We start from the raw sequence: 214,924 nt of genomic DNA, 5'->3' as shown, positions 1-214,924 counted from the left end.
ATGTAATCTTGTGTTTCTAACCCCCAATCTTGCAGTCAGAGCCACATGGAGGCAAGGTTGGAAGAGCCCAATCCTGCAATCTTTAAATCTAGTTTCAGGACTTTGTTTTCAATGAAGGCGGCACCCAACCCAGTCATCACACGAAACTTTTTTTTTATAAGTCAATTTGAACAAAACTCAGAATATATGTGGGAAAACTTTTCTGTTAATTCAGAGGATATCACAATCAGTACAGTGTTCTTCAGCTATCAGAAGGATTTTATTCTCTTTTGTGATCATTCTCACATTTGAGATGCATTTACAAAAGGAGGCTGAGTGACGCATTGGATTGAAATACCATCCTTTTATCTCTGGATACCTGAGTTCAAATCCTAATTTAGGTCACGAGTGAAAGCGTTCAGTGGTTTCTTACTCACCATTAGTATTCATTTCAAAACCTCCATATACGAGAACATGATTTGCAATCTCTACTTGAGAGATCTTAGAATGGAATAGTAGTTGTTGCAGGTCAGAAAGGATTTAAGGTGCCTTTACGTAGAGTTCTTGCCTGGTTGCCTGCCCATGCTATATCTGTCCATTTAGTCCTGTTGTTTCTATAGCATGAATGTTGCTCACAATCTCTTATTTAAAAATTAGTTGCATATTTTCAGAGTGATTGTCAGGGTTCCTTCCCCACTCTGAACTCTAGGGTACATATGTGGGGACCCGCATGAAAGACCCCCTAAGCTTATTCTTACCAGCTTAGGTTAAAAACTTCCCCAAGGTACAAACTTTGTCCTTGTCTTTGTATGCTGCCACCACCAAGCGTTTTAAACAAAGAACAGGGAAAGAGACCACTTGGAGACGTCTTCCCCCAAAATATCCCCCCTCCCCTCCCCCCCCAAGTCCTACACACCCCCTTTCCTGGGGAGGCATGAGAATAACATCCTAGCCAATTTGTTACAAAATCATCAAAGACCCAAACCCCTGGATCTTGGAACAATGGAAAAATCAGTCAGGTTCTTAAAAGAAGGATTTTATTTATTTTTTTTTTTTTTAAAAAGGGGGGGTAAAAATCATCTCTGTAAAATCAGGATGGAAAATACTTTACAGGGTATTCAGATTCAAGACACAGAGGATCCCCCTCTGGGCAAAACCTTAAAGTTACAGAAAACAGGAATAAACCTCCCTCTTAACACAGGGAAAATTCGCATAAAACAAAAGATAAACTAATCCGCCTTGCCTGGCTTACCTATACTGGTTGCAATATTGGAGACTTGGATTAGGATGGGTTGGAGAAGATGGATTTCTGTCTGGCCTCTCTCGATACCAAGAGAGATCAACCATGTAAACAAAGAGCACAAACAAAACCTCCCCCCCTCATCCCCCCCGCCCCGATTTGAAGGTATCTTGTCCGCTTATTGGTCCTTTGGGTCAGGTGCCAGCCAGGTTAGCTGAGCTTCTTAACCCTTTACAGGTAACAGGATGTTGCCTCTGGCCAGGAGGGATTTTATAGCACTGTATACAGAAAGGTGGTTACCCTTCCCTTTATATTTATGACAGTGATGGTCAGGGGTTTTGAAATTTCAGGACAGATATTTCAGTCTTTTTGTTAGACATGGTTTTTAAATGATATCCTGTTAAACTACTATATTAGAAGCATATTTGTATTCCCTAGGCAATTTCATTAGTTTTTGTATTTTTCCCTCTTTTTATGGTAAGACAAGATGAACCAGTCAGGGCTAAACTATCTAAACCGGTAATGTCAGTACATACATAGAACAGGGAATTTTATATGCACATTTAAAAGCCATATTGAGACATACTTATTTCACTTGGAATTAAGGAAAGAAGATGTACTGATTTTACTTATGTTATCTGTCTTTTGGCAACAATGATGGTTTTTTGGAAGCAGGAGATCAGCCATAGTTCCTAATGAGCACACATTAAAAAGTCAAGATTTGAGTTAAGAGCGGTTAGTTGGCAAAATGTGGCAGTGGGGAAGCCAGCTGTTGCTTAGATCTGACTTAACAAAATGATGATGTCATCGCAACAACTAACAATACTTAACTCTAGGCACTATTACAAGATATATAATATAGCTAAGCCAAAAGTGAGTAAGTAAATACGTTAGGGGAAAAAAAAATCCTTAAGATGTGGTTTTATAGCTAGTTCAGTGTCTTTGTAGAAATTTATTAGTTTATATTCTTCCCTTCATGGATCTTTGAAACACTGTAGCCCTTTTTGTATAGAAGAGTGATCTCTTGTACTGACTTACTCCTTTTAAGCTGCCAAAGGACCCTTGTTCCATGAGCTTTGTAGCTACATGAGATTATCCTATACAAGTAGAAATAAAAATCAAATTAATCTCTGAAATATTTTATAATTATGTGTGTGTGCTTATTAACTACCTTCTCAGTGACTCTCCCCATAATCCTAGAGGAACAGCTATAGAAATGGAGATGAGAATCTGCCCCTGGATGCACGTTAGTTCTTCAGCATTACTTTCAAAATAGGCTTTATTGTTTTGTTTGTGTCTCAACTAAACTACAAAAGCCAGGATTTGCAGATTTTTATGCTGAAATTCCATCTCTAACATTGTTTTTCAGCCCCACAAGCTGTGTAACGTGACCTACTGTTTGGAAATCCTACAACAGCCAGGCACAATAGAAAGTTAAGGAGTTTGAGGCTATATCTCTAAATGGTCTTCAGTTGTTGAATATTAGGCAACTTTAACAATGTGTAGGTATCCAGTTAGTGAAGCACTTTGTGTTCCTTCAGAACGAAAAGCACTATATAAATGTAAAATATTACTTCACCACTGATTCAGTGGCCTAATTTTCTGTTATCCCTTCTAGTATTAAAATGCAGGAAGCAAAGTTGATCCAATTTATGTATTAAAAAGCTCCATTGTGGCCACGATTTAAAAAAAAAAAGAAAAAGAAAGAAAATGGCACCTTTTTACTGTACACATCTGCTCCCTGGATATTTTTCCCAGGAATATCTGCTTAGTTTGACAAATAACTTTACACGGAACCAGCATAGTTGGCAGCTCTGCTGCAGCTGAAGGTAGAATGGAATACAGCTTATGTTCTGCAGTTGAATGGACGTCAATTTAAAAATAGCACTTTATATCTGAATTGTTTTGCCTATTTTTTCTTATAAGCAACACCTAGGATGGCTGTAACTGGAAGAGGTGAATCTTTTCAGTTGGTTTACTTTGTGCATTTGGCAACATTTTGTGCATAGTCAGCGTCACAGTTTCTCTGTGTTTGAGTCTTTTCACAGACCAATGGTGGAGAGAACCAGCACCTAGTACAATGGGACTATTGTGTTTATAAATAGACTTTCAATCATTTGTTAAAAATTGACTAGATTTCATGTTGGCTGTATCTCTCTCAAACTCTGATTTAGAGAATACATTTTTGGTGGTTTGGTGATATACAAAGCAGAAATAGAAGCTTAATTAAGTCCGTTATTATCTGAATATATACATTTACTGCTGAAATGTTTAATCAGCCATTTTTCCCTCAGAGAAAATGAGGCGGTGTCAGTGGTTGAGTTTTTCTCCTGATAAATAAAAGTGCTGGTTGTTTTAAGACAATTAATTACATGTTAAAAGTCTGATGCATACACTCCAAACTGGGAGCCTGGGTGAGGGTAGTTTTTCTTTAAAAATATGTATCACTGTTTCTGTTGACATAGCTATTTTGAGCTGTGCTTTCGGGAAAATGTTGGAGTTGAGGCCGTCTGGTGCATCTAGTATTAACCTCATATGTCTCCTGGGGAACCCTCCTGGTCCATGTTTACTGGCGGCCTTTTCTCTGGCTATCCTCGTACAGAAAGATTTTGGGAGTCGTCAGATTCTGCCAAACTGCTGAACTTTTTTCCCTCTTTTTCTTCTCCTCTAACACCAAAATACCATAAAAATCTTACTGCGTGGTACTGCAAACTAGTTCTGAGTGCAGGGTCAAGCAATTGCTGGGGTGTGGGACATTCCCTTGAAGCACTTAACTTCAAAGGGCTGCTGTCTGATTCAAACTTGAAGGGATGTGTTGAAGTTTAGAGAAGTGCTTCAGCTCTTCAAAGTGTATTCCGCTAGCTATTCCTGGTGGGTCTGACTGAGGCTGGAGTCTATTAGTTTTGTACTGCAACATTGAAAAATCAGGACTGCATTTCAAGGGATCATCTGTATGACTTCTCATCCTTGTGCTTGGTGCTTTACAATATGGAAAAATAAAGAAGCTTGCCTGACAGTTTGCAGCTTGGGGATGGGGGTGAATACCAATAAAATATATTCTCAAGGAAATAAGATCAGTCATTGAAGTCCTTGCTTCCCCTTTAAAAGAGAGGAAAAATTACAAAAGACTGAGGTAGTGCCATCATAATAAACATTTCTTCCCATACATAACGGAATTTGGCAGGAAACAACAATGTAGGGACTATCCCTGAAGAAGTAAACTCTGATTTCAAATTCACCTTTTTCCACCTCTTGGCTTTGGTCAGCCTGCTGAAATCCTGAGCACTGAACACTTTTTACCTAGATGGCAAACATTAATCCTTAAATAATTCTGTACACTGTGAAGAATGATAAACAGAGCAAGAATAAGAAGATTTTGAAGAAAGCGTATTTTCACAAGGAAAGTGTTTATTACATATCTGGGATTTGGGGGGGGAGGGGGCGGGGGGGGGTAGATGAGTCATTTTCAAAAGCATCTGAGTCCCTCCTTTTCAAAAAATGAATGTCTGGGAGCTCCTAAATGCCTGCATTGCTCTTCAAAATGATTAGGAAACTTTTGAAAATTGTACCCAATGACATTTTGTTCTTGGATAATTCAAATAGGTTAGTGTTTAAACTTCAAACTTTCCATTGTCTTCGTCCTTGAGGAGGATGAGTGCTTTGCATGTGCTTGAGGAAATCTGACTTGAAATAACTGTATAGTTGAAAGTGAAGTAGTGGCAATGTATAGTTCTTACTTCATTGTTTCAATTCCTAGTAGTGCATGGAATGTGCTTAAAATATATATGAGAGCAATATATATTTGTGTAAGGAGTTGGATTTTTTTTTCCTTCATAGCTTCTGCCCAGTGGTTCAAAAAATTGGGCTGGGAATTCCAAAATGTGCAGCGCAGCTATATCCAAAATGAAGAGTTATCTGAATTTAAACAAAATGAATCACCCACTGTGCAAATACTGCGCTGCCACCAAATCTAAGACAGTCTCTAAATCAGAAGGGAAATAAGCATTACATCAATGTGGGGAAAATGAAGCAGAACCACAGACTGGTCTAATGCATATGTGGGGTATTTCCATCGACTTCAAAACACAGGAGCTGAATAGTGAGGATGTGATAGATTATTTATTTGTATTATAGTCCTACAGGCCCCAGCGAACGTCAGGGATCTGTTGGACTGGATCCAAGACAAATACAGAGTAAAAGTCAGGCCATATCCTGAATAGTTGAGTTAGGCAGGACAGAGCATGGGCAGCTGAGGCACAGAGAGATTAAATGACTTGCCCAAGGACTCACAGAAAGTGTGTTGTAGAGCTGGGTACTGAACCCACATTTCTACAGTCACACTCCAGTGCCATAACCACAAGACCATCTTTCCTCCTAGTTCTTCAATTAGCAATTATTTTCCCCCTTGAAAATCAGGCTCTTCTGGTTTATGATCTGGGTATCCCTCATGAGCAAGATCACTGAAACATCCTCTTCTACTGAAATTTATTTTACTGTACTACTCAGAAACCGGTGTCTGAATGAGTGAAGGTCAGGACAGCACTTCTCAGAGTATATTTACAAGTGAGTAGGAAAGGGGAAATAGAGGAAGTATTGGTGAGTGTTGGTCAGTGTGCTCATTTTTTGCTTGTGTTGAAATTGAGGTGTCAAATACCAGCTTGTGTAGTGGCCCTATTGAAGTCAATGGTGTGTAAGTCATGAGTGGTATTGGTTCAATGTGTGTGGTATGCACTGGTCAAGCAGTATATGCTGTGCTGTGGCTTACCTACTTGTCATTTGGATCACTCCCTGGAGCTAAGCCATGGGGTATTCTCTTTTCATGTCAGCTGAAATTGGCTCTCCTGAAAGTGAAGGTATAAGAATCTGATTCCCACCGAAGTCAACATGAATCTTTCCACTGATGTTAGTGGGCTTTGGATATGGCCCTAGGAGAGCGCTCTGGTAGTTGGACACAGGCATAGCGCAGGCCAGATGTCCCCCATAGCTCTTCCAGTGCACATGAATTCTGAGCTGAGTCAACCCTGCCATTTCAGGGCTCAACCTCTCCTACAAAGACTAATTGTGCTAAAATATGTCAGTCTTTTTGTCATGTGGACTAAGGCCTAGGATGAGACCAACCTGTGACATTTTGGGGATCTCACAGACCAGTAAGGGGTTCTGTAACCTTGGGTGCTTTTATGCTGTGCAGCTTTGGTTCAGACCCCTGACAGCAGTAGCCTGCCCACAGGTACAAGATCGCACCCTGTCTTCCACCACCCTACTTACTCTTTGCATGGTGACACCACCAGCCCTTCTGGTCCTGAGACTCCCCGAATCCATCCTCCCCAAGTTCAAGTACCAGAAACTTGGACCATTCTCCTCTTTCGCAGCCCAGATGGTGTGAAACCAACCCCCAACACCACTTTCTTTGGTTTCCACACAGTTTGCACAACAGAGACCTGCTTAGGGTAAAAATAAAAGGTTTATTTAATAGAAAAGCCACAGATTCAAAGATGCAAGAGCAAGGGAAAGCCAACACATACCAGTTACATAAAAATAAATATAAGATGCAACCTCAGGCTTTACACTTCCATATTAGACAAAATCGCTTTTCTAATACAAGTTACCTATTACCTTTGAACAGTTTCCCAGCACCCCTAGCCATAGAGAGGACCTAGCGGTTTATAGACAGTACCCACCAAGTGACTGTCCCTCAGTTTCGGGATGCCAAATCTGACAGAAGCCTGCTTTTAAAAAGCTTTTTCTCTTTTTTCCCCACCTCTTAATCCATGCTGACTTATGTTTGTTCAGAGTGTGGAAATCCTCTGATTCGAGAGCTGGCGTGTCCATGTCTTTCCATTAACTTTAATGGTCCACTATTATCCTTTCCTGGGCTGGACACTGGATGGGTACTTGAAGTTGGTTTCATGTAAACAGCTGTCTTGAGAGGTGCCTTTTCCTGTCTCAACACTTGCCATCCTGCTGTGAAGTGGAGCCAAAGTTTTATGAGCACAGTTCTCTATATTCACAAATACATAAAATTGTGATGATCGCCTGTATTCCTATATCATCATGATGATTAAATTTAGAACATTACAAGCTTTCATGAGACCTTACTTGACATTTTAATACCACAATAACAGTGTATACAATCAGTTGGTTAACTGCTCATTCTTTAAAAAGAAAAGGAGTACTTGTGGCACCTTAGAGACTAACACATTTATTTAAGCATAAGCTTTCGTGAGCCTATGCTCAAATAAATTTGTTGGTCTCTAAGGTGCCACAAGTACTCCTTTTCTTTTTGCAGATACAGACTAACATGGCTGCTACTCTGAAACCTGCTTATTCATTGGGGTTCAAACCCCCGGTTCTCCCCTTGGAGTATCTGGATCCTTGTTGTCACACAACCACACACAGCTTCACTTGTGACCTAATTTATCAAGTGGGCCTATGATTAAATTCTTGTGCACTAAACCCCAAGGCCCAGATCCTCCAAGGTATTTAAGTGCCTACCTCCCCTGGGACTTAGGTGCCGAAATACATGGGAGGATCTGGGCCCAGCTCAAGCCAAGGCATTTTGTAGTAATTTTTGTTTCTTAAAAAAATGTTAGTGCCCCAGTACAGAGTGCTTTGCATGTGCTTGAGGAAATCTGAATCTGACCTGAAATTAATGGTGATCAAGAGTGCTTATCACCTTACATAATCAATTAGGTTTATTTACATTTCCTTTTTTCCAAGGCGAGGGAAAAATCATTGGGTCCAATGAAAGGACTATTCTAAATTAACTTTCTGCAGCAAAGTTTCTTCACAATAATGCACAGAATTGTCAGTTTGCTAGACCTATTCCAGTCAGTACAGTCAGAGAGATTAGCGTTCTGATTTATGGGATGGTGTTGAGCCATGGAAAACATCTTTCTAATCTAAAGCATTTTCAGATGAACTCATTTCAGCAAAATGCACTAGAGTGGAGACATGTTTGAGACGTTGATGATGAATCATGTTCCATAAGAGCTTTAGAAATAATTCAGTTGCCTTGAGATCCTTTTGTACTTTTACTGACTCCAACTTTTAAATCATGTTGGCTTCTCTAGAGTTCAGCTTTACTATAAATATATTGTCTTTTCAATAGGGAAAATAACTTTTTAGAGAATTCCAGAGCTTTGTGCTAAAGAACTCTGAATGTACAATGGGGTCCATTTATATATCACTTATTAATACATATTTCATGCCAATTTGTGCAAGTCATGAATAAAAGAGAAGCATTTTTACCTAGTGGTTAGAGCTGGAGATTATAAGTCAGGACTCTGGAGTTCTATTTCCAGCTCTATCCCTCATTGTGGGATAATGGACAAATCACTTACAGCCAGATTCTGCTCCCTCTCCTTTTACTAATTGCTCACCAAAGGCCCTACTCAATATGGGTAAGGTGGGGAGCAGAATCTGTCCCTTTTTGGTGCCTCAGTTTATCCACATGTAAAATGAGAACACCGTATCTCATATTGTAGACATCAGCCTTAATTAATTTAAAGCTTGTAAAGTGAAGGATTTAGAAAACCTGAGTTCAATTCCCTGTTCTTCTCCTGAAATCAGTGGCAATTAGGAGCCTAAATACCTTTTGAGGATCTGAGCCTTAGCTTCTCTGTCCTTCACTTCCCATCAGTAAATGAGGGTAATAGCAGTGCCCTACCTCATGAGGTGTTGAGGATAAATACATTAAAGATTATGAAACATTGGGATGATATATGGTAATACAGGCCAGAGAAATATGTTGAGATGCTGGATAAAAGTTACTGTGTACATATAGGGAAGGAAAAAACACCCACAGTTTCAACTGGGGGAGGAAAAGACCAAACCACAGCCGATAGATGTCACATCTCACTCAAAGCGCTGCTGGAATGTACTAGGGTGCTATCATGATGAGGGTCATATAAGAACCTGAGTAGAACAAATGCAAGGAATTATTTCAAATATCTTTGTTTCCTATTATGTTCTAAACATATTTGTATTTCTTTGCTGAATTGCTTTATATCTCAGTTGTAACCACAGGGTACAAAAGCGTTTAATGGGTCTAGCATGAAAATTGTGTTTCCTTTGGCATTAATATTAGTTACTAAAATTCTATGTTGTCCAAGGCACACTTCTTGGTCCCTTAAGTAGGCTCTATCGAAAAAACACATTTTAATATTTTTCTTTTTGTAGAAGACTGTTAAAATAATAGCGCATTTGTGTTGAACTCATTTCCTTTTATCCAGCTGTAGGCTGGGTGCAGGTCTCATCTGCTGCCTTTGTGGGTTTGCAGTCATATCATCAGCTGGCAGTTTCCTCCTGTGCCTTTTTCAATAACAACAACAACAACAAAAAAATCCATTTTGCCAGGAAAATCAAATCTGAGAACTTGGCTGGATGTTTTGCAAGAACATCTGAAGATGCCATCAGGCTTCATAAAAGAAGAGGGTTTGAGGAGGGATTTGAAAGAGGAGAGGGAGAGAGTTGAATCCCATTAAATGAGAGGCAGAATGGATGCAGGTTCCAAGTCACGACTGGTAGAAAGAGACTTAAGGTAAAGTCTGAAGAAAAGATTGGGAAGGATATAACAAATGGGGGGAAAAAAGAGATGAGAGAAGGAACGTAGGCAGGGAAAAGTACTTCTAATTATTGCATAGCACCTACAGCCTGTATCTGAGATAAGGAACCATTTGTGCCAAACGCTGTACATAGTAAGACACAGACTCTGCCCTGGAGAGTTTGCAATAGACAGGAGGTACAAAGGGTGAGATAGAGGTGAAATGCCTGGCTCGAGGTGACACAGCAGGCCAATGGCAGAGCTGGGAATAGAAACCAGCTCTGGGGACAACCTACCCATTAGATTATGGGCCTTAGTGCTAACCAGTCATGTGGGACTGTGCTCAGCACCCAAAACTGGAGCTGGATTTTCAGCACCCAGCAGCTCCCGATGTGACACTTGCAGTCAGGCTTTCTTAAGAGCTCCACCCCAACACTGTTGCCATTCCATTGACTAGAGTGGAGTTACAATTGATTCACACTGCTGTAAGTGAAGGGAAAATCAGACTCCGTTAGTTTCTATGGCACTTTGGGATCATTCTTTAAAAGCGGCTCTCTAAGGCCTGGTCGATAGGCTACAAAGTTAGGTCAACATAAGCCGCCTTGTTTAAACCTAGTGCATGTCTCCTGCTGATGTAAGCGCCCCATTTGGGAGATGCAGTAACACCTCCCCGAATGGTTTGAGCTGTGGTCAACTTACTGAAGTCAACACAATGTGAGCGTAGACACTCACCTAATAGTCCTCCAGCAGCTTTTCCACAATGATCTACACTGACAGCTCTAGTCACAACTGTAAACTCCATTGCCTGGAGTCACGGAGGCTGGAAGCCCTCCACGCCCCTCCCCCCCTTAACTCTCGCATTCTTTTTTAAAAACCCATAAATTTTCGAAATGCTTTTTCCTGATTGCCCAGCTTGGCAATCGCACCTAGCAGCTCTCCATTGTTGTGTGCAACTGACAACGCCGGCTACACACTCCAGACGTGCCTGGACTAGAATGGGAGCTATTGGATCTCCTGGGCCTGTGGAGAGAAGAAGCTGGACACAACAGGCAGCTATAACCATTGGAATATTTTTCTCACAGAGATCCAGTCTTGCCAGTAAACTCCACCAGTGTTCCTTCAATCTACCAAAGGCACGTTCAATTGTCATTCTGCACCTGCGGTGCCTGTAGTTGAATCTTTCCTTGGTGCTGTTAAGGTGGCCGGTGTATGGCTTCATGAGCAAGGAGCAGGCTATTTCAACATCACCAATAGCAATCTACTGGTTGGAAAAGAATTTCAGCTTTCTGAACAGTCCTGTGTTCTTCATGATCTGAGTGTCATACACCTTCCCTGACCAGCAAACGTTGATGTCCGTGAAGTGTCCCCAGTGATCCACCAACACTTGCATAAACAGAAAAGTAGCCCTTTCTGTGGAAGTCGAGATGGTCACAAAATAGGGATGTGTGTGCCATCTATTGCCCCACTGCAGTTTGGGAACCCCACTGCTGCAAATCCATCCACTATGTCCTACACATTTGCTGAGAATCACAGTCCTACCTAGCAGGAGGAGATTAATGGCCCTGCACATTTGCATGACAATAGCTCCTGCTGTGGAGTTTCTAACTTCAAAATGCTTTCCCACTGACCGGTATCAATCTGGCATTGTAATCTTCCCCAATGTGATCGCCACTTGCTTCTCAACTGTCAGTGCAGGTCTCATTCTCATGTCTCTGTGCTGGAGGGCTGGGGTGAGCTTAGCTCACAGGTCCAGGAACATGGCTTTTCACATCCAAAAATTCTGCCGCTATAGCTAGTCCTACCAAACCGGTGTTCTTCAAGTGATTGCACATGGCCATTCCACTGCTACCCTTAGCAGTACCCATTGGGGTTGCCCGGTCATCCTGTGCTGTCTCACGCACACCACACAGGCACAAAAGACTGTGCTGACCCAGACCCTCCCTCAGTTCCTTCCTACCGCCCGTGACGGTTATTGGAGCTCCCTATCTTTGCTTGTGCAAGTCTTTTCTTCAAAACTGTATATTATACCCATGTATAGTTAATGTAATTCAATAGTTAGTCAGTAAAAATTTAAATTGTTTTTGTTTTGTGTGGTTCCAGCACCCAGTCTGGGTACCGGTACTGGAGATATTCTGTGCTTTCCAGGTATCAAGCTGGTAACAGACAATAACAGTTTCAGTACTCTTTACACTAACCGGACTGACTTCAATGGAACAGAAAACTTGTCCTGTGGCAAGGCCATGCCTCATTGTGACCCTCACCCCAGCTGCTTTTAGTGGAGGCTCATGTGAGTGACAAGCGTGGCTTTAAGCCCTGGGGTTTTTTTGTTTTTGTTTTTTTTTAAAAAAAAGACAAGGCAGCCAGTGTCTATGGCCTCCATCCGATACTGAGCTCATTGGCGTCAGTCAGCAGCACATCGCCAGTGCTACCAGTACCAAGAGGCAGATCAGTGCCACCAGTACTGAAGAAGAGGCATTGGAAATCAGACTTGGTACTGGGATCATCAAAAGACTCGGAGGATGAACTCTTCTAAAGACTTGGGAGGATGGTCAAAGAGGAAACACTCCCCAGAGCAGGCCTCTAAACAGGGGAGCTGGTTGACACCAGAGCCCAGTGCGGGCCTGTCAAAACTGACTCCCAAAGCACCTTCATCAGCATCTCCTCATGCCATGGTACCACAGAATGTCTTCCTCGTACTATCTATTCCTGAGGCATTTGAGGCTGTGAAAGAGGTGTTGAATCTCTCGGTGCTGCAATCACCAGCAGTTCGAGATTCATCCAGCGCTGGTGCCCAAGGTGCTGCTTCCAGCATCTTCACTTCTGCACCACGCGGCACCAACGGATGTGGACATCAGGGTATCAGTGAGGCTGGTGCTGTCTAGGGGAAACTCACAGATGATATCCTCCACTCCTCTTTCTTCAGTCTGAACCACCTTCCCAGTACCGACAAGTATGGCCCTGCTATGGTTGCAACAAGAAACTTCATCCTCATCAGTCTCTGAAGTGGGATCCTAGTAATAAATGAGGATATTGATATAACAGGCGTCAAAGAAACTTGGTGGCAAGGTGACAATCAATGGGACACTAATACTAAGGTACAAAATATATAGGAATGACAGAATAGGTCATGCTTGTGGGGGAGTGTCACTATATGTGAAAGATAGCATAGAATCAAATAAGTAAAAAATCTTAAATTTATCAAACTGTACCATAGACTCTCTATGGATAGAAATTCCATGCTTAAATAGTAGGAGTATAGCAGTAGGAATATGCTACCGACCACCCGACCAGGTAGTGACTGTGAAATGCTCAGGGAGGTTAGAGAGGCTATACAAATAGAAAACTCAATAATAATAATGGGGGATTTCAACTACTGTACCCCCATTTGACTGGATACATGTCACCTCAGGACTGGATGCCGAAATGAAGTTTCTAGGCACCATAAATGACTGCTTCTTGGAGCAGCTAGTCCTGGAACCCACAAGGGGAGAGGCAATTCTTTTTATAGTCCTAAATGGAGCATAGGATCTGGTCCAAGAGGTGAATATAGCTGAACTGCTCAGTAAAGCAATCATAGTACGGTATAATTAAATTGAACATCCTGGGTGGGGTAGGGTGGAAATACCAAAAGCTCACCACATTAGCATTTCATTTCAGAAAGGCGAACTACACAAAAATGAGGAAGCTAAGTAAGTGGAAACTAAAAGGAACAGTCACAAGAGTGAAATGCCTGCAAGCTGTTTGGAAAGTTTTAAAAAACTCCATAATAGAGTCTCAAATTAAATGTATACCCTAAATTGAAAAGACTAGTAAGAGGACCAAAACAGTGCTACCATGGCTAAACAACAAAGTAAAAGAAGTAGCTAGAGGAAAACAGGCATCCTTTAAAAAGTGGAAGTTAAATCCTAGTGAGGAAAATAGGAGCATAAACTCTGGCAAGTCAAGGCTAAAAGTATAATTAGGCAGGCCAAAAAAGAATTTGAAGAGCAACTAGCAAAAGACTCACAAACAACCAGTGAAAAAAAATTTAAGTACATCAGAAGTTGGAAGCCCGCCAAACAATCTGTGGGGCCACTGGACAATCGAGATGCTAAAGAAGCACTCAAGGAAGATAAGGCCATTGTGGAGACGCTAAATGAACTCTTTGCATTGGTCTTCACTGCAGAGGTTGTGAGGGAGATTCCCATACCTGAATCATTCTTTTTAGGTGACAAATCTGAGGAAATGTCCCAGGGTGAGATTTTTGGAATAAATTGATAAATTAAACAGTAATAAGTCACCAGGTCCAGATGGTATTCACCCAAGAGTTCTCCAGGCTCTCAAATATGAAATTGCAGAACTAACTATGGTATGTAATCTATCGCTTAAATCAGTTTCTGTAATGGATTACTAGTAAAGAGCTAATATCAGAGGTGAAAGTAAGCCGGTACGCCCCGGTAGTAAAGAACAGAATTGTCTGACATGTAGAATGAACATGGTTTGTTGGGAAAGTATCCACATGGCTTCTGTAAAGGGAAATCATGCCTCACCAATCTAGCAGAATTCTTTGAGGGGGTCAACAAGCATGTCAATAAGAGTGATCCAGTGGGATCACATATCTATTCAGGGGACACCATCATAGGGCTTAATCACATCAGCCACACTATCAGAGGCTCTTTCACCTGCACATCTACCAATGTGATATATGCCATCATGTGCCAGCAATACCCTTCTGGCATGTACATTGGCCAAACTGGACAGTCTACGTAAAAGAATAAATGGAGACAAATCAGACGTCAAGAATTATAACATTCAAAAACCAGTTGGAGAACACTTCCATCTCTTTGGCCACTCGATTACAGACCTAAAAGTGGCAATTCTTCAACAAAAAAACTTCAAAAACAGACTCCAACGAGAGACTGCTGAATTGGAATTAATTTGCAAACTGGATACAATTAACTTAGGCTTGAATAAAGGCTGGGAGTGGATGGGTCATTACACAAAGTAAAACTGTTTCCTCATGTTTATCTTCCCCTCCGCCCCCCCCCCCCCCCCGGCTGTTCCTCAGACGTTCTTGTCAACTGTTGGAAATGGCCCACCTTGATTATCACTACAAAAAGTTTTTTTTTCCCCTGCTCTTCCGCTGGTAATAGCTCACCTTACCTGATCACTCTCATTACAGTGTGTATGGTAACACCCATTGTTTCATGTCATGTCATTTCAAGGTCAGGCTTGACAAAGCCCTGGCTGGGATGATTTAACTGGGACTTGGTCCTGCTTTGAGCAGGGGGTTGGACTAGATGACCTTCTGGGGTCCCTTCCAACCCTGATATTCTATGATTCTATGTTTTCTGTGTATATAAATCTCCCCACTGTATTTTCCACTGAATGCATCCAATGAAGTGAGCTGTAGCTCACGAAAGTTTATGCTCAATTAAATTTGTTAGTCTCTAAAGTGCCACAAGTACTCCTTTTCTTTTTGCGGATACAGACTAACACGGCTGCTACTCTGAAACCAGTGGGTATAGTGTACTTGGACTTTCAGAAAGCCTTTGTCAAAGTTCCTCACCAAAAGCTCTTAAGCAAAGTAAGCAGTCATGAGATGAGGAATCGGTAACTGGTTAAAAGTCAGGAAACAAAGGGTAGGAATTAAGTGGTCAGTTTTCAGAATGGACAGAGGTAATGATGTACCTCTGGGATCTGTACTGGGACCGGTGCTGTTCAACATATTCATAAATGATCTGAAAGAAGGGGTAAACAGTGAGATGGCAAAGTTTACAGATGACAGAAAATTATTCAAGATAGTTAAGTCCATAGCTGACAGCAAAGAGTTACTAAGGTATCTCACAAAACTGGGTGACTGGACAACAAAATGGCAGTTGCAATTCAAAGTTGATAAATGCAAAGTAATGCACATTGGAAAACATAATCCCAACTATACTATAAATTAAACTATAAATTAGACCATGGGGTCTAAATTAGCTGTTACTACGGAAGAAAGAAATCTTGGGAGATCTTGGACTTTTCAGCTTAGAAAAGAAATGACTAAGAGGGGATGTGAGGGAGGTCTATAAAATCATGAATGGTGTGGAGAAAGTGAATAAGGAAGTGTTATTTACATAGCACAAGAATTAGGTGTCACCAAATGAAATTAATAGGCAGTAGATTTAAAACAAACAAAAGGAAATATTTTTTCACACACCGCACAGTCAACCTGTGGAACGAGATGTTCTGAAGGCCAAAACTATAACTGGATTCAATAAAGAATTAGATAAATTTGTAGAGAATAGATCCATCAATGGCTATTAGCCAAGATGGTCAGGGATTCAATCCCACGCTCTGAGTGTCCCTAAGCCTCTGACTGCCGGATGCTGGGACTGGACGACAGGGGATGGATCACTTGGTGGTTGCCCTGTTCTGTTTATTCACTTTGAATCGTCTGGCATTGGCCACTTTCAGAAGGCAGGATACTGGGCTAGATACTGTCCCACCCAGTACAGCTATTCTTATGATAAATTGGAGAATGTTCAGAAAAGGGCCAGGAGAATGATTAAAGGGTTAAATAACATGCTTTATAGTGATAGACTCAAGGAGCTCAATCTATTTAGTTGAAAAAAGAGAAGGTTAAGGGATGACTTGATTACAGTCTATAAGTACCTACATGGGGAACAAAGCTAGACAAATTCAGACTGGAAATAAGGTGTACATTTTTAACATTGAGAGGAATTAACCATTGGAAGAACTTACCAAGGGTTGTGGTAGATTCTCCATCACTGACCATTTTAAAATCAATATTGAATGTTTTTCTAAAAGCTGTGCTCTAGGGATTATTGTGAGGAAGTGCTATGGCCTGTGTTATGCAGGAGGTTGGACTAGATAATCACTATGGTCCTCCTGGCCTTGGAATCTATGAACAACTCGACGCAGCCTTGATGACTCAGTAACACAGGTTAACTGACTAGATCTTTTCTTAAACTACCTCTCTCCTATAGGAAATGGCCATCATTTTACCAAGGCTAGTGGCTAAATAACACTAAAAAAAATCCATTAATGATTGTTCAGATTTAAATACAAACTTACTTTGACTTTATTCATGGCCTTTGCATCAATATTCCAGCAAATGAGTTTTACTGGTGGGAATGAAGACTGATGAAGGCAATATAAGAACCTAGACATAAAACATTCACCAAGACAGCAAATTTGAGGGGATTATTGTGCAAGAATCATGGAAAATCCATTTGGAATTCACACCAGTAACCTAATTCAGTCTTCGATTAATCTAAACAGTGAACAGGAGCACTTGGAAGATCAGCATATAAATATGAAGGAAAATGTGGAGATATGAGTCATGTCCTAAACTAGTGTAAACAAGCATAAATTCTTTGAAGACAATGGCACTATACCACTTTACATTAGTGGAGGAATCTAGCCCACAATTTATTCCTCTTCCTTCAGCTTTAGTTTCCCTCTCTTCTCTCTTCTTAATCGCTATTTTTAATAGAAAAAAATAAAGCTTAATTTTTATTAATTTTTGTCCATTAATCCCGGCAAGATAGAAAATAATCAGTAATGATAATGCTATATGCAGGGAAATTAGCTATTGTCAAGACACTGTGAGGGTTTTTTGTTGTTAATTATAAAATATGAACTAACGAGATATTGATATCGGTGATTGGTCACCTACCTACCTAATATTAATTGACAATTTGCTATAGGCGTCCTGGTAGAAGTGGGTCTTGAGAAAGGATTTGAAAGGGGAGGGGGGAATTGCTTTATGGAGTCGTTCAGGGAAGGAAATCCATGTATATGGCGTGGAATTATTATTTCTTGTTAGACTGATTACTAAACATGTTTCATTCGAAACATATATGGATTGCTTGCACCGTACATTGTAGCAAAACCACATATGCTTCCTCAGCTACTGTCCTGGCAGCTTTGATTAAGTGCTGCTTCCAAAGACAGTAAAGAAACAAGGAGTTTACATTTCAAAGGCCTAAACATGCATGGGGACCTCTTGCTGATGTCTGCTTTACATAAACCAACATCAAGCTAATGTGCTAATAAAGTTTCATCAGGTTCCTTGACCAGGCCAGACCTCCCACCTTGTTTTCTGTTGTGTCAGTGGAGTAGAGACAGTTTCTCTGAGATTTATATGGTTATTTTACAGGGTTCAAAGGGAGCTATGAAAAGAGGAGCCCAACCCTAACCCCTGCACCTTCCAGGGACAGGAAGCAACAAAGGGGGAAACCAAATAGCAGGCCCAAGTTCAGGAGAAAGCACAGAGGGACAGCAGTATCAGTAGGTGCTTCTGAGGAAAGGCTACTCAGGATGGATTCATAAGGTGCAGCATGGAACAAAGTGCAGAGAGGACTGTGGGAGAAACAGACAAATGGGTCATCAAGGCTGGTGGTGTTGGAAGAGCAGTGGGTATGGGGAACAAGGAGGTAAGAGATGAGGCTGGCTAAGTAGGGAGGGGTAGAGCTGTGCAGTGCTTTGAAGGCAAGGACAAGAAGTTTTAATTGATGTGGTGGAAGAGGACAGCCTGTGGAGGGTGGGATGGTTTAGTGTCAGCCTATGGATTTAACTGTGTTTTGTGAGTATCAGTTATGATGGTAACCTGCACGGCGGATTAGGATGACTATTTTGTATCTTCTCATATTTGTGTCCTGTCTTGGGAGCCAGTTTGAACTGCTATATGCTTGTTTGTGACGGATGTTGAGGACGGTTGTTTCTCACCTTGGGGAGAGCTAATGCAGGAAGAACCAGCCAGGCAGCTCCCCACCCGCTTTACCTCCCCCTGTGAAATAAGGGAGCTGTGCATGCTAACCCAGCATGACTGGGGTATGAGTTTTCACACCGGAGGGCTCAAGTCCATGGCTGTTTTTTAGCCAGAGGGTTGTGTGTGCAAGGATCAGCCACCACCAACAGCAAGAGGGATTTGCTGCAGGAGAGCCAGAGGGTACAGACAGACCTGGGGTCCAAACAGAGGGGTGAGATCCAGGGGAGGGGTTGCACTTAAGTCTTGGTAGTTTTGCCTAGATCGGTAACTCTCCTGTGCTGCCTCAGAGCTAAGTGTAAGTGTTTGAGAAGCCAAGCCTGGCTCCTTGTTTTCCCTGTCACATGTTCTCTGCAGGGTGTAACTAGAGAACCCAGAACTCACCCAGCCAGGTGGACCCTGGAGGGAATGTATCTAAGCAACAGGGGTTGCAGGGCCTAGGCAGCCAGGCTGAAGGATCCCCACTGCGAAGAGGGGTGTCAGACACAGAGAATGCACCTGAGTGGTCCAGAACAGGAATGGTGATCAGTTCCTCCTCAGACCCAGGGAGCTTAGCAGCAGGTCAGCTTCAGTGTCTGGATCCCATCACAACAGACTGGTGTCTGGTCAGAGAGCGGGACTGGAGATGGGGGGAGAGGGGAGGGGAAGGAAGCAGTGTGGTGTCAAGGAGGAGGTGATTAAGGTAATCAAGAGGGTAAAGCACGAGGGCCTGGAGGAGAGAGTTGGTTTGAATAGCAAGGAAAGCACAGACATGAGAGAGCTCGTTGTGAAAGAGCAGCAGGATCAAGACAGTCTGTTTGAGGAACAAAGGGGAGGGAGAAGTCAAAGATGACACCAGGTTATGGGAATGACTTAACAGAGGATGCGGGGAGCTGTCAAGAGTGACAGCGAATGTGAGAAGGGAGGGGAGTAGGCCATTTCAGATGGAAAAATTCAAAGCTCAATTTTGGTCAAGTTAAGTTTAAGTTGACAGCTGGAGCTCCAGGAGGAGCTCTAAGAGAGACAGGGGCAGGTGCGGGGTCAGACAGCGGGAGACAGGTCAGGCGCAGAGAGGTAGATTTGTGAATCGCTGGCATGGTGGTGGCAGCCAAAGCCATGTGAGCAGATGAGATCCCTCTAGGGTGCAGATGGAAAAGAGGAGAGAGCCAATGATGGGGTCCTGATCTTGCAAGCCGCTGAGCGCTCTGGTCTCAATCCAGCAAAGCACTTAAACATCTGCATAACTTGAAGCACATGAATAGTCACATTGGCTTCAAGGATTGAGCCCCACGAGTGGACAGTGTCACGAAAGCTAGGGGACAGGCTGTCACACAGGTGGCGGGTGCTCCACAGTGTCAAAAATGACACTGAGTTGAATTCCAGCAAGAGAGAAAGGAAGAGGGAACAGTAGGCCTGAGGGTGAGGAAGGTTTTTTAAAGGTGCTAGAGTTGTGATTGCTGCAAAGTCCCTAATGGAACAAATTCAGGGGCCCAGCTCTCTGTGGGGCAGGAAGGGTGTCAGAGCCTGACATTTTCCTGTCTCCATCTGCTAGTAGGAGGACTTACGCCCACTGTCTGTTCTGAAACCAAATTAGCAGGTTAAAAAATTATCATTTTTTCTGTCAGCAGAAACAGCAGCCTCCTGATGTCTCCATGGAGACCATTTGGATAAGGAAACTTGCATCGTAGTCAGATCTACAAGCTGCAAAGTACAGATCCTGCTCTGGATTTGGCACTCCTTAAAGTTCAGGCATGTTTGGATTTGGGGTTTTGCCCATTAAAAAGGGTAGGGTTCATTTGGATCCAGCCAAGGTTCAGGTTTTCAATAGATGTAAAGTCCTGGGGTGTTTAGATAGTGAGTTTTATTTTTGTTCAGCACCAGCTGTAGGAAGATTGCTCTTGTATGAGCAGAGACAGCATGGGTGGGCAGGGAAATTGTTGCTGAAATTGATGGAGTTACAAGTGAATTTTTTTTATCAGTTAGGAATCCCCCTTTTTTTCATCCCATTTAAAAATGAACTCAATAGTTGGCCTGGTCCTTTAGTGTTAGATGAGATGCTGCTTCTTTCTCCCCATATTTGCCTCATGTGGAAAGGAACATGTGATGACTGTGATATTTTTGGATAGTTCCTTACATGTTTCACGCTTCTCTAACATAATCTTGAAGGCTGCAAGGAATTTACAGGCAAACTGTCTTTACCTCCACCGAAAGAAAAGGACACAGGATAATGTTCAGTCATTCACTATTAGCGACGGTAGTTCCCCAAAGCCATATGCGATATATTGCACCCTGTTACCAACTATGTGACATAATTCCCTACCATTCATATACAAAAGGAAGAGGATTTTCTCCACTCATGCCATACGTCTATTATACACAGAATGAGTCTACGTTACCAGGCACTCCCATCACCTTTCCCCTCCCTCTTTCCTTCCTTTTGCTTCTTACACCCATTTGTATTTTGTGTTAAGCGCCTTCCAGTGGATCTCTCTGAAAGGGTCTCTAGGCAGCCACAGATGTCCCCCTGTACAGAGCATTGAGGGATCAGGACTATAGCTTGTAAGCATTTGCGGGCTGGCACATTATCTTTACAATTTCATTTTAGTTGATAGGCACATTTTATGGATTTTCTTAGCTATAGCTCTAAGCGTCTTTGACTTAAATTACAATCAAATAATTGGCTGAGCCTGTGTGTCTGTACAACTTTTACCACAGCAGGGCCCCGCTCCTAATGGGAGCCTTTGGGGGCTAGCGCAGTACCAGTAATAACTAAAAATACCATAACAATGTTTCAGTGCAGGTCTCACTGATCTAGTTCTGTTAATAGCACATACTGTATAGAATGAAAGCCCCCGGGGACCTGGACCGGCGTGGCTGGTGCCATAGGGAGAGAGGATGCAGGGAGCCTTCCTGTGCTTGTGCTCCTGCAAAAGGGCTGGGACCAATTTTAGATCTTGAACCCACTTGAATGCAAGGATTACACGGGCCTAGTGCTGCTGCTGGCACTAGCTTCCCCAGACAGGGTACATAGGGCCAAGGCCTTGCCTAGAGCTCCTCATCAGCAAACAGAGTTAGCCCTGCGTTGGGAGAAATCAACACTACTTCTGTTCCTGAAGCCACGGTACCTCCACAATGGGTTTGATTCTCTTTTCACTCACACTGGCATAGGTGCCAACTTTTCCCAGCACTAGTGGGTGCTCACCCCCGGCCCTGCTCCCAGCCCGGCCCCGCCCCAATTCCACCCCTGACCCGCTCTGCCCCACCCCCATTCCAACCCCTTCCCCAAATTCCCCGCCCCAACTCTGCCCCCTACCTGCCCCTATTGGACTCCTTCCCCAAATCCCTGCCCTGGCCCTGCCTCTTCCCGGAGCACGCCGTGTTCCCCCTCCTCCCCCTCCCTCCCAGTGCTTGCCACCATGAAACAGTTGTTTCGCGGCATCAAGCACTGGGAGCCAGGGGGAGAAGCAGGAACGCTGCGCTCTCAGGGGAGGGGGCAGAGGCAGAGTGGAGGTGAGCTGGGGCAGGGAGCTGCCGGTGGGTGCAGAGCATCCACCAATTTTTCCCTGTGCGCGCTCCAGCCCCAGAGCACCCACGGAGTCGGCACCTATGCACACTGACTTCAGTGTACCCACTACTGATTTTCACTAGTATAAGGGTTTGATGGGAGTCTTTCCATTTACTTCAACTGGCTTTGTATCAGGCCCGAAGTGAGATCAGAATCGGTTCCAAAGCCTCCAAGAGCTCTGGATGGGGGCACCAGGTTTCTGTGTTGCTCCCTACTGCAATCTATGGATCACCGCCACAATCGAGCCCCAAGACAAGTTGTTTATGGACATGTTATGGACAAAGTTTTCACTGGAGAATTTAAGCAGGAGGGGGGAATAGAAGAAAAATGCTTCACACCCAGAGGCTTTCCCTATGCATTTCTCCACCCACAGGCAAATGGCTAAATTACTGTAATTCATTCTTTTTAAGGATTGCAGCTACAGCTGGATGTTAAATGAACGGGTTACTCTAAAAGTGCTTTTCTATTGCAGTGACTAACCAGTGCGGTCATTATCAACTGAGGCACTGATCAAAAACACCATCGCTTATAATGAGCACTCCTAAATCCCACTTGGTAGGATGAGAAAGGGACAACTGTCGAGAAGTTTTAGATGCAGAATGCAGGCCCGTTGGTAAAATGCCCATGCAGAAAAGGAGGAGAGTGCCACAAACCAAAGGCAATGGAAACTGTATATTTTTTTCTTCCTTTCTGTAACTGTAACCATTCCCCTGCAGGGTTGGGACCCTAAAGAAAATACCCAAAATAGAAACTAGATGGAAAGAGAACATTTCACTGCCCCAAGTGAGGGCCTGCTCCAGCCTGTGGGGGAAGTCATTGACGAGCCAGTTATTTCAGTGAGCTCTGGATCAGGCCCTGAGTGAGGGGCAAGGAGTTGACAAAGAGAGTAGCTGCTGAGAGGAAGGATGGTCTTGTGGTTAAGGCACTGGACTGGGCCTCAACAGATGGTTCTTTGCCTTAAGCTCCTTTTACCTTGGTCTTTCTCTCTAAGAATCATTTTCTTATTTGTAGCTGCTGCCTAGATGTTACACCCAGGCCAGCAAACAGGACAATGCCTGGTGCCAAAACATTGCAACTGGAGACGCTTCAGACCTGACTTGACATAACATCATAGTCTTGAGTTTCCAGGTTTCCCTTGGGACAGCTGATGATATTCTTAATGCCGAGCAGGTGGCATGACTCACCATGCGTTCAGTGTCAGTTAGGCCTTCAAAAATTACAATGGAAACCAAAATCCCCCAAGCCTCAAAGGGTACTTAGGCATTGCAATGGCTAGCTCCTCGATTGCACATAATGCAATTCACAGCCCAACTAGGTGCCTATGAACAGGAACCACAAATGCCAGCACTCCTGAGTAAGTGCCTTAACCACTGGGCTCCAACCACTGCCCCTGCCTCCTGCAGCCATTTTCTGTGGGTGTAGCTGTGCTCTGAGAACATCTACCAGATCCGCTCCGAAGTGAACATCTAGTCTGTGAATCCCTCAGGGTCTCAGGTGTGAGGTAAATGCCAAGCAGCTCAGTGGGGTCAGGACTGAAGTAGCTGTGCACATGCCCAGCCATTAAAATTTAGGCTCCTCAGGGCCTTTAACAGTGGAAACATAGGTGCTGAGGGAATTTAGGTGCCTCCAGTGTTAGGTGGCAGCTGAGCAGGGATTTTGTGAATGTCAGTGGTGCCAAAGTGTTGGACTTAAGCACCTAAAGAGACAGTTAAGGGCACATGATTCCCTTTGTGAATCTAGCCCTTAGGTGCCTAACTCCCATTAACTTCAATAGGAGTTATTACCCGAATATCTTTGAGGATCTGGGCTCAAGGGCCTGAAAGTAGGTATGGGCAGAAAACTGAGAGAGAAACTGATTTTCAACATGTTGGCTTTAAACTTTGTCGTTTCTAGCTGTTTATTTATGGAGTTTTAACAAGTTTTTATTTGTAATTTGTCCTCCCACATCCTTGTGTTAAGGATTCTGCCAGTACCTGAGTTGTTTTCAAAGCCGCTGCCCCCAAGAAGAGTAACCATGATTCCATCAACTAAAAGCTATTCCCTCCATGATTCACATAATAAGCATAGTCCCGGAACAGCTGGGAATGTGAAAACCTAATTGGAAATATAACATTGTCCCTCTTCTCAACTCCAGGATGAGTGGCTGGAGGCTTTAATCTGAACAGCCAAAACATTTTAGCTTCTTTGTAGCATTCCCTGTTAGAGTTCAAGTCTAAAGTCAAGACTTGGCCCTGTTCAGCTGTGATCTTTGATGTTTCTGTATTAGATCTTCCCCGCGTATGTTCTCAGAAGATAGTGGGAGAGGGGAAGAGAAGACAATCTTGCATGAGGGTCACGTTTGCCTTTTACAATGGCCCCCTTTATGGTTTAGCATCAGGTGATCTTGCATAGGGTGGACTATAAAAAACAGAAACAGCTAAAAGGGTAAAGCAAAGACCAGAGATTCTAGGCGAGAGAAATGAAAACAAGATGTGTTTTCTTGTCCCTGCTTTAATTTACATATTATACTCCCAACTCTTCTCTGGGCAGCACTGTTTTATCTTGTATGGAACAACTCCCCTGAAAAATGAAGAACAGCATCAATTTTTTATACTTTGTTTAAACATTATTTCTGCTTATTTTTCTTTTTAAAACAGTTGAACAAATCACTCCATAAAACAAGAGACCCAAGGGAACTCTGCGCCAGGCTCTTGCCCTTCTGAATTCCATACAGCTCCAGAGCTCTCTGCGCCTTTGGGTTTAATCTGTTGCCTTGTCATGGAAAGTTTTCCTCTTACTAAGGGTCTGTTTGAGAGCTGGTAGAAGAATGAAGCAGTAGTAAAGTTGAAAATTTTAGTGATTTCCAGGTTGTATTCATTTTAGAGAGTTAGAAAGAGACCCATTTTTTGTTTTGGCTTGTTTGGTTATTTTTGTTTTTAAAAAAACACTTTTTTATTATTTTAATTGAAATATTTGTGTAAAAACATTATTTAAAAAGTCATTACTGAAATCCCAAGTTTTCATAAATGAAAGTCATATTTTTAACTTTTAAAAGTCTAAATTTTTTGGTGGAAAAACAAGATATTTGTATACTGCCTACAAAATTTAATTTGAAAATGGCTTTTGGGGAAAAAAAATGATAAATCTTTTTTTTTCCCCGCCCCAAAAAATTGTGACCAGTTTAGTTATTGCTTATCCTCTCCAGTGTGTGTCCTCTGCTTCCTTCCGAGCACACCATCCAACTGCCACAGATAAATGAAGCAGACCCTCTGGATCCATGCTTTGCTTGATAGCCAAACCCACCTCCTTCACCATTCAACTTGTGCACTGAATGAAGATGAGGCCCTGCAAAGAAACAACAACGCTCTGTTACCATATATTAAAGAATTATAGTTCTCCTGAGTTCCAGTGCAGTGCTCTATTCCAGTGGTTCTCAGCCAGGGGTACATGCAGAGGTCTTCCTGGGGACACATCAACTCATCTAGATATTTGCCTAGTTTTCAACAGGCTACATAAAAAGCACAAGTAAATTCAGTACAAACTAAAATTTCATACAGACAATGACTTGTTTATACTGCTCTGTGTCCTATACACTGAAATGTAAGTACAATATTTATATTCCAATTGCTTTATTTTATAATTATATGGTAAAAATGAGGTATTTTCTGTAGATATTTCAAAGTCATCGGTGGAATGGCCTTCAGCAAAGGACTCCAATGTATAACACAGCAGCTACCCAGTGTCTGTTGCCAACTCAAGCCACTTACTGCAGCATCTTGCTTGACCAATGCACATGCAACTGTTCAGATCGCACAGTGCAGCTGCTAGCCTGGATAAGCACCATGTCATGTTGCGTATTGACCAGACATCCCTTTCCTTGGGTAGCATGGTTTCTACCACCACCATTAAGGCAAACAGCCTATTTTATCTTTGGTAGGCCATGAACTAGAGCTGCCTTGCATTAGCACATGCAAAATGGAAAATGTTAGCATGTATCTCTTACTATATAATACATGGTTTTAGCCATTCATTTCTTGGCAAGGATGATTAGGATCAATGGGTCTGATTCAAAGCCCACTGGGGTCAATGGAAGGTGTTCTGCTGACGTGGCCTAGGATGCATTTCTGAGATACCTCTGGTCTTGGAAGCCAACCTAGAAATGGTCTGTTTAATAGGAGCCGAATGTCCAAAATACTGTTGCTAAAGTAGTCTTCTATTCCTCCTCCTCAGATTCCATCATCTCCCTCAAATCCCTGCATTATCTTCCTGCCTTTTATCACATCCAGTTCATGCTCCTCATCCTCACCTGCGTAGTTGTGCCTACTATGTCCCTGCCCTGATTTCTCCCAAGTCGACTCTCACTCCTTATGTTCTTCCCTTTGTTCCTTTTCCCAGTCTTATTTCATGGTGGCCCCTGCAACGAGCGAAGTGCCCAGGCCCTCATCTGCTCCCTCTCTCTGACTTAAAATCCCTTCTTAAAAATCGGCCCCTTCTAACTACCGCCTCCTCCTTTCTCCACTTCAGTAACTCCACACCCTCCCTTTCCTGAGCTGCTGTGTCTTGGCTTGCATTTATCTGTCTTCTCATCACTTAGATTGCAAGCTCCCGTGTATGGACTAAATCCTGAGGTCCTTCTTCAGTCTTCACTTTCTTTCTTGGCTGCTGGCCCAAGTAAAGACAGCAGTTGTTCGGCCTTGTGTTTCTAAAGCAGCGTGTAAACTCAAAAAATATTTTATAGCACTCATTAGAGAAGTAGCCACAGAGGACATGGAAAAATCCTAGCCCATTCCTATAGCATGCGAGGCTGGACAGATGTGTGGGTGTTTCAGCACATGTCTTGCCTGGCTGTAGTCAGGAAATAAATTAGTCAGTAAATCAAGTGACACCTAGTAGTGCACACATTATAGTGCATATTTCAATGGCTTCTTTCTGATCGACTTTAACATCATTTCCCATATAATTTTATACCTCCTTTGGGGGAAAAACACTTTTTGGTGCCTATTGCCATTACATGGAATGCACTGTAATCCTGCTCCTCTTTATTTCATATCGTCTGCACAGTAAGCCATTCCCTTTTGTGTTGGACTAGCCTCTAATGCTGTTCCTGTCTCATCCCCTGTCAGACACAGTAATCTTCCTTCATCTCCTGCAACCCGGTTTGTAATTCTCATCTCGTTGGGTCGCACTTACCGTAATGCTCTGTCTCCTAGTGTTGAGATGCAAGCTCCCTCAGAACGTTTCTCACAGTCCAGGCAATTGAAGCCAAGTACTGATATGCATGGACATGTAAAGATGCATCACAAGCCGGTCACTTATCTAGTGACAATAGTGTTCAAACACAACCTTCTAGCTCACTCTAAACTGAGGTGGTAATTCTGGGGCTCTCCCATAGTGTGCAAAATCCTGTCACTATAGCGTAATAGACTATCAGATAGTTACATATTATTGCCCCAATTTAATATCTAAATATGGGATTACTCATCTGCTTAAAAGGAGGCATGTATTTAGGCCCAGATCCCCAAAGATATTTAGGCCCTATGGGAGTTAGGCACCTAAATACCTTTGAGGCTTTGTGTCCAAGGTACTTACACCTATGGATTGAAATATAAAGCAGCAATGGGAGCAACAAATATTGCTATGCATAAAAAGTAACATGCCTAAGAATGAACAGCAGGTTCCTAAAACATGAACATTTCCAAATGTTTTCAACACCTTTATGATTCTGTTTTAACCTGCAAGGAAATAATCATGTATTTAAAGAAAAAGGTAAAAGATGGCCCAGGACTGAGAGGCGGAGACCTCGATTCATTCTCCGCTCTGCCCCTGATTCATTGTACGATCTGGGATAAGTCACTTCGGACAAACTTTCTAAACTTGTGCACTTAAATGTAGGCAACTTAATTCCCATTTTGGCTAATAAGTGGGTTGCTTTTCAGAGGCGCTGAATGGCCCCCACAGTTTGGGGTGGCAATGGGGGGTATGGCTGGCTCAGCACACCTGAAAATCAGGCCATTCATCCAGGGGCCTTAATGCAGATTTCAGGGCCTAACTTCCGGCATCCCAGTTGGAAAATGTGGTCCAGACCCTCTGTGCTTCCATTACCCCATCTGTCAAATGGGGATATTCATATGAATCTGCCTCAGCAGGGTGTTGCGAGGCTAAATTAATGTTTGGAATAATGCTGTTGAGATCCTTGAATGGACCCTGCTGGGGAAGTGCTTTATATTATGACGAATTTGCAATTCCCTTCTTAATTCAGCATTGCCAGAAGGCAGTTGTATTGCCATGTTGCTATAGCAACATCTCCCTATTGAAAATAACAAGAACTGAGAAAAGGAACAGCTTGCTTGCAGAGAGATAACAGAATGATTTTTTTTTTCTTTGCTGCCTTAGCTCTTGTTGGTTTTGTGCTCCTAGGGTAGGTGATCCTAACACCCTTTGCACCTGGATGGTAGCTCAGCAAGCTGAAGGAGCCGCTTCTAGGTGGGCAAGAGTGGGGATGCAATAGACTGGGGCGATGGGAGGGAGGTCATAGCAGATTTGATTTAGCTTCCATTGCTTAAGCGATTGTTTTTCTTGGCAGGGCTCTTGTGGGAAGAAGCCTTCAGCACCAATGTAGAGTCTTTACGGCTGGAGGGAGTGATGGAAAGTGTCCGTATACACCGAACATAGAAACATAAGGACGGACGTACTGAGTCAGACCAGTGGTCCATCCAGCCCAGTATCCTGTCTTCCGACAGTGGCCAATGCCAGGTGCTTCAGAGGGAATGACCAGAACAGGCAGTCATTGGGTGATCTGTCCCATCTTGTCCACTCCCAGCTCCAGGAAAATCATATAGTGTCAAATGTGATGAAGACTTCCAGCATATTTTTTTGCTGTTATTCTCATGGGTCCAGTGGCACAACTTGAGTTTCATGCTCACCAGCTTGCTCTATTGGTGCACAATATACAGACTTGCCAAGATTTTTCCAAAGTGACTCGTGATTTTGGGTACCTTTTATTTCTGGGTGACCACTTTGAGATACCTTTTAAAGGGCCTGTTTTTCCTATAGGATGCCCCTTTATGAAACTCAGGCCCCTTCAAGTATCTCAAGTTGGGCACCCCAAATTTTGCAGCACTTAAAATCACTAGTCACTTCTGAAAAATCCTGGCCATTATTTTTCCATTGTGCTATAATAACACAAATACTTTGGACTTTTATAGCACTTTCCAACTATCCATCACAAAGGACTTTTAAAAAGAAACGTAAGTACCATAAGGCCCATTTTACAGATGGGGAAACGGAGGTACAACAGAGTGACATGACTTGTCCAAGATTATACAGCAGGTCAGTTGTTGAGTCAGAAGAGAAGCTAGGTCTCCTGACTCCCAGTTCAATCCACTAGTAATTACACTACCCTAATAATTATATTTCCCCATTTTACAGTACTTAGTGGGGCCTAGGCTGTATGAATAGGATGAATAGGTTTATTGGTCTTTGTCATTGCACTAGAAATAGGCATGTTACAGTGTTAATGTGTCTGTTGTAAGATTTAGACTAAGGTCAAGACAGGGACTGTCTCTCTGTATGTTTGTACAGCACCTAGGACAGTGGGGGCCCAAACTTACTGGGGCCCTTAGGTGCTACTAAATAATTAATAACTATTTTGTATTATTATTTATTATTTCCATGAGTCATTACAAAATGGAAGGGACAGTGCCCTATATTTGATTGCTCTGGAATAAGACAATTCTGCTCCCACTTGAGTCAGTTCTGATGGGGATGCCTATACAGAGAATAATCAGCTCTGCAAGCATCTTGGGGCTTGTTTCAGAACTAGCTCTCCATCTAAAGCAGTGATGTCTAGTAGTGTTGTCTAGTAATTAAAGCAATGGACTGGGCCAGTGGACTCCTGGGCTCCAATTCTCATTCTGTTTCTGATGGCCCATGGGACTTTAAGCCAATTACTCAATCATCTCTTTGTATCTCAGTTTACCTATCTTTAGTACGAGAATAATGATACCTACTTTGAGACACTTGGTTTATTAGTGTTTGTACTGTGCATTGAGAACTGCATATGAAAGAACTTATATAAGTAGAGATGAGCCTTCACTAAGAAGTTTGGATCCAAAACCACCTGCACATTTTGAGTGAATTCAGATCTTGTTTCCTGGTTTAGATCCATCTTCCAGAGAGCAGGCTGAGCTGCAAGGTTCAGATCTGGATGTGACTCTTTCCAAAAATTCTGGGGTCTAGATTCAGTCACCTGCTTTGTACCATCTTTGATTCTAAGTATGAAGTCAGATAACAAATCCATTATCACCTTGGATTTAATGTTTGTCATGATGCTGTGCACCATGTGAGTCTTCCCAGGAGGAGTGGGGAAAGATCTCAGAAGCACAATCACCTACCGCTTTAACAAAGGAGAATCTCCATTACTAGTTAGCAATACTGGGACTGTTCCATTCAGTTGAGCTTTTTAGATTCCAGTAACTAGAGGGCAGAATTATTCACATACACTACCAGCGTGTTACAGTATTATTATTAATGAACTGTTTGTTCTTCTGAGGGAGGGAGAAGCCAACTTTAAACTATTAAAGAAAATCATCTACTTTTTTTTTTTTTGGTAGCATTTCCTCCGTAACTGAGTTTGTTGCCAATTCCTATCCTTCCATTCAGCCCCAACATCCCCTCCCATTCCCCAGTGGATTTCCCAGCCGCTTGCTGCTGGACTGTGTACCGTTTGAAATTCCACTGAAAAGCACTTTCTCAGGATAGTTCCAAAAGGGGGCTGGGTGTGCACATCTGGAAATGCTGCAGGAAAGTGCTTTCTCATGGTCTTTTCACTAAGAACAGCAAATCCCAAAGGCTCATCCTGACCCCTGTTACTAGAGAGCAGATGAAAAGAGACACGCAGATGAAATCCCTGTTGTAACTGGAAGGAGAGGCTCATGACACCATACCACTGAAACTCGAGAATCCCAGAATCCCAGCAAAGTGGCATAGTTGTTCTTATCCTTCTATAGCCTTTGGCAGGCAAGGATTAAGACGCAGCACTGAATAGCAGGCACCCTGAACTCGGCTCTAGCTTTTGCTCTGCTCCCCAGGATAGAAGCAGAGAATAGCCATAGAAAACTAAGGTGGTTTAGGCCCAGGTTCCAGTTTATCAGCACCAATAGTGTTTGTTTGTGGGGATTTATTTGGATAAAATTTTTTATTCTGGCTCTGCACTTGCATCCAACTCCTTTACCAGCTTTCCAAGGCACGTGAATTCAGAAAGGCGCCTTGTATTAACCCTGCTTTCAGGACACTGGAACAGATACCCCGACTCCTGCAAAAGTCACTGGGATCTCTCTAATGATGCTAACTGCTCAGGAACCCAATTTTACATATCAGGCAAAAGTGAGCCCCTCCCGCACTGAGGCATCAGCTCTGTTCTGAATCACAGCACCACTCCCTGGAGCACCTGGGTGGGGGTTTCTTTGGCAAGCTCCCATCTGCGCACTAAGCAGGACTAAGCCTGCTTTGTGTGTGGGATCGAAGCCTTTTCCACCACGTGCTCTAGCCCTGGGTCACACAGCTTCAGCTACCACCTCTGTGCTGATTATCTGCTTCTCTGCACCTGACCTCTTCTGCTCCATCCAGGCTTGTGCCTCTGGCCGCTCCCACTGAGGAGAGAGGACATGGACCTTGACAGCTCCTCGCACATGTGATCTCCGGTGTCCTGCTGCCAACTAGAACTTAACTTTGCTAAAACTGAGCTCTTACCTTTCCTTCCAAACTGTTCCGCCTCCCTCCCTTCCTATCACTGTTGGCAACTCTTGGTCCTCTCTGCCCAGTGGGCCCACATCCTTGGTCTTTTCTTCTTCTTCTTCTTCTTCTTCTCCCCCAGATTGATACTATTACTAAATCTTGCCAGTCTTTCCTTCACAACCTCTCCCAAAATCTGCCCCTTCCTTTCCTGAGACCCTTGTCCTGTCCAGTCACCTGGATTGCTATGACTTCATCTTCACTGGCCTGCACAGCACCCGCCTCATCCCCAGTTAAACCATCCAGAAAGCTGCTACCAAAATCATCTTGCTTGAATGACACACTTCCGGCTCCTTTGCAAATCCCTTCACTGGCTTCCCCTCTGCCCCACCTTTGAATCCAGTTTCATGCTCCTTGTCCTCTCCTTCAAGGCCTAGTAGGACCTGGATCTGGGTCAACTCTCCACTCTTGTCATCTTCTCTCCTCCTTGCTCAATTCATGGCTCCCTTCCTGCCAGACTTAAAACTGCCCTTCATAAGTCCCACGGTCTGTCAGAACAAACACACACATGCAGAGGTGACAGAAGCTCGCTTTGAAGGGGGTGGGAGAGGTAAGGTGCATAATGGGGGAGTGGAAAGCCGTGGGGGGAAGCAGGGGGTAATGGTAGAGGAGCTGAGAGAGAAATAAGGGCAGTGGGGAGCTGGGGGAGGCCCAGAGGAGCAGGGAGTGACTGCCTACAGAGTCTGGCCCATCCCTGCCTCCCCACTACTTGTGCCCAACTCCTACTCCCCCTCAGCATGCTACATTGTCTGGGTGGCACCGCTACTCAGCTCTTAAAATCACCTGGCTCTGACCGGACTCCTGCCAGCTCTGGCCCCCATGCCCCTCTGCCTGGTCCCAGCTGCAGCTTCCCTGGATTCCTACATGCTGACCCACCTGGGCCTGGCACTGGTACTCGTTTGAGGATGCTCCGGAGAGGGAAAAGGACCGCCTGGGTGAGGACCAGTCCCCACAGTGTGCACTAGCACCAGGGGCCCACTCACTCCAACTCCTACCTGCTCCCTACTCAGCTTGATGCACAGAAGTATAGTTCATCCCCCACGGTATTTCCTTTCTGGGGGTTAGTCCTCACTCCCCTCTTCCCCCCGCATGCAAGGGGCTTTGAGGTGTTAGGGTCCATTCAGGACAAATGTTGTGGTACCTAGGTATTAATGGATATCCATCTGCTACTTCGTTACTGTGTCAAATTACTGTCTGTAGGGAGCGGGGAGGAACTTTTTGTGCCGTCCTCTATCTCCAGTGGTTTTTATTTCCATGGCTGCAAGCAGTTATAATTGGATACCAAGTAGAACTATGCTGAAACTTGCATTAGCTGTTTCCTGTACAGAGGCATGTTAAACCCATTACCATGGCAGCACCAACATGTTTTAGGGCCCAGTCCTGTTCCTTCTGTTTTGCCATTGACTTCAGGGGGACCAAGAGCAGGCTCGTACTCACTTGCCAGCCTATGGCTTGCAATCGTAAGGCAGTTTCTTTGTTTACAGCAGACTCCTCTTACCTTTGTTCCAAACACATGGTTCTCATTACAGCTATATGACGCACAGGTCAGTTGGGGCCTAAAGAAACATTGATTTGACCCAAGAACAATTTTGCTTTTACTAAAACTCATTTTTCAGAGATTTAAATTGAGGACCAGATTGATTAAAAAAAAGAGTTTGTATACACAGCTGTGACTAGATAGAGGGCAGAGTAATGGCAGCATACTATGGGGCCCACAGACATTATTGTCTCGTGTTGCTTTAATGCACCATGTCGTGGCTGAAATAACCAAAGCAGGATCTGTTCCTAAGATTGACCCATTCGTTCTGTGAGAAGAAGTTCTCTGTTGGTTGTTCCAAGTTATTAAATTCAGGATGAATTACATTACAGCAAACTGTACAGAACGACAAGGAGTTTAAAACTAGCTGGTGAGCTATTAAAATATCTGATGGGGTGGTGAGTGTGGTGTATTGAAAACTGTGTTCAAATAACAAGCTACCCCTTTACAGACTGGCTTCCTGGTCCTCCTTGCAGGCTCGGGAACTTTGAGGGCAGCATGTGATCTGTTTCCTCGGCAGTCACTCTAGGCTGGCTCTTTGCAGACTAAGGTTGGCGAGTTGTGCCTTAGGGCACAGCCTGCTTTGTGTCTCTCTCACTCTGTTTTTGACTCTTGTGTATTAGGGTATGTCTCCACTGCAATAAAAAATCCCATGGCACTGAGTCTCAGAGCCCGGGTCAACTGACTTGGGCTCATGGTGCTGGCTGCGTGATGAAAAAGAGCAGCATAGATGTGCAGGCTGGACCCCAGGCTCTGAAAGCCACCTCCTTGCAGGGTTTCAGAGCCCTGGCTCCAGCCCAAGCCTAAACTTTCTATACTACAGTTTTTAGCCCTGCAGCCCAAGCCCCATAAGCCCAAGTCAGGTGATCTGGGTCAGCTGTGGCCGTGCAGCGGATCTTTTATTGCAGTGTAGATGTACTCGTAGGGTTCTGAATTCTAAGAAATAAAGTAGTGTTATGTTGCAACCTTCTAGGGAAAGGCTTTTATGTTTTTCCCTAACTTCTCTGTGTGTATGCTGGGAACATAAGAGTGAAGTATTAAGGTTTTATCAGCATGTGTTTGGGATGACTGCCTTTTATTCACAAGTAGCAAAGCAAGTGACTTTGCAGGTCTTCCCAGAAAAATGACATGTATTCAGCTCTCCCTCTCTAAATTCGCTCACCTTCTGTTAATGGTCTTTTATAAATGAAATCTTTAATGTATTAACCATTCTTTGGGGCCCGTTGTCTGGTCTGTGTCCTAGGCCCTATACACTGGTGGTTTATAGGGGCTGTAAATAAACCACAAGAGACCAGAGGAAAATTTCCTTGGCACAGGAGTAAAGTTGGGCTGTTGTGAGTGACCCTGTGCTGTTCCCTAACCCTCATGCCAGTGTGTTACCCACATAGATTCTCTGTTACTTGTACACTCTAGGGGACCCACCTTTACCCAGTTCCTAGGGCTCAAAGCATAACTCTCTTAATTTAGACACCCACCCTTACCCAATTCCTAGAGCTCAGGGCGTACTCTTTGCATGTTTACAGGACCTTTTACCAGTGAAAGAGTAATATCCTTATCTATGTATTGACCATTACCAAGCAGAATACACATGCTACACATACAGTGCTATGTTCACCATAAGATCAGGCAGGCGGACTTTCCCTGTTGGCCAGGCAAAGTCAGTCTCGTCTGGATTCTGGTTGCTGCACGTCATGGTCATGCAGAGGATTCTTAGCAGCTTTGATCTTAGGCTGCGTCTTGGAGGTAAGTTTCACTATATAAACTCGGTTTCAGAGTAGCAGCTGTGTTAGTCTGTGTCCGCAAAAAGAACAGGAGTACTTGTGGGGTCCAAGAAGGAGACCAGCAGTGAAGGAACAGAAGAATAAGAAGAGGGAAAGACCTGGAGGAAGAAGAAGAAGAAGAAGAACTTGAGTCCTGCTTAGCTATACTGTAACCAACCATTTTACTAAAATTTTACTAACTAATCCTACCCCACCACCTTAATTAATTTACACCTAGCAAAATTAATTATGTAACAGACAGAAACAACCGAAGAACCAGACAGAGAGCATACAGACAAACAATAGAGAAGTGGGGACCATAATGACAAAACAATAAAGAAGTGAGAATTTCACAACCACATCCTTGCCAGACAGGGTGCTGTCAAACTAAGTTTTCATTAACCATCTTAAGATCTGTTTCTTTATCTGGTGATAGTGAGTGCTATTAGGACTTGGTCTCCTTCTTAACAGCCCGATATTACATTGTTTTAATGTAGTTTAGACGGAATGTGAGGATGTGACTTCCTACATCTTAGCTAATGGCTGCTGCTCTCCTAATATGGCTGCAGACAAAGGCCTTAGGCCTTACAATATAGCTACAGGAAAAAGCCTTATCCTTACAAGAGTAGGAAGCATCCTGAGACAGGGCTGGGAATGAGGCACGTTGGGGAGTAGCTATTCAGATTCTGGGCTATAGTGCAGTCCAGGAAAGATTGCCAGAAGTTAGAGCAGCCCTGGGGCTGCTTTAACTTACACCAGAGGCTCTTTTGGCCTCTAAGGCAGGCCAGAATCCAAACTGTACTGTAAAACCATCTTATCCCAGCCTCTTCCTTCTTCCTGAGCTGTGCTTTCAGTGCTGTGTCTCAAGCCCATTGTTGTTTGCACCCTGCTGTTAAAAGCACATTGTGTGTTATCGTATACACATATGGCTAATAGCTGTACATGATTTAATTCTATAGAGCGTTATGGGACACAATTTTTAGGCAGGCCATTGCACTAAAAAAGCCGCATCGTATTACATGGAATGGAACAAATTTCCTCTTGCTTTTAGTTAACTTTAAGCAGGAACATTTTATTTCTCTTTTGAATCCTGATAAGATGAATGGGGGGGGAAAGGGTATGAAGGCAACCTCCCACAAGCGCAATCTGTTTATCTGCTTGTGCCTCTTTAGTTTCTCAGCTAATTTGGTTCCTAACAGAGCCAGTTATTCGCCCAATAATGGATGCTCTGAATGTCGTCTGCAAGCTGCAGTTGCAGATAACCAGTACACAATGTAGTGAGAGGAAGCCCAGAATAATCTGTGCGTCACTGAAGCACCGTAAGGCCAAAAAGCTCAATTCTGCTGAGTGTCAGTCATCTTGGGTGGGTCTTCCAAGCCAATGGGACTGCACAGAGGGCACTCAGCACCTTGCATAATCAGACCCCCAAGGGTGGCCGGTGGAACAGTGTGGAGAAATTCCCAAGGGAAAGTCTAGAAAGGGCTAGATATTTTTTGCTAGGATTGAGAGAGAGAGACTTAAATTCGTGTGTCCAAAAATTCTCTTCTAGTTAGAACTTTTAGTATAAGGACATTTTTCACACGGGAAAATCTTGAGATTAATAACATTTCCATGAGGGAAGCTGATGCACTTAGAAAAATAATAGTAATAATAATAATAATAATAATAATACCTAGTTTATATATAGTGCTTTTCATCAGTAGAGCTCAAAGTGCTTCACAAAGGAGACCAATGTCATTTTCCCCATTCTACAGAAGGGGAAACTGAGGAATTTAGAGGTGAAGCAACTTGCCCAAGGTCAGTCACTCATCAGACTCATTCTACAGCCAGGAATAGAACCCAGGTCACCTGAGACCCAATCCAGTGCTTTATCCACTAGAATATGCTGCCTCCAAATTGAAGAGAACATATCCCACCTCTTAGATAGGATTTGAATGTGCAACTGCGTGCGTACAAAGCACCACACTCTCCACGACTTCACAAAGCTACTGGGAAATGACTCTGGGAATTGGTACAAAAATTGTTATATAAAAAGGTGTCTTGACATGTTTTTTAAAAAATGAAGTCAAATGAATATACAACAGCTGTTTGGAATCCCAGCCTATGAGCAGCTACATGGGCTGACTTAAGGGGCAAATCTAAGTTGCAAAATCACATAAGCACCAATTTGCAATTGTAGACCCCACATTTACATGTGGATTTTCCTATTTTGCTCATGCAAATGCAGAACTGCGTGTGCAAATGCAGATTTTGCCTAAACAAAATTAGTTCTTCAGGTTCCAGTGTTTCCCTAGAACGGTGGCCAGCCTTGCTAACCTCTGCATGGTAAATGAGAAAGGGAATGCAGCTCCCTGAAATGCTTTGGACATTTGTAATGTTCTCCACTGTAGCTGGACTTCACTGTAGCTATAACTGTAACTGTAGGGGAGTATTTATTTGCCTGTCAGGCAATAGCAGTGCTGAGGATTGCCTGTCAGGCAATTCCCCAGTGCTGAGGAATATCAGGTACCTATTCCGGGAAAGGAGAGTGACCATGCTGTCAGAAATGTTGGAGCACAGTAGTCAGGGGTCAGCAAAAGGCTATTAAGCCTCACCCTGGAGTTTGCAGGGAAGCTGTGGGTAGGTCCCTCTGAAAGAAGGTAAAATGGCCCGAGTACAAACAGTAATCCGGGTAATGTGATCAGGCTTCCAGCATGTCCTCAAATGAAAAGCCCAGCCAGTCTAAAATAGGACCTACTCTGGTGTAGAGGCATTATTGTATTGCCTATGTGAAATGTCTTTCTGCTCTCTTGCCAGATTAAAATTCAAGGCATTTTTACAATGTCCTCTGCCTAATAACAGGTAAGCGTTGGAGCTGTGTGGGCAGGTGCTCTCAAAGGCCATACATCTGGGTTCCCTTTCTGCTATTTTAGTCATTTATTTTATAATAGATGTAAAATTCCTTAGCGCTGCCTCTGCCCCCCACGTCTAGCTCCCACAAATGCTTTTCCTTTTTCAATCCAGAATGAAAGCATGCTTCTCAGACATCAGTGGAAGGATACTTTTTCTAGGAACAATAGCCTTATCTTCCTCTGTAATTCTCAACCAACCAATACCTCTCTCCGGAACCAGTTGATAGTTTTCACACTTCCTTGCCTTTTACCCTAGAGTGATTCCATTGACTTCAATGCAACTGTTGTTGATTTACACAGGTGTGAAACTGGAGTAACACAGTGGTGGATCGGGCAAAGTACCTCTAAACTTCTCCCTATATAGTGTTGGTAACCTGTATAGCCAATTGTTTGTCCGCACTTTGGTTCATTATAATATCTATTCCAGAGGCCAAATAATCATTGTCAGACAAGTTTATTGCTTTAAACTACTAATAATAAAGTACAGGCAAAAGGTTCAACATGCTACCAGTCTTCAGGAAGTCAGCTCACCAAGCCTTGTTATATTCCCCTTACCCAGAAAGTGCGCTCCCAGAGTTACACATTTCAGCGCGGAGTATGTATAAGATGATTTTTGCAAGTTACAAAATTCTTTACAGGTCACTTAAAATCCAACCCAGCAGTTTGTCCCAGTTTCTTAACTTGTTGTTTTGGATACTAGCTTTCCAGGTACTGGTCAATGAAAGATACTTCCTGGCTTGTACTAAGACACAGAACAAATGTACATTGGGTGTGACACATTTCCGATCTGCTTATGCCAAATGTTGGCTTGTACTATTGCAGGGTCTTGTAGGCTATAACTTAACGTGAGTGAACAGAACTCTGGGAGAAATATAGGCCAGTCCAGTTCTTATAACTGGCAGATATTTGTACTATGTGGTATGTACTAACCTACCATACACGTGTTGGATAACAAATCCATCTGAAAGGTCATTACTTCAGTTGATATTAGTATTATTGTTAATTGAGTTTATTATGGCAGTCCCTAGAGATCAACCAAGAACCGGGCCCCAATGTGGTAAGCACTAAGAACATAAGAATGGCCATACTGGGTCAGACCAAAGGTCCATCCAGCCCAGTATGCTGTCTACTAACAGTGGCCAATGCCAAGTGCCCCAGAGGGAGTGAACCTAACAGGTAATGATCTAGTGATCTCTCTCCTGCCATCCATCTCCACCCTCTGACAAACAGAGGCTAGGGACACCATTCCTTACCCATCCTGGCTAATCGCCATTAATGGACTTAACCTCCATGAATTTATCCAGTTCTCTTTTAAACCCTGTTATAGTCCTAGCCTTCACAACCTCCTCAGGCCAGGATTTCCACAGGTTGACTGTGCGCTCAGTGAAGAAGAACTTCCTTTTGTTTCTTTTAAACCTGCTGCCCATTAATTTTATTTGGTGGCCCCTCGTTCTTATATTATGGGAACAAGTAAAAAACTTTTCCTTATTCACTTTCTCCACACCACTCATGATTTTATATACCTCTATCATATCCCCCCTTAGTCTCCTCTTTTCCAAGCTGAAAAGTCCTAGCCTCTTTAATCTCGCCTCATATCAGACCCATTCCAAATCCCTAATCATTTTAGTTGCCCTTTTCTGAACCTTTTCTAATGCCAGTATATCTTTTTTGAGATGAGGAGACCACATCTGTACACAGTATTCAAGATGTGGGAGTACCATGGATTTATATAAGGGCAATAAGATATTCTCCATCTTATTCTCTATCCCTTTTTTAATGATTCCTAACATCCCGTTTGTTTTTTGACTGCCGCTGCACACTGCGTGGACGTCTTCAGAGAACTATCCATGATGACTCCAAGATCTTTCTCCTGATTAGTTGTAGCTAAATTAGCCCCCATCATATTGTATGTATAGTTGGGATTATTTTTTCCAATGTGCATTACTTTACATTTATCCACATTAAATTTCATTTGCCACTGTACAAACAAAAGACAGTCGTATAACACTCTAGCAGAGTGAACAATATGATGATGGCAAATGGCATATTAGTTCCCTGAGTTTTTGGGGGCGGGGGAGTGGGGTTGAGTTTAGAGAAGCTAAGCTAAGTGACAGAGAAAGGAGAGGGATGAGGAGACAGGGCTGCAATGGGATGAAGGAGGCAGGTAGGAGGGTCAGGTGTGGAGCGAGGCTGAGGCGAAGAGATAGAGAGGGCAGGGGGTTGGTGCAACCAGAAAAGGGGAGAGAATGTGCAACATCTATAATATAGCAGGGTAAGATATATTTGCATGATAAATACTGCCACATACCCTAAACCCGCTGTGCAATACAGTTGCCATAAGAGACATATGCATAGTGAGCCCCTTCCTATTTATACCCTCTCCCAGCCTTTCCTTAAACTAGGCAGTTGGGGGCAGCTCATGAGACACAAGGGAACACTTTAGGCCAAATCATGTTCCACAAGATGAACCTAAATTCCTTCCCTGACCCTGAGTGGAACATAAACAAACTAGCTTACTCCATAGCTGTCTTGGATGGTTTAGACCCAACAAATCCTGCATCTTGGCAGGGGATTAGACTAGATGACCTTTGTGGTCCCTTCCAACCCTATGGTTCTATGAGTCTAAATGCTAAAGCTCTCTGCAACTCAACACCCTCATCATTCCCTTTTTTCTACTGACCCAACCAAGCTCTGCTCTTCTTACCATACATTTTAAATGATTATCCAAGTGCCCCATCCCATCCTGGTCTGAGGGGCGCAGGATACACCATCCAGAGACAGCATTGTGTCCATGCTTCCCCTGGGTGCTGGGAGCCTGGGGAAGCGAGAGCATTTCCTGAGCGCCATAGCTCTGTTATGGGGAAGACTAGTCATGGCCCCACTTCCACTTGGCTCCCTTTGCAATGATTTGCACTCTTGAATGGCGTGAGAGGAGGAACCTGCTGGGAGAGACAGGTGATGGGAGTGGGGAGAAAGGCTCATTGTACCTGCCCAGCCATCCCCGCACAAGAGCCCGCACAAGTGGCCTTTAGCTTTCAAATCAATAGATGATACTGGGGAGCGAGAGACACAAACGAGCCAATATGGTGTGTTGGTTAATGAATTATTATTATTATTATTATTGTTGTTGTTTTCTAAAATAAATAGGTTTGTACCAGGAATCGAATTCTGTTTTGCTTTTACACTTTAGAGCAGAGATGCACACAATTCAGAATCCTGGATTTGAACAACCATGAACCAGATTCAGATTTTTGCAACTGAAGCTAACTTCAGTTGAGGGTCAAGCTAGCGTGTGGCTTTCCAAACTTTTGGACAGCCGCTCCTCACTACAGTTCCACTCTGCTTGGCTCAGGTTACACTTTCTATCAGGATTTCACAGCATATGGTTTGTTCCTTCTTGATGGCACGTCAGACAGGCTTCGCCACGTAAATGGCAGAACAGCTTGCGTTGACACCCAAATGCTCACCAGCCTAAATAGATACCTTACCACAAGGGACATGCGAGCCTCATAGCATTTTTTACCCACACACATTTTCGTTGCTATAACAACATAATGTAAGTTTTATATTTTTGGCATCTAATTTTTTCAGTCCAATTCCTTTCAACAGTCATTTACATCAGCTTTTCCTCCCCCTTCAGTCAGCTTTCAGTCAGTTTATTTTTCTGCATTTAGCAGCTCTGGTTATAATGTGAATTTTCACTTGTCACCCTGTGGCTGTGCATTCGCATTAGCTAATTATCTGTACTGTACTTGGCTCTCAAAGCCCCAACAGCTATCTGGGCCCCACTGTATATACCCATAATAAGAGAGTCCCCACCCTCTAGCATTTACCATATAGATAAAACAGACAAGAGCCCTGTTGGCCACAGGATACTAGAGAGACAAGATGGGTGAGGGAATATCTTTTATTGGACCAACTTCTGTTGGTGAGAGAGACAAGCCTTCGAGCTTACACAGAGCTTTTCTCTCTGTAAGTGAGAAAACTTCTCTCTCACTAACCGAAGCTGGTCCAATAAAAGGTATCACCTCACCCACCTTGTCTCTCTAAAAAGACATTATGTGACTCACCCAAGGGCACACAGGGGAATTGTGGTAGAGGTTGGAACTGACCCCAGGTCTCTCGAGTCCCAGGCTAGAGCCTCAGCTACAAGTCTATCATTAGTCAATCCAAGATGACACAAATAGCCGGACAGAAAAGTTGGGCTGGGTTTTACAGCTCTTGGCCAGATTCTGCACTCAGATGGCTGTGACCCTGTCAATTCCAGTGGTTTTATACATGTTCAAGTGGGGTTGGAGTTGTCCTAGGATTGCATTGCTCATTCATGTGCAGAGGTGTAATACCACACAAATAAGGATGTCTAGGGAGATTTACCTAAGAGCAATGAGCTTAAATTAAGAACAGGGCAAATGGGAGCTGACAACCATGCCAGTTAGAAATCTGTTAATCTGTGGTCACGCACAATGGTGGAAACTCTGTCAACAGAATCAATTTAAAAGTGGGTGAGCTAATATACTGTAGGGAGCAATCCTGCGCTGGCTGGGGGCTGGACTAGGTAACCTAATAGGCCTTTCTCATCTGACTCTGTGTCTGCAGGAACTCAGGCCTGCAGGTTTGAGGCCAGGGAGAGCATCTGGTTGAGACCCGTCCTGCTCACACCCTCTTAACCTGTGGAGACTCAAAGCCAGAGAGGGTCAAATGAGGGGATGAGGAGCTCTGAATGGGTAGAGCACGATCCTCACAGAGAGGGGGCCCCTCTGCTCAGCACCCAACAGGGTCAGGCTCTCAATTTTTCTGAACAATGCTGGTCTCTCTCAGTGTTTAGATCCAGAAAGACTTTGCCTGCATTGGCTGTTAACATTCAAGTTCTGTAGGAGTCGGGAGACTGATGGTGAAGCCGGCTGCTGCGTAGCACTTATTTTCTGCTGCAGGGTCCAGCTGTCACACAGGAAGTTCTGAATTCCTGGTGAGTCATCAGCTTTCCCCCTCAGTGTTCTGCAGAGACCTAACTGCATTTCCAGGTAATGCATAAGCCATGTGTGTGTATATGTAGAATTTTTCTGCCATAAATGGGGAGTCAAAAGGATTGTTGAGTAATCAGAGAAAGTTCTTTGGAGAACAGATCCTTCAGTTCTGTTTCCATTAAAGTGTTTAATTCAAAATAGCTATAAATGAGTCTGGAACATCTGACACCTAGTGCTTATAGGTAGGGATCATCCCCCCTACCAGTCATAGCTATGCTATTCCTTCTGTCAATTGCTCATTGGCAGAGGAAGTACTGAATGGCCGGTATTATTATTAGCAGCAGCAGCTTCTACGTTGACCTAGGGCAATTCTAAGAACGAGTCTGTATCCCAGCCCAGGTGGGTGGGACTGTTACAGTCTATCCCTCTAGAACGGTCATTCTCAACCAGGACTCCGGGGGGGAGGTGAGCAGGTTTCAGGAGGGGCTGCCAAGCCGGGCCAGTGTTAGACTCGCTGTGGCCCAGGGCAGAAAGCTGAAGCCCCACTGCATGGGGCTGAAGCCCAGGGCCCCAAGTCCTGCCACCTGGGGGCTGAAGCTGAAGTCTGAGCAACTTAGCTTCGCAGAGGCCCCTGTGGCATGAGACCCCAGGCAATTGCCCTGCTTGCTACCCCCTAATGCTGGGCCTGGCTTTTATATGCAGAAAACCAGTTGTTCTGGCACAGCTGGGCTGTGGCATTTTTATAGCATGTTAGGGGTGCCTCAGAAAGAAAAAGTTTGGGAACTGCTGGTCTAGAAGGTCAGTGCTCAGGTCACATCCCCTAGGATTCATTTCCTTCTTTCCTTCAACCAGGATTATAGCCCATCTGCCAGGGGCCTGAAAGGAAATTCTGCCGCTCTGCAAACAGAAAGCAAAGAACCAATCGACTGTGAATGAACCCAGGTCTAATTAGAGATGGGCCAAAGCTGCAGAGTCCAGAGCCAGCAATTCCGCCCCAGCTGGTGGGTGCTGGGATCCAGATTGCATTTTGGTTCAGGCCATGAGAGTGGTACAGGTCAGGGGAAAGGTTAAATCCATTAAAAGCTCCCCAAAGGTTGGAGACATTGATTTGGGCTCAGCTTTAATTGTAACTGTTTGTTCTCCATATCACTCATGCTTGGAGCTGCATTAAATGTAAGCGGGAGACACTCCACATACAGTGACATGATTCTGCTGCAACCCTGAGGCCTGGAGCCTCGTGCTCATACACTGAACAAGCACAGCATGGGTCAGGGCAATGCAGCCTTTGGTAGGAGTGAGAGTTCGGTCTCTTTGTCCTGTCAGTCTTTGGTCTCTTGGGAAGGGGAGTAGCTGTAGTTATGGGGCATTTGGGGATGCTGCGCAGCCCATAGGCAGCTCTGGGAAGACTGCTGAAGTTAGAGCAGCCCTGTGGCTGCTTTAACTTACACTAGGAGTTGAGTGAAGACCCTTAGTAGCCCAGAATCCAAAGGGCACATAGGTGGTGAAAAGCCACCTTGCCCACCCTCCTCCTGGGTTGTACCTCCTGGCAATGCAGCACAGAATCTAGATTGTGCTACTTCGTTATTCCTCATTGTACAGCAAGTGATGTATGCAAATGTGTTTCAGCCAATTGGTTGTTCACAAATCAATCTCTTTGCCTGTGCCTTCAGCTACTCCCAATTAGTGTGTGATTGGTCACATACATCACATGATAGGCTTTCTGTGCCCTGACTGCGTGACTGAAATGTTATCAATAGGGGATGCTCACTTCTTCAGTTGGGCATGAACACCATTTTATTTTATTTTTTGCATGTGAACACAGGCAATTGCATGAAGATCTGGTTTTCCCCTGTTCGTGTGTGAGCGAAAGTCTAGCTGCTCAAATATTCTCAGAAAAGCAAGGTGGCACAAACATAGCCAAATGGACAGAGACTGCAAAGTAGTGAAAGCGCTCGTAAATGAATTCCCCGCTGTCTGATCAGCTCTACACCCATATCTGCTGCGGGCACAAATGGGACTGAGTCTGATTTCACACCAGTTTTATAGCAAACAGTATTATTTATAGCAAATTCCATTGGACCAATTCCCCAGTACACTCTGACTACTTTGCACTGCTCTGGTAAGCCAAGGCAGCTGTAAACACAACATAACCGGGCAGCTAGAGAGCTGCTTTGTGTCACCAGAGTGGCCCCAAAATCAACCAGAAACCAGCCCATTAACTTTCAGTGGAGTTACTCCTGATTTACCTTGATGCAAATGAGACTTAGGCACTAGGAACTGGACTTAGACGGAAAGCTCATTTCACAATGATCAAATATATTTTTCTTGACCAGATTGTCGGGGGAGCCCAGGACCTGGCATATGTGCTTTTTCATTGCAGCTGTAGTACAAAGACATATAACGACATGGGACCTGCCACAAAAAGTTTCCAGTGTAAGATTTGAACAGCTGACCTTCAAGGTGGGAGGTTCTGTGCCCCACATCCTTAAAGCTATTTAGGTGCCCAACTCCCATTGAAATCAATGGAAGTTAGGCGCTAAATACCTTCCAGGATCTGGGCTTCTATCACCATTAGCATTCCCTGATCCATTTAGCTGACATGAAGACAGTGCTCAAGAAAGTTGCAAGATTAAAGTCCTCTTCCTAGTCACCTGTGTGCAGGGCTCCACACAAAGATTTACCGATGTGCCAAACTCCGGAAGGGACAGGCTGAGCTATATGGGAACTGAAGACATTTTTTTCTTTCCGTATTTGCTTTAATTTGAGAGTGAGGAGCTTGAGAAACTAGCTGGGAGGCTCCTGGTGACATTACAAGTTACACACAGGCAGCAATCTAGTGTGTAGCGTGTAATGATATTTCAAAGTTATGCCAGACCCATTACTGAAATAGACACCTATGCCATTCGCTGAGGCCTCTGCTCTGGGTAAGCTGCCCGGGTCACCCTGGGAAACGTGAAACAGGCTGGTAACCAAACCCTTTCAGAAATAGTTAGGGTGCTCAAGGGAATGTTTCACAGTCAGTCTGGTTAGAAAAGGTCCGTGTCAATTATTAGTTGAGCTCTGACACTGCACAACCAAAGCAAAACTGACAGGAGCAGACTCTGTTTGCCAGGCCCGCTTCTTTTGTAATGATAAATGTCCCTGGTCAGGGGCCTTCCCTTACAACATCAGCCGCTGCTTCTTCCTGAAAGCTAATTCTGCCAGGCAAGTGGCTGTACATTGACACCTTAGATTTGGGGGACTTAGAAATCGCCTCACCTCGCAGGGCAAAATCATCACTGCTAATTACATCAAATCTGTAACTGAAAATACAGCAGGAGAGGGCTGGGCAACGAGCTGGCCATTGCTTGTACAGTTTCGAAACTGGGTGCCCATAGCTAGGCACCCAAGCCCCTAGTGAGGCACCTAACGCAGTGCCCTGATTTTCATGGGGTACTGATCTTCCTTTAGGAATGGTTGGAAACTGTTGGCCATTGTGGGCTGATGTTCATTAACTGATAATGCTCTTGCATTGATACAACCCCAGTAGTTTTCAAAGCACCTTACAGAATGTACTCAGGAAAAGTCAAGATCCTGCAAGGTGCTGAGTGCCCCTTCTTGGCTGCTTCTCAACGCCCAGCACTTTCCAGGCCTGGGCCCTAATTCAATACACTTTGGGCCTGATTCTGATATTGTGTACACCAGTGTCGGTCCATTGACTTCAGTGGAGTTACTCCTGGTTTACATCAAAACAGGACTTAAAGTGGTGCACTGGACTGCTGCATGGGTGGGGGTGGGGGGAATTTCACCCTCTAGGCTGGGGAGCCAAGGGATCCTCTGGTGACTATGAGCGGTGATATTTATTCGTCTAAAGCTGAAGTAGCTGCTATGAAAGACAATGCCCTAGGGTCTTTCAGCCTTAGTGTAATCTAATTCCTGGCCCTTTTGTAGCCTGAGAGCGTGATGTAGTCTAAGCTAGTTTCACTTGCCTGCAAAGCCATGGTTTAAGGGATGGATTACCATTAATACAGAACAGAAATGATGCCAACTGCTCTTCTTGTACTGGGCTTACCAGTGGATGTAATGCTGCTGTTCATTAGTCCTCGTTTTCCCTGCTTGCTGTCTGATGGAAGTGCTTCCCAGCACAGGAAAGCTGCAGTGCAAGCCACGGTTGTAACAGCAGCCCTGCATCCTAAATAGCGTGTTTTTGCAATGAGAGCCAACTGTCTGGTAAAGTGGGAAGGATGGGTTTAAGGCGAGCTTCTAGAAGTTCTGTGGTCACCTAGTCCGTTCCCGCCGGTGCCAGCTTGCTACTTACACTGGCCACTGTCTCCGCCTGCATTTGTCACACTGAGTTTTAGATATCTTAAGCCATGGTGCTTACGCCATTTCCTGTGGATTCAAGGAGAGGAAATGACTCAGCGCAGTACAATGGAGGCAGATTCTGAAGCTGTTTATAAATGAAACAATTTCTGACATCTGGGTGAGATAGTGAGAAAACTTCACAAAATTAAGATCGAATGACAGTAGATGTGATTAAATCAAAATATTGAACGCAAATTGTTACACCAAGGGAGGACTAACTGGACTCTGAGCTACGGCTTTCTTTTGTAAAAGACGCCTTAATCGGTCATGTTGAGAAGGAACAAGGCAACAAAGAAGCAGTGGAACTGCCGAGCACAGTGAATGCATTACCGCCAACACCACTTTGTCCTTCTGTGCTTCTTTTCACCTGCAGCTCTCCCAGCCAGTATCATTACTCCCATTTACCACCTGGGGCACAGTAGGTCAGTGGCAAAGATGGGAACAGAACAGGGGATGCCTGACTCACAGCCCAATGGTGCTATTTTGGTACCTCAGTGATCCTCCTTATTTGGCTGGCAGTTTGGGAAGCTCCTGTGTTTGTAGGCATTCCAAAGTGGGATCAAATCCATTTTGGTCTATAGCTGGACACATTTTTTATTCAGCTTTTCCTACACTTTCCGTTCCATTTTTTCCTGGGCTGGTTCATTTCCTAACATGATCTCAAGCCACTCAGCGAAGTCCTAAATCTTGCTACAAAATCCAGGCTCCGGCTTTTTTTTCAAACAACAAACTAGATTCTTCTGTGGGCCTGAGCGCGTTACCTAATTTCTTTTTGCTGTTGTTGGCAAAGCCCACCTGCACTAAAAATAGATACAGCTGCTGCATCTTGGAGCGAGTGCTAAGATAGGTGACCCAGCGTGGCCCTGAAACCTGTGTTGAGTATGTGGGACATGAGACTGCTGCAATGTGTGAAGGATGCCATCTACGCTGGTATCTATGACATCCCTGTGTGTCTTCTGACACATGTTAATTCCAGGGTTGTTTTTTTAAAAACAGGTGCAGGAGAGCCAGGCAGGAATGTGGCAAGCAGCCGGGAAGATACACTTCATGGTTTTCATACCTTACATACACGGAGCTCCTCTGGAGTCGTTTCAGGAATTTTTTAATAGACGCATTCAAGAGCATGTGGAGAAGTTAAATTAATTCTCTCTGATCCCATTCTTCACGCTTGCTGGATCATGGCTAGGTCCTTTATTTGTTTTTACTCTTCGCTTTGGAGGCCTACCTGTAAGAGTTTGCCATGTGCAGGGAGTCTGTATTGTCCTTGTCTTTCAGATGAGACACAACCAACTTCCTCTCCACCAGTATTGCCATGATGTCAATAGTTTAGGGTTATGAAAAGGGGAAATGATCTGAAGCTAACTGGGGCCATCACTTTCCAGTTTTAGTAACTGGCCTGCAAAACCATAGAGAATGGTTTAAAAATTCGTGTTTTTTTCATACAGCTAATACATTTCACACTGGAAACTCAAGGAAGGAAACATTTTATACATTTATTATATACAATATTAAGGCACAAGTTTAAGCAGCAAAGAATAGGAAAATCTTTGGCTGACCAACAATATCAATATTTGCCGCGAGTGACACATAATGTTCTTCATTTCCCCACATATGTACAAACACCCCTCCAGCTGTACAACACTGTACACCAACCATTCTATACAACCAACAACAGTAGAAAATGACAATATTTTACAATCAGTTACCAACATCACCTGGAATGGCTACAGCACAATTTCACAAAGCACAATACAAATCAAGCAGTTGGGAAGAACAGTAGAAATGCAGTTATACTGGTTTGCTGAGGCTAGGTGAACTGATTTACTAACAGTAGTACTTTACACATATTGCCACTAATGCTCTAACTTTGGGTAGAGATCCACCGCCTTCCTTTGTGTGAAAAGAAAAATTTCACGAGCTCAACAAAACCAGGAAGAATTACCCTCTACGTTTATGTCAGCTGTGAATTCAAAAGCTATCTAAATAAATAGTTTTCTGTAGATGACTAGAATCCTGGGCAGCATCAATTGTAAACACACCTTTGGGTATTGCAACTGGAGGGACTGATGCTTAAAGAAATGCTGGAAATATATATAAAGAGAGAGGGAGAGCTGTATTCTAAGTGACCAAAAGAAGCAAAGTTATACCGCTAGCAGATATAATTGTGTGAAAACAACACCATCATGCACGTTAATAGAACACCGTTTTTGCTGGATGACTAGTTGTATATATGTACAGCATATATTAAATAGCTCTGCCTGAAAGGAAATCGTATAGCTAGCAATAAAATACTGAACAAACAAAAGGATTACAAAGCTTTTGTGTATCCTTATTCCTTAGAAAAGGTCCAAGGTCCATTTGGTGAAATATTTATCACTAGTAGTTTTATTTTTACTCCCTTGTCTCTCTGCTGATCCATGCCTGATTAAGGGTGTGATCTTGCCACACCTGTTCACTTGAGTAAGGACTACTGACGTGAATCAAGGTTGTAGGATCAAGACTGTATGAAGGACAGATAGAAGCCATATGTCGAATGCATATCCTCTTAAAACATTTAAATTAACAAAGTGAGGAAAAAGAATTACTGTTACAATGCATATTAAACTGCGTAACATCTTCCAAAGGGTTTATGCATTTGCTTTGCAAGGCAAAGCTGCTAATACTTAAAAACATACCCTATTTCTAGGTTTAACAAGTGCAAAAATTAAAGAGAGGGAGATGCTGACATATGAATATTTCTATGTATAGAGAAATATAAGTGCATAGATTTAACAACATTGTTTAGTACAAAAAAAAGCATGGCTTTGCTATGCACTACTCCATGTTGTAGCAGATACATGGCTGGCTTTTGCACCTGCAGGCCTTCAGAGCACAAGTTTTCAGTGGAAGCAGACTTGAAAGCGGTTGCAGTCTCCACAATCTAGTGGCTGGTAGGAAGAGCTCAGTGTAAGTGTTTGCAAGAGGGTTCCCCTCATAACCCCCTGGGGCCAGTCCTGAACACATGAATGCATCTAAACTTGTGATTTTTGTGATAAAGTCAGGCTGGACAGCTGGAAGAGAGTGGTGGAAGGCCGGCAGATGAGCCCTAGAATGATAAAGGCCCTTTTCCCTCTAAGCTGGAAAGGCGTTACCTCAGGTCCACTAGGGACCCCTGAGGCCAGTTAAGGGCTGCCTGAAAACTGTACAAACCCCTCCGCTGGTGAGAGAGGAGGGGGAGAGACTAGCTGCTGCAGGGCTAGTGGCAGCAAGGAGAAAGGACTCCTCCACGGTGGAAGGCTGCTCACCTCCCTACAGGGGAAGCTACCTAACTGCCTGCCTGTTTAGGGGATGAACTGGCACCCCAGGGCCAACAACGTCACCCAACCCCAGAAAGAGGGTAGGAAAAGGTATTCCCCTTTTCTGTGCTGTGAATTTGTGTCCTTTGGTTTGGTGGAGGAGAACTCCTTGGACCTCAGCTGAAGCCTACCTGGAAAATATTGACAAATAAACCCCCTAGGGGGAAGATAAACACTGTCTGGAGTGGGGCTGATTCACTCCAGGTCCGCCTCCACCGGCAGAGGAGCAAGTGCTGAGCCCTGCGAGGCGGAAGAGGTGCCTTGGCACACTTTGAATCTTTGACCACCAGGGCTGCAAAATCATCCTCACCCCCATCTCAAGGCCGCATTAACCCCTAACTTCAGTGGGAAAAGAGAATCCAAAGATTTGGAAAGACTTTTTTTTTTTTAAATTACGAGGAGCGACATCTACCCCCAGCATTTGGAATAAAAGAAGCAAAGTTGTGTGTGTTAGGTTTCATGATGAGGTGTGTCCCCTTAATTACTGCCACACCTTACACCAATGAAAGGTACATTTTAAAATGAGGAATGTTTCATCTTGGGAGAAAACAAGTGGCGAAGAGAGATGGCAGCTCAGCAGGAAACAACCAAATGATTAATAACAATGATGCAGTTAAACTCTAGGAGCCAAGTTCTATATTCCTGAAGTGTCTCAAATCCCATTAACTTGAGGGAGCAAGGAATGTAAGATCAGACCCGAGGGGGGGCGGGGCGGGTTTCTCTTGGGGAGATTTTTTGGGGTTAAAAACACTAAGCACTTATATAGCGCTTTGCATCATCGAAGCACTGTACAAACACCAGCCTTCTCCACAGCCCTGGTAGGAAGGAAAGCATTCTTATCCCCATTTTACAGCTGGGGTCGCTCAGACAGACAAGGCCTGATGCTACACTGCTACATCTCCCATTTTTAGGTCAGTGACGCTAGTGTAAAACTGGAGTAGCGCAGCGATGAATCAGGCCCAGAGAGATTGACTGACTTGCCCAAGGACACACAGCGAGACAGTGGCTGAGCCAAGATTAGCGCAGGGGGAATTTCTAGGCTCCCAGTTATTAGAATACGCTGCGTCCCGACCTTTGCCTTCTCACCTTGGGGAGACATTTTCAAAACTTGGGCTCTGCCCAGAAGCCATTTATTTTTTAGTTTGAACAAATCTCCAGCCGTATTTGAGTGGAAAAAAAAAAAGAGTTCTTTTCATAGAGTTCTTTTCTTGTGAGCAGCCCCACAACCAAAGTGATGAAAAGGTGAATTCCAGCCCCCATCGAGGAACTCTGCATACATAGTCCTGTTCCACGAAAACGTGTTTGGATTTCACCAAATTCTCGCTGAATCATGGAGGATGAAATTCACCCTTGTGCAGAGAGCCAGGACAAGGATCTTTTTACATAGAACAGGTTCCACTTTTGTCCCATTTAAGCCTTATTGGGAAGCTTTAAGTGGGGCATAGGTCTTGTGCAGGCTCCTCTGCATGGGGGGGTGAATGCAACTTCTAAGGAATGATAATTTAGACAGCAATGGTTGTGCATGTGTACATATACAAACTCACCACCAAAATATCCCTCGGGGACCCTAACCTGGTGACCTAAGAAATGTTAAATCTTCCATCTCTCAACACACATTCACGTGTGTCACAATTAAAATTTGAGCCCCGTCCTGTAACCTTGACTCGGGTGAGGCATGCCTACTTATATAAGGGCTGCAGGATTGGTCCCTTTAAGATCAGGAAAAAAGGATTAGGAGAATTTCCGTGCATGTTCAGAAACATCCTTTCTCATTTACACAACCAGGCTGTCTTTTAAAATGAATGTAAACATCCCAGACATGCAGCTACGAAGTGCTGTAGAAATCTTACCAACAAACTGAACCATGCTAAGCAGTTGTGCAAATTAACTCCTGCAGTGCCATGTGCAGTGGAAATCCATTTTTAAGTGAGGACGTTTATTATTTCTCATCCCAAGTGTATTGACTAATTTATTATTGTTATTTAATATACACCCAAGGGCCTGATTCTGATCTCAATTGCAAGCAGTAAACCTGGATAAATTAGGCTGAAATCAGTCAATGATCTCCACATTCCTCTAAAACCTCTACAGTAATTGGCCCCAAACACTGTAGTAACCCTGGCCTGAAACGCTGCCTGCCATTGCATGCTCAAATTCACCCTGGGTCACAACAGGAGGGTAGAATTTGCCCCACTGACAATGCTGAAGCAGTTTGGACAGAAACTGCAGAATACTGTACTATTATTTTAATAAGCCAGAGAATACATCTACAGTGGCACCATGTTGTTCCCTGCGAGGTGCTGAGCATCCTGAATGCCCATTGTCTCCAAGCCCTCATGAGTAAAAACTTTTAGCACTTGAATGTATGTACAATTTGCTGCTTACACAGCTTTGTGTGTGTGTTTTATGTATTAGAGCTGAGGGAATACGCTCAACATTTTCCCCTGAATAGTTACCAAAATTGTAAAAGAAATTGCTTTGACAGGGTTTATGCCCCTTTTACATGCATCTTCTATGCAAATTCTAGCAAAGAAATGCTCCTGGTGACAGTGAATTTTGAGCAAATTTTGAATTTGCAAAACATGAGAATTTGCTTTGGAAACCTGTTCCCAAGAGTAGCACTCATCCAATCAGGAAAGACCTATACGTCCAACCAAAACAAACCAACCCAGCTTGAAACAAATACTTACAACAAACTGCTTTGTGCTCAATCTACAGACCAAGAATTTTTCGCTAAAATAATCTGGTGAACAATTATGAATAATGACTAAATTTGAGAAAAGTGTAAACTTCTCTTGGACAATTCACAAACTCCCACTGACTTCAACAGAGCCAGGATTTCAGTCTCTGTCTTGGTTGTAGCTAGAGAGTAAAACAGAACAGCATTATAGAACACTGTTGTACATGGTAAAAAGATACGTTTTCTGTACAATAGTAAATGCAGTTCCTATTCCCTTTACCATCTCTTTGTGAATCCATGTTTCCTTATCACCTTCTGTTGTCAGAATATTCCAGCCATTCATGTCCACCTTCAGCATCCTTCATTTCATGTTTACATCTCTTTCTTTTCCCTCTGTCATTCAAAGTCTTATTCATCTCAGCCTCTAGGATCCTTCCAGACTCAATCTTTCTCAGACGTTCTTCAAACTCTTATATTTAGTTTTTAAGATTTGCACAACATTGGCCTCCGTGGACTTAAATGTGTCTGCACAAAATCCTGAGCAAGGTCACTCTTTCCTCAGATGAGGACTTCCATCATGTCGGCATCAGGAAATTCAGGCTTCTGGACCAAACTGCTTACTCGGCCTTTGTTATCAGACAGCTTCCCGTGGCTGGGGGAATTCTCTGTGACAGTGAGGAGAGAGAGAAATCCAGATTCATCAGAAATTCTCTAAAACTAATGCAAACTATTTTGGGGGGAAAATCTCTAACAATACTTTTTTATAATGTAAGGCCAAATTCATCCCTGGGGTAGTGACATCAGAGAGAGCTCCTCTGGTGTTTGCCAGGAGGCAACAACTCCTCAGTCACTTATGCCCTCTGAGATAGAATTCTTATTTTTATGTTTCAGTTTTGCAATTTGAAAATATAACTCCTTCCATTTGCAACATCTGATGTTCTCTGTGGCAAACTGGATTTGCACCAAGAAGGGCTTGGGTGTATTTCATAGTAGAACCTGACCCTGAATTCCTGGTGCACCAAAGGAATCCCACTGACGTTAGTGGGTTAATTAGCATGCAAAGAATGTAGGATTGGACACAATGTGAATTAAAGGGACATGGTAAAGATAAAAATGACATTTAACAATGTTTCTTCCCCTGTGTTGCTAATAAACACAATAAATGCCTACCTAGATACTGAAACTGCCGTATCACCGTAAGAATCCTCAGATTCTTAAAGCAGAAAGAATCTTTTAGATCGTTAAAGCACAGAGTAGTTTAAAAGTTTAATTCATTGTTAATTGAAAATGGGCTTGAACTAAACCCCAGAGCTGAATTTTGGAAAACATACTGGCCAAGATTTTCAAGAGACTTGTGATTTTGGACACCTTGAAGAGGCCTGATTTTTAGAAGGAGGGTGGCTCAGCTTCGCCCTCTTTAAGGAGTCTCAAGTTGGGCATCAAAATCCCAACTTTCACTGAAAAACTGAAATTTGGAAAATGTCAATATGCTGTAGGCTTTACCATTATTTGGGGAAGCTTCTCAGAGCAGCTACTCTGGATCTATAGTGATATAACTGAGTATAGAATCCCTAAATATTTTTTAAGTTGTTTTTATTCTTTTTCTTTATCTGTGAATATAGTTCTACTCGTATAGCATTTTGAAAAATTAGTCCAAGATACTATTGTAATCCATGTATTTTATCTATCTGTCTATTGCCCCCATCACAAGAGTATCTAACGGCTGAAAACACAACTCTACACCCATCTTATTTCCCTTCCTGAAGTCTAAATTTAGGGTTTAAATTACTTGACTGCACCTCTTTCACTTAACAGCAATGGATTTCTTTTCATGGGGAATAAAAGATTGTGTGGGAAACAGTCTTTTTCTAAAATAATGTTTTTAAAACAAATGTCTCCTCTAACTAGGAGTGTATGGAAACAGTCCCCATCCGTCAAAAATTATTTCTAAATCAAATTTCCCTAGTTTTCACACAAAAGTAAACCATTCTGTGTTTTCGGCTCACTTTTCCCACGAGTTTTCATAAAAATATGAAACAAATGATTTCTTCCCCCCCAAAATAGTTTAAACTGGGAAAATTCTCCAACAAAATGTTTGTCTGAATGTGGGAACAAATGCGAATGTATCCAAGGTGAGAAATGTTGTGACCAGTTCCAGGATGGAATGTCACTTTTGGCACCACAAATAACTGTACATGCTGAAATTTCCCCCTTCAGCAAATTAATGGAACTTGATGAAAACTGGTAAAAAAAAATCTAAGCTCTGCATAGGAAAGTTTGCAAGGCCAAAGCAGGTGGTTTTGCACACATCTCTCTCTTAAATTTGACTTAAAGAATGCTTTTGATTGTCTTGAGATAATAACCAGCAACAATTTATTCATCCATCTAAGAAGTATTGTCTCTCTATAATTATATTTGTCTCAGGCACCTATATAGCGCGAGTCACCATAATATCAATGCACTGATTGTACCATGAAGGTTGGAATCACTTACCTAGTTTATCTCTAGTGCCTTTGGCTCCTGTGTGTCTCAGGGCAGGGCTGTTTGATGGGGTGGTGCTTAGCCTTCCCCTGCCTGGGAAAGAAGCAGTGTTTGGCCAGAAAAGCTCAGAGCTTTTGTCAGTCTGAGTGCTGCTGTCTTTGCTGCCTGTTTTAGCATGCGAGGCGCTGACTGGCAACGAGGGGGCTGCACAGGACAAAGAGGGAGGTAGGGGAGGCAGTGCAGGGATTGATGAATGGTCGTGATGATCCTTCCCTAACAGCAACCCTAAAAACACAATAACGATCATGTTAGTAAAATCAGAGATGGAGAAGCCCTGCTAGGTCCCCCAGCCAAGCCTCCTCCCAGGGAAGGATTGTTCTCCAGGGCTTTGGTGCAGGGTAGTTTTAAATATATCCACTAATGAGGGGACCACTACTCACCTGGGGAGGCTCCCCCTGAGAGACAGCCTCCTAGATCTCACTATCAGGAAGATTTTCCTAATAGTCAGCTTAAAAGGTCCCTTTTCTTGAGTCCATGATAAAACCCCCTAGAGCGAAAAGAGAGCTCTGGAATGGTGTGAGATTCACCTCAGGGATGAGGAATTTGGACACTCAGCACATATTCTCAGTGGTGTGCTGGCCCCACTCTGGTACCACCCAACTTCTCCTTCCTCCCATGGTTCTCAAAGGAGCACAGCTGACTGGTTAAGAATAAAGTGCGCCTCATACAGCCGTTGCTATGCACCCCTTCCATCGTTCCCCAAAGCCATGGAGGCCCAACCTTGCGGAGCTGGGATAGAGGAGCTGCTGAAGGCTACCCGGGACGGGACGAGCATACACTGAAGATTCTATTGCCAGTCTTTCACATTCCCACTCGATCCCATGCATATTTGCTTCCCGCAGCCTGTATGAGCAGGTAAAAGCACAAGACCCTTCCTTTGATCCCATTACCACTCATTATATTCTGCACTGTTCTTCTTCTTCTTTGGTGTTCATGTGGTTGCCATGACACTCTCAGAAACTATTTCCTCAAGGTGTACAGATTCAGTGGTTTTTAGCTCATCTGATACATCAGTCCTTTCAGAACAATCGCTCTTCTCTGTACCCCCTCTCGTTTGCCTACACTGTTCTGACACCAAGCACACTGAACACAGCATTCTGAAATTGCTGTCTCCGCAGTGTCATGTAGAGAGGGGCTATTGCTGGATTGCAATGCCTTTTTGCACACAGCCCAAAATGGCATGCCTTCTTTTTTTTCCTCCCTTATTACATTGCAAATTCCTATCCAAAGTGAAAAGGAGTACTTGTGGCACCTTAGAGACTAACCAATTTATTTGAGCATAAGCTTTCGTGAGCTACAGCTCACTTCATCGGATGCAACGAAAGCTTATGCTCAAATAAATTGGTTAGTCTCTAAGGTGCCACAAGTACTCCTTTTCTTTTTGCGAATACAGACTAACACGGCTGTTACTCTGAAACTTATCCAAAGTGCTGTCTGCTCTCTAGTTTAATGCAACTTTTCCTAGCCCAGAGTAGGTTTGATTCCCATGAAATATGCATTCCTCTGGGTATGGTTGTCAGGCGAGTACAGCTGTGCCTGAACACAAAGGGTGGTGGCTCAAACTGTTTGTGGAAAGTGACCAATCACACTTTCAAAGCTGACCCTCAAAGTCTTATTCTGGCCACAGACAGATTTTACTTGTTAAGCCGTCCTCCCACTGAAACCCTTTGCACTGCCAATGCCTCGCTCAAATTGGTGCTCACCTATGCTTCCTTTCCAGGTCTTCTCCTCCTTCTTTTCCTCAGCTATCTGATTGCTGGTGAGAGAGGTCTGGCGGGAATGCGCACCCGTTGCTGCAGCGATGGACGGGACCGATCGAGCAGGCCGTAAACTTGTGCTGTCTGTTTTCCCAGCATCCTTCCGCAAACGCTGCTGAAGGACCTTGATCATGGCATCTTTCTCAATTATTTTTGCATGCAGATTCTTTATCCTGCCAAAATATGAATGTTCTGCTTGCAAAGATGGAAAATAACTTCTAGATCACAGCTATTCCACTGCTGCCTTTTCCCTGTAGTACATTCTCTGCTGCTTTACCCCTTCCAGTTTTAAGCAACTCAAACAATGAAATTTCCATCATTTCCTTTGAGGGCAATTGCACAGCTTAACTGGGCAATATTTCCTGCTATTACAATCTTTTTGTAAGATTAAATAGATTTAAATTAAGCTGATCCATTGATATTACTTCAATAAACTAGCAAGAATAATCTGAAAAATAGTCCTAAAGATGCTGTGGGCTGATGAGATCATTCAGATAGGTAAAGGAGCAATTTTCTTTGCCCCATAATACTTCTGGGCTAAATCCTGAGTTCTTTACTGTGGCAGACTGCCATTGGGGAGTTTTGTCTGAATCAAGGTAGACTGAATTAAAATTGCGTAAAAACCTCAGGAGCTGGCCCTATAATAGATTGAAATAAAGATTTTAATAATTAAATTGTCTTGCCCAAATCTCTGAGGGCCCATACCAACTGCCACTGAAATAAATGAAAGAAACTTCCATTGCCTTCAGTGAGCATTGGATTGGGCCCTTAGTTTCTGTTGAAAGCAGTGAAAACAACTAATGGTCTGTGTTTTCCAACTAACTGGAGGCCCCAACAGCTTTCTTCTATAGACCCTGAAAGTGTTTTAAGATGATAAAGAATCAATTATTTGAGAATAGGCTGTGGAAACATGGCGGTGGGGAATTTAAGACTGAATCAAACTGAAAAGGTTTGAACTAACTAATTAAAATGCCAGTCAAATGAAAATCATGTCTTATGAAATATAGCCAAATACAGCAGATGTTTTTTGGGAGGGTTTTAAAAAAGAAATGTCACATATGGTCTAAATAAACACATAAGGGAGGTGGAAACTTTAAGGCTGTCATTTTCAAAATGGAGTGCCTAATTTGCACTTGCAACATAAAATCCTGATCCATCTCTTAAAGAAGTCAATGGCAAAATTCCCACTGATTTCAAGTCCTCTGTGTGTGTGTATGCATGCACATGTCTATAAGATGAAAAACATAGAACCGGTTAAATTATATTTTTATTTTCTGAAAAAAAATTTGAAGAACATGAAATTTTTTGTCAGAATTTTATTTGGCTTTTTTTTGCTTTTCAACAAAACCTGGGAAATATCTGTGAAAACAGAAATTTTCTCAAAAAAGTTTTGATTACAAATTTTTTGAGCAGCTCTAGCAAACAAGTAATTGGACGTGCTACATACATATTTGCATTTGCATGCTCAAAATGGGAAAACTGCATGTGCAAATGGGCACTTGCGTGTGCATAGACAGGTTCTGTACCAACTCCTGCTTTCATTGATTCCATGCCAGGAAGGACCAACTATTTATAAACCGTGATCAAGTCAACCCGTAACCTTCTCTTTGTTAAGGTAAATAGATTGAGTTCCTTGCGTCTATCACTGTAAGGCATGTTTTCTAATCCTTTAATCATTCTTGTGGCTTTTCTCTGGACCCTTTCCAATTTATTAACATAGAATCATAGACTTTAAGGTGAGAAGGGACCATTATGATCGTCTAGTCTGACCTCCTGCACAACGCAGGCCATAGCATCTCACCCGCCCACTCCTGTAACAAACCTCTAACCTATGTCTGAGCTATTGAAGTCCTCAAATCACTGTTTAAAGACTTCGAGGTGCAGAGAATCCTCCAGCAAGTGACCCGTGCCCCACGCTGCAGAGGAAGGCGAAAAACCCCCCAGGGCCTCTGCCAATCTGCCCTGGAGGAAAATTCCTTCCTGAGCCCATATATGGCGATCACCTAAACCCTGAGCATGTGGGCAAGACTCACCAGCCAGACACCCAGGAAAGAATTCTCTGGAGTAACTCAGATCCCACCCCATCTAATATCCCATCACAGACCATTGGGCGTATCTACCGCTAATAGCTGAAGATCAATTAATTGACAAAATTAGGCTATCCCATCATATCATCCCTCCCATAAACTTATCAAGCTTAGTGCCCCCACTGCTTCCCTGGGAAGGCTGTTCCAGAACTTCACTCTTCTGACTGTCAGAAACCTTCGTCTAATTTCAAGTCTAAACTTCCTGATGGTCAGTTTATATCCATTCGTTCTTGTGTCCACATTGGTACTGAGTTTAAATAATTCTCCCTCTGTGGTATTTATCCCGCTGATATATTTATAGAGAGCAATCATATCTCCTCTCAGCCTTCTTTTGGTTAGGTTAAACAAGCCAAGCTCTTTGAGTCTCCTTTCATAAGACAAGTTTTCCATTCCTCGGATCATCCTAGTAGCCCTTCTCTGTACCTGTTCCAGTCGGAATTCATCTTTCTTAAACATGGGAGACCAGAACTGCACACAGTATTCCAGATGAGGTCTCACCAGTGCCTTGTATAATGGTACTAACACCTCCTTATCTCTACTGGAAATACCTCGCCTGATGCATCCCAAGACCACATTAGGTTTTTTACGGCCATATCACACTGGCGGCTCATAGTCATCCTGTGATCAACCAATACTCCAAGGTCCTTCTCCTCCTCTGTTACTTTCAAGTGATGCGTCCCCAGTTTATAACAAAAATTCTGTTATTAATCCCTAAATGCATGACCTTGCACTTTTCACTATTAAGTTTCATCCTATTACTATTACTCCAGTTTACAAGGTCATCCAGAACTTCCCGTATAATATCCCGGTCCTTCTCTGTATTGGCAATACCTCCCAGCTTTGTGTCATCCGGAAACTTTATTAGCACACACCCACTTTTTGTGCTAAGGTCAGTAATAAAAAGATTAAATAAGATTGGTCCCAAAACTGATCCCTGAGGAACTCCACTAGTAACCTCCTTCTAGCCTGACAGTTCACCTTTCAGTGTGACCCGTTGTAGTCTCCCCTTTAACCAGTTCCTTATCCACCTTTCAGTTTTCATATTTATCCCCATCTTTTCCAATTTAGCTAATAATTCCCCCTGTGGAACCGAATCAAATGCCTTACTGAAATCGAGGTAAATTAGATCCACTGCATTTCCTTTGTCTAAAAAATCTGTTACCTTCTCAAAGAAGGAGATCAGGCTGGTTTGACACGATCTATCTTTTGTAAAACCATGTTGTATTTTCTCCCAATTACCATTGACCTCAATGTCCTTAACTACTTTCTCCTTCAAATTTTTTTCCAAGACCTTGCATACTACAGATGTCAAACTAACAGGCCTGTACTTACCCGGATCACCTTTTTTTCTTTCTTAAAAATAGGAACTATGTTAGCAATTCTCCAGTCATACGGTACCACTCCTGAGTTTACAGATTCATTAAAAATTTTTCCTAATGGGCTTGCAATTTCATGTGCCAGTTCCTTTAATATTCTTGGATGAAGATTATCTGGGCCCCCCGATTTAGTCCCATTAAGCTGTTCAAGTTTGGCTTCTGCCTCGGATGTGGTAATATCTACCTCCATATCCTCATTCCCATTTGTCACCCTACCATTATCCCTAAGCTCCTCATTAGCCTCATTAAAGACTGAGGCAAAGTATTTGTTTAGATATTGGGCCATGCCTAAATTATTCTTAACCTCCCCTCCATCCTCAGTGTTTAGCAGTCCCACTTCTTCTTTCTTTGTTTTCTTCTTATTTATATGGCTATAGAACCTTTTACTATTGGTTTTAATTCCCTTTGCAAGGTCCAACTCTGTATGGCTTTTGGCCTTTCTCACTTTATCCCTACATGTTATGATCTCAATAAGGTAGCTTTCCTTGCTGATCCCTCCCATCTTCTACTCCTTGTAGGCTTTTTGCTTTTTCTTAATCACCTCTCTAAGATGCTTGCTCATCCAGCTTGGTCTACAACTCCTGCCTATGAACTTTTCCCCCTTTCTTGGGATGCAGGCTTCTGACAGTTTCTGCAACTTTGACTTGAAGTAATTCCAGGCCTCCTCCACCTTTAGATCCACAAGTTCTTCAGTCCAATCCACTTCCTTAACTAATTTCCTTAATTTTTTAAAGTTAGCTCTTTTGAAATCAAAAACCCTAGTCTCAGATCTATTTTTGTTTATCCTTCCATTTAGTTTGAACTGAATTAGCTCATGATCACTCGAACCAAGTCTGTCCCCTACAACCATTTCTCCTATGAGGTCCTCACTACTCATCAAAACCAAATCTAAAATGGCATCCCCTCTTGTTGGTTCAGCAACTACTTGGTGAAGGAATCCATCAGCTATCACATCCTGGAAAATCTGAGCCCTATTATTATTACTAGCACTTGTCCTCCAGTCTATATCTGGGAAGTTAAAGTCTCCCACGATCACACAATTCCAATTAGTATTTACTTCATCAAAAACATTAAAGAGGTCTCTATCCATATCCAGATTGGATCCCAGTAGTCTATAGAACACCCCAAGCACTATCCCAGGGGAGGCTCTAGTAGCTTTCTTCCCCAATGTGATTTTTGCCCAGACAGACTCTGTCTTATCCATTCCATCACTTCTTATTTCTTTACAGTCTACCTCATCACTGATATACAATGCTACTCCACCACCTTTGCCTTTATTTCTGTGTTTCCTAAACAGCACATGCCCGTCAATACCTGTAGTCCAGTCATGACTACTATTCCACCATGTTTCTGTTATCCCTATAATATCTGGTTTCTCTTCCTGCACCAGTAGCTCTCGTTCCTCCATTTTGTTACCTAGGCTCCTCGCATTAGTGTACAAACATCTTAATTTTTGCCATTTGGCCTTGCTTACATTCTTTACCCGATTAGGCACAGACATTCTACCGCCAGTATCACCTATTAGACTGGTATGTACACTACCCTTCCTCCTTATGTCCATTCTCCTACCCACGACTGTATCCTTTCTTACTTCGTTTTCTTCCCTCTCAATGTTAAAATCCGGTGTGGAGATTACCTGGACATCTCCCAACCATCTCCCCCAGATTCCTAGTTTAAAGCTCTCTTGACCAGTTGTAACATCCTCCATCCTAGAAGTCTATTTCCCTCCTTACTCAGGTGAAGTCCATCCCCATACTTGTGTATGCATTTTTGTGTGGGTTCAACTTCAGCTGTTCAGTTTTGAAGGTTTGTCCCTACTTGCCATGGTACCTTTCATATAACTCAGAGAGATATCAGATACATACACACACCTTTTTGGTTGGGCAGCAATGAAGTCATATTTAAAGCACTGGCTACTAGAGAGTCTTGGTTTAAAAAGTCAGAATTTTGAGTGAGGTCATGCAAGCTCATGCCAACCTCCTTTTTCTAGTGAGGAAGCCATCCGTTTTTAAGGTCTCTCTATTATGTGAAGAAGGTTTAAATCCAGGGAGGGGAGGAGGCAGAACCTAATCCCTGTCTTTTAATAGCTGAAGAGTGAAATGACTAGAAGACAAACTGAAGCAAAATCCCTCTTTTTAGAATGGGCCTATTGGCATGCAAAGGGCTAAATGACGCGTGGGCTAGCTTATCCAAGGATCCAAGCGGTTAGGACGCTATGGATCTCATGATAAGACCTTTAGCACAAATCCCGCGGTAAGTATTTAAAGCTGTCCTTTACGTGTATTCCATGTCCTGACACCTCCGATTGGCTTGAACAATCTCCTCCTCTTCCTGCCATATTCGAACCTCCAGGGAGTTCTCGTTGTAGCTGCCATTCCGCGAGTGGTTAATGACTGAGGTATCCCTAGCAACACAAGACACAGCCACACCTTTTAGTGTCACTTGGTTCAATAAAAGGCCTCTTTTGATACAAACAGGCATGCAACCGTTTTTTCACCATTCACGTTACAATGGAAATCTACAGCTATATTTGGAGGGTGTAATAGTCCAGTGAAATGAGGATTTCTGAAAATACAAGAAAAGGTGGGAGGGAACAAATTGGAGGTGAAATCTCATGTTCTAAAATGAATTAAAATTAAAGGACACTGTCAAGATAAAAATAATGGACCAGATCCTCTGCCAGTCTAAAACAGCTCAGCTCTCTTGGGTTCAATGAACCTATGTTGATTTACATCAGTTGAAGACCTGGTCCAGTATATTAAACAATAAATCCTTAGCTGGTGATATAAATAATAAATAAATGAACTGTGGATTGTTTTTAACTCCCCTCAGGTTTCTGAGCCTTTGAAATACACTTGAATCATGTTTCATGTTTTCCTGTACAATCACAAGGGCTAGAAAAAATTTAAAAAATTAATGAAAGCAGAGATTCTCATGTAATCACTTGGTTCTATGTGCTGGGGCTTTAAGAAAAACACCAAATAATGTGAAGGTTGAAAGAAAATCACAAGAGTCAGCACATTAAGTCTAATTTGCTGTTTGCTTCTGCACTTCGATGCTGGATGAGAAAATGAGATAGATCAAGTTAATTTCCTGTTTCAAGTTAAGTTTCACTTTCTGGTTCTCATACACTAGCACAAAGCTAGGATGTTTGGGTTTCCAAAGCCATAGGGGAAAATTTTCAAGAAAACATTTATATAAAGAAAGATATATAATTGATTAAAAAACGTATTTTATGTGAAATTTTGCAAACCTGGGTTTTGTTGTTTTTTATTTTACATTCTTTTATAAAGTCATACCTACGTTTAGGATCTAAAATATTTGATAGGGTCCTTTTAATTATGATATTTTAGATGCCAGTACACATCAGTGACGATGCCTTGTATTACCTGTGACAGAAATATTAAAAACCCTATTCTGAAGACACAAACGGCCTGATTTGAAAAGGTGCTGAACACCCACAAGTCTAGCTGAAGTCAACAGGAGTTGTGGGTACTTTGCATTGTGATGGGGTGACTACCCCATGCTCACCTTGCAGGGTTTAATGCAGGCCAGATGTGCCAATTAACCCCTTAGGCAGCTGATTAAGGAAGCTCAGCTGGGTCGGAATAGGCAGGGTCTATAAAGGCTAAGAGCTGAAGCAGAAGGGGCTGCTGGGAAAAAAGGCAGACACACCCAGGAGAAAGGGAGGAATGAGTGGAGACTGCAGACACTACCTGGGAAGAGGAAGGAGGTGTTGGGGAACTGGTAAGCCTATGAAGAAAAGGGGAACCAACAGTAGGAAGAAGCCCTGGGATAGAGCAGTGAGGCCAGAGAGAGAAGGCCCAGATTGCTAAACTGAGGGTCCCTGGGATGGAACCTAGAGAAGAGCGTGGGCCTGGGTTCCCCTACCAGCCACTGGGCAAGTGGCACTGAGGCAGTGAGCGAGAGAAGGAGCTAAACCTCCCCCGGGAGGGGGATGGTAACCTGTGACACAGCCACAGGGCCGAGCCATGAAGAGGATGCTGTGAGAGGAGCTCCAGGTGGACAGGGTGACGGTGTGCAAACCGTGGACGGGGGGTTGTCTGCCTCAAGCTAATCCCCAGAGTACCAGAAGGCAGTCAGGCAGTGAGTGGTGCGCCCCATGACATACCTCTCTGAAAATCAAGCCCCCAGTGAATACACTCATTTTTTGGGTAATTAAAATGCCTGGGTCTATGTGAAATACTTGATAGTATCTGGCAGTAAATGGAGGGAAATTCCTTTGTGAGCCCTTAATACTATGGAGAAAAATTCCCTCTCCTTCCCCACACATGCCAAGTACATTAAACCAGGTTTATTAAGGAAAACTTCTGCCTTCCTTTGATGAAACAGTTACAGGTAGGACCCTGTGTAAATCACGATTTCCTGGAGGGCATGGAAATTGTGAAAATGCCTTCAAACTGTAATTTTAAAATATTTTTTTAAAAGGTAAAAGTCTACAGCAAAGTCCATTTCAAGGATGGAATGAATTTTACAAGTAACAATAGTCAATGAATTTTCTGTCCTTGAAACTGATGAACATTATTTGTAAACTTCATTCTGTGCAAACTCCATGAAATTCAATACTTTGCCATTTACGCTGTTGTGAATTTTCTAAAAAAAATAATAATCATGATTTACACAGGGCCCTAGCTATAGGACACTGCTGGAGGCTGGTTCACTGGCCTTGATGAACCATTGATCCTGACCCGGAATGGCAAGGCCTCATGGTCTTGCTATGGTGAATGGGACCACATGACTGGATAAACCACGCCAGATTTGTCCCTAAGAAAACACCCACTTCTTTTTACTATACAAAGCCTCATTTGATTGAGTGTATTGCTGACTGCCTAGAACAATATGATCTTACCTTTCTGTTGCTGCTGTGGCTGCTGCATTCATGGCAAAGTGCCTGATTGTGCTCTCCTCTAGATACTTCTGCTCCCACTTGGTCATGTCAGCTTCCAGAGCCAGAATCCTCTCCTCCTTTTCCCGCACTAGCTCCATCAGTGCTGGGGCATTGTGTTCTGGCAGGCTTTCGGCCTGGTAGTTCCCCTGTCTCTGGAGTTGGGGAGAGGGAAACAACGAAAGATATTCAGCCTGCACCAACACGAGAGCTGCAGGCACCTCTTCTACAAAATCTTCTGCAAAACAAACCCAGGGGCTTTCAACCTTTTGGGTGGCCTGTTGCTGAATCAGTAGCCACCCTGGCGATCAGAGCTTAAATAGGGCTCCTTGTCAAAGTGTGACCCAATAGTTCTTGCCTACAACCAGTGAGATGCAAGTTTGCTCTAGAAACTGTCCCTAGCAACTCAACAGCATCAGGAAAGCTGGTTTATTGCTTAGCAAAGGAGGCAAGGCTACAGATGGCGTGTGTAAAACTTCCAGCTGAAGGTGGGGTCCTCCCCAAGTTCCTGAAGGTGACTGACTGAGGGCTAAAAGATGTTGAAAGAGGCTAAAAGAACTGGTGGTCCCACCATAGCAGGCACACTCCTCACGGGGTGGAGCAGTCCAGCTCTGCACCGTGGAGTGTTAATACCTCATGGGCTGATTGAGCTGGCTGCTCACCCTCGCACATGCATATACTGCATGAGCTGGTGAAAGAATTGAGCTGCTATCCCAGGCATACATCTGCCCATATCACATACTTGATGGATTGCTGAAAAAGCAATGGAATTGTGAAATAGGCTAGTAGAGACAGCATGTCTGCTGCCTATTACAGCATGCGTGGGAGCTGAAACAGCACATGGACTGCACAGGGTTCTGACTTCTTGTCTCTATGCCCCTTTCCCTTCTTTCCTCAGTTCCTTCACGTAATCTCCACGCTGTCTGTGCAAGAGATCAGCCTTGTCTGAGAGAGCCTGCCGGAGTCTCTCTCCCTTATTGGCCTGCAATCTTTTTTCAAATCTCTCATCCGCCATGTCCAGGCTCCTTCATTTTTCTCTCCTCCTGCTGTCTTTTAAGCTGGCATTTTCAAACCTGGCAGCCTCAAGTTAGGGCACCTACATCAGAGGCCAGCTTTTCAGAGGTGCTGAGTACTTGCAAATCCAAATGAAGGCAGTGGGAGTGGAGAGTTCTCAACACACTTGAAAATCCATCCACTTAAACAGGTACCTAAATATGGATTTGGGTCCACATCGTCAAAGGTACTTAAGCGCCTAACCCCCATTCCTTTCAATGGGAATTAGGTCCTTAAATACCTTTGAGAATCTGGGGCTTGGGGCCTAAAGTTAGAGTTTAGTTAGTTAAAGTTTCAAACCTGAGATTGAAAATGTGGGGTGGGATTTTCTAAAGAACTCAGAGTTTGCCTAAGTCTGCTTCCATGGAAGTTAACGGGAGTTTTACCAGGGACTTTTGCAGCACCTACATGGAGCACTTTAAAAAGTCCCACCCTTTGTCTTTTACCTCTCTAATGGCTGCTGTCTTGCACTGCAAAGCAGCTGGAGGGTGCAGTGTGTAGGAAAGGTGCAATGCAAGCAAAGGTTGTGTTCCATTGTTATTACATTTGACAAATGTGCTGGCAGGACTGGCTTTCCAGATGCTCACTGTGGCCATCACATATTCCGTGGGATGCTGAACCAGGCTGACAGAACTAGGGTTCCTGCTGCTCCTCCTGGAATGCAAGGGCATCGTGGGATACTCCAAACCTAGCATTAAAATACCTCTTTTGCTGACACTTTGTCACACTTCTCTCATGCATGGAGAGAGTGTCCAACATGTGTAGGGGAATCGGAAATAGTTAAATTTAACCCAGAAGCAAAGCAATATAGCATGCTAAATTAAATGGCACTTGGCCACTATTATGGGCCATGGATCTATGCCAATTTACAGCAGCTGGGGATCTGGCCCCATGTATCTACTATGGCTTCTTAAGCACCAGTTTCAGACTGTCCGACTCCCCTAAACATATGAGTTTATAGAGCATTCTTAATACCAGCTACAGTACCTCTACTGCACGTAGCACATTAATGGCACTTCCATGATCAGCATCATCATAAGATACAGAGATCAATCCATGAGTGTGGATAAAGCTTTTTTATGTTATGGATAACACTGATGTTTGTTTACGCATTATCTCATTTGGCATCATCTTTTGAAATTTCAGAGTTATAAGATAAGCAAAATGGACACAGTGGATGAAAGAACCCGATAGAATAGAAAACTGTTTATCCAAAGCAGGGAAGCTAATGCAGAGGATGGGGAGTTAAAAGACCTTGGCTCTATTCCTGGGTCTCCCACACGATCTTAGGAGGTGGTTTCTGTAGTGTAGCAGTTCGTGTGTTTATCTAGCATGCAAAAAGTCCCTGGTTTGAAACTGAGCAAAACGCTGGTTTTCAGCTCCCACAGGAACTCTGTATGGAACAGTGAAAGTAAGACCTTAAGCAAATTACTTAACCTCCCTGTACCTAAAATGGGGATAACAATAGTTACCTAATCCATAGGGGATGGTGTGAGAATTAAGGGTTGTAAAGTTCTCTGAGACCTTCAGAGAGTAGACATTATGGAAGTGTTTTATAAAGTATAAGAGTTGTAAGTATAAGAGTACAAGCTGCCCAGGGCAAGGCAGGCCCTATGTGATGCATCAACACCATGAACTCAGGGGTTACCATGTAACCTACATTTCCATTCTCTGGAATTCATGTCACAAAATACGACAGCCTCTATTTCTTCGTTTGGGAACCTTTCCTCTTGATGACAGAAAACATGACTTAGGAATGTAGGAGAAGACTTTGGCTTTGGGGTAAAACTGACTTTTTTGGAAGAAGTTTTCTGGAACAATCCATTATGGAACAATCCTTTGGGGGCAACTGTTGTGATGCTTCACCAACAAAAACATCAGTTATGCTTCAGATAATGTCAGTCCTGGAAGGTATGACCATATTTTTACAGAGCAATTCCACTCTGTAAAAATTGTACCCTGAAACTCCATGTGTAGAGTGTCTTATTAATTTCAGATCAAAATAAATGCCAACCCTGTAAACTCAACCTGGAATATAAAGTTAAGAGGTCCTTTTTTCCCGGATACATACATCATCAACAATAAAGACTGGCCATTTGGAATTTAGCTAATAATTCTGTTGATGGTACCTGAGCCAGAATAAAATCCAGCTCATTCTCTCCCAGGTGGACTGGGTCTATAAAGCTCACTGGGGTAAAAAGTAGTAAAAGTCTATTTTATTTGGCATGACTCAATATTCCGTAGATATGACTGTGATACATGGATAGCAGGTGTCATTTTATGGAGTGATGGGACTCACCCCACAGTTACAATTAGAGCTAGTTGTTCATCATAAACCTTGTTTTGGCCCTCTCTCAAATTAAAAAATAACCCAAACATTCATACCAGCCTCCCCTCAAACCCAGCAGGTTAGCTGGGAGGCCAAGGCAATTTTTTGAAGTGAAAATCTGAAGGGAAAAGGTGTTCCAGAATTACGACACTTTAAACATGATGCTAATTACAATTCCAAGCCACTAACTATAGTAGCCTGCCCAGTATTTATGCTTTTATCCCCCCAATATCCCTGTGAAGTAGAGAAATATTTGCAGATTTCCCACCTTCCCGGTGAAAACTGAGGTACAAAGAGATTGAGCAACTTGTGAGGTCACACAGAGAGTCTGTGGCAAAGCCAGAGATTGATCCTAGATCCCCTGAACCCAAGTCCAGTGCCTGATCCAGAAGCCCATTCTGATTACACCACAGACTGATGTGGCTCTCTGATATTCAAACACTGAAAATAAGATTTTTTTTTAATGTTTCTTAACTGCAACTATCTTCTCTTTTGGGGCCCTGATCCACCTCTCACACTGATTTTTACACTGTTATAACTCCATTTAAGTCAATGGAGTTACTTCTGATTTACCCCCATGTAGCTAAGAGCAGAATCAGGTCCTTTGCTTTTAAGCAACAACACTGTGTAGCAGTGTGTCCATTTGCCACAAGTCTTAGCAATAACAAGCCCTGATTGCAGTAGGGTTCTGGCAGCAGCAGTGTTTCTCGACAGTGGGAAATGTGTGAACTTTCTAAGTTAAAACTACATGTCATGCCTCAGTTATGTTCCCTTTTACACCCTTCAGCTGTTTTTCTCAAATGGTGGCTTAATGCACTAGTATATCCATTCGCTGACCCTCAGCAGCCAATAGTCACATGTTCTGATCTCAGTGCTAGCTGCCAGCTGGGAATTCTCTCTGCAAACTCTTCAATGCTTTTTCTTTGTCATGAACTAATCTACTCCCCAAAATAACATTACGATTTGTTTTGAGGAGGTGGTGATAAGTGAAGGCGAGAGAGGCAGTTACTTATCTAGATGAGTAACTGTGCTAAGACAGTTCAACTAAGCATAAAAGTACAGGCTCAAACACTTGTATGCAGAGCTCCCCAAAAAACCCATGAGATCCCGGGAAGCATTCATAGAACCATGTCTCCGCACCTCCATCCAATTTTGTTTTTAACCCATATATAAATAATTTACTGGAGTAGCAGAAGAAATGGTCCTTTGTAATCATGTAAATTATTCTGAATTTGTGCGTGTATTTCCATATACCAAATCAATGTCATGTTACACTGAAAATGCTACTAAATGCTGTTTGAGTGTTTGGTTCTATAGGATCCGTTTGATAGTAACTTGCATTTTCAGTAAAAGTCCATCAGAAAAACTATGGGTCAGATTCTCAGCAGGTGTAAATCCCAAAGCTTTATAAATGATACGGTTGAATTGTGAAGTGTTTAAGAGTCTGGAATTGCCAAAGTTAAGGCTGGAGAGCGTATGCATTCCTTACTTACATTGGTCCCAGTTCAGGACCTTAACTCTGCTCTTTAGTGACATCATGCAATAACCATATGATTACAGCTAAGGATTTTAGTGATTAGTCCCAAATTAGATTGATTTTTGAAGCACATTACATTTTTTTTGCTTTCCTTCCCCACCCCACCCCACTCATTGTTTCACCACAAGGCAGAGTAAAGGCTGTTTGAGTGCTCCAATTCTGCATTTCCATACCATACCATATTTTTATTATGGTAAGGTTAGCCTGAAATCTGAATTTCCTAGGTTTATTAGGCTTGTTTGAGGGATAACTGCAACATTCCTGTAATGTGTTTTACCCTAAATGATTGATATATGTACTCTCAAACCTGACTTCAGATTAGCATTGCTTTTGTCTCCGAATTTCCTTGTTTTAATTACAATTTTCATACATTAAACCGTAAATAGGAAACAAAAGAGAATGTTGCCTTACGATATTTCTAATGACATGAAGATGTGTAATATCAACCTTAAAACATCATATTTATTTATTTATTTATTTATTTATTTTAAGCCTTTTGTAGCCAGATTCACCAGTGTGCTTTGGCTGCTTTACACCTCCCTGGAGCAGCACAAATCAGCCAGAGCATACTAACCAGTACAGATGGGTTTACAGCTGCTTTGCCCTGCCACAGCTACGCAATAAAGTGGAGTACATTCCCCACTTTTCCCCTACATCCTGTCCCCCACATTCTCCTGCATCCCTCCCCCCAGCTTCCCCACTCCCTCCATATTCCCCTGGACACACATCCCAGTTTCTCCTTCCCATAGACCCTCCATATTCCCCTGCACACACAGACACACACACCCGTTTCCCACTCGCTCCTTCAAGCCCTACATTCCTCTGCATGCACCTGTACACACATACAGAGTTTTTCCCACCTATCCTCCCCGTTGAACAGATCTGGTGCAAAGGGTAGTTTTTGAAAAGCAATTTTGGGGAGGATACACTGTATTCTCCATAGATATGAAAGCAGTTGAATCCCTACTTTCAGTGCAAAACTACACTCAACCTTAACTATGGAGCCGTAACTAGTGTCTGTTCAGCATCTGGAGAGAGCCAAGCGCCATCAAGCAAAAATGGTGGAGAAATAATAAATAATCCCCTATTTAAAGTCAGTACTGAAGAGGCTTTTCCAAGTGAAGGATTCATCTAAAATCCAGAAATTTCCATCACGGTGACCTTTGATATAGTTAAAAATGACTGTCCTGATTAAAAAAAATGAAAAAAGTATGTGGTACGTGTCAAGTCATCAGTATTAAGCATCCAGGTTTCTGCTTCAGTGCTGCATGGAAAACTCAGAGCTTTAAAACTCAACCAGGTGCTCACACAGCTCTAATGCAGGAGCCCTGACAACAGCCCATGGAGTCAAGGAATTCTTGAATCTCTCTAGAGGGACTGGTAAAAAAAAATAAAAATCCTAAGAATATGACAATTCTCCAAAATCCTAAGAATATGACAATTCGCCAACATGCTCCTGTATTTGTTTAGCTTGTCATTGAGCTGGTTTGCTTTTTGGTTTATTTAGCAACCAACAAGAGTCTTTGCAGGTTTTACACCAAGGCAAGAACATGTAGGGTCATGACTATAGGAGTTGAGTGACTGCTATATGAATATTCACACCATGCAGGCCTGATCAGCAGTCTGTCATCATGTACTTTGCTATCTAACCTCAGCACCTGCCTTAAGGACCTCTCAAAGGGTCCTTCTCTGAAAACAGTCTACCCCCAGATACTCAGATCTGTAGGTGAGAGCACTTCAGCTGACCTCAGCTGTTACAATGCTGCATAGAGAGAGACGTGGTCCCTCTTATAACTAGGACTCAGCCAGGCAGGGCTTTAAGGATCATGATGAATTGTGCCTAGAATCAAATAGAGGCAGGGCAGCCGTTGAAGCACTGGTGTAATATGCACTTTGGCTAATGCTCCTAAGCAAGCTGGCTGTCACATGCTGAATGAGCTGTAGCTTCCAAATGGCTTTCATGGGTAGCCCCACAGAGAAAGCACTGCATCATTAATCCAATGTGGAGCTCACAAAAGGGCTTAGCTAACTGTGGCCAACTTCAGAGAGAAACTCTTGCAACCATTGCATCAAACTGATGGAAAAAGGCACTGAGAGCTAACGGAGCACTGCAGAAACAAGCAAGGGTTTGGAAGCGCCCCCTAACTCAGCCTCACAAAACTGCACTCACCCACTCACTGAGAGGGGGGAAGGAAATTGTTTTGGACGGGCAAATAAAATACCATTCTTGTTTCTACTATCATCATGGTGGCAAAGGGTGAGAGGCCAGTCCTCCTGTTCTCATTGCCAAGACACATCCTGGAGGTAATGCCAGGGGTACAGGGCATGAAGCATTCCGTCCTTATTTACTCAGGCATCGGGATGGATGTGCTTGTGGCCCACGACCAATCAGCCTCTCACCTGCTGCATCCTCAGCGAATCCAGCTCCCGCTCCAGCCGCGTGCGCAATCGCCGTTCCATCTGCTCCCGTTTCTCACATGCTGCCTGGAGCTGGGTCAGAGCCTGCTGCAGCTTCTCCACTTTCTCAACATAGGCCTGCTTCTTACGCAACTGGGGGCAGAGCGCAAGCGGAGGGCACAGTGTCATTAACAGAAGAGCAGAAGCCAAACAAATATGACATGAACGTTTATGTCTATGAATCAGGTTGTGATATGATCTCATAAATCACTGGCATGTGCATGTTGCATGTAAATGTGGCTTTCACTGAACCTAAATTTCACAGGGAGAAAATTCTGGGTAGCAAAGGGCTCTTTAATCTAGTGGAGAACGGCATGACAAGAACCAGTGGCTGGAAGCTGAAGCCAGACAAATTAAAATTAGAATTTAGCCACCCATCTTTAGCAGTGAGGTAATTAATCACCTGGATGAAGTACCAAGGGAAAAGGCGGATTCTCCCTCTCTTGATGTTTTCAAATCAAGATCTATGTTTTAGCCAAACACAAGTTATCAGGCTCAATAAGGGGATAACTTGGTGAAATTTAATTGGCCTGTGATATACAGGAGTTCAGACTAGATGATCTAATGGTCCCTTCTAGCCTTCAACTCTATGATTCTAGACATAAATCTGAACCCTGTATATCTGCATGATCCAGTCTCCGATGATGGGAAAGGCATCTGCAGACCCTTAGCTGAAGATATACATCTGTTGGACGGTTTCCAGATGTTTTCTTGTCTACCAAGGGCTAGGTCATACAGATGAATATGAGTGACTGTTAGTATCAGTTAAAGCCATTCTTACTTCTAATGCATGCACTGAGTGATTTATAGGCCCAGTGTTACATGAGGATTCTGCAACCTAGCATTTTATGGCCTGAGATTAATCCTGACTTGCTCAAGTAGCATACCCTAATAGGAGTTTGTGGGAGTGGACTGCAGACTTTCTCTGTGACCTTTTAGGCATGCAAGTGGATGCAGGTATTAGGTGCATCATAGCTGCTATCTGAGCCATTATTCTTGCCGCCTCCCACTGTGCTACAGAAGTGGTAATTGCAGGACAACAAGTTAAAATGATATTAATCTATGATGGGGATTAACATGCCTTAGAACCTTTGGGGAAGAGTTCAGATATGCCACAGACTGCCTAAGGCACATGTCAGTGAGAAGGGCATCAAAGCCTTCTGTGAAAACTGATCCTCGGGAAGCAACTAGGACAAAAAATGGGCCTGATCCTGGGGTATAGTGAAGTCAATTGGAGTTGCAATTACTCAGCACCTCTCAGGATCAGTCCCAGTGTAATCCAAAATGCAAATTGTTTCTATCAAGAGTGACAAAGATACAGTCCTCTTTCCCATGGAGCTTGGATGCTAACCCTAAACTTGCATGCATATCACTTTGACTGCTGCAGACAGATTCAAGACTTCACCCTGCGGGCTGCAATGCCTCTCTCTGGTGAGATATTGTGTTCTTGTTCTTCCATCCCAACAATTTAAACGTTTAATCGCCTTCAAAACATACCTGCTGTGTTGTACAGAAAAAATCAAGTAGCATAAAGCAAGGCTGCAAGTCCAAACCAATTAAAAACATTTCTAGCCTTACTGAAAAGTTCACTCGGCCCAGGACTTGGGGTTAGATAGTTTGGATTTTGTTAAATACTGACTTTACAGAGATCAGTGTGATTATTGCTACTTGATAGATATGAAACTGAGACAGAGAGTTTAATATGACTTTAGTCACAGTATGACAATATGAGGTTAATATGACTATCCAAAGTCACAGCTAATTCCTAGCATACACCGGATTCCTGGCTTCTAGTCTAGATACACAGACACTCCCACTCTTCCTCATTTATTTGTGCTCATGTGGCTTTGGTTCTTTGCACATTTTACAGTCCAGATAGGAGATTGAAAGACTAATGTTTAACACAGTTATCGTTAGAAGAGTGCTCTATAAAGAAACATGCCTGTATACATGTGAATAGGAAACAGTAGTTTTCCAGTTTCACAAATATTTTCAAGAGTTTAATATTTTTGCACCTCTCAGATCAGGACAAAAAGTCAAAATCTTAAACTTTTGCAAACTGGGAAACCAATTTTTTTCCCCGTTTCAAGTCAATTGAATTGTTTCAGTATGATAATTTCAACACATTTCATTTTGATTTTGACCTTCTTTTCAGAACTTTTTTTTGGTCTTATGAGCTTAAATTTCAAAGCAAAAAGTCCTCTCAAACTGGAACACTGGAATTATTCATTTTGAAAATGTCAAAGTGAAATATTTCAACAATTCAAAACCTTTTTGTTTTTTTTGAGTCAGGAAATTCCTTGAACCTGATCCGGGTTTGCAAATGGTGTTAGTTTGTGTGAACTGGCATTTTTTGACCCCCCAAAAAAAGAACCAGAAAATTTCAGACCAGCTCTAGTCAATAATTAGTTAATAGATAATGTGCTCTTAGATGGCGCTCCAGAATATGCAGCTTTCTTCCTGGGTTTTGTAGGACCAATAACAGTTGTTATTATGGATTGCAAATGCTTTCCTGAATGTGGTCCTTTGCATGAAGCTCTTAGCAATTATAAAGCGGGGGCTCAGGTGTTTCATCCAGAATAGGTGGAATTCTTTCAGCACAATGCTAGATCAAGCTATGTACCTTCCCATAGATTATACTGACAATGGAGTCTTATGCCTCAAAATTGTTTTCTGTGACCATAAAATACCCAAGTCAAAAATCAGAATGAAATTGATGGAGGTTTTTTTACAATACAGGTGCAAGGCAAAACTTATTCTAAGCAGCCTTTCTAGACTCAGTAACAATGGGCCAGATTCTCATCTCCATTACACTGCTGTAAACAGCAGTTATTTCAATGGATTTACATTGGTATGAATGAGATTAGAATCTGAACTAATGTCCAGAAGCAATCAGAAGATTAGATTCCCAAGGGGTGTGTGACTCTGTGAGAGTGGTATTGTGGGGTTCCATGTTCATGATCTCTGGCTTACTGATCAGAGGTGCTCAGTTTACAAGCAAAAAGATGGTTTTACTAACTGCCAGCCCTACAAACTGAGCCTGGGATCAGAGAGTCAAGCTGGATTCTTTCTCCCTCATTCATCATCAGTAGCAATAAAGACACTCCAAGCCAAATTATCTCTCATTCATAACTGAGAAACCCTGTTGTCTGCAAAGGAAGTGCACTGATTTAACCAAATGCAAAATTTTGCTTTGTAGTTGGAATTTAGGCTCCAGCCCTGCAAATGCTTAAGCATGTGAGTAATTTTATTCACTATAGTAAAGGAATGCACTGAAGTGTTCACAGTATCAAGCCCTTTGTTAACAATTTTTTTGATTATACACAAAAATATAGCTCACTTGTCCATTAATAATAATGAATTATTATTATTATTGGGCAATTCTGACATCCTTACCCAGTCTGTAATTTCATAATCACCAAATGCACACAAATACCTTTAAAAATCAAAGTGAAAAATGTTTGCTAAACGGAACAGGAGAAATTTGGTGGGGAAATAATTGCTAGTCAGCTTAGAACTGAACTGTGTGTGAAGAAGCAAGAGCGTAATAAGAATGATATGATTTTATGATCCAATAACTCATGACTTATTAGAGCAAGAAACATTTAATGGAACAATAGAAAAATTCATAGGATCAGTAAACTTATCCAGGTGCTGGTCCTGGCCCAGTGATCAGGAAAAAAGTTTCTCTCTTGGCTCAACCAGTATCTAGCCTTAGATTTATACATTTTAAGGTCAGAGGGACCATTATGTCAAGTATCAGGGGGTAGCCGTGTTAGTCTGTATTTCCAAAAACAAGAAGGAGTCTGGTGGCACCTTAAAGACTAACAGATTTATTTGAGCATAAGCTTTCATGGGTAAAAACCTCACTTCTTCAGAAGCTTATGCTCAAATAAATCTGTTAGTCTTTAAGGTGCCACCAGACTCCTTCTTGTTTTTAAGGGACCATTATGATCATCTAGTCCAGTGGTCCCCAACCTTTTTTGTGGGAATAGCATATTACTATTATTAAAGGTTATTAAAGGTAATTAGGCACCGCTGCGCTCAGTGTTGCAATGCCTAACTGATTTAGGAGCCTAAATCTCATTTTCAAGAAATATTTAAATCCAATTTGGATTCTGGCTCTTAAGTGCCTAAATCCCTTTTGAAAATAAGATTTGGGCTCCTTAATCAGTTAGGTGCGGCGGCGATGTTGCTGAGAGAAGCAGTGGCTAAATACCTTTAAAAATATGGGCCAGACTGACTAAGTGACTTGCATAAGGTCACACAGGAACTCTGTGGCAGAGCAGTGAATTGTGCCTGGATCTCCCAAGTCCTAGCTAGCACCCAAACCACTGGACAACCCTCCCTCTCTCCAAGGTCTGATCTGCTCTGTATAGACATTCAAGGTCCCATAGCCTTTTTATCCTTATTCAGAAGTTCCCTCATTACACTGTTCATAGATAAAACCAGAAAGGCCAATTATGGTAATCTAGTCTGATCTCCTGCATAACACAGGCCATAAAATTTCACCAAGTGACTCCTGCATCAAGCTCATAAATTCTGATTGAGCTATAGCAGATCTTTTAGAAAGACATCCAATCTTGATTTAAAGACTTCAAATGATGGAGAAGCTAGAACCCCCGTAGATAAACTGCTCCAATGGTTAATTACTTTCGCTGTTAAAAATGTACACCTTAATTCTAGTCTGAATTTGTCTAGTTTCATCTTCAGCTACTGGATACTGTTATGCTTTTGTCTGTCTGCTAGATCAAAGAACCCTCTTTTATCAGAAATGTTCTCCCTATGTAAGTACATCTACACCAGGGGTTCTCAAACTGCGGGTTGGGACCCCTCAGGGGTCACAAGATTCAAACCCTGCTTTGCCTCCAGCATTTATAATGGTGTTAAATATATAAAAAGTGTTTTTAATTTATAAGGGGGGGTCACACTCAGGCTTGCTCTGTGAAAGGGGTCACCAGTACAAAAGTTTGAGAACCACTGATCTACACGATGATGTAAGTATTCTGATACTGTGGTCGAATCGCCTCTTAAACAATGCTTGGGTAATCTAAACAGATTGGTCTTCTTTAGTCTCATTGTAGGGCAGGTTTTCCAGACTTCATATCATTCTTTTCAGAACCCTGCAAACTTTACCAACAATGTTTTTATGTTCTCATCCAAATCATTGACAAAGATATTGAATAGCACTGGACCAAGAACAGATCCACTAGAAACATCCTCATTTGTGACTAATCCCCATGTACAATGACTTTTCGAGATCCATCAGTTAACCACTTTTTAATCCATTTAATAAGGGCTACATTGATTTTGTATAATGCTAATTTTTTAATCAGAATGTTGTGCAATACTTCGTCATATGTCTTACACAAATCTGAATATATTATTTTAAACTCAACCAATCTCGTAACCTCATGAAATTATATCATGTTAGTTTGACAATCTCTGTTTTCCATATAACCATACTGATTTGCATTAATTATGCGACCATTCTTTAATTCTTTACTGATTGCACTCAATCAGTCTTTCCAAGATTTTGTCCATGACTGATGTCAAGCTAACCAGCCTATAGTTACCCATGTTAATCCTGTATAAATGTTGGGACATTAGCTTTTTTCAGTCCTTTGGAACTTCACCAGTATTCAAAGGTTTGTTAAATATCAGAGTGCCTCAGCCATTTCTTTTAATACTCCTGAATGCAAGTTATCTGGTCCTGTTGTACTGAGTTCTGTGAATTGATCTGGCTGACTATACCCATATAAGATATTTTCTCATTAATTACACAAGTCCTAAATTAGTAGATAGGGTATTCTAAAGAGAAAGAACCCTATGTCCTAACATCACGTTAGCCATCGGCTGGTGAAATTCGGTCAAGCTTTTGGTTATACAGAAAGCATCTGTGATTGTGGTTTCCTTTCATATCCTGCCCGGCTCAGTGTTTTACAATTGTTTTCTGTTTGGAAGGGTCTGGGGAAGAGGGGGGCTGCCACTCTGGTGCTGGAAAGGGTTAAGAGGCTGGGCTGAATTACAGCTGTAAAATGAATACTAAATACAAGCAATCATTTTCAGCAAAGCAGAGGAAATGATGCCCTCATCTCACCTCCTCTTCCAGTTTGATGACCTTGGCCTGAGCATTGTTCAGTGCCTGGTCCAGGATTTCGATGTGTCTCCGCTGATCCTCACTGGCAGAGCGCACGGTTGCCAATTCCATTTCCAGCTTCTCCCTCTCCTTCAAGTGCTCTTTGTCTGGAAGAGAGACAAGAACAAGAGCAGCTCTATCAGAACAGCGCACAGACTCTGGGCCAAGTGCCAGAGGTAAGTTGGCACCGTGTTAAAAAAACAAAACCTATGCAAAGCAACAGAGGGTTGGGCTACTCCAGCACAGTGCCTGAGATTCAACTGTGCAGTGGTGTGATGGGCAGAGAGTCTCATATGCCAGAACTCACTAGCTCACAGCCTGGCTTTACGTTACTGCTGATGTTAGAGGTAAATGACTGACCAGGTCCCTTTGAAATCACTGAATGGAAGATGCTACATACAGAAAGTGCAAAGGTGTCATATAGTAAATGCAAATTACACTGTATTCAATCCATGGCAAAACAAATGAGTGGATAGCTGAAGAGCCCCAGAGAGGGCTGCTGAATAAAGACTCTGGCCTGCCACTGGCGTGCCACAGCAGTTTCACAAAATGAATGGGCAAAGGTGACCAAGTTAAACAGGCGCAAGGCTTTCATTTTTCAAAAACTAGCCAAAAGAACAGAATCACTTCTCACTACATTGCCAGCACAGCTGCTTCTCTGCCTCTGCCGAGGGATAAAAAGCAAAGACCTTTTACTTTCCAGTAAATAATCCAGACCTGCCCAAATAGGAGGTCAAGATGCACTAGCAGAAAGGATCTTAATGTGTCATTAGCCAGACAGGGGAGCTGATCAAAGTGCCTCACTGACCACAGCTCAGAATCCTCACCTTCGGGTTCACTAGAACCCTACTGAAATTGTGATTTTATTATTTAAAGGGAAAGGAAGGTAATCTCCAGTAACTGGCATTCTCTTGATCTATAGCCCCTGCATAGCCATAGGACCCACAACAGGGATTTCCAGAAGGAGTTCCAGGAAAGAGAATTTAATCTTTAGTCCCAGTGGGGCTCTAGTTGATCCTCTAGTCCAGCATGACCTATGTGCCCTTCAGCCTTGCTGTGACTGCCAGCAAACTGGCTCTTCTCCTACTAGGTGACTGTTCATATGTCAGTAATGAGTGATCCCTTCCTTCACAACAAATGTACCAGAAACTACCCACACAGACAGCCCTGATGGCAGAGCACAAACAGCAGTGTCAGACCTCTGTCATGGGTGTAATCCTCTCTATTGCCAGATCTAATTTCACCATTAGAGCCGGCCGAAAATAGGGACATTTTCTGACAAAATTTCATCCTCCTCTTTTTTTTTTTTTTTTAAACAAAATTTCAAATTTTCAAAATTAAAAATGACTTTAAAAAAATCAAATTTCACAACCAGCTATGCTCACCATCTTTCCTTTAGCCAGAAGGCAACAAGATCTAAGCAACAACTCATAGGCCCAGGTAGCATCTTTGTTGGCTAGCTGCCTATTGAGAGCATAATGTTAATTTATTACAGCCCAGACTCACCTAAGAAACCCTTCCTATGCACGTAAGTGGAACTACCCGCGCATAAAGTTGGCCATTGGATCATCTCTTACCTGAGGGAGGGCAGTTAATTTTTAAAGCTGTGTGGAAAAGAGAAGTTCTGTTTTACAAAGAATTTAAAAAGCAGGCTTCATTCTGAATCAGAATGAAAATCAATAATTTTGAAATTCTCTGCCAAGGAAATACGGAAAAAGTTCATTTCAGATCAGTTGAAACATTTTGTTCAGTTTGATTTCGATCCTTTTTCTTTTGTAGTATAACATATCACAGAATGCTAAATTAAAAAACTCAAACAGGCATGTTTAAAAATAATTCAGAATGTTTTGCTCTGAAAATATCAAAACAGTCCAGTAACTACAGTTAATCATTGGACTATCAGACAACACTTGACAGGGCTCTCGGACATCAAGTGACAAAACCTTTTAATATATAGTAGGGCTGTTGATTAATCGCAGTTAACTCATGTGATTAACTCAAAAAAATTAACTGTGATTAAAAAAATTTATCATGATTAACCGCACTGTTAAACAATAGAATACCAATTGAAATGTATTAAACATTTTTGGATTTTTTTCTACATTTTCAAATATATTGATTTCAACTACAATACAGAATACAAAGTGTACAGTGCTCACTTTATATTACTTTTATTACAAGTATTTGGTCTGTAAAAATGATAAACAAAAGAAATAGTATTTTTCAATTCATCTCATACAAGTACTGTAGTGCAATCTCTGTCATGAAAATGTAACTTACAAATGTAGATTTTTTTTGTTACATAACTGCCCTCAAAAACAAAACAATGTAAAACTTTAGAGCCTACAGTCCACTCAGTCCTACTTCTTGTTCAGCCAATCGCGCAAAGACAAACAAGTTTGTTTACATGTGCAGGAGATAATGCTTCCTGCTTCTTATTTACAATGTCACCTGAAAGTGAGAACAGGCGTTTGCATTGCACTTTTGTAGCCCGCATGGCAAGGTATTTACTTGCCAGATATGCTAAACATTCATATGCCCCTTCATGCTTCAGCCACTATTCCGGAGGAAATGCTTCCATGCTGATGATGTTCGTTAAAAAAATAGTGCGTTAATTAAATTTGTGACTGAACTGCTTGGGGGAGAATTGTATGTCCCCTGTTCTGTTTTACCCACATTCTGCCATATATTTCATGTTATAGCAGTCTCGGATGATGACCCAGCACGTTGTTTGATTTACGAACACTGTCACTGCAGATTTGACAAAACGCAAAGAAGGTACCAATGTGAGATTTCTAAAAATAGCTACAGCACTCGACCCAACATATTGTGTTCACCTATGCATCTGATAATTCTATTCTTTAGTACAGTTTCAACCAATTTACCTGGTAGTAACTTCTGGTTTACTGACCTGTAATTGCCAGGATCACCTCTAGAGGCTCTTTTAAAAATTAGCATTATATTAGCTATCCTCCAGTCATCTGGTACAGAGGTTGATTAAAGTGATAGGTTACATACCAATTAATAGTTCTTCAGTTTCATATTTGAGTTCCTTAAGAACTCTTGGGTGAATACTATCTAGTCCTGGTGATTTATTATTGTTGAATTTATCAATTTGTTTCAAAACCTCCTCTATTGACACCTCAATCTGGGACAATTCCTCATATTTGTCACCTAAAATGAATGGCTCAAGTGTGGGAATCTCCCTCACATTCTCTGCAGTAAACACCGAAGCAAAGAATTCATTTAGCTTCTTTGCAACTGCCTTGTCTTCTTTGAGTGCTACTTTAGCACCTTAATCATCCGGTGGCCCCACTGATTGTTTGGCAGGCTTCCTGCTTCTGCTGTACTTTACATTTTTTTGCTGTTAGTTTTTGTGTCTTTTGCTAGCTGCTCTTCAAATTCTTTTTCGGCCTGCCTAAGTATACTTTTACACTTGACTTGCCAATGTTTATGCTCCTTTCTATTTTCCTCACTAGGATTTGACTTCCAATTTTTAAAGGATGCCTTTTTCCCTCTAACTGCCTCTTTTATTCTGCTATTTAGCCATGGTGGCATTTTTTGGTCATCTTACTGGGTTTTTTTTTTATTAGGGGTATACATATACCTCTATTGAGCCTCTATTATGGTGTTTTTAAAAAGTTTCCTTGAAGCGCGGAGGCATTTCACTCTTGCAACTGTTCTTTCTAATATCCATTTAACTTGCTTCCTCATTGTTGCATAGTTTCCCTTTTTGAAATTAAATGGTACTGTGGTGTTCTTCTTTGGTATTTTCCTCTCTACAAGGATGATAAATTGAATTACATTATGGTAGCTATTACACAGTGATTCAGCTATATTCACTTCTTAGACCAGATCCTGTGCTCCACTTAGGTCTAATCAAGAATTGCCTCTCCCCTTGTGGGTGCTCGGACAAGCTAGACTAGCTAGTAGTCATTAATAGTGACTAGAAATTTTATCTCTGCATCCCATCCTGAGATGACAAGGATCTAGTCACTGTTTGGAGTAAATATCTCTCATTATTATTGGGTTTTCTGTAGCCTCTCTAATCTCCCTGACCATTTCCTAATCCCCATCACCATCCTAGTTGTGTGATCGGTAGTATATTTCTACTTCTACACTCCTGTTGTTCAAGCATGGAATTTCTATCTGTAGCGATACAGTGATACAGTTTGATTCATTTAAGATTTTTACTGTATTTGATTCTATGCTTTCTTTCAGATATAGTGCCACTCCCCCACCAGCACAACCTATTCTGTCATTCTTATATATTTTGTACCCTGGTATTACCGTCTTCCATTGATTATCATTGTTCCACCAAGTTTCTGTGAAGCCGAAATATGAATGCTATTTAGACCCCCTGGCATTAAACTGTCATGTGCTAGGAGCTAGTTGGATCAACTCTGGCTTTAAAAGCAATACTGTACATTGGCAACACGTATAAAAACAAGTCTTGGACCTACTCTATCATCTTGCACCTGAAGAACTCAAAACATTTTAACCACATTGATTCATTAAGCCGTACTTTGCCCCTATCAGACAGGGAAGGGATATGCAATATACAAGAGTGATCATCCATTAATAGGCTGGAAAGCACAAGTTATTTAACAGCTCACAAGGATGTTGCACAGCCGATTAGGCCGTCATTTAACTTTTGCTTCAAAAATGGCGGCTGCACTTTCTATAGTTAAAAGCACTTTCTTTATTTGGTTAGTTCTGGGGAAAAAAGGACTACTTTTAATTCTTGTCAAGTGCACCTGAAATATCAAAATTATGCTTTAATGAGCTACAATACATGTATCTTCCATAAAAGAAATTGCTTATGCACCTGCATGTGTTTACCATACACTTAATAAACTAATAAATTTTTCTGTTATTCTAATGCAGGGGTGGGCAAACTTTATGGCCTGAGGGCCACATCTGGTTATGGAAATTGTATGGTGGGCCATGAATGCTCACGAAATTGGGGTTGGTGTGCAGGAGGGGGGTGAAGGCTCTGGCTGGGGATGCAGGCTCTGGGCTGGGGCCAGAAATGAGGAGTTCAGGGTGCGGGAGGGGGCTCTGGGCTGGGGCTGGGGGCGGATGGGTGTGCGTGTGAGGGCTCCAGCTCGGGGTGTGGGCTCTGGGGATGAGGGGTTTGGGGTGCAGGAAGGTGTTCCAGGCTGGGCCCAGGGGTTCAGAGGCCAGGAGGGGGGTCAGAGCTAGGGCACAGGGGAGGGGGGCTCTGGGGTGGTGCTGGGGATGAGGGGTTTGGGGTGCAGGAGGGTGCTCTGGGCTGCGACCGAGGGGTTCACAGGGCGGGAGGGGGATCAGGGCTGGGGCAGGGGGTGGTGGCACATGGGGATGGCTCAGGGGTTCAGGCTTACCTCAAGCAGCTCCCAGAAGCAGCAGCATGTCCCCCCTCCGGCTCCTATGCAGAGGCACGGCGAGGCAGCTCTGCTGCGTGCTGCCCTGTCCACAGGCACCACCCCTGCAGCTCCCATTGGCCATGGTTCCCGCCCAATGAGAGCTGCGGGGGTGGTGCTTGGGGGGGGGGGGCAGCTTGCGGAGCCCCCTGGCTGCCCCTATATATATAGAAGCCGGAGGGGGGGCATGCTGCTGCTTCCGGGAGCCACATGGAGCAGCCCTCGACCCTGCTCCCCAGCTGGAACGCTGGAGAGGGGCAGGCCTCAGACCCCACTCCCCAGCAGGAGCTCAAGGGCTGGATTAAAATGGCTGGCGGGCCAGATGCGGCCCGCAAGCCGTAGTTTGCCCACCCCTGTTGTAATGGGTCAATATACTCAGACTGTTAAGGGATGCTTCCCAAATGGCTTCTCTTTTATCGTTATAGTTGTAATTATATAGAGTTCTATCCCCTTCCTGTGATAGTCAGCCTTCAGTGTGCTGAGAATGAGTAGAGCTATTCAGCGTGTCTGGACAGATCAAACAGGGAATATAGTGGGGAGTGTGGGTTAAGGTTCTCTCCAAACACACATGTCTTGGGTTATATATATTTGTAAATATGGTAACGGAAATCTACCCAGTATGGGAATATATGATTTAGAGTGAGTGCACAGTCATTGTTTTATGGAAAGGAGGGGTAGCCCCTCAACTGGGAAAGTGGGAGGAGGTGGCCCCTCCCCTCTGGGGGAGGGAAAATGACAGTGGGTGAATAAGAGGAGAAACAGAGCATCTGGGAGTAAGCAGAGAGAAAGAGAGCAAGGAGAGCAGGCAGACAGGCGGATGGTAGGAAACTGGGACTGAGAGAAACTGAGAACGAGTGGAGAGGCTGAGATTGGGCAGGACAGACAGATGTGCAGGAGAGGGTCCTGTCAGGTTAAAGATGGCTGGTCAAGTCAGTCCATGTTTAATGGCGTGTTCCTGAGCATCCGTTCCTGATCATCAGATCTGGTCTGATTCATGCTGTCCCAGGGACCCAGAACAGGAGAACCAAAGGTCCTTCAAATCCAGTGGGTCTGGTCTAATGTGCATCCCCACAAGAAAGCACCACTGGAGACAAGTCCAGTTCTTTAGGAAATCCTGAGAGGCACTTGAGCTCAAAGACTGACTTGGGCGTTAGACAGAACCCAGTGAGAGATCTTGGGAAAAGGGAACCTTGAACTAAAAATAAAATAATAAAATTATTATTATTAATAATAAATAACCTATAAACTAATAGCCCGTGTAGACAGAGACAGACACAGATTTTTTTTTATTTAGAGGTTATATGTCACTAAATACACTTAATAGTAAGTATAGTGTGTGTGTAAATCATTATTATTTTTATTATATATATTCTTCATATATTGAATGTTATTGTAGGTAGGTGGAATTCAGTTCCTTTTGTTCCAGTTTAAATAAAATCCCTGTTATGTTATCTGTTTTATTTTGACAACCAGTTGTAATATCTTGTCTAGTAGTACATAATCTTTTATCATGGTGCAACGCCCTCCCTCCACAGCTCTCGCCTGCCAAATAATATTGTACCACCACTATGATGGACCATTATTAAATCTTGGTCAGTGGTTTTGGGGCAGGGTGATCCTCGATATATTTCAGATTATAACACAATAACTCTACTCGGAGAGGTCAGGTTACAGATACACCTTTTTCTTATGTGTTTGTACAGTGCCTGGCACTATGGAGTCCTGATCCAGGACTGAGACTGCTAGGTGCTACCACAATATAAACAATAAAATAACTCCACCAGAAACAGAGTGTTGTTGACTGTGCTGTGGAACAGAAACATTATACAGAAAGAAACATTTGCTCGGTGCCACCCTAACCCCAAAGGCAAGAAAAAAGTGGACTTGTTTTCAATGTTAATTTTTAGGGAGAAGCTCTGCCCTTGACTTGCACCCAGGTCATAAATCACGGGAAAGTTTGCTCCCACATTTTTACCCAGATCACACATTTAACAAATGTTACTAATCTGGACAAAGTGGGAACAAAAATGGGCCACACTTTCAATTAAGGTTCTATTTATAAAAGATTGTTAAATGATTAATAGATGTTTTAATAAATGATTAATCAATTGTTATAGAGTTCAATGGGTTGCTTACAATAGGTTGCTTATTTATAACACCTACTGATGTGCTAATAACCATTAATATATACTACTCATGTCTGTAACATGCTTGTAAGAGCTACTGATCATTTATTAGGCTTATCTGAATGTTAATGAAACCAATAATGTGGAGATTCCATCAGCGCATCCAGAATAGTTGTCCTCCATTCCAAACGAGCAGACCCAAAGACTTGCAAAATGAAGCCTTTAAAATAAATATTTTTGATTCCTCTAGAATTATCATCAACAATGGGACTATCAAAATTGACTGGTATAAGAGAGGGCAGAATTTGGCTCCAAGAGTTTTGCTAAAAATATTAATCTCCCTCATTCTGAATCAGAATTTCTCCATGTTGTTTTCACAATTATCTTTTTTTAACGAATGGGGTGTTTAGTTCTGGTTTATTGCTCTTTACTTACAGCTGTTATTTCCAAAGACACCACAGAGGGACCTTGCCTTTCTTGAGTGAGCACTACAGTAGTTATTTAGCTTTTCATCAGTCTTACAGCCCTGACACAGCAAGCGCTCTGATGAATTTTGTCATGAGCCATTTACGAATGCAGGAACCCATTGCTGCAGCCGTTGCCAGGCCTATCATGGGGTGACTGATTCACTAGAATGTAGGCTAGGTAACAAGATATGCCTTTTCTGCTCATTCAGCTCCAGCCTTGATCTGGCTGATTCACAGAACCTGACCTTAACAGATCGGTGGGGTCATAGGGACACAGGGGTGAAAAGGAATATAGGCCACCTGTACTCTTAGCCCCTACCAAAAATGCCAGTATTTGAAGATGGCACAGAAAATGAATGCAGAATGAATGCAGAACTGATGAGCACAAGATTCCAGAAGATACTGAAATTCAGACATGGTCATTTCGCATGCTGCAAAGACCTTTAGTTCTCAAAGCACTGTGCGGGGCTTGCATGCCACAAATCCTGCTAATTCAATGGGGGTTGCACTGCTGAGACACAGAATGAAGCTTTTCTTATTTTTTTTCTAACTGAAAGGGGCCAAGTTGCCAGACCTGAAGACCTGATTACCCATCAAAGACATACAGGATGGACTGCAGTAGGACAAGCTTTTACCATGCATTCCAGACTGCATGTCTCACTCTGAACTTGTAGGCTCTGATCCCAACAGGATAAGACTAACGCAGGGTCTCTGGATCCAGAAGTCCAGCAGTCTGAGTGGCCTGATGTAGCAAAGTGCCATGGAGGAATGAAGTGTTTATTTCTGCCTTCACTGACACAGATGTGACCCCTAATGGGAGTGCAAGTGAGGACCAAATTGGACATCAAGAGTTTATCTAGGGTGGCTGAGAGGGTAATATCAGGGAACCCATTGGGGTGGAGACAGAGCAGGAGTCTATGCAGCAAAAGGGTGATTTTTTGAGGTGGGGCAGCAAAGTTTTGGTGAGTCTGGCCCCATTTTCCGTTAATCCACCCCTGTTTCTATGGCTTAACCTCTATTCACATTGATCCCTTCACATCACAGCTGGGAAGGGCTGAGTGAAATTCCCACACTTGCACACATAATTACAGTGATTATAGATACACAACATGAGTGAAACTGTATGTGCACCTCTGATATGTTGAAAATCAGGTACCATTGCACAAGAGCTGCAGTCCTAACCCTTGTGTCCTGGCCAAATTCCATCAGCGGTAATTACAATCTACCCTCCTAAATTCCCTCTACAGTTTCAATTACTGATGGTGTGCTAATGACAAAGCTCATCGGAGAACTACCCATGGTAGGGGCTGCAAGACTGATAAAAGACTAAATGACTACAGGAATTCACATTTGAGAAAGGCAAGGTCTCTGCACAGCATCTTTGCAATTAACAGCTATAAATAAAGAGCAATAATCCAGAATTAAATTAGCTAAAAAATAGACAGGACTGCAAAAACACCCTGAGGTAAATGACTCTGATTCAGAATGACAGTTGTTATGGCCACATTCTGTTTTGGGTTATACACTGGGGCCATGGGTTATACACTGGGGCTATCAGTGGGATAGCAAGTGTGACCTAGAGCAGAATTTGGCCCTTAATCTGATTTGAAAAAACAAGAGAAAGTATGGTCCAGTGGTAAGGGGTGCTTGCCAGGGACTTGGAAGATCGGGGTCAATTCCTGTCTCTGTCACAGACTTCCTGTGTGACGTAGGACAAGTCATTGAGTTGCTCTGTGCCTCAGTTTCCTAGCTGTAAAACTGGAATAACAAAATGCCCCAACCTTCCGTGGATATTATGAAGATAGACCCATTGAAGATGGTGAGGTGCTCAGATGTTATCAAAATGAGAGGCATAGATGATAGGAACTTAGTTCTGATAGCCTATGGAACCCCAGTGGCTGCCCTTTCAATCACCACAACCTGTCTCTTCTAATTATGTAGATCTCAGTACATACAGACACATATGAATGAAGCTGTACTGAGTGCACTCAGGCTGCAATTTAGCCACAAATTTGCAAAGAGCTTGCAGTCTTCTGGCTGAAGCTCCTACCAAAAGATGTAACAGAGTGTACAGAAAGGGCCCACAAAACACCAGACCTTGCTTGCAACAGAGTGCAAGCCAAGTTGTATTCTGCCCCTCAGAAAGGACTTATAAATGACACCATATCAGTGACATCAGTCACATGGTCCCTGCTAAACCTGGACTGCAAAGGGATTTTCATTACATCTGGAGAAAAGGAAATTCCTTGTGGATCTCAATAGCACAGTATCTGAGTAACAGCTGTGTTAGTCTGTATTCGCAAAAAGAAAAGGAGTACTTGTGGCACCTTAGAGACTAGTGAAGTGAGCTGTAGCTCACGAAAGCTCATGCTCAAATAAATTGGTTAGTCTCTAAGGTGCCACAAGTACTCCTTTTCTAATGGCAGAGTACTCAACCAATATTCTCATATCAAGCTAATCTATTCTGCAGGCAATAGCTGCCCACAAATTATAAATACAGATTGCCCAGTTTGTAAATTCTGTGCCCCCTCTTTTTCTATTATTGGAAAAGCTTTACATCATATTTGTCACATTTGGCTCTCTGGCCTAGACTAGTAGACACTCCAAGCATCCACACCAATTTGTGTGATGTGATCTCAAAGAGCTATATTTGTTTATAATTGTTATCTGTGATACGCTGAGAGCACAGCATGCGGTTACATCATTACTTCTGGTTATGTGTCAATAAAACCATCTTTTGAAGCAGAGTTTTAGTCAGAAAAGTGACTACAGATTTCGCTACACTGGCGATTTTAACCATCAGTTGCGCAGCCATCAGTTTAGCCGCCCTGGTGTAGACCCTTTGTATCAAAAGGCAAAGGCATTATAAACTGAAAATTGCATTGATGTAATCTATCCTTGCTTGAAACTGTCCCCAGAATAGACAAGGCCTGTGTGAAAGTGGTATCTTCTTATTCAACAGACCTGCTTCTGTATTCAGAACACCATCTACAGGTCTAATGACATCTGTTAACAATGCAGCGCCAACACAGTTATGGAAGAGTGGGCTAGATTGCCTTCTGCTTTGCGCATCTACAACAAAATGATCATCTACATTCCCACTGTGGCATCTTTGTTACTGATGATGTTGCATGAGCCAGAAAGAACACAGCATGACTTTCAAATTCCAGGCGGAGTTAGCATGGCTGGCAGTTGGAAACCCCAAGCCAAATCCTCAGATGGTGTAAATCAGCATTTGCTCCAATGAATTCAGTGGAGCTAGGCTGATTTACACCAACTGAAGATTTGCCTCCTACTTTTAACTTGTAAACTCAGCAAACTTGATATGGAAATATGGAAGCCGCGGAGAAGGACAAGATATGAAACCCGTACAAGGTCACTTTGCAGAGTGACTTCTCCTTAAACACTCTTTTAACACATTGAAATCTGTGGTCATAGAACAATATCTATGCATCCTAGCAAACACTCATTTAGCTAGTAGGATGGTACATCCACTCATTCAAGATCTGTGCAGTAACTATTTGTTCTTCAGTGTTGGGTATATTTTTGGTTGGTATCTCATTGGCTAAGGTCCTAGTAAAGGATTTTTTTAAAATTTGCTTTAAATCGCAATATAATGTATGACGTGATCTGGTTCAAATAAAGTTTAGTGTTTTTAGTAACACGTAGTAGCAAGTACACACCCACAGGCTACATTATAGACATAAATATTAGAATGTTAAGGAATTACAGAGCCTAAATATTCTGGAATATCCAACAGTTTGAGTCCAGTTTCCTTACTCTGAAACTATCACAGAGTCCTTTAGAAAGACATGGTTACTTACTGTAACTGGTTCTTCAAGATGTGATACAAAAGTGTATTCCACTTATGTGTGTGCAAACACAGTGCACTGGTGCCAGAGAATGCTGCCTAGTGGTACCCATGCCTTGTAGCCATAGCCCCTCCATTGGCTATCTGAGGCAGCACCACCACAACCCCCATCAGTTCCTTCACGCTGAACGCCAAGAGTAAAGACTCCAAAGCTGAGGAGACAGAGGGTGGATTGTGGAACACTACGTCTGCATCACATCTTAAAGAACCCAAGTTATACTAAGTAACCGTTTCATCTTCTTTGAGTAGATGCAGCCATGTATTGCACTTAGGTGACTCGTAAGCAATACTTGGAGGAGGTGTGGCCCAGAGTCTGCTTAAAGGACTGCTCTACCAAAGTTTACTGCAACATCCAGAGCAGATGCAATGGCATAATGACTGGTAAACGTATGCACAGACAACCAAGTGGCACCCCTGTAAATCTCCAATGCTGAAAGGCCACTTCAAAATACCATTCATGTAGCCTGCACCCTCGTGGAATGAGCTCACACCCCTTGAGGGGTGTAGCTTGCATTTTTTCATATTCAGTCTCGAATACAGGAAGTTATCCACCTGGAGACTGCCTGCAAAGAGACTGCTTGTCCCTTCATCTGGTCTGCATAGGACACAAACAGATGAGGCAAAATAATAAAGGGTTTAGTCCTGTCCAAGTAGAAGACGAGGCAACACTTAACATCCAACGAAAGAAGATGCTGCTTCTCCAGGGTTAAATGTAGCTTAGGTTAGAACACAGATAGATACACTGCCTGTTTCAAGTGAAATTGAGATATCACTTTAGATAAAAACTTAGGGTGTGACCACAAAGGCATTTTGTCTTTAGAGAATTGCCATCAAAGACTGCAACTCACATGCTCTCCTTGCGCATGTTACAGCCACCAGGCATGCAGTTTTTTGACACAGAAGAGGAAAAGAAGATGCCAAAGGCTTGAATGGAGGTCTCATCAGCACCCCTAAGACCGTACTGAGGTCCCACAAAGGAACTGGTTCTTTCACTGGTAGGTGGAGACAAAGGACTCCTTTCAAGAACTTTGCGACCATGGCTTTCACAAATGTCGACCTCCCCTGGATGGGTGGATGAAATGCCGAAATCATAGCTGGATGGACCTTCAACAAATTGAGTGCACAACCTGAAGCATGAAGATGCAACAAATACTCCAAGATGTCCTGAATCCCAGTCAACACCAGTTGAACCCTGCAAGTCAATGACCACACCAATAAACATTTCCATTTGGCCAAATAGGCCAATCTGGTGGAGGGTTTCCTACTATTAGGTAAAACCTGTTGAATAGCCTCTGAATATTGTTCCTTCTCATTTAACTATGGAGCAGCCATGCAATGATATATAGAGGGCTGAGTGCAGGGTGCAAGATCTGACTGTGATGCTGGGTCAGGAGGTTGGGATGAAGAGAAAGAGATATGGGAGGCCGAATCGATAACACCAGAAAGCAAGAGAACCAAGATTGCCTTGGCCATGCTGGAGCAATGAGGATGACCCTGGAATGATCCAACTTGAGTTTGAGGATTACCCGGGGGATAATTGGAATTGGAGGAAAAGCATAGAGGAGTGCTGATTCCCAACCCAGGTGACAGGTATCAGTCATGGAGCCCAGACTAAGGCCCCCTTTAGAGCAAAACAGATGGCATTTCTTATTGTCTTTCATAGTGACCAAATAGATCGTAGTGATGCCCCAAATTACAAAGGTGGATTGCAGGACACTGGGTTTCAGAGACCACTTGTGACTTTGGAAGAAATTCCTGCTGAGGTGATCTGTGAGTTGATTCTGGGCCCCAGGTAAGTGATTAACCACTGGAGTAATGTTCTCTCCAATGCGCAACTGCCATGCCCTGATTGGTTCCTGACACAGCACTCAAGTGTGCTTCTCCTTTCTGTTCACATAGTGCATCACGGTGGTGTTGTCTGTAAGAATGTGAACCACTGAGCCACGATGCAATCTCAAAGGGCGTGATATGTGTTGTAAATGGACTGAAGTTCTGGAATGCTGACATGAAATGTAGCTTCTCGTTCTGACTACAGGCCCTGAACTCTCAGCGACTTCAGATGTGCTCCCCAGCCTATCAAGGAGGCATCGGTGACAACAGTCCTGGCTGGTGAGACCAAGTGAAGGGAACACCCTGGCATATATTGCCCTCAACAGTCCACCTCCATAAGGAGCGGAGGGAGCCAAATCAATCTGTCTAAGGGGTGATGGGTTGGATGATAAAATTGTCCGCAGCCACACTTGGAGAGGGCGAAGATGCAACTTGGCAAGCAGCCATGTGACCCAACAGCTTTAGGCACGCTTGAGCTGTAGTTAAAGGCTGAAAGTGCAGCTCCAAATACAGATGACAAATCGCCTGAAAACAATCTGTTGGCAGAAGTGCTCTCAAACTTGTAGAATCTATTAAGGCCCCAATGAACTCAATTTTTTGAGTGGGGACCAATGTTGACTTGTTTCTGTTGCAAATGAGACCCAGACGATCAAGTCAGCGAAGTGTGGAGTGTACATAAGAGAGAACTTCTTCCCTGGACTTGCCCCTCAGTAACCAATCATGTAGTTACGGGAAGATATGAATTTCCCCCTTTCCTGTGTTATACTGTCACTACAACCATCCATTTGGTAAAAACTGGGGGAGCAGAGGCCAGACTAGAGGGAGTATGGTATACTGATAATGTCGGTGTGCCACAACAAACTGGAGAAACCGTCTGTGGCTCGGAAGAACTGTCATGTAAAATAAGCATCCTGATGGTCCAGAGTTGTTCTGATTTAACGCAGGGAGGATAGCTGATAGGGTGACCATCCAGAATCTCACGTATCTGATATATTTGTTGAGGTTGCAGAGATCAAGAATCAGTCTCACCCCTCCTTTGGTTTTGGGAACCAGAAAGTACTGTGAATAAAACCCTGGGCCCTGGTGCTGTACAGGGACTTCCTCTACAGCTCTCAAAGCTAGTAGAGACTGAACCTGCTCAAGGAGCAATGTCAAGTGAGTGGGCTCCCTGAAGAGAGATGGGGTAGGAAGGTGGAAAGGAGGGATGGAAAAGAACTGGATGGCATAACCTGATCTGATGGTGCTTAGGACCCAGCTGTCAGTGGTAATCGAGCCCCAAACATCATGAAAACAAGACAGCCTTTCCCCAAACAGGGGGGATGGAGATATAGTGATCATGACTGGATCACTGCCCTGGACATACAAATTAAAACAGGCATTTGGTAGATGCTGTGGGAGGACAGAGTCAGCTGGCCAAACCCCAGACCTGATGGCCTCTGCCTCTGGGATCTATGACCCTCTCTGGGGTAGTCTTGTTGCCTTGGGGGTGGAAGGATTGCCCAAAGGCATGTTGCAAGTGGTACAGTTGATGCTGCCACTGACTGTCAAAATGACATCTCCATGCTGCCTGAGTATATATCCCAAGAGAGCATAGGGTGGTTCTTGAGTCTTTAAACGAGAGCAAGGTTTCAGCAGTCTTTTGCGGAAAAGTTTCAGAGTAACAGCCGTGTTAGTCTGTATTCGCAAAAAGAAAAGGAGTACTTGTGGCACCTTAGAGACTAACCAATTTATTTGAGCATAAGCTTTCGTGAGCTACAGCTCATTTCATCGGATGCGCATCCGATGAAGTGAGCTGTAGCTCATGAAAGCTTATGCTCAAATAAATTGGTTAGTCTCCAAGGTGCCACAAGTACTCCTTTTCTTTTTGCGGAAAAAGCACTCGACCTTTGTAAGGCACGTCCTCAATAGTCTGCAACACATCTGGAGCAATGCCTGAATTTTCCAGCCACGACGCCCTTCTCATGGTTACTGCTGAGGCCACAACTCTGGCCGATGTACCTGCCATGTCCAAAGCTGACTGCAAGGATGACTTGGCCACCAAATAGAAATCAGCTCCCAACGCTCAAAATTCGTCCCTGGAGGCTTCAGATAACTGGTGTACAAATTTAGACATAGCTGTCCAATTAATAAAATTGTACTTGGATAGCAATGGCTGCTGGTTCGCAATACACATTTGCACGGAAGAGGAGGTATAGATTTTTTTACCCATTAAGTCCATCCTCTTGGATTCCTTGTCTTTGGGCGCAGACTTACACCTGCCCTGCCAAGCCCCATCATTTGCTGCAGTCACAACCAGGGAATTAGGGAATAGAAGCCCTCAAAACCCTGTGTAGGTACAAAATAGTGTTTCTCTGAATGCTTTGCTGCAGGTGGCACTGAAGCCGGAGTACTCCAAAGAATGTTTGCAGACTCCGTAGTACATCATTAACAGGTCAATAGGCTACCCTCCCACGGAAGATGGCTGAAGAATATCCAGTAGTTTGTGAGTATTCTCCTGCAGGAACGCTGCCTGGATGCCCAAGGTAGCAGCCACACACTGCAGAAGGTCCTGGTTGGCCTTGAAGTCCTCAGGCACTGATGGAGAAGAGGAGCCTGGTACCCTCAAATCATCAAGGGATAATGATGAAGTAGCAGTTCCACTAGAGATGGGTCCTGCCCTGAACTGTCAGATCTGGATGGGACAACTCTGAGAAGGGAAGCTCAACCAATGTCTGAACTCACAGTGGAACACCACCGCCACCAACGTACCCCTATCAGGTCTTGCTCTGGAACAGGGTGAGGAATGTGACTTCTGACACTGAGGACCATCCCACAGATTCCAAGGAGGTCATTGGGAATACGGGTAGGGCACTGGTGGCCAGGAGACTCTGGGTCAGGGGCCTCTGTCTTGGTACCAGTGCTCTTCTCGGCATCAATCAGGTGAGGGAGAGCAGAAGAAAGATCCCAACCTGAATCCTAAGGAGCCCTGGGTCTCCGGGGACAGTGATGGAGCTGGCCCTGATGATGTAAGGAGATGATCTGATTCACCTGCTACCTAGTAGGAAAGAAATATTAGTGCTGCTGATGGAACTGGCACAGCCGACACCAAATACATCACAGTTACATCGGGTGCCAGGAGCGGTGTTGGTACTAACGTCAGCAGCTCTAGAACTGATGCAGCAGATGGTGCTGAGATGGAAGACAAGATCTGCTGTCAAGACAATGTCGGTGCCAAGGAGTGTACCAGTGCAGAGGAGGTTCTCAGTGCCAGGCCCCGCACTGGCCTCAATTCTGCAGTCTGTGGCAGGTGGAAATCAGGCTGTGTTGTCCACGGACCCCAAGATACTGAGACAAGCCCAGACGGTGCCAACAAGGTCGTGGATGCCATAACCCCAGCGAAGTCCTGGATGAGTGGGAAGCCCAGAACTGATAGGCAGAGTAGATCTGCAGCTGCCTGGTATACTGTCAGTGTGTAAACACCCAGTGCTGGCATCACTGTCATTGGTACCAGACTCCACGGACATTCCAGAGCTGGAACTAGAGTCACCGGTAGAGGTGCCAACCCTCCAGGATTGTCCTGGAGCCTCCAGGGATTAAAGATTAATCTTTAATTAAAGATTATGTCATCTGCTGAAACCTCCAGGAATATGTCCAACCAAAGTTAGCAATCCTAGTCACTGCTATGTGCTCCCCTATGCCTCTACGCGGTACTGGGGAGCAGTTTGAAGGGTCTGCTCCATCCCGCATGCAGGCAGTAGCACGACACCAGTCCATACTCCTCTTAAACGAAGAAGAAGAGTCTCCGCGAGACCTGGAGTGGTCCCAATTGGTTTTATGAGACCTTTTCCTTGGCACACTCCAGGAGGCTGAACAGCTTCTTCATCTCTTGGGAGAGATGCCAGCCCTGCAACACAGAGCAGCGTCACTCACTGAATCTGAGAGCGACCGCCGATCCAACTCGGGCCTCTGTGCCGAAACAGGCCTCATGGCCTGCTCGAGGAGGTGCTGCTTCAGACAAAGGTCTCTATCCACCTGAGTCCTTTCTGTGAACGATTAACAAATCTAACACCACTCCTTGGCATGACCCTTGCCCACACAGAGCAAGCACCTCATGTGGGGATCACTGAAGGGGATCGCCCTTGAACACGACAGGCAGCGTTTGAACCTTGGGAGGGCATCACCCAGGGCAACTAACTACACTAACGACACTAACTTGCTAACTAACACTAACACTAAGTAGGGTTGAACTGTATAACTGCAAAGAGAAAAAACTCTCAGTAACTGAGAAGAGATTGTGAGGTGAAAACCACACAGAGCTCTGACTCCAGCCCCAGGCAGTGAGAGCAAACTATACCTTATATAACCAGGGGAGGGGCTACAACCACGAAGCGTGAGTGCTACGGGTACTATGAGGCAAAATTCTCAGGCTCCGATGCACTGGGAGCACACACACTGATGTGGAATACATGGCTGCATCTACTTGTAGAAGAACACTTCTGAAACCTCTAGAACTATTTAGTATTTATTAAGCACTGTACAAGAAAGAAAAAGTCAATACATTATAGACAGGTGGGCACGGAATGAGGCTCCTGCCTCATAGATTGCACAAGCTGTGCAATGCAGCACATTCTAGTGTTGCTAGCAAATAGCAGCACATGGTAGAATTTCTTTGTTTCCCTATTTCTCCTTTTTTTAAAATGTAGGAAATTCCATAGTAAAAAAACAATGCTAGAAGAAAGCTACAGTTGCAAAGTGAATCATCCACTGACTAAATTAAGGCTGTCTGTGCAACCTGAAATCTCGCCTCCTGCGTACATTATTATGCAGTCAGTGCTATATAGTCACATGCTGTCATTCAAGGAAACCATCAACACACACCAGAAAATGAAGATTAAGTCACATTCAGGACATTTGCTTCAACTGGATCAAATCCGACAAGGTGCTGCATAGCACCAGGGAGGTTTTCAACACCCTGAGCTCCCATTGAAGCTCCTTTGATACAGGTGGTTGGAAATTTTTCATCAAAATGGAGTTTTGACAAAACACTCTGGTTTTGTAGAAATGGAAACATTTCAGAAAATATGTAGATTTTGATAAATTTTGTTCAGAAATAAAAGAAACAAAATATTTTGATAACATCAAAATGTCCCATTTCAAAATATTCAGAATGGAATGTTTTAATTTTCCATTTCAATATGGCTATTTTTTTAAAGAAAATTAGTTATTTTTAGATTAATTTTTTAAAAGGTCAAAATCAGAATGAAATGTTGTGATTTTATCGAAACAAAACTTTTTGATTGACCCAAAACTATTTTTTTTTCCAGAATTTTTTTTTTTGTGGGAAATTTCTCATTTGGTTTTGTTCTGTTTGGAACAGCACAGCATCCCGCCAATAAAGAAGCCTGAACCTGTGGGGAAATGCCTGGGATGTCACAAGAAGTGTATGACTGCTGTCCCTCCAGTTCCCTTCTTCAAAGAAGGGGCCAAATTCTGCTCTCATTCACATTAGTGTCTATCCTGAGTCATTCCAATGAAGTCAGTGGAGGTTACTCTGAACCTATCCCAGCTAAGAGAAGAATTTGGCTTCTCTGAGATGTGTGTGTTCTGGGACTACCCCTGCAAGCAACATTTTAAAGTAAATATTTAATCAAAATGAGCTAATTTGTGTGTACCGTTCACTCCTGTTGCATGGCTCTGGTGCACAGAGAAACAACAGGCGACAGAACCTAGTCTGGTAGCTGCAATAATGTTACACAACGAACTAGCTAAGTAAAACCTAACCACAAAGGCAATAAAAAATGATGACTAAGCTCCCTCCTCCACTCCAGTTAAAAACCATATCTTCAGAAGAGATGAATGCAGTACTCACTCTGAGAGGCATAAAAGCCCTCTGTTGCCTTATCTTCATGCCCATCAAATTCTCTGCTGGCTAGCTGCCTATTGGCAGTCTCCAGTCGGTCTGCACATAAACAGGAAATACTTTAAGTATAAATACATGTATATAAAATTATAGGCCAACAACCAAGAAAACGCATGCCAGCAGCATGGTATAAATAGAAGCTCAAAAGGGAGATATAAAAATGAAAGAGGCTGAGGTATATATCAAACAGTGAGGGATGAGCCCTGGACTCCTTCAGAAGATTAATCTTTTAGTTTCTGGTTGCTAAGAAGATGTTTACTGGTTGGCAGAGTTCAGGCCTTCATAGATTTGAAAACCAGAAGCAACATTAGATCATCAAGTTGGACTGCCTGCACAACACAGGCCACAGAGTTTCACCCAGTGATTCCTGTCCCAAGCCCAGTGACTTGTGGTTGAGCTAGAGCAGTGTTTCTCAACCTTTTTGATACCTGGGACCAGTTTGTTGCCTTTCTAAACTGTGTCAGGGAGATCTCAGGGACTGGCGCCGGTCAACGGACCTGCCATTGAGAAACACTGAGCTAGAGCATCTCTTTGAGAAAGACTTAATTTAAAGCTGTCAAGTGAAGAAGAATCCACTATATCCTGGGTAATGTGTTCCCAATGGTTAATTGCCCTCAATGTTAAAGAGTGCCCCTTATTTCCTGTTTGAATTTGTCGAGCTTCAGGAGATGAAAGCCTGAAACTAACAGTACAGGAAATAGGAGACCTGAATGCCTGCAGCACTGTGGATCACGGTACGAAGTACTCTAATGTAGCTGCTTGTGGTCTCCAGGTGAAATTCAGCTCCAGGCTGAGGGCCAGCACAAGGCCTATGCTTTTGTCCCAATTAAGAACTACTTGGAGGATGACAGGGCAATGAAATGATGCCTAAGCATTTTGCCAGCCCTCTGTACACGGGTGAACCTCACCCTGCAAGTGCAAGGGCAGTCCTGCTGTGGGTGCTAGTGCTGCACATCACAAAGGGGATAGCCTCACTCCTGACCAGAAGCTAGTACCAGAGGAGCAACAGTGCTGCTTTGAACTGTGATTCCCCTACAGAGAGAGACATGTGATACCCTCCTCCACCACTCAGGCACTACTCATTCTACCTCCCTGCACCCCATTGCTCCATTGGCTCTAGCCTTATTGCCTCTTCACTTCCATTTCTCCATCTGTAAAATGGTGACCAGCCTCCAGCTGTGCTGAGTAAAATCATGACTCAATTTTTAAAGGGCCTCCATTGGACAAGCGCACAAAGAGGAATCTGTGCACACTCAGTGGATAGTTAGGCACACAGTTAAACAATGTGCACATCCATTTGCACTCGCAAAAAGGGTATCTACAAATGTTGCCTATTCAATGGGAAGCTCTTTGAAAATTTGGCTTTTGCATCTTTGTAATGCATTTGAGACTAGGGCTGTCAAGCGATTAAAAAAATAAATCGCACTTAATCGTGCAATTAATCACACTGTTAAACAATAATAGAATACCATTTATTTAAATATTTTTTGGTGTTTTCTACATTTTCAAATATATTGTTTTCAATTACAACACAGAATACCAAGTGTACAGTGCTCACTTTATATTTATTTTTGATTACAAATATTTGCACTGTAAAAAACAAAACAAATAGTATTTTTCAATTCACCTCATACAAGTACGGTAGTGCAATCTCTTTATCATGAAAGTTGAACTTAAAATGTAGAATTATGTACAAAAAATCCTGCATTCAAAAATAAAACAATGTAAAACTTTAGAGCCTACAAGTCCACTCAGTCCTACTTGTTCAGCCAGTCACTCAGACAAACAAGTTTGTTTACATTTACGGGAGATAATGCTGCCCGCTTCTTGTTTACAATGTCACCTGAAAGTGAGAACAGGGATTCGCATGGCACTGTTGTATCTGGCATTGCAAGATATATACGCGCCAGATGCTCTAAAGATTCATATGTCCCTTCATGCTTCTACCACCATTCCAGAGGACATGCCTCCATGCTGATGAAGGGTTCTGCTCGATAACGATCCAAAGCAGAGCAGACCGACGCATGTTCGACTTTCATCATCTGAATCAGATGCCACCAGTAGAAGGCTGATTTTCTTTTTTTTGGTGGTTCGGGTTCTGTAGTTTCTGCATTGGAGTGTTGCTACTTAAGACTTCTGAAAGCAGTTCCACACCTCATCCCTCTCAGATTTTGGAAGGCACTTCAGATTCTTAAACCGTGGGTCCACTGCTCTAGCTATCTTTAGAAAACTCACATTGGTACCTTCTTTGCATTTTGTCAAATCTGCAGTGAAAGAGTTCTTAAAACGAATAACATGTGCTAGGTCATCATCCAAGACTGCTATAATATGAAATACATGGCAGAATGCGGGTAAAACAGAGCAGGAGACATACTATTCTCCCTCAAGGAGTTCAGTCACAAATTTAATTAACACATTACTTTTTTAACGAGCATCATCAGCATGGAAGCATGTCTTCTGGAATGGTGGCCGAAGCATGAAGGAGCATACAAATATTTAGCGTATCTGGCATGTAAATATCTTACAATGCTGGCTACAAAAGTGCCATGCAAACACCTGTTCTCAATTTCAGGTGACATTGTAAATAAGAAGCCAGCAGCTTTATCTCCTGTAAATGTAAACAAACTTGTTTGTCTTAGCGATTGGTGAACAAGAAGGACGACTGTGAATTTGTAGGCGCTAAAGTTTTACATTGTTTTGTTTTTGAGTGCAGTTATGTAACGAAAAAAGTCTACACCTGTAAGTTGCACTTTCACGATAAAGAGATTGCATTATGGTACTTGTATGAGGTGAATTGAAAAATACTATTTCTTTTGTTTATCATTTTTACAGTGCAAATATATTTGTAATAAAAATAATAATATAAAGTGAGCACTGTACACTTTGTATTCTATGTTGTAGTTGAAATCAATATATTTGAAAATGTAGAAAAACGTTCAAAAATATTTAATAAATTTCAATTGTAGTCTATTGTTTAACAGTGCAATTAAAACTGTGATTAATTGTGATAAATTTTTTAAATTGTGATTAATTGTTTGAGTTAATCATGTGAGTTAACTGCGATAAATCGACAGTTCTATTTGAGACTTATATTATATATTATATATTACATTATATTACATACCTTGCTGTTGAGCTCATTATAGACAGATTAGATTTGCAGACTGGGAAGAATAACCTTTAGAGGTTTACTGCAGAGTTTATAATTTTGGTCTTCAGGTTAAACTGGTGTTTTAAGGATTAGAACAAAAATCCAATGTTTAAAGTTGTCTCATGTAGTTTGCTGGGGGACTTGTTTGTAACTTGGAAAATGAGAGCATTTTTATCCTTTACCAACAAACAGAACTTGATTTCTAAAGCAGTTTATCTAAAACACATGAAAATCGGTTTGTCTAAAGCCTGAGGCTGGCGATTAGGAGCTTGATAATTGAGGAATGATACAGCATGTCACTTAGAGTGAAAAAATGTGTAAAAAACTCAACATACCACGGAGATCCCTGTTGAAATCGTGAAGTCTCCTAATTTCTCCTTCAAGCTTGTTTCTCATAGCCTTGTCCAGAGACTCTCTCTTAGTGGTGGTCTTGACCAGGCCCTCATACGCTTCTGAAATCCTCTGAATTTCTATTTCAAACTGAAAGGAGAGAGACCTCCCATTAAAGCAGGGCAGGAATGTATGTCATTCTGACACTCGCTTGGAGCATTTCCCAGGGGGTTTTGTGTGCCGGGGCGATGCACGTTCCAAGTTTCAAACAAGCATATGATTCTATAATAAGAATTCTTTTAGACAGATCACAAACTGATACCTGTGCTTTTTAAACATCCCAATTGCACTGAGCAATCAACTTCCCACCCACCTCAGAAATATTCTGCTACAATAGCACAGGTCAGTGCTCAGATAAATGCTTCCAAGCAAACTCAAGGGGGGGTGGGGGGTGGATGGACATAACATAATGTAACATAGTGATTTGATCCTCTTTCTTCAGCTACAGAGGCCTCCACTTGAAAGCTGTCCTCAGGGGGTGCTGAGGAAATATGCACATTAGAATGGGCTGAGTTACTCCTGATTTATACTGGTGTAAGTGAATCTGGCCCGTTATCTCTCTAACACACTGTTTTCCAAACACCAGTAGGTCACTGGAGAGCTCTAGATGCTTTGCCATGTCCAGGGCCGATTAATCCATTACTAGGTACTGGCCTAGGCAAGCATATACTTCTCCTGTTCTGGTGCCGAGGGGAGGGCCTAGGTGGGTGAGGAGGAGGGGGGTGGAGAATGAGCCCACCCCACACACAACCCACACACAAGCTCCTGCCCAGCGGGGCTGGGGCTGGATCCCTATTGCAGACATTGCAGCCTGGGACACGGACTTGCAGTGCCACTCAGGTTTGGCCCCGAGGGCACAGGAGCTGCTGCTGTAAGGTGAGAGGGGTTGGGTTCACACTCCATCCCCCGACCCTCCCGCGCCCAGGGCTGCCCCTCTGCACCAGGCCAGGATTAGGGTTTTGGTGCTGGGGCAGAGGGTGCATATATATAATGATAGGTTGCAAAAAAAGACAAAATGGTGCGTCATCTTAGATAAAGGTTGGGAACTTCTGCTTTAACGGACTGAAGCAAAAGCCAGGATTTGAACACGCTTGCACTTGGACTGTTGAAATCTAGATTCCAATCCAAACTTAAGCAAATTGCAGAGACCTGAATGCACAAAAGGAATTTGGCATGGTGACACTGAACAGATTCACAAAGCCTGAGGTAGGCGTCCAAGCTCCTCTACAATAAACGGGGAGAGACAGGAACCTTGGACTGCAACTCACAAAAGCCAGCACACTATGTGGGGAGCAGCCTAAGCTAGCCAATGGGAGATGCCAATGAGATGGGTTGTGCTAAATCCCACCAAGTCTCAGAAGTAGGTGCCTAAATCCAGGCTATAGGGAGGCACCTAGCTCTGTTTGGGATTCTGAACTGTAAATCCTCTCTTGGCAGCAGCACCTATGTTGTTAGTAAGGAGGAGGAGAGTGGTTAGGGTACTCCCCGAGGATGTGGGAGACCCTTGGCTAAAGCCCGCCTCCATCTGAAGGAGAAAGGGGATTTGAACAGGGAACTACCATCTCTTAGGTGAGTGCTCTAACCATTGGGCTATGGGATATTCTGAATGTGGGGCTTCCTCAGGCCATGTCTACACTATGAAATTAGGTCCAATTTATAGAAGTCGGTTTTGTAGAAAGCATTTTTATACAGTCGATTGTGTGTGTCCCCACACAAATGCTCTAAGTGCATTTAGTTGGCAGAGTGCGTCCACAGTACTGAGGTAACCATCGACTTCCGGAGCTTTGCACTGTGGGTAGCTATCCCACAGTTCCCGCAGTCTCCGCCGCCCATTTGAAATCTGGGTAGAAATCCCAATGCCTGATGGGGCAAAAACATTGTCCTTGTTGAACCTCATCAGATTTCTTTTGGCCCAGTCCTCCAATTTGTCTAAGTCCCTCTGTATCCTATCCCTACCCTCCAGCGAATCTACCTCTCCTCCCAGTTTAGTGTCATCTGCAAACTTGCTGAGGGTGCAATCCACACCATCCTCCAGGTCATTTATGAAGATATTGAACAAAACCGGCCCCAGGACCGACCCCTGGGGCACTCCACTTGATACCGGCTGCCAACTAGACATGGAGCCATTGATCATTACCCGTTGAGCCTGACAATCTAGCCAGTTTTCTATCCACCTTATTGTCCATTCATCCAGCCCATACTTGTTTAACTTGCTGGCAAGAATACTGTGGGAGACTGTGTCAAAAGCTTTGCTAAAGTCAAGGAACAACACGTCCACTGCTTTCCCTTCATCCACAGAGCCAGTTATCTCATCATAGAAGGCAATTAGATTAGTCAGGCATGACTTGCTCTTGGTGAATCCATGCTGACTGTTCCTGATCACTTTCCTCTACTCTAAGTGCTTCAGAATTGGTTCCTTGAGGACCTGCTCCATGATTTTTCCGGGGACTGAGGTGAGGCTGACTGGCCTGTAGTTCCCAGGATCCTCCTTCTTCCCTTTTTTAAAGGTGGGCACTACATTAGCCTTTTTCCAGTTGTCCGGGACTTCCCCCGATTGCCATGAGTTTTCAAAGATAATGGCCAATGGCTCTGCAATCACATCCGCCAACTCCTTTAGCACTCTCGAATGCAACACATCTGGCCCCATGGACTTGTGCACGTCCAGCTTTTCTAAATATTCCCAAACCACTTCTTTCTCCACAGAAGGCTGGTCACCTCCTCCCCATGCTGCGTTGCCCAGTGCAGCAGTCTGGGAGCTGACCTTGTTCGTGAAGACAGAGGCAAAAAAAACATTGAGTACATTAGCTTTTTCCACATCCTCTGTCAGTAGGTTGCCTCCCTCATTCAGTAAGGGGCCCACACTTTCCTTGACTTTCTTCTTGTTGCTAACATACCTGAAGAAACCCTTCTTGTTACTCTTAACATCTCTTGCTAGCTGCAACTCCAGGTGTGATTTGGCCTTCCTGATTTCACTCCTGCATGCCTGAGCAATATTTTTATACTCATCCCTGGTCATTTGTCCAGTCTTCCACTTCTTGTGAGCTTCTTTTTTGTATTTAAGATCAGCAAGGATTTCACAGTTAAGCCAAGCTGGACACCTGCCATATTTACTATTCTTTCTACACATCGGGATGGTTTGTCCCTGTAACCTCAATAAGGATTCTTTAAAATACAGCCAGCTCTCCTGGACTCCTTTCCCCCTCATGTTATTCTCCCAGGGGATCTTGCCCATCAGTTCCCTGAGGGAGTCAAAGTCTGCTTTTCTGAAGTCCAGGGTCCGTATTCTGCTGCTCTCCTTTCTTCCTTGTGTCAGGATCCTGAACTCGACCATCTCATGGTCACTGCCTCCCAGGTTCCCATCCACTTTTGCTTCCCCTACTAATTCTTCCCAGTTTGTGAGCAGCAGGTCAAGAAGAGCTCTGCCCCTAGTTGGTTCCTCCAGCACTTGCACCAGGAAATTGTCCCCTACATTTTCCAAAAACTTCCTGGATTGTCTGTGCACAGCTGTATTGCTCTCCCAGCAGATATCAGGGTGATTGAAGTCTCCCATGAGAACCAGGGAGTGCAATCTAGTAACTTCTGTGAGTTGCTGGAAGAAAGCCTCGTCCACCTCATCCCCCTGGTCCGGCAGTCTATAGCAGACTCCCACCATGACATCACCCTTGTTGCTCACACTTCTAAACTTAATCCAGAGACTCTCAGGTTTTTCTGCAGTTTCATACTTGAGCTCTGAGCAGTCATATTGCTCTCTTACATACACTGCAACTCCCCCACCTTTTCTGCCCTTTCTACCTTTTCAATGGTGCTGCAAGCACTGGTGGATCACAAGGGACGTTTCACCAACATCAACGTGGGATGGCCAGGAAAGGTTCATGACACTCGCATCTTCAGGAACTCTGGTCTGTTTAAACGGCTGCAGGAAGGGATTCACTTCCCAGACCAGAAAATAACTGTTGGGGATGTTGAAATGCTTATAGTTATCCTTGGGGACCCAGCCTACCCCTTAATGCCCTGGCTCATGAAGCCATACACAGGCACCCTGGACAGTAGTAAGGAGCTGTTCAACTATAGGCTGAGCAAGTGCAGAATGGTGGTAGACTGTGCTTTTGGACGTTTAAAGGGTCGCTGGCGCAGTTTACTGACTCACTCAGACCTCAGCGAAACCAATATTCCCATTATTATTGCCGCTTGCTGTGTGCTCCATAATCTCTCTGAGAGTAAGGGGGAGACGTTTATGGCAGGGTGGGAGGTTGATGCAAATCTCCTGGCCGCTGAATATGTGCAGCCAGACACCAGGGTGGTTAGAAGAGCACAACAGGAAGTGCTGCGCATGAGAGAAGCTTTGAAAGCAGTTTCATGACTGGCTAGGGTACTGTGTGACACTTCTGTTTGTTTCTCCTTGATGAAAACCCACCCCCTTGGTTGCCTCTAAATTCCTTGTAAGCCAGCCGCCCTCCCCCCTTCGATCACAGCTTGCTTGCAAAGGAAATAAAGTCACTATCGTTTAAAAAACATGTATTCTTTATTAATTGATTATAAAAATAGGGAGATAACTCACAAGGTAGCCCGGGTGGGGTGTGGGAGGAGGGGAAGAGGGAAGGAAAAGGCCACTTTAAAACTTCTTGAATGACAGCCTTCTGTTGCTTGGGCTGTCTACTGGGGTGGAGTGGTTGGGTGCCCGGAGCCTCCCACCCCACATTCTTGGGCGTCTGGGTGAGGACGCAATGGAACTTGGGGAGGAGGGAGGGCAGTTAAACAGGGGTTGCAGTGGCAGTCTGTGATCCTGCTGCCATTCATGAACCTCCACCAGACACCAGAGCATGTCCGTTTGATCCCGCAGTAGCCCCAGCATTGCCTCATGCCTCCTCTGATCTTCCTGCCGCCACCTCTCCTCACGTTCATCGGCCACTTTCCTGTACTCTGCTATTGTGTCCCTCCACACATTCTGCTGAGCTCTGTCAGTGCCGGACGACTGCATGAGCTCAGAGAACATTTCATCGCGTGTGCGTTTTTTTCGCCCCTTATCTGAGATAGCCTTTGGGACGGAGGACGGAGGCTTGCAGCTGCTGGAGGAAAAAAAGGGAGTGAAGTATTTTAAAAGATACATTTTACAGAACAATGGCTATACTCTTTCACGGCGAACAACATTATTCACATTACATAGCACATGTGATTTTGGTACAAGGTCGCATTTTGCATTTATATTGAGTGCCTGCGGCTTTGGTGTTAGAGATCACATACGCAGTGCCGGGCAACAGAATTCGGCTTGCATGCAGCCATGGTAAGCCACAGTCTTTTGGCTTCTACAGCCTTCATAACAGCAGCGCCTTCCTCTCCCATACCAAGCAAAGCACGTTGAGTTGGCCATTTAGTGCTGCGGTTTTCCTGTTAACGTGCAGCAGCAGAAACCAAACTGAACCCCCCACACACATCCAATTCTCTGGGATGATCGCTTTACCCCTCCCCACATCCCGTGGCTGGTATCAGGGAAGATCCCTACTAGCCAAAAGCGAACAGCTCCGCGCCAATGCCCTCCCTCCCCCCTCCCCACCGCATGGCTAACTGCGGGGAGGATTTCTTTTCAGCCACAAGCAAACAGCCCAGTAGGAACGGCCACCTCTGAATGTCCCCTTAATTAAATTCCCCTATTTCAACCAGGTTACCATGAACGATATTACTCTCCTGAGGATAACACAGAGAGATAAAGAACGGATGTTGCTTGAATGCCAGCAAACACCGGGACCATACGCTGCCAGGCTTCGTCATGCAATGATACCAGATTACTTGCTGCTAGCATGGTGTGGTAAAGTGTCCTACCTTGGAGGATGGAATAAGGCTGCTCTCCCCAGAAACCTTCTGCAAAGGCTTTTAGAGTACCTCCAGGAGAGCTTCATGGAGATGTCCCTGGAGGATTTCCGCTCCATCCCCAGACACGTTAACAGACTTTTCCAGTAGCAGTACTGGCCACGAATGCATCCCAAGTCCTCAGGATTACTTAATCATTAAAAAACGCTCGCTTTTATAACATGTATTATATTTAAAAAGGTACACTCACCAGGGGTCCTTTCTCCAGCTTGGTTGGGTTGGGAGGGTATTTCAGTCAGGGTGATAAAAAGATCCTGGCTGTCAGGGAGAACGGTGTGCTGTGTGCTTTCCTCAAGCTCGTCCTCCTCCTCCTCATCTTCCCCATCCGCAAAATCCTCAGGCATGGCGGAGAGTACCCCATCATCAGAGTCCACGGACAGGGGTGGGGTAGTGGTGGCAGCCCCCCTCTAGAAGCAAGCAGCTCAGCATAGAAGTGACATGTCTGGGGCTCTGTCCCGGAGCGTCCATTTGATTCTTTGGTTTTCTGGTACACTTGTCTGAGCTCCTTAAGTTTCACTTGGCACTGTGTTGCATCCCTGATGTAACCTCTGTCTCTCATGGCCTCGGAGATTTTTTGAAATGTTTTGGCATTTCGTCTTTTGGAACGTAGTTCTGATAGCACAGATTCCTCTCCCCATACAGTGATCAGAACCAGTACCTCCTGTTGGGTCCATGCTGGAGCCCTTTTTCGATTCTGAGACTGTATGGTGACCTGTGCTGATGAGCTCTGCATGGTCACCTGTGCTGATGAGCTCGCCTGGCCAAACAGAAAATGAGATTCAAAAATTCCCGGGGCTTTTCCTGTACACCTGGCCAGTGCATCCGAGTTCAGAGTGCTGTCCAGAGCAGTCACAATGGTGCACTGTGGGATAGCTCCCATAGGCCAATACCTTTGAATTGCATCCACACTAACCCTAATTCGAAACGGCGATGTCGATTTCAGCGCTAATCCCCTCGTTGGGGAGGAGTACAGAAATCGGTTTTAAGAGCCCTTTATGTCGAAAAAAATGGCTTCGTTGTGTGGATGGGTGCAGGGTTAATTCAATTTAACGCTGCTAAATCCAACATAAACTCGTAGTGTAGACCAGGCCTCAGTCTCTCCTGTGGAAGCTGTTGCCCTGTGGCTAAATAATTAGAGTCATTGGAGCAGGGGGACTGGACCCTGGGATATAGGTCTCTGTCTCTCTCTCATTATTTGTGCCAGAAAGAGAGCACAAACATAAGAATGACTCTATACCCTGGTGGTGAGGGCACCCAGACAGGGAGGCAGTATGCACTAGCTCAGAGGTAAAGACCTAGGTGCCTTGGCAATTTCTGCTGCCAAAACTTAGGCAATGAATGAGTTTAGGTGCCTGCAGGATTCAGCAGGAGTTTAGTACATTGCAGTGGCCCCAAAACGCGGGATTTAAGGGTCTAAAACAGGATTTTAGGTATTTAACTCCTTTTGTGCATTCAAGCCAGGACAGATTTGGTATTCAAGCCATTACAGAGATAGGCTTAAACTGTGTACTCAGATCCCTACCTGGTCCAAGGGTGCTAGGAGGGGAGTCAAAAGCAAGGTTTGGTATGCAGTGTCGCTGAATCTCATGAAAACCAGCTCCTGGAGTGCTGGGATTATGATAGAAGCTCAGTTTTCATTTGAAAAAAAAAACTATAAATAAGGACCGAATCCTCAGCTGGTGCAAACTGTCATAGCTCCAGCGAAGTAAATGGCGCTATGCTGATTTACACCAACTGAGTATCTGGCTCTATATTTATAGACCTCATGGTTGTGGAGAAAAGCAGGAAAACAAGACCCCTAATGGCTCAAAAATCGGGAGGCAAATTAAAAGAACCCAAATTCATCACTGGTTACAATCTCATGAGATTTTAGCCAATCTCAACATATTCAGGGCCTGACTCAGGATTTTTGGACACTTGGGGTTGGCAATTTGGGTCTGGGCCCATCTCTCGTTATAATAGAGCCCATCTGGCATGAAAACTCTAGGGTTAGGGCACTCTCTGATGCTGCTTGGACTTGATGCTGCAGCAACGGCAAAGAAGAGGCCCAGCTACAGTAATGTTTGTATTGGAGCTGTACAAAATGTTTGCAGTGGAACTCGAAACGAGTGAAACTGGCCAGGCTTCGCATTTTGTCGCAAACTCGAACTTGCATCCAGATTCCCCAAAAGGTTTGTGACTGTTTAGAACCCCCCTGAGTCCTGTGATGTGTGACTTTGCAGGGTTGGGATGTAGAATGAGCTAGGAGAAATTCAGCCATTTCGACTGACTTTTGATTTCAGTTTATTTAGACCTAACACTGAAGGTAAAACTCAGGGGTGTCAATCTATGTTAATGGAAACTAACCTGGACTTGATCCAAAGCCTAATGAAATCAATGGAAAATCTCCTATTGTCTTCAAGGGCTTTGGATCAGGCTCCAAACTCATCAAATATCTAGCTTACATGGTCATTTAACAATTACCATGCACTCACTGCTCATCTCTACTCAAAATTTTTAAAAGGTCATTAACAAAGCTACCTAACGTCCACTGCTTCCCAAGTGACCCCCAATTCTGCACAACACAGAGAATCCAATGGGCTTCTTGTAATGTGGCAGTGAACAGCACAATATGATCTGAAACACTGTCTTAGTGCTACCACAAATTAGTGTCCTTTTTATTTTGTTTTTAAAAAGCAAGAACTCCAGGAAGCAGCATTACTGTTCAGCTAATAACATCTTTAAAAGGTGGCCTTTCTCTTTAGCACAACTGAGACACACCAAAATAACAGTCGCACTTTGAGCACAAGAGACCGCATACTCAAAATAACTCGAATAAACCTTGCCACATTACTTTGTTGCTGTAAGAAAACCATCTTGTACAGGAAGAGAGTTTATTTTTCCCTCTTTCCTGCACTACGACTGGAGAACTTATCAGCAATCGTTTACTTTCCAACTGGCAACTGGCAAACATGCTTGGATAAAATAAAACACCCCAGAGAATCTTTGTCCAAAATTCAACCCAAATCTTTACTGCGGTTCAAAAACATCTGGACAACTTTTTTTCTCATCTTCTGTAGCCAAAATTTGGACCAAAATTTAACAAAAAAAGCTGTTTTGCTTGGGATGACAATTACTAGAAATCTCAAGAGAAAGCCTGTTCTTGCAAGTTTTGCAGAATCAAACCAATGCTTCATTAGCTGGTTTTTACTCTATAATAATACATAACACCCCAACAGTGCCTTCCCTCTGAAGATATCATAGTGCCTTACAAAGTAGGCATAGATTTCAAAGCTAGAAGGGCCCATTATGATCATCTAGCCTGACTTCTGCCATAACACAAGCCATAGAACTTCACTCAGCAACTCCTGAGCCATGCCATCGTTTCTGGCTGGACTAGAGCAGATCTTTTAGACAGACATCCTGTCTTAATGTAAAGACTTCAAGTGATGAAGAGTCCAGCACACCCTGGTTAATTACATTAGTGTAAAAATCAGCACTTATTTCTAGTTTGAATGTATCTAGCTTCGGCTCCCAGACACTGGATCTTGTTATGTCTCTGTTGCCAGATTAATGAGCCTCTACTACCAGAAATTTTCTCCCCGGGTAAGTACTTATAGACCATGTTGAAGCCACCTCTTAGCCTTCTATTTACCAAGCTAAACAGATCGAGCTTCCCCAAGTCTCTCACAGGAAGGCAGGTTTTCCAGACCTCAGATCATTCCTGTGTCTATTTTCTGAACCCTCTCTAATTATTCAACATGCTTTTTAAAGTACAGACACCAGAACTGGACATAGCATTCCACTAGTGGTGGCAGCAATGCCATATACAGAGGTAATATCACCTCCCTGCTCCTCAACATTTCCCTGGATCACATAACTCCCCTCCCCCTTAGACACCTCATCACTTTGGGATCTCATGTTATACTGGCTATCTCCATTTTCCAGATGAGGCACCAGGAGATGAAGTGACTTACCCAAGATTACACAGGAAGTCTGTGGCAGAGGTGGAAAGAGAACCTACTTCTCCAGATTCCCAGGGCTTATGCTTTATCCCCACAACCATTCTCCCATGTTAGTCCTTCCTGCCTAAAAACCACCTGTTACATAAAGTTCCTGTTGCAATTAAATTAATTTACTAACACAGCCAGGCAGTTTAACAGCTTATTAGTGCAGATCAATATTGTTAAGTCATATAAGTGAAGCCTTGTTCAATGCCCTTTAACTCTTTAGATATCTTTTTCCCCCCCAAAACACACTCCACCACGCAAGTCCCTCCACATGGTCCAGCAGCTACGACCAGAGGCAGGCTTGCTGCAGGATAAAAGGAGAGCTACCATCAAAGCTACTTTTGTTTAAAGTGATAAAGGGGGACAAGGGGAATACTAGTAAATCATTCTCATGTTTCTCAGCAGCTCTGCAATTTCCTTTTCAACTCCCACCCCATCCCCAATCCTTTCTATCCCCAGATGGCTTCTGATGCCAACCCACTCAAACAACCTACATGATGAGACGTTGGTTGAAACCATGCCAACCTGATCATTAAGCTTCAAAGAGGTAGTATCAACAACAACAAAGAAAGAAAGAAAAAAGAAAGCAATGAACAAGTGAGCTAAAAATGAAATATCAAAAAGATAACAGCTCTTTTAGATGTCAGAATGAGACAATGTTTCAAACAATGCCAGGATTAATCACCACCTTGTAACTCATTGCAAAATGTCTATTCAAACATGGTCTAGAATTTGACAGCACTTAGGGACAATCTGTTCATACAAACTACTAGCTGTGCTATACACATCAGGAACACAGTCTGCTTTTCACAGTCCCCAGTATTTTTATTCTGTTCTGTTCTGAATGTCAGTGGAGGAAAGACTATCCCTCATATTGCAAACATTTTTTCCCTGCTCCACCACAGACTTCCAGTGTGACCTTGGGCAAGCCACTTAGCCTCTCTGTGCTTCAGTTCCCCATCTGTAGAATGGGGATAATGACACATCCCTACCTCGCAGGGGTCTTGTGAGGACAAATACATGGAGGATTGTGAAGAGCTTTGAGATCAACCGATGAAAAGCATGATCAAAGCTAGATATTGTTATTATTATGATTATAATTATTTCGCAGTGACACATTTTGCTTAGAAAAAATTACATACAGACTTTTTTCAATAACACTGAGCAATTTCCAAGCCCCAAATGCATTATTTAACTAATCACACAACGCTGAGGTGAAACAGGTAAACATAATTATTATTTGACAGATGAGGAAACAAAGACATAGAAGTTAAGGCAAAAAAATTCAGATTTAGGTGCCTAAGGTAGGCACCCAAATGAGTGGCTTTATTTTTAGAGGTTCTGAACACTCACAATTCCCACTAAAGTCCAACAGGAACCTCAGGTGCCTCAGAGAGAAGGACTTGACCCTTCTTTGTCTGTCATAGAATCACAGAATATCAGGGTGGGAAGGGACCTCAGGAGGTCATCTAGTCCAACCCCCGGCTCAAAGCAGGACCAATCCCCAACTAAATCATCCCAGCCAGGGCTTTGTCAAGCCTGACCTTAAAAACTTATAAGGAAGGAGATTCCACCACCTCCCTAGGTAACGCATTCCAGTGCTTCACCACCCACCTAGTGAAAAAGTTTTTCCTAATATCCAACCTAAACCTCCCCCACCGCAACTTGAGACCATTACTCCTTGTTCTGTCATCTGCTACCACTGAGAATAGTCTCGATCCATCCTCTTTGGAACCCCCTTTCAGGTAGTTGAAAGCAGCTATCAAATCCCCCCTCATTCTTCTCTTCCGCAAACTAAACAATCCCAGTTCCCTCAGCCTCTCCTCATAAGTCATGTGTTCCAGTCCCCTAACCATTTTTGTTGCCCTCCGCTGGACACTTTCCAATTTTTCCACATCCTTCTTGTAGTGTGGGGCCCACAACTGGACACAGTACTCCAGATGCGGCCTCACGAATGTCGAATAGAGGGGAATGATCACGTCCCTCCATCTGCTGGCAATGCCCCTACTTATACATCCCAAAATGCCATTGGCCTTCTTGGCAACAAGGGCACACTGTTGACTCATATCCAGCTTCTCGTCCACTGTAACCCCAGGTCCTTTTCTGCAGAATTGCTGCCTAACCATTCAGTCCCTCGTCTGTAGCGGTGCATGGGATTCTTCCATCCTAAGTGCAGACTTTGCACTTGTCCTTGTTGAACCTCATCAGATTTCTTTTAGCCCAATCCTCTGATTTGTCTAGGTCCCTCTGTATCCTATCCCTACCCTCCAGTGTATCCACCTCTCCTCCCAGTTTAGTGTCATCTGCAAACTTGCTGAGGGTGCAATCCACATCATCCTCATCATTAACGAAGATATTGAACAAAACCGGCCCCAGGACCGACCCTTGGGGCACTCCGCTTGGTACCGGCTGCCAACTAGACATGGAGCCATTGATCACTACCCATTGAGCCCGACAATCTAGCCAGTTTTCTATCCACCTTATAGTCCATTCATCCAGCCCATACTTCTTTAACTTGCTGGCAAGAATACTGTGGGAGACTGTGTCAAAAGCTTTGCTCAAGTCAAGGAATAACACATCCACTGCTTTCCCTTCATCCACAGAGCCAGTTATTTCGTCATAGAAGGCAATTAGATTAGTCAGGCATGACTTGCCCTTGGTGAATCCATGCTGACTGTTCCTGATCACTTTCCTCTCCTATAAGTGCTTCAGAATTGATTCCTTGAGGACCTGCTTCATGATTTTTCCAGGGATTGAGGTGAGGCTGACTGGCCTGTAGTTCTCCGGATCCTCCTTCTTCCCTTTTTTTAAAGATGGGAACTACATTAGCCATTTTCCAGTCGTCCGGGACCTCCCCTGATCGCCATGAGTTTTCAAAGATAATGGCCAATGGCTCTGCAATCACATCCGCCAATTCCTTTAGCACTCTTGGACGTCCATCACATCAAAGCAGGTAAGAAAATGGAGTCCTTTTAAATGACTGACCAATGAAGGCCTTGATTCAGGGAAGTGTCCCTATTCAGGAAAGCACTTATACATGTGTTTAAATGTAAGCACGTAATTAGTTCCATGGGACTTAAGCATGTGCTTTCCTGTGTCAAGGCCTAATGCCACAAACTTCCAGAGCACCAAAAAGAGAAATAGAATGCAATTACTAACCAGTGTAAAGTGGTAAGACTCTTCAATTAATACATTTTTTGTGCATCACACTCAAATATATTTTATAGAAGAAAGCAGCCTTTGTAAAACCAACATCTGGAATCCAACCTATTCAAAGAATATTTTTTGTCCAGGAAGGCCATACAGAGGACACCATTAAAACCTTTACAACTCTTTACACAAAATTCAGTATGGGGTTGGACCTCTGGCCTCAACTCTCTAAAAATCTGGCCCATGAAGTTCAAAGTGGATATACAAAAGTCCTGTTGATTGTGCAGTGGTATAAAATCTTCACAGCATTTTCCTTTGCACGTAGGTAACGTTACGATTATATTTGCAGTATTTCCTATACTTAGGGTATGTCTATACTGCAAAAAAAGGTGTGTTCTTAATTTGGGTTTGCTAATCCACATTAGAATACTCAGGTTAAAACAGCAGTGAAGTCACGGCAACCTATAGGCGATCCTGAGCTTGAACAAAAGGTAGGTACATCATTGTTTATGCCCTAACATGTACAGACTCCACTTTCTAAAAACAGACCCTAAGAGTTCTAGCACTGAGTTAAGCAATCCACTGTTAGCTTGGACAGGAGACAGACAGCAGTGCCCACTTTTTGGCAGTAGGTCTCTTTTTTTAAGTATCATCTTCTTGCTCGATTTTCTTTTTCTCCATTTTCTTCTTTTGTTGCTTTAGACAGTTAGCTAGACAAATAGGCACAGTGACGGAAATATGAACAGAATCTTTAAATAATTATTTTACACAGTGTGGGTCCCATTAGATTGGGTATGTAATGAGGTCAAAGGAAGCAACTCTGAAAATCAGGTCACCTATGTAGAGGCCTTAAAAATGGATTTAGGCACCTAACTTTTGGTGCCCATGTTTTAAAACTGGGCTCTGAAGTGTTGCTTTTTTTTATTATTAAATTTAAAAACAACTCCTCAGAAAAGATTTATTATCAAAGTCCCAAATATCAGTCAACCCACAGTACTGGTGTGTTTGTTTCTTATGATAAAAGAAGGACTAATGCAAATCTATTAAAATGCACAAGACCACACAGGACAGATTTTGTTGTGATCACTAAACATATTCAGGTATGTACAAAATGTTTCTGATTACGCTACACCTCTACAAAGGTGCTAGCTTGAAAATGCCATGTATTCAGACGCTGCACTCTAGAAGGGAGCCTACTGAAGGAAGTTTCCCTAAGGCAGGCATAAAAAAGTTGAAGAAGTAGATGCTCCCAAGAAAAGAAAAAACAACACGCCTTCTGAGTAACATCTTCATGGCAAAGGAGTCTGCACAGCCTACTGTATTGGAATCACAGTCCATCCAATGACTGGCAAGGACTTACAGAGGGCCCACATGGCAACAATAGGAACCACAGGCTGTGTCAGGCAGTTTGAGTGCCTCATGTTAGGAAGGATTACTTAGATCACTGCCCGTGCCCAGGAGGGTAATAGACACACTTTAGACACACTATAATGGGTGCTTGCCTCTTTTATACCCTCTGAGAACATTCCACGTACCTTCTGAAGTTTGTCTGCCTTCTCGTAGTATCCCTCCAGCTCCTGCCGCAGAACATGATTCTCCTCCGACAGCATCTCCACCATTTGCTGCGCTCGCTCCACAATGGCATATGCATCAGGCGTGAGCTGCTGGCTTGGTGCAGTCGCAGGTGAAGGCTGGGCAGTTACAGCTGATGGGAGCTGTGGCAAGGTTGCTGAGTGCAGTGGGCCAGTAATGGAGGAGGCCTGGGAGGACATTGGACTGTGCTGCTGTACCGGCACCGATGGAAAAGCAGGTTGACATTGTCGGCTAAATAAAAGCAAATATGGGAAAAGAATTATATCAGCCCAGAAAAACTGCCCTGAAAATATACCAGCCATCTAGATTGTAGGGGCTTTCGGATAAGGCATAACTTTTTACTACAAGTTTGTTCAGCACCTAGCAATGGGACCCTGATTTATAAGTATTACCATAATATAAATCACAGCAGTACTCCAGGAAAAGCATCTACTCACACGTGATTGACAATGATTTATATATTTATCTGGATCTCTAAAATGATAAAAAGGCATCTATCCGAAAGCACTGGGTATCCTGCTTTTGCTTAAAGAAAAGGAGTACTAGTGGCACCTTAGAGACTAACCAATTTATTTGAGCATAAGCTTTCGTGAGCTACAGCTCACTTCATCGGATGCATACAGACTAACACGGCTGCTACTCCGAAACCTGCTTTTGCACAACTAGTGTCACAGACTTCAGACACCAACAAAATTCAGGAGTACTGGCTGATGGATGCTAATTCAGGAGTACTGGCTGATGGATGCTAACAATATATTCCTCATCCTTCAACCATTACCTGCCTGGAGTCAGTGAGTAGAATTCTGATAGGCTGAATCAGAAGATGGGAGGAAGTGAAGCGAGCAATGTGATGTTCCTGAATAGCTTTAGCCTAGCAAAGGACAGACTGCTGCAAAACGGCTGGCTGGACAACTCTGATCAATTATTTCAAATCATCAAAGTCATTTTACAAAAGACCCTCATAATGATTATATGAATAGGTGAGTTATATTCAGATGCATTAATCTATCTATTGATCTTACTGAAAACAAAGAGATGACTTGATCATGGTCTAGATCAGAGGTGGGCAAACTACTGCCCGCGGGCCACGTCCAGCCCACGGGACCCTCCTGCCCAGCCCCTGAGCTCCCGGCCCGGGAGGCTCGCCCCCGTCCCCTCCCCCGCTGTTCCCCTTCCCCCCAGCCTCAGCTCCCTGCGCCACCAGCGCAATGCTCTGGGCGGCGGGGCTGCAAGCTCCTGGGGCAGCGCAGCTGCAGAGCCCGCCCTGACCCGGTGCTCTGTGCTGCACGGTGCATAGTTGGCTCCAGCTAGGCAGCGTGGCTGTAGCGCTGCCAGCCAACGGTGCTCCAGGCAGTGCGGTAAGGGGGCAGGGAGCAGGGGGGTTAGATAGATAGAGGGCAGGGGAGTTCGGGGGGGGGGTCAAGGAGTGGGGGTGTGGATAGGGTCGGGGTCGTCATAAGGCGGGGAACAAGGGGGTTGAATGGGGGCAGGAGTCCTGGGGGGCAGTCAGGAAGGAGGGGGCGTTGGATGGGGTGGTGGGGGGCAGTCAGGGGCAGAGGTTCCGGGAGCAGTCAGGGTACAGGGAGAAGGAGTGGCTGGATGGGGCAGGTGTCCCGGGGGGGGGGGGGTCAGGAAGGAGATGGGGCGGTGGGAGGCAGTCAGGGACAGAAGTTCCGGGGGCGGTCAGGAAGAAGGGGTGGTTGGATGGGGAAGAGGTCCAGGGGCGGGAGGGAGGGCGTCAGGGGGGTGAGAAGTGGGGGGGGGCGGATGTGGGCGGGAGGCCATTCCCCCCTCCCCTAACCAGCCCTCCATACAGTGAGGGTAATTCTATCTTAGCTACTTTTATGTCCCCATCTCCATAGTATCTGACTGCCTCACAATCTTTAATGTATTTATCCTCACCACAAACCGTGTGGTAGAGAAGTGCTGTTATCCCCATTTTACAGATAAGGAGCTGACACACAGAGAGGCTAAGTGACTTGCCCAATGTCACACAGGAAGTCTGTGATGGAACAAGGAATCAAATCTGGGTTTCCGAAGTCCCAGGTTAGCATCCTAACCACTGGATCAACATTCCTCTCCAATTACCCATTCTCCATCATCTGCAGCCGTATCAAGGCTACTTTTCCTGAAAGATAAGTTCTCAGATAACAAGTTATTGGAGTTGACGCAGGAATCACTGGGTGAATTTCTGCATCCTGTGTTATGCAGGAGGTCATGATTATCCCTTTTGGCCTTAAAATCTATGAATACTATTATGTATACACTATATTTTTTCCTAAATACACAACACATGTGATCAATGTTGTTTTCACAGTGTATGGTGCTTCACAAGGAGGGAAAGATGGGATTTTCAAAAGCACTTAGCATTGGCTAATTCTGTTCCCACTGGAATCAACATCCCATTGACCTCCATGGGTGCAGACTTAGACCAACACTGAATGCTTTTGAAAATCCTGCCTAAAAGCAAAGGTCCAAGTACTAAAGAGCTCACCACAGCCTAATAACAATGGCTAGGCAGGTGGCCTATTGGCAATTCACAGGTATCTTAGCTTATGCCTTCATGAACAGAACCTCGTTGAAATAGGAAATGCCCTGAAGCAGCAAAGGTGCCATTACACAGGCGGGATGGGAATGGGCAGCAGGGCAGACTTAACCAGTAAATGCTCATGAGGCTACTTTGTGTGCTGAGTACATCATCGCATTAGTGAATTTTTTAAAACTTATTTGCTAATTCACTAATGATTAAGTTGGCACAAGAAAGCAGGTGAGTGCTCGGAAAGAGCTTGAACCAAATACATCAGGAGACAGATCTGCTGCAATTGTTATACTATGTTTCACTTCAATAGCCATATAGTTTCACTTCAATGTTGCTGGCAGAACCCCCCTCCTCCTGGCCTTCTCACACTACATGCCACATCCCACCTATGCCATATAATGTTTGATGCTAAAGCGAGGTCACAGAGCATCAAGGGGAAAAGAAATAAGGGAAGCTATCACACGCAAAGCCACTGTTAACTGAATGGAACGCTGTCTGGAACTGGGAATTCTCCGACACGGCTATACCAGTGATGATGTCATAGGGGATGGGAAGTTACAGCAACACTGTTCTCAGTATTGATTATAATGGGAAGTAACATGATGAATCTTGCTTAGGCTGCGCAGTGCTCCCTTATGTGGAAGGGTCAGTATCACAGGTGATACTGCTTGGAATGTTATGCTGCTCTGCCACATCTGTCTCCTTATCACCAGCAAAATCAGAGAGAGGAAAGGACTGTGCATGCGGACGCACGTGCTGTGGGGGAGGCCTTTCAAGGGCCCCATTTATTCATTCCTTTGCAATAGTGTTTGAGGTTGGACCTATACCTGGTCAACCAGTTTTTTATTGTGAACTGAACGGTGTGGCCGTCAGATGTTAGACTGTATCACCCCTGAGATATACTGAGGCCATTTTGTTACTGCCCTTTTCTTCATCACACTCGACTTTGTAAAACCTCATATGAAACCGCCAGTATCCTGTCCTCATCAGGAACTGAAATTTCTTTTTGTTTCAAAAGTTAACAATATAAAAATAGTATGACCAATATTATAAACTGGGTTGAGCAATGAAATGTCACATACAATTATGAGCATGTCAGATATTTCCAAATGCAACCTAGTAAATGGAACATTACTAGTTTATGTGAGGCCTATTCTAACACTTAATAGTTTTATCAATATAATTATTTCAATTAGTGTTTATTTTACCCAAATAGTTATCCTGGTAAAAGCCTAATGTAGACACCGTTATACTAGCATAAAGGAGACTTATACCAGTATAGTTAATTCCCCTTCCTGTACAGGAATAGCTACACTTGTATAAAGCACCTATATATTGATATACCTGTATCCAAACTAGGTGAGCTGTACCTACTTTAACTATACTGGTTAAGCCCTGATTGTCCTGACTGGGGATTTCTAACCTCGTATTAGTTTTGCACTTTTCCATAGGCTTCAGCCAGTCTAGATTTACATTGAGAAGTGAGGGAAGAAGCAGGCCCAGTTAATTCAGTCATTCCTGATTTTCGAGTTATTCACCCCAAGTTACTCCTGATTTACATCCATGTGAGAGCAGAATCAGGCCATAGATTCTGCACAGGCCAGAGTGTCTTGGATGTTCTCATAACTATTTTTCATCTTGAACTTGTACAATTTATGTCGCTTCTTTTGATGTGTGGCTGGTAAACATAATGAATTACTGATGAACAGTTTGTTCTTTACTGTTTACAAGTCCCATTTATCCCAGGTTTCCTTTGAAGTTTTTTTAAACTGAACCCACTGTTAAACCTCTGGATGCATGTACAATACATATAACACAACAATCCAAAAAGCAAACTGGCAGTTAGAAAAAATAAGATTCCCTGATGAGGTTAAATACAGTTCATATCCAACCCCTCAAGTTAATGCCTGAATGAATAAATAAATGAACCAAGCTTGCCCTCTGTCCAGAGAGTCAACAGAGTTGAGCTCCCTCGGACTAATAGGGCACATAAATGCCAATGATTTTCCTTTATTCTTTTAGATGATGGTTTTACTCTGTATTAGAGCTGGCTGAAATTTCCTGTGTAAAAGGTTTTTCATGACAAAATTGCCTATTTTTTAAAATGACTCTTCAAGAAAAATTATCAAAATTGTAGGTATTTTCCATTTTTTGCAAAATTTCCAGTGATGTTTTTATCAATTTTTTAAAACGCTTTTGTCAAAATTGTTTTAGAACTCAGTGGCATTTTTTTGTTTACTGAAAACCTGGTTTTTTGGTAAATGAAAAATTTTGTACAAAGTAATAAAACACTGCTTTTGGGAATGAAAAATTTCAGTAATGATTTTGATAAAAATTTGATTAATTTTTCAGTTTAAAACGTTATGAAAAATAGGTCCACTTGGAACACTTCGTAATTTTGAAATCATTTTTCAACCAGCTTTGCTCTCACTTTTTTTCCATTATAACTGTTTCCCTAGTGATTGCACTTTTCTAGTGTTGTCAGGATAGTTTTATAGTTTGTTTGTTTGTTTGTTTTTCCTTTTTGACAGGCATTTAGGAGGGAAGGCTATGACAGCTACAGAAGCAGCAGTGGTAGTGACCCACAGAATGAAGGTGACTAGATGTGGAAGCTGCAGGATGTACAATCTTCTGGAGAGGGTACTTGAAAGGTGCTTCGTTCGTATGAAGTGCCGCCTGATAGACCCAAAGGAAGAGTAGGCCAGAGGTTTGGAGATGCAAACTATGGTTGAGTTTCTAAGGGGATTTGAGCAGATGATAGAGAGAGAAGGCTGAAGGGAAACCTCAAGACTTGCAGATCAGAGAACTGTGGATGAAAAAAGTGGCCAGTGGAAGCGTGTGACTATGAGAACATGGCAGAAGAAAAGACCGGCTAGCGAAGGAGAAATAGAGCTGAGGAATAGGCTGTTGGAAAATGAAAGGGAGAAGCAGTAACAGAAGATGGAAGAGCAAGGAAGAAGAGAAGAGTGGCTAGTCCTACAGGAAGAGGGGAAGAGGCATGGGTGGTCGTTATCATAGGCTGGGGGAGGCTGAGCCTTCCCAAACACCAGGAAGAGGCAGGTCTATGTAACTGGGGACTTCCTACTAAGAAGAACAGAAAGGCCTGTCACCAGAGCTGATCTGGAGAATAGAAGGGTGTGCTGTCTGCCCAGAGCTAATATATGGAATGTGGACCTAAGGCTGAAGAGAATCCTAATGGGAGCAGGCAAGAATCCACTGATTATTCTTCACATGGGGACAAAGAATACTGCTAGATTCTCATTAGTGTGCATCAAGGAAGACTACACCAGGCCAAGGAAGACGCTTAAAGAAATGAAAGCTCGGGTGATCTTCAGCAAAAACAATAAGGAGTTCGGTGGCACCTTAAAGACTAACAGATTTATTTGGGCATAAGCTTTTGCCCAAATAAATCTGTTAGTCTTTAAGGTGCCACCGGACTCCTCGTTGTTTTTGTGGATACAGACTAACACGGCTACCCCTCTGATACGTGATCTTCAGTGGGATTCTACCTATACCTGGAGGAGGAGAGCAGAGACCAGGCAAGCTTATGATGATCGACAGATGACTTGCACAACAGTGCTGTGAAGAGGGCTTTGAGGTGGTAGACCACTGGGAGGCATTCACCAACAGAGGACTGTTCTCATGGGATGGATTCAACCTGAGCAGGGAGGGAAACAGACTTCTGGGATGGAGGTTGGCACCGCTGAAGAGCTTTAAACTACGAATTCAGGAGAGACAGTTGGGAGGTGCTCATATAATCTCAATGTTTGATTCCAATACTTGAGCAGAAGGAAAATCACGTGAAAGAGGATACAGTAATGGAGAAAGGAACAACAGAGGGTAGGAAAGTGGACATCAAGAGGAAAGATGTGCCAATACCACTGCCAATAACAGGTATGTGATACTGGCGGTAAAATGACTGTACCTAATCGGGCGAGAAATCTGAGTGAAGCCAAGCAGCAACAACTAAGATGTCCGTACACCATTGCAAGGCGCCTGAGTAACAAAACAGAAGAACTAGAACTATTGGTGCAGAAAGTGAAACCAGATATTATAGAGATACTGGAAACATGGTGGAATAGTCGTCATGACTGGAATACAGGTATTGAAGGGTATGTGCTGTTCAGGAAAGACAGAAATAAAGGTAAAGGTGGTGGAGCAGCATTGTATATTAATGATGAGGTAGACTGTAAAGAAACTGGAAGTGATGGAATGGATAAAATGGAATCTGGGTCAAAATCAATTGGGGAAGAAAGGTAACAGAAGCTCCACTTGGATAATGGTTGGGGTCTGCTACAGAGCCCCAGGATCTTATCCGGATATGGATATTTTAAATGAAATAAATACTAGAGCTGTCAAGAGATTAAAAAAATTAATCATGCTGTTAATAATAGAATACCATTTATTTAAATATTTTTGGATGTTTTCTACATTTTCAAATATCTTGATTTCAATTACAACACAGAATACAAAGTATACAGTGCTCATTTTATATTTATTTTTATTACAAATATTTGCACTGTAAAAAACAAAAGAAATAGTATTTTTCAATTCATCTAATATAAGTACTGTAGAGCAATCTCTTTAGCATGAAAGTTGAACTTACAAATGTAGAATTATGTACAAAAAATAACTGCATTCAAAAATAAAACAAATGTAAAACCTACAAGTCCACTCAGTCCTATTTCTTGTTCAGCCAATCACTCACAGAAACAAGTTTATTTACATTTGCAGGGGATAATGCTGCCCGCTTCTTGTTTACAATGTCACCTGAAAGTGACAACAGGCGTTCACATGGCACTGTTGTAGCCGGCATCACAAGATATTTACGTGCCAGATGCACTAAAGATTCATATGCCCCTTCATGCTTCAAACACCATTCCAGAAGACATGCGTCCATGGTGATGACAGGTTCTGCTCGATAACAATCCAAAGCAGTGCGGATGGACACATGTTTTTTTTTTTCCATCATCTGAGTCAGATGCCACCAGCAGAAGGTTGATTTTTTTGGAGGGGGGGTGGTTCAGGTTCCGTAGTTTCCGCATCAGAGTGTTGCTCTTTTAAGACGTCTGACAGCATGCTCCACACCTCATCCCTCTCAGATTTTGGAAGGCACTTCAGATTCCTAAACCTTCAGTAGACTACTATAGCTATCTTTAGAAATCTCATATTGGCAACTTCTTTGCGTTTTGTCAAATCTGCAGTGAAAGTGTTCTTAAAACGAATACTATGTGCTGGGGCATCATCCGAGACTGCTATAACATGAAATATATGTCAGAATGCAGGTAAAACAGAGCAGGAGACCTTCAACTCTCCCACAAAGAGTTGAGTCACAAATTTAATTAACACATTCTTTTTTTTATAAGCGTCATCAGCATGGAAGCATGTCCTCTGGAATGGTGGCCGAAGCATGAAGGGGCCTACGAATGTTTAGTGTATCTGGCACATAAATACCTTGCAATGCTGGCTACAAAAGTGCCATGCGAACGCCTGTTTTCATTTTCAGGTGACACTGTAAATAAGAAGTGGGCAGCATTATCTCCCGTAAATGTAAACAAACTTGTTTGTCTGAGCAATTGGCTGAACAAGTAGGACTGGGTGGACTGTATGCACTAAAGTTTTACATTGTTTTGAGTACAGATATGTAACAACAACAAAAAATTCTATATTTGTAAGTTGCATTGATTTAAACTGCAACAAAGTGTACAGTGCTCACTTTATACTATTATTTTTATTACAAAATTCGCACTGTAAAATGATAAACAAAAGAAATAGTATTTTTCAATTCACCTCATACAAGTACTGTAGTGAAAACTCTTTATCATGGAAGTATTTAATAAATTTCAATTGGTATTCTATTGTTTAACAGTGCAATTAAAACTGAGATTAATCGCGATTAATTTTTTTAATCGTGATTAATTTTTTTGAATTAATCAGGTGAGTTAACTGTGATTAATCGACAACCCTAGTTTAGATGTAACAAGTTAGAGGATGCTTTTCTGTACTTTTTTTTCTTTTTTTTTTGCTGTTAATCAAGTTTGTTCATGATTGTCCTCCACTGCAGCTTCTGATGCCACAAATTAGTGACATGGATGGGATGTCTAGATAATTAATCTACACTAACACTCTTTAAACAATGAACAAATTGGGGTGAGGAGCAATTGTCTGATGCTTTATTTTAATCAAGATCATTGTGGGCCTAGAAACAAAACAATTCCCTATGATGAATCCTGTGAGGACTGATAATCATGCATTGAATGACTACAGCAGTTTGTTGATGATTATGGTGCAGCAAAACAAAAAGGTAGCATTCCCTTCTGAGACCTGTGGGAAATAAAACCTATGGGTACTTCCACCTTTTCATGTTCTCTGTATGTATAAATATCTTCTTACTATATGTCCATTCTATGCATCCGATGAAGTGGGCTGTAGCCCACGAAAGCTTATGCTCAAATAAATTTGTTAGTCTCTAAGGTGCCACAAGTACTCCTGTTCTCTGTGCACATAGCATTTCATACATTCACAGTGACAGAGATGAGCTATAGAAAGACTGCAGCCACTTTACAAAGGCATTTGGCACTGAAACGTTTTATCCTGGCAGAACATTTCCAGATTCATAAGTGGAATCAGCAGCCTGCCAAGCTCACAAGTGTGCATGTGGCACAACTAAAGAAGCCAAGCCAATTTGGAACAAATCTGGATGATGGTTTGAGGAGCTATTTGGTGTGTGATTAGAGATGCCCAGCCATTTGCTGACAGAGGCTGATCTTACATAATCCTGTGCTGTGGGATATCACTGTGTCAGTGAAGACTGTAGCAAAAGACATGGAAGATAAAATGGCCCAAAGTCAGAGTGACGTTTACCAAATCAGTGCCACATTAGCCAAAGGCTGAATCCTCATTTTGAACGTTTCTCCTGTTGCCAAACAGACCATAAATTGTCATTTCAAACGGAAGCTGTATCAGAAGTACCAGAAAGAATGACATAAACAGTCCATGTGTAAAAACAAATAAACTGTAACAAATCCAGATACAAGAATAAAGTAGTTCAAACTGTTCCTGAGCAATTGTCGCCAGTGACAGCGATGGTGACTGGTTAAACATTGCCGGTAGGAATATGCACACAGAAAATAAACCCCAGAAAAGCTCAGATATCATCTAGACAGAACCAGAAAACATCTGCAGCATCAGTCAAAAAAGCTAACAGAATGTTAGGAACCATTGGAAAAGGACAGATAATAAGACAGAAAATATCATAATACCACTATATAAATCAATGGTGTGCTCACACCTTAAATATTGTGTGCACTTCTGGTTTCCCCATCTTAAAAAAGTTATATTAGAATTGGAAAAGGTACAGAGAAGGGCACCAATTAACGATCAGGGGTATGGAAGAGTTTCCATACGAGGTGAGGTTAAAAAGACTGGGACTGTTCATCTTAGAAAAGAGATGACTAAGAGGGGATACGATAGAGGTCTATAAAATGAATGGTGTGGAGAAAGGTAATAGAGAAGTGTTATTTATTTACCCCTTCACGCAACACAAGAACAAGGGGTCACCCAATGAAATTAATAGACAGCAGGTTTAAAACAAACATAAGGACGTATTTCTTCACAAAACGCACCATCAACCAGTAGAACTTGTTAGCAAGGGATGTAGTGAAGGCCAAAAGTATAACTGGGTTCAAAAAAGAACTAGATAAGTTAATGAGGATAGGTTGAATGGCTCTTAGCCAAGATGGTCAGGTACACAACCCCAGCCTCTGGGTGCCCCTACGTCTCTGACTGCCAGATGCTGGGACTGGACAACAGGGAACAATGAATCATTTGATAATTGCCTTGTTCTATTAATTCCCTCTGAAGTATGTGGCATTTGCCACTGTTGGAAGACTGGTTTAGATGGACCATTGGTCTGACCCAGTATGGCCATTCTTAAATAAGCAGTCTCACTGAAGTCAATGGGACTACTTGTAAGAGTTCCTGCTCACCGATGAGCAATAAGGAGTTCACAAACTGGGCCCAAACAATTTCACAATCAATTAACCTCACTCTATCATTCCCATTTTGAAACAGAATTCAATGAAGCTCTGCCACATACACTGGAGTAAGCTCTGCTGCTTAGTACACAGGGCCTTGCCCAAGGAATATTTAAAGAGACTCAACAGAACAAGCTCCTTGGTTATTGAATCAGCATTTTCATGAGCTATAAAAATCAAGCCATCACCCTTTTATGTGGAGATTAATCCATTTGGTGTCTGCAGTGTTTGTTAACATAATGAATCACAGCTGGAATCCTGTTACGCTTCCTGAGAATATAACCTGAACGTGACCCCATTATCTTGTATTTCCCATTCTCATATAGCTGTTTCTTATCATAAACAGGGATTTTCACTTGGCTCTTATGAGCATAATTTTCAGCTGAAAAATTATACAAACTTTGGAGAGCTAATGCTGGTATTCAAAACACATGTTTAGCTGGTGGAATTCAAATAATGTTCCCAAGACTAAACATGCCTAAGGGAAGGCCGACAGGCCACCAGTGCAGGCTCATGCTTGCAAATAAAGTGGCAAGGTCCTGATTCTGGACATCCCCGCCTGGCAGGATCAGATTTTATTTAATCAATTTGTACAACCATTGCACTATTTGAATGAGCAATCATCTTTACCAGCCCTCATTTTCCAAGCAAACAAGTCACCTACACTATTTCAGACATTCACAATAATGAAATATTCATGTTCTGATTTATGCTTTCAAAAAAATGATCAGAAATGAGGAGCTGGGCCTGGAAATTCAGACCGTATTCCAGCTTCACCATGGACCAATGCTGAGGAAAGAAGAGTTGTTTCAGAGTAACAGCCGTGTTAGTCTGTATTCGTAAAAAGAAAAGGAGTACTTGTGGCACCTTAGAGACTAACCAGTTTATTTGAGCATGAGTTTAAGAGGAACTCTGCATTGGGAGTTAAAGTCAAAGGAGCTTCAAGGATTTATGGGTCAATAAATATCTAATTAGACCACTTTTAACATGAAAAATATTAACACACCACCAAATATGTGGATTTTTAAAGTCCTCCAGATCCGAGGAGGAAGGAGAGATGTAGTTCAGGGAGACCAAGGAGGAATTGCTAAGAGTCATGTGGTGAAACAGAGATTATACATATCAGGAAAAATGTCCTAACAGTGCGGTCCATTGCACTATGGAATAATTCCCTAAGGAATGGTGGAAGCCTCATTCTTTAAGGCATACTTGAGGCCAAACTCCACCTTCAGACAGGAGCATGAGAATTCAGTGGGAGCTATGATGCTGAACTGGTTTCCACTAGCTCTCAGGAGTCAGTCCACAAAAGGTAACATTTTAAGATGACTAGTTATGCACTTTGAGGGAAACTCACCCCTGTGCAGAAGGTCAGCACAAGGGACTATGTGCCACATAAGCCTACTTGTGAGGATTTAAGTGGAACATAAGAGGCACATAGGGCCCTTCGCACAAGACAGCATTTCACTCTTTGAGTGAAATTCACACCCAATGAGGACAGCCTGAAATAAGCAGGTAACTCATTACCTTGCAGAGCGTGGCTTTATGTTTTGTTTTGGTTTGGTTTTGGTTTTTGTGGGGGGGGGGTTCACACTCTCATTTAAAAAGAACCAACACCCTATTTCATTTTTTTAACACTCCTGGACTAAAAAAATTTTAGGCCAAATCTCAGCCCAAAGCATTTTTTTTTCTTACTTGTGAACTACAAACAATTGACAAATAGGGTTTTACAAAGGTAGCATTATGTCCTTTAATTTAGAAGCTGAATCACAGTAAGTGTTAGAAAGTTTACGGCACCTCTAACTACCTATGGTGGTGACCTATAGCTTTGTTGCTTCGAATAACCTACATTAAAATGGGAACATCTGTACAGGTTGGTATTAGATTAATGATGAAGAATTGCATACCTAATTGATGTTTTTTCTACTATAATTCAATTGTATAAATATATTCAGATACTTTTAGGTTTATGCGTAAAGTGAAATTAATAGGAATTAAGATACTAAAGAACTTCTAAATACAATATTCATTTCTGAAGAACTTTAGAGCTCAGAGGTTATCAGAATATTGGACCCAATTCTGCTCTCAGTTACAGCAGTGCAAATCCAGAGTAACTCCATTGACTTCAGTGGAGTTAATCCAGATTTATGCTGCTGTAACTGAGAGTAGAATATAATCCACTATATTTAAATATATCATCAGTGTTATAATCATGGGGCCTGATTCCCATTTACACTAAGGCCACTTTATACCATTCTTCCAGTGTAAAGGGCCTTGAAATGGGAGTAAATTATATTTACATCCATTTTCAGGCTCTTTTGCCCTGCTAGTGGTATAAAATGGCCCTAGTGTAATGGGAATCAGACCCATATTTGTTTATATAGGACCAGAACCCGCACAAGCCAACTGGAGTTATTCCATTGATGTCAATGGGCACAGGATCAGGGCTTGTTCAACTGTACTTTCACTTATCCCTTCAGAAAACAATTATTTATGACCTACACAGCATATTTCTAAGTCTGTGGGAAAGTCTGCTGCAATTTGATTCCTTGGTTCAAGTTGTTTAACGGGAAAAAATGCCCACAGATGAACCCACTTGGCTTTCTAGCATTATGGAGCTGATGGAGTTCACCCTCAAAGCTAAGAAGCCGGATTAAGAGAATAGTAGGCCTGTTTGCTTAAAAGCATCAACAACGTCAATTTAAAAAAAAGTTCAAAGCCAAGAGTATTTACAAAAGCAAGGATGTCAAAGGCCAGGAGCTAGAATTACCTTGTCACACCATATTCCGGGGGAGGCTGGTATCTGACAACTGCTCCTTCCGTTCTTGCTGGCAGAGGAGCAGGGTAGGAGGGTTTGAGAATCTGCATCATTCCCGAGTGCTGGTCATTATAAAACAACCCATGTTCCTGAGTCTTGCTGACTGGTGACACCACCTGCTTGGCTTTGTAGGGGTACTCGGGCGGGGGACCTCTGGGATCCATTCCTTTGCCAGAAGGCTGAGTGGGTGGGGGTCCTCCAGTTTTGAAGCCTTTGTTGCTCCCTGAGGTAGGAGGGTGTTGCTTAGCACCATTTCTCTCCAAAGACAGCTGCATTATCCTCTCGCTTAGAGATCGGACATGACCCTGCTTAAGTTCTTTAAGTGCTTCATCTTTATGAGCCTGCCCACTGTTGGCCCGATTCACAGTTGGTCTCCCTTCTGTTCTCGATTTCTGACTGGACACTCCAGCAATGTAAAAACTTGGGCCAACAGCACCTGGCTGCTGGCCCCTAAAAAACTGGGACTGAGCCTTCGCCTCCTCATAAGTTGGTAGTTCTTCATTGTTCTGATGAGGCTGTGTGGCCCTGGACTGTTTCTCCATCACAGTATTGTCCACCTGATGTTCTTGCCCCTGAGGTTCCTGGCGTGCTGACTGCTGGAGCATTTGTGGGTCTTCTTGTGTGAGGTTTTCTGTGGAAGAAAGTGTGCTTGTAGTGCTGTTGGATGGTCCTGCGCTCCCTGTGGCCTGGTGCTGAATTGCCAGCAGATTCATGTTCTCATTTGGATTGCCATACCTCAGCTGCTCCTGGATCAATCGCTGTAATACTGTTCCAGCTGCAACATCCTCTGAACCTCTCATTTCCACCTCTGAGATCCCAAGGAAGTTTGAAGGGTGGAAGTTGCAAAGAGGGTCCTCAACTAAACATAGAACAGAAGAAAGTCAGGGTTTATGTTTTCTGATGACACCATTATTTAAGGCTGGCAACTGCTGAGAAATCATCTAATCCTTTTACACTATAGTGCCCAGCTTCCTCTCCTCCTTACCAAACAATGCAGTATAACCTTGGGAAAACTCTGAAATGCTATTAAAAATAATGAGGTTGTACAGGTGTAATTAAGAGTAGAATCTGGACATGAATCTACTATCTTAGTCCAGTAATTTGATCTATTTCTAACAATGCCATCTCTACATGATTAACAGTAATTTTGACATGTCAGTTCTAACAAGATGATAGGGTGACAGATGCACAGCTATGTAAATCAGATCTGCTTATACAGTACCTTGGCTGTTCTATTCCCAGGTGTCAGGCACCTTAGAAATATCACAGATAGGCAAATTAGATAAAATATCTTCCATAAATGACACAGAGAATAAAAAGGATAATGCAATATCCTGAGCCACAGGAGGACAGGAGCTAAGGAAAAGTCACAAATCTCCAAGTACTGTATTTTAGGGGCCAAATACCAAATTAATTTGCACGCTGTGAAACTCACTGACTTCAGTAAGGTTGCACAGGTTGTGACTGTAACTGCAAACTACTGACTATTGTCTGAATTGATTCCAATCCACTTTTTCAACGCTTGAACCCACTCACCTAGTTTTCTATTGGAAACAATTTGCAGCTCATATAACGAGGAGTCTTTGTGGCACCTTAGAGACTAACAAATTTATTTGGGCATAAGCTTTCATGGGTTAGAACCCACTTCATCAGATGCACAGAGTGAAAATACAGGAGCAGGTATAAATACATGAAAGGATGGGGGCTGCTCTACCAAGCATGAGGTCAGTCTAACGAGATAAATCAATTAACAGCAGGATACCAAGGGAGGAAAAATAACTTTTGAAGTGGTAAGAGAGTGGCCCATTACAAACAGTTGACAAGAAGGTTTGAGTAACAGTAGGGAGAAATTAGTATTGGGGAAATTAAGTTTAGGTTTTGTAATGACCCAACCACTCCCAGTACAAAGTACATAGCAGAGGGGCATTGCTGGCACATGATGGCATATATCATATTGGTAGATGTGCAGGTGAACGAGCCCTTGATGTGATATATGCTATCATGTGCCAGCAATGCCCCTCTGCCATGTACATTGGCCAAACCGGACAGTCTCTACGCAAAAGATAAATGGACACAAATCTGACATCAGGAATCATAACATTCAAAAACCAGTAGGAGAACACTTCAATCTCTCTGGTCACTCAATAACAGACCTAAAAGTGGCAATTCTTCAACAAAAAAACTTCAAAAACAGACTCCAAGGTGAAGCTACAGAACTGGAATTAATTTGCAAACTGGATACAATCAGATTAGGCCTGAATAAAGACTGGGAGTGGTTGGGTCAATACAAAACCTAAACTTAATTTCCCCAATACTAATTTCTCCCTACTGTTACTCACACCTTCTTGTCAACTGTTTGTAATGGGCCACTCTCTTACCACTTCAAAAGTTATTTTTCCTCCCTTGGTATCCTGCTGTTAACTGATTTATTTCGTTAGACTGACCTCACACTTGGGAAAGCAACGCCCACCCTTTCATGTATTTATACCTGCTCCTGTATTTTCACTCCATGCATCTGATGAAGTGGATTCTAGCCCACAAAAGCTTATGCCCAAATAAATTTGTTAGTCTCTAAGGTGCCACAAAGACTCCTCGTTATTTTTGCTGATACAGACTAACACAGCTACGACTCTGAAACCTTTGCAGCTAACGAATTGCAAAAAGTGAAATATGTAGCTGGGGTCTTCGCTGAATTTCCTAGACTGTAGCAAAGCAATAATTCTATCTACACAATCTCACCAGGGCTTGCTTCCTCCTCACTTACCATGCACCAGTTCCACAGGGGTGTAACTCCACCGAGACCAATGAAGTTACTCTTTAAAGACACCAGTGTAAACGAGATTAGAATCAAGTCCTCAGGAATTGGATATAATCATCACAAATTGTTAGGCAATGAGGAAGCACCATTCTGTGTTCATTTTTTGAGGTCACTCTTGGAAATGTTATTTCTGAAGCCTGCTGTTCTCAGTTCTCATAGCAGTTTTTTAGAAGTATTTAAAAAAAACGCATTTGAAAGTAATTAAAAAACAAATGTTCTCTCAAGGTTTGGTACCTCCCTGAGGTTTCATCTGTTATTGCTCACACTGTGTGATCACTTACATACAAAATTGGATGCCAGATAGAAAAGAAAAACCCTCAGCTCTCCACTATGAAAATAGGTCACTTCTATTAACATTTTTGTGGCAAAGTCTTAAAGATGACTGTAGGGTTTGCAGGGGAGAGTGGATACCATGCTGTTTCACTACAGTCATGTCACACACTCTGCAAAGTTCCTTCAGAGGACATTATCTGCCTATGCAGGGTCTAATCACTGCCAGGAAGTGCTTTGATCACAAGATGTCCATTTAGTTGAAGTCAATGGGACTGCTTAACCTGCTAAAAGCTACACATGTGCTTAACTGCTTTGCTGGATCAGGGCTTGAGTCAGAGAACACATATGTAAAAATCACTAAAATGTAAACATTTTCACACTTTGCAAAGGGATAAATTCCATTTAAATCTGCAAAATAACGAAGGGGCAATTTTTTTTTTTAAAATAGGCCCGTAAAATGAGCCTGCAAAATGTGCAGATGCAAAAACATCCATTTATGTGCTCAGTTGGATACCTGCACAAGCATTTACCTAATCTGTACCTGCAGTTGCCTACTTTTCATTTACAGCTGTTATTACTATTGATTTATATTACCGTAGCATCTAGAAGCCACTTCCAATGATCATGCTGACATGATCATTGCTGACACACTGTAAAAATATTCTTTCCCCTACGAGTTCTCAATCTAGGTTACGACAATAAAGAACATGTGGATGAGATAAACACATCAGAGGTGGCAAATGACACGATCACAGTGAAGAAAGCAAGTTATCATACATAAGCAGAAAACATAACATAAGAACAGCCATATTCAGTCAGACCAAAGGTCCATCTAGCCCAGTGTCCTGTCTTCCGAAAATGGCCAACGCCAGGTGCTTCAGAGGGAATGAACACAACAGGTAATCATCAAGTGATCCATCCCCTGTCACCCACTCCCAGCTTCTGGCAAATAGACGCTAAGGACACCATCCCTATGATGGAGGTCTCTCTACAGCACCTGCCTAGCCAGTCATCCATTTGCACCCTAAGTTCTATATTTTGGGGACACACTTTTGTTGCCTATTTTTGAAAACTTGACCCAAAAGGACTGATCTGTGCTTATTTTTCATAGGATTCTTGCAGTCCTATTCCCTAAGCAGAGAGCCATCCACCTTGGTCTAACTGTCCAGTGAAGAGCAATTGAGTACTGCAGTGTAACATGATATGTTGCACTGGGTGAAAAATGACACAGGATCAAATCCAGATCTCTCACTGAAGTAAATGGCAACATTTCCCTCAACTTCAGTGGGAATCAAGATTTGGCCCATGATTTTTTTAAGTTTTTACAGATCACTCTAAATTTCTCTTCAAGGAGTTGATAACAGAAAAAGGAACTGGAGTTAATTTTACAGGTAGGTGTGTAAGGGTTGTTGCTTGCTTACCAGCTTTATTTTTAGCACCACTGACTGTCTCTGCTGTTAACGGGGAAACATCAAGCCTGCTGGTAAACAGTTGATGGTCCTGGTAAAGAAAGCCAATGTCTTCCAGTATCTGGACAGGGCTACTGGGGTTGTAAGAAGCAGATAGGGGGCCTATAAGAAAGAAAAATGGGATGTCAATGCCAATGAAACAGTTGGGGAAAAGTCTTGATGCCATGACTCACGTTAGCCGTATGTTGGAATAATGAACTGAGTCTTGCTGAATGATCTGAGTGGCTCTACTGGAATATCCAGACCTTTTTTTTTATTCACATCATTTTGGATTTAGGGCCCATTCCTGCCAGGTCTGAGTGCTTTCTGGTGAGGTGCTGAACAGATTCAATTCCCATTGATTTCACTGAGAGCTGAGGGCACTCAGAATCTCTCAAGAGGTGTTCTGCACCTTGCAGGATTGGTCCTTTGCAATGGAAAATGTATCCAAGGTCAGCCACCCAGCTAAGGGCTGCACAGGACAAATTTTCAATATAATGTAACTCTGCTTTTTCTAGCGTACCAAGAAGGTTTATACTACACCATAATTTCAAACACAACTATTCTGCGCAGTTATAGAAGCCACAGGAAAAAATATGCCTTAAACCTAACCATAAATGAAAAGAAAGCACAGCTGTGCTTTGAACCAAATGCAGGCGGCAATTCCAGCTGTCAGAGGCCCAGTAGGTTCAAAACTAAGCACTGAAAGCTTCAAAGCTCTGAGATTCAGGATTTACTATATTCAGTCCTCGTTCAATGCCACAAAAGCACTGTTAGGAACAGTGACTGTTGAAGGCCTGCCACGCTGTGAACCTTCAGGAATCTAGACTATTGCTCTATATCATTGGAAAGCTGGGAAACCCTCGCTCCTAAAGACATAAAGAATTAATTTCTAGCCCTGACAGGGTATGTAACATAAGCTCATAAGATCACATTATTTTGATTACTAATTTATTTCCATCATCACTGCATCCCCTTTTTAATCTGACATGATTTTAATCTCTAGAGCTAGGAATAAATATTTATGCCATCTCAAACAGCCGGGGAATCTCTGATTTCACAGGATATATAAAGCATTAACGTTCAACTCTAGTGATGTATCAGCTCCTAAAAGGCCTTGCCTAGACAATATCTTGACCTGCTAAAATCAAGCTAAAGCAGTTCAACTGTGTCTATATTGATATTTGGTGGAGTTTTAAATTGGGTTAAGATAGGTTGATTGAGCTAATCCCATTGAGAAAAGCAACTTTTTTTCTTAGTCTGGACAAGGCCCAAACTGGAATTTGGCTATAATACCAGGGCTGACACCATGGCTCCTAAGAAATGCACTGGGATCTTGAATGGTCATAAGTGGCCTGAACCTTGTTTTTACATGTCATCTGAATGGAAGTCATTCAAACTGCACAAGGCCAACAACACCAAGATAGCACATTGGATTTGAGGAACAAGTACCACCTATTGAATCATCAATGCCATTTCTTGCACCAGTTTAGCCTTTGAGGTCTCCCATCCAAATACTGAACAGGCCTGACCCTGCTTAGCTTATAAAATTTGGCAAGAGCATAAATCAAGGTATAGCCACAAAAATAGTAATGGGAAGTATATGTGGAGATTGTATTATTGAAAGAAAGAGTTGAGAAATCCAAATATCTGAAACAATCCCAATGGCAGCATTCAATTCGATCTGAAGTCCATGAAGCTTTTTACACGGAAGTTCACTGAACTCATGAATAACACTCATCTAATTCAGAACATAATTGTTTCGTAGATTACCATCACCACCACATAGGTAGAGATAACATGATTCAGTATGTACAGATGTTCTTAATATGGTAAAAGGAAGATCTAGCTAGAGCATGATCAGAACCACATCAAGGATAACTATGCTTACATTTCTTACGGCTGCCATAATGCTAACAAAACTTAGAAGCATGTCTTCTACTCTCTTCTGCTCACTACTCCACCTACTACCTTGACTATATTCCTCCTGATTCATGAGTTCCCTTACTCCCTCTGTCTCCCACATCCTTAAGCACTCTCTGTCACCTAACTCCTTTCCCCTGCCATCAAGCATACCAGTGTGGACACTTGTCTCAAAGAAGTTTCCATCCAACTACCTCACTCCCTCTTTCCCTTCACTGCTCAATTCCTTGAATGTACTGTCTAATCCTTCTGCCCAGACTTCCTCTCCGCTAGATCCCTCCCAGTCCTCTTCAATCAGCATCTGCCTGCTATGTTCTACTGAAAAAGCCCTTTTCAATGTCATCAGTGAACCTTCCTGGCCAAGTGGCATGGCCTCCTCTCTGTCCTCATGCTCCTTGAACTACGGCCTTTGAAATGGTCCATCACTTCCCCATCCTCCTCAAAGCTCTCTCTCTCTCTCTCTCTCTCAGGATTCAGAGAGCCTGACTTCTCTTGTTTCTCTGCTTATCTTTGATTCTGCAGGGTCTCTCTCAGCTGCTCCACCTCCTGTTCCCCACTCTTTCTATCAGAGTCTCTTAGGGATCTGTCCATGAGCCTTTCCTTTTCTCCCTCTGCACCTTTCCCCTGAGAATCCTCATCCAGTTGCACAACTTAAATCACCACCATGCTGATAGCTTCCAGATCTACTTCTCCTTACTAAATTATCCCCTGCAGCCAAATATGCACCCTGTCTGCTTTTTGATTTCTCTTTCTCACTTCATCTTTACTCCCTTCTCTAGTCTATTGTTGTCAGCTCCAGCCTCTTCCAGCTATTCTTGGCAACATCCATGACTCCTCCTTCTCCACCATGAACACTGTTACTGACATTAATCCTGCCAGTTTTTTCTCTATCACCAAGTACACCTGTTTCTCTCAACTCCCACCATGTCCAGGCCTTAATTGCCTCTTGCCTCAGTTGCTGCAGTCTCCTCCTTCCGGCTTCTTAAATTATCACCTCAGCCCTCCTTTCAATCCAGTCCAAAATGCAACCACAAAATTCATGCCCCTTGCCCACAACTCAGACCATGTCCAACCTCTCTTCAAATTCCATCACCACCAGCTTCTCATCACCATCTGCATCAAAGTAAATTCCTTGTCCCTGCTTCCAAGCCCTGCACAAACTGGCTTAGGCCTACCATCTGCTCTTTCCACTCCACCTCCTGTCCCCAGACTCTACTCAAACTGCATGACTCACCTTCCCCTTTGTGTCCTTCTCCTGGTCTTGGTTCTGAGCACGCTTCCATGCTGCCCAATAAACCTTCCCTCCTTGCCTCAGCCAAAAATACCTCCATTCTCCTTAAGACTCACTCCTTCAAGGAGGCCTGTCCTCATTAGTCATCTCCTCAGATTGGTGTTTACCAACTAGATGAGCATTTACTAATGATATGAGTAAAAATATTTATTTTACTTTAAAAAAAAATCCATCCAAAAGTCAGAGAACTACTAAAACATGAGCTAAACTGCATGCCTCATTCACTCTGCCTTATCTAGTTTCCATTACCCCCTCCTGTGTCTGAATACTCCCTGTCTATATTGTTTTTCTAGGATGAAAAGTTCTTTTACAGCAGTGATCTCGAACCTGATTCTCAACTCCCACTGGTTTCACACCGGTGCAGCCTGGACATCAGCGGATGTCCTTTTGACTTACACCAGTTTAAGCTTAGGGAGAATCAGATCCTTCATCTTCACATCTGTTTGTAGCACATGGTTGTCATCAAATAAATAATAAATGACAACAGCATACAGCATGTGGGCGAGTCTGTACAGTCTTTGCAGGAGAGAAAAGCAGCCAAGGATAACAGAAAGTAATTTACCCTGATTACTCAGAGTAAGATAAGGATAACTGAATATTCGATAGCACACACCACACACATTTTAAATAACATTTGCTTTCAACAAGCCAAGCTCTGCTCTCAGTTTCACTAGTGACTCTTCCCTGAATCAATTCCACTGCCCTTAGTAGGGCTAAATGAGTAAAACTCAGGACAGAATTCAACCCAATATCTTCATAGGCATTGATATGCAAAGTCTTTTTTTTTTTTTTTGTATCCAGAGGAGAGAAAAGCAGAGTTGCCATGAAATGTTAATGAATTCACCATTTGATCGTTCAGAGTAGGCATGACCTGTTGTGCAGAATATCTATATTTAGAGAGCAACATGAAAAGATTACTCAATTGGGTGAATATAAGGCAGAAAAAAAGACTGTCAGATTAGCAAGGTAAATTGTTCTGGAATTTGTGTTGTACCGATATAGACCAAATATATCTATATTGAACAGAATTTTCATTTCTAACATGATTATATCGCATTCTGCTACAAAATAACATGGTAGCAGCCTAACCCTGCCTACCTCACACACACAAAATTTCCTATGAATTAATCAGTGGGAGCTTTGCATAAAACAAGCCTAGATTTGCTTTATGACTATAAGCTGTGTACTGTAGCACGTCAGAAAAATCTAAGCAAGGAAAACAAACTGAATCATCCAGCACTGCCAACCCCAAACATTCAAAAATCATGAATCAGGATTCCAAAATAATGAGACTGTCTTAAAATCATGAGATTTTTTAAAAATAATAGTAATTTGGGGTTCTTTTTACTTGCCTTCTGGTTGTTGAGACTTTAGTACTCGTGTCATGTTTTCAACCTTTTCTCTGCAGCCACAAGGGCTAGCAACTTCCTTTTTCAGTGAAAACAGAGATTCTCACGTAATCACTTGTCTCCAGGAGCCGAGGATTTAAATAAAACATCAATACCACAAGACTCTTGCTACAATCACAAAAGTTTGACAACCAGGATGATCTCCCAAAGTGTTTACATGCAGGGCCAGATTCTGACCTCAGTTATACCAGTCCCAATCCCAAGTAACTCCAGCCCAGGCAGAAATCATCCCTCTCTGCTTTGTCTCTGTTACTGTAGTGGTGTTTTATGTTCAGTGTCCATAGGTTTGAATAAAATGTCAGATTTAATTGGCACAGGAAACATACAACAGTTTGCGTGTAAAACAGATAATGGTTGCTGAAAGATCCGTGTTTCGCAGATGGCCTTAACCCAGATCATAGACAATAAAATAAAACTTGAAAGGTATTTAAGCTTAATAATTAGTTTCAGTCCGAGGCAGAGGTCTCTTTCCTCTTTGTGTATGATGCTATTAATGGAGTTTCAACAACTGACTTTTCTTTTCCGGAGGAGAAGGGACTGCTCCCAACAAAGACAATGGCAAAACTTCTATTTATGTCAATGGGAGCCAGCCCTAAAACAGTTCCAAAACTTCTTCAGGGCTGGGCCAACAGAATTCACCCCAAGGTTACTTCACCATGCACAGCCTTTGTTCCCAGGTACAAACTCTTAGAGATGGTGACTCACCTCCTTCCAACAAGGCAGTGATTCCCAAACTTTAACAACCCATGAACCCCTTTCACTAAAATGTCAAGTCTTGCGAACCCCCTCCTAAAAATTAATATTTCCAGGGATTTTCTCCTTTACCTGAGTATAAATTATAAAAACAGTGATCTTGGAAATATAAAGTTTGTTTTTATGACATGCTTATTACACACTATTTATTATTATTTATCATTACAGTATTTTTATTACATTATGAAAACGGTAACACTCTTCCAATATCTCACTTTCATAGCTTGTATCACTTTGAATAAGCCTGTTATAAGACAAGGCTCCTATGTTTCATCAAGAAGTATCAGATGTGAAAAAGCATGAAGGTATTTAAGAAGCCAACTCAGAGTTCCTCCTACACAAGCATTCAGGTCTTGAGCAATCCAGGCAAACAACGCACATTACAACAAAGCTTAAACTTGTTCTCCATAATCATTTTAAAAACAATACTAGCTACCTATTTAATTTTAAAAACAGCAAAAAATATCCACCTCCCTTTCCATTTCTTATAAGGAGTCTTGAAGTTTAAATCTCCTTACTGTGATAGATATGCTTGCTTTGATCTACTTAACCTTTGGAAGTCCAGGGGCTCCGGGCTGCTGGCCCCGGGCTGCCCAGGGTCCCTAGGGAGATCGCTGGCCACCATTAGGGAATTTTTTCCCAAGAACCCCCTGTAACATTTCATGAACCCCACTTTGGGAACCACTGCAACACGGCGTTTTATCACACTGCTCCCCAGAGGTGGATCGCCCAGCCCACTCTGTCCCAATCGCCCTGCATTCAAGCCCCTTTTAAAAAAATCTTCCACCATGCCCAACAGAAGTGAACCTGGACAGGAGAAAATGCCTGAACACGAAGGGTAAGACTGACAACCAGACAAGGAAGATTTCTCCCAGAGATTTCTCCCATCCTAAGCAGCCCTTTCAGGGGGCCTCCCTCAAGCTCCAGCCTAGGGTGGGGCCTGGGGCTGGTAGGAATGGCACTAGCAGGATTCTGAGCAATGCTTCTTCCCTGAGGTAGTTTAGGGTGGGCTGCCCAAGTGACACTAGGAGGAGTTTTGGCCCCTGGAGCAGCCCAAATTCAAGGTGCAAAGGCGGCTTAAAGCATAAGAAACACATCACTGAATCTCACCCTGCAACCTCTGGATTTCCTAGTGCGATCCATCTTCCACATGTCTTGATCTTACAAATGAACTCTTTGGGGCAGGCAATGTCTTCATTTTTGTATATCGTACGATGTCATAGTCCATATCGCACAACGGCACTGGTACTAAACCAACTAAATAGTAACACGAAACCCAAGTTCTCACTTTTCCTTATCCTCATGACAATGTAACGAAGAAAATCTTTTTGAGAGTCTTTAATGGCCCTGCAGGCTAGGGTGGCAGGATTCTGGGCTGGCCTGCTGGGAACATCAGGCGAAGTGGCAGCCCTCCACAGAACACACATGCTGCTGGCCCAGTTATGGAACGCCTGCGATCACTAGACCACACTGAAGCTGCCAGGAAAAGATTTAGAGGGCCAGTGCTCCATGCAGAAGCAGCGCTATTGAAAACCAGTGCTGACAGCAAATGGGAGGGCAGGGAGAGAAAGTTGATTGGCAGCAAGAGAATGGCAGGCAGCACATGTGACCATATGAAGGCTGATAATGAGAGAGACTGAGACGAGGAGTTGGCTCCTTAGAAAGCTACTATTTGTGTCTCAAACAAATTAAAGCAGCAGGTTATCTCCTACACTGAAAAATAAACTGAATTTGGGAGCATTCCTGGGAAGTAAAGTAGAACAGGAAAAACAGAGGGACGGATGTGGCAGGCATTTATTTTCTAGCTCTTTGGCTCAGAGTGGGTCTTTTGCTTTACCCTGTCTAGAAAGGGGCCTTTTCATTCTTGCATGAATTACATAATCAACTGTTTGTTCTTTAATCATCCGAAGAAAGGGGTGGAAGGTGCTTGCTTTACCACAACATTGTTTTTAAATTGGGAACTACAAAGAGAAGGGAAGTGGTTAGGATCTGGGAAGACAAGAGGGACACAAAGATGTGTGTGGGTGTATGCAAGAGTACTAAGACTAGGAGAAGTCATGTGGGAGTACTAATAGACCATTATTATTTATATTACAGTAGAACTTAGGCTCTAACCAGATCAACTCCCCATTGTGCTAGATGCTGTACAAACATATGGCAAGAGAGAGTCCCTCCCAACCCCAAAGAGTTTACAGTCAGAGGTCCTGATTCACCACAGCACCAGTGCAGGGATAGAGGAAAGATAGTTTCACAGCACCATGAATTGGGGCCTCTGTATCTAAAGCCAGGTATATGCAGGACTGCTGCCAGTCCAACCACCTGTGGTCCCAAATGCAAACCAGGTATTTGCTTCTAGTTCAGGCGACTGGTAATGGAGTCCATCACTTTGAGCTCTTTCAATTCCTCCCTCCAGTGGTAGTAACCCAAATCTGTGACCATCTCACAGCTGTTGACTGACCTATGTGAAATGGGTTGCTGATCTCAGTCCATTTCCTAAGAGACGTGTATCCACATGATCAAAAACACCATCCTAAAACTGGGAGCCTAGCAATCTCAGCAGAGGAACTAAGGTCTACTGACTGTCTCTGTTCTGTGGGTAACAAGAGGCAGAGGTGCCAGCTTCCTCCTTGCCCTGGGGGTGCTCAACCCCCACTCTGCCCCAGGTCCTGCCCCCACTCCACCCCTTTCCCCCAAGCCCCTCCCCGCCTCTTCCCGCCCAGTTCTGCTCCTTCCCCTTAGCACGCCTCCCCTCCTCCCTCCCGCCCCAGCACTTCCTGCACACCACGGAACAGCTGATTGCAGCAGGCAGGAGGCGCTGTGAGGGAGAAGGAGGAGTTGATCAGTGGGGCCACTGGTGGGCAAGCGGTGCTGGAGGGGGAGAGCGAGGAGCGGGCTGCCAATGAGTGCTAAGTACCCACTAATTTTTTCCGTGAGTGCTCCAGGGCTGGAGTACTCGTGGAGTTGGTGCCTATGACAAGGGGAATTCAGCCACCAACGCTGTTAATTCATCCCCAACATTCACCAGCACTGATTTCACTTTACAAACAAATATTGCTTAGCTCAATCAGCTCCTGTGAACAACATCCTTCTAGACATGATTCAGATGGGCCGGCTAATCCCACCCCTTTCCTTTGCTTTCCTTTGCTTTCCTTTCCTTTCCTCGTAGCACTTTTGTTTTCTTCTAATTCTATTATCCAACATATGGATGTAACTGAGCAAACGTAGCAGCCAAATCAGTGAGACCCTTCATTAGCAGCATTTCTTTAACTGGGTAATTACAGATATAGTCCCTGCTGTCCCCTCTGCTTCACTGTATACTGGCCAAAAAAGGGGAGTTTGGAGCTGATGCCCGCAGCCAATGAGACCAGAAGACAGGCTCCTCCCGCTGCCGCAGACCCTTTAAAAGGATCAGTCTTGAAAGCAGAACTTCCTGGAGCTTTGGTAGAAAGCAGCTAAGACAAACACCTCCACCTCCGTATCCACAAGGCTGAGGACTGGAAGCATAGCAGGCTGCCCAGTCCAGAATGGCTGATCTGGTCAGGCCAAGGGAGCTTGGATTCAGATAGCTGACCTTGTTCCCATGAGGAGGAGGAAGAAGGGGAGGAGGAGGAGGAGAAAGATTCCTTCTGTTTCTTTCCTCCTGGGAAAGCCCCTCCGCCTGGAGTGCCTGGCACAGGGGAGTCTCAAGAAGAGATGGGGCATCTTAGCCTCATTGAGGATGTTTTCTTTGAGACCAAGATCTTTGGAAGGGAACATGAATCCCCTACTCCCACAGGGTCAAAGGATGGCAGGGTAGTTCCTAGGTAGTTTGTGCCTGGGAGGCCCTTCCTTTGGCTCATGCTTACAACTCTCTCGGACAGGGAGAGGTTTGCTGTGCCTCACCAGACAATTTAGTGCTTAACCCGTTAGGACTCCTTCTGCCACAGGTCTTGTTCTTAGTTTCATGTGGGACTCCTTTTCTATTGAACACCCTTGGGAGGCCTTTGGATTTCGGCTGAGAGGCGGAACTGATCCCAGGATTGCCTGGCCCAGGAATATAGGCCCCAAGGGGAAGGAATACAGGCCTAATAAAACTAGCTTCCATCCTAGGGGGTCTTGGTTAAAGTCACTTGCCTGCTTCTCCTACAAAAAAAACTCCAAAAACAGACTCCAACGAGAAACTGCAGAATTGGAATTCATTTTGCAAACTGGACACCATTAAATTAGGCTTGAATAGAGACTGGGAGTGGATGGGTCATTACACAAAGTAAAAACTATTTCCCCATGCTAATTTTCCCCCCTACTGTTACTCACACCTTCTTGTCAACTGTTTGAAATGGGCCATCCTGATTATCACTACAAAAGGGTTTTTTTGTTTGTTTTTTTGTTGTTTTTTCCCCTCCTGCAGATAATAGCCCACCTTAATTAACTGGTCTTGTTACAGTTGCTATGGCAACACCCATTTTTTCATGTTCTCTGTGTATATATATCTTCCTACTCTATTTTCCACTGCATGCATCCAATGAAGTGGGTTTTAGCCATGAAAGCTTATGCCCAAATAGATTTGTTAGTCTCTAAGGTGCCACAAGTACTCCTCGTTCTTTTTGCTGATACAGACTAACATGGCTACCACTCCGAAAGCAGCTCAGGAGTATCTAATGATAGGACTGGATGGCAAAGCCCCTGATACAGGTTCGGGAAGCATGATTAGAAAACTAGTGCTGGGCCTAAGGGTCCCACAACAACCTAGTGGCTCTATAGTCACCACACCTGGCGATGTGGGCTCAAGAACCTTGGAAGAGTATTCGGGTCCTTTTTCCTGGACTTCCCTTTGGATGCTGATTCCTGCAGGGGCATCCGCCACTAGCTACTTGTCCTGGGCTAGGGTCACCTGATCCCTAGCCATGGCACAATGGCCTAGGCTATACCTCCCTGGCGGATCCCACACCGGAGAGGCCTAATTGCTCATTACAGAATAGACACAGATGCCCATTCAGACACTCAATGATAGGCAAGTGCAGGATGTGTAGTTCTGCCTTTATGTTCTGTCTCCAAAGCTGCAAGGAGGCCAAGGTTCTGCAGACCTTGCTTCGAAAGAACAGCTATTCAGAGTATTGACCTGCTAGGGCCCTGTGGTGGGCCTGTAGGGGTGAAGCCTCAGACTTTTTTCAAGAGGCAAAAGCCACTTGAGCCTTGAACTTAGGGAGCACTATAACTATGGGAATGACTTCAGAAAAAGGGGGGATAGAGGCAAGTACTTGGCCCATAGTTGGGGACAGAAAAGTTTATCTTGGCAGTAATCATGCCCACAAATACCAGGCATGGTCTACTAACCTGAGACCAGTATGGGCCCGGCACCAACGTAGTGACCTCTTGAAATCAATGGCAGCTGCAGATGCTCAGCCTCTCTGCAAATCAGGCTCAAGGAGCCAAGGTTTCAGCAATGCACAGCTATCATAAAGGCACCTAAACAAAGTACCCCGCACCCTGCAGCTCCCACTGAGAACAGAAGATACTGAGCCCTTTTGAAAACCCACCCACTAACTGTGGTGCCTAAATGGGAGCTGATCTGGGCTAAGCACTTTTAAAAATTTTGTTCAGCTCCGCTCCCTCCCGCCCCCACACACAAAATGGAGGAACCCAGAACCACTAGCCACTTTTGAAAATGTTAGCCTAGATTTCCACTCATAGATGAGAGATAATAAGGCACGGCTCATGGATAGATTGCTCATAACTCTGCTGAGCAGATGCTTACAGCCGGTTGGATTTTTAATGATATGAAACTTCCAGCAGAGAAATGCACCCAGCACAGATTTCAACAAAACTTTGATAAGCAAATCAAATAAAGAATTAAAAAAAGCCTTTGGGGTTCTGCCAGAGTTGTTTCCCTCTAGCTGCCAGAGACTGAGGCCAGAAGTGCCTTTGTAAAGGTGAGGCATTTTACTGGGAGGTTTTTCATTTGTTCCAACAAATATCATTCAAAAATAAATAAATTAATAAAAAAAGCCAGGCATTTGATTGGGGAGGGGGGATTAGGGAGTTTATTATTTATGAAAGGTGCTGGATTTACAGCCTTGGAGATTAACATTCTCTAGCTGCAGAACAGGTACAGCACCGGCAATGACACTGGTAATACTAGCTTAATCATGCTGTCCTGTCAACAGGGTCCTCCTCAGCCTATGGGGACAGTGCAGGTTAGCTGAGCCCTCCGGTTAGGGTTAGGACCTGCAGGGAAAGTCGCACTGCAGTGGCTGTACTGTTCTCCTGATACAAAAATTTCAGCCTCTCTCTAATGCCCTCACTCTGATTTATTTCACTGGCACTAAATTCACTCAAAATCTCACTGCATTTTTAAAAAATGGCCGGGAATCACCCTGGTGCTTCAAACAAGTCAGTGAAACAAGTTATTGTGCGAACCCATTTGCTTACACTGTTATATAAACCCTCTACTCCAGTTAACTGCCAAATAATGCAAATGCATGCTATGAGCTTGCAATTAGGAAAAAAAACGAGCAACAGAATCCATGCTGAATTTGTTTTGTCTGAATTTGTATATTATAGCAACTGTTTTATGGATTTTTAACCTGTTCACAAGGCCATTTGGGGCAGCAACCTCCCCCCATTGCCCTCTTCTCCTTGTCTATCCTTCTTCTTGGGGTGCCAGGCATAGACTCAATATGCCAGGCAACAGGATGGAGGATCTTTTTTCCAGGGACATCAGCATCTAGCTCCTTGTCAGATTCCCCTTCCAGCAACTGAGCTGGCAGCTCTGGAGCTGCCTCTGGGTCTATCACATGCATGGATTGCTGACAGGTTTTCTGGGTGTACTTGTTTAGCTGAGCACTGTTTTACTTTGACTTTGATGAACTTAGGGGCTAGTTATTCATTTGTGAAGGACTCATCCTCAGAATTTCCTTGGTAAATGGAATACTTTTTCCCCACCACACAAATAAATGGCTAAATCCTTCAGTCTAAGTACATGCTGCAGAAGGCCCTGAACACAGTAGAAATCTGCTACAGCAAGAGGGGTGACAAAAGGAGGTTGCTTAACCTCTTCCCCTTCCCATGCACTAAGGAATACATCTCATGACCTCCACACTCGGCCGGCCTGATGAGGATGGATCTGGGGATGGGATGATAGCAAATGTTCTGGCATGAGGGAAGTTTAGCAGCCCTGAGCCCTGTCCCCAGGCTGGAGAGAAAGATATGGATGTACCCAACCCCATGGGTCTTTCCCCTGTCCACAGACTTTGCTCACAAGCTGTGCCAGGGGACCAGGACTGAGCGCACTACACTGTTTTAGCTATGAGAATCAACACACAGACCAAATCCTGGCCTCCTGTATGTCTCATGTGTCATTCTGAGTTTTCTTGGTTACTCAGAAGACAAGGATGCAGTCGCTGGACTGTACACAAATATATTATTTATGTGAATAAAACACTTCTTCTAAAGAGAAAGTCATTGCCAATGTTGAATGTACCAAGATTTGACATTTGAACACACAGAGATATGACATTAAAATACATGCGGGGAGATCCAATAGTCAATACTGTCACCAATCTAGCTAGCTATTTCTCATATGTATCTTACTGTCTAGGCACCAAGCTGTGGAGAACACTATGCCATAGCCAAGATCCTCAGCACACGCAAAACAGCACATAGAGCTATGCCACTTTATACCAGCTGGAAGTGGTAGGAGCCTAAATACCTTTGAGGAGCCGGGCCTCAATCCTTATAAATCACACCCTCAGCTGGTGTAAATTAGCTAAGCTCCATGCACTGATTTATATATTTTGGGGATCTGGCCCTGTATCAGGTGTTTAGATAATTAACATAGGCCAAAATTCTGCTATCTGTAGAGACATGGAGCAGTGCCTTACTCTGCAAGTAGTCCCACTGATCAGCCGGATTATATATGAAGTACTACTAAGTGTGAGTAAGGGTGGCAACAGGGCCAGCTCTAGGCACCAGCTAAGGAAGCTGGTGCCTGGGGCAGCAAATCAGAAGGGGCGGCAGTCCGGCCGTTCTTGGGCAGGCACTCCGGCATTCTGGCGGCACTCTGGCCGTTCTTGGGCCAGCACTCCGACGGCACTTCGGCCGTTCTTGGGCCGGCACTCCTTCCTTGGCGGCACTCCGGCCGTTCTTGGGCCGGCACTCCGGCGGCACGCTGGCCGTTCTTGGGCCGGCACTCCTTCCTCGGCGGCACTTCGGCCGTTCTTGGGCCGGCACTCCTTCCTCGGCGGCACTTCGGCCGTTCTTGGGCCGGCACTCCTTCCTCGGCGGCACTTCGGCCGTTCTTGGGCCGGCACTCCTTCCTCGGCGGCACTCCGGCCGTTCTTGGGCCGGCACTCCTTCCTTGGCGGCACTCCGGCCGTTCTTGGGCCGGCACTCCTTCCTTGGCGGCACTCTGGCCGTTCCTGGGCTGGCACTCCGGTGGCACTTCGGCGGCAGCACTTCGGTTTATTTTTTCTTCTTTGGTGGCACTTTGGCGGCCGCTTTTTTGTTTATTTGTTTTGCTTCACTGCTTGGGGCAGCAAAAAAGGTAGAGCCAGCCCTGGGTGGCAGAATCTGGCCCATAGGTTGTGTCCATTATACCACCTCCAGTTGAGACCCTTTCAGAGCTCATAAGCCAAGCAAACTCTGGCCTAGTCACTACACAGACAGGAGAGCTGTGTGGTGTGGTAGAGAGTTAGGGTGACCATATTTCCCTAAACTGAAAACGGGACACCGGGAGTAGATACAGATGACCTTTCTGCCCCAGTCCTTCTCCCTGACCAACTCCGCTCCTATTGCTCTCCTCCCCTGCCCTTTCTGCAGTGAGACAATATGAGCGGCCTGGCATTGCCACTGACCCAAGCCCAGCTGTGCTGGCAGTGCTTAATTTGTGCTGGGGCTTGCCAGGGCAGAGCCCCAGCACCTTTAGGCTTGGCAGTTCATAGGCCCAGCACCTCTGGGCTCCTGGCCAGCAGCCACCACTCTCCGACCACCCAGCTCTGAAGGCAGTGCCACCGCCAGCAGCAGCGCAGAAGTAAGGGTGGCAATACCATACCATGCCACCCTTACTTCTGCTAGCGGTGGTGCTGCCTTCAGAGCTGGGCATCTGATCAGCAGCTGTCACTCTCCAGCTGCCTAGCAGGGCTGGCCCAAGCCTTGCCATGCAGGGCTGGCCCAAGCCGCCTGGCATCACTGCACACCCAAGACGATATCATGGAGGTCACTACATTTTTGGCAACTGGGCATTTGCCCGAACGCTCCTCTGTGCTCCCTCGCACCCGGGGAAGAGCAAATGGGACAACCAAAAAAGTCATGATGTCCAGGACAGAGATTAAAAAGGGGACTGTCCTAGCCAAACCAGGATGTAAGGTCACCCTACAGAGAGTGGATTTGGTGATTCATCGGGTGGTACTTCCTGGAGTCAGTATATCCCCAGTGTCTGCATGGTGCCCAGGAGCACTTTTTGGATGACAGTGCCATCTTTTGGTCCTGACCACTCACTGTCTAGCCCATGGACACTTTTTGCAAGAATAAAGTTAACTCGTATGTCAGACCACATTCCAATTTGAGTAATTCCATTCAGCCTACCTACATTTCCTATATACCTTCAATTCTATATAACAGTCCTCTGTAACTCCTCTCCAAACTGCTGTGTCATGTTGCCATGCTTTGTTAAACAAGTGCTACCTTCCACCGTGTGTGCATTTCAATTGGTGGTGAACTATGCATGTGCACACACATGGCTCAGGCAGACATCACAATGTATTGATCTGGGAGGTAAACATTGTCTGAAGCAAAGCCAAGGTCAATATTTACCTCCAGCAACAATAAATCTTGATGTCCACTGAAACAAGAAGCCAATGTGTGTGTTGTTATATGCATTCATTTTTGCAGTCATTCAAACCGCTAAGCCAGAATTCAATCTAGTTGCATAAGTGGCTAGTACATATTTTCCTTTTAAATTGACATTTATCTAGTGTTTCCTGCATCAGGTCCAATAACTTGTAGTTGACATGAATCCTAAGCATATTTAAGGCCTGATCCAACTCTCATTGAATTCAATAGGAGAATGATTGAGCCCACGTTTTGCACTATGCTAAATTTCAGCATCACCGCTATTCTCTAAACAGTAGCCAGTTGCACCCATTTTATACATATTATCTTTGCATTGTGATATTTTTCCTATCATATAGAAGGAGATATTGTATTCAGAGGGTGATTATAACACATTTTATAACTCCTTTACAGGTTCACTACCATTCTAATGACTCATGTATTAAGACCAATGGAGGTGAGTAATTGGCCAACCCAGAGGCAGAAGAGGGATACCCAAACATTTTCTGTGTCTGATGTGAGTTTAGTCTGGTATCCAAGAAGGATCCAATACAAAATTTCAGGTTTTGCTCATTCCTACCAACACAAAAGAGAAACAGATTTCTTGAAACTCTAATGGTACATCTAGGAAACAGACTTCTTCCCCGAAGCAGATGTAGAGAGGGCCTTCATTTGACTGATTGGAATAAATGGGTTACTAAAAGTCAAAGTGGAACCTTATATAGAAGTAGGAGAAACTTTCAAAGTAAGTGATGGGCACAAGCAGCTCCAGCTCAGAAATGTAGAGTCCCAACCATTAACCTCCTGAGTGCTGAGTAAAACACTAGATACAAGGCAAAATGCACCTGCAGTGCTGCTCTATGCACCAGATACACACACAATGAGCTGCAAAAGTTCCAAAAGAATGTTGCTAATTTCACGAATGCTGCACTCTATGGCTGTGTTAGAGAATAGCAATGGAAGGGTTACAGCCGATTCTTCTATACACGGACCTAAAACAGGATTATTTCCAAACAAAGTGGGACTTATTTGGAGGGTCAAAACAATATGTGTTTATATTGTGAGCACACATACATGTGAATAAATCATGTATCTCCTTCTAAAAGGCACAGAAAATACTTGTCTTACAAAGATAATACATATAAAACAGCCACAAGTGGCTACCATTTAGACACATATCAAGTGATAAATTGCAGAACCATGTGATAAATTCATTTATCTTGCATCTCTCACCACCTCCCCTTGATCTCGTCTCAGTCAGCTGGATTTCTGTGGCATAGTCTGCATTAGTTGCACATATGGCACTTCCTCTGACATTCATCACTGTGGAACGCGAGTAGAATTTGAATAGAAAGTCATGGTGCAGCATGGAAGGAAATATTTCCTATGAGAAATTATTTTCTAAATTTTTCTAAATGGATCAAACGATTCTAAATGAGGTTGAGGCTTCTGAAATCGCGTTTGAAGTAATCACTTGAAATTGAAAAGGGAATAAGTGATTCTGCGGTTTATAAAGCATTTCCAGAAATAATACAGAGAATGTAAATTATTTGAAATAGTTTCAGACTCTACACCAGCCCCTCAGTCCCACAGCCAATTTGGGGAGAATTATAACCATGCGACCCTATTTGCAAAGTACTTTTCTCCCCCCTGTTGCTCCATGAGATTTTTTTTTGTAACAAACAGTGGAAACTGACTATGACCAAAGTGCTGTCAAACGCACAAAACAAATTGGAAAAACAGAGGGCTAGATTTTGATCTGTGCACAGCACAGAAGGCAAGCCCCCGGGGAGGTGAGGTAAAGATGGTTTTTGATGCCTTTGCACCTTAAGGATTCCAGGTGGCTGCATGGACTGAAACAGCTCCCAATGTAAGGGCACGTCTTCACTGACAACTTTAAAGCGCTGCCATGGCAGTGCTTTAACGTGGCTTCTGTAGTCACGTCACAGTGCTGGGAGAGAGGTCTCCCAGCGCTCTGAAAAAACCACCTCCACGAGGGGCATAGTTACCAGCGCTGGGAGAGCGGCTCCCAGAGCTGGTGCACTGTCTATACTGGCACATTACAGCGCTGAAACTTGCAGCACTTGGAGGGAGAGGGGGAGTGTTTTTTCACACCCCTGAGCGAGAAAGTTGCAGTGCTGTAAAGTGCCAATGTAGACAAGCCCTAAGTAAGAGCAGCCCCACAGACTGCTCTATCTTACTGTATAAAATTTTCTCAGAGGTTCCCTAGAACTCACATCAGTCCTATCCTGCTCCTGCATTGGGGAAATTCTCCCCTGATGCCTTGAAGCTTCTGTCTGGCCCCTATAGGCTGCTGCAGGTGTACATATGGGCCAGAGCAGGGGAGTTGTTTTTTTTTTTTCTTCTCTAATCTCTTTCAGTTACAGTCATCTCAAGCATTACCTGTAACAGTAGGTAAAACAACTTTGGACAGAGTGGTTTTTTTAAGTTGTTGGTGTCCCTTTCAAGTGACAAGTTGCAATGCTAATTATGACAAGCTGCTAAAAGAATCTCAATGTACAGATCTAGGCACAGATGGTTCATTTGCACAAGTATTGCAACACGTTTAAAATGATCTCACACTTAGCTTCTTGTTTTGTCTTCTTCCGAAGACCTTTCAAGCTGAAATACTCCTAGACTTGGTGGTGCCATTTTCAAGAAACTAGCATGATCATTAGATAACGCTCATCCTCACACCAGCTAAGTGCAACAAGAACTAATGTATCCATGCTTGCTCGGAAATGAAAGACATTAAGGAAGCACACATTCCCCACCATACCGGAGCATCTGATTTACACATCGGTGAGTTATATGATCTGAAGTGCTTCTTATAAATACAGAAGAAATACGTAGTGTTTTCTTCCCCTGCTATACAGCATTGCCAGGACTGGACAGAATTGAATTCTCATTGCTAATTTTTTTTAAGCATAATAGAAAAATCCAGCACCATACAAAACCAGTCAAGCAATCAAGCAAGAGATTCATGTGGAAAACCCAGGCAATATTCATCCAAATAGACTACTGGATCTATTGGTGCATTCTAAATCTTTAAGCATTATATAAGTCACACCCTCCTCACCAGCCAGGGTTCACCTGACTGAAGTAATCTTATTGAACTGACTGCATCATGGGATGAAAGGTGGTCTTGTTATGAAGATGCTAACCTGGAACTCTCGAGACCTAAGTACACAGTTCATGTTCTCCAGGAGTGTCCTTCATAAGGCAACATGTTTAGAGATTCCTACAATGTACCACCTCCCTTTCCAAGAGAGAAGATGGTGGTGCATTATGGGACATGTAGCCTGACCAAAGAGCCCAGATTACAGAGGAGAATAGGAGCCTGAGGCAACTAAACTACAACTCCCATGAGACAGTGTAGCAGCACATGCAAATCAAACTTTTTTTATTACTCAGATTTTCACAAAAACACATTTTCCAGGGGAAAATTTAGATGAAAATGGGGGGGGAGGGGGGAATGTTTTCATCAAAATTTTCAATGAGGAAAAATCCCATCGGGCTGTGGTGCCTCTGAAAGACAGCCCTACCCATTGAAACTTGGGTCTTAAAGAATCCTAGGCTAGTGGCTTCACCACAAGAATCATAGATTATCAGGGACCTCAGGAGGTCATCTAGTCCAACCCGCTGCTCAAAGCAGGACCAATCCCCAATTTTTGCCCCAGAGCCCTAAATGGCCCTCTCAAGGATTAAACTGGCAACCCTGGGTTTAGCAGGCCAATGCTCAAACCACTGAGCTATCCCTCCCCAAGACCAACCTTAGTCCATAGTGCAGTTGGTTAAAAATCTAGTTTAAAACCATCTGAGTACCAAAAAGACAGGGGGCTCTACTGTCTGGGAGTTCCACTGATGGATCCCTAATCTTTTCATGCTCTAATTTAAAAAGGCACCCATGCATTTGTATACATTTTAAACCACTTATATGATGGTAATATTCATGTGCCAATTTGCTTTTATCTTGCGCCATTTCCTGTTCTCACCTCAACTCTGCCCAATATCCCATATCTGCTAGGTTGCAGCATTTAAAAATAATGCTTCCAAAATTTCTCTCTTCACAACTCTCAGCCCACCCCCTCTCCACTTCCAAACGTAAATAAAAATTACACTGTTCTGAGGACAGCAAGAATCAGTCCTTCACCTAGATCAGTGACAAGATGACAGTATAACATCTTGGGCCAACTAAAAACAAAGGGCCTGATTCTCCATTGCCTTGCATGCGGGTTGGTCACTAACAAACCTGCCCAGTGAGTGCCCAGTGGATGTAAAATCCTACCATACTGAAATGGCTACATTTTACATTCACTTTGCATTTCTTCTGCACAGGTTTAAGGAACTCACAAGGTGCACACCCACACAGAATCAGGCCCATATGCTTTATCTGGTTGGAGAACTGGGATTCACCCTTTCCAATAGAAGATATAGCACTTGCTTTTGGCCCTGGAAGACAATGACCTTAAAATGTCTGTATTATGATTTACAGAATAAAGACACTTTGCATGCACTTTAGAAGCCTCTAAATATTGTTAGCCCTGATTTTTCTCTTCCTTTGAGACCTAAATAGTTGGATCTATGATACTACAACAACTTGGATTTATAGTAAGGATTTTTTTTAAAAATGTAATCAGTAATTTTAAATTGCCACTTTGCTTGTCAGTAACATGAAATGCCAATGATCATATTGTCTCATGTCAGTGTTGCTACTCTGAGATAGAAAATTAAGTATTATACATTCTGGAGAGTGGAAAGGCAGGAAACTCTCCTTGAAACATTGACATATAGAGGACGACATGAAGCCTGCAATTCAAGGAATGGGCAGCACCTGTTTTGTCAATACAGTTAAGGGGCTGTTGGCATTTTCATTACATTATATATTCTGATCTTCAGGCCATAAAAAAAACTTTGCTCCAAGCTGAACTTGCCATGCAAAGTGTTCAAGCAGGAAAAATATTTTTTCACTGAAATGAAACCATCCATATATCAAACTGCTTCAGTTTACAGGACAAACATTTGCAGAACTCCAATCCAAGGTATGATTCACTGTGTTAGTCCCTTCAAAAATTATTATATTTTCAGGTGTCAGAAATTATCCAGCACAATTAATTTCACTTAAGTGTTGCCAAAGGGAAAAAGAAATTTAAAAATAAGTTCAAATAGTTCACAACCTGACATTTACAGTGCAAATATTTGTAATGAAAAATAATCATATAAAGCGAGCACTGTACACTTTACATTCTGTGCTGTAATTGAAATCAGAATGTTTGAAAATATAGAAAAATATCCAAAAATATTTATAATAAATTTTAATTGGTATTCTATTATTGTTTAACAGTGCGATTAAAACTACAACTAATTGCGATTAATTTTTTTAATCGAGTTAATTTGTTTTGAGTTAATCGCTTGAGTTAACTGAGATTAATTGACAGCCCCAGTCAAACCAGATAATCCAAAGGATCTTTCCATGGAAGATTATCAGAAAAAATGTATTCCTAAAATGCTGCATTGTAAAAAGATCAAAGGCAATGGGCAGCCCGTGAACCGCTGCCTCGGGGAGGCTAGCCCCCGGCCCCATGTCTTCTGCCCAAGGCCCCACCCCCACCGGAGCCCAGAGTGCCTTTCACCCCAGCTCCAGAGCGCTGGGTGGGCGGGCTGCCTGCCCCCAGCTTCCCCAGCCCCGGGCAGGCAGGCTGCTGGTCTCCAATTCCCCTAGCCCTGGAGCACCGGGTGGGTGGGCTGCCAGTCCCCAGCTCCCCCAGCGCCAGGCAGGTGGCCGGTCCCCAGCTCCCCCAGCCCAGGGGGGGGCCTGGGAGTGGAGTGCGGGCAGGGCAACACAGGACTATTTGGGGAGGCTCAGCCTCCCCTGGCCTGCGATACCCATCGCTCATGTCAAAGATCACATAACTCCTGTGAAAGACACTGCACAGAGTCATGCTACCTGTCATCAGGAGACTTAGTTAATAAGAAGGAGGTAGGGATTTCAGAATATGACATGTCTGTGCAGGGAAAGGCATAGCAACTGCATTGCAGTGATGATACGCTTATAGAATGGCATGCCATAGGCAAGCTAATTGAAAAGACACATAATATGCATGCCAATAAATATTGCAATATCTACTATTATTTTAGATGAAGCAATTGCCCATTTGCTGCATTCTTTCTGATGTGGGACAAAATTCTTTTCCCGGCTCATCAGTGTAAAACTGGTGTTACTCCACTGCCTGAAGATGATTTATTCCAGATTTATAGAAACGAAAAGCAGAATTTGATGTTATAAAAAGAAATATTAAAAAGACACTGTGCCCATTTGCTCTTCACATTTTTCTGACATTTCAAAAAATGATGTCCAGTGAATTTCCATGTGGATTTATTCTTGGGGAGAGGTGATTTTTTTTCTCTTCAATTTAACTCTGCTGCTCTGAGTGGAATGAGGACTGTTCCCCTTTAATATTCTGGAAACAAATGGAAACCAGATTACATCTGTCCCAAATCTGCCAAAAAAAAGTGTTTTATTAAAACAAAATCTTCCTGGGATTTTCCCAAATCCACAAAATATTCCTGAGTGCAAGTTTCCACTGGGACTATTACATTAGCAGATAGGCTGCATCTACACTGCAAAAAAACCTCACTGCAGTGAGTCTCAGAGCCCAGGTTAACTGACCTGGTCTTCCAGGACATGTACTGCAGGGCAAAAAATAGCAGTGTAAACATTCCCTCTGGGCTTGAGCCCCGGCTCAGAAACCCAGCAAGAGGAGTTGGTCTCAGAGCCCAGGCTGCAGCCTGAATGGGAATACCTACACTGCTGTTTTTAGCCCTGTAGCGTGAATCCCATAAGCTCGAGTCAGTTGACCCGGGATCTGAGACTCACTGTGCGTTGGGGAACGGGGGATTTGCAGTGCAGACATATCCAGACATGTATCCAGCCATCTCCCTAATTCCTCCCGCTATAAGGATGCTGCAAAGAGCAAGCTATTTCTACCTGAAAGCTGGAGTAACATTTTACCAGCTCAGGCCTTTAAAATGCAGGTCTACTCTAAAAAGTGGCTGTGTAAAAAATGCATTGTGGGGCACTAGACTTTTGTTTCATGGATTCCTGATCAAATCTGCAGAGTTCATATATAAAAATATACTCTTCCCTGCCTGCCAGCCCCGCAAACTCAGACGGTGCTCTGAGAGTCCAGTGGAGGTCTTTCTGTCTTACACATCGTAACTTAATAAATACTCTGCCTTCAGCTACACCTGCCTGTTCAATCCCGTTAGCCTTCAAGCACACGCACCCACACATCCCCAACTACATTTGAAGACAATGGGATTATAAATGGTTTAAATAAGGGCCTGCAGCTATGGATAAGGCATAAGATTCAAAGCCTTTCAGAGAGCTGGTTGGGTTTGGCAGGGTGGCAGCTAGGAAATAAACACAACTTTTTACGTATAAACTGACCACATTTTAGTAGGAATCATTGTAACATCATAAAATATAGAACCCCATGATGTCATTTTTCTGGCCACTTTTCAGAACTGCACTTGAAGTCATATGTCGCTCAGGCTCCACAACCATCAAGCATGAAAAAGCCACGAAATGTCAGAATTTTTTTGCTTCCTGCCCCATCTTTTGTTTATTATTGGGCAGATTCTGACACTTTCTTCCACTTTATTCACTCCTCTGTAGTTCAACTGAAATCAAAGGAATTATGTGTGGAGTACAGAGATCACATTCCGGCTTTATGCTAGCTATCTATTGTTATAGCAGAAGTCACCAGTTGGCACTATTACAGTCTTACAAGTCTTTTTTTCCCTTAGAGTGCTGGTAGTGGACATTCTATACAGTATGCTACATTGTTAGTTTTGAGACGAAGATTTCTTTCAGGGGAACTAGTGCAAGCCACAAGGGAGTTTGCTCTCTGCCTTAATCCCTCTAATTAGAGTCAGTTCTTGAGGCAGAGTTGCTTCCTGGGAATTGGGTATTCATGTGGGGCTGATTCCTGAAAGAGACAATTGCCCGCATGTTGTTTGACCACCTCTGTTTCAGGTTTGCTGTATATGGCAACTAAAGCAAATTATACTAAGAAAATATCCAGACTCCATGTCACTGATTTCTCCTACAACAGGAAACTGATTTGCAAGGCCCCGAAATCTGCTACCTATTTAGTTGGGGGTCACACCCATAGTGCAGTAGTCACTTTCCAAACACAGAAGAAAGCAGAGACCCTGCTCCAAAGAGCTTACAGTCTAAAAAAGACAAAGATAGAAAAGGGTGGTGAAAGTGATGCAACACACAAGCAAAGGGCCTGATTCTTCCACCTTACACAGTGAGCATATACACTGAAATCAATGTACAGCAAGGTACTAATCAGAGTGAGCAGAGAATGGCAGAATGTGGCCCTAAAAGATCAGGGTAATGCCAGGTGCATGACCTATTTTTTATAAGTTTGGCCGTTTGCTAAGTTAAACAAAATTCTCCCCCTCCTCACTCTGTCATGCAACTCCCTCATCTTCCCCTCACAGCAATCCTAGCTTCAGTCTGAGCCATCTGGCTGATTGCTAAACCAATCATTGACCTGATTTTTATATTATATAATGTTTGCACATAGGAGGCTGAGCGGGAAGCCCCCCTCTCCGCCAGCTCTCCCTTGTTAAAGAGTGGGCAGCAGAACATTCTAGTTACGCTTCTGTCCCCTTTACTGTTTTCTCCCTACCTGTTCCCTTTCATTATATTTTCTGTGTCAATAATGAAGTCCCAGCTCCTTAGACTATAATAGCTCTCCCCTGCCCTGAGTCCCACCTTATTCCTCATTCTTCCCCAGCTTGCTCTGTGGGAGCTCTGTCCTCCTCTCTGGGACTTGTGTTCTTCTCCATTTTCTATGCTTTCGTCATCTCTCCCCCTTGTCCTCACAGGCCTCTGCTCATTCCTGCTCTCCCTTCTCCAACCTATACCACTTTTCCTCCCCATCTCTCTCCTTCCTATTTACTCCACACTCCTTGCCAGCATTCTCCCTCCAATCTTACCCTCTCTCTTCCACTCCCTCTCTCACGCATGCACACACACACACACACACCCTCCCTGACTTCTGATTTTCCTACCATACACCATCTTCTCTCCCCATACCAATAAGTAAGTATTCAGCAACATTAGCCACCTTCTCTCTTTGCAGGCCCATGCATGAAGATGAGTTCCTCCATTATGGGATCCCCACCCAGAGCAGCTGCCTCTTCTCCCTCTTGTTGCTCAGTGGGTGGCCCTTAGGCCCCATATCCTCTCTTCCTTTCCACAGAACCTCTCACAACCTCTGCAGGGCCCTGCTTTCACACCATAAGAACAGTCTCCCATTAAGCAGTTACAGCGAAGCCCTCAGAATAGGTCTGGCTGGTATCTAGCTGCCAAGTACTAGTAGGATATACATAAGCTGTTCCGGCTCAGTTCTAGCCCAGAAGGCAAGTTTGTCTGGGGGTCTAAACCCATGCACAAGCCACTTATGATTTAAGCCAGTCTCCATCATCATCAAAACACATTTCAGGAATGGAAGAATCTGACTTGGTCATGTATTGTGCTACAGATTATCCTTTTTGGATAAACCACATTCCCTTTTGAGAGTTAGTTAGTCCCGACCTGGTAGATGTGGTGTGCTGGAGAATCTTCACCCACCCCCAAACAATCCAGTTAAGTCATAAATCCAAGATCTCTAGATCCACTGATTTCGGTGAAGTTACACCAGCATAAAACTGATGTAAGAAGCACTGTTCCCTCTCAGCTGTGCGCGTGCACACAGATCCTAAACCCCATGCACACGGCGAAACACGGCATGCACAAAAGTTTGCAAAGAAGCACAACAATTTGCACAGAAGAAATTTTTTGCGCACACGGCCTGTCAAAAATTAGAGGGAACATTGGTAAGAAGGTGAAGAAACAGGTCCTACAGGTTTTTTTTAAACCACATGTTCAAAATGTATCCATAGATGTACCAGAGAAAATATGTGACACCATATTTGGGTCTTCAGTGTGTGCTACTCAAAATGAGCTATAGCTATTCTATGTGCTGAATGGCACAAACAGATTCACAGGAGTCTTCAGCATATTGGGCCAAGTCTTCCATGTGACACCAGCAGAGAATTTGACCCATTCATTTTAACATTTCATTCCAGGTCCTCCAAAGCTTGGCTGACTGGCTCCCATTTAGCTGCAAATGCTCCAGCATTCACCGCGTTGTGACATCACATCCAGTGCCAATACTCACAAGCCCTTGTGAGCATTGGCACTGACCCACACAGGATGAGAGAAGTGATATTTTACAAATAGGTGACATGGTATTGAAATGAGGTTTTGCATTTCCATTTTTTAATATCTTTTGGGATAGAAGATAAAAAAATATTACTAAACTGGGCCTATAATGCTAGCAAGAGCACCTAGTTTAGTGTTTTTTAACTGAAGATCACGAAGGGGATAAGATCCACTATCCTCCTTTCACAGAAAGGGGAAACTGAGGTAGAGAGAGATGACCCGACTTGTCCAGCGTCACCTAGCAGGCCAGTGGCATAGCCAGGCACAGAACCCCAAGCACCTATCCAGTGCCCTATCCACTGGACCACACTGCCTCTCAACACATCACTGACCTGACTCTGCTACTAGTATTTATGATTTGTATTACAGTAGTGTCCAGAGGCCCAGACTACGATCAGGGCCCCAGTGTGCCAGGTGCTGTACAATCCCTATAGGCCAATTCCATGCACAGTAGGTTCCCCTGGGAACTTGGCCAATTATATTCTGCCTATTTACATTCCCTCAGCAGTTTCAGCAGGATCAGTGTACTTCACCTCCTGTACTAAAATGTTATGCAAGACTGCTGTGCTCTGTTACACAGCTACTACTTTCCACTTCAGAAGTGTCTGCATTTTTAGTGAAGCAATCACGATAGAGTTACCTCATAGAGGTATTGTGAGGCTTAATCTGCTAATGATTGTAAAGTGCTATGAGATCTTTGGATGAAAGTTGCTGTAGAACTATTATTAGCTATGACATCACAACAGGGGGCCTGCTGGGGCTTCACAGTTGGGCAAGAGCATGGTACTGCAATTTAAGGGGGACTGAAAAAAAAAGGGGAGACTTTAATGTAACTAGAGGGTGAAAAATCCCTTTACCTTTGCTATTTGGAGAACTCAACACACAGTCGTTTTTTTGATAAAGTATTTACAGGCCACCTTTAAAATACTTTTCAAATAATTAACTCTTTTTGTTAATTGCAACATAGCTGTCATAAATACACCCCTCAAATTTCCATGCAGACAATGTAAAAGGACCCCATTCAATTTAAAAATCACTCTCTCTCTCTCTCTCTGAAAGGCTTTTTGTTTTTTACCTACTATTGTAAAACACCTAAGATTATTATAAACACTATAAAGTACTACTATAAATACTACCATGACCAGGGCCTTACAAATGCGTCGATAGACACATGAGATATAACTGATCATTTGCTCTGTGCATCTGACAGCACCTGCTGAATAATCATTTGCATGGGTTCCACTGTATAGCCACTAAGTCAATTTCCACTATTGTTCTTGTGGGTCTTTCATACAGCAATGGGAGAGAAAAAAAACTTTTTTAAAAAATAGGAAAATGTAAAACCACAATAACTGGCAGTGAGACTTGTAATTTCAGGTTCTAAACTTGCCTCAATTTAATGGTTTTCTTCTTTAAACTGACTTGATTTCCCATCTATGCATCCTTTATATACAGTTTTATCTTCATTCTTTCCTGTGGTGCATTAGTATGTTTTCCCATTCTCTAATAAAGTGTAACCTAAATACAAAAGCTTCTTTAGACCAGTTCCTTCTCCTCCCCCAGCCCACCATGCATGCCTGCAAAAGAAGAAAATATCCTACTTACGTCTCTCCTCTGACTTCAAACAACCTTACATGCATATTCCCCTTGTCTGATGATTTACTCTAAACTCTGATTAAAATTGCTAAGCCCAAGCATCCAGAAAGACAAATTCTAATCTATATGTGCTCTAAAGGCTCCTATCTCTTTGGCTTCACCAACTGCTAAATGATTGCTGAGTGTTTTCAAACTCACATTTTCACTTCTAGTGCAGGATGCTTGATTGAATAATTATTAATGTCACTTTAATCACACCTCAGTAATTAAAATGTTTCAAAGAAAGGAGTCTGTTAAAACTTCTTGCACTGATGGCCTAAACCACTTTAAACGACAACGTATAGTGACATTTCTGATGTATATTGAGAAGAGTATTACAAGTGGCCTAGGGTTCTTTTTAATAAGGGACTTTTAAGGACACATCACTACCCACAGACATTTAGTTCCCTAACCTTAAAGTTCAGATGGAAATAGTTTCAGTGTTCTCTAATAAAGTTTAATCAAACACTTGACATATTCAACCTTAGAAGAAAACTGGAAACATAATGATAGGACTTGATGGAATGATGGAATCTCCATCATTGGAGATTTTTAAGAGCAGGTCGGACAAACACCTGTCAGGAATGGTCTAGATAATATTTATTCCTGCCTTGAATGCAGGGTACTGGACTAGATGACCTCTCCAAGTCCCTTCCAGTTCTATGATTCTATGACTTAGACGGTCATTTCTTTACTGACCCTAAAACTATTTTTAAGACGATAAATGCATAGAAATCATGTGTGTTGCTTGGGAAGGTTTTAAAACTATTGTTTCATAAGAGCAGCCATACTGGGTCAGACCAATGGTCCATCTAGCCCAGTATCCTGTCTTCTTACAGTGGCCAATGCCAAGCGATCCAGAGGGAATGAACACAACAAGTAACCGTCAAGTGATCCATCCCATGTTGCCCATTCCCAGCTTCTGGCAAACAAAGGCTAGGGACACTTCAGAGCATGATTTTGCATCCCTGCCCATTCTGGCTAATAGCCATTGATGGACCTCTCCTCCATGAACTTATCTAGTTCTTTTTTGAACTATAGTACTGGTTCTCAAACTTTTGTACTTGTGACCCCATCAACACCGCAAGCCTCTGAGTGCGACCCCCCCCCCTTATAAATTAAAAACACTTTTTAATATATTTAACACCATTATAAATGCTGGAGGCAAAGGGGGTTTGGGTGGAGGCTGACAGCTTGCAACCCCCCCCATGTAATAATCTCGCGACCCCCTGAGGGGTCCTGACCCCCACTTTGAGAAACCCTGAACTATAGTCTTGGCCTTCACAACATCCTCTGGCAAAGAGTTCCACAGGTTGACTGTGTGTTGTGTAAAGAAATACTTCCTTTTGTTTGTTTTAACCTGCTGCCTATTAATTTCATTTGGTGACCCCCTAGTTCTTGTGTTATGAAGAGTAAATAGCACTTCCCTATTCACTTTCTCCACACCAGTCATGATTTTATAGACCTCTATCATATCTTCCCCCCCAACCCAGTCGCCTCTTTTCCAAGCTGAAAAGTCCGAGTCTTAGTAATCTCTCTTCATATGGAAGCTGCTCCATACCCCTAATCAATTTTTGTTGCCCTTTTCTGTACCTTTTCCAATTCCAATATATCTTTTTTGAGATGGGGCGACCAGATCTGCACGCAGTATTCAAGATGTGGGTGTCCCATGGATTTATATAGAGGCAACATGATACTCAATAAACGTGGAGTCTCTCTCTGCACAATTTAGAGTCATTCAGCTCTCACACTGCATTAAAGCTGAAGACAACACATAAATCAGCTGAAAAATAAACTTGTGTTGCTGCTTCTTCATGTTAAGTGCCACCCCTGTCCCCGGCAGCATGCACGGGTGGTGGGACCCCCAGCTCCCTGACGGCAGGCCCTATGCATTAACGTACCGGGGTCTCTTCCCCTACATTGCCACATTCCAAGGAAAGCTCATAGATCAGAGATCCTGAGCTGGTGTCTGTCCGTTCAGAGTTCCAGCGTTGAGCCAGCTGAGGATCAGGCCCCAACCTTTAGAGTGTCGTTTGCCCAGAACCTTTCAATGCAACTTTTTCAAATTATCACCCGACTCATTAAAAGTATTGTCTGGAGGGTTATCTAACAGCCGTATTTCTGACCATACCATGGAACAAAGACAGAATTGCTGAGACAGGCTGCCGAAGCGCAGTACATCTGTACTGACTGATTGCAGAACCTGTATCAGAACGTGCACGGTTTGCCCCGAATTCTGGTTACTCAGCACAGCTTTCATACAAGCATGTGGCTTATAAGCTTTTCTCTGTTTGAGGCGATGATTCTCAAACTGTGGGTCGGGACCCCATTTTAATGGAGTCGCCAGGACTGGCTGAGACTCGCTGGGGTCCGCAGCCAAAGCTCAAGCCCAAATCCAAGGGCTTCAGCCCTGGGCAGCAGGGCTAAGATTAGAGGCCCCCTGCCTGGGGCTGAAGCCCTTTGGCTTTGGCCTCCCGGCATAGGGCAGTGGGGCTTTTGCTTCGCCCCCTTCACCTGGCGTGACGGGGCGTGAGCAGACTCAGGTTTCCGTCGCCTCTCGTGGGGTCCTGTAGTAATTTTTGTTGTCAGAAGGGGGTCGCGGTGCAATGAAGTTTGAGAACCCCTGCACTAAGGCACCCTCTCAATCTCTCTCTCTCTCCCCCAGCTTCTTTTCCCCTTCCCCAGTCTGCTCCACTATCAACAAGCGCTGAGCGAGGCAACAGGCACTTCCATGGTCAGGCAGCTCTGACTGAAGGAATCTCAGACATTGCAACCATATGTCAGCCTCTTTCAGGGAAAAGCGAACTAACTTGACTTCCCAGTCGCTGTTTACATCCAAAATAAAGCCCCAAAGCTGCAATCAAAGGCTTCAACCCTTCCGCGGTGCCCCCCAAAGTCTCCCATGCTCTGTTAAAGGAGATCACATGGAGCAAGTAGCTTTTGCAATTTCCCCCCACCCCCTCCAAAAATAAGTTTGTGTTTATTACCTTTCACTTCTTGCTCAGAAGTTCCCGGCAGAAACTTTGCAATCCACATGAGGCTACCATGGCTAGTTTTGTCCCCACCAAAAAAAAAAAAAAAAGCATAAAGCGGCTACCGTGCAAACGTGCTGCTTGACATGATGTGTAGAAAACGGATCGAGATGCAGAGGAAAACCTCAGATCCAGGACACAACAATCAGCCCCATTCACACTGGAATGAAAGGAATGTCAGAGCTTTACCTACTGCCCAAATCATGGTAGTCTCTGCTGGGTCCTAATGTTGCACCATGTATCCAGCGAGAGTTCAGTCCCAAGCAGACCGTGCTGAGCGGGCTGGGCGGGATAGGGGACTGGCATCGAAATGGTAACACTACACTATCCTCCAACACACACACACACGCGCACGCACACGCCAATGAGCTACCAGGTCCTAGTGCACCCGGAGTAAAGCAGGACAGATCGAATCCAGTAAGCGAAGTCTCTGGCAGAGAAGGCAACGCTGGCATAGCAGGGCCTGCTGGTGGTCGAAAAGCAGCATATTACCCTGTGGCAGGAGTTTGGAGATTTTAACCGCGGTTTCATCTAAAACTCCTTCGGATTTTATTCTAGGGCATAAAAACACATTGAAACAGTTTTAAGCAACCGCTTAAGGGAGTGACAAAATACTTGGTGGTCTTCTGGTGAAGAAGGAGCAGAGTCATGCTCCACACAGGGGGCGGGAGGGGGGGTGGGGGGGGAATCTGGTAATTTCTAATTAGAATGGTCTCCTGTGCAAGTTTCTTCTGCCAATATTTGCACTGGAATGGATCGAACTGAATCCATCCCTGAAGGTAATTTAAGATTTTATTTATTTTATATTCAAAATAATCACATTTCATTCAAATTGTGTTGGTTTGGGGGGTTGGTGATTGTTTTATTTAACAATTTTTGTTTTGTTTAACAATTCTCTTGGTGATACATAAGTAAGAGTCATGCTCATTCTCACTTAGCTGTGTTGACTGACATCCCAATAGGAGTAAAAAGCAGAAAAAGCTTAATCACCAAAGTCACAGATCACAGGGAACAGATCTGTTGAGCAAGCATGTCCCATTTTTACATGGTCAGTTTTTCAACCATAATCTCCATCACTTTAGGTGGTTAGGGTACCAACATGGGACTTGGGAGACCTTGGATTCCATCACAGTCTTCCTGTGTGACTTTGGGCAAGTCACTTAGTGTGTCAACAATGCAAAAATAGAATAAAATAAAAACTAATAAAATAACCAAAACTCTGCTGCAGCAAGTCTCAGAGCCTGAGTTTACAGACTTGGACTTGTGGTGATAAAAATAGCTGTGTAGATATTCCTGCTTGGGCTGGAGTTGGGCTCTGAAATCAGGCAAGGGGGTTGGGACATCTACATGGCTATCTTTAGTGCCCTAGTGCAAGCCCTCTGAACCCGAGCCTATCGACCTGGGCTCTGAGACTTGCTGCTGCAGGATTTTTTTTTTGCCAGTGCAGACATAACATTTGTCTCTCTGTGCTTCAGTTCCCATCTGTTAAATGGGGCTAATAGCACTGCCCTACCTCACAGGGATTGTTGTGAGGACAAATACATTAAAGATTATCAGGTGCTCAGCTACCGAGAGAATGGAGGCCATATAAGTACTCAAGACGAATAGATAAAAAAATGTTTTTAGCATTAAAACCGGGGCCTCAGGCATTGGTGGTACCTCAGTCTCTCATTCACTGCCTATGGCACACAAGTTTAATCTCCTGAGGACCGAAGGGCTTTAGTCTAACCCAAGTTATCACTCAGAGTTGATGGTTTAATGGTCCGTTCTGGCCTCAGACTCCATGAAACTATGAAAACAGGTCTGGCCATGTTTATTACCTTCCACTCCTTCCCCTATCTCAGTGTTCCCCTTTTGTAGTATTGCTATCCTTTATTTGTATTACAGCAGGGTCTAGAGGCCCCAGCCAACATGATAACAGCCCATGCCCCAAAGAGCTTACAGTCTAAAGAGCTAAGACAGACAAAGGGTGGGAGAAAAAGCATCTCTCTATCATCATCATCATCCCACTTTACAAATAAGGAATGGTGGCACCAAGAAATTAAGTGACTTGCCCAAGGTCACATAGACAGTCTGTGGGAGAGTTAGGCATTGAATCCAGATCTCCAGAGCCCCAGTCCCGTGCCTTTAGCAAGACCATTCTTGCTCTCTGTTAGGAAATCCTTTCACACCGGTTAGAATTTGAGTGAAGGATTTGCATTTTGTTAGTGTATTTGCACTTTCGTTGTCTTGTTGAGCAGCATCCCAAGTGTGCAGATGTGGGGGGGCAGTATAAATAACATTACTGTTATTAAATCCAGGCCCTTCTCCCTGCTGCACAGCTGCCTTCCGACTCATTTTCCCATAAATCGCTTACTGTACATATTCCTTCGTGTCAAGCAGTGGATTTATTGACTGTGCTGGACAGCAGTACTGTAGAAACAGGAAAACAGGAAATTTGTCAGCACACAGTGGTTCTTTGCCATTCAGCACACCAGTTCCACAGGATGCATTCTCATTATGGCTGGAATTATTCATGATTTAACTTCACCAACCCTACCTAAGCAAGCCATTCTTCAGACTTATGATGCTGTAGAGTCTGATTGCGAAGTGGGAGACCTACCGGTATGTGGGTAGCATGTGTGTGTGTGTGATTATTTTGGACTTAGTGCCTTTCATCAAAGCATCTCTAAGCACTGTACAAGGGGGTGCACTCAGCTTTCTGAGGCATGGGGTCAGGCAGGCATACCCCCTTCATGCCATGTACCTGTACTCAATGTACTGTACCTTTCCCTTATTTCCTGGCGCCAACATTTCTTACGGTGACTGGATAGTTCCTTCTTTTGTCTCTCATCAGGAGAGAGAACACAATGCTAAGGCATGTCTATACTTTGAGCTGGGGGCGCAAGTTCCAGCTTAAGGAGACATACCCATGCTAGCACTGATCATGCTAGCCTGCTAAAAATAGAGTGTAGCTGTCATGTCAAGAGGAACCAGCCGCCCCGAGTATGTACCCAGTGCTAGCATTGGCCCATACTCAGGGTGGCTAGCCTGCTAAAAATAGAGTGTAGCTGTCATGTCAAGAGGAACCAGCCACCCCGAGTATGTACCCAGTGCTAGCATTGGCCCATACTCAGGGTGGCTAGCCCCTCCCACCACTCACATGGCTATGCTGTACTTTTAGCACACTAGCTTGATCAGAGCTAGTGTGAGTATGTCTCCTCAAGCTGGGAATCACACCCCCAGCTCAAAGTGTAGACGTATCTTTAGATTTCTCTATTTAATTGCTCCAGCTACCTTTACTCAAGCAAAACCTCCAGTGACTGCAGGATTAGCCCTATTCTAGTAGTTACTTTACAGTGCCTAGAATGTGCAAGATGCTTTACAAACCCACAAAGAAGACAAAGGGGCTGATTCTGGGCTCAGTCCTTGTTCCTATGTGCTACTCTGATGGTGTAGAGGGGCCAGAGAGGTGCTGCAACAGGCTGGAGGAGAATCCCCCCAGTGCAGCAGCAGTGTAGCACCATATTTGATGCTATGCTAGCCCCCTCACAGCCCCTAGCATGGGGTGTGTGCTAGAGATGGGGCTGAGAGGGGAGAATCTCTATAGTGATAAATACTATGGGAATTCTGGGCTCCTCTAGGCTGTCGTGCATTCCATAGGCTGCCTGGGTAAGGCTTCTGTAAATTAATTATTTTTTCTTTAGTTACCTTGATCCTGTATTGAATTTTATACAATCTGAATAAAACTAGATTTGTGGGATTTAACTGAGTCTGGTTACATTAGCCAGAGACTCCTCCAAGCCAGTGTTTAGAAAGGTTTGGTTTGGTGTTTTAGCCTATCCTTACAGGCACCTGCAAAGAGGATTATCTCCTAATACATCTTTCTATAGCCCCTTCAACCCACAATGCATGATCTGGATTGTGTTGAATTTCAGAGGATGATGGTCTCTTTCTGCCTATGTAACTTTGTTTCTCTTTCCCCCCAAACCCTGTATTTTTGGAGACACATTTGCCAGTGCTTTTCAAAGTCCTTCTCTTGTTCAATTCTGTTTTGACTTCACAATGAATTTAGTGGTTGTGAAGGGTGCAAGATTGGAGACTGAAGTTCTCTAGTAGGTGACAGGTCTGGTACAGGCCAGCAGGAGCTCCAGCTTCCTCACACCACTTGTCTAATGGAGTTAGAATGTAACCCTTAATGGGACAAGAGGGTATTTCAGTTCCCATGCCCACTCAGTCTTTGGCCTCTCTGCTGAGGATGCCTATTACGGTCATGTAGACAAGAATTCACTATGAACTGGATTGATGATATCATCTCATTTCACATAGGCCCATGACCAGCCACCTATTGCTAACAAGGGCCCTGGGACAGATTTAAGACCAGCAATCTGAAAATGGAAGGCTCTCTAATCTATGAGAGAGGGAAAAAAAACTTCCCCAGATTTCCCACGCATTTCTGCTTTAGTTGGGAGTGGGCAGAGCAAACGTTCCCCAAAACGTAACAAATTTTTCCACCCATTTCTAATGACCCTTCTGCACTGAGTCATCACCAACCTCCTGTGTCATCTCGAGTCCCCAGTCAGCTCTGTGTTAGTGACTCCCTTTTATTATATAGGTCTGTGATGTTTATTACACCCAGGCTGCAGGCAAGAGCACTGAACTCCTGTGGATTCAGCCGTTCTGAACAGTAAGTTCAGTCTGGTATTGATGCTCATTACATTTAAAACCACCCACGCATGTCATCACATCAACTCCAAATGCAAACAAACAAATAATTATCCCATTCCAGCCGACAATTTGGCAACCCCAAATGCCTGCACCCCATATTATTTCTTGATTGTGACTGCCACTTCTGATGTTAGACTAGGCAGCCCACGACTTACAGCCCCACTAGCATTACCCCCTGCTATAGTGTATGTACAGCCAGCCTAAGATAGGAACAACCAAAATAGTCATGGTAAGATGCTTGGACAACAGCATGAACCAAAACGTGGAATTAAAATACAGTCTATAAAGAAGACGTTTTATTAGAGTAAATTTAGCAAGTAACACAGATCCATTAAAAAAAGCCTCCTTACCATGTCTCCTGCCCAGTCAGATGGAAAGAATGTAGCTGATCTGATTAATCACTAACTTCATTTATCCCAGATACACGGCTTGTTTCAGCAGATATTATTTTAACCGTCATCAGCTTCTCTGAAATGTTTTAAATTATGAGCAGAGGCACATCCACTTGTGCTCTTCAAGCAGTAGTTCCATAATTCCATCTGCATAAGGTGTTTAAACAATCTAGCTACCAGATGGCCAGTAAACTCAAAAACTTGGTGAGCATTAAAAGAAATATATTATTGCACTAAATTAATAGCCACTGCCAGGTTTTCACTATGGTGACGGCTGTACATATTTATCAGCTCCCCTCCGTTGTGCATTTAATAGGCAGCATTGCAACTACAGACAGCAAAGTCATCTCTGCACATCTGTTTTCCCAATTTTGCCAAAGAGCTTTCATTTTTCTTTCCTCTAATAATTTGACCTGTTTCGTTTCTGGCAGAGGACTCTGTTAAATGGAGCACTAGCTTCCTGGATTCATTCCAGCCAGAGATGAAGTCAGAACAACAAGGAAAAAAAGCAGCTGGTGGCTACTAAGCAATGGGAACAAACAGGCAAGGGATTTTTAAAAACGTCAAACGGGATTGGATTCCTAGTTGTAATGGTTGCACAGGAACAACGTACCACAGAAACTGTATTTCCTGCAATCACAGTAGTTGTAGCATGCCTCCCCTAGTACATCTAGATAATCACACGTGTTCAGCTATCAGGAAATTTGGTTGCACAGCCTCTAAGAATTTCCACAGATGTATTAGGTCTTTTACAAAAGCATTCAGATCTGGAGTCAGGAAGAGTGGGTTTCCCATCTCAAACCCCGTCCCCCCATTTTATTTTTCCACTTTTATCAAATTTCCATTAGTCTATCACAGATTTCTCTGATCCACTCATGTAGGGAGAGAGCTCTTTCTTCGCACACATTTTTCCTCATCTGGCCTTTCTTCACCCTGATATTCAACTATCTTATCCTAAAGCAGCAAACAGACCAATTTCTAGTGACACTTCCAGTTGGGTGTGACTCAGAAGCAGGATGTAGCTGTGTCAGCATCAACTGACGCCCCTCCTTAAGAAAGCATCTCTCCCTTGCCCTTCCTTTCTCCGAGACCAAAAATTCCACCTCACAGCTCACCAAGGAGACAATACAACATTCTTCTGCTAGGCTGCAGAGCAAGTGTGAAATATTCTGTTTTCATCATTTACAGAACAACAGTCACAGGCAGAATCATAAGCGCAGAAATCCTGAATTTTGGGAGAGTAGACAGAATGAATGAGAAGAAGAGAGAAGAGTTCATTTTAGGCTAATCATTATGGACCCCTGACAAAATGATGCTTCCAGTACTTGCTTATCACAATCATTTTAACTTGGGAATGAGTACAGGATACTTCAGCTAGCAGCTACAAAAGGGCACAATTGCGTCAGATGATGAATACCTCCAGAGGCTTCTCATCACCCTCAGTTCCTATGCTCTTGTGAAACTGAACGTGCAAAGCTCGACTCAGGAGATGCCCTTCGTCATGCAGGATCAGACTCATCGGTGACTGCTAGGGACGACAGTACTGCTCATCCAAACCAAGCCTTTTATGAGATGTGGGGGGGAAAAAAACTGGTTAAACTTTCTTCTCCTCTATTATGTTTCATGCTGGAAGCCAAAAGAACCCAAATACCATAATAAAGACCATTCTCATGATATTTCAAGCTATATAGGAAGCAGGAAGGACCCAAATCTCATGAAAGTGCTTGGAGCACTTCTGTACTTGGAAGTCTCTGACTATCTGACAATGAGGAGATCTCTCTCTCTCTCTCTCTCACACACACACACACACACACACACACCTCTGTCTTGCTAAAAACTCTCTTCCTTCTTCTAAGCTCTAATCTTTCCTTGTTCTTCCATTTTTGCACAGTTGTCTCATATTCTCTTTTGGTCTTACCTAGTTTAGATGTGAGATCCTGTCTTACTCTAGGTTTGGAAGGAACAATGGAAATGTAGGGTGCAACCAAAACTACATTTAATAATAATTTCTGGCCTCTGGGATGTTGAATGTTCCCACACAGCCGCTACTCCCCTTCCCACACAAGTGGTCAGATGGGGAGCAGGAACTGGGTGGGAGCATCCTCAACTTGCCAGTTGTACCAGCACACCAGGGGAAGTGATTTGCACTGAGTAGAGGGCTGGCACAGATTATTTCCTTCTCGGAGCAGGAATGGAACCAGAGTGTCCTAGGTCACAATAAATTTCCTGGTCTACTCTCAGAGAAGTACAGTAATGCTCTATCCCTTGCTTAGAGCTTGTGGCAAAGACACAGTTAGCCTAGTTTTGTAGGTCCAAAAGATCTTGCTAGTTGATCATCCAAACTCTCTGCTGTTTCATTTAACCAAACCAGATCTTAGAACTTTTGAGGTTCAGCCATCACTAGTGAGGATGTGGTCAAGGGAAGGGCAAAAACAATGACAAAAGGTACGTAAAGAAAGACTGTGAAGATGTGAGAAATCAATAAGAAAAGCACAGAAGGGAAGAGTTGGAATCTGCAGCAGGGCAAGTACGTTTTAAGTAATTTGCAGATTTTAGACCTATAAGATCAGTTAGGCAATGGAATAAGCAGCCAAAGGACAGCTGTTGACATTGCATCGCTAGAGATATTCAGCACTAGACTAGACACCCATCTAGTATGGATTATTTTTTAATAATCTCAATCCTGACATCAAGCAGACAGAGTTCACAAGAGCTTCCCTACAATCCAGTTTTTAGAATATAGGTTCCATTTAGGCATTGCATTAAGAAATCCAAACTCTGGGCACCAGAGGTTCACAGTAGAGATGTGTACATGATAAAAATGACCATTTTTCTTCTATGCAGTGTTGTTGTAGCTGTGTTGGTGCCAGGATATTCGAGAGAAAAGGTGGGTGAGATAATAGCTTTTATAGGACCAACTTCTGTTGGTGAAAGAGACTAGCTTTTGAGCTTACATAGAGCTCTTCTTCAGGTCTCCTGAAATTGGTCCAATAAAAGAAACTACCTCACCCACCTTGTTTCTCATTTTTAATTCTGCCTATGGACAAGCCTGTGTTTTACTTTAGGGTGCTGGTGATCTATCAGTTCCTGTATGTTGTCTCCAAAAGAGGTTGTATCTCCATAAAACCCAATCTCCTTACCAGAAAACCAGTATTTCAGAAAAAGGAGTGTATGTTCGCAGCAATACTCAAATCTCAGGCTTCAGAGCATAAAATGATCAATGAAGGAGTCAGGGAAGACATTTCCCCCCAACTACATTGCACAAATGGTGCACTGTGAGTGGTGGGGAAGGAAGATTCACTTCCCACCAAAGTTCATGTGATGACCATTCCTGGAGGTGGAATACCAGAACTTAATGATCCAATGAGGGAAATTGTACGTTCTTATGGACACACAATGTTGCCCTCTGTGAGACATGATGCTCTGCTCCAATGGTCAAGTTTAAAAGTGCATGACTCTCTGTGAGGCAGTGGGGAGGATTGGGGGGAAGCACAAGAGAAGGGTCTTTCTGCATGTCTAGCTAAACAGAATGTTGAAAGTCGTACCACAAACAAATACAGTCCTGAAATATCAATGCACCTCAGATTAGACTCTGCCCACCTCCTCCTGTGAGAACATAATTAACGTGTTTGGTTTTAGAGAGGTCTGCTGTCTATCGTTTAGTAATGTGAATCACGTCACTTGGTCCCAGAGCCCTCACAGTGCAGAATGCTGACAAAGAGCACAGGGCTCGTACCTGAAACCACCCCAATTTAAGATGACTTTGGTATGAAGCATAAGCACAAAGGGAAAGCCACTGTTCTAGGTCCACTGGCACCAAGGGGTTATATGGGGAAAGAGTGTACCTCTTCCTCAGGATAACCGCTTTTGCTGTGAGTGCCTCAGCTTCCGCTTCTCCCATGCTGACAACCTGCTGCTGAACAGCCATCTTGCTCAATGGCAGTAGGGCAGAACTGTCAGTGTGACAATGGAGCAGGCTGGGCACTCCAGGCTGGCTGTGATGCCACCAGCTTTTCTGAGAAGCCACTTGCCCATAGAACCAGAACATATTTCGTCAGCTCTCTTGGAATAACTGCACTTTGCATGTTTACTGCACATTACACCTCCAACCTTTCCTACTTCTAAACTACCCGGGAACCTCTTGCCTCATTTTTCATTTTGTCAGGCAGTCTTGAAAGCATGACCCACACCGCCACCACACACACACACACACTCACTCTTGTGTCTCCATGCCCTCTCCCCATTCCTCAGGGAAACAGGTGGTCAATATCTTCAGCTGGCTCTACAGGGTGCTGATGGTATGGGCCACCTGTTGAGGATCTTCTGATGAGCAACATGTAGTCCATCTCATCCTCTCTGGCCTGCCTCAATACAGCACTTCTAGCTAGGGCTACAAAACAGACTACTTCTGCCATGGACCTGCTGAGCTGGGGTTAAGAGAAGACTCATGACCTTTATTGCCTAACGATGTCCTAATGAACCTGCTAGAGATTATGGATCATCTCTCTTAGAAAGCAAGTGCTGGAGGACCCCAAGCAAATAATTAGGGGGTGTCTCTCAGCCTCAGCTCATAGACCCGACAGCAGGGTCTGTTTGCTGCTTCCTGTTGCATTATTTGGGTAGATGGTCACCCAGTCCCCAGAAATGCCTTTATGCCTGTTTGAGCCAGTCGCCTACACTGGGTGGCCCCCAAGAAGCTACCTAGTGCCCCCTGCAGCCCAAACAGGGGAACTTCTAACTACAAGACTTAACAGGGATAGAGCAGGCCACCAGCACCCAGTTCTCCACTTGAAGGTAAAGCGCGTGGGATCTTGAGCCCAAGCAAGGGGCTGACTGTATGTTCCCCTAAGTTTGTCGAATCCTGCCAAACCAACCCATATGAAGTGAACTATTGATTTCATTCTGGGAGCTGGACTCTTCACTCCTCAGACTTCACACATTTCTAGTCCTGATTCCCCTCTGCTCTAACCACTAGGAACACAGCATACCGGAGGACAAAGTTTTGGGAGCTCATTGTAGCACTAACCATCAGAGCAGAGAGTCACAGAAGTGCTGGTGCCAGGCATGGGTTAAACTTTAACTGCACTTCCAAAAACCTGGAGCATTTACACTTTCTGCAACAGAAAGGTGCAAGCTCTTGGCACAAAATTAAATACCCAAGCAAATGTGATTCAGAAAGGTACTAAATACATCTCCTAGTATCCAGCAGTGTCCACCTCTCTGGTCTGTGCATTTAAAAGCAATGCAGAAAGGAGCTACTGGTAATGATGCATTTATGCGGCAGACTGCACTCAGCAGCTGCCCTATTTTTTAACTAAGTCTTCTCATCCAGATTACAGTATAGGATGCAGAGAAGAAAAAGACATAGGAATATATGCTCTGCATGGGACTTACCCAACTGATCCAATCTGAATGGTGCTGGTGCGCCTTCAGAAATCTCATTGTCTGCAGGAAGAAGAACAAATGCCTGGAAAGAGCAGCCTGATTCATAGGTGTATATTGTTAGAGAAATAAAACTGCTTCTAGTAACACTGCAGTGAGGCCGTTGCTTAGCTCGCCGCTAGTTCTGCCAGGTGGTGCTTTCTCTCAGCATGTCTGTTTGGAAATTAGCAATTGTCAAAGAAACTTTGGGTCAATTCAGCCCCAAAACCAAAGCATATTCTTGCTGCAAAATGAAACCTCATCGTCCCACCAGCACCCATACACTTTGCGTTGGCAGAGTCCTGGGGGGCTGCACTGCACCATTCTGATCCGTGATGGGACACCCAGGCTGCACATGTAAAACAACAACCTCATTTTCTGCCGTGTCCTCCAGACTTTTCAGAAGCCCCGCCACTCCCATCGCCTGTCCCTTTTAGTGGCCAAAGATTGGCCAGAAGCATCATTAACCAGAGCAGAGGCTCCAGAAGTGAGCACGCCGATCCTGTGTCCACCTGAATGGACACAAACACCTCCCTTCGCTACTGCAGGCCCCTCTTTGCCATCCGGCCTGCCTGCCCACTGGTTGCTAGGCAACCACAGCAGGCAAATGTATTCGGCATTAACTCTCCCACCCTCTTTGAGATTTTTGTTTGTTTTTCTATTATTTAAAAAGAAAAAAAAACCCTGAAAAAGGCCAGATCCTCAAAGACAAATAAATAACAAAGAAACCAAAGAGACTCTTTCCCCTTCAGTCACTGGATTTGATCTCCCAGATACCAAAATCTCTTGTCTATCAAACGGGGATGTTGTGTAGCCAGAGTACATTTCAACCTATGGAGAGGAGGGGAAGGGCTACAGCCCAGTTTTCTCCCTCCTCCTGAATAGCAGACCAAGCGAGCCCTTTAACTCTGTGAATTTTCACCTGTAACACTCATAGGAGAAACTCTCACAAGGCACTAGTAGAAAATAAATCACTAGGGACTATCCTACACTGAGGATAAGACATGGGGACTTGAAATCTAGCAAGTCACCCTCACCAAAGGACTTGACACTTCACACACATCAGTGAATTTATCCCCACAACACCCCTGTGTGGGAAGGAAGTACTATTATACTATACTGTCTTTGTTATTGGGATCTTCAGTCTAGCAGACAAACCTGTAAGTAGATCCAATGACTGGAGGCTGAAGCCAGACGAATTCAGATTGGGAATAAGATGCAATTTTTTAACCGTAGTGAGGTTAATTAACCAATGGAACAACTTACAAAAGTTGTGGTGGAATCTCCATCACTGGCAATTTTAAAATCATTACTGGGTGTTTTTCTAAAAGATATGCTCTAATTCAGTGGTCTCCAAACTTTTTAAGCGCAAGATCACTTTTCGAATTTAAGGGCAACACAGGATCTACTGTGCCCCTTCCCTGGTGCCCCGCCCCTTCCCCGGTGCCCCGCCCCTTCCCCAAAGCCTCGCTCTGCTCACTCCATTCCCCCCGCCCCATTGCTTGCTCTTCCCCACTGTCACTCATTTTGAGCGGGCTGGGGTAGGGGGTTGGGTTTCAGGAGGGAGTGCGGCCTCTGGGTTGGGGCCAAGGGGTTCACAGCGTGGGAGCGGGCTCTGGGCTGAGCCTGGGGCAGGGGGCTGGGGTGCAGGAGGGGGTGTGGGTTGTGGGCTCTGGGAGGGAGTTTGGGTGCAGGAGTGGGCTACAGGCTGGGACACAGTGTTGGGGTGCAGGAAGGGGTGGGGGTGCAGGCTCTGGGAGGGGAGTCAGGGCTGGGGCAGAGGGTTGGGGTGCAGAAGGGAGTATGGGGTGCTGGCTCTTGGAAGGAGGGTCAGGGCTGGGGCTTGGAGTGCAGGAGGGGGTTTGAGGTGCAGGAGGGGGTATGGAGTGCTGGCACCAGGACGGGACTTAGGGCTGGGGGTTGGGATGCAGAAGGGGGTTTGTGGTGCTGACTCAGGGCTGCGGCTTGGGGTGCAGAAGGGGGTTTGGGGTGCAGGAGGGGGTATGGGTTGGTGGCTCAGGGAGGGGACTCAGGGCTGGGGGTTGGGGTGTGGCCTCCCGCTGGGCAGCACTTACCTCCAGCGGCTCCCGGTCGGCGGTGCAGCATGGCTGCCACTAAGGTTGGCTCCCTGCGTGCCCTGGCCCCATGCCACTTCCGGAAGGTGCCAACATGCCCCTGTGGCCCCTCGGGGGGGCAGGGGGCATGTGGCTCTGTGCACTGCCCCTCTCTGCGGGCATCGCTCCTGCAGCTCCCATTGGCCACAGCTCCCTGTTCCTGGCCAATGGGAGCTGCGGGGGCGGTGCTTGCAGGCAGGAGCAGCACATGGAGGGAGACCCCTGCCCCCCTGCGTGCCCCCCCACCCCGCCACCCCTGGGGCTGCAGGGCTGCGCTGGCCACTTTCTGGAGCGGCATGGGGCTGGGGCAGGCAGGGAGCCTGCCTTAGAGGCAGCCCCGCTGCACCACCAGAGATCGCGATCGACTGGGAGATCCTCTAGGATCAACCAGTTGATCATGATCGACTGGTTGGTGACCACTGCTCTAATTCAAACACAAAAGTCCTATGGCCTGTGTTTTACAGGAAGTCAGACTAGAGGATCACAGTGGTACCTTCTGGCCTTATTATCTCTGAATCATCCCCACTTAACAGACGGGGAACTGAAGAACAAAGAAGCAAAGTGACTTGCCCAGAGTCACACAGGAAGTTTATGGCAGAGCTGAGAAATGAATCCACATCTCCTGCGTCCCAGGCCAACCTCAGCCACAAGCCCATCCTTCCTTTCCTGACCTTAGCTGAGGAAAGACTATGCTATGGTGCCAATAAGAAATCAGCCAACATTTAATGGTTAGGTCGCGGGACAATGGTGGGAGATGTCTGAGGGTTCGCTAAGACAGTGCTTGTTTCAGAGCAGGTGGAAAAAATTTTATTTTCAAAAATTTTCATAAAAATTTCAGTGTTTTTCAAAATTCTAAAAATGCAATAAATTTTTTGAAAAATGTTTAGAATTTTTTTCCATCAGATCTATTATATTTATTTGCAAAAATATAGAGTAGATTGGAACACAGATTGATAAATGTGCACACAGACATATACAAATTGTATAAATGTATCTAATCATTATATCTGATCATCTCTCTCTTCTCTATCCTTATATTTTGCCTGTCTTCCTAGAGTGTAAATTATTGATGGCAGTGACCATGTCTACCACTATTTGTTCAGCCCCCAAACACAAACAGGATCAGGGCCTCTGGGAACTACAATAATATAAATATGAAAGAATAACATAGACCTGAGCACATGGCCAGTGTTCAACAAATCAATAGTAATGGGAATTGAGATAAGACCATATAAAATGTTTTTCTTCTAGATATTTAAAATGGACAAAGTAATTACACCAGGAACCTTAGATTATCTGTTGCCTTATCCAGCCTTACTTCATACCCTTTTAAACAAACAGACTATTGTGTAACAGCCTTCTTTCCCCCTGCAACTCCCACATTGGACTCTGAGGAAAAGAAATTACATTTTTGTGCAAATATTTAAGTACATTAGACCCACAATTTGGTGCATTCAGATGGACCACAATCAGGAGAATCTTCCCTGACCCCGCCCCTGATGCAGCACATCCCCTCTATCAAAGGTGGACTGCGGGATCAGGATGGCGCCAGTCAGGGTTTAAATTCTCAAAGATTATTTCCTGGAGGCCCCTCCCCCCATTCAGGGCTCCAGACTTAAGTCCCAGGGACCTAGGGGGGTGCTGGGAGGCACCGGCACCTCCAGCGGAGCTCCCACGGGTTTGAAAATATTTACCAAAGCTCTGCTCCAGTGGGCTCCTGCTGAATTTAAGCCCTAGCACCAGTGCAGGTGAAGTGCTATCCAAGTTTGGTAAGCAGTGAAATGACAATTTTATCAGCTGATTATTAGTACAGCCTTATTCACTTCAACACAAACACATACTATACCTCATAGCTAGAGACTGCTGAATAGCATCAGAGAATCTCTAGTGTTAACAGGACATGTTCTGGTGGTTGTGGTCATTGTCTCCAGGGACTGAACCAAGGATCTATGGATCTAAAATGGGCATACTGAATAAGACAATGGTCCATCTAGCCCGTATCCTGTCTTCCAATAGTGGCTAATGCCAGACGCTTCAAAAAGGAATGAACAGAACAGGGTAATTATCGAGTGGCCCATCCCTGTTGTCCAATCCCAGCATCTGGCAATCAGAGGCTAGGGACATCCAGAACATGGGGTTGCATCCCAGACCATCTTGGTTAATAGTCGTTGATGGACCTATCCTTCATGAACTTATCTATTTCTTTTTTAAACCCAGTTATAATTTTGGCCTTCACAACATCCCCCGGCAACAAGTTCCACAGGTTGGCCGTACATTGTGTTGCATAAGCCCCTGCTGCCTAAGCCAAAGGACAAGGTCCAATAGTTTGAAAGCATTTGTAGGGATAAAGGCCATGCAATATCTTGGACAATTCCCAAGACATGTAACAGGTGCCAAGATTGGCCATCACCAGCACTAAAGGAAAATAAATAGAGTTGGGTGGTACATTTTTGCTAAAGCAAAACACTTTGGTTTCCACAAAACTGTTGTTTGGAAGGTTTTTGGGTCTGGGGCACAGAGAGTGAGACACACACTAAACAGGTGGATTAAAAGCTGCACAGCTACCGTACCTCCTCTGTCACTAGCAAAGTGAAAAATACCACTTTGAGTCAGCCAGTTGATTTCATCCAGCTTCCGGTTGTCACCAAGGTCCATGCTTCCCATACAGTGTCAGAGAGTTGCTGGTAACACCTCCTGGAGTTCTGTCTGAGGAATAACCAAAACCTATTGTGAATTATTGCAATTGCCAGGCTTCAAAATCTGCAAACAGCTAACCACTGATGCAGAGCGAAACTAGTATTTCTATGTCTAACCCTATTGGCCAAATTGTGCCCAGACCACACATGGGGGTGCAAGACATGGAAAGGGTGTACAGTTTCCAGATTACGTTTAGGTGTTGGTTTGACTAGGGTGAAGTGGCAATTTGTTTTCTTGTCCTGTGAAAATTTTTGACATTTCAAAATTTTTTCCCATCCATTCGCACACCAGGATGAAGTTGAAGTCTCAAAAATTGTCATTAACTGGAAAAAAAAATCAGTTCAGGTCAATTGAAATGTTTCCTCTCAGTTTTAACTTTTCCCTTTTTTTAACATTTTTAGTGTAAATTTACTAAAACTTCAGAACAACTTGAAACATCAAAACTTTCTGGTTCAACAGAGTTGAAACCTTTTTTAACCAAAATTTTTTTAAGTCAGATGTCTCACACCTGACGCTGTTTCATGAACAGTTTGGGTTTCGACAAATCGGCATTTGTCAGGGGAAAAAAATGTAAAAAAAGTTGCCAACCAGTTCTGTAGCTGTATAACCTGTGTCTTAGAGACTGCTGTAACAGTAGCAATTAGCCAGGGTGCTTCAACTTGTGGTCCCTGGTTTAAATGAGAGGGAGCTACTGGCAGGATTGTTAGATAGGCTTTTTGAGCTGAGGTCAGGGAGAGTGCTTTATCAGCATTGAGCCAAATCATACTAAAACATTTACAATTACTTGCTTTAAGTTTTGCCATGTGCTTAAGAATTTGATTAGCACATCTTTAAAAATTCCACATGTGTGTATTGTGACAGGGTCGGGCCAGATGGCTATCAGAGAGTAATTTTTTTTTTTGAAGCAAAAGATGTTTTTTTATTTGCATAACACACTTACAAAGTAAAAACAGCAGCATATGCAATGTGTAACACAGCAACCAATCACAACTGTTTTCTCATTAGCTTCAAGGGAGGGAAGTGTTCAAGCTTGCCTGGGCCCAGAGCGGGGGGCTTCCTCGACTCTCGTGGTCTTCCACCCTTCCGAGTTACCTGGTGACCCAGAGTGAGGGGGCTTCATCGACTCTCATGGTCTTCCACCCCTTCGAGTTACCTGGCACCACGCCCGAGTGTCACCAACAATTCCCTCCTCTGAAAGCACCCAACAAGAGGGTCAGGCCATGGGGTGGACAATCCAGGGGTGGGGGGGGGAGAGGGCACGTGTACCCACGTGTGAAAGGACCCCTCTAAGGTGGTGGTGTCCGCAGCAGCAATGGCTGGGGCTGGGGTCCCTTACTCTCTCCCCCAATCAAAGGGTCAGACAAAGGGACCTGGATGGGGACAATGAGCAGAGAACCTCGGACAGCGCCCACCGCTCCTCAAAAGCATCAAGGGAGTCGGTAGATGCCGCCCAGAGGAACTCCGCCCAGATACGTGAACGGACCGAGGATCGGAAAACAGCCCCACAGTCACAGGAAACTCCATCGGCCAACCTCCTCTCTTTGGTTTTATAGATGGCCGTTTTAGCCAGGGCCAGGAGGAGGTTAACTAGGAGATCCCGCGACTTTGTGAGGCCACGGATGGGGAGTGCATAAATAAAAAGGTGAGGGGAAAAATGCAACCAAAAACATAATAGGAGATTTGTGAGGAGCTGAAACGGGCTGCAGCCTGGCGCACTCCAAATATACATGTGCCAGGGTTTCCCTCACACCACAAAAGGGAAGAGTATCTGGGACAGGGGTGAACCACGCCAAGTACGTGCCCGTGCTCACAGCTCCATGAAGGAGCCGCCAACTGATGTCCCCGACGGGCCTCGGAACCAAGGTGGAATATAGGCTGGCCCACCGGGGCTGCTCACCCTCGAAAGATGGCAGAAGGTCTCGCCACTTTGTGTCGGGGCGGGACACTAGGGTGAGGGCATGAAGGGTGTGGAGCACGAGCGTGTATAGATGTTTCCTTGGCGCGTTTTGGAAGTGTACCAGCTGCAGTTCATGCAGCCGGCTCGCAGTGAAGGGGTGAGGCGGTCGATTGGGTCTGTGGGGCAGGGGTCCAATTAAAAGGTCCGGCGGGCCTGGGGTAGAGGGTGGGCGGGACGTGCCCTCGAGCAGGACCCGGTCGAGGTAAGCTCGAGCAGCAGGCGGCAAAGTGGCCTTCGCCTCCTGAAGTACTCGCCGGGGTGTGCGAGGTCTGGAGAGCCCCATGCGCCAGGCGAGTGTCAGAGCGTACAGTTGGCCCGAGAGGGGGCACCTCTGCCATGCTCCTCACCCGAAGCTGACCGGTTCAGTCAGGGTCCAGTTGAGCTTAACCAGACACTCTGCAGAAGCGTACAGCACCCGGAGAAAACCCACAAACTGGGGTCCAAAGCCAAACGCCTGCAGAGCACTCAGGAGGTACCCGTGGTCCACCCTATTGAACGCCTTCTCCTGATCTAGGGACAGGAGGGCGAACGACAGACCGTCTCTACGCCCGAGTTCCAAAAGGTCCCGAACCATAAATAGGTTATCAAAGATATTGCGGTCCAGGACAGTGTAGGTCTGGTCTGGGTCGATCACATCCGCCAGCACAGACCCTAGCCACAGCGAGATTGCTTTCGCTACGATTTTGTAGTCCGTGCTGAGGAGCGAGACGGGACACCAATTTCGTAAATCGCGGAGGTCCCCTTTCTTCGGCAATAAGGTGAGCACAGCTCGCCTGCACAAAAGAGGGAGGACCCCGCTCTGCAGAGACTCGGCCCAGACGGTGACTAGGTCTGAGCCGAAGATGTCCCAAAACACGCGGTAGAACTCCACGGTCAGCCCGTCCATGCCTGGAGACTTATTAGTGGGCATACGATGGAGGGCTTCCGAGAACTCAGCCAGAGTGAGAGGCAATTCTAGCCGGTCTCGGTCACTCGCGCTGATGGTAGGGAGCTCCTCCCAAAGCACTCTGCAAGCACTAGGGTCGGTCAGATCCGGGGAGAAAAGACTTGCGTAGAAGGCTCGGGCCCTCCCGCACATCTCCGCCGGTTCCGTGAGGGGGCTGCCATCTTCTGCCAGGAGGCAGGTGATGTGTTTCTTAGCCCCCCTTGTTTTCTCCAGGGCATAGAAGAAGCGGGAGCCGCGATCCATCTCCCGAGGGAGGCGGATGCAGGATCGAACAAAGGCGCCCTGGGCCCGATGGTCCTCGAGGGCCCGGAGCTCCTCCCGCTTCTCCCGGCACGCTCCGCAGAGGAGTGGGTCTTCGGGGTTGGTGGCCAGATGCCTCTCCAGCTCTAAGACCTTCCGTTCCAACTGCTCTATTGCCGCTTTTCTCCGTCGGCTGGTGCCCCGGGTGTAGTCACGGCAGAAAAGCCGGGCGCGCACCTTCCCTAGGTCCCACCATCGCCGCGCGGAGGGAAAGGCACGCCGATGCCTTCTCCAGGCCAGCCAGAATTCCTGGAAGGACATCACAAGGCCTTCATCCTCCAACAGGCTGTTGTTAAAATGCCAATAGGCCGGCCCCAGCCTCTCCGCACGGAGGGAGACTGTCATGGTGGCTAGGTGATGGTCAGAAAATGGGGCCAGCCGAATGCTGGAGGAGTGGGCTCGTGAGAGATGGAAGCGTGATAAATAAACGCGGTCCAACCGGGAGTGGCTCAACCGATGGGCTTCCACCCGGACAAAGGTGAACGTGGAAGTGTCATCCACGTGGTGGTCATGCCAGATGTCCACTAGGGAGTGATGTTCAACTATCTCCCAGAGGGTGTCCGCAGCGGCCGGGCTCTGCTCGGTCCCCGAGCGGTCTCGCTCCTCGAGGGTGCTATTAAAATCCCCTCCCAGGACCAGGCACTCGTGACAATCTAAGGTGCCGAGGAAGGCAGACGCCTGCTGATAAAATTGCAGCCGCTCCAGGCCCGATGTCGGGGCATAGACGTTAACGAGGTTAACCACAAGCCCCTCTATACGGACCCGGAGATGCAGCAGGCGACCCGGCATGGCCTCGGCGACCCCTAGCGCCTCGGGCCTTAGGTCGGGGGAGAACAGGGTCGCCACGCCAGCCTGCCGAATCATGGAATGGCTAAAGTAGACCCTGTCCCCCCATTCCAGCCGCCAACTGTCTTTGGCGGTCAGATCCGTATGGGTCTCCTGCAGGAAAATCACAGAGTACCCTCCCTCCCGAAGGAAGGGGAGCACCTGGGACCTGCGGAGAGCCATCCTACAACCCTGGGTGTTCAACGTTGCGATGGTGAGAGGTGTCATGGGGGGAGCCGGGGGGGATCCTCACTGGCAGGGACGCTCGCATCCCCCAGCGGGCCGCACAACAGTCCTTGACCCATCCCGTAGGTGAGTAATTGGTCACGGAAGACGCGGACCCGCCAGTAGGCCACGGCATCCTGCTTCCCTGTCCCTTTACCTTCCCCCATGAGGACCCTTGTGGCCCGGAGGATTTGAAAAAAATCCCCCCATTGCTGGAGAGCAAGTTGTACCTTGTTGCAGGAGCCACAGACATCCTCTAAAAACTTCCGCAGCTCTCCTCGCAGCTCATGGGGGGGTGGGGTTACAGTTTCCTGGTTGTTCCCCGGCGGGGCCCTTGGTGCAGCCCCGTGGTCCACTAAAACGGACAAGCAGGGTGCAGACCCCTGACAGGGTGCCTGATGGGCTGGAGCTTCTAGGCCCGCCTCAAGCTCTGGGGCGATAGGGGGTGGTGGGGGAAAGACAGCAGCTGCTAATGGGTCGGGGCAGGAGAACACAAAGGCCGCTCCCTGGGGGTCATCAGTTGGGAAAGGGAAGGAGACAGCACCGGTGGCGGCAATAACATTGCAGGAGGTAAATTGGATAGGGATAGGGGCAGGGGCAGGGGCAGGGGCGAGGTTCTGGGTTTCGGGAGGCAAGCAGCTGGATGGTGGCGCCTCCCGATCAGACTCGAGGGTTAAGGGGGTGGGGAGGGAGCTCTCAGTGGTACCGGGCGCAGGCTCTATGGTGGATTTAGCGGCCACAGCATCAGGAGGTGGATTATCTTCTGTTGGGCCCCCGCCCGGGAAGGAAATAGATTGCTCCGCACCAACGGGGGGTGCCCCTGGTGACTCGTGTCCTGGCCGCGTGGCGCCGGCTGTCACCTGAGCGGACTCGGTGGTTGTCAGCAGGGTGCCATCAGCAGCCGGGTCAATGGAGGAGTCCAGGGGCTCCTCGGAGGTGGGAGCAGAAGCAGCAGTTAGGGGGAGGGAGCATGGGGAAAAGAGGGGTGGAGTGAGGTCGCCCAAATCGAGGTTTGCTGGCAAAAGGTCGTCCTCCCCCTGGGCAACTGGGGTCAGATCTAGGGCCTCGATCTCCTCGAACATGGAGGAGAGGACACTTTCCGTCACCCCAGGGTTCTCCCCGCTGGCACCTGCCACGGCGGTTGCCTCGGGGTTCACGGGGGCTTCGGGTAGTGTCAGGACAGAAGGGACTTCCTCGAGGGTCTCGGAGGGGAGGGTCTCCTGTGGAGGGGAGACACTACCTCCAGTGCTGCCACGTCTTTCCCGGCTGACACCAGTGGATGGGACGCACTTGTGGGCAAAGCGGAAGGTTCGGCATCGGTGCCCCCCTTCCTGGTCTTACGGGGGGCCTCCGCCTCGGGTAGATGAGGTGGAGCTCGAGCCTTCTGCTTGCCTCACTTCTCCTGGACTAGGGCCCAGCCCTCCATGGCATCATCTGGGGTCGTGTCAGGGGGTAAAGGCAATGGCGGGGCGGCAAAAGGGAGGGAGGATTCTCCCTGGGGCAGGCTCTCTCCCATGCCTGGTGGTATCTCTGCCACACCCTCCTCCATAGGCCCCGCCAGATTGTCCACAGCGAGGGCGGGGCTCTCCCGCTCATCTGGGCGTTGTAGGGGAGGTGCCCCTTGGGCCTGAGCAGGAGAAGTGGTGGTCCGAAGAGGGGGGGGGTGGATTCGGGTATTGGGTGGCCAGGGGCGTCGGCAATGACGGGGCCGATGTCCTGTCGGGTCTCAGGGATCCCAGATGCCCTTCCTTGCCGGGCTAAGGGGCAGTCCCTCCAGACATGCCCTGACGCCCGGCAGAGGTAGCACCGGGCTTCCCCCGTGGAGAAATACACTCGGTAACGGGCCCCCTGGTGGGGGACTAGGAAGGAACCCTCGAGCGCCTCTCCGTCACGCGCCGCCGATGGCAGTAGAAGCTGCACTTGCCGGCAGAAGGAAAAGATGTGACGGAGGGTGGGGTCCTTGCAGCCCAACGGGAGAGGGCTGATGACAGAAACAGGTTTCCCCAGGGTGGAAAGGGCGGGTAACAGGGCAGCATTGGGGAGAAAAGGAGGGACAGAGGTCAGGACCAGGCGGACACCCAGGTCCTCTAGCGGCTCTAGGGGGACAAACACTCTCCCCCCACCACCAGGCCCCTCTCCACCACCTCCTGGGCGGCAGCCTCCAATGCTAAGAAGAAGATGACCTTCCCATACATTTTGGAAGCCGCTACAATGGCTGAGGGCCCCACCACCCTCGCCAACGCCCACATGTAGGTCTCCACGTGGGGCGAGGCGGGCACCAGGAGACATCGGACACCATGCTTCCTTGTCAGGGTGGGGAAGGGGCCCCGGCCGCTGTTGATGGTGGTGGAGGCGGTGGGCGGGAGAGATGATGAGGCGGCAGGTGGGGGGGCTGCCGCCGCCCGGGCATACATCCTGGGGGTTGAGGGAGGGACACCCACAGAGCTGGTGAAGGGGGCAGCAGGGAGGGATGCCGTGGTCGGTGGCGGGGCCGCAGCAGTGGGGGTGGCCCCTGCCATGGAGGGCCTGGTGGTTTTAGTGGGGCCCTTCCCCTTCTTCTTGCCCTGTCCTTTCCCGCTGGCTGGGGGGGCTCCCCTAGAGTCTGGGGAGGCGGTGGGCATGGCAGTGGCGGAGGTCACCCCGGTGCCCTCCAGTGCCGATGCCCCAGCGGGGGCGGTGGCAGGTGGTTAACAGGAGTTGGGGTCAGGTAAAAAGGGACAGGCTTTGGGATGGGCAGTTGGGGGGGGCACATGAACCACTGTACGCTTGTCCAGAGAATCCTGTTTGGTTGGCTGGTGCTTCTGGCCCACACAGTGGAATCAGGGCGAGCAGCGAAGTCCAGAGGCAGACATTAAACAGCCAGTAATGACGGTGGAGGAGGCAGTTGTGAAGATGGTAGTGTGGGGGTTGGGAGAACACAGATGGATTTGGGGCAGCTCCGTGCCACACCCCCTGTGTCCCTACAAACACAGTCACAACACAGTCAAGGCCTCCCCCCACACGAGAGCACAGTTCGAAAGTTACTCAGTCTTGGGCCCCTTCCACGGTGATTTGTAAGTTCCCCGGGCGGTGTTCCTCTGGTAGATGGCTGTTTCTCTGTCTGTTCCGGGTTTTCTTTTTTGCATTCCAGAAATGCCGGAGCAAGTGATAAGATTCCTCTCAACCGGAGATGGGTCCACAGACAAACAGCAAGCGGCTGGGTCTGGGTCCTTCCACTCCCCCCCTCTGGGGAAGCGGTCTGGCAGGCCACCCCTCTCTCAGGGGGGGGTTTTCAGCTGGAGCGGCAGCAGCGTCCAAGGGCAGGCGGGCGGGGGGGGGGGGGCTAACAGCCAGCCTGCAGCCAGCCAGCACTGTAACAACAGCAGAGAAAGAAAAAAAACAACAAAAGGAAAAGAAAGGGGGGAGAGCATCTGGCCCGGTCTGGGGGGGAAGCCGAAAGCAGGGGCAAAAAGCAAGGAAAGCCCAGGCCAGAGGGCTGCAGCAGCAGGAGAGCAGGCTAAGTAGGTCCCTTTTCCCTGGGTAAGGTAATGGGGAAGGTTTTTTTTTTTTTTTTTTTTTTTTTTATAGACTAACAAATTTATTTGAGCATAATGTGACAGGGTCAGGCCAGATGGTTACAGGAGAGTGAAAGAAGGCAGATATATTAGCCCCAGGTTAAGTAGGTCCCTTTTCCCTGGGTAAGGTAACGGGGAAGGTTTTTTTTTTTTTTTTTTTTTTTTTATAGACTAACAAATTTATTTGAGCATAATGTGACAGGGTCAGGCCAGATGGTTACAGGAGAGTGAAAGAAGGCAGATATATTAGCCCCAGGTTAAGTAGGTCCCTTTTCCCTGGGTAAGGTAACGGAGAAGGTTCCAGAACAATCAGGAACCTTCTGGAGACAATTAAGACAGGCTGATTAGAACACCTGCAGCCAATCAAGAAGCTGCTAAAATCAATTAAGGCAGGCTAATCAGGGCACATGTGTTTTAAAAAGGAGCTCACTTCAGTTTGTGGTGTGCGTGTGAGGAGCTGGGAGCAAGAGGCACTAGGAGCTGAGAGTGAGAACGCAGACTGTTGGAGGACTGAGGAGTACAAGCATTATCAGACACCAGGAGGAAGGTCCTATGGTGAGGATAAAGAAGGTGTTGGGAGGAGGCCATGGGGAAGTAGCTCAGGGAGTTGTAGCTGTCGCCCAGCTGTTCCAGGAGGCACTCTAGACAGCTGTATTCCACAGGGCCCTGGGCTGGAACCTGGAGTAGAGGGCGGGCCTGCGTTCCCCCCAGATCCTTCCAACTCCTGGTCAGACACAGGAGGAGTTGACCTGGACTGTCGGTTCAGAAAAATGGCCAAGCTGAGGGCTGCCGTGAAGCTCCAAGGCGGGCAAATCTGCCAATAAGTGCAAGACCCCCCAAGGTAGAGCAGGAACTTTGTCACAGTATGTTATATATTATATCACAGTAACACAGTCTGACTCTTTGCCCCCTATAGGGGCTAAGCCACATAACAGGTTTCTGAGTCTGCTACTGTTTTCAAGCTAAGGAAGCTAGTCCTCTAGCTAAGGCAGCAGCTCCTGCTTTCAGATCCAGAGCACCTGGCTTCAGCCCCTGAAGACCCATCTGACCATGTCCTTTGAACATTAGAAATTCTCTGATGCTATTCAGCAGTCTCTAGCTATGCAGTATAGTGTGGTTTAGAGCTGAACCCTAAAGATTTGCTATCTACTCTAGTATTAATTAATTATAATATAATATTACTCTTATTATTTATTATTTTAATGGCCACCAGAGTTTAAATGATCAATTTCCAGATTACCTGGAGATTTGCATTTTGTGAGGTATTAATAGCACATGGAGGCAGAGACTTTTTTCCTCCCATCTTGTCTGTGTGGAAAGGAGCATGGGAATCATTCCTAGCCCTTCCTGTATGGCCAGCTGCCAGTCTATCCACAGGTAATTAGCAGTGTTGGGTTATGACACAGCTTTATTCCAGATGAGATCTGAAAATAGATGAAGACTCAGTGAGGCAGACAGAGATACAGGATGACTGTTCTAGTTAGCAGAAACCATAGAGGAAGACACACTTGTTTTGACAAGATTGGGCAGGGAGATAAAGAGGAAGCCACTTCTAGATGAGCTGAGGAAGAAGGGAGGGGAGAAGGAGACAGTCCATGAGTTTGTTTGAGGCAAGTCCAGACAAGGAAAATGGTTTTGAACTGGATTCAGTGCTAAGGCTGGGGCTGGCTGTGCTGGTTTTAGTGCTGTGCCTGCTTTGCACTGATGCAGTCTTAATGCAGGGAAGATTCTGGGCCACCATTATCACCTGATTAACATAACCTTAGCAGAACAATAGCCAGACATCAGGAGGAAAACCACTGGATACTAGGTATTACATGTTTTTCACACAGAATAGGGGCTTTTTATCCTGGTATCTGGGGCATAGTGTGTTTTTTTTTGAGCTGGGACTTCCCCTCTGCCCAGTGGGTGCTCAACCTCACCCCCAACTCTGGCCCTACCTCTGCCCCACCCTTGCCCTGCCCCCATTCCACCCCCTTCCCCCAAGTCCCTGCCCCTGCCCCACCTCTTCTCCACCTCCTCCCCTGAGCGTGCCGCATCCCTGCTCCTCCCTCTCCCTCCTAGCGCCTGACAGCTATTTGGCAGTGCTTAGGACTTTCTTGGAGGGAGCGGGAGGAGCAGGGATGTGGTGCACATGGGGGAGGAGGAGGTGAGAAGGGAGCATGGGAGCTTGGCTGCAGGTGGGTGCGGAGCACCCACTAATTTTTCCCCGTGGGTGCTCTAGCCACGGAGCACCCATGGAGTTAGCTCCTATGGCTGAAGCTCAAGTCAGTGCTTGTCTACATGGAGAAATAGCCCAAGAGAGCTATTGTGGAATAGCTCTCCATATGGACACCTTTATTCTGCACTTTGAAAGTGGACTAAGTTAAACTGTAAAAAGGCACTCAGTGCAGAATAAGAGTGTCCACATGGACAGTTTGTTCTGAATAGGTATGACCTTGCCATTACTTCCAAATGCAGTTTAGACATGTAGATGCTATGACTGTGAGCATCATATGTGCTTCTATCGAGAGCTGGAGGGGTGTGTGTGTGCGTGTGCACGCGCCAATAGTTCAAGCTTCCAAATGAATGCATAATCTGTGTCCTCGGTATTTACATAGTAAAGCATACCCCAGCACATCCCTCTAAGACTAGATCAGAAGGAACCTAATGGGATGGACCCAATTCTCCCCTCACTTCCATGAAGGTAATTCAGAGCCAACAGAGTTACCCTAATGTAAAAGAGAGGGGAGAATCAGACCCAGCTGGTCTAATGTTGCTAAACAGCAGTGCTGAAAGTTGCATCCTCATCCCGTGGAGCCTGGAAACTGCTGCACTGAATCACTAAGAGTCCTGCTGCCTTTCTCTCTCTCTCTCTCTGAGCCCCTTCCTGGAGCTAGTTGTGCCAATACTGGCAGAAAGTCTGGGGGCCCATTTCCTCCTCCTACCACTCAGAGGAAGACTTCTTTCCCTCAGCCCTCACCAAGCAGCTACTACTTCCATGACCCAGAAACAGGGTAGACTTGTTTCCACCCTCCTGAACCCTTCTTCCCTGACACATAGGCAGGGCCGTCCTTAGGATTTATGGGGCCCTATGCAGTATTATTAAACTGGTGCCCCTAGGCTGGTGCATTCAGCTCTGTGAATACTGGTGCCCCTATGCCAGCGCAGCTGGTGCCTCTAGGCCGGCACATTCGCCTCTGTGAATATGGCCCCAGCTTTCTGCCTAACAATGAGACTGCAGCACACGCTGGGTGTGCGGGAGCTGACCCACTCTTACCTGCTGCCTGGTCATAGGCAATGACTCTGTGGGTGGGTGCTCTGGGACTGAAGCGTGGCATGGTGGTGAACACCCCATTAGCTCAAATGCCTTATGCAGTCAGAGCTGAGGGAGATTTTCAAAAATCACCTCAGGTATTTAGGAGCACATGTTAAAGAGGAAGTGATGGCTGCCATCTTGACCAACACACCAGGGATTGAAGCAGGGACCTCCAAGTGTAAAGCATGCAGTGCTACATCTTGCGCTAATGAATGAAGGCTCTGTAGTTGGGGCCATAACAACTCATATCCTCTGTGAATTGGCACAGAGGGGGACTTGTAACACACTCACCAGTGGGTTACATAAGCATTTCCTCAGCCCTTCATAGAATGTCAGGGTTGGAAGGGACCTCAGGAGGTCATCTAGTCCAACCCCCTGCTCAAAGCAGGACCAATCCCCAATTTTTGCCCCAGATCCCTAAATGGTCCTCTCAAGGATTGAACTCACAACTCTAGGTTTAGCAAGCCAATGCTCAAACCACTGAGCTATCCCTCTCCCTCTCTTCAACTAAGGGCTGAGAAATTACAATATACACCTGAGACCTTCAACTTAGTCCTCTAACAAAAACAAGGAGGACAAGACTTCACATTCCGGATATTTCTAAGGTTTAAGGGGCGAGGCCAGAAAAAAACCTCATCTTCCCCCCCCCACCCCATCCTTCACATCACTACACAGCAAAAAGGGGCACAAATCCAATTCTCTATCCTTATTGTCCTCATCGTTAAAGTCCTCCCTAACGGCAGAATAAATATTGCAATATGTGAATTATTTCAGTAACATTTTTTCAACCTCTAATCTGTAAGAACTGGATGTCAGAGGACAAAGGTCAGTTAAGCTTCTGGTTTGGAATTTTTCCAGTTTAAAACAATCTGTTGCATGTATTCTCTGGACAGTAACAGCTGCGCTAGAGCTCTTTAAGACTAAACTGTGCAGAATTCAACTAGCCAGAACAACAGGAAAATAAATTGTAACAACTTGACACTAACACACACAAGCAAGAGATTCATGGGATTAAATCCCCAATACTGCATCATGCAGCTGTCAGATTTTGGAGGACGTGGTGGAACTCTTCCAAGGCTTTTCTGAAAGCCTTTGACAAGGTCACTCACCACAGGCTCTTAAGCAAAGTAAGCTGTCATGGGATAAGAGGAAAGGCTCTGTCATGGATTAGTAACTGGTTAAAAGATAGGAAACAAAGGATAGGAATAAATGATCCATTCTCAGAATGGAGAGAGGAAAATAGTGGCGTCCCCCAGGGATCTGTACTGGGACCAGTCCTATTGGACATGGAGAACAATTCATCACCATCCTCTTTATATCAGGTCCCCCCTCAGTCTTATTTTCTCAAGACTAACTACGTCCAGTTTTTTTAATCTTTCTTCATAGTTCAGGTTTTCTAAATCTTTTATCATTTTTGTTTCTCTGCTCTGGACTGTCTCCAGTTTGCCCATATATTTCTTAAAGTGTGGTACCCACAACTAGACAGTACTCCAGCTGAGGCCTCACCAGTGCTGAGCTGAGTGAGACAATTACCTCCCATGTGTTACAAACGTCACTACACCCCAGAATATCAGTCTTTTTCACAGCTGCATTACATTGTTGGCTCATATTCAATTTGTGATTCCCTGTGACCACAAGATCCTTTTCAGCTGTACTACCACCTAGCCAGTTATTCCACATTTTGTAGTTGTGCATTTGATTTTTATTTCCTAAGTGAAGTACTTTGCACATGTCTTTATTGAAATTCATCTTGCTAGTTTCAGATCAATTATCCAATGTGTCACGATCATTTTGCATTCTAATCCTGTCCTCCAAAGTGCATGCAAGTTGCAATCCCTCCCTACTTGTAGTCACCTGCAAATTTTATAAGCATACTCTACACTCCATTATCCAAGTCATTAATGAAAATACTGACTAGCATCAGACCCGGTACAGACCCCTGCAGGACCCCACTAGATACGCCCTCCCAGTTTGACAGTGAACCGTTGATAACTTCTCTTTGAGTATGGTCTTTCAACCAGTTGTGCACCCACCTTATAGTGATTTCATCTAGACAGCATTTCCCTCAGTTCAGGACTTGGACACTGAAGATGCCCAAATACACATCTAAATAAGTGCTGAATCTAGGGTGCAGATGTACAACTGGCTTTGGCCTGGTTTACACTGTATAAAAGTTTTACCAGCATAGCTATATTAGTTGGGAGTGTGTGACTTTTTGCTGACACAACTCCACCAGTGAAAGCCTAGCTGCAGATGCAGTTATACCAGTATAAGTGCACTTATGATAGTATAAATTAGTTCACTTCACTGAACAAGTTATATTGGCATAAGCACTTTTATACTGACATAACTGTGGGAGTGTTTCCACTTTAACTATTATGGCATAGTTAAAGCAGCAAAAGAAACCCAAACTTCTAAGTGCAAAGAAGGCCTTAGATGTACAAATCTGAAATGTTCACAGCAGTGCAGTCACCTCACTCTGCTTCTGCACAGCCTGCTCTCAAGACATAGTTCAGCCCTTGGAAAAGATTCATCGTTTTGAACCAACCTTTGAACAGTTACACACCTGCTCTCAAGAGCAACATCCATGGAACCTTCTTCCAGCCACCAGCACAGCCAATGAGATTTGGATCAGGCCCCTAGAACGCAGTGACATGGAATCACTCAGACCCTCATGAGGCCAGAAAAACGGCGTGGGTGTGCATGCACACACTCATATAGTAGGAATAATGTCCATTGTGCTGGAATGTACAAGGAAGGAAGCTGCCTTTGTGGTTATCAAACACCACGGCGTGGCTTCTTTATTTAATCATCCTCAAAGGCCCTTTATTGCCTCACATATCCCTTCCCCATGAACATTCTCCTTTAATTAACCAGAAAGCTGACTAATGAGCTGTTCGTTAATGCAATCATTCAAAAAAATCCATATAGCTGCTCTTAAAGTTTCTTAAACCGTGAAGTTTGAGCCAGCTGGCACGGAATATGGTCACAATGTTAATTACATGATCTCATGATAGTTATCTTGAACTACTACATTATTAATCTGACTTTATTATAGCTAAAGGAGAAGCCAAGAGCATTGTGGTTTTTGGGCATTGCAATCCCCGGGAGAGAAATCTTCTAAAAAGCTGTTATGACTTGAGACAAGGTACTCGTTTACACATTGCATATGCATGTTGGGACAGGGTTTAGATTTCTGTGTTGAAATGTACATTCCCCCACGTCCCATGCCTGCCCATGGAGAAAGCATTCAGTGCAGGCACATGGGAATCATGAAATGAATGATCTCCTGGGAAGAGATGTTTATGTAAAACAGCAACAATTGTCCTACCCCCTATTTTAACAGCGGTCTCCAAACAATGTTTTGAAAGATTTTTAGATGGGGAAAAATATATATAAGCTACAATGTCAATTACCTTACTAAGAACACATGGTGATCATTAACATGGTTCGGATAGATTCTACCACCCTTATTTAAGCTTAAGAGTAGTATTTTAGGGCCAGATTGTCTAAAAGAGCTTGGTAGCCAAAGGGTGCTAAGTGTGTCTGAAAATCTAGAAATAACTATGACGATGGGAACTGCTCAGTACTTTTAAAAATCTGGTCCAATGTGAAATCAGTAAGACTATTTGCAGAGTCAGGAAGCATTAAGTCACCTTTAACATATCTAAGGGTACTGGAATCTGGCCTATTGTAAGACATGTAAAAAAAAAAAAATCAAACAAATATTGTGTATAGTCCTAGGCACCTATGCATTACTTAAATTATGCAAAAAATAATAATTTAAATCCATTTCAGACTTCTCACCACCTCTGTCCATAAAAATCAACTCCACCAAAGCTCCCCAGAGGTTATGCCAACGAAATCTCTCCTCAAATTATTTGGGGGAAAAATTCCCTCACAAACAACCCCAGAGAACCTCACAAACTAAGGCTATACAATGCCACAGAAATGCAGCCGCCTCCGGGGTGGAGGGAAGCCACAACATTGGTGGGACTGGAAATATTGGCCAGGAAAGTGGTGTAATTGCCTATTCTTGTAAAAAGTCTTATGAGATCTTTATGTCCATGTGGAGCTGGTAGGACCCTTTATTATTATTTTAAAGCTCCAAAAGATCCTTTCTCAGTAAATTGCATGGAATAGTTAAACAGATGGTTTTTATTTCTTCCTTTGCCTTTTATTTCAACATCAGTCATGGGATATTTTAAAAGTAGACTGTAAGATACCTATTCTGATGTTAAAAACCTCAGGGCAAGGGCTGTGTCTTCTTTCGTGTCTCATACAGAGCGAACCATACTGTCTCTACTAAACGTATAACAACCACCATATAAAAAAAGTCTTAGCCCATCATCACTAATTCAGCCAGTGGCATGCACAGACTGATTAGCTGCCAGTCCGTTTTACACACGGTATTTGCTTATCTAGTCAACAGATAAATACTTCTCTGTGGCTTTCCTGTGAACTAAGAAGAGGCATCTCCCAGAAAGTACATGGCTCTTTTCTGTACTCACAGTGGAAAATGTTCCAGATACATCTGGATAAGGCCTTTCAAAAAGTCTGAATTACAAACAGTAAAATCTTACCTGACAAAGTGTCCGTAGTGTGACTCCTCTGACACGAAAACGCTTCACCCTGATACTGCAAGACGAAAGATTGTTCTCCCAGTGAGCTATCTGTACTTCATCCACTGACGACTCTCTGAAAACTATGCAGCCATTTGCCTGGGCTTGCTTAGGTTGTATCGGTAAAGCCCTGGAATTCAACTGTTCTTGTGGGTTCAGAGAGCTTCAAAACACTTTAAACCACCCATCAGCATTATCAGTACTGGGAGTATCTAAAGTATGCACTCATTTTCTTGAGTCATATAATTATCTTTGGGATATTAAGCCACTGGAAGTGCAACAGGAAAAAACATACACAAACACTTATTTTCATTCCTAGAAGGTAGAAAGTGTTATTGTAAGCAGTTCCCATTTAGCAACTACGAAATGACTGCATTGCCATAGGGGCATTTCTAATTCACATATTTCCAAGCACTCAAAGCTAACAGAGCCTACTGTTCCTCACACGTTCTTGTCAACTGCTGGAAGTGGCCCACCTTGATTATCACTACAAAAGGTTCCCCACCCCCGGCTCTCCTGCTGGCAATAGCTCACTTTACTTGATCGCTCTTGTTACAGTGTGTATGATAACACCCATTGTTTCATGTTCTTTGTGTATATAAAATTTCCCCACTGTATTTTCCACTGCATGCATCCGATGAAGTGAGCTGTAGCTCACGAAAGCTCATGCTCAAATAAATTTGTTAGTCTCTAAGGTGCCACAAGTACTCTTTTTCTTAGAGCCATCGGTTTATCTTTAGTTCCTTCATCTTCCAAAGGTTTAACCAGTGTGTAATCTGTTTGAAAGAAAAAGCAGATAAGGATTCTCTAAACCTACCTAAAGCACAAGAGGGTCTGATCCAGAGCCCACTGACTTCAGTGGGCCATGGATTAGATCCTTACTAGGGGAGAAAGTAAAGGCAAGTAATCCTGACTAGTGACTTTCACTAGTGACTAGTGAAAAACTTAGTCTGAGTCATCTATGGCCCAGAAAAAGAAAACAGGACATTATACCATCTCTAGGGTGACTGGGCTATTCAGATCTTAATAAGGATGCTGAATATCTTGAAAAAGCAATGAGGAGTACTTGTGACACCTTTGAGACTAACAAATTTATTTGGGCATAAGCTTTCGTGGGCTAAAACCCACCTCATCAGATGCATGGAGTAGAAAATACAGTAGGAAGATATATATATTATATAGATATATGCATATATATAAAAAGAAAAGGAGTCCTTGTGGCACCTTAGAGACTAACACATTTATTTGTTTATTTATTTGTTTATTAGTCTCTAAGGTGCCACAAGGACTCCTTTTCTTTTTGCGAATACAGACTAACATGGCTGTTACTCTGAAACCTGTCACATATATATAGATAGATAGATAGATATACACACACAGAGAACATGAAAAGATGGGGGTTGCCTTACCAACTCTAACGAGACAAATCAATTACAGTGGGCTATTATCAGTGGGAAGAAAAATCACTTTTATAGTGGTAATCAGGATGGCCCATTTCAAACAGTTGACAAGAACCGTCACCTTCAGCCCCCAGCTAAAACCTCTCCAGCCCATCATCAAGGATCTACAACCTATCCTGAAGGATGATCCCTCACTCTCACAGACCTGGGGAGACAGGCCACTCCTCGCTTACAGACAGCCCCCCAACCTGAAGCAAATACTCACCAGCAACCACACACCACACAACAAAAACACTAACCCAGGAACCTATCCTTGCAACAAACCCCATTGCCAACTCTGTCCACATATCTATTCAAGGGACACCATCATAGCATCTAATCACATCAGCCACACCATCAGGGATTCATTCACCTGCACATCTACCAATGTGATATATGCCATCATGTGCCAGCATGATGCCCCTCTGCCATGTACATTGGCCAAACTGGACAGTCTCTATGCAAAAGAATAAATGGACACAAATCAGACATCAAGAATTATAACATTCAAAAACCAGTTGGAGAACACTTCAACCTCCCTGGACACTCAATTACAGACCTAAAAGTGGCAATTCTTCAACAAAAAAAATTCAAAAACAGACTCCAACAACAAACTGCAGAACTGGAATTAATCCGCAAACTGGACACCATCAAATTAGGCCTGAATAAAGACTGGGAGTGGATGGGTCATTACACAAACTAAAAACTATTTCCCCATTCTAATGTTCCCCCCTACTGTTACTCACACCTTCTTGTCAACTGTTTGAAATAGGCCATCCTGATTACCACTATAAAAGTGATTTTTCCTCCTGCTGATAATAGCTCACTGTAATTGATACAGACTAACACGCTAGCACACTGAAATCTGAATATTTTGAAAAACTCTGGGTATTTTCCATTGATTCTAGACCACCTCTGAACAAATGGCTCCAGGGAAAGGACATTTGCAATACTCAAAAATCACTTTAGGCAGCCTGGGAAGAGAACTGAGGATGGATGACATGCAGGTGACCTTCTCAGAGAATCTTCTTGATTCAAGCACAGGTGAAGAAAGGAGAAGATGGATCCTGGAGACGAATTGATGGATGCACTACTGTGATCAAGAGGAGGGGGGGTTGAGTCACAGAGCACTGGGAAGACATCTATGATTACAGCCTGTTTGATCAAGCCTGCCTGGTTTTTTGGTCATGAATGTGATTTCCTATGTGCTGAAGGAAGTGATGGAGACAATTCATCAGGTGGTACTTTACCCTCTGAATCAGTACAAAACCAGTGCTAGTGTACGGTGCAATGAGGCACTGTGCAGCTGGAAGTGCCATCTTTTGGCAGATAGAAGCTGTCAAGTCCTTATTTTCATATGTCTATAAAGGCCACATATCCCTTTTTGTAGGAGTTTAGGTGTTAACCCTGGTGCCCTGACCAAATTCTAACAAGAAATTACCTTCTACCTATCTAAATGATAGCCTAGACAACCTCTCTATAAAGGTAGGTGCACAACTGGTTGGAAAATCATATTCAAACAGTTGTTATCAATGGTTCAAAGACAAGCTGGAAGGGCATATCAAGTGGGGTCTCACAGTAACTTGTCGTGGGTCCATTTCTAGCCAATATGTTCATAAATTATTTGGTAAGGACATAGAGAGTACACTTATAAAGTTTGTGGGCTATACCAAGCAGGGAAGGGTTGCAAGTGCTTTGGCTGACAGGATTAGAATTCAAAATGATCTTGACAAACTGAAGAAATGGTCTGAAATAAATAGGATGAAATTCAAGAAAGACAAATGCAAAGTACTATGTTTAGGAAGGAATAATCAATTGCACAACCACAAAATGGGAAATGACTGCCTATGAAGGAGTATTTCAGAAAAGGATCTGGGGGTTATAGCAGATCACAAATTAAATATGAGTCAATATTGTTGCAGAAAAAGCAAACATCATTCTGAGATGTATTAGCAGGAGTGTTGTAAGCAAGACACAAAAAGTAATTCTTGAATACTCAGCGATGATAAGGTGTCAGCTGGAATATTGTGTCCAGTTGTGGGCACCACACTTTGGGAAAGATGTGGACAAATTGAGAAAGTCCAGAAGAGAGCAACAAAAAGTGATGGAAGGTCTAAAAAACATAACCTATGAGGAAAGATTGAAACAATTGGGTTTGTTTAGTCTGGAGAAGAGAAGACTGAGAGGGGAACATAATAACAGCCTTCAAGTATGTAAAAGGTTGTTATAAAGAGGAGAGTGATAAATTGTTCTTATCTACTGAGGACAGGACAAGTAGCAATGGGCTTAAATTGCAGCAAGGGAGGTTTATGTTTACATTAGCAAAAACTTTCTAACTGTAAGGGTAGTTAAGCATTGGAACATATTACCTAGGGAGGTTATGGAATCTCCATCATTGGAGGTTTTAAAGAATGGGTTAGACCAAGGGTGAGCAAACTTTTTGACCCTAGGGCCACATTTGGGTATGAAAATAGTATAGCAAGCCATGAATGCTCACAAAATTGGGGGCTGGGGTGCGGGAGGGGGTGAGGGCTCTGGCTGGGGGTGTAGTCTGGGGGGGGGCAGAAATGAGGAGTTCGGGGTACAGGAGGGGGTGGGGTCCAGGAGGGTGAGGTGAGGGCTCCGGCTGGGGGTATGGGCTCTGGGGTGGGGCTGGGGATGAGGGGCTGGGGGTGCAGGAGGGTGCTGCAGGCTGGGACCGAGAAGTTTGGAGGGTGGGAGGGGGACCAAGACTGGGGCAGGAGGCTGGGGCACGGGAAGGGGTCAGGGTGCAGGCTCCGGGTGGCGCTTACCTCAAACAGGCCCCAGAAGCAGCGGCATGGTCCCTATCCAGCTCCTACCCGGAGGCATGGCCAGGCAGCTCCGCGCGCTGCCCCGTCCACAGGTGCCGCCCCCGCAGCTCCCATTGGCTGTGGTTCCCAGCCAATGTGAGCTGTGGGGGTGGTGCTTGGGGTGGGGGCAGTGTGAGGAGTCCCATGGCTGCCCCTACACATAGGAGCTGGAGGGATGACATGCCGCTGCTTCCGGGAGCCACATGCAGTGGGGCAAGTCCCTGACCCCACTCCCCAGCTGGAGCGCCAGAGTTGGGCAAGCCTCAGACCCTGCTCCCCGGCAGGAGCTTGAGGGCCAGATTAAAACGTCTGGAGGGCCAGATGCGGCCCCCGCGCTGTAGTTTGCCCACCCCTGGGTTAGGCAAACATCTGTCAGGAATGGTCTAGAGATAATATTTAGCTCTTACTCAGTGTATGGGACTGGACTAGATCACCTATTGAGGTCCCATCCAGTCCTATATTTCTATGATTCTATACATGGGCAGCGGGTATTAAAGGCAGGGGAAGGCTCAGCTTACCCAAACTGCCTGCGTGGCCCTGCCTACTCTCCACCCTCAGGCCCCCTCCTGCTTCCCCCTGCAGCTCCGGGCCGATGGTGCCAGAACCGGGGGAGGGGGGGCATAGTAGTACTCCCACTTTTTGAAAGTGGATGGGCCTGGCCCATCCACTTTTCGCTGGGGCGGACCCTGCTTCTTGCCCCTCCTCTTCTCCCCCTCTCCCCCCAGCCAGGCCACCATGGAGCATGGCTGGGGAGCCCGCCCCAGGCAGCCATGGTGGACCCTCCACCTACCTGGGATAGGGGGAGGCTGAGAGCAGCCCCTGGCTCATGTCCCCACTATCCAGGCTCCCTGCCTGCCACCCGGGCAAAGGCAGGAGGAAGGTCCCCACAGCTGCCCATGCAGCTCTCTCTTACCTGGCTCCAGCTGTGGGGGCATCTCGGAGCCGCAGCCCAGCCATGGTAAGAGCCACACAGGCAGCTGTGAGGAGAGGTGGACCCTCCACCTGCCTGGTTGCGGGAGGGCTGAGAGCAGAACTTGGCCAGTGTCCCCACTCCCCGGCCACCAGGGGCAGGAGGAGGGTCCGCAACTCCACGCCGGCTCCTCACAGCTGCCCGCATGGCTCTCCCCAACTTGGTTCTGGCCAGTGGGAGGGCCTTGCAGACTCAGCCCGGCCATGGTAAGAGCAGTGCGGGCAGGGGGCTTCCTTCGCCTCCACCTCAGGCAGCCCCCCCCTTTTGGGAGGGCTCCAGTGCCCTTGCCCCAGGCTGGAACTAGTGGGGGCCGACCTGCAGCCAGGGACTCCGGGCGGCTGGAGGCTGTGCTCCCGTCACCAGCTCACCCAGAGCTGGGAGCCGTGCTGCGCACCCACCTGTTGCAGTGGGGGACACTGCCTGCCCGCCCGCCAGGCGCTCTGGGGCTGGGACTCTGGGCTCCAGCTGGGGAAGGGGAGCTGGTGGGGCCAGCTGGCCGGGGGCCTAGCCTCCCCAAGCCTGAGGTTCACTTACCCCCCATGATTCTATCTGAATTCTCTCTGCAGTTTCCAATAGATAGAATATTCTTTGTCACTTCTTACCCTAAATTGTTGTATAATGTTAAACAACTGTGATTTCCTACCTCAGAGGTACTGCGTTTTATTTGTGGGTAAAATGATTACTCCTGCGTGCCCCTTATCTACCTCATATGCATATTGGGAGGTATAATACAGTTAATAGGCCTGACCCTGTTCCCACTGACTTAAATGGGAGCAGAATTTTGCCCACAGACTTGTCTAATGAGATTTCCAGAAGGGCTAACATGGTACTTAGATGTATTGACAGGAGAAAATAAGGTGTCCACTCCTACCTGATAATTTCCGTATACAGCATTGATGAGACCACTGTGAAATACTGTGTCCTGTTCTGGTGGCCCCACTTTAAATGAAAACTGTTGAAAAACTGAAAATAGTTCAGAAAACTGGTACAAGACTGATGTGTGGTTTGAAAAACACACCTTACAGTGAAAGACTACAGGAGCTCAATCTGTTTAGCTGATCAGAGAGCAGGTTATGAAGCAACCTGATCACAAATCTATAATGCAACTGCTAGAATGATCTTGGAACAATTTCAGTTTACCAAGGTATGTGGTGGATTCTCCGTCACTTGAAGTCTTTAAATCAAGATTTGATGTTGTAACATATTGGAACTGGGTTACTATCCCTTTAAATAGCACTTGAGTGGCCCTCACTGTCATCTTAATTAATTAGCCTCTTACAGTTTGTATGGCAACTTCCACCTTCTCTGTATGTATAATAGAAGATATATCTTCTTACTATATGTTCCATTCTATGCATCCGATGAAGTGGGCTGTAGCTCACAAAAGCTTATGCTCTAATAAATGTGTTAGTCTCTAAGGTGCCTGTTCTTTTCACTGTCTTCTGTGTTTCAGAAGTCACCATAACCCTGATGAAGTAGCAGTGTATATAGGTAGCTAGGCCTTGCATGTTGTATATAATTAAACAGTTATTTGTGCACCCCTGTGCTCATATGATTCCTTACTGTTACACAACAGCTGTCTTTCTAAAAGAGATGTTCTAACTCAGCCACCAGACATGGGCTCAGTGCAGGAATTACTGGGTCAAACTTTGTGGCCTGCATTATACAGGAGATCAGACTAGATGATCACCCTGGCTCCTTCTGGCCTTAAAAATCTGTGTGATTCTTCCTTGCCTATGGCTCTGACCATGTCACTGTTATCCTTGAGTTCCTCTGCTGACTTCCACACCACAGGAGATTCAAGCTTTGTGTCTTCACTTTCAGGGCCCCTCCAATCCCTGCTTAAGGCTCATTCCTGCTGCGACGTCCCCAAGAAGTCTGCCAACGCCTGGCACCCAGGCTGTGCAGCAGCCAGGGGGAAACAATTTTAGTGATCTGTTAAAAGAAAGAACTTGCACTAGTTTGGATCCATCAAGCTGTGCAGTAGCTAAACCAGTGTGAGCACATGGTCTTACCATCATTACTAAGGATACGATTTAGTCACAGAGGTCACGGATTCCATGACTTTAACAAACCATCATCACTTCTTTGGCTTCAGTCCCTCCCCTGCCACCCCTGGGCTTGGACTTCAGCCCCCACCCCCAGCAGTCAGCCCTTCCCCACTGCTTATTTTTAATAAAAGTCATGGACAGGTCACAGGGTTTCATGAATTTTTATTTATTGCCCACAACCTGTCTGTGACTTTTACTAAAAATAACCATGACAAAAATCTGAACTTTAATCATTACCCTCAGCTTCTTTCCCTTCTGCGGTGACCCTCTCTTATCATGCCTTCTATCAAATTAGGTCAGTGGTTCTCAAACTGTAGGTTGGGACCCCGTTTTAATGGGGTCACCAGGGCTGGTGTTAGACTTCAAGTAGGGTATGGTTCCACCATCACTTTTGGTCATTGGACACAGGGCCCTATAGGGGACAGGCTGGTGTTGTGATTAAAAGCTAGGGCCGTGTGTCATGGGAGCGAGGTTCTACTCCTTGCTCTAGCATGGACTTCCTCAAGGACTTTACTCACAGTGTTGCCTCTGTTTACCATCTCTAAAGTGCTTTGAGCCCCATGGATGAAAAGCACTATGTAAAGAAATGCACCTTTGTCTAACTCGCACTGCAAGTTCAATATCTATCCCTTCAGCTGCCTCACTTACCTGACATGCAGGGACAGAACCCAGTATTGAATGGAAATAGTTCAGCAGGAGCCATGACCTCTTGCCTGGACAGAACTCTTGGTGATAGATCCCAGAAGAATAATCCTTGGTCCAGGCAGGCAGCAGGACTGATTATTTTCCCTACATCTGTGTATTTCTGGAGGTCTTCTCTGCCTTCCCCAGGTCTTTATGGAGTCTTTTGAGGAGGTAACACAAACTATGGACAGTGATAAGGTTGATCTCAGCCAGATCTTACCTCTATCTGCTTACTTATGATGTCCGCAGGAGCACTTTGGTGGCTGGCCATGTGAGGCCAGGTTGTTCAAGTGCAATTAGAGGACAGTACACTAAGTAGCAATGAAAGGACCCTCACAGAAAGGTCATTGCTAGGCTGGAGAAAGATGATCTCCTTGCAGCCTTCCACTCGAAAGACACTTCATTTCTCCCCAGACATGAGGAGGCCCACATAGGACGCACAGAAACTTCTCCCACAGTAAGTTGCCATCTGCATGTCAGGGATGGCAGGAAGCAGGAAGGATGAAAAAAGTTGTCTTAAAATATTTACACACAGTTGAATCAGAGCAACCACGGAGGAGTCTGGAGCTGGCTATGCAGAGTCTTGCTTTTTAAAAAAAATAACAATAAAAATAAAAACCACACAACAGGTCAGACCCTCAGCTGGTACAAATAGTCATTGACTGTGATGGAGCTGCACTGATTTACAGCTGCGGAGGTCGGCCCTCTATTGCTCAAGGGAACACTCAATAAAACAGTGACTAGACAAGAACACAATGATCAGAGAAATGCCAGATGAGATAAAAGACACGAACACCAAAGAGTCTTCATTATTAATAAAATTAGGGGAAATTAGTCACAGGAGTAACTGGATGAAAATCTATGGCCTGTGTTATACAGCAGATCAGAGTGGGTGAGCTAATAGTCCTGTTTGGCTTTAAAGTCTATGAAATTACGTGGAGGGGAAGGGTCGGCTGCTGGGAGCCAGGGGTGTAGAGATAATGGACTTGAAGCTGGGACTGCTGTGGAGGGCAAGGCTAGGGGACAAAGTGGTGGAGGGACCAGGAGGCCTTAGTGTGGACATGATTAAAAATTAATTCAGCAAATTTGTGACTAATAAGCTACTTGCTTGTGATCAACTTGATCGGTTTTCTTGGATGCTGCATCTCCTTCCCTGACCCATCGACTGTCTGTGTTATAGAATCATAGGATATCAGGGTTGGAAGGGACCTCAGGAGGTCAGCTAGTCCAACCCCCTGCTCAAAGCAGGACCAGTCCCCAACTAAATCAGTATCTCCTTAGACTGTATGTTGCTTCAGGGCTAGGAGTGTCTTCCTTTGTGTTTGGGAAGTGCTTAGCATATTTTGGGTGCTACCACATCCTCATGCTGACTCAGAGCCTGCTCCTGCTAGATGCTGAGTGCCCTTGATATCCAGGAGAAGACTTCAAAAACCCCACACAGGAGTCCTGCAAGTGCAATGATTCTTTCCATGCCTTTCCTTGCACAATGCACTGTTGAGCTGGCTGACTTCATTTTGTACTCGGTGTCTCTCAGCATACTCCAGAGCAGTTCCTGGCTGGAAACTGGTATAAACCAAACCAAGCTGACCCTGGTCTATATGTTCTGTACTTACTGGGACACAGAAACTGAAAAATAAGAGATCTGGTAACAGGGAAGACGTGCTGGAACAAAGATGTATTGCGTGCCTCAGCGTGAATGACTTATGATCACTCCAAGAAGGTCTCTATAGCTTTTGGTTTTTTCTGCTGGGTTTTACATTCTCTCTGTTTTCTGCCCTACTCCTATAATTTAAAAATAATATTAAGCTAATTTAATGCTGGGGGAGGGGCTGCATTGACATCTCTGGAGGCTGAAGTTCTCTATTTTTCCGCAGATCATATACAGCATGGTCAGATGCACCACAAGCTTCCACACTCTACATGTCAATGTGCTCAACCCCAGGGCCACCTCTAGGGGTGAAATTCTCCAGGAAGATCAATCCAATGGTTACATAGATTTTAAGGCCAGGAGGGACCATTATAAGGGTCTAGTAGTCTGACCTGGCCAGAGAAGGTCACCCTATAATTTCTGCAGCAAGGCCCTAATTTCTGTTTACTAGCAGAGATACTACAGCTCAAACATCCAGTCTTGATTTAAAGACTGCAAGTGGCAGAGACTCTACCGCATCTCAAGGTAGGTTGTTCCAATGGTTAATTACCCTTGCTGTTAAAAATATGGCATTTATTCCACTCTGATACCCCATGAATGTATTGATAATCTGCCTGTCTGAAAATAAATACTGAAAAAATGTTCTTGGAAGGCCAGTCATTTACATGAAGTTTCTTTGATAACCTGCAAAATAAAGCTTTCCAAAGAAACACTTGTTTTCCAAAGATAGATTTTTTGATGCCTTCTCTTCGTCTACCTTTGCTGAAGTCAGAACCAGAGCTGGTCAAAACTGTTTGGGTGGAGCAGATTTCCATCAGTAAATGCTGCTTCAATAAAATCTAAATTTTCCATTGGAATCTATCAACTTTGCCGAATTTTGACAAAAAAATCAGTATGTTTCATTTCAACGATGTTAAAGTGTTTTGAACATATTCTTTCAACTTATGTTTTGTTATATTATCATTTATAATACAAGTCGAGTTGATAAAGTTGGAACAAAATGTCATTTCAATTTTCCAAAACAAAATTTTGGAATTTTCATTTTGCAGGAAATTTCACCATTTTCATTCCACTTGAGAATGAAAAAATAAAGGGGGGGGATTTTTGATGCCACGTTCTGACCAGTTCTAATTAGACCATATTAGATGGGACTGTCTTCAGAGAGAGCAAGACCAAGCCCATTGGCAGAACTCCCATTGCTTTCAATGGTATGGAACCAGGCTCTGTGTTTGCATTTTTCGTTGGAACGTTTTCTATTCCATAAATGGATCTCACCAGCACTAGCTGGCAAGAAAAGACTGGATTGACTGTACTCTGCACTGGGGACTACATTTCTCTGTCCACAGAATAAGTCCAGCCCAGGCAGCAAAAGTCCAAACTTTCCCACCCTACCGATGTGTCTCATCCCAGATCTCCGCTTAGGGATGACAGTGTCTTTCTGAGATTGCCAGTTAGCGTCATCTGTGATAGCAGCGTGTGTGTGCCCAATGGTGCAATATATTACCAGATATATTACTGACTCATGCAGGCAGGGAAATGAAAGGAAAAGCTGATTTGGAGGACGTGACTTTCCAGTTTGCTGCCATCCATTCTGCACGGAACCAACATGGACCGCAAGCTCTTTTAGAAATTCATTATCTCCAGCTCTTGCTGGCAAGCTAACAGATATTGCTAGGAGCTGACAAGTTTAGCACAAAATTTACACCCCATTATAATCAGAACTCCTGGGCCACATCCGTTAACAGCAAAACTCATCAAAAAAATGGAAGGGGAAGGAAGAATTTTTTTGCCTTTCATTTTTCCTCTGACATTCTAATGTCCCAAGCAGCTCCAGTCAACAGTGAAGTTAGCTGGGGAGAGAGGGTTTGCTATTTGCTTGGATTCTTAACAGTGTACTGAATATGTGTGTGTGTGTATATATATATATATATATTTTCCCTGAATATTCAGGGAAAATATTCATTGGTCCAAATGTTGCAACGAACACAAGCCAATGGCTTCCTTTGGAACCCACTGAGATCACTACCACAGTCTTCAATGGACAAAAGGGCTCCCTGTTGATTGATACCGAGGTCTTCTCCAGCTGCCAGAGGCCAACCATTCTGTATTTGCACCTATGCACATGATGGCTCATACTGCCTGTTCTACCATCACCTCCTGATTTGTACTTTGTACTCATGGTGATAGACTGTGGTCTTAAAAGTTGACTTGGCTTTGTTCTAAATAGAGGGTCTGGTTCTGATCACACTTACCTGACATCTACACTGGTGTAACTCCACTGATTTCTGTCTACTTTACATCAGTATGTGCCAGATCAGAATCAGGCACAATCAGACCAGAATGAGAGTTTCATCAGTCACCATGTGGGATTGTCCCATTCTCAGTGTCTCCATCAAGGGCTATTTTCAGGTATGGTAGCTTGTTTCAAATCATAGTTCTTAGAAGCTCCAAAAAATACATATGCCATTAGTGAACTCTTACATAAGATAGAGAATGTTCAGATATAGATTCAAATCGGACCCTCCTGCAAAGTTCTGGACTGGGATTTTGGCTTAGCCATTTGGAGAGATTGGGACAAGCCACTGTGTTTGGATCAGAGTTCAGCTCCAAATGTCACTGAAGTTCGGGGTGCTTGCTACTGGGGTTTTGGTTTGGGCTCGTTTAAAAAAAAAAAAAGCAAAACTCCCAAAGCTGTAATTACATAGACGATAGAATCCGGATAATAGTCAAATACCTACTGGCATAGGGCATGCAGTAACTCTTCTTTAGTTTACATGTCTGTGCTTAGATGCTATCAGTCAGCACAGGGTCTAGTCACATTCATTCCTACATAAACAACTGGGCAAGCCAAACTCATATTTTAGAAAGAGATCAGCAGATATTGTGCAATTCCTGTGAGCTTTAAAACAAGTAGTGAGTCATTAACTACATGACAGATTTATGGCATACTATGTAAATCTGCCTTTAAGAAGAATGAAGCAAAAGATTAAAATTCAATCCAAATTTTCTCCCTCCTGCTTTGGATTTCAGTATTGGAAAGAATGGGGTGCTGACGAAATGCCATGCAGCACCTAGCATGTTTAGAACTACAATGGCAAATAGTTTTCAGAGTAACAGCCGTGTTAATGGCAAATAGTGTTATTGTAGAGAGGGATGTCTCCCTCTTATATACACCCCATAGATTTGTCGGGGTGGGAGAATCCCATGGAATGTGGCCAAACCCCCGAGTTCCTTCCCCAGCCATGATACCTGAACTCTGCAATACCCCACTGGATGGACTTTTCCAAAGTCAGGGGGAAGCAGGCTTTGGAGCCTAAACTCCAGTTCTGCACCCATAGGTGAGAGCCGCCTGTACAGGGTCTCCTCAGCTTAGAGTGGAGAGAAACCTTTAGTCCAAAGGTAAAGCAGCTAACAAATCAGAGCCTTATTCTCCACTGCCCTGCCCCTTGGATTGGCATGTACTACTCTGGGAAGGATGGGTATGAAATACACCACAACAATGTGAGAGGTTCCTGCTGCCCACAGCTGACTGGGCAGCCAAAGTGTTTCAAGCTCTGCCATGCCACGAAACATTGGACTTTGAGACATTCATAGATTCTAAGGCCAGAGGGGACCATCTAGTCTGACCTCCTGGATAGCACATGCCGCAGAACTGCCCCAAAATAATTCGTGGAGTGGAGCTTTGAGAAAAATAGCCAGTCTTGATTTAAAAATTGTCAGTGATGGAGAATCCACCATGACCCTTTGCATGTTAATTACTCTCACTGTTAAAAATGTGCTTTATTTCCAGTCTGAATGTGATTAGCTTCAAGTTCCAGCCATTGGATCGTGTTCTACCTTTCTCTGCTATACTGAAGATGCCATTATTAAGCATTTGTTCCCCATGTAGGCAGCCACTGGGCCAATGGGGCCCATTCCCAGGGGCCCCAGCCAATTGCAGGCCCCCAGAAAAATGGGAACCCCCATGTCCTGACCCCTTCTGCCCAGCTGCCCCTGCTGCAGAGCAGGGTCAGGACGCGGTGGCTTGTCCCACTCTGCCTGCTTGGCGCTCCTACCAGGGAGCAGGGCGGACAGGCGGAGCATGGCAAGCCCCTGCATCATGACCACATTTCCCTCGCAGGAGCGCTGGGGAGGGGGGTTGGGGAGGACTGCAGGCAGAAGGGGTGGGGACCCCGCTTGCTCTGGCCCAGGGCCCCACAAAACCATAATTCACCTCTGCATGTAGGTACTTCTAGATTGTAATCAAGTCATCCCTTAGCCTTCTCTTTGCTAAACTAAACAGATTGAGCTCCTTGAGTCTATCGCTATAAGGCATGTTTTCTAATCCTTTAATCATTCTCATGGCTCTTTTCTGAACCCACTCCAATTTATCAACATCCTTCTTGAATTGTGGGCACTAGAACTGGACACAGTATTCCAGCAGCGCGGACATCAGTGTGAAACCCAGAGGTAAAAAAACCTCTCTGCTCCTACTTGAGATTCTCCTGCTTAGGCATTATGGCCACAGCATCGCCCTGGGAGTTCAGGCTCAGCTGGTTATCCACTACAACCCCCAAATATTTCACAGAGTCACTGCTTCCCAGGACAGAGTTCCTTATTCTGTAAGTAGGGCCTATATTCCTTGTTCCTAGATGTAAACACATTTAGCCATATGAAAACACATTGTTTGCTTGCACCAAGTTTACCAAACAATTTAGATTGCTCTGAATCAGTGACCTGGCTTCTTCATCATTTACCATTCCCCCAGCTTTTGTGTCCTCTGCAAACTTCATCAGTGTGTTCTTCCAGGTCATTGATAAAGATGTTAAATAGAGTAGGGCCAAGAACCAATCCCCGCAGGACCCCAGTGGAAACACTCCCACTTGATGACTATTCCCTGTTTATAGTTCCATTTAATAATTGATATGTCTCAAAATGTATTAAAAATTGGCTGTGTGCCATGTTAATTTGAGAACATTCTAGATTTTTTAATCAAAATATCATGCAGTCAAACACTTTACAGAAGTCTACATATATTACAATCAATACTATGACTTTGATCAACCAAACTTGTAAACTCATCAAAAAAAGGTATTGAGTTAGTTTGACAGGATCTATTTTCCATAAACTCATGTTGATTTTATGATTTAATTACATACCCTCCTTTAATTCTCTATTAATCAAGTCCTGTATCGCCGCTCCATTATACTGCCTGGAATCAATGTCAGTCTGACAGGCCTATAAGTACCCAGGTCATCCGGCTTAAACTTTTTAAAGAAGTGGAACAACATTAGTTTTCTTCCAGTCTTATAGAACTTCCCTAGTGCTCCAACACTTATTGTAAATCAGCATTAACTGTCCAGGAAGCTCCTCAGACAGCTCTTTTAAAACTCTTGGATGCAAATTATCCAGACCTACTAATTTTAAAATGTCTAACTTTAGTAGCTTCTGTTTAACATCCTCTAGAGATACCAGTGGAATGGAAAGAGTGTTATGACCATATGATGAGACTATACCATCTGTTTTCCCCCAGATATAGAACAGAACACTTCTGTCTTTTCTGCATTATTATTGAAAATTCTATCATTTCCATCTAGTAATGGACCAATACCATTGTTAGGATTCTTTTTGTTCCTAATATATTTTAGGAACTCCTCTTTTTTCTCCTTAACTTCCCTGGCCATAGATTTCTCCTTGTGCCCCTTGGCCTCTCTTATCAACTTTCTAAAATTGCGGACCTATTTTTATTCATTAGTATCAACTTCCCATTTCTTCCATTTGTTGTATTTATTTTTTATAGCTGACTTTGCTTTCCCTCTCAGCCAGGCTGGTTTCTTAACCATCACAGTCTTTCCCCTTAATTGTGGCTTTTTGGGCATCTAGGAAGTTGTTCTTAAATGATTCCCAATTAACATTCACATTTTTCTGATTAAATTCTTCCTCCCAGCTGATTTGTCTCAATTGTTTTCAACTTCATGAACTTTGCTCTTTTAAAGCACCAAGTATATATATAATTGGTCTTGACTTTATTCTGCTTGCAAATTATAAATGTGATCAAGTCATAATCACTTGTACCTAAGCTACCATTAACTTTTAGTTCTGTGATCAGTTCCTCTTTATCTGTTAGGACAAGGGCTAATATAGAATTCCCCCGTGTTGGCTGCAACACTTCATGTATTAGGAAATTGTCATCTATACTATTTAGAAATTCCAAGAATGTTTTAGGGGGGTAGCATGAGACTTCCAGGATATGTCACTCAAATTGAAGTCCCCCATGATCACACTCCCCCCCCACCCGGACCCCCCCCCCCCCCCATTGTAGATAGGTGCATAAGGAGGCAATCATCCTGGTGTGATTTGGAGGTTTGCAGCAGACACCAATACCCCCATCTTGTGTTTTATCTGTTAGGACATGAATGCTTATGGATCATAGATCATTAGATCATGATTTAGTTGGGGATTGGGTCCTGCTTTGAGCAGGGGGTTGGACTAGATGACCTCCTGCGGTCCCTTCCAACCCTGATATTCTATGATTCTGTGATTTTCTTCTGAGTTATCAATGACTCAAACAGGTAATGCCATTTTTGACAGAGTGCAACTTCCTTTCCTCTTTTGCCTACTTGATCCTTCCTAAATAGGTTATAACTATGGATTTTAATATCCCAGTGGTGCAAATCATCCCACCAGCTTTCAGTATCACCAACTAGATCAAATATCTGCTTATAAATGAGCAATTAGAATTCTTCTTGTCTGTTCCCCAGACTCATAGCATTAGTGTATAGGCAATTCAAGAGTGTCTTCTCTTAATGTCCTTTGGTTTCTTAATTTTGTTCTCAACATCTTGATCTTGCGCTGCATGCGTGTATCTTCCCTCTTTTTACTATCCCCTTTTGCCATTATTTTAAGCCCCTCCTATCCCCCAGGAGACTGGTCTCCCTTCTACTCAGATGGAGGCCATCCAAACGATACAGCCCCTCTTTCCATAGGTGGCGGGCTAATGTTCCACAAAACCAAAGCTCGCCTCCCTACACCCTTACCTAGCCAGCAATTCACTTCCCGAATCTTCTGTCTTTTGTCTTCCTTTGCTCATGTGACAGGAAAGATTTCAGACAAGATTGCTTGGTCATTCTTCAGCACGCTCCCAAGTTCCTTGAAGTCATCTACTAGCGGAGCTAGGAAGGCAAGTCTTGGTATAAGAAGTCACTTGCAAGACAAAATCAAGAGCCACAAAGAAAAGCAGTTAATGAGAGTTTGGGAGGGAGTAGTTCCAGCTACGGACTCTATGATTGCAGGTATCACATGACTTGGTGAGTGGTGCATTTGAGCCAGCTGTGGGCTGTTTCTTCATTCATAGAATCATAGAATCATAGAATATCAGGGTTGGAAGGGACCTCAGGAGGTCATCTAGTCCAACCCCCTGCTCAAAGCAGGACCAATCCCCAATCAAATCATCCCAGCCAAGGCTTTGTCAAGCCTGACCTTAAAAACTTCCAAGGAAGGAGATTCTATCACCTCCCTAGGTAACGCATTCCAGTGTTTCACCACCCTCCTAGTGAAAAAGTTGTTCCTAATATCCAACCTGAACCTCCCCCACTGCAACTTGAGACCATTACTCCTTGTCCTGTCCTCTTCTACCACTGAGAATAGTCTAGAACCATCCTCTCTGGAACAACCTCTCAGGTAGTTGAAAGCCGCTATCAAATCCCCCCTCATTCTTCTCTTCTGCAGACTAAACAATCCCAGTTCCCTCAGCCTCTCCTCATAAGTCATGTGTTCCAGACCCCTAATCATTTTTGTTGCCCTTCGCTGGACTCTCTCCAATTTATCCACGTCCTTCTTGTAGTGTGGGGCCCAAAACTGGACACAGTACTCCAGATGAGGCCTCACCAATGTCGAATAGAGGGGAACGATCACGTCCCTCGATCTGCTCGCTATGCCCCTACTTATACATCCCAAAATGCCACTGGCCTTCTTGGCAACAAGGGCACACTGCTGACTCATATCCAGCTTCTCGTCCACTGTAACCCCTAGGTCCTTTTCCGCAGAACTGCTGCCTAGCCATTCGGTCCCTAGTCTGTAGCTGTGCATTGGGTTCTTCCGTCCTAAGTGCAGGACCCTGCACTTATCCTTATTGAACCGCATCAGGTTTCTTTTGGCCCAATCCTCCAATTTGTCTAGGTCCCTCTGTATCCTATCCCTGCCCTCCAGCGTATCTACCACTCCTCCCAGTTTAGTATCATCCGCAAATTTGCTGAGAGTGCAGTCCACACCATCCTCCAGATCATTTATGAAGATATTGAACAAAACCGGCCCCAGGACCGACCCCTGGGGCACTCCACTTGACACCGGCTGCCAAATAGACATGGAGCCATTGATCACTACCCATTGAGCCCGACAATCTAGCCAACTTTCTACCCACCTTATAGTGCATTCATCCAGCCCATACTTCCTTAACTTGCTGACAAGAATACTGTGGGAGACCGTGTCAAAAGCTTTGCTAAAGTCAAGAAACAATATATCCACTGCTTTCCCTTCATCCACAGAATCAGTAATCTCATAATAGAAGGCTATTAGATTAGTCAGGCATGACCTACCCTTGGTGAATCCATGCTGACTGTTCCTGATCACTTTCCTCTCGTGTAAGTGCTTCAGGATTGATTCCTTGAGGACCTGCTCCATGATTTTTCCGGGGACTGAGGTGAGGCTGACTGGCCTGTAGTTCCCAGGATCCTCCTTCTTCCCTTTTTTAAAGATTGGCACTACATTAGCCTTTTTCCAGTCATCTGGGACTTCCCCCGTTCGCCACGAGTTTTCAAAGATAATGGCCAATGGCTCTGCAATCACATCCGCCAATTCCTTTAGCACTCTCGGATGCAACTCGTCCGGCCCCATGGACTTGTGCACGTCCAGCTTTTTTAAATAGTCCCTAACTACCTCTTT

General features: G+C 44.2%; 1 protein-coding gene across 5 annotated transcripts; it reads right to left on the bottom strand.

The window, feature by feature from the left end:
- Positions 1–48,795: 48,795 nt before the first annotated feature.
- Positions 48,796–180,664, bottom strand: AMOTL1 (angiomotin like 1). Of its 5 annotated transcripts, XM_027821835.3 has the most exons (14): positions 180,529–180,664; positions 175,818–175,868; positions 135,163–135,312; positions 130,603–131,509; positions 117,203–117,491; positions 102,609–102,753; positions 99,072–99,161; positions 79,486–79,631; positions 73,329–73,478; positions 65,974–66,164; positions 63,382–63,507; positions 57,587–57,813; positions 55,836–56,108; positions 48,796–54,007 (listed from the first exon to the last, which is right to left on the bottom strand). In XM_027821835.3, the coding sequence occupies exons 1-14, from the start codon at positions 180,620–180,622 to the stop codon at positions 53,901–53,903; spliced, it is 2,946 nt and encodes a 981-aa protein (XP_027677636.2). In that variant the 5' UTR covers positions 180,623–180,664; the 3' UTR covers positions 48,796–53,900. The 5 variants fall into 5 exon arrangements, with proteins under 5 accessions (XP_027677636.2, XP_043385105.1, XP_037745643.1 ...); XM_043529170.1 differs by lacking the exon at positions 135,163–135,312; XM_037889715.2 differs by lacking the exon at positions 175,818–175,868.
- Positions 180,665–214,924: the final 34,260 nt, after the last annotated feature.

This window comes from Chelonia mydas, chromosome 1 (assembly GCF_015237465.2).
Source record: "Chelonia mydas isolate rCheMyd1 chromosome 1, rCheMyd1.pri.v2, whole genome shotgun sequence".
Classification (NCBI taxonomy): domain Eukaryota; kingdom Metazoa; phylum Chordata; order Testudines; family Cheloniidae; genus Chelonia; species Chelonia mydas.
The sequence above is the reverse complement of the archived record's forward strand: the minus strand, read 5'-3'. Positions and strand labels throughout refer to the sequence as shown.

Coding starts and splice junctions, on each gene's coding strand:
- AMOTL1 (XM_027821835.3), bottom strand. CDS start 180,622: ATGGGAAGCATGGACCTTGGTGACAACCGGAAGCTGGATGAAATCAAC. Junction 57,814..63,381: donor TGTCAGGACATGGAATACAC/GTAAAGGACAGC, acceptor ATATTTTGGCAG/GATAAAGAATCTGCATGCAA. Junction 54,008..55,835: donor AGGCACTAGAGATAAACTAG/GTAAGTGATTCC, acceptor TCACTGTCACAG/AGAATTCCCCCAGCCACGGG.